Source organism: Melopsittacus undulatus (genome assembly GCF_012275295.1).
Source record: "Melopsittacus undulatus isolate bMelUnd1 chromosome W unlocalized genomic scaffold, bMelUnd1.mat.Z SUPER_W_unloc_3, whole genome shotgun sequence".
Taxonomy (NCBI): Eukaryota; Metazoa; Chordata; class Aves; order Psittaciformes; family Psittaculidae; genus Melopsittacus; species Melopsittacus undulatus.
In genome coordinates, this window is record NW_022993945.1 from 1,760,052 (window position 1) to 2,048,409 (window position 288,358).

Below are 288,358 nucleotides of genomic sequence, written 5' to 3' on the forward strand. Positions count from 1 at the left end.
AGGTCACCACTAGGCAACAGCTTAATTCCACACTTTGGCCTTCCTTTTGCTAGAAATATGGAAGAAAAAGAACTTTGTGATTCAATGCTGTTTCAGAATAAGTTCAAAAACTGAAATGGTCAACACACACTCTGTTGACTGCACCAAATCAGTATAAAATTACGTGTTACCTGAGCATCTGAGATTGAATGTGAGTCCAAACTTCCAGAAGAGATGCTGCAGGAAGCCCTGGAGCAAGGTCACTGTCACTATGCTGGCCAAGGCATGCTAGGGCACATGAAAAACAACAAGGTGCTTGGTGACAGTCAACATGGCTTCACTAAGGGGAAATCCTGCCTGACCAGTTTGCTGGCCTTCTATGACAGGGCTACAGAAATGATGGACAGGGGTGGAGCAGTTCATGTCATCTACCTGGACTTGTGCAAAGCATTTGACACTGTCCCACATGACATCCTTGTCTCTAAATTGGAGAGACATCAATTTGATAGGTGGACTAATCGGTGGCCGCACCCAAAGAGCTGTGGTCAACGGTTCAATGTCCAGATGGAGAAAAGTAACAAGTGATGTCCCTCAGGGATCGGTACTGGAATCAGTCTGGTTAACATCTTTGTCGGTGTCATGGACAGTGGGATTGAGTGTGCCCTCAGCAGGTTTGCCGATGACACCAAGCTGTGTGGTGCGGTTGATACACTGGAGGGAAGGAATGCCATCCAGAGGGACCTTGACATGCTTGTGAAGTGGGCTGATATCAGCCTCATGAAAATGAACCATGCCAAGTGCAAGGTCCTACACCTGGGTCGGAGCAGTCCCAGGCACAGATACAAGTTGGGCAAAAAGGAAATTCAGTGCAGCCCTGTGGAGAAGGACTTGGGGGTGTTGGTCGATGAGAAAATGAACATGAGCCAGCAGTGTGCGCTTACAGCCCAGAAAGCCAACCGTATTCTGGGCTGCATCAAAAGGAGCATCACTAGCAGGTCAAAGGAGGTGAACCTGCTCCTCTACTCTGCTCTCGTGAGACCTCACTTGCAGCACTGTGTGCGGTTCTGGTGTCCTCAACATAAAAAGAACATGGAACTTTTGGAACAAGTCCAGAGGAGGGCCACGAGGATGATCAGGGGACTGGAGCACCTCCCATATGAAGACAGGCTGAGAGAGTTGGGGCTGTTCAGTCTGGAGAAGAGAAGGCTGCATGGAGACCTCATAGCAGCCTTCCAGTATCTGAAGGGGGCCGACAGGGATGCTGGCGAGGGACTCTTCATTAGGGACTGTAGTGATAGTACAAGGGGTAACGGGTTGAAACTTAAACAGCAGAGGTTTAGATTCGATATAAGGAAGAAATTCTTTCCTGTTAGGGTGGTGAGGTACTGGAAGGGGTTTCCCAGGGAGGTTGTGAATGCTCCATCCCTGGCAGTGTTCAAGGCCAGGTTGGATGAAGCCTTGGGTGATATGAATTAGTGTGAGGTGTTCCTGCCCATGGCAGGGGGGTTGGAACTAGGTGATCTTAAGGTCCTTTCCAACCCTAACTATTCTATGATTTTATGATTCTATGATTATATACCACTGTCGTGGTTTAAACCAAGTCTGCACAGCTCGTTCACTCCCCCCCCTTTTGCTCCCCCAACTCCCGGAGAGTTAGGAAGGAGAATCCAAAGAATGTAGCCCCCACGGGTTGAGATAAGAACAGTTTAATAGCTAAGGTATAACATAAATCACTACTGCCATTACTACTACAAATAATAATGATAAAGCCAATAACAAGTGAAGAGAATACAACACCTCACCAGCCACCGACCCATAAGTCACCCCACCCTGCCCGACCGAGCACCGACCGATACCTCCTCCATCCCCCCAGAGCTCCAGCCCTTCCGGGCCTCTCCCGGTTACATCCTGGGTATGACATGCTATGGTATGGAATACCTCCTTGGCTAGCCTGGGTCAGGTGTCCTGTCTCTTCTTCCTCCCGAACTCCCCTCCTCCCTGGCAGAGCATGAGCTCAGAAAAAGGCCTTGGACAAACCAAACATTTGAGCAGTAACTCAAAACATACATGCTATCAGCAACCGTTCTCAGCCCGAAAGTCAAAACACAGCACTGCACCAACTACCAAGAAGGAGAAAAATGACTGCTACTGCTCAAACCAGGACAACCTCCCAAAGTATAAAGGTGGTGACCACACTGGGAACATGAACCAGATCAATTTCATGATCAATGCTTCTATTGTATTACAAGTCATTACCGTAAAGTACAATGAGATAAGAACCTTAGCCCAAGCCCCATACTTGATAAACACTAACACAGCAAATACATGCCCTAAGTAACTTATAAGATTCTGAAACTGTGAGATCAAGATGAACAACTTTGAGAGCCAATAAATCAGCATTGTGATGAGTGACTATAAATCCGGTCAGATCTGTGGTTATCTCAACCCCTCGCGCCCCACGCTGGGCGTCAAAAAGAACTGTCGTGGTTTAAACCCATCCATGCAGCTCGTTCACTCACTCCCCACCTTCCTCACCCAATTCCTAGAGAGCTGGAGAGGAGTATCAAAAGAATGTAGCTCCCATGGGTTGAGATAAGAACAGTTTAATAACTAAGGTATAACACAAATCACTACTGCTACTACCAATAATAATAATAATGATAAAGGAAATAACAAGTGAAGAGAATACAACACCTCACCACCTGCTGACCGATAACTCATCCCACCCTGCCTGACTGAGCACTGACTGATACCTCCTCCAATCCCCCAGAGCACTAACGCTTCCGGGTAACTCTCAGTTACATCCTGGGCATGACATGCTATGGTATGGAATACTTCTTTGGCTAGCCTGAGTCAGGTGTCCTGTCTCTCCTTCCTCCTGGCCTCCCCTCCTCCCTGGCAGAGCATGAGGCTCAGAAAGTCCTTGGCCAGAGTAAACATTTGAGCAGTAACTACAAACATACGTGTTATCAGCACCGTTCCCAGGCTGAAAGTCAAAACACAGCACTGCACCAGATACTAAGAATGAGAAAAATGACTGCTACTGCTGAACCCAGGACAATAAGCACACTATTTTGCAAACAACACACAGAAGACTTCTATGCATATTTTTCCTACTCTACCAAAGCAGGGGTCATAGGAACAAAGGAAAGAATGTCCCCATGAAGCAGGAAGGGGCTATTTTAGCTCTGTATGTCTGCTAACAGAAGAGCAGCTATTCTATGATACTATGATTCTAAGAACACCCAGGCAGTGCTCAGGGGATGAGGGAGATCTCACTTCTGTGGTCTTTCTCTCAGGAAACCCCAAAGGTGCAAACCCCAACTGAAGCTACTCCTACTGCTGAGACACTGACTGTCTCTTCCTCCTCAATCTGCCCCTGTTTTCATGACACTTTAAGGGGTGGGGGAGATGTCAGAGGGCATAACCCTGACAACAACTTTGACTCTTTTGCTCCTTTGTCACATGTGGCTGGACAGACACTGAAGAGGCTTTACATGTATTGCATTTCCCTAGGAAAAAACTTATCCCAAAACCTTAATACTTTTGTTTGATTGTTTCTCCAGCTGGATAGAAAGGAAGAGAGATACAAATGGAATAAGCTTAAAATGCTAAGTTTGAATGAGCTGGGGGGGGGGAGGGAGAAAAAAATATCATTGAATCACAAAATGGTAAATGTGGGATGGGGGGCTCTGAAGGTCACCTGGTTCAAACCCTCTGCTCAAGTTGGGCCACTCAGGACCATGTCCAGACTGCTTTTGAATATCTCCAAGGATGGAGACTCTACAGTTTCTCTGGGCAACCTGTGCCAGTACTCGGTCACCTTCACAGTGAGATGTTCAGTTGGAAATCAGTGTTCAAAGATGCACAAAGCATGCATTTCTGAAGAACTGCTCCACATAGTAGCTTCATTCATGTTTTCTAGAAATTATTATATGTGCATTTTATGTTTAAATAGCCACTCAGTGAAGTTCTTTTCCTTTTGAGCCTGGTACAGCCTTTGAATAAATGCTGCTGCCAACTGTAGTAACACTACCTTTGGTACTCTCAGAGCTACACAAAAACAACAGCCATTATAACAGTGAAAATAAACAAAAAAATAACAATGTGAGTGACAGAGCATTTGGAACAGGTTGCCCAGGGAGGTTGTGGAGTCTCCTACGTTGGAGATATTCAAGGCCTGCCTGGACAAGTTCCTGTGTGATGTACTCTAGGTTACCCTGATCTTGCAGGGGGTTGGACTAGATGATCTTTTGAGGTCCCTTCCAACCCTCAGGATTCTGTGATTCTGTGATTCTGTAATGTGACATACTTACAGCTGTGCAATCTAGAAACATGCTTTTGAAATCCAGAAAGTCAATAAATGTGAGAAGCATATCAAATGTCACCTGTAATTTCATCTTTGTGCTGTCTATAGAGAGAAGAAACTGGGGAATTAGAAAATCGTGTGGAAAATAGTTATTTTTAAATGATTGAGATCAAAAAGGATACTGGGACAAGTAGAACAATATCAAATTTTAAATAAGAATGTTATTACAGGTCTAACATAAAGCAAAACTTTAGCCAAATATTACCTTGAAGTATTTCCCATCCAAGTACATTAATACATTACATTTATCGAAATCTAAGACATAACAGTTTCACATCAGTCCCTGAAATCCAGACAAAGAAACTGACCTGTAAGTCAACAGAACACTCAACTAGCCTTTACCAATTTCTTTATCTTGAGCACTGAAACAGCCACAGTCCCTTGATAGTGGGAAAGGCTGGGCACAGAACATTCATACACATCCCTTAAGAACGAGGGACTGTGCTGATGCTACTTGGTAGAGGACTTTTGATGAAAACATTTTAAAAAAAGTTTCTATGTTCCCCTATAAGCTTATCACGGAATCCCAGACTGGTTTGGGTTGGAAGTGACTATAAAGCTCATCCAGTTTCAACCCCCTGCCATGGGCAAGGACACCCACTAGACCAGGTTGATCTAAGCCCTGTCCAACCCGGCCTTGAACACTGGCAGGAATGGGGCAGCCATAGCTTCTCTGGGCACCCTGTGCCATCACTTCACCACCCTTACAGGGAAGAGCTTCTGCCTAAGAGCTCATCTCAGTCTCCCCTCTGGCAGGTTAAAGTAATTCTCCCTTGTCCTGTCCCTACAGACCCTTGTAAATCATAGAATCACAGAATGGTTTGGTTTGGAAAGGACCTTAAGATCATCTAGTTCCAACTCCCTGCCATGGGCAGGGACACTTAACACTAAAACATGTCACCCAAGGCTCTACCTAACCTGGCCTTGACCACTGCCAGGGATGGTGAGTGGTTGTATTCTCTTCCCTTGTTATTTCCTTTATCATTATTATTATTGGTGGTAACAGTAGTGATTTGTGTTATACCTTAGTTACTGGACTGTTCTTATCTCAACCCATGGGAGTTACATTATTTCGATTCTCTTCCCCATTTCTCCGGGAGCCGGGGGGGGGAGGGGGGAGTGAGTGAGTGGCTGCGTGGTTCTGGGTTGCCATCTGGGCTTAAACGAAGACACCGCACAACAGAAGGATTCTCTGAGAGACCAGGCAAGACAGACAGTTGCTTAATTTTCTCCCTCTCCAAGGCTGCTACATCAGAAGCCCATGAATACCTTTTGGGTCAGCCTCTAGTACAGTCAACTCTTGGGATCATCCTTTTACTCCATCCTTTACTCATCCTTTTACTCCATTTGTATGTAACCCATACAAATGGGTTCCACCCCTTGAGAGCTTGATGGCATCAGGGTACACCGTGCACTGGTATCTACTAGAGCCTTATACTCCTGTGTCAGTCCATCTGATCCAAACAGTCCAGTAAACTCAATTGTCCCTCTCCTACCACCTGGCTGAAGGCAGGGCCCCTCTAACAGTGATCATAAGATTCTCCACTTATGTCTTGTAGAAAGGGATTATTCTTCCTTATCACAGAAGTTGTATTAAAATCAGCTCTTCAACTCCATCTGGGAAACTGCTCACCAGAGACTGGAGCAGCAACTTTCAGGGGGTATCATCCTTGACTGCTGTTCTCTTCAGTTCATGCACCTGTTCATCCAGAACTGAGGTAGGTTTTCCATCCCACTTTCTCATGTCTTCTCTGTGATCCCACAGGTAAGACCATAGGGTGGCCCATGGCATGTACATCCTATATCTTCTCTCTTGGGCAGTCAGTCATTGCCTGCATGACCCTTTTCTTAATTCATGAGGAACTTCTTTCTAAAAGGGAGAACTTTAAAACCTCAGCTTTAATCTAGATAAAAAGAATCAATTGAGAGGCTCATAGTTGTAATTAGATAATCTTAAGGTCCTTTCCAACCCTAACTATTCTATGATTCTATAAGCCATCCCCCAACCAAAAGCAAAGCAGACACTGCAGTGACATTATGAAAGCAGTCATATTGAAACCAGGAATCCATTCAAGCAACTTTTCTTCAGTGTATTTCTCTACTAAACAGATCTGAAAAAAACCCTAAACAAACCACCCCTATAACATCACAACAAATTTCAGTAACATATTCCAAAACAGCACATCTTCCTTAGACTGACACTTTATTGGCACTTTGTATTATGAGGATAATACAAATTTGCCCAGTGAGGACTGGACAAATAACTGGAGACCACCACTGAGGCACAGAGCTGGACATTTTTGTTGGAAATACTGTTGAGAAAAAATGCTATTTGTATCTTTAAGCTTTAAAGTCCCTTCTAATTCAAACCAGTCTGGGATTCTATGATATAATTAGGCAGGTGTGCAATGTGAAGGGCCCGTGGCCAGCCCTCGTTCCCCCCCATTCCCTGCTCCTGTTACCGGCTTGGGCTGCAGCCCCATCCCCAGGAGGTGTGAGTTTGACCAGAGCTGCCCAGTGCTCCATGGGCTGTGAGTCCTATAGTGCAGGGGTACAGGGCAGGGGGGGGGGGGGTAAGCTATGTATAGAGCTGTCAGAATGGCTGAATGGTCTGAGGTGCTGCGTTTAGGTAGTAGTCTTCACTGGAAGCATAGGTTCAAATTCCACTTCTGACAACAGGCTACTCTTTTTGCGATATTGGTCACCCCTGTAGCTTTAATTAAAGTTAATTAGCTGATTTGTCTTAATTGTGGATTTTGGTTTTTTAATTACACCCCCCACCACCCCACCCCCCCAGCAAAATGTGCTTGCCAGATGGTGCAAGAAAAAGCTATCAGAAGTAGGCCTCGAACCCACACTTCCAGGGTAGACTATGACCTGACCACAGCACCTTACATCTCTTGGCCATACTGACCTGCTATAGTCATAACTGACCACGCAGTCAGTCGTGATTGTCCCAGAGCGGTCACGGTGTGTGTGAGAGGGACAGCAGGTGCCGCTCCCACTGCCAATGGGCTTCAGGCAAGCTACAGGCTGGCCAATCTCACACCCACCCCTGGGAGTCATGGAATCCCAGACTGGTTTGGGTTGGAAGGGACCTTAAAGCTCATCCAGTTCCAAACCACAACATCCCTCCAACCTGGCCTTGAACACTGCCAGGGATGGGGCAGCCACAGCTACTCTGGGCACACAGCCAGTGGTGTCCCTCAGAGGGTGTGACAGAAGACAATGCTAAGCAGGCCAGTTGCAGGGATGTCAGTGCTTGGTTTCCGCAAACCTTCTCAGCACCTTTTGGCAGCTCCTGCTGCTTCTCCAGAGTATATTTAATATTGATAGGAATGATAGTGGCTGCCCCATCCCTGGGTTCAATGATAGGTTGGATGGGGCTTGGAGCAACTTGGTCTAGTGGAAGGTGTCCCTGCCTGTGGCAGGGGGCTGGAACTAGATGAGCTTTAGGTCCCTTCCTACCCAAACCATCCTGTAATTCTACGATTCTATGCCCCATTCTGACAACAAGTATATCTGTCAGTCCTTTCCCCATCCATTTATCCCCATCTCACTCTGTGTGTGAGTCCCTGATCTCACTTGGAGGCTGAGTGTAAGGGGGCCTATAGGGATGCTGGGGAGGGACTATTCATTCGGGACTATAGTGATAGAACAAGGGCTAATGGGTTGAAACATAAACAGCAGAGGTTTAGATTGGATATAAGGAAGAAATTCTTTACTGTTAGGGTGGTAAGGCACTGGAATGGGTTGCCCAAGGAGGTTGTGAATGCTCCATTCCTGGCAGTGCTCAAGGCCAGGTTGGATGAAGCCTTGCGTGGCATGCTTTAGTGTGAGGTGTCCCTGCCCATAGGTTGGAACTAGATGATCTTAAGGTCCTTTCCAACCCTAACTATTCTATGATTCTATGAAATAGGGAAAAAAAAACACCCACCCTTCAAACAAATGCCAGCATTTGCTCTCTTACCAGACTGCTTCTTGCTCCAAAGCAAGGGCACAAGCTGACAGGGTGATGCAGAATCAGGGGTTTGGAAGGTGGGGCAGTGTTTACATGATGGCTGGTGCAGTGGATTCTGGCAATTTGGAGACAGACCTGTACTGACTTGCCTGAAGCCTCCTACCCCTTCCTGCCCACGGATACAGCTTGGAGGAGTTGTTTGCATGTGCTGCCTCTATGAAAGAAAGGTGGGAAAGCAGCCAAACAGGGGAGGAGTGAATGGAGGGGGGGGAGGGGGAAAAGCCACATAAACAGCCAGCAGAGAAAGCTCTTTTTTTAACATTTCACTCAGCTCATTGACCTGTGGTGAAAGTCCTGGTGGCCTTGGAGTGTTGATCTGCATCCATGTGCTGCATCTCAGCAAGCAGGAAATTATACTGCAGCACTGAAGTCATCTCCTTCACATGGCCCTTCAAGGTCTGGGACTCACAGGAGCCTTTTATTTCCACAGGCTGGGCTTGGCCCAGGAAGTCCCTCTCCTGCCCCACAGGAGAAGTCCATCCAGCACCCTGGAGCCCTGGTCCACCCATATTGGCTCCAAGTTACCAGCACCCACCTAGGGGATCTCCTTGTGGTATGGAACCATGTCAGCAGGGCAGAGGGGTTTGTTAATTACTGGTGAGTAACTGGTGGGGTGACAGCCGAAACCCAGCCTGAGCGTGCAGGCTCTGGGCAGAAGTAGAGGAGATACCTTGTTCTTACAATGTGGGGTGTAGCAAAGCTGGGGTGGGAGAGGGAAGGGATCTGGTGACTCCCTGGTCTTTTGGTTGAACCAGCAAGGCTTGAAAAGAGCCTGGGCAGAGAAATGTGTGTCCAGGATTGTTTCCCTGCCCAGCCCTAGCATGTTTATTGTGCTAGTGCCTGTAAAGGCTTTTTGGTGTCAGAAACCCTGTGGGCTCCTGGGGCTGTTTGGTGCTGCTTGTGTGTGTCCTGGGACACTGGCAAGGTACTCCTGTGTCCCAGGTCATTGGTGGAGAGTTTGGCATATGCCCATGGCTGAGGCTTGGATTGAGCTCTGCCTGAACAAGCTAGGTGACAGCTCTGGTCTGGAGAGCTGTGCTGTCCCATTTCTAAAGGAGATTGGCTGAGATTTGAAAGCCTGTGGGATGGTAGAGCTCAGCTCAGACTTTGGGGTGCCAGTGGCTGCAGTGCAGACACATCTAATGGGTCATAGCACTGCATGTGGCAGCTCTTCGAGCCCTTTGGTGCTGGCCTGCAGGTGCCACTGGCTCTCATGGAGACACAGTTGAGGGTCAGCCCCAGTGGTTTCTCAGGATGCAAAGGAGGGGAGATCCCCTGTACCACCCCGGCGTGATGCACAGCACAGCCACACCAAGGGAAAGCCTGGCTGCAGCTCCTGTGGTCGCCATGGTCTCCTGTGGTGCATGGAGGTTTTTGTAATGCCCATCCTGACCAGCCCTGCTGCTGCTCTCCCCTCTCTTCTCTGCAGTGCAGTGGTGAGAGATGGCCCTTTCAGGGATCATCTGGCTCTCCTTCATCACACCAGCTCTGTGGAAATGGTGCCTTCAGGACCTGCAGCTATGCAAAAGGTTTGCAAAATCAGGATGCCCCTCCAGCTCTGCAGGGACTTGGCAGGACCCAGGTGTCCAATGTGCTCAGGAAACCCTGTTCTGGTGGAGTCCCAGCACACTCCTTCCCCTCATCTGAACAGCTGCCCTCATTATTTCTATGTCACGCAGGCACATCTCCCCAAAAGAGCCTTCCTTGTTCCCTGTCCTAGGGAAGAGCTTGTGTTCGGTGACTGTGTTGCTCTGTGGGGGACAAGTGACTCTTGTCTGCTTAGGAAAAGCTTAAGTATGCTGCAGACTAACCAGCTCTGTGCTTGTTTCTTTGCACACAGTATTTTCAATTCAGAAAGTCCTTGGTCAGAGTAAATATTACTTAGCAACAACTAAAAACATCGGTGTCAGCAGCATTGTTCCCAGGCTGAAAGTCAAAAACATAGCACTGCACCAGCTACTAAGGAGAAAAATGACTGCTACTGCTGAACCTAGAACAATAGGACAACCTCCTAGATTTTCTCTTGGGCAGGTAGTGTGCCTTCTGTTAATAGCCGAGGTGTGGGTTGATACACATGGGGAGCTAGATATATCGTCTCTCAATTGTTTGAACTCCTGGGATAGTTTTTCCACAGCTGAGATGATGGAAGGGGTGAGATTGTCTTTGAGCTCTCGGAGTTTATGAATCATTTCATCCACTGTTAGTGGTACTATGTCATTCCGGGTTACTGTTGCCAGTGAATGAGCATATGATGACGGTGCATTCTATGTAAGTTTTCGCCACATGGGTCGTGTACATTTGACTTCATCTGGGTCTATGGGTTATCCCCGTTATTCAGCTTGATGTGATAGATCATTTCTACAATGGCCGATTCCCTCAGAGACTGGATGCCTTTGTCTAAAGTAGTCCACTTGGCTGAATGACTCATAACATTGTCCTTGTACAGAAACCTTTCTTTCACAGCTGCCAAGAGCTGCCTTCAAAGGCTGAGGGACCCTTTCCCTCTTGCAATTTCTTTGTCAATTCCCCCTTCCCTGGCAAGTGATCCCAGCTGCTTGGCTTCCCTACCTTCCACTTTGTGACTGTTGGCACCATTTTCCCAGCATTGGAGCAACCAATTGATGATGTGCTCCCCTGAAACACAGCTGAAATATTTTGCATATTCCGTAGCTAGGTCGAGGCCTCGGGTCGAGACATCATCTCTTCTTCCTCTTCCTCTGATTCACATATCAATAATTCTTGTTCAGATACTGTTCCCTGTAGTAGAGTGCATTGCGTCTTCATCTTTCTCCACTGCACGGGTTGCTCTTTGTGCCTCTCGTTTGCTTTTCCCCTTGCTTAGAGGGGAAACCAATTATGGCACGGATTGCTCCTTTGGTTTAGCTGCAGTGTCTATCACTGTGGTTGGAGTGGCTGCAGTATCTGTTGTCAGGGTTTGTGCAGCTGCTGTGCTTGGGGATTGAGTAGCAGCTGCAGCTGTGTTGTCTATTGCTGTCAGGGTTTGAGTAGCTGCTGTACTTGTCGCTGCAGTTGGAGTAGCTGCATTGTCTGTCGCTTCGCCATCAGATCCAGAGACGTCTTTTTCCCTTTAAAGGTGCTGGATAGTGTTGAGCAGGTGTAGGCTAAGCCTCAGCACATTGCCACGATTTGTTCCTCTCTGGTATTACCAGGATGACAATATACCTTTTTTAAGTGTTTTACTGTTTTTTCTGGATTTTGCACTTATTCAGGGGTGAAGTTCCAAAGCACTGGAGGGGCCCACTGGCCTAGATACTTGCCCCTACTATCCCACACACCCTGCCACTCATGACTGTCCAGCCTTGGGGAAAATCTCTTGCTGGTCCTCCTATAACATCACCTAACCCTATACCAGACCCAAACCCGAAGCTGCTTAACATTCAAGATCAGACAAAATAGGGCATTCTCAGGGTGGTATGGCTATGGGTAAAACACATGCTGTATGTTTGACAACGTGCTGATGCCCAGCACAAGCAGCAGGCAGGCCTCAAAGGTATTCAAAGGCCACCCAAAACTTATAGAACTCTCAAATGCTGCTGTAAATAGCTTGGTGGGGGAGCAGGGGGTATAAGGGAATGTCTCCTTCATAGGTTGACCCCCAAGGAAAAAAAAGTTGTGTAATTGCTAAAATATTCCATTATATACCTCCCAAATACAGAGGTGATGACCATGCTGGGAACGCAAGCCAGACCAGTTTCATGATCAATGAATCTATCATTACCATGAAGTACAGTGAAACAAGAACCTTAGCCCAGGCACCCCAGACAATAAACACTAAAACAGCAAACACTGGCTGTAAGTAAAGTAGGACATGGGGAAACTCTGAGATCAAGCTCAACAACACTGAGAGCAAATAATTTTACAGGGATGTTGTCCGGGACCAGGTTAGGAAAGCTAAGGACCAGGTAGAATTAAACTTGGCTAGGGATCATAGAATCATAGAATAGTTAGGGTTGGAAAAGACCTTAAGATCATCTAGTTCCAACCCCCCTGCCATGGGCAGGGACACCTCACACTAAACCGTGTTACCCAAGGATTTGTCCAACCTGGCCTTGAACACTGCCAGGGATGGAGCATTCACAACCTCCCTGGGCAACTCATTCCAGTACCTCACCACCCTAACATTAAGAATTTCTTCCTTATATCCAATCTAAACTTCCCCTGTGTAAGTTTTAACCCGTTACCCCTTGTCCTGTTACTACAGTCCCTAATGAATAATCCCTCACCAGCATCCCTATAGGTCCCCTTAAGATACTGGAAAGCTGCAGGAAGGGATTCTATAAATACGTTGCAAATAAAAGACATGCTAGGGACAACATGGACCCTACCCATAAGGTATCAGGAGAAAAGGCTACCCTGGATTTGGAGAAAGCTGAGGTTCTGAATGACTTCTTTGCCTCAGTCTTCACTGGCAAAGGCTCTAACCATGCCACATGTCTTGGAAGGCAGACACAGGGACTGTGAGAATGAAGAGTTTGGGCCCACTGTAGGAGAGGATCTGGTTCAAGATCATCTTAAGAACCTGAACGTGCACAAGTCCATGGGACCTGATGAAATCCACTCGTGGTTCCTAAAGGAGCTGGCAAATGAAGTTGCTAAACCACTGTCCATCATATTTGAAAAATCATGGCAATCAGGTGAAGTTACCAACAACTGGAAAAAGGGAAATATAACCCCCATTTTCAAGAAGGGGAAAAAGGATGACCCAGGGAGCTACAGACCAGTCAGTCTCACCTGTATGCCTGGCAAAATCTTGGAGCAGATTCTCCTGGAAGGCATATTAAGGCATATGTCCTGGGTTCAGCAGTAGCAGTCATTTTTTTCTCCTTCTTAGTAGCTGGTGCAGTGCTGTGTTTTTGACTGTCAGCCTGGGAACAGCACTGATAACAACGATGTTTTTATTTCCTGCTCAAATGTTTACTCTGACCAAGGGCTTTGTGAGTCTCATGCTCTGCCAGGGAGGAGGGGAAGCCAGGAGGAAGCAGAAACAGGACACCTGACCCAAACTAGCCAAAGAAGTATTCCATAGCACAGCATGTCATGCCTGGGATGTAACTGGGAGTTAACCAGAAGGGCTGGCTCACTGCTTGGTCAGCAGGTGGTATTGTATTCTTTTCCCTTGTTATTTCCCTTATCATTATTATTATTGGTGGTAGCAGCAGTGGTTTGTGTTCTTATCTAAACCCGTGGGAGTTAAATTCTTTCTATTCTCCTCCCCATTCCTCAGGGAGGGGGGGGGCAGGGAAGAAGGGGGGAAGTGAGCAAGCGAGACTGCATGGCTGACAGAGTTTAAACCACGACACGAAAAACAACCAGGTGCTTGGTGACAGCCAGCATTGCTTCACTAAGGGGAAATCCTGCCTGATCAGTTTGCTAGCTTTCTATGATGGGGCTACGGAACTGATGGAAAGGGGTGGAGCAGTTGACATCTTCTACTTGGATTTGTGCAAAGCATTTGACACTGTCCCACATGACATCCTTGCCTCTAAATTGGAGAGACATCAATTTGGTAGATGGACCACTTGGTGGATAAAGAACTGGCTGGATGGCTGCACTCAAAGAGTTGTGGTCAACGGTTCAATGTCTGCCTGGAGACCAGTAACGAGTGGTGTCCCTCAGGGATCGGTGTTGGGACTGGTTTTGTTCAACATCTTTGTCGGTGACATGGAAAATGGGATTGAGTGTGTCCTCAGCAGGTTTGCCAATGACACCAAGCTGTGTGGTTCCGTTGATATGCTGGAGGGAAGGGATGCCATTCAGAGGGACCTTGACACACTTGTGAGGTGGGCTGATGTCAGCCTCATGAAGATTAACCATGCCAAGTGCAAGGTCCTACACCTGGGTGGGAGCAATCCCAGGCACAACTAAAGCTTGAGCAGATAAGAGATTTAGAACAGTTTTGCAGAGAAGGACTTGGGGGTTTTGAATGATGAGAAACTTAACATGTGCCAGCAGTGTGTGCTCACAGCCCAGAAAGCCAACTGTATCCTGGGCTGCATCAAGACGAGCGTGACCAGCAGGTCAAAGGAGGTGATCCTGCCCCTCTACTCTGCTCTCAGACCTCACTTGGAGTATTGTGTGCAGTTCTGGTGCCCTCAACATAAAAAGGACATGGAACTGTTGGAACAAGTCCAGAGGAGGCCACGAGGATGATCAGGGGACTGGAGCACCTCCCGTAGAAAGACAGGCTGAGCAAGTTGGGGCTGTTCAGCCTGGAGAAGAGAAGGCTGCGTGGAGACCTCATAGCAGCCATCCAGTATCTGAAGGGGGCCTACAGGGATGCGGGTGAGGGACTCTTCATTAGGGACTGTAGTGACAGGACAAGGTGTAATGGTTTAAAACTTAAACAGGGGAAGTTTAGATTGGATATAAGGAGGAAGTTCTTTACTGTGAGGGTGGTGAGGCACTGGAATGGGTTGCCCAAGGAAGTTGTGAATGCTCCATCCCTGGCAGTGTTCAAGGCCAGTTTGGACAGAGCCTTGGGTAACATGATTTAGCGTGGTGTCCCTTCCCATGGCAGGGGGGTTGGAACTTGATGATCTTAAGGTTCTTTCCAACCCTAACTATTCTATGATTCAATGATTCTAAATCATCATTGTGACAAGCACTGTTCCCACACTAAATTCGAAAACATAGCACTGCACCAGCTACTAAGAAAGAGAAAAAATACTGCTACTGCTGAACCCAGGACCACATATTTTCTCCTGAAGCATCTATGACTATTACAAAGACACAGGGTAACGAAGCCAGGTAAGATGAAGGTGCTGCTCTGATCCGATGGGTCCTGGAGAGCTCGCAGGACAGGCTTTGGACATTGATCCCAGGTACCTGGGCCGCGCTAGTCTGTGTCCTGGTCAGTCTCTCGGCAGCGCCACCACTCGGCCCTGCCGTCTGCAAGGGAAAGCTTACTTGCTCCCCTCTCACAGCCAATCGGAGAGCAGAGGCGGCCGTGAAGAGTCCAACCATACGCCGGGAAGGCGATGTCCTCCGCACTGGCATCCATGTGGCTTCTGAATGTGTCCCGGAGGCAAGGGGCTGCCTTAGGAGAAAATAAAAGGAGAACACAGACACTGCACTTCCTTATGTTGCATGCAGCTTCCTCGCCGTTGTTGAAGTGGATTTTCCCATCACAAAACAGGGCCTTGAGGGCTGGAGGACAGCAGTTTAAGCCGGGGTCACCCGGCAGAAGGCTGCGCTCTACCAGTTCTACCACCTTTACACAAGCTTCCCTCGCCTCCCGCCGGCTCCACCACCTCAATCCCAGCCCTGCACTGGCCTCGCTTTTCTGCTTCAGAGCCAGCTTCTTGTGCGAGTGTTGCCTCCATCACCATCCAGCACCACAATGTTTGGAAGCCTGGCACCCACCAGCAGCAAAAAAATTAAAGAACAACAAATAGCTTTCAATACTTATTTTATTGTTGAACAGATGACATCTCTACAGTTTCTTTTCCTTCCTGAGGGCCTGTGGAGCCACTGCCTCCCCTCCCCAGCTCCTTTGGAGTGTGCAAGGACCAAGGGGAACAGGGCAGCAGTCATGGAGGATCAGGCTTTACAAAGACACCCCCATTGTGGATTTCAGCAGAAAGCCAGCTGAGTTGTGCAGTCTTTCCCTTTGTAAAACGAACATGACAGTTCTCTGGGACACAGCTCCCTCCTGCATTCACCACTGTCTTTCTCTGCCCAGCACCAGCTGCATGTGTGAAATATACAGGAATGATTCCTGTCACGAATTTAGGCGTCCTTGTCGCCATTGCACTTTGTGTGAAACCAGCCCTCCTTTGTGACCGTGATTACTATAAGTGCTCCTGTCAATACAAATGATGAAAGGGAAGGAGAAACAAAGGGGATAATCTCTCGTAATCAATCGCTTTATTTTTCAAAGGGTGCTTCCGTTTAACGGTTTGACTGGCTTAAGGAGGTTAGGTAACCAAGACATACATTTTGTTACAAGATGTTGCAAACTTGGGTACTAGGCAAATAACCATATAAGGTATAGAACAAAATGTTAAGACTACGGTTAAGCTCGTAAGCATTTTTTTTTTCTGATAAGTACATTACCAAGAAAAGTTCATCAATGTCTTCACCAGAGAAAGGCTCCAGCAAACAAGAAAAGAACAAAGGAAAGGAGCCACGTCGACATTTCGGGTAAAGAAGACAACAGGATTGGCTAAAACCCAAGATTAAGAAGTATAAGAGACTATACCCCAAAGATCCCGGTGTGCATCCTTGGTGGAGCGGAGACTTCCAGGCACACCCAGCGCTGCTTGCTCATTGCCTCTCAATATTAATCAATTGTAAATAAAATTAATTGGACCAGAATATGGCTAAGACAAAATTTTTATAACACAGGGAAGATTATCTGCAGCAAAATTTTCAAAGCATTCACATCTTTCCAACAAAGAATGCAGGCACTTAGTCCTGTGTTCACAGAAGCAGTAAGGCTCTTCGGTCACCTCCATTTCAAGGGGACACCAGACACCTAGAAGCCATTGTGGACCTAAGCCAACCAAAGCCCTGACGTTCCTAAAATCTATTAAAGCAAAGTTCAAAATGGTTCTGTCCCACTTCTTCCCTAAAACATGTTTTGTATCTTTGTACCTTAGGCAGAAAAACCAATCATTGCATTTGGAAGCATTGACAAAACTTAATTTCAAGAGGTTCTGAAATTCTACTATCTACATGGCAATAATGGTGTTTACATTTACTCATTCAGCAGCAAACAGGGAGGGACTCAGCCCTGACTGGAAACGTGGATTATAGCAAAACCTCATAAAATACAGTCAGCAAGGAAATTAGGTCCTTGCAGCACAGATTTGGCAGTCTGACTAATCAAAACAGGTATTCAAGGCAGAAGAGAATTCTCATTTTAGCAAAAAGGCTAACCAGTTTGGGATTCAGTCCATATTTGGAAAAAAGTCAACAAGAAAAATGATGGACAGAACTGTCTTAATTCACACATTGTACTCCAGGGGTTCAAGAGAAACACTTTTTTTTTTTTTAAACGTGTATCTCTGGATGACATTCAGCACCCTTGCATTAGCAAAGGCAGCAGGTGAAAGAGTTACTCTTAAAGAGCTTGATTCTGGGACCTGTGTGTAGACCTCTCTGCTCCTATTTAGGTTAGTAGAAAGAAAGAGTAGGATTTACAAGCTTTCAGTTCTCCTCCCCATCTCTCCAAGAGCAGGGGGGAAGAAGGTGGGGGAGTGAGCGAGAAGCTGCATAGTTCTGACTTACCAGCTGGGCTTAAACCATGACACATACAAATGTCACAAGTGTGTAACTGAAGTGGAGCAGAGATTCCCAGTGGATGATCCCTAACCAAAAACATGAAGTGTGGCCCCAGATGTTCTCAGAGCAGGGCTGACATGTGGCAAGCAAGGTGCATTTTTAAAAGACTTACAGAATAAGACCAAACTTGCTGTCCAAATAACTTTTTTTTTTAATAAACTGGCCCCAAGTTCTCTTCCAGTCTTTTAAGATAGCACAATATTTCCAAAGTGAATAAAACTTTCAAAACCAACACTGATTAAAAAGAGATGTTTGATGATACTTTAAAAAACACCCAGAATATGAAATTAATCCCAGTCCAATGTTATAATTAGTTAAGAATACCTCCTGAAAACTATATCCTCACAAAAAAATGTGGGTACTGAAGTTAAAAGCATCAGAAACTTGAAAATACCACAAATCTTTTAACATTTAAAGACATATCAGAACATTCTTTGGAATCAAAAGGTTATTAAAACATGTGAGTTTCTCTCTGGTCTCCACACTGACTTTTCAAATTAGTCTGTGTACGGATTAATTCTTTGAGCAGTTTAATATCCACTGTTGGAAAATAGGGTCTCTGACCAGCAGGAGGCTACATTGAACAGAAAAACATTGGAATTCTCTTTTTAGTACTGACTTCTCCCAAAAACTTGAGCACAAGACAAAACAGCCCTGGTTTAGGAGATACTTATTTGCTTTTCTTTTCTAAAATGCATTGTATGTGTACTTCCAGTGCAAAATTTTTCAGCACTTGTGACGGGCAAGAAGGAAAGGGGAAGAAGAGAGACAGTCTCCTATGGTCTTGCTTGGAGGAACCAACAGCCATAGTGCACTGAACTACTAGCTCTCCTTATTCTTGAAACCAGTTCCCATTGCTGGTAACTCGAAATAGTTCATTAAAGATTTCATTTTTAAGACTAACAGATAACAGATTAGCATGAAATCTGGTGGTGGCTATGGTTCTATGTGCATAAAGATTGGTTGGAGATTCTTTCCCCTTTCAGCATTGGCTGTAGTTCATTGAAAACAAGTCTGGTATTTCTCCGTATGTGTCAGGAAATGTGAGAGACCTGTCTGACTCGGGTTTGTATCTCCTGTCGACACAAAGGGCAGGTCTCCAGCTGCAAGGCACACTCCATACACAGGTCACTGCAGGAGAAGAAAAATCAGTTAAAGGCTGCATTTACAGTGTGAAAAACTCAACAAAACAAGAAAGAAAAACTCCAAGCACTAAACAGTTTAGTTACCCTGCTAGGAACACCCAAGTCTTTCAGTGTGGAGATTAGGAATTGCAAATCAGGTGTTGTGGATCCACAGGCTTTGAGAGGAGCTTCTGCTGCTCAGCATCTTACAGACCCAGTGCCATTGGTCAGGATTACACTTTGTTCATCTGGACACTGGGTTTGGAGAACAGCTGTCCCAGTGCCCTGTGGGGAGCTGTTGCCACTTATTGTGGACACCTCTCTCCTCTTTAACTTTCCAGCATCCAGACCCATGGCAAAACTGCTTCCATGAGTGATCTAAAAATACTAAGGAACTGGATTTAGTTGGATTAATTTCCTAGTAGACTCCTTAAAGGCAGGAAAGTACTATTATGGTATTATATTGCTGTCCCATTTTTAGCTTTTAGAGGAATTTGAGACAATCCATTTGTTAAACATTTAATTAGTATTTGAGCATATAATGAATTTTCTGTTCTCTTCATGTGATCTGGATTTCACAGCACCAGTCCTAAACAAGCACTGATCTAGTGGAAGGTATCCCTGCCCATGGCAGGGGGGCTGGAACTAGATGAGCTTTAAGGTCCCTTCTAACCCAAACCATTCTAGGGTTCTAAATAAACCTTTGATACTAGGGAATAAAGACTCAGTAGCCCAGGGGTAGCATATGTATGTAGCTGCAGTACTTCCCCAACCCAAGACACACACAATTAAGGATTAAATCTCAGTTCTATAGTGAGGTGAACAGTGGGAATGCTATGCTTAACCTCTGTTACATCTGGAAGAGGAGGGGTTATTTCCTTTATACTTGGGAGTCAGTCAAGATAAGCAAGGACTGCATCTGATCTCACCTAAGCTGAATGTCAAATGCACATTTTCCCTCTTTTCTTTGGTTTTGGGTTGTTTTTAAAGTTTTACCTGTGTCCGCACGGTCCAAGTTCTGTGTCTGCTACCTCATCACAGCAAAGAGTACAACAGTTCTCTCGGATACTCACTTGCTTCAACAAAGCCAGGCGCCTGTGTCTGAAGGAGAAGACATCCCCCCGTTAGTCTGACTCAAAACAATAGATTCACACCTATTCCAACTGTTGCATCAAGACCAATGCAATACTTGCCTGTGCTACTCAACACTACTATGAATAAACATTGATCATAATGTCCCCAAAAAAAGGCTTAACACACCCAGAGATGTTCAAAACAGTCTTCAACTCCCTATTCTGGTCTGTCGGAAAGGGACAAAGAGGGTGTCAGATTGTAATTTTTGTAGCCCCCACAGCAGAACACTTCAAATAAATTGTTCTTTAGTATCTGTGTACTTTTAAGAGTTGTGAAAAAATCCACAAGTAAACCACACAAACACTTGCACTGACAAAATTCAGAAACCCTACAATGCTGTAACACAGTTTAGTTTAAAAGAAATTAAAAATAAAACCAACAGCCCAGGGTTGAGTAAAAGAATCCCCTATTTGATGAAATAAGACAGTTCAGATGTGGAAAACACATTACACATCTAAACTGTTCAATGGCAAGGGGAGTGCCTAGCCCAGACTATGACCCAATGCTGGACACATTAAATTCAGCAAAACTCTACAGGAGTTCATTTTAGGTCCTGTGATGGATAACTAGGGTCCACTCAGACCCTTGCTGTTTTTCCTATCCCTTTTAAGATCAATGCTATGTATTAACTTAGGATTGGTTTATAGTTTCCAAACAGTTCAGGCCATAAGGCAGGGATGATGTTTTTTAAAACACAGAACAAGTGTCCCACCTTGAATGGAGTCTTTCAGTGCTATCACATAGTAAACAGGCTCTGCCACAGGAGGCAAACTTTCTCCCATCAGGCATCAACAGAAAAAGTTTCCCCCAGTTTCTCTCCACACCTTTTAGCAAAGTCAAACAACAACTCTCAGCTAATGCTTAAACACTGCAAGAACAGTGCCAGAATGACATCAACAGCAATCACATCTGATCATCAGCACCTCTACTCTGAAGAAAGGCTGAGAGCTGGGCTTGTTCAGCCTGGAGAAGGCTCCAGGGAGACCTGAGAGCGACTTTCAGTGACTAAAGAGGCTACAAGAAACCTGGAGAGGGGCTTTGAAGAAGGGTCTGTAGGGACACGGCCCTTGTTCAAAGGGCCTTGTTAAAATCATGGCACTCAAGTGAAGTTCCCAATGACTGGAAAAAGGGTAATATAACCCCCATTTTCAAGAAGGGGAAATGGATGACCTGGGGAATTACAGACCAGTCAGTCTCACCTCTGTGCCTGGCAAAATCTTGGAGCAGATTCTCAAGGGAGGCATGCTAAAGCACATGAAAAACAAGGTGCCTGGTGATAGCCAGCATGGCTTCACTAAGGGGAAATCCTGCCTGACCAATTTGGTGGCCTTCTATGATGGGGCTATGGAACTGATGGACAGGAGTAGAGCAGTTGACATCATCTACCCGGATTTGTGCAAAGCACTCGACACTGTCCTGCATGACATCCTTGTCTCTAAATTGGAGAGACATCAATTTGATAGGTGGACCACTTGGTGGATAAAGAACTGGCTGGATGGCCACATGGAAAGAATTGTGGTCAATGGCTCAATGTCCATCTGGAGACCAGCAAAAAGTGGTGTCCCTCAGGGATCGGTACTGGGATCAGTCTGGCTCAACATTTTTGTCAGTGACATTGGACAGTGGGATTGAGTGTGCCCTCAGCAAGTTTGCAAATGACACCAAGCTGTGTGGTTTGGATGATACCTTGGAAGGGATGCCATCCCAAGGGACCTTGACACGCTTGTGAGGTGGGCTGATGCCAACATTATGAAGTTTAACCATGCCAAGTGCAAGGTCCTACACCTGGGTGGGAGCAATCCCAGGCACAGCTACAGGTTGGGCAGAGAAGAGATTCAGTGCAGTCCTGCAGAGAAGGACTTGGGGGTGTTGGTTGAGGAGAATCTTAACATGAGCTGGCAGTGTGCGCTCAGCCCAGAAAGCCAATCGTATCCTGGGCTGCATCAAGAGGAGCGTGACCAACAGGTCAAAGGTGGTGATCCTGCCCCTCTACTCTGCACTCAGACCTCACTTGGAGTATTGTGTGTAGTTCTCGTGTCCTCAACATAAAAAAGACATGGAACTGTTGGAACAAGTCCAGAGGAGGGCCACGAGGATGATCAGGGGACTGGAGCACCTCCCGTAGGAAGACAGGCTGAGCAAGTTGGGGCTGTTCAGCCTGGAGAAGAGAAGGCTGCATGGAGACCTCATAGCAGCCATCCAGTATCTGAAGGGGGCCTACAGGGATGCGGGTGAGGGACTCTTCATTAGGGACTGTAGTGATAGGACAAGGGGTAATGGTTTAAAACTTAAACAGGGGAAGTTTAGATTGGATATAAGGAGGAAGTTCTTTACTGTAAGGGTGGTGAGGCACTGGAATGGGTTGCCCAAAGAAGTTGTGAATGCTCCATCCCCAGCGGTGTTCAAGGCCAGGTTGGACAGAGCCTTGGGTAACACGGTTTAGTGTGAAGTGTCCCTGCCCATGGCAGGGGGTTTGGAAATGAATCTGAATGTCCTTTGCAACCCTAACTATTCTATGATTCTATGACATGACACAGAGGAATGGCATTAACCTTTCAGGGGGGAGACTGAGATGAGATCTTAGGAAGAAGCCCTTCCCTGTGATCGTGGTGAGGCCTTGGCACAGATTGCTCAGGGAAGCTGTGGCTGCCCCATGCATGCCCCTGGCAGTATTCAAGGCCAGGTTGAACAGGGCTTGAAGCAGCCTGGTCCAGTGGAAGGAGACCCTGGCCATGGCAGGGGGTTGGAACTGGGTGAGCTACACTTCATTTGGTGCAACAGTTTTCTTTATTTTTCATCCGTAAACATCAGCACCACTTTGTTGTGCTTTAATCCAAGTGGCAAATCTGGGGTATGCTACATCCCAGATTACACTATATACTTTGTATGTTGCTTGTGTTCCCATAAGTTATTTCATTACTAATGACCCAAACAAGAAAAGTTATTAGTTTTCATTCCTATCAGAAATTTGGTAAGTTAAGGAAAAAAAATCCAAAACTGTTCTTACCTGGCTTGATTTACGTTTAGGTGGGAAAGTACTTCCAAATCTGAATAACCTTTGTCAACACTGTCATTCACAAATGGGGAATGTCATGGTTTAGGCACAGCTGGTAACTCAGAACCAACAGCCACTTGCTCCCAGAGGGAGGAGAATCAAAAGAATGTAAATCCCATGGGTGGAGATAATAACAGCCCATTAACTAAGGTACAATACAAAACTACTACTATCACCACCAATAATAATACTGATAAGGGAAATAACAAAGGGTGAGAATATAAAACTAAAAGGGGAAAGGAAAAACAAAATGCAATAAACCCAAGTGATGCACAATGCAATTGCTCACCACCTGCTGACCGAAACCCAGCCCAACCCAAGCAGCTATCTGCCCCTTTGGGGTAACTCACCCCAATTTTTATACTGGCCATGACATGCTGTGGGATGGAATACCCCTTTGGCTAGTTTGGGTCAGATGACCTGTCTCTGCTTCTTCCCAGCTTCTTGTGCCCCTCCTCACTGGCAGAGCATGAGACTGATGTCCTTTATCGGGGCAAGCATTACTTAAGAACAACTAAAAACAGCCATGTGTTATCGGCATTCTTCTCAGACTAAACTTGAAAACACATCACTGCACCAGCTACTAAAAAGGAGAAAAATAATTATTACAGCTAAACCCAGGACAGGATCTTTATTCCTTACCACTCACATCATGCTCAGATCCCATATTTTCAAATATACCATGGCTTTTTGTCACTCATATATATATAGACCCACACACACAAAGAGATAAATATCATTCTTTAGTCCATGGACCAATCCCTATAAAGTTGCTGAATTAACTCCGTTGATGATGTCAGGCTCCATCTCTTGTAACAGTCTTTCAGGGCAGGAGAGATGGTGTGCAGTGTTGTATTGTTGCCTGCTGATGGCACCACTGGTGAAACTCATCTGATTTAACCCAAGTTTATTTTTTGTTGGGGTAATTAGAGGAAAGTCAGGGTCAGTCTATAGTGACCTGAGGACAGTTCCACAGCTGCTGGCTTTTCCCATGACTATTCCCTGATGATGATCATGACAGCACATAACTTCTTTCCATAGCCCAGAGTGGTAGAGATGGGCATCTAGCTGGTGGGCTACAGAAGTGTTATATAGCAGGCAACAGCACATAACTGAGTTCACTGGCTGTTTTCCCACCCACAATTAAATCCCCTTGAGGTACACACCAGACTTAACCATCTTCCCGCATTACCGACCAAGAATATCTGGGTTCCTGAGCAAAAGCAATCTCACGAGTGGGTTTGCCTTTATGTGAATCAGGAATAACCCAGACTGTCTCTCCCAGCAGATTCTTTATGTGCACCACAGGAACTTCGTTCCCCTCTACAGTACATTAAAGTTCTTATTGGGCTGGGCCAGACCTGTTGGCAGATCCCCTCGTGTTGACCAGCCAAGTGGCTTTTTCTAAATTTGTACCCAGTGTCTGAAAGCCCCACCACCCATTGCTCTCAGTGTAGGTTTTAACAGCCCATTGTACAGTTTGCTTTTCCCAGAGGCTGGTGCATGGCAGGAGATATGATATACCCACTCAATGCCATGCTCTTTGGCCCAAGTGTCCATAACGCTGTTCTGGAAATGAGTCCATTGTCTTGACACAGTTCTCTCTAGGGTACCATTTTGTCATAAGACTTCATTTTCAAGAACCAGAATAGTGTTCCGGGCAGAGGAGTGGGACACAGTGTATGTTTCCAGCCATCCAGTGGTTGCTTCCACCATGGTAAGCACATGGTGGCAGCCTTTGAGGGCCAGTGGGAGTGTGATATAGTCAACGTGCCAGGCCTCCCCATATTTGTACTTCAGCCACCATGCTCCATACCAAAGAGGCTTTAACAGCTTGGCTTGCTTAACTGCAGCATGCTTCACACTCCTGAATAACTTGAGCAATAGTGTCCATTGTTAAGTCCACCCCTCAATCATGAGCCCATCTACATGCTGCATCTCTGCCTTGAAGGCCTGAAATGTCATGGGCCCACTGGGCTAAAAACAATTCACCCTTATGTTGCAAATCTAAATACATCAGAGCCATTTCAATCTTAACAGCTTTATTCACTTGTTGGTTGTTCTGGTGTTCCTCAGTGGCCTGACACTTGGGTACATGGGCATCTACGTGGTGTACCTTCACCACCAGGTTCTGCACCCGGGCAGCGATATCTTGCCACAGTGCAGCAGCCCAGATAGGTTTACCTCTGCCTTGCCAGTTGCTCTGCTTCCATTGGTGCAGTCACTCCCCACAGGGCATTTGCCACCTTCCATGAGTCAGTAGAGAGATAAAGTACTGGCCACTTCTCTCATTCAGCAATGTTCAAGGACAGCTGGATGGCTTTCACTTCTGCAAACTGATTTGATTCACCCTCTCCTTTAGCAGTTTCTGCAGCTTCTCCTAGGGGACTCCATACATCTGCCTTCCCTCTCTGATGCTTTCTCACAATACTGCAGGACCCATCAGTAAACAAGGCATACTGCTTTTCACTTGCTGACAGTTTCTTATATGGTGGGGCCTCTTCAGCATGCATCACCTCTTCCTCTGGTGACATTCCAAATAGCTCTGCCCTCTGGCCAGTCCATGATGACTTCCAGAATTCCTGGACAACTGGGATTTCCTATTTGAGCTTGTTGTGTAATCAGTGCAACTGACTTACTCCATGTAGCATCGGTTGCATGATGCGTACAGGAGACCCTGCTGTTGAACATCCAGCCCAGCACAGGCAACTGGGCTGCCAGGAGGAGCTGTGCTTCAGTGCCAATCACTTCTGAAGCAGCTCCAACACCTTTCATAGGCTGTCAGTATCTCTTTTTCAGTTGGAGTATAGCTGGTCTCAGACCCTCTGTATCCCTGACTCCAAAGGCCTAGGGGTTGACCTCAAGTCTCCCTGGAGCTTTCTGCCAGAGGCTCCAGGTAGGAAAATTTCCATGGCTGTGGTGTAAAGCACATCTGTCACATCTTGCCTGCTTCGGACTGGTCCATCCCAGGGCTACTGCATGCACTTTCTCCCATTTAATTTGTTCAAAGGCTTGTTGTTGCTCAGTGCCACATTTCAAATCATTTTTCTTCCAAGTCATGTGACAGAGAGGGCTTACAATCAGAATGTAATTTGGGATGTGCATTCTCCAGAACCCCACAACACCTAAGAAAGCTTGTGTTTCTTTCTTATTATTTGGTGGAGACATAGCTGTTATCGTGTGATCACAAGATCCCCACAGGGATTTGCATTCTTTCGATTCTCCTCCCCATCCCCCTGAAGCTGGACAGTCATAAGTGGCAGGGTGTGTGGCATTGTATGATGTCATGGTTTAAGCCCAGCTAGTAACTCAGAACCACACTGCCCCTTGCTCACTTCCCCCCATTCTTTCACCCCCCTGCTCCCAGAGGGATGGGTAGGAGAATCCAAAGAATGTAAATCCCATAGGTTGAGATAAGAACATTCCAGTAACTAAGGTATAATACAAACGCACTACTACTACTACCACCACCAATAATAATATTGATAAGGGGAAATAACAAGGGGAGAGAATACAAAACTAAAAGGGGAAAAGGAATAGAAAACATTAAACACAAGTGATGCTCAACAGAATTGCTCACCACCCACTGACTTATACTCAGACTGACCCGAGTAGCAATCTGAGCCTTTTGGGTGACTCCCCCCAGTTTCTATACTAGGCATGACTTGCTGTGGGATGGAATACCCAGTTTGGCTACTTTGGGTCAGGTGTCCTTTCTCTGCTTCCTCCCGGCTTCTTGTGCCCCTCCTCACTGGCAGAGCTTGAAACTCAAAGGTCCTTTATTGGGGCAAGCATTACTTAGCAACAACTAAAAACATCGGTGTGTTATCAGCACTGTTCTCAGGCTAAAGTAAAAAACACATCACTGCACCAGCTACTAAGAAGGAGAAAAATTACTGTTACAGCTGAACCCAGGACACCTACTCATTAAGTTGCACTGGAGTATTTTCTAAAGGAGACTTATGGAGGTGTGACCCTGTTAGATTAATGTTGCTATGTACAACATAAAGACTTTGCAACTCGGAAGTGAATAATTTTATTTCTCCATATGCAAACACACTGCAACTAGACAGGAGGATTACCTGGGCAAAATGATCTTCTCTTCTGCTGTCAGAAAGGCATAATCATTAAAAGTACTAAATTTCATTGATGGTGGGTATTTGAAAGGTTTTGCCCCAAAGTTGAACTCGCATTGTTGATAGGACATGAAACTAGCTGCAGCAAAAAAGCCAGATCTGCAATATGAGGAACAGACATTTTAGAATAACTTAAACTATAGGAGAAATTTCCAGATGTTACTACTATTACCAGACAAAAATATACCCTGAAACAAAGAGACAAGTCCCTTCAATAGGAAGTTCTACAGCTAATTGCAAGAAAAGCCTCTAACACACCCAGTTCCAGCTGCACATGTTCACCTTATTTTGATCTCAGCTTTTGAATTTACTAACAGTATTTAGCTGAATTTACTCTGAGTCAGCCAATAAGGGCTGCCTACTCTACAGTTAGGATTAGTCACACTTACACTAAAAGCAGATACATCCATCTGAGCAGTCTACAGCCTGTTCCTCTTTACACTGATCACCTCAGATATCTCGTACAGCACTGGAAAAATGTATTTTTCTTCCAAACAGCTGCTGTTTAGCAGAGCTGTGTGGAGCAATACCAGCTGCAAGGGACACCTCCACAACCACTGCTCCCCTCTGCTTTATTTGAGCAGGCAGGAACATGGAGAGCTTGCAATGCTCATACACTTGTGTGGGATGAATCCAGGTCTGAGCACAACAACTATCTGCTCCTTCTTACCCTTGCAGGATTACCTCAGGACAGCTGTCTTCTTCACAGACACCTTGTATAAAACACCACGACTATTACCTCTTTCAGTTTTATTTATTGAAAGGGCCAGAGTTGAGTAATACCTTAAGTTCTAACCAAGTAACAGAATCTATTGAGTATATAAATGACATAGTCCACATGAAGATCTACAAGTTGAATATTCAAGATACTCTGCAACTCTTTAAACTGAACTACTCTGCTTGAATCTTGAACTTAATTTTAAGGAGAAAACATGAATGAAATTATTAGCTCAGTAGTATTACTTTACATAGTAATGTAATGGTTAGTTAAGCTACACAAGAAGCTTCTTTCTCAAGTATAACACCATCTTATCTTTTCAGAACTAAAAGGCTGAACTCTTCCATGAGTGTCAGAGGAGTTTGCCATGTGTTAATTTTAACAGAGCTGCCAAAATAAGCCTAACACCTTTCTGTAATGATACCAAGAGACACATTCCCATGAATACTCAGTATGCTACTGCAGGAACTGGACTCAGCAAGCAGCAGTAAGCAAGCAGACATTCTTCAGCACTTGCAGGACTAAGGCGCCTTGCCTTGCCTTGCCTTCCCTTCCCCCCCCCCCCCCCCAAGATAAAAAAAATTCCTTAAGCACTACTAGAAATATGTTCATCTTTGCTACAGCCTCATTCTATTTCAGTGCTGTGCTAGTTTGACAGTAGAAAACATTGAGTTAAATCTACTTTGGAAAGTTCAAAGTATTTATTTTAGACCCTGAAATCCACTTGTAAAATTATATCCTTCTCACTGATTTCTAAGCAACTTTCGGTTGGGAAACCTGCTTAGTGATGGCTTCAAGTAAGCAAATATGAATGTACATCTCAAATGGGAAACACTTCATACAATTAAAACAATTATTGTGCAGGTCACTGTCCTTCCAAATGAGCACATACTTACACAGAAGATGAAAATACTTGCTTCTCAGCAGGAAGCTGGTTTCCATTTAAATAGAAGATCATTTGCTTTTCCTGCAAGTCTAGTAGAAATCCTATTATGTCTCCTTACATGCAAAACAAGATAAAGATTTCAGATGTTAAATGCCAACAGCTGAAACAGCTATTGTTTTAAGTAACACGTATCTCAGTATGAGTTGTCTCACTTAAAAGGAATCATTTCCAAAAGCATAAGGGAAGAAACACTGATAGACAGAAAAAAATAGAAAGAAAAAACCAGGAGAAAATAGTAAAATATTAAAATATTTTAGTCTGCCAGAGAATTAATACTGCACAATTGTAGAAGGATTGCAGAGTATTTGCCAAAGCCAGAAAAAAACTGCACTCTGTCTCTCCCTGGCTGTTTACACCTGTTGGAGCTATTCTCAGAACACATATTTGCTAAAATCTGTTTCTAACATGCTTGTGCTATTTAAGAAGCATTTTAATTTAGCCATCCTTGGGAGAAGTTTTTAATAGAAGAGAAGGGACCAGAGTTCACACAAGCATGGCATGCACAGACTCCTACCAAGATTCCAAAACTGAGATCAAAACCAGAACTTTGCTGTCCAAGTAGTTATCCAAGAATTTAAAGTAAGCAAGACAGTGTGATGTCTCCTTAAAACAAACAAAGTTAAAACAAACAAAGAAGTCTAATTCAGAGATCAGGGTTGGGTTTTTTTTTGTTTTTTTTTCCCTTCTCTAAAATAACTCTTTGAAACCAGAGGGAAGATTTCAACTCTGTTTTGTAGGATTGCAAACATCTGGACAGAAGCTTTATGATTGAATGCCCAGCAATATCAGTTGGTGCTATGATTTGCACTCTGCCCATTAAAAGAAAAAGCATTTAACCAACAGATTCTTTTTAAACAGACTGGAGCAAGAGCATGGTGCCCACTTTGTACATTTAAACCACTGCAAATACTAGTAAAGGCACAATCATAGAATCATAGAATAGTTAGGGTTGGAAAGGACCTTAAGATCGTCTAGTTCCAACCCCCCTGCCATGGGCAGGGACACCTCACACTAAACCATGTCACCCAATTATTAAACTTTTGGTATCACAGAGATTAGGCAGTAACTGCTCTGTTCCCACCTACTAACAAAATGCTTTCTAGACACCTGCAAGAGGAAAGTCCTGTGCAGAAATCCAGATCAACAGCAGAAGATGGACTGAGTACCTTCTTTCCAACAGGGATGGGAATGTGGTTTACTTCTGGCATTATACCAAATCAGCTGCCGGCAGCCATCGTAGGCACAGGAATATTCATCATCCCCAATGCCATAACCTTCCTTTTGAAAAAGAGTAAAGCATTTCAGTCTGCAGGCAGACCTCACACATAAGGGCTCAAGTGTATTTTTATTCAGCTATACTACTCATCCAGAGCAAGAAAGGTTCTCCTACCTACACAGACAATTCTTTCCAACTAGTCTTAAGTTTCATTTCACATCAAAAGGAATTTGTTGGGATAAGGAGGGGGAAAGAAAGGGATATTGTCTCCTAAGCGTTTTTTATTCTCTGTGAGCTCAAATCAATCCTATTAAAATATTCAGAAATCAGAAGGCTAGTACCCAAATAGCTAGGTTAACTTTTTGCATCTTAAAAAGTTAAACAGAACTGTAACTACTCTCTTATCTTGAAGGCCCACTACCAGACCTGTAGTACCTTCCCCCACAAGATATCCCAGTGCCATCAGAATGTACAAAGATAACAAACCCATTGTCCCTTCACTGGATTTGTTGCATATTGCAGCCCTTTCAGTGCCAGCTTCCCTCAGCTTGCGAAGAGGTTATCAAGTGACAGTGCCAAGGTCCAAGACAAATGCAAAACTAAAAGTTTCAGAGTGGGAGAAGAATCTGTCATGTAGGAGAGCCCAAGCATACAACCCAAAAAGCTTGTGCTTAGAATGTTTTGTCTGGAGTGCAAATATTAGACAGCACATCTGATTACACAAGCTTCCAAGTTCACAAATTAAAGCTAAGCCCAGTTAATGGGCGTTTAATGTCACATTTAAGACTAGTCTTTTTGTTACACATGCTGTAAATAAAAAGCATATGGCTACTCTGATGACTGCAACATACCCAGAAGATAACATGTATTTCAGGTACACACTCAATAAGCTTGAACAACAGCAGCATTTAGCCAACCAGCTGTAGCAACAGAAAAATCCTCCTGCTCAGATGTGACACTTCCTGTTTTCATACTTTGTACAGGAAGCACAGACAGAAAAATGCATCTACACTAAGCTCTTTACCAGTAAGTGTGAAAAATCTTTTAAACCTCTTGGCAGTCTAAAGGAAGACACACAGCCTTTTATTTCAGTTTCCATTACACTCAACATCTACAATGCCTGTGCTCAGGGCAGATATGTAATAACCTGCTAGAAATGCAGGACTGGACTGTGGATGTGATGTAGATGTCATACACCAGTAGAGGACAATGCTATAGACATGAATAATTAGGAGAGATAAAGCAAGATGATTGAGCTCAGAAGGAAGACTGAAGTTAAATGTTAAGAAAAGCTACTCTCCCATTCCTTGGTTTTCTTGCCACTGGTGTTTGTTTCATGTCCTTGATGTATTTCTGTCATAGCACCCACCATCAACATTTATGCACATGTATGTATTTAGCCTATCTTCATATTAGCTTCTGCGTTTGACCCAGCTATAGAATGAATTTTTCCTATAACAATCAGAAATAAGCAGTTTTAACTGCTTATCTCTACATTAAATATATAAATATAATTCTTCTCCTAAATTAAATTCCAAGTAGGAACAGAAAGCCATGCAACTACAACAATAAAGAAGGGCTACAGGTACATTTCTTACTCAAGCTCAGCCAGTAGTAATGTCAACTTAAAATCCCAGCACTGTATTTCCATTGTGGTTAGTGGTGGTAGGCTGGCCACACTCGCCTTCTGTACTGCAATACTACCTTGCACTTGAATGAACTTCCATTAAAGTTTGGAAGGCTGATCATATGGGAAGTCCTCCCTAAGCTGAAGCAGACAAGTTTTTTGGGTAGTAATCATTACATTTTCTTAGTATTATGGAATTACTCAAGTAAATTATGCTACAGCATACTGAGTTTACAACAGGCATACAGAGTTACTACAAAGACTTAAGAAGAAGTCCTAGTTACATCTCTACTAACAGTCAAGATTATTCTTTGACTATAGGCTTGGACTTCATGTGCACATGGCACATTTTGCTTTAATGCTAAGAAGTACTTGATTGTAATAGTAGAAAGAAGAGTACTTAGAATTGAGAATAGGATTAAGTTATCTAGATGAGAGGGAGAGAAAAGCAAACTATAAAATAAGACAGTGCACTTATGCTGTATTATCAGAATAAAGGCAAGAAGGGTTTCATGTTTTTGCAATCACATTTTTTTAAAAAGGAAACTGTCACATCCAAAACGTACCATATTTCTGTTACCAAGTACATGTACTCACATGATTGAGAAATTTGCTGTCTCTGGTAGCCCATCCTATTTGCATCACTCCTGAAGTAATGACTGTAACTTCATAGTACCAAACTCCAGAATCGATGCAGAAGGTACATCTAACACTTTCAAAGGATGAGGCATCACATCGAGCCTACCAAAACCAAACAAAAAATTAAGTTTCTACAAAAGTAGCATTCAAACAAGCCCCTTTCTTCCCTGGATCAAGTTTCTGCATATAAGAATACAACAACATAATTTTAGAGGCACTTCAGACAGAAAGTGACCTCTCTTTATAGCAATAATTTTCACACAAACTAGTAGTATACAAGACTGAGAATTGTTCAGTGGTAAGCCACAAGGGAAAGAAAAAAAAAGTAGAAAGTTGACAGAGTCAATTTAAAGAATAAAGACCAAGACAGCAGAATAGGAAGACCCAAGTTACTGGTTATTAGTTGACTCCTGGTACAAAGAACAAAGAGGTATTTGAATGTTAATGCATGAAAACCCATGTGTAAGTAGTCAAAAAAGTTCTTAGAAAAAGTAGTGTGTGGGGGAAAGAAAAAAAGCCACATGGCTGAGACAAAAATCCTGGCATGGGCTTTGCAAGACTAGACAATTAACAAATAGGAGTGATATAAATTACTATATTATTAAAAAATTCCTATATTTTTAGAATTTTTAAATTAAAACATTAATTTTTATTATTATAAACTATTATAGAGGAATTATACTTTATGAACAATTTTAGTCAAAATGCATGAAGAGGCAGCTGCCTCCTAAGCAACCTTGGAGAGGGGCTTTGGAAAAGGGCCTGTAGGGGAAGGATAATGGGGAATGGCTTTAACCTGCCAGAGGGGAGAGTGAAATGAGATTTTAGACAGTTCTTCCCTGTGAGGGTGCTGAGGCGCTGGCACAGGTTGCCCAGAGAAGCTGTGACTGCCCCATCCCTGGCAGTGTTCAAGGCTATGTTGGACAGGGCTTGGAACAACCTGGTCTAGTGGGTGTCCCTGCCCATGGCAGGGGGATGGAACTGGATGAGTTTTAAGGTCCTTTCCAACCTAACTAAACCATTCTAGGATCCTCCTCACTCTTCTGAAGTTCTGGGGCACAGATACAGGTGTTACTTTAGTGTGAACGTTTCTCCAGCTGAGATCAGTATAGCGATGTTAGGACTCTCTGACAAAGCAAAGCTTCTATACAAAGCTAGCAGAGAATTTTGATTTATTCCAGGAAATAACAGGAGCAAGTAGCAATCAAAAAGAGTTAAAAACTGCCTTTTTCTTCAGGCTCCTTTTTAGCTTGGAATCATGAAATTATATCCTACCTCTAATCCATGTGGAGATATCTTCAGGTATTCACTGACATCGTTACTGTTCAGCATAGCCCTAATGTTGGTCAAGTCAACCTTCTCATATGTAAACTGCCTGCCTTCTTTTAAAACTGCAAAAGAAAACTTGTTTTAATTACAGCTGTAGCAAACCCTTATTTTAATCATTTCACACCTGGACAATCAATCTCTCTGGGATCCAGTTAATTTTTGGCATACCTGAATGAGATATTGACATTTTGCCAGCATGAAAACAGCATCACTTCCCATACACTGTGTGCTAAAATAGCTGCTAAACATGAGAGCACAACCTAGACCTCTGACTAGAGCTCCTACAGTCTAGCTTCTACTTTCAGGAAACCCACAGGCAAACGTAAGGAATCCAGGAAATTCAGTGCAGCCCTGAGAAGGACTTGGGGGTGTTGGTCGATGAGAAAATGAACATGAGCCAGCTTCAGTGTGCGCTTACAGCCCAGAAAGCCAACCGTATTCTGGGCTGCATCAAAAGAAGTGTGACCAGCAGGTTGAAGGAGGTGATCCTGCCCCTCTACTCTGCTCTTGTGAGACCTCACTTGGAGTATTGTGTGCAGTTCTGGTGTCTTCAACATAAAAAGGACATGGTACTGTTAGAACAAGTCCAGAGGAGGGCCACGAGGATGATCAGGGGATTGGAGCACCTCCCATATGAAGACAGGCTGAGCAAGTTGGGGCTGTTCAGCCTGGAGAAGAGAAGGCTGCGTGGACACCTCATAGCAGCCTTCCAGTATCTGAAGGGGGCCTACAGGGATGCTGGTGAGGGACTATTCATTAGGGACTGTAGTGATAGGACAAGGGGTAACGGGTTGAAACTTAAACAGCAGAGGTTTAGACTGGATATAAGGAAGAAATTCTTTACTATTAGGGTGGTGAGGTACTGGAACAGGTTGCCCAGGAAGGTTGTGAATGCTCCATCCCTGGCAGTGTTCAAGGCCAGGTTGGATGAAGCCTTGGGTGATACGGTTTAGTGTGAGGTGTCCCTGCCCATGGCAGGGGGGTTGGAATTAGATGATCTTAAGGTCTTTTCCAACCCTAACTATTCTATGACTCTAAGAAGCCACAGCTTCAGGATTTATCATTGTAAGAAAAAAAAAAAACAACCAAAAAAACAAAACCAAAGAAATAAGAAACCTGAACTGAGCCAAAGCAGTTCCTTCTCCCTGCATCCCCTTTTCACATGAAAGATAATAAGTATTTATCTTGCAGGTGTCAGACTGGTGACACATGCAGAGTAAGATCTCGGATTTGTAAATTAAGACACTTCATACATCCCAAACTTGCTATACACCTACACAGATGTTTACTAAACACAGCTGACATTGGCCTTTCATAAGCTGGCTAAAGCCCAACAAGAAGATTTACTCAAATTTTACCAAAGATATTAGAAACTACAAGGTCTTTAGAAATACACCCTCCAAGTCAAAACTAAATAAGTGAATCTGATGATTATTCATCATCCAAAAAGAGAGATCTTGGCAAGTGCTTTCTCAAACACTCTTCGAGTTTGAACACAAGACTGCATCTATACTTTAAAAAGTCCTTAATAATTCTTTGTAACTGTGAACTGCTGGGGTATGATAACAGTAGTGACTGTCACCAGGATGTCAGTAATCTAGCTGTTCTGGAGACAGAGCTATACTACTTAGCAACTGAGCACATAAACTGAAGCATGGGTTACAGGAATTACAGTACAAAGAACAATTTTCATTGCAGCTCACATCTGAAGAGTACAAACCACTTCTTTCACAAACATTATCCTTGTAGTAATGGTTTAAGCCCAGCCAGTAACTCAGAACCATGCAGAGCGTCACACACTCACCCCCCCCCCCCCCCCCCCGCTTCTTCCCTCCCCTCTGCTCCCAGAAGGATGGGGAGGAGAACTGAAAGAATGTAAATCCCATGGGTGGAGATAAGAACAGTCCAGTAACTAAGGTATAACACAAAACCACTATTACTACCACCAATAATATTGATAACAGAAATAACAAAGGGTGAGAATATAAAACTAAAAGGGGAAAGGAAAAACAAAATGCAATAAACCCAAGTGATGCACAATGCAATTGCTCACCACCTGCTAACCGAAACCCAACCCAACCCAAGCAGCTATCTGCCCCTTCAGGGTAACTCCCCCCAGTTTTTTTACTGGCCATGACATGCTGTGGGATAGAATATCACTTTGGCTAGTTTGGGTCAGGTGTCCTGTCTCTGCTACATCCTGGCTTCTTGTGCCCCTCCTCACTGGCAGAGCATAAGACTGAAATGACCTTGATGGGGGTAAGCATTATTAGCAACAACTAAAAACATCCATGTGTTAACAGCACTGTTCTCAGGCTAAAGCCAAAAACATAGCACTGTACCAGCTACTAAAAAGGAGAAAAATAACTGTTAGAGCTGAACCCAAGACAGGATCCACCACTTATTCCTGTAAGGCATTCACATCATGCTCAGATCCCACATTTTTCAATATACCATTGCTTTTTGTCTCATACATATACACACACAAACAAAAACAGAGAAATATTATTCCTTAGTCCATGGACCAATCCCTATAAAGTTGTTCAATTCATTCAGTCCATGATGTTACAAGAGCTCCATCTCTTCTAACAGTCTTTCAGAGCAGGAGAGATGGCGTGTAGTGTTGGATTGTTGCCTGCTGATGTCACTGATGAACTCATCTGGTTGCTGCTGGGCTCATCTAGATTCATCCAAGTTTATTCTTTGCTGGAGTAATGATTGGAAGGAAGTCAAGGTCAGTCAACAGTGACCTAAGGACAGTTCCACAGCTGCTGGCTTTTCCCATGACTATTCCCTGATGATGATCATGACAGCACATACCTTCTTTTCACAGCCCAGGGTGGCAGAGATGGGCATCTAGCTGGTGGGCTACAGAAGTGTTATATAGCAAGCAACAGCATATAATTGAGTTCATTGGCTGTTTTCCCCCCCCTCAATTAAATCCCATTGAGGTACAGAATCACAGAATCCCGAGGGTTGGAAGGGACCTCAAAAGATCATCTAGTCCAACCCCCCTGCAAGAGCAGGGAAACCTAGAGTATATCACACAGGAACTTGTCCAGGTGGGCCTTGAATATCTCCAACGTAGGAGACTCCACAACCTCCCTGGGCAACCTGTTCCAGTGCTCTGTCACTCTTACAGAAAAGAAGTTCTTCCTGATGTTAACGTGGAACCTCCTATGCTCCAGTTTACACCCATTGCCCCTTGTCCTATCACTCGATATCACTGAAAAAAGCCTAGCTCCATCATCCTGACACCCACCCTTTACATATTTGTAAACACTGATGAGGTCACCCCTCAGTCTCCTCTAAGCTAAAGAGACCCAGCTCCCTCAGCCTCTCCTCATAAGGGAGATGTTCCATTCCCTTAATCATCTTTGTGGCTCTGCGCTTTTCAAGCAATTCCCTGTCCTTCTTGAACTGAGGGGCCCAGACTCCAGACTTACCCATATTCCCGCATTACCCATCAAGTACATCCAGGTATCTGAGCAAAAGCAATCCCACAAGTGGGTTTGCATATATTGAATCAGGAATAACCCAGACTGTCTTCCCCAGAAAATTCTTTATGTGCACCACAGGAACTTTGTTGCCTCATACAGTACATAACAGTACTGATACGGCTGGGCGTATGGCACAGCTTATGCTTCCAGCCATCCAATAGTTGCTTCCACCATGGTAAGCACATGGTGGCAGCCTTTGAGGGCCAGTGGGAGTGTGATATAGTCAATTTGCCAGGCTTCCCCATATTTGTACTTCAGCCACCATGCTCCATACCAAAGAGGCTTTAACAGCTTGGCTTGCTTAACTGCAGCATGCTTCACACTCCTGAATAACTTGAGCAATAGTGTCCATTGTTAAGTCCACCCCTCGATCATGAGCCCATCTACATGCTGCATCTCTGCCTTGAAGGCCTGAAATGTCATGGGCCCACTGGGCTAAAAACAATTCACCCTTATGTTGCAAATCTAAATACATCAGAGCCATTTCAAGGGGTAAAGGGTTGAAACTTAAACAGCAGAGGTTTAGACTAGATATAAGGAAGAAATTCTTTACTGTTAGGGTGGTGAGGTACTGGAATGGGTTGCCCAGGGAGGTTGTGAATGCTCCATCCCTGGCAGTGTTCGAGACCAGGTTGGATGAAGCCTTGGGTGATATGGTTTAGTGTGAGGTGTCCCTGCCCATGGCAGGGGGGTTGGAACTAGATGATCTTGAGGTCCTTTCCAATCCTAACTATTCTATGATTCTATGATTACAAATCATTACCATAAAGTACAACAAAACAAGAACCATAGTCCAGAACCCAAACCTGATAAACACTAAAACAGCAAATGCTGGCTGCAAGTAAGGTATGAAATGCTGAAACTCTAAGACCAAGCTCAACAACTCTGAGAGCAAATACATCAACATTGTGATAAGTAACTATTAATCCAAAAGAATGACTGTTTATCATAAATACAATTAGACACACTCTGGTCAGACCTGTTGTTATTTCAACCCTTCGTGCCCCATGTTGGGCACCAGAAAGAACTGTTGTTGTTTAAGCCCAGCCAGTAAAACAGAACCATGCAGCCGCTCGCTCACTCTCCCCCATTCTTCCCTATCCTGTTCCCGGAGAGATGGGTAGAAGAATCCAAAGAATATAAAACCCACAGTTAAGAACAGTCCAGTAACTAAGGTACAATATAAAACCACTACTACTACCACCGATAATAATAATGATAATGGAAATAACAAGCAGAGAGAATATAAAACTAAAAGGGGAATAAGAGAAGAAAACAATGAACACAGGTGATGCAAAATACAACTGCTCACCACCCGCCGACTGATACCCAGCCCAACCCGAGCAGCAATCTGGGCCTCCTGGAAGACTCTCCCCAGTTTATATACTGAATCCATCGCTTTCTTATACCTACACAGATTGTCTAAACTCCACTGGGCACAGAACCCAACCTGACGTTTTAAATAGTCTGGATTATCTGTCCATTTCTCAAGCAGGATCAGTTGGTCGCTAATGCATGATTGAGAAACTGTCAATTTATTTTCACCTGCAATGACAGCAAAAAAGAATAAATGTTATAGTGACAAGTTCAGTTAAAAATAGTAACATTCTACAAATGCAGTAGAACCCCCCCTTAAACCTATTACAAATAGCATAAATTTCTTTCCCCAAGCAGACGTGCATTAACTTCACAATCCCATATACCAGCTCTCAGCACAGAGATTCATCAAGAGACTATTATATCACACCTGTTCTCCATCTCTCTAACAGAGATTTACTTCCTTTCAAATAACAAAGGTCTTATGTCAGAAGTCTTTATGTAGCAATTTTGAAGCTGAGAAGGACTGAGTTTCCACAAATCCCTCAACGGTTTGTGGGTGGGGTGTCATTAAAGCAATAAGTATTTTTTCCTGCTTGCAAATACCCAATCATAGCTGTTCTCTACCTGTAATAGATTTATTTTAGTGACAAAGGCCTCATGGCATGAGTTTTTCTACATCAATTTCCAACTGGGAAAGACTGCACTGAGTTCCTGCAAATATCTCAAGAGTTTGCAGGAGAAGAGGGATCACAGAAACCCAAGGCTTGGAAAGGACCTCGAAAAATCATCAAGTCCAGCCCCCCTGCAAGAACAGGGTAACCTAGAGTACATCACACAGGAACTTGTCCAGGTGGGCCTTGAATATCTCCAACATAGGAGACTCCACAACCTCCCTGGGCAACCTGTTCCAGTGCTCTGTCACTCTTACAGAAAAGAAGTTCTTCCTGATGTTAACGTGGAACCTCCTATGCTCCAGTTTACACCCATTGCCCCTTGTCCTATCACTCGATATCACTGAAAAAAGCCTAGCTCCATCATCCTGACACCCACCCTTTACATATTTGTAAACACTGATGAGGTCACCCCTCAGTCTCCTCCAAGCTAAAGAGACCCAGCTCCCTCAGCCTCTCCTCATAAGGGAGGTGTTCCACTCCCTTAATCATTTTTGTGGCTCTGCACTGGACTCTTTCAAGCAATTCCCTGTCCTTCTTGAACTGAGGGGCCCAGAACTGGATGCAATACTCCAGATGCGGCCTCACCAAGGCAGAGTAGAGGGGGAGGAGAACCTCTCTTGCCCTACTAACCACACCCTTTCTAATGCACCCTAGGATGCCATTTGCTCTCTTGGCCACAAGGGCACATTGCTGGCTCATGGTCATCCTCCTGTCCACCAGGACCCCCAGGTCCCTTTCCCCTTCACTCCTTTCCAGCAGGTCAACCCCCAGCCTGTACTGGTACATGGGGTTGTTCTTCCCCAGATGCAAGACTCTACACTTGCCCTTGTTGAATTTCATCAAGTTTCTCCCCACCCAACTCTCCAGCCTGTCCAGGTCTTGCTGAACGGCAACACAGCCTTCTGGTGTGTCAACCACTCCTCCCAGTTTAGTGTCATCGGTGAACTTGCTGAGGGTACACTCAGTTCCCTCATCCAGGTCGTTGATGAAAATATTAAACAGCACTGGTCCCAGCACCGACCCCTGAGGGACTCCACTAGTCACAGACCTCCAGCTAGATTCTGCCCCATTGACCACAACTTTCCTTTCAACCAGTTCTTGATCCTCCTCACTACCTGATCGTCAAGCCCACACTTCCTTAGCTTATCTATGAGGATACTGTGGGAGACAGTATCAAATGCCTTACTGAAATCAAGAAAAACCACATCTACCACTCTACCATCATCCCTCCACCTAGTTACTTCCTCATAGAAGGCTACAAGGTTGGTCAAAAATGACTTCCCCCTGGTAAAACCATGTTGGCTGTTCTTAATAACCCCCTCATCCTTGATATGTCTAGAGATGGCCTCTAGAATAAGTTGTTCAATCACCTTTCCAGGGATGGAGGTAAGGCTGACTTGTCTATAATTACCCGGGTCCTCCTTCTTGCCCTTAAAGACTGGTGTGACATTTGCCATCCTCCAATCCTCAGGCACCTCTCCCATTTCCCACGACTTTCCAAAGATGACGGAGAGTGGCCTAGCAATGACCTCCGTCAGCTCCCTCAGCACCCATGGGTGTATTCCATCTGGACCCATTGATTTATAGATGTCCAGATTGCATAGCTGATCCCTAACCCAATCCTCACCTGCCAAAGCAAACTCCTCCTTTGTCCTGACTCCTTCTGGGGCTATAGGAATCTGGGCCCCCAGGGGAGAGTCTGCAGGAGTAAAGACAGAGGCAAAGAAGGCATTCAGCACCTCTGCCTTCCTTTTATCCTCTGTCTCCAGGGCACCCATCTCATTCAGCAGTAGGCCTATATTGCCTCTTGTGTTAGTTTTATTTGCTATGTATTTGAAGAAGCCCTTTCTATTGTCCTTAACATGACTAGCAAAATTAAGTTCCAAGGAGGCCTTAGCTGTCCTAATTGCCTTCCTACATCCTCTAACAACTGTCCTATATTCCTCCCAAGTGGCCAGCCTCTCCTTCCATAATCCATAGATTCTCTTTTTCCACATGAGTTTGCCCAGCAGTTCCTTGTTTAACCATGCTGGTCTCCTATCTCCCTTACTTGATTTCCTACCTATTGGGACACTGATGCTGAGCTTGGAAATAAAGCGATAAATATTTCTTGCCTAAGTGGACAAACATTTCTCTTCCATATTTGTGTTTACACCAACCCAGCCTCTCATGCTCCTAAGTTACAGTAGAAGCATAGTATGGCTGTTAAGAGCAGTGTCAGGCTAATACTTACTTGTTTGTGCAAACTTCTCCAGTGCTATTAGTGCAAAAAGCATCACTGTCGGATGGGACTGGAAGTTCTAGACATGGGCAGGAAGAAAAGTTATTTAATAAATACCCAGCACAGATGGGTAGGAGAAGCTGTTAGTCTGCCACAGAATGATTAAGGTTGAAGGGGAACTCCACAGCTCCTCTAGTTCAGCCTCCTGTGGAGAGCTGGTTTGAGATCAGGCTGCTCAGTGCCTTGTCCTAGTGACTTCTAATTATATCCAAGGATGGAGATCCTAGAGACTCTCTGGAATCTCAATTTTCTGTAACAGGTATTATCAGTATTTACCGAATATGACCCTAACTTTTCACAATAACGAAAAAAATGCATTTTAATTGCTATGTATAGATACATACAAAAAGATGGAAGATACTTACCAGGCTGTAAAGTAAATATTCCAATATGCCTGGGCTGAGTAAGCCTATGCTTGCAGGACCTATAAGGACATTAAAGGTTGACCGCATCTACGGGAACTACCATATACTGTTCATTGCACAGATATTTTAAACATAAGACAAAAACTAAAGAACAAGAACTCCTCAGCAAAGCAGAACTATAATGCAGAATCCTTGAATCATCTGCGGTGGAAGCTCATCCAGTTTCACCCTCCTTCCACTAGAGTAGGTTGCTCCAAGCCCTGTCCAGTCTGGTCTTGAACGCAGCCAGGGATGGGGCAGCCACAGCTTCTCTGGGTAACCTGTGCCAGTGCCTCACCACCTTCACAGGGAAGAACCTCTGCCTAAGGGCTCAGCTCAGTCTCCCCTCTGGCAGGTTAAAGCCACACCCCCTTATCCTATCCCTACAGGCCCTTGTCCAAAGCCCCTCTCCAGGTTTCTTGTAGTCCCTAAAGTAGTACCTAAACTGGAAGTTGCCCTAAGGTCTCCCTGGAGCCTTCTCTTCTCCAGGCTGAACAAGCCCAGTTCTCACAGCCTTTCTTTAGAGGAGAGCTGCTCCAGCCCTCAGAGCATTCTTGTATCCTCCTCTGGACTCGCTTGAGCAGGTCCAAGTCCCAATGTATGTAGAACAATTATTGTTGTTCCCAGTCAAATATTTGGTACACATTTAATAATTACACAGTTACTGGCAAATTACAAACATATTTAGTTTACCTGCTGTAAATGGGTAGAGTTTGATCCACACTTCTGAGATTCTGAAGACTCCACCACCCTCTGCTTATTATTTTCATGCTCATTACTTTTGAAAAGAGACTGGCTCCCTTTTATTTCCAGAATCAATGTATAAAGACCAGATCCATTGATCAGTAGCCCAAAATAAGTAAAACTGAGCACCTAATGTAGCCTACCTGATAGTTAATGATACAATTTGCAGCAGCATCATAGCAAGCAGCCGATTTAAAAATAAAATTAAAAAAAAAAGCCCTGAAACACTGTGTGCTTAATCAAGAGAAAAGTACAAGGAAACCCAACTCTGGCATCTACAAACTGAAACAAATTGCAGTGAGTTCCAACACAGCATTAACAGATTTGCTGCCTGAGCTGATACAGTAAGATCTCTGTCCACTAAAATGAAAGTAGAGACAGTATCTAATTTTGACTTACTGATAGGACAAGGAGTAATGGGTTCAAACTAAAACAGAGGAAGTTTAGGTTAGTGTGGGAATTCTTAAAGAGCCAAGGCCATGTAGTGAGCAATTCCGATACGCTGAGCCTTATTACTGTAAAGTAAGAAGATTCTTGGCAGGCATAAGCAAGGTCAATTGTCTTGTTAGGCCTCTGTAATTTTCCACTGAAAACGTGCAGAGAATGATCTCTGCCAAGCTTGTAGTTTCCCACTGTATTTTTAGAGTAAGGTATTTAATCACAATTATAACAAGTTATAAACATTAGCTTTGTAAATGGTAGTAACCTCTAGACTAACCAATTAGAGCTCAGTATCCAAGGCTGTTACATAAGAAACCTAAGAGCGTAAGGGTATAAAAGGGGCACTGTATCTGAATAAATTTTGGCAATTGCTTGATCACATTGATCGTCTCCACGTTGTCCGTGACTCCTGCGTCAACAGGTTAGATATAAGGAAGAAGTTCTTTACTCTGAGGGTGGTGAGGCACTGGAATGGGTTGCCCAAGGAAGTTGTGAATGCTCCATCCCTGGCAGTATTCAAGACCAGGTTGGATGGAGTCTTGGGTAACACGGTTTAATATGAGGTGTCCCTGTCCATGGCAGGAGGGTTGGAACTAGATGATCTTAAGGTCTTTTCCAACCCTAACTATTCTATGATTCTATAACAGGGTAGAAGTATTATAGCGTGAAAAAGCTTCCTGCCCTTGTTCTTTACTTTTTTTGACAGAAACACTCAATTTTTTTAATAACCATTAGGTGATACCAGACAACCACTTTTTCTTCCTTTTCCTGTCCACTTTCAGAACAGGATCAAAAAGCTAGATACAAAATCAACCATCAGCAGGAAAGTAACTAAATTGTCAGTTTCCAGCAGGGTACTAGAAATGGCAAGGAATAAAAATTTCTGTACAAGAAGACACCTTAAAATAGAATCCCAGCAATTTTCTTTTCATTAACATAGAAGAGGGAATCTTTTCTGTGACCTACAATAGAACAATATGCGTTTAGCAGAAAAAAAACACATATTTTTGTTTCTCTACAGCTTCCAAGTCTACTCATTTGATACTCCTGCCTACTGGTAAAAGAACTATGTGTTCTCAGTAATTCACACACAGCCAGAGTAGATCTACAGAAGAGACTGGTGACCAGTACTGAGGCAATATACCATAAACAAACACTGATCCACAATCACTAACCACACATCAGAAGGATTTGATGCTTTTCAAGTATGTGTAATTGTGAACGGCTCATTCAGACCCAAGCTAGGGAGTGCTCAATGTTTTAATCACACAGTAGATTTTCACACAAGGTCTCCCCGCAATGTGAAACATTATTCAGTTCCAAGACAATGTTTCTGAACTCGTCTGCAGCATGGGTGCTACAGCAGATGGTGCCTCAGTGAGCCAAGTGCAACCTTCCTGAAGAATCCCACAGCTTTACCTGCTAACTTCTCTGCTAAGCAGCCCAGAACTGCCGTTGTATTACGGTGTTTGGCAGGGTGACAAGCATCCTGGCAAGCAGCAGCTCCACTTAAGTTTAATATTTCAGTTAACTTCTGTAATGCATCCTGAAAAAGAAAAATCAGAAGCCTCATCATCAGCGTCAGATACAGTTTTCCCCCTGTATAACCAATTATTTTTATATTATATTACTAAAGTCAGCATCACATCACAGACAGCATGGGATGGTTATCTCTTAAGATAAGAAGGTAATACAGAACAGATGGGAAGAAAAGTTCAACATAATCAAGAGTTGCAACTTTACAATTAGCACCAAATTGGTCACTGGTGTGATGAACAACTCGGGACACTCTGGACATAGACAAGTAACCTACCTATAGCAATACAAATTAGACAAGTAGACAAAGGCAAACTACCAACCAGCACATCTGGCACGCCATCTACTCTGTTTCCAGTGTCCTAAAACTCACAGCCTTTCCAAACTAAAAGGGCAGTTTCAGACTTTAGAATTCAGAACTGAAGAGATAAGCTCCCCAGAAAAGAGCCCACAATCCCCATCATAAATTTAAGAAGGTGTCAGCTTTGCAAGATGTCATAAATTATGCTCTGGAGAGAATAAAAGGCTTTCTGTAGCCACACTAATTTAGGAAGTCACCAATGAGGGTAACTGTCCTGGGTTCAGCTATAGCAGTTACTTTCCTCCTTCCTAGTAGCTGGTCCAGTGCCGTGTTTTCATCTTTAGCCTGAGAACAGTGCTGATATCAACAATTAAAAACATCAGTGTGTTAAGTAATGTTTACTCTGATTAAGGACTTTTAGTCTCATGCTCTGCCAGTGAGAAGGGGCACAAGAAGCCGGGAGGAAGCAGAGACAGGACACCTGACACAAACTAGCTAAAGGAGTATTCCATTCCACAGCACATCATGCTCAGTATGGAAACTGAGGGGAGTTACTCAGAAGGCCCAGATTTCTGTTCAGGATTAGTTACTGGACTGTTCTTATCTCAACCTGTGGGATTTACATTCTTTTGATTCTCCTCCCCATCCCTCTGGGAGTGTGGGGGGAAGGGGGGGAGTGAGTGACCGATACCCAGCCTGACTGGAGCAGCGACCTGGCCTTTCAGGTAACTCCCCCGTTTCTATACCGGGCAAGACGTACTGTGGTATGGAATACCCCTTTGGCTAGTTTGGGTCAGACGTCCTGTCTCTGCTCCCTCCTGGCTTCCCGTACCCCTCCTCGCTAGCAGAGCATGAGACTGAAAAGTCCTTGATCAGGGTAAGAATTACTTAGCAACGAATAAAACATGGGTGTGTTATCAACACACTTCTCAGGCTAAAGAAAAAAATACAGCACTGAGCCAGCTACTAAAAAGGAGAAAAATAACTATTACAGCTGAACCCAGGACAAGAGGTCAGTGAAAAGTATTCTAACTTGGCAAAACTCTATCTGAATATTTCATAGTTAAAAACATCTTACGTGTTTAACTTAACACACACTGGTGTTGTATTGCTTATGCACAGGGCAGGAACAAATTCAGTAGGGACTTGTAACTGTGCAGCTTCCAGAACTGGAAAACAGAAAGACAGAACTTGGACTACTTTCATGGTATCTGCAGAGCATACATGTACCACAGGGCAGTAGAGGAGAGCAGGTAAAGCAGCTAAAGACCAAAGGCCTCTTGTTCTTCTCCATCAAAAACATCCCCCCCCCCCCCCCCCCCCATCTTCTAGCATTAAGTAGCAATTATCATAGAATCATAGAATAGTTTGGGTTGGAAAGGACCTTAAGATCATCTAGTTCCAAAACCCCTGCCATGGGCAGGGACACCTCATACTAAACCATGGCACTCAAGAATCTGTCCAACCGGCCCTTGAACACCGCCAAGGATGGAACATTCACAACTTCCTTGGGCAACCCATTCCAGTGCCTCACCACCCTCAGAGTAAAAAACTTCTTCCCTATATCTAATCTAAATTTCCCCTGTTTAAGTTTTAACCCATTACCCCTTGTCCTGTCACTACAGTCCCTAATGAAGAGTCCCTCACCAGCATCCCTATAGGCCCCCTTCAGATACTGGATGGCTGCTATGAGGTCTCCACGCAGCCTTCTCTTCTCCAGGCTGAACAGCCCCAACTTGCTCAGCCTGTCTTCCTACGGGAGGTGCTCCAGTCCCCTGATCATCCTCGTGGCCCTCCTCTGGACTTGTTCCAACAGTTCCATGTCCTTTTTATGTTGAAGACTCCAGAACTGTATACAATACTCCAAGTGGGGTCTCACAAGAGCAGAGTAGAGGGGCAGGATCACCTCCTTCGATCTGCTGGTCACACTCCTTTTGATGCAGCCCAGGATATAGTTGGCTTTCTGGGCTGCAAGCGCACACTGCTGGCTCGTGTTCAGTTTCTCATTGACCAACATTATATATCATACCAAGATATAATTATATAGCAAGTCACCACAAATTACTCCAAATTGCAAGTCACAGCCGTTTTCTGAACAGCTCACATTTTTGCATCACTGGTGAAACCCTCTCAGGAGCTATCATGGGTGTGACAACCACGAATAACTGAAATTCAGCCACAGGTAAATATGTTTGCCTTAGACTCACTTTTGTTGGCAGCGGACATTCATCAAGTAGCAGTGTTATAACAGCTGGTCCCAGGGGATCTTCTAATGGAATAACTCTAATTAAAGACTGGACCACTTCCAACCAGCCTTCATCTGTCAACCACAAAACAGAAGTAACACTCAGAATTAACACTGAGATCCTGAAATGTTCAAAATACATCCCTAAATGTAAATTGAAGAACAACCCAACAGTTTACCTTTTACATCAATATCTTAGTTGGCAGTAGTTTAAAAGTTTAAATTCAAGGAGAAAAAGGTTTACAGAAGCTAGGGTAATAGTGAACCCCTCTCTTGTTTGGAGAACAGTCTTGCCCAGGCCAGAGCATCCTTGAGCTCCCACTGGTATTAGGAAGGAACACTCATGACCAATATGGACAAGCACTTTGTTCCAGTGCGATACTCTAAGAGTTCAGTATCTAATATCAACTCTTAAATGTGAAATGCTGCATCCATGATGACACTAAGCAAGTATTTCTTCTAGCAAGAATTGGAGGACTCTTCCTGAGTTCCCTCAAGTGGGAAGACATGGGCCTCTGAGGAACTGCATTAATTTGCCCCATGCCTGGTGGTCTAAAGAAAATGTTTTCCTAAGGAACAGCTCCCACTGCTTAACGAGTAGACAACAGCCTCTATTTGCAAGTATACAGTAATCCACATATAAGATGCTAAACTACTAATAAAGTAAACAGATTTTGATTTACAAGAAAGTAGTTCCCTTCAAAGTGAAAATATAGACAGAGTCTGTATCTGCATATAGGAGAGTGATGTTCAAGACACTTCATGCTCCCTTCAACAGTGACAAGTAAATAGGTAATACACTGGAGTTTGAGCTTGTTTGCACATTCCCATGAAAAACATTTACTGAAGTGTTATAATATCTAATCAGGTTGATTAATTCATGATGATCTAGAAATATATTTCTTAAGACCAGTAGCAACTCTACCAAGAGACAAAAATCTTGAGCTGAGAGAATTTCTCCAACTGTAACAAAGATAAAACAGCCTGTGCTGACAAAGCTCATAATGCAGAACTTAGGGACAGGGTTGGAACAACTACATCAATAAAGCAGAGGTGAGCACAGCAAAACCCCAGACAAAAAGCATGTACTATTTGCCAGCACAGGAGCACATGGGTTTAAACCATGTCTACCATACATATCTAGGTTGGCTTTGTCTTGCTGCAGACAGACATGCTATGTAGCTTATGGTTTAATGCCGTTACGAGTTTTGGCCATCCATTGGATGCTTCTGGAGAATTCACATGAGAAGTTTAACACAGTTCAAAGCTGAGGCAAAGGCAATAAGCTCAGTGAAGCTTCTGAACAGTAGAACTGTATTTTGGATCCCACCTCTCTAGAGCTACATCAAATCATAACTCATATTGCTCACATACATTTGTCTTTGCAAAGAAAAGAGGGTTGTGGCACTTTTTTTTTTTTGGTGCTTTGGAACCACAACTGAAATGCCCAACAAAATGCCCTGATACCTGTTTCTGCCATTTCATGCAACGTGATCATTGAATAAGGAGGCTCCTGGTCACTGAAAGAGATATTACACAGGTCAAATTTTATGCACAATCATCAACATAATACACTAAATAATAATACACAGACAGAAAATGACTCCAGTATTTAACAAAAGGAAGTTTCATAGGCTGCAGACTGCTAATGCTACTTTCAGATCTGAAACACAGATGGAAATGGAGCCTCTCTCTGGCTCAAAATCAACATCTTCATATCTACAATAGCTGATGAATAAAATGGTGATCCATATCTGCATGTCTAAAAGCTGAACATAATCCTTAGGCTTAGTGCTACTCCTTAGCAGAGTTCCTTGGAGTATGAAATGAGACTGCTCTTGGCTCACTTCACAATCTCTGGTACAGTGCACAAGGGACACAGCTTAAACATACTTTCCCCCAGAAATTCTCTGCTAAATATATAAACACTAAAAAAGAACAAAACAAAAAACACCCACAAAACTGAAATGTAAGCCACCTGTGAGCATCACAGACTTCAAACTCAGTAACAAGAACTGTAAGAGGTAGGTAAGGCAGTTGAACAGAAGCTATTTAACCCAGTAACCTTTCCAACAGGAAAACCATTAAGAGTTCAAATTAGATCAGTTCCTAAGGCTCAGTGCTGGAGCAAGGACAAGAAGGTATGGCCAGGTCTGCTCATCTGAGCATTCACTGCTACTGGGAGTTCCTAAAGCAAGATCTCAAAATCCTATTCAGTAAAAGCAGAACAAAAATCATTCACGACAGCATGTCCTAAATGCTATGTTTGGGCACTGCAGATTAACCCCAGGCTTAGAATGATACATGCCATGCTCAATTTCTATCACGTAGCTCTGAAATTAAATTAGAAACACAAAATACAGATGAATTTTAGAAAATTTCAACACAGATTAATCACACAGATAATAAAACTTTCCATAGAAGGAAAAAAGAAGCTTATAAAAGGTGGAAGTGAGAACAGACTGCCTGGGAAGAATAAAGGGACACTGACAGGAAGCTAGGAACAAGGTCAGGAAAGCTAAGGCCCAGTTAGAATTGAGCCTGGCCAGGGATATCAAGTATAACAGGAAAGTCTTCTATAGGTATGTTGCAACCAAAAGGAAATCTAAGAATATGGCTCTCTCCTTAAGGAAACAGAAGCACTAGCTACCCTGGATTTGGAAAAGGCTGAAGTTCTCAATGAATTTTTTGCCTCAGTCTTCACCGGCAAGGGCTCTGGCAACACTGCTCAAGTTTTGGAAGGCAGATGCAGGGACTGAAAATGAAGACCTAAGGCCCACTGTAAGAGAGGCTCAGGCTTGAGATCATCTTAAGAACCTGAACATACACATGTCCATGGGACCTGATGAAATCCATCTGTGGGTCCTGAAAGAGCTGGTGAATGAAGTTGCTAAGCCACTGGCCATCATATCTGAAAAATCATGGCAGTCAGGTGAAGTTCCTGATGACTGGAAAAAGGGAAATATAACCCCCATTTTCAAGAAGGGGAAAATGGATGACCCGGGGAATTATAGACCAGTCAGTCTCACCTCTGTGCCTGGCAAAAGCTGGGAGCAGATTCTCCTGGAAGGCACGCTAGGGCACATGAAAAACAACAAGGTGCTTGGTGACAGTCAACATGTCTTCACTAGGGGGAAATCCTGCCTGACCAATTTGGTGGCCTTTTATGATGGAGCTACAGAACTGATGGACGGGGTGGAGCAGTTGACGTCATCTCCCTGGACTTGTGCAAAGCGTTTGACACTGTCCCACACAATATCCTTGTCTCTAAATTGGAGAGACATCAATTTGATAGGTGGACCACTTGGTGGATAAAGAACTGGCTGGATGGCCGCACGCAAAGAGCTGTGGTCAACGGTTCAATGTCCAGTTGGAGACCAGTAACGAGAGGTGTCCCTCAGTGTTGGGACAGATATTGTTCAACATCTTTGTCAGTGACAAGTTTGCCGATGACACCAAGCTGTGTGGTTTGGTTGACACAATGGAGGGAAGGAATGCCATCCAGAGGGACCCTGACACACTTGTGAGGTGAGCCGATGCCAACCTCATTAAGTTTAACCATGCCAAGTGCAAGGTCCTGCACCTGGGTCGGAGCAATCCCAGGCACAGCTACAGTTTGGGCAGAGAAGAGATTCAGAGCAGCCCTACAGAGGAGGACTTGGGGTGCTGGTCAGTGAGAACATGAGCCAGCTTCAGCATGCACTCACAGCCCAGTAAATCAACCGTATCCTGGGCTGCATCAAGGGGAGCGTGACCAGCAGGTCGAAGGAGGTAATCCTGTCCCTCTACTCTGCTCTTCTAAGACCCCACTTGCAACAGTGTGTGTGGTTCTGGTGTCCTCAACATAAAAAGGACATGGAGCTGTTGGAGCAAGTCCAGAGTAGGGCCAGGAGGATGATAAGGGGCTGGAGCACCTCCCATATGAAGACAGGCTGAGCAAGTTGGGGCTGTTCAGCCTGGAGAAGAGAAGGCTGCGTGGAGACCTCATAGCACCCTTCCAGTGTCTGAAGGGGGCTACAAGGATGCTGGAGAAGGACTCTTCATCAGGGACTGTAGTGATAGGACAAGGGGGAAAAGGTTCAAACTTAAACAAAGGAAGTTCAGGCTGGATATAAGGAGGAAGTTCTTTACTGTAAGGGTGGTGAGGCACTGGAACAGGTTGCCCAGAGAAGCTGTGGCTACCCCATCCCTGGCAATGTTCAAGGCCAGGTTGAACAGAGCTTTGGGCGACATGGTCTAGGGTGAGGATGCCTGCCCATGACAGTGCATTTGGAACTACATGATCTTAAGGTCCTTTCCAACCCTAACTATTCTATGATTGTACACTGAAAACCAAGACCTCCAGACATGATATTTTTTCTAAGTGAACATTCCTATTAATCTAAGAAGGGCTTATCATTAGCTTCAAGTCTAGCAGAACAGCTCCTTAAACTTTTTTTCAGACATATTTAGAGAGTTTGCCTTGTGAACAGACCCCTCCATTATTCATAACCATAGCTCTTCATCTTATCTGCAGAACTTGCAATATTTAGCTGCATTATAAAACTAGCTGGGACTTGCCAGCTGCCTTAATACAAAACAAGGGAAACCAGTATTCCAGTACAGCCCATTTTTGGGCTCCTCACAAGCAGACATCAAAGGAATGAGTCTAGTAGAGGGCTTTCAAGATGGCTGATGGCTAAAAAATATGTCGCAGAAGCTATGAGAAATAGATTTGTTCATCCATAAGGGGTAGTAGTGGAAAGGAGAAGAAATCACACTGCTGTCTGCAACTATGTAATGGGAAAGAGCAGAGAGGACATTCAGACTTTTCAGAGGTGCATGCAACAGGGGTGTGTTAGAACATGGGAAATTCCAACTTTTAAAACTATTTACTATTTAAGTCATGGGCATGGTCAAACACTAGAAGAGGGACCCAAGGATGTGGAGGATTCTCTATATCATTAAGATGTTCAACACTTGACTGAATAAAATCGTGAGCCACCTGCTCCTGCAAGATCTGGGTTTTAAGCAGGAGGCTGTAATGGATGATCTTCATGAGGTCCCTTCCAACCCATGTGGTTATGGGAGTCTCAAAGTATTTCACTGGAGTCTGTATAAAATAAGAAACACAGTAGCTTTAAGAATTTACCAGAAACAGGACTCCAGGATCAGCAAAATAACCGCTTATTGTCCCCCTGTAGCATAGGAAAGCACTTACAAGATTACAAAACTGATTTCAAGACCCACAGGAACAGGATCAACTATGCATGAAGTGTTATGAAACAGCTTAAGAAGCTGAACTTAGGGGAAAGGGGAAGGCATGCAAGATTAAGGAGAGGCTTTCAAAACAGTTTTAACTTTATGATTTGAAGACAGACCACAAAATAAAACCTGTTAAAAAAAAAACCAAACCCCTTAGATTTAAATGTTCAGGGGAAAAAAAAATCCTGGTATTTCCATTTAAAGCATTTTACAGCAGGAAGACACACTCTGCAGGCACATTTCAAAGTAACAATGCAGATATATGAATCAAGGCGCACATTCTGAGCCTTGTCCACCTTAAACTCAAACCCTATCTGTGAAGCTAGAATAGTTCCTTTCCTTCTGTTTTGGCCTTTCCAATTCCTAGCCTTCACCTAATCCAAAAGTCAATGAGCTAACTTATCCCATCATTTGAAAGGTCCTTTTAAAACTTTGTAGAAAACAATGCAAAACAAACAAACAAAAATGATGAAACCATAAATATCCCACACACGCTTAATGGGTGCTTTGAGCATGCAAAGAACACAGTTGAACAGTCACAACAGGAAGTCACTTAAAACTAGAGAGAAAACCTCAGCCTGTTTATACAAGCTAACAAAGATCAAAGCTCTCAGTTTTGCTTAACCATTTCCAAAGAAATGTATATACAGCCTGAAAACAAAAAACTTGCACAACAATCAATTTTTAGGAGAGAAGTTCCCAAACTCTGAAGTGTTTGTTGCTTCCTAAACTGTGTATCTATGCCAGATAAGAAACACTAAGCACTCCTCATCCCACCTGGGTGTAGTGCCATACAGGAATTGTGAGAAAGCTCTCAGCTCCTGGAAGAGTCTGTACCTGTGCACTTTGGAGCTACTTCTATTACCTAGGAAAGGTGCTCCTCTCCTAAGCCTCCAGATGGAAACACGCAGCTGCTTCAGGGTCAGGTGCAGACTGGTGAGAGGATGGAACCACAGTTTGAAAGGAGACAAGAACATTTTCACTCATGTTGGATTATTCCTTGAGGAGGTACTTACTTATCTACTAATGTCCGAATTACAGCCAATGTGTCGAGTACTAGTCCATCCACATTCTGTTTTTTCCTTCTTGGTTCATGAGGCCCTCGACCCCTCCTGGGTGGATGGACAGGATCCCTTGGGTGGCTTCTTGCTTCAGGTACATGTACTCTACTGTTCTCCATTTGCTGATCCCGAGATTCCACATTGTCTTCTGCTCCACTGTCATCATGGCAAACACATGAGTTTCCCATATTGCCAGCCCCCAGGGCTCCCAGTAAATGGGGAATGTGGTACTCTAATGTCAACTGTAAACTTTGAAAAAGGCTTCTGCTAGCATAGAACACAACCAAAGCAACTACAATCATCTAGAAAGTTTTAAGAGTAATGTTTGTGTAATCCTGAATAGTGATTTTTTTGCATTATAAGGATTGGTATCAGCTGGAATGAATGGGAAGTCAGAGACTTAGTTTCCAATACAATTAGTTAAAATACACGTTGGTCATCCAGAAGGAGGTCTGAAAAAGCAAATCCAAAACAAAAGTCAGTGTTTCTACTTCTAATGAATAGCAGAAGAATTACTATTTTAGGCAAAGGAATCAGTCTTGGTGGATAAAGCACCTCAGAAACAAAGTTTGTACCTGAAATCTATTGCAGGGAAGAGGAAAGGAAGGAAGAGCCCTAAGTAGCTCTCACCCACACACTATTCCTTTCTACACTACCTATTATTTCCCCTTTCTTCCATGTTTTTTTGGATGCAGAGAAACAACTTTGTCTAGCACAGTGTCTAGCATGCTTTAAATCTATGACACTGCAACCCTTTAAGTACTACATATTACCAAACCAATTTCATTTGTTCTTTACCCTTTATAAAGGCATACTGCTTAGGCCATCCAAATAAAGGCTGAATACTTAAGGGTTTAATTTTGCATCAGGAATATTCAGTATAATTTCCAGAATCTACAAAATAGCCAAAACTGTAAAGAACTGAACTTACAGTTATAGCATATCTCAACAAACTGTAGATTTAACAGTGAACTGTTTAGTCCATCTGTGCATAAACATGTCTTTTGGAATGTGCCTACATCGATTGGATCCTTACCCAAAGAAGCACCAGGTATCAACCCTGAGATAAACAGGAATTACAGACACCATTTTAATGCCTACAGATCTAACTGGGATTTCAAAAGGGGTGTTTTCTGTGCAGGTTTATGCTTGTTCAGATCTAGCATCAAACCAATCTTCCCTTTTTGAAAGCAAGAGATAATTGAATTATTCCTTTGTTCTTTATACAAATAGTTTGGATGAAATACAGGCCCACGAGCAACTGAGATTGTAGGGCAGTCCCTCTGAACCATTACACTGAGAATGCTAGCAAGAGCAAAAATATTCAGACCCCCATTTCATCAGAAGTGATTTTTCAAGCCATAGGGTGTATGATCTATAGATCATCAAAATATCACCTAAAATAAAGCTTTACAAAAGATATCATTTCACTACTTAAGCACTTCAGGCATGTCAGAATAAATAACTTTTAAGACTAAGCACATTTTATACTTTTAAGAATCAAGTTTAACTTAAGCTACAAGTTATGGTAAATATCCTGTAACAGGTTATTACTATTCTACAACCATGAAATTATTTAACAGTACACATGTGGCACCATGAAGTTAAAAGAAAGGCTTTCAAACATGAAAGGCTGCCATTTGGGACAAGATCATAACATTACTTGGGAAGCAAGACACTGGTCATATGAGCAAGTCTCTGGATGTCCAGCTGTCACTAGAGAGCACTGCAAACAAGCTCTTGGACTCTTCTCTAGTTTGAAGTACATTACCTTATTTTAGCACAGTGAAAGGTTCTGCATTAAGAAATTAACTGAAGACTAATTAGGGAAGAAAAAAAATCCCTCAAAGGATATTAATTGCAAAAAAAAATAAAATTAAAAGATCTTGACAACTTGTTCAAGAAATTCCTAAACCACAGATCATTAGAAGGGTTCTGGCACAACAATGTGCTTGCCTTATTCTCTAAGCAGTTGGATCACAAGAGGTAGAACACAAGGCTCAGGAGCCATAGTCACCCAGTCAAAAGTACATGTGAGGGAGCCAGTAGAGATTGCATGGATCTTAAACAGAATTGTGCAAGATCACAACAGTTTCAAATGGTGGGGGGGGGGGGGGTATTTTTTAAAAAGAGCTAGTTACATTAAACACAAAGCATATCTTTCCAAGTTAAAAAAAATGCATGGATCTATGAATCAAGATAATTTAAAGGCATTATAGTAACATAATACTTAAATGCAAAACGGTTACAGATTTCGAACCTGAATTAAGCTGTTCAATAACTTACAAAAACATTACACAGTGAATCTCTTCTCATTAAAATAAGCATGGAAAAGCTGTATTTTACGAATTAGCAGTGAATAAGAACTTACCTAAGGAACAAAAGTAGACATAACACAAGATCAAAACTGATAAGCGAAATCTAGGTTTTTCTGGTTGACAAACTAAAAGCATGATTAAAATCAAGTGGTTCTGATCAACTCACCCTTAGGTATGTTTGGCTCAGGAACAGCTGGGAGTGCTCACAAAGAGCTGTTAACAGAAGTAGACTATACTTCAGGGCGTAGATGCAGCTGTATCTGGAACAGCAGCTGAGACAAAGAGGCACAAAAGCACAATATGTAAACAGTTCTAAGTAATGTTAAGTTTGATGGCTTTCTAATGGAAAATAACTGCGGTGCCTGAAGGTAGATGACATACTATCAGGTCCTTAGAAACTTAGTACAAAAAGTGTAAGAAAAGCAGAATGGAAAAACAGGACCTGGGGATGGGGAGTATCTGGGACTAGCAGGTGTCCAGGACGGGATGCAGCTAAACTAACTGATAAGTAGGACAGGATGATTGCTATGTCTGTAATGTTAATTAAGCTGGGAAAAGTAAATGACCCTTAAAGACCACCATCACATTTTTGTATACATGCGGGACTTTCTGGAAAATGATGTAATATACCCAGTGACCATATAAGGATGGCCTGTGTAGCAATACGGGACACACGTTAGGAGGAGCTATCCCTCGTGTCTCCCGGCGCCGCAATAAAGAATACCTGCTTGTCAGCTTGAAACTGTTGGTGAGTTTGTTCCTGGATTTTTCTCTGAATCAATTTGGAACCCCAGATGGGACCCTCTCTGCTCGGCTGTAGGACCCGCTGAGGACAGGGCTCCCTAGGGCCCTTGGGAGTTTTTCCCGGACGGACCCCTCAACTCATTCAGATCACTGTGGGAGCAGACAAGGACCATCTTCATAAAAGGTATTCTTTTATATAGTCTGTAAGATGCAAGGGGCATCTCGGTTTGGTAAATTGGGTTTGGTAAGCGTACACAAGGTTTGGAAGCCTTCCGTAAATCGAGATAGCAAATCTCATGGGTAAAGGCGTATACTTGGCTGCTAGCGTCCGTTTGGTATACACCCACAAGAAGCAGAGGGCATCTTGTGGTTCGGGTCCTGCAAGGCGCAGTGGGTGTCTTGTAGAAAAGGTTTTGGTTTTTACCGGTATAAAATCACAAGAAGCAGAGGGCATCTTGTGGTTTGGGTCCTGCAAGACACAGCGGGTGTCTTATAGAAAGGGTTTTGGATTTTACTAGTATTTGACTTCTGTTGTGGCTTGTTACAGTTGTGATTTTGGTATTGGTGACAGACTGCTATAAATACGTTATTGTTGTCTCTGTTTCAAGTGTTGTAACTATGGAGCATCTATTCTGTGGCTTGTTACAATGATGATTTTGGTCTTGTGATTTTAGTGTTGGTGACAGGTTGCTATAACTATTAATTGTTAGTTTGATACAATTTTAGTCTCTGTCTCAAGTGTTGTAACTATGTGGAGTGTGTCTGTGGGATCGTGTGTGTGTGTGTGTGAATGTGAGATAGATAATGGGAAATTGGCAGAGTGGAGAGATTTTGACAAAGAGTCCTTTAGGGTGCATTTTGGCACACTGGAAAGAACTGGGGGGGTTTCCCGAGGCCTTGGTAAATGAGAAAAAGCTGATAAAATATTGTAACCAGTGGTGGCCTTTGTATACTTTGGAAAATCAGGAAAAATGGCCTAAAAATAGAACTTTGAATTATGATACATTGTTACAATTAATGTTGGTTTTGAGGTGGCAAGGAAAATGGAATGAAGTAATGCATGCAGATGTGACAGACAGAATGCAAAATTAATATACCTCTGTCAGATCCCTTAATTTTGGCTTTGGAAAAGGACAGGGAAGAACTTGAAAGCTAAGCTGGAGAGGTGTTCAGATCGTGATACTGGAGAAAGATGTTTAAAGTTAAGGAAAAACAAGGAGGAAAAGAGGGCAGCTCGGGCAGCTCCTGTGTTTGAGCGTGAGCTGAATGCTGGGGAGGCAGAGGTGGCGGGATGTCGGGCAGATGTGGGAGAGTGTATTCTTCTCCTATGGGACCGGATCGGTGTGTGTTGTGGGGAGTTTGGACGTTGGAAGTGAGACTGCCCTGGGGGAAGTGCATGGTGTAGCTCCAGTGGCTGAATTGGAACTAGACTGACAAGGAACTAGACTGGTTAAATTAAAAGTGGGGACTAGAGTGTCGTGGTTTAAACCAAGTCCGCACAGCTCGTTACTCACTCCCCCCCTTGCTCCCCCAACTACCGGAGAGTTAGGAAGGAGAATCCAAAGAATGTAGCCCCCACGGATTGAGATAAGCACAGTTTAATAGCTAAGGTATAACACAAATCACTACTGCTACTACTACTACTACAAATAATAATGATAAAGCCAATAACTAGTGAAGAGAATACAACACCTCACCAGCCACCGACCCATAACTCATCCCACCCTGCCTGACTGAGCACCGACCGATACCTCCTCCATCCCCCCAGAGCTCCAGCACTTCCGGGTTTCTCCCGGTTACATCCTGAGCATGAAGTGCTGTGGTATGGAATACCTCCTTGGCTAGCCTGGGTCAGGTGTCCTGTCTCTACTTCCTCCTAGCTTCCCCTCCTCCCTGGCAGAGCATGAGGCTCAGAAAAGGCCATTGGACAAACCAAACATTTGAGCAGTAACTCAAAACATACTTGCTATCAGCAACCGTTCTCAGCCCAAAAGTCAAAACACAACACTGCACCAGCTACCAAGAAGGAGAAAAATGACTGCTACTGCTCAAACCAGGACATAGAGGAAATAAAGTGGAATTTTAGTGGATACAGGAGCAACTTGTTCGGCATTAAATCAGAGGGAAAATAATTTGTTACAAATGTGGGAGCTACTGGCCACCAAGAAATGAAAAAAAAAAACAAACACAAAAAAAAAACAAAAAACAAAAAACAAAAACATTCTTTCTGAAGCCCTTAAAGTACAAATTGGAAAACAAATGGGAATGCATAAAATTTTATGCATGCTAAATTCTCTGAAATCTTTCTTAGGGTGAGAAGCAACATTTAAAGAAGGTAAAATGGAACTGAGAGTTAAAAATCAGTTAATTTAGGTTTTGAGTTTATAACTTTTAATTCAACAGAAAAGCAAACAGGAGGACCTCCCTGAAATAGAAGAAATCCTTAATCAGGTTTATCTGGGAGTATGGGCATCTGAAGTTGCAGGTAAGGCAAAAAAATGCTTTGCCTGTTAAAGTAGAAATAAAAAGGGGGGCCCCTGCCCAATTAAAATAAAACAGTATCCCCTAAAACTGCAGGGAAAGGGAACTAAAAATCATTGATAAATTTTAAAATATAAATTATTAATTGAATGTGAATTGGAATATAATACTCCTATCTGGACAGTAAAGAAATAAAGTTGCAGATTGGTTCAAGATCTCAGAGCAGTCAACAAATTTGTAGAGGATATTCATCCAGTAATAGCTAATCCACCTACCTTATTGACTAAATTGAATAATAATCAAATGGTTTGACATCTTCGATTTAAAGGACTCTTTCTTTTGCTTAACATTGGCCAAAAAAAAACAGAATTTATTTGCTTTTGAATAGTGAAAATCCTGACACAGGAAAGAAAACTCAATTAAGTTGGACAGTATTACCTCAAGGGTTTAAAACCAGTCCAAATATTTTTTAAATCAGTTAACACTGGAACTAGAACCATGGAATCCACCCACTCAGATGGGGACTCTGTTTCAATATGTGGATGACTTATTAATTGCCAGAGAAACAAAGGAAGAATATGTCTAGTTAATGGTGGGATTATTGAATTTTCTGGGACTGAATGATTATTGGGTATCAAGACAAAAGGCCCAACTAATTCAAACCCAAGTTTCCTACCTAGGATATGAAATAACAGGAGAACAGAGAAGTTGGAACTGCTAAAAAAGAAGCCATTTGTGAAACGTCACGACCATCAACCATCAAGGAGTTCCAGACGTTCCTGGGAATGACTGAATCAGAGAATCCCAAGGGCTGGAAAGGACCTCGAAAGACCATCTAGTCCAACACCCCTGCAAGAGCAGGGTAACCTAGAGTATATCACACAGGAACTTGTCCAGGCGGGCCTTGAATATCTCCAATGTAGGAGACTCCACAACCCCCCTGGGCAACCTGTTCCAGTGCTCTGTCACTCTTACCATAAAGAAGTTCTTCCTGATGTTAACGTGGAACCTCCTATGCTCCAGTTTACACCCATTGCCCCTTGTCCTATCACTGGATATCACTGAAAAAAGCCTAGCTCCATCATCCTGACACCCACCCTTTACATATTTGTAAGCACTGATGAGGTCACCCCTCAGTCTCCTCTTCTCCAAGCTAGAGACCCAGCTCCCTCAGCCTCTCCTCATAAGGGAGGTGTTCCACTCCCTTAATCATCTTTGTGACTCTGCGCTGGACTCTCTCAAGCAATTCCCTGTCCTTCTTGAACTGAGGATGATGCAGTCTTTGGATGAATGATTATGGTGTTCTGGTAAGACCACTATATGAACTGTTAAAAGAAACCCCTCTCTCTTTGGAATGTACTGATTCAGCAGAGGAGGGCTTTAGAAATTTAAAAAACAGAGCTAATGAGAGCTGCAGCTCTGTGACTTCCAGATGTGACTAAATCATTTTGGCTATATTCCTATGAAGAACAGGGAATAGCTTTGGTCCTTGCTCAGAAACTAGGACCCTTTGAGAGGACAGTGGTGTTTTTTTCAAAACAGCTGGATGAAACAAGCTGGATGGCTAAGAGCTGTGGCAGCAGTTGTCATGAACATTGAAGAGGCTTGCTTGGGACAAAAGATTACTGTACTAGTGTCCCATGTTGTGTCAGCAGTCCTGGAACAGAAAGAAGCCCACTGGTTATCTCCTTCATGTTTTTTTAAATACCCGGCCACCCTTGTGCAACAACACGATGATATAGAAATTGTGGTCACTAATGTTGTCAATCCAGCATCCTTTTTGCAGGAACAACCAGCAGAACTATTAACACACGACTGCTTGGCTACTATAGAGACTGTATATTCAAGCTGACCAGATTTGAAAGAAACCTCTGGAACATGCTGAACAAGAGCCCTGGAAATAGCTAATGACAAAAGGATAACCATTTGGACTGATTCTAAATATGCATCTGTGGTCCATGAACATGGTGACATCTGAAAAGAATGAAAGCTCTTGAACACACAGGGAAAAAAATATAAACATGCTACAGAAATTCTATGGCTACTGGAAGCTGGTGACTCTGATAAGGAAATTGGAAACAATTTGGCCAATATTGAAGCCAAACAAGAAGCTGAACAATCTGAAATCATTCCTTTAATCCCTGATGGCAAACTAACAATTGAGAAATCTAAACCTAGATATTCAAAGGAGGATAGAAAATTGATTGAAGATCTCAAAGGACAGGAAAACAAAGATGGTTGGGTTCAGATACCTGATGGGCGAATTGTAATTCCCTGTAATCAACTCTGCAAGATACTTCAGGAGGAACATAATAAAACTCATTGGAGTAGCAACTCATTGTATAAATACTTAGACAAATTGTAGGAAGGAATCTATATATCATAGTTCAATTAGTGACAATCTCAGCTCTGTCTCAAGAATAATCTTAAAATTGAAAACAGAAATGAAATTGGTACAACTGGGGAGGAAGATATCTGGGCAGTATTGGCAAATAAATTTTCCTAAATTACTGAGACCAGAAGGTTACCAATATTTGTTAGTGTTAACAAAGAGTTTTTCAGAGTGACCAGAAGCATTCCCTTGTAGAGTAAATAATGCAAATCAAGTAATTGGAACACTGTTAAATGATATACCTTGTTTTGGAATACCAGAGGCAATTTCTTCCAATCGAGGCTCGCACTTTAGAGCAAAATAGTTACAAGAAATTACCAAAAAATTAGAAGTTGATTGGCAACTACATGTTCCATACAGGCCTCAGGTCAGTGGGCAAGTAGAAAAGATGGTTCAACTGATCAAACAACAGACTAGTAAAATATGTCAGGAAATGAATTAAGAACTTGAACTAAACCTCGGTCAGAAGAAGAGGCTAGACCATGTAAAATTTTATATGGAAGACCCTATCAGTCCCAGTTTAAAGGAGAAAGTCTTCTGGAAGTGGAAGAAGTGATACACGGGTAACCAATGTACAGGGGGGTAATACAGAAAAATTGTACAAGGGAGTTAAAGGAATTCCTTTGCAAACAAAAGTCTTGTCTGTCCTAAGTACCTGCCATTGCCATCTTGCCAAGGCATTGATTACTGCTGGAGGGGAAGAAACAGATGCTAATTCTACTGACAAAAGCAGATGAAAGGTCCTGCTGATAGGCAGCAGGAGAGGCAGACTGGGTGACCAAGCCTTAAGACCATGACAAAAGCACAGGTGTTGGGTCCTACTGATAAGCGGCAGGAGAAGCAGACTGGGCGCCGACTAACCCTAAATCCATGTCTGAAGATTAAAAGGTGTAAAGGTTAAGAAGAGGAAGACTCATTTACTTCATCTTGAAGACCCCTGCCCACAGGAGGAAGACTCATTTACTTCATCCTGAGACCCCTGCCCATGACCAGAAGGGGCACTGCGCAAGTGCAAAGGACCTTCTGGCTCATTCTAATACGAAGCGGGGATAGATAATACATATCTATAGGCGGATTGAGCAACCTCATGTCTATGTATACCTTAAGAGAATAAATGTAAAGGGACAACAACCCTGAGGTGTGCATGCTTTGCAGGAGCTATCCCCATGCACCTCAGCGCTGAATAAAAGCATACCTACTTTACAACTTTAAGTAGTTGTGGAGTCTATCCGCATATCAGAAGGCTATCTCTGAGAGTTTCTGGTCAATCTGGGAAAACAATTAGCAGAAATAAGAGAATACTGGGGACAAGAGCGAGAGGCATGGATTATCCGACTCACCCTTTTAGATCCAGAGAGCGGGTTTATGTTAAGAATTTTTCAAGAGAATCCTCTACAAGAGGAGTGGACCGTACCAGGTATTATTGACTACCTTTACAGCAGTGAATATAACGGAACAACCTGCTTGGATACATTATTCAAGAATAAAGAAAGCACCAGAACCAGAGAAGACATGGCGGGTTGAACCCTTACATCTGAAATTTTATTGATCATAATTTGGTTTAATATGAATGCAGAATGTTGCTAAAATTTTTAATTGTAGTGACAGTTGAGTGTGTGCATGATACACGGGTAACCAATGTACAGGGGGGTAATACAGAAAAATTGTACAAGGGAGTTAAAGGAATTCCTTTGCTTAAACAAAAGTGTTGTCTGTCTTAAGTACCTGCCATTGCCATCTTGCCAAGGCAGTGATTACTGCTGGAGGGGAAGAAACAGATGCTAATTCTACTGACAAAAGCAGATGAAAAGTCCTGCTGATAGGCGGCAGGAGAGGCAGACTGGGTGACCAAGCCTTAAGACCATGACAAAAACACAGATGTTTGTTCCTACTGATAAGCGGCAGGAGAAGCAGACTGGGCGCCAACTAACCCTAAGTCCATGTCTGAAGATTAAAAGGTGTAAAGGTTAAGAAGAGGAAGACTCATTTACTTCATCTTGAAGACCCCTGCCCACAGGAGGAAGACTCATTTACTTCATCCTGAGACCCCTGCCCATGACCAGAAGGGGCACTGCGCAGGTGCAAAGGACCTTCTGGCTCATTATAATACGAAGCGGGGGTAGATAATACATATGTATAGGCGGATTGAGCAACCTCATGTCTATGTATACCTTAAGAGAATAAATGTAAAGGGACAACAACCCTGAGGTGTGCATGCTTTGCAGGAGCTATCCCCATGCACCTCAGCACTGAATAAAAGCATACCTACTTTACAACTTTAACTAGTTGTGGAGTCTATCCGCGTATCAATTTGGTGAGCCAGGCAGGAGGCCTCTGTCCGGCTGCAGGATCGGCCAAGGGGTGGACATCCTCGGCGCCACAGGCTGTTTGCCTGGAGGACCTCCACTTCTCGTCTGCTCACTGCGGGGACAGACAACAACCTGTGCCGGCTGCGGAGAAACGGTATGCTTGGGGTTTTGGTAATTTGGGTTTTGGTAATTTAGGTTTTGGTAATTTAGGTGGCCTGTAAGGCGTACGCGTGGCCCGGGGCTGCTGGTAAGGCGCGCAGAGACGTCTGGCGCACAGCGAAGTTCCCCTTGGTTGGTATGGCTTGCAAGCGGGGGGCTCGCCGACCGATAGAGCGGCTGCTAGCGATCCTGGGAGCGGATCGGGTGAGCCCGGGTTTTCGCTGTATCCCAAGTTTTGGGAGCCAGGACGGACCTGCTAGGGGGGCAGGTGAAGGGTAAGCGAACCCACCAGGTTTCTGCTGTATCTCAAATTCTGAGAACCGTGAGGAGGGTAAGCGGAACCATAGTATGAGTGGGGGATCCCATGTGTAACTTTGTGTTTCTGTGTGACTGAGACGTAGCATAGCTACGAAGCGAGTGTGGAGTCCCAATCCGCGGTTCCGTGTCTCCGCGAGGAGAGCGGCCGGAGACGGACGAAGTGTCTGTGTTTTGTGGTCCTGTCTCTGTCCTGTGTATAAGATTAAAAGAAAAAAAAAAAGAGAGAAAAAAACACAAACTGGAAAAAAAAATTGTAAAAAATGTAAAAAAAAAAAAAAATTAAGAGGCATGATTGCAAAGGTTTTCTGTAACTGAAACTTGTGTAGGTGCTCTCATATTTTCATAAGTGCATTTGCAGAGCACTGAGAAGCTATAGAGATCTGTAAAAGATTGACTGAAATGGGAGCCGGTCAAAACAAGGAAATTCTGAGGAAAAGCCCATTGGGTTACATTTTGGCTCATTAGAAAGAACTGAGAGGATCTTCTGGGGCCTCTGTAAACAAGAAAACGTTGGTAAAATATTGTAACCAATGCTGACCTTCATATACTTTGGAAGATCAAGGAAAATGGCCCAAAAATTGAACTTTGAATTATGATACATTGTTATAATTAATGTTGTTTTGAGGTGACAAGGAAAATGGAATGAAGTAATGTATGCAGATGTGACAGAGTGCAAAATTAGACCTCTTTCTGATCCCTTAATTTTGGCTTTGGAAAAGGACAAGAAAAACTAAAAGCTAAAGAGATGTTGTTCAGATTGTGATACTAAAACTGGAAAGCAAAAAATTTATCCCCTCGTTGGGAGGGACCATTTTTTGTTCTTTTAACTACAGAAACGGCAATAAGAACTGCTGAAAAAGGGTGGACACACGCGTCATGAGTAAAAGGACCCATAAAAGAATGGAAAGTTGTGACTGAACCCGGAGACACCAAGTTGACCCTCAAGAGGACTTGGATAAGTAACTGAGGGAATTCATATTGACTCCTGTAAATTTGATATGGGAAATGCAGATATATATAGTTGAAATTATTTTAAGAAACCATAGGATAAGGGCCAGTACCAGTCCATGTCCTATATGCAAACACTGTAATTTGTATATTAGATGTAAGTGTCCCAATTGTTTGGAGTATATTATTACTCATAGGGGAGACCATGAACAATTTTTGAGAAATCAATTACAGTTCTTTTGCATTCGGTGTGAAATTACCACCTCATTGGAGCAGTTGTTGTGGGTCAAATACTACTGCCATAGTAGCCGACGGGGAATATACCTTTAACCTACCAGAGAGGGCAAGACCGGAGGGAATCCGTGCTGCAGCTGAAAAGGTCTGCCGAGGGCTGCAACCCCTGGGGCTGTGACCGCTGAGCACTATGATCCTGACCGGACCTCTTTTGGTGTCAGTTCTGATAGGAAAATCATTCACAACAACTGTAGTGAATGCATTACCACAACTAGACAAGGGAGAGTAATCTCTCAAATAATGATCTACCACACCGTTTATGAATGCAAAGGAACAAAGAAAGGCAGTTGCATATATAATCAAACTCAGTGAGAACAAATTCAGAAGGAAGATTAATTGGAATAAGTTACAATGAAGTTATAACCAATTCGAGTACCTTCACTGTCAATAATTTTTGATGCATGTGATATTATAGATGATAATTTAGATACTAATTGTGGAAGTTTAGAGTGGAGGTGGTACTATAGTAGCCAACCAAAATATATTTGCCCAGGTGGATACACCTCTGTGGAAGAAAAGGATGGTCTTGTGTATGCTGGAATACTGCAGGCTGGAGATATGACTATCAATGTAAGACTCTATGAGGTTTAATAGCAGGAATAGCTGTACAACCCGTGCCTGCAAGCCAGTAAATTTAACTGAAATTTAACTGAAAAATTGGAAACAGAAAAAAAAAAGTAACTAAAATTGGGCTTAAACTGGAGAAGACCCAAATGTGATTATTAGTATTAAGATCAAAGAAAAATATAAAGAGTCAATACAACATCATGTATTATCATGAAATGGAAACTGGAGTCCAATATGAAATTCCCACAGTTGATAAAAAAAATCTCTTTGTAAATCTTGCTGAAAATATAGCTAAAGCATTGAATGTAACTAACTGCTGTGTTTGTGGGGGAAATAACCGGGGAGAGAGATGGCCCTGGGAGGCAATGGAGAGTAATATAAGTGACCCTGCAATCTGGAAAAATCTAAAAGGGAACAAATGGACCAGGCCAACAATGGCAGCTTGACTTTACGGAACTGCCAAGGAAGGGGGGTATAGGCATTTGTTACAAAATTGAATAATAATCAAATGGTTTGCTGTCTTGGATTTAAAGGACTCTTTCTTTGCTTAATATTGGCCAAAGAAAACCAGAATTTATTGGCTTTTGAATAAGGAAAATCCTGACACAGTAAGGAAAACTCAAACTAATTTGGACAGTATTACCTGAAGGGTTTAAAACCAGTCCGACGAGTTTTGAAATCAGTTAACACTGGAACTAGAAACATGGAATCCACCACTCAGAGGGACCCTCTTACAATATGTGACCTATTAATTGCTACAGGAACAAAGGAAGAATATGTCTCGTTAATGGTGGGATTGTTGAATTTTCTGGGACTGAATGATTATCAGGTATCCAGACAAAAGGCCAAACTAATTCAAACCTGAGTTTCCTACCTAGGATATGAAACAACAGGAGAACATAGAAGTTGGAACTGCTAGAAAAGAAGCCATTTATCAAACACCACGACCATCAGCCATCAAGGAGTACGTACCTGGGAATGACTGGATGATGCAGACATGGATACATGATTATGGTGTTCTGGTAAGACCACTATATGAACTGTTAAAAGAAACCTCTCTCTTTGGAATAGACTGATTCTGTAGAGGAGGGCTTTAAAACAGAGCTAATGAGAACTGCAGCTCTGTGACTTCCGGAAGAGGGAATAGCTTTGGTCCTTGCTCAGAAACTAGGACCCTATAAGAAGACAGTGGTGCATTCTTCAAAACAGCTGGATGAAGCAAGCAAAGGATAGCCCAGATGCCCAAGAGCTGTGGCTACAGTTGTCATGAACATTGAAGAGGCTTGCAAATTTACCTTGGGACAAAAGATTACTGTACTAGTGTCTCATGTTGTATTAGCAGTTCTGGAACAGAAAGAAGCCCACTGGTTATCTCCTTCATGGTTTTTTTTTTTGGTTTTTAAATTTAAGCTGGTGACTCTGATCAGGAAACTGGAAATAATTTGGCCAATATTGAAGCCAAACAAGAAGCTGAATCCCTGATGGCAAACTAACAATTGAGAAATCTAAACCTAGATATTCAAAGGAGGATAGAAAATTGATTGAAGATCTCAAAGGACAGGAAAAAAGGGGGTTGGGTTCAGATACATGATGGGCGAATTTTAATTCCCTGTAATCAATTCTGGAAGATACTTCAGGAGGGCAAATAAATTTTCCTGAGTTACCGAGAACAGGTTACCAATATTTGTTGGTGTTAACCGATACTTTTTCAGGGTGGTCAGAAGCATTCCCTTGTAGAATAAATAATGTAAGACAAGTAATTGGAACATCGTTGTATGATATACCTTGTTTTGGAGTACCAGAGGCAATTTCTTCCGACCGAGGCTCGCACTTTAGAGCAAAATAGTTACAAGAAACTAGCAAAAATTAGAAGCTGATTGGCAACTACATGTACCATACAGGCCCCAGGTCAGTGGGCAAGTAGAAAAGATGGTTCATCTGATCAAAACATCAGACTGGTAAAATATGTCAGGAAATAAATTAATATTGGTACCAAGCCTTACCATTGGCTCTATTAAGGCTTTGAACTAAACCTCAGTTGAAAGAAAAGGCTAGACCATGTAAAATTTTATATGGAAGACCATATGGGGTCCAACAGGGAGTGCCTCTCCAAGTGGGAGAAGAAAACCATGTGACTGGAACTCGAAGCAGAGGACTGGAGAGTCCAGTACATAATATACAACCTGGAGATTATGTATACATAAAATCTTTCAGACCACAGAGGAAGAAGATCTCGAACCAAGGTAGAAGGGGCCGTTCCAAGTATTACTCACAACTTTCACTACTATCAAAATTAGAGAACAAAGCGTCTGGATTCAAAAAGGCTCCAAAAGCTCCCTGGAAAATCACATCGAACGGTAATAACAGAAGGGCAGTACAAGTGCTGCACATACTACATGAAGCTTGGCCTAATTAGGTGTATACCCGGCTGCTAGTGTCCGTTTGGTGTACACCCACAAGAGGCAACAGGCATCCTGTGGTTTACAGTCACAGGGGACAGTGAGCATCTTGTGGTTTGGGTCCGCAAGACACAGTGGATGTCTTGTACAAAAGGTTTTACGCACGAGAGGCAGCGGGCGTCCTATGGTTTACAATCACAGGAGGCAGTGGGCATCTTGTGGTTAGGGTCCTGCAAGACACAGTGGATGTCTTGTACAAAAAGGTTTTAGGTGTAAAACAAGAGGCAGCGGGCGTCCTATGGTTTACAATCACAGGAGGCAGTGGGCATCTTGTGGTTAGGGTCCTGCAAGACACCGTGGGTGTCTTGTAGAAAAAGTTTTGGTTTTTAGGCAGCAGGCATCTGGTGGTTTGAGTCCTGCACGATACAGTGGGTGTCTTGTAGAAAAGGTTTTGAGGATTTCAAAGGTATGTGCTGCATGAACGTAATCTGACCATTCTGAATCAATCCATGCTAAGCTGGGAAAACTGCAGGGGAATATGCAAAAGCTTAAAATTGTTGGAAGTGGATTGGATGAGGAGTTACTGAATGGTTCAGAGATATACTTAACCAAGGCCTTCTCCAGGTATAATTTTAACATAGATAGGTCTGTCATAAATAATAGAGTAAAAGAATTTACTCACTTTATAGAAAAAGGGGGGACTGATACACGGGTAACCAATGTACAGGGGGGTAATACAGAAAAATTGTACAAGGGAGTTAAAGGAATTCCTTTGCTTAAACAAAAGTGTTGTCTGTCTTAAGTACCTGCCATTGCCATCTTGCCAAGGCAGTGATTACTGCTGGAGGGGAAGAAACAGATGCTAATTCTACTGACAAAAGCAGATGAAAGGTCCTGCTGATAGGCGGCAGGAGAGGCAGACTGGGTGACCAAGCCTTAAGACCATGACAAAAACACAGATGTTTGTTCCTACTGATAAGCGGCAGGAGAAGCAGACTGGGCGCCAACTAACCCTAAGTCCATGTCTGAAGATTAAAAGGTGTAAAGGTTAAGAAGAGGAAGACTCATTTACTTCATCTTGAAGACCCCTGCCCACAGGAGGAAGACTCATTTACTTCATCCTGAGACCCCTGCCCATGACCAGAAGGGGCACTGCGCAAGTGCAAAGGACCTTCTGGCTCATTATAATACGAAGCGGGGGTAGATAATACATATGTATAGGCGGATTGAGCAACCTCATGTCTATGTATACCTTAAGAGAATAAATGTAAAGGGACAACAACCCTGAGGTGTGCATGCTTTGCAGGAGCTATCCCCATGCACCTCAGCGCTGAATAAAAGCATACCTACTTTACAACTTTAACTAGTTGTGGAGTCTATCCGCGTATCATGCACAGTTGCCTTAATCAAGAGAAGATCGGGGCCTTCCATTAATTGGCATTCCAATTTCCAACACTTATCTCATGGATAAATTTGTGGGGGAGTACTAGCAATCTACATCTGAAGGAAAGGTTAAGATTTGGAATAGTTAATCCTAATCCAAGTAAAGGACATTATACTGATACAGGGGTAACCAATGTACAGGGGGGTAATACAGAGAAATTGTACAAGGGGGTTAAAGGAATTCCTTTGCTTAAACAAAAGTATTGTCTGTCCTAAGTACCTAACATGCCAAGGCATTGACTACCGCTGAGGGGGAGCAGCAGATGCTTAGCTAGATGCTTAGCTAGATGCTTAGCTCTACCGGTAAGGGACAAAAGCAGATGTTTGGTTCTACTGTTAAGCAGGGGAGAAGCAGACTGGGCGTGGACCAAACCCTAAGGCCATGTCTGAAGATAAAAAGGTGTAAAGGTTAAGAAGAGGAAGACTCATTTACTTCATCCTGAGACCCCTGCCCATGACCAGAAGGGGCACTGCGCAGGTGCAAAGGACCTTCCAGCTCATTATAATACGAAGCAGGGATAGATAATAAATATGTATAGGCGGATTGAGCAACCTCATGTCTATGTATACCTTAAGAGAATAAATATAAAGGGAGAACAACCCTGAGGTGTGCATGCTTTGCAAGGAGCTATCCCCATGCACCTCAGCGCTGAATAAAAGCATACCTACTTTATGACTTTAACGAGTTGTGGAGTCTATCTGCGCATCAAAGAAACTTCAGGACAGTGCTTTAAGGAATGTGTGGACTCTGGGTACCAGAGAGTTATAGAATTGCAAAGAAACACCACAAACAACACATTGGTTTTTAAACTTTTTCTAGTAAATTTAAATAATAGTCTGTTTCAGAAAGGATAAGGCTTTACCTATATTACTTACCCAGAAATCAATGAAAATCCTCAAATTATGGGGAGATCAACTCCTTATAGTAAACTGCAGTAATAAATAAAGCACCTCACACATTAATAAAACATAAACCCCAAAAGCATTTTGGAGGGACAAATCAAGAGACTGAACAGCTCAAACAATCACATTGGGTAGTCCTGCTGTGGAAACTAGATCTTGGGCTGACACACAAGGCCACATCCATACCATATATATATATATATATATATATATATATATACGCATACCCAAGATCATTCTGTGGGCTACAAAAAGATGTTACAAGCAGGGTGTGCTAGAAGCAAGGGCAGATCCTTGTCAGCCAACCACCAGCTTCACATAACTGAACCAGTACAGTGACAGCCCAGAGCTGTGCCATTTCTTGTCTGTAAACTAATCTTAGTGCTTTTGTTTCTTCTAAGTCAGAGGTGGGCTTGTTTTCAAAAGGAAGTCAGCTACATAACTACTCTGCAGAAGGCAGAATAGTTTCCTGCTGTAGACCACAGAGAGGAGCCCCAGAGGACAGCATAACTAAGCTACTACAAGTGCATTAAACACTGAGAACAGTTTTGAATGTGTGAAAGAATCTGATAATGTTGCTGAAAAATTCAGTGATGTCTTAGTTGGAAGCTTGCATTTTCGGCTGTTTTGTCACCTCAGAGAGCAGAGCACAGAACAGACAATGTCTAGATCCTCCAATTATCAGCCTCACCAAATTTGTCACTTTCTGACACTGGTTCTCCCTAACATAAAAAAAACCTAACAAGTGCAGCAAGAAACAGGCTGAATAAAGCTCCCCTTCTTGATTAATTGAAGCAGCACTGGAGGATGGCCCAATCTGTTGGTAGCTATAACTGAAAGCCAGAATTGTGACCTTCATTGCTGGCCACAGAAAGCTGGCAGCTCTTTGCTAGCTTAAGTTCAGGACTTCAGCAGAGCAGAAGACATCCTTCTGATTCTCTTTCCTCCTGTAAGTGGCTATGGTGACAGCCACTCAAGAGACTGTCATCTGAGTCAGATATAACATGTAAGTCACTAGGTTTGCAAACCTGCCTCAGAGGCACTCACAGAAAGCATGATCCCTGATCTGTCTGGGGCATCCTGAGCTGACTCTGGGCAGGTCACTGGAACCCCTTATGTCACCTATTCAAAAGGAATAAAAACAAAACAACCCCCCCCAAAAAAAAAAGCACCCAAAACTCAAACAAAACAAAACCACACAAAACCCACAAACAAACAAACCAAATAAAACAACCCAAAACAAACACCAAACCCACAATAAACAAATGGACAAAAAAAGACCCAAAAAAACCCAGCAACCACAAACAATCCCTCACAAGACCCCAGCTTTGTTTCTCCCTATTTGTCTCTTCAGGTTCTTTCTCAAGGACCTTTTCTCTCTGTCCTGCTACAAGTCTACCAGGAAAGCACACTGAAGGAGATCTTGATGTGGAGTAGGTTAGAGGGTTAGGAAGGGGGATGAAGACAAATGTGTATATGTTTCATCACAGTCTAAGCAATGGCTTAAACAAGAGAATGTACCCATTTAGCTTATCATCACCACACACCAAAAAAGGCAGAAAGCACAACACAATTTAAGCAGGTTTCAAAAAGCTATAATTACATCAAGGACTGATACACTGACCAGAGTTTCGGTGCAAACACACACATCATTCTTCACTCATCATTAGGTGAATGTTTTTAAAAGCATTGAAGAATTCTAAGCTTTCGACATGTCACCAGACAGCTTTGCTTCTAAATAAAAATGAGCATCAGTATACCTGCTGGGTTTTCCTTTTCCATTATCACTTCCTAGCACACCCTACTGTCTAGAACATGCAAAATACACACAAATTGCCCAGTCTTCCAGCACATGGTTCATTGGCTGTCCTCTAACCTCTGTTTCAAGCGATACTAATATCAGTTTGTGCACATGCACTGAAGGAAGCAATCCCAAAAGCTACACCAACATTTCAGAATTTCCTCAGCTCTTGTCCTTCTCCTCATGTCTATCAAAACATCAAGATCCTCAGAAACTTACAGCAAGAGCAAAGTGTTTCCTATGGCAAAAACGGCGTTAGAAAGGGAGAAAAATAACTACAGTTGCAAGTGTCTTACATCTTTCCCCTTAGGAGAAGATGCATGCATCAGGTAAAGGATGGATTTCTTGTTGCTGACCATGGTGACCCACTGAACAAGTGTTACATTAACAATGAGGCATCCCAAACTTTGAACTGTCAGGTATCATCAAAGGCTCCCAGAATACTTTGGATTCAAAGGGACCTTAAAGCTCACCCAATTCCAAACCCCTGCCATGGGCAGGGACACCTTGCACTAAAGCAGGTTGCTCCAAGCTCCATCCAATCTGGCCTTGAACACTGCCAGGGATGGGGCAGCCACAGCTTCTCCGGGCAACCTGTGCCAGGGCCTCACCACCCTCACAGGGAAGAACTTATGCCTAAAATCTCATCTCGGTCTCTTCTGGCAGGTTAAAACCAGTCCCCCTTATCCTGTCCTTACAGGCCCTTGTCCAAAGCCCCTCTCTCCAGGTTTCTTGTAGCCCCTTTAGGCACTGGAAGCTGTTCCAAAGGACTTCCCAGAGCCTTCTCTTCTCCAGAACAAAAAAAAAAACCCTATCAAATACACAAAGTTCCCATGGCAGAGCTGTACTTCTAAAGCACAAGTTTGGCCACAGTAGTGGTAGATCAAGCAGGGCTGAAGAGAGATAATGATGCATTAGTCAGTCATACAATGAGTCACACATGAACATATGACTTTTTTTAGACCTCAATACCATAATGAATAATAGAAAAGGCAATAAAGATTACACTGGCAAAGGCACTGCTGTGGCACCACAGCTTCACTGCTACCACATACAAACTGGGGATTGGTAGGACACAAGGAAATGCAAAGCACAGCAACATGACGCAATTCTAATGAGATACTCAAAAGACAGGAATCCCAAAACAGCACCTCTGCCTGCACTACATTAAAGCAATGAATAAATTCAAAGTCTACTTGATACAGGGGTAACCAGTGTACAGGGGGATAATACAGAGAAATTGTACAAGGGGGTTAAAAGAATTCCTTTACTTAAACAAAAGTATTGTCTGTCTTAAGTACCTAACATGCCAAGGCATTGACTACTAATGAGGGGGAGAAGCAGCTGCTTAGTTCTACTGATAAGGGACAAAAGCAGATGCTTAGCTCTACTGGTAAGGGACAAAAGCAGATGTTTGGTTCTACTAAGAAGCCAGGGAGAAGCAGACTAGGCACAGACCAAACCCTAAGGCCATGTGTGAAGATTAAAAGGTGAAAAGTTTAAAAAGAGGAAGACTGTTTACTTCATAGAATAGTTACGGTTGGAAAGGACCTTAAGATCATCTAGTTCCAACCCCCCTGCCATGGGCAAGGACACCTCACACTAAACCATATCACTCAAGGCTTCATCCAACCTGGTCTTGAACATTGCCAGGGATGGAGCATTCACTACCTCCCTGGGCAACCCATTCCAGTACCTCACCACCCTTACAATAAAGAATTTCTTCCTTATATCCAATTAAACCTCTGCTGTTTAAGTTTCAACCCGTTACCCCTTGTCCTATCACTACAGTCCCTAATGAAGAGTCCCTCTCCAGCACCCCTGTAGGCCCCCTTCAGATACTGGAAGGCTGCTATGAGGTCTCCACGCAGCCTTCTCTTCTCCAGGCTGAACAGCCCCAACTTTCTCAGCCTGTCTTCATATGGGAGGTGCTCCAGTCCCCCGATCATCCTCGTGGCCCTCCTCTGGACTTGTTCCAAAAGTTCCATGTCCTTTTTATGTTGAGGACACCAGAACTGCACACAATACCCCAAGTGGGGTCTCACGAGAGCAGAGTAGAGGGGCAGGATCACCTCCTTTGACCTGCTGGTTGTGAAATATACAGGAATGATTCCTGTCAGGAATTTAGACATCCTTGTCGCCATTGCACTTCGTGTGAAACCAGCCCTCCTTTGTGACCCTGATTACCATAGGTGCTCATGTCAATAAGGAGAAACAAAGGGGATAACCTAATCAATCGCTTTGTTTTTCAAAGGGGGACTCTGTTTAACAGTTTGACTGGCCTAAGGAGGTTAGGTAACCAAGAGATACATTTTGTTACAGGATGTTGCAAACTTGGGTACTAGGCAAATAAACATATAAGGTATAGAATAAAATGTTAAGACTACAATTAAACTTGTAAGCATTTTTCTGTTAATACATTACTAAGAAAGTTCAGCAACATCTTCACCAGAGAAAGACCCCAGCAAACAAGAAAAGAACAAAGGAAGGGGCCACGTTGACATTTGGGTAAAGAAGACAACAGGATTGGCTAAAACCCAAGACTGAGAAGTATAAGAGACTATACCCCAAAGATCCCGGTGTGCGTCCTTGGTGGAGCGGAGACTCCCAGGCACACCCAGCGCTGCTTGCTCATTGCCTCTCGATATTAATCAATTGTAAATAAAGTTAATTGGATTAGGTCATGGCTAAGACAAAATTTTTATAACAAGGTCACGCTTCTTTTGATGCAGCCCAGGATACGGTTGGTTTTCTGGGCTGTGAGTGCACACTGCTGGCTCATGTTCATTTTCTCATTGACTAACACCCCCAAGTCCTTCTCTGCAGGACTACCATGAATTTCCTTTTTGCCCAACCTGTAGCTGTGCCTGGGATTGCTCCGATCCCTACCCACAAGAGGAAGACTCATTTACTTCATCTTGAGACCCCTGCCCAGGACCAGAAGGGGCACTATGCAGGTGCAAAGGACCTTCTAGCTCATTACAATACAAAGCGAGGATAGATAATAAATATGTATAGGCGTATCGAGTAACCTAATGCATATGTATACCTTAAGAGAATAAATGTAAAGGCAGAACAACCCTGAGGTACGCATGCTTTGGAGGAGCTATCCCCATGCACCTCAGTGCTGAATAAAAGCATATCTACTTTACAGCTTGAACTAGTTGTGGAGTCTATCCATGCATCATACTGAGCAATCATTAGCTCAGGAGAACTAAAAACATTACCACCACAAACACAAACAGTTTAAAATGTTGAACACATGCTGACAATGGAGCAGAACACGACAAGAACTTCATCACATTAGCTTGCCTTTAATTTATTACCTTAATGCTCCTGTGTCAAGAGGGAAATCAAGCAGTGCATATGACGAGCTCTGCTCTACTCTGTGAAAATACCAACACATGTTGAAGTGACTTGGAGACCAAGGGGAGAAATTCTGAAACACAATATGTTCGCAGCTAAGGGAAATACTGATATGAAAGGAAATTTGAACATAGAAGCCTAAAGTAGAGAATGCCAGGTAGTATATCATGACAAATTGCCCCCTTTCTATCACTACTGATAATGCTAACTTATTGCTTACAACACTAAATATCCCCCTTTTAATCCTTATTTTTAACAAACAAGCAAAAAACGTGAGGGAAATGGACTTAGATATCACCTGATAGGCACAACATGAGAGATATCTTACTGGGGAACCAAAATGTTCCAAGTAATCTATTTCAACCTATTCATCTTGTCTCTAAATTAGAGAGACATCAAATTGATAGATGGACCACTTGTTGTCTAAAGAACTGGTCGACTGGCTGCACGCAAACAGTTGTGGTCAATGGTTCAATTTCCAGCTGGAAATCAGTAACGAGTGGTGTCCCTCAGGGATCAGTCTCGTTCAACATCTTTGTTGGTGACATAGACAGTGAGACTGCGTGTGCCCTCAGCAAGTTTGCTGATGACACCAAGCTGTGTGGTTCGGTTGAGATGCTGGAGGGAAGGAATGCAATCCAGAGGGACCTTGACACGCTTGTGAGGTGGGCTGATCTTAACCTTACGAAGTTTAACCATGACAAGTGCAAGGTCCTACACCTGGGTCAGAGCAATCCCAGGCACAGCTACAGGTTGGGTGGAGAAGAGATTCAGTGCAGTTCTGCAGAAAAGGACTTGGGGGTGTTGGTCGATGAGAAACTTAACATGAGCTGGCTGCAGTGTGCACTTACAGCCCAGAAAGCCAATCATACCCTGGGCTGCAGCAAAAGAAGCATGGCCAGCAGGTCGAAGGAGGTGATCCTGCCCCTCTACTCTGGTGAGACCTCACTTGGAGTATTGTGTACACTTACGGTGTCCTCAACATAAAAAGGACAGACTTCAAGGAAACAAATCACCCCAGCTATGCAGAATCATACACCAGCACCACAGCTGAGGGAGGCATGGGGACTAGCTGAATTAGAATATAAGCAATGTAAGAGCAAGCAGATAACCAAAATTAAGCTAACAAACAATTAGCAACAGCATTGGCAAGTGTGCAGAATGCAAGGTAATGCATTAAAAGATCCTGAAGGAGCTTCCTAGGCAGGTGATGGACAGCACATGTTGAAAGCGTTCACTTTGCTAGAACCCCGAGTATTTGGATGAAAAGGGGAGAGACAACAAGAAATGACCACATAAATACAACTGAGCTTCATGCATCTGGGAAAACATAACCAAACCACAAAACAAAACCAGACATCAGTGATACAGGGGTAACCAATATACAGGGGGGTAATACAGAGAAATTGTATAAGGGGGTTAAAGGAATTCCATTGTTTAAACAAAAGTATTGTCTGTCCTAAGAACCTAACATGCCAAGACATTGATTACTGCTGGAGGGGGAGAAGCAGATGCTTAGCTAGATGCTCAGCTCTACTGGTAAGGGACAAAAGCAGATGTTTGGTTCTACTGATAAGCAGGGGAGAAGCAGACAGGGCCCCGACCAAACCCTAAGGCCATGTCTGAAGATAGAAAGTGTAAAGGTTAAGAAGAGGAAGACTCATTTACTTCATCTTGAGACCCCTGCCCATGACCAGAAGGGGCACTGCGCAGGTGCAAAGGACCTTCCGGCTCATTATAATATGAAGCGGGGACAGATAATAAATATGTATAGGCATACTGAGCAACCTCATGTCTATGTATACCTTAAGAGAATAAATGTAAAGGGAGAACAACCCTGAGGTGTGCATGCTTTGGAGGAGCTATCCCCATACACCTCAGCGCTGAATAAAAGCGTACCTACTTTACAACTTTAACTAGTTGTGGAGTCCATCCGCGCATCATCAGGAGAAATACACAATGTATTCATCCAGATCTAGGAGAACAAATAGCAGAGATTAGGACATGAAGGAATAACAGTAACATCCTAAACAAATAGACACAGGAACAGGTGCCAGCAAGAGAGAGGACCTCTTTTACTGAGTGGGCAGATAACATACACACACAAAAGCACTTACAGAAGAACAGACCAGATTTAGATAAAAAAGATTAATTCTTTACATTTGGATAAACGCAAAAGAAAAATACTTTTAACAGCATCCTGGATTCTCAAAAAAGAAGTATGAGACTCTTAAAGTAGTTTTCTTGCACAGACCTACAGAAATCCAGTCAAATACTGGAGCCCAGGAGGAGACAAGACATGAGGGAGTATTTCAGATGGCTCATAGGTGCTGAGAACATCCACTGTGAACAGATTTCTAAAGTTTAGCAGGGAAATAAAAAAAAAATAATCCTAAGAAGTAAACAGGGGAATAGTCACAAGACACAAATGGATGCAGATCTCCATATGACAATAACCTCATAGCACTGATCTACATACAGAACATTGTAATGCAGAACTGAACTGAACTGAAGACCGGCATGAAAGAAAAAAAAAAAAAAAACAAAACCCAAAAACCCACACCAAAACAAATGCATTCACTGTGAGACAAAGGACAGAAAAAATAAAAACATGAGGCAAAGCTAGTGCTAAGTGGAAAAAAAAATCTTATGTTTAAGAAAAACACTGACACAGACCTAAAAGGAAAAAACAAGCCACCAAACATACTAGCATTCAGAAAACAGCGCAGTATCTACAAGGCTGAATAAATTTAGAAGAGAAAAAGCAGCTCTTTTGTCCATGTTTCCCCACGGAGCAAAGTCCTACTGTGTGAGAAACACTGACAAATGCAGGCTGAGCACAGAATGAGCTCTGGGCTCAGGTGGATAGAGAGTTTCAGTGCAAGAGTTTGGAAAATGAAACCCAGGATGACTACAGTCATTCTCAGTAATGTCTCCACTATATTAAGACTTCACCCAGAAGGGACACTGCACCTACTGCTGATGCATGGATAGACACCACAACTAGTTAAAGTTGTAAAGTAGGTATGCTTTTATTCAGTGCTGAGGTGCATGGGGATAGCTCCTGCAAAGCATGCACACCTCAGGGTTGTTGTCCCTTTACATTTATTCTCTTAAGGTATACATAGACATGAGGTTGCTCAATCCACCTATACATGTTTATTATCTATCCCCGCTTCATATTATAATGAGCTGGAAGGTCCTTTGCACCTGCGCAGTGCCCCTTCTGGTCATGGGCAGGGGTCTCAGGATGAAGTAAATGAGTCTTCCTCCTGTGGGCAGGGGTCTTCAAGATGAAGTAAATGAGTCTTCCTCTTCTTAAACTTTACACCTTTTAACCTTCAGACATGGCCTTAGGGTCTGGTCGGCGCCCAGTCTGCTTCTCCCCCACTTCTCAGTAGGACCAAACACCTGTGCTTTTGTCATACCCTTATGGCTTGGTCGCCCAGTCTGCCTCTCCCAGGCTTACCAGCAGGACCAATCATCTGCTTTTGTCAGTAGAACTAGCATCTGCTTCTCCCCCTCCAGCAGTAATCAATGCCTTGGCAAGATGGCAATGGCAGGTATTTAGGACAGACAATACTTTTGTTTAAGCAAAGGAATTCCTTTAACTCCCTTGTACAATTTCTCTGTATTACCCCCCTGTACATTGGTTACCCGTGTATCAGTGCTGCACAACAGAAGGTAAGAAACAGCAGTATTAAAGAAAGTGATGAAAATATGCAAGATAGAAACAGTGATGAGCAGAACAGAATCAAAGTGCTTAAAAGAGAAATGCATGCTTGATATCAGCACAATGCAGGCAGTGCAAATACCTGCTTTGTAAGCTGTGAACTAAGAGCAAAGCAGCACCCTGGTGTTACCGCTGCACAATCCAGTGCCCAAACCAGAACCTCTAGGTAAAGAGCTGCACTTGGTAGTTCACGCCACATCTTCATATCTTCTCTGTAAGAGCAAAAACTTGCTCTGCAGAAATATTTTTTACACTGACAGCAGTAAACAGTTGTAGGATTTTGACTTTTCCCCTCGATATAAAAATATCCCAGGGCTCAATAAGATTCTTCCGAGTGTTCCCAAGCTCCCAGGAGATCCCAGAGCAGCTGGTCACCTCGCCCCCAGCCCACCCCGGACCGCTGGAGCAAAGCCTATGTTTGGCAAGTCATACAAGCACCAGGACGAGCTCTCAGCACCCACCGTGACACCGAACGGCCCCTGCTCCGGGGCGCCCGATTCCACCAAACCCCAGTTTCATCCCACAGCCACCCATCTCTTTCCACTGGCTGCGTTCCTACAGGGTACGGGAGATCCCGGCGAGGCAGCGCGCTGCCACAAGAGCCAGGGTGCACAGCGACTCAGGCCCAGCCTCAGCCCCACACCCGGCGGGCTCCAGCCCTCACCCCCTCCCTCGGGACCCTGACCCAGTAGCGGTGGCGGCGGCACACGCGGAAGCCGAACGGTAGGATAGGGATAAGCACCACACTCTCCCGTCGTTAACCTGAGGCCGACCCCAGCATACCGGACCCGCCGCCACAGCCCTACCCAGAGCGGTCTCTTCCCTTCAGCACCAGCCGGTGCCGTGCCGTGCCTTGCCTTGCCTTGCCCTACCCGCTCCACCTCAGCCTCACGGTGCTCACGCGCCCCTGCAATCCGAGGGGGGAATACTACCCACCCGACGACAGCCACCTCACCTCAGAGCCAGTGAAGCGCAGCAAGGCCAGCACGGCGCGGCCTAACCACTCCTTTGTGCCACAGCGCCACAGGGCAAAAAGATGGAAGCGACTCACACTCCCCCCCCCCCCCCCCCCCCCCATCTCCCATGTGACCCGCTCCTCCCTCAGCACGAGCGCTTCACCTAATCGAAGCGCAGGACCACCCTGACGTCACCTATCATCTGCTGTGCTGTGTTCTTCCTTCCGTGAGAGCAACGGGGATTGGCCATCGGAGGGAAAGGGACGCTTAAGGCAAAAGTTTGTTCGGTTGGCTCTTACTGGCGAAGGGGGCGGAGTGGCCTTTAGCGGCGAGCGAGCTGGGGTGGGGTGTTTAGAGGGGATCAATGGTGGTGTCTTGGGTCTGGTTGCGCCTTTCACTGTGACAGGCCGGCGGCCGCGGTACGTGTGGGCGGTGGCGGGATCTGCAGCAGGGCTGGGGCTCTGCGGGCGTGGTGGGTAAACTGGCCGTGCTTGGGCTGCGGGGCCCTTCGGGTGCAGGGACAGAGAGAGCCGAGGTCGGGTCCTGCGAGTATGGCGGGCAGATCCGTTTGAGGAGGCAGCTTCTGAAGTCACTGGCGGTGGGGGGGGGAAGGGGGAGAGAGGAGGCCGCGGTGGGGGCTGGCGGCGCAGGTTGGACTAGGCCCAGGCCCCGCGTTCCAGGCCTGCGCCAGGGAGGCTCGCCCGCTCCGAGCGGTACCGGCAGCAGCGAGGCCGGATCTCGGTGGCGGGTTCTTGACTGGGTACATTGTGGTTGGAGCGACCCCTCGCCTTGGCTCTGCGGTGGCTCCAGACTCGGCGCAGTGCACTGGATTTGGTGTGCGGAGAGGTGCGGGGAACGCCGCCGGGTGTGTTGTAGTGGTGGGGAGCGGGGCCCTCTGTTGAATGAGCTCGTTGAGGGTGTCGGGAGCTGCACAGGGGTAGCCAGGAATGGCTCCAGATCCCTTCCAGCCTGGACGGTGGCAAGGGCTGTGCAGGTGTTGGTTTTGTTTTGATCCTGGGAACGTTACCATGCGCTACTATCAAGAGGTGCAGTTTACCGCTGTGACGTGGACTTCTGTATTTCACCATGGCTGGGTGTCACTAGCTAGAACACAATTGTGAAATACGAATTCACTCCTCTAAACAAGATAACAAGGTTTTATTAAGGGACAAAGTCAATAAAGCAAAAGCAAACAGTGCTGGGCGCGTGACTGTGGTCAGAGGCGCAAATGATTAGTATTTGTTACAGGTTTATGTATTTTCACAATTCCATTAGTCACATACATATTCATAATTCCTGCATATAGGCAGGGAACACTATAATTAAGTCCAGTAACTTATTATCATAAGTCTCCTCCTCTTGGCATCTGCGCACTGCTCTTCAATAATTGTGGGCAGGGGTCCTGAGGATGAAGTAAGCAGTCTTCCTCTTGTGAGTAGGGGTCTTCAAGATGAAGTAAGCAGTCTTCCTCACAGTGTGCTTTTCACCTTTGGCACAGTTGAACACCCCAGTAATTACACAACTCGCTAAAACCAGCCAGATCTGTAATTATTCTGATAACTAGCAAAGATTTAAAACAGTGTGACCTTCCTGCAAAATTTATTGCAGGATGGGCAGACAAGGAGTATCCCAAGCTAGCAGATGTTTGGGAGGCTCTGTCTCTAAACTAACTGATAAGTAGAAGGATGGTGTGAAATAACTCCTTCATGTTTAGTGGGGTCACTAAATCTTGTTATCTCACCACAGACTTACAACACAAACATTGTTCTTTAAAACTAAAGATACTTTAGAGGACTAGTGTGAAACAACTCACCTTTAGTGGGGCCACTAAATTCCACAGGCTAACAACATAAACATTGTTCTCTTTCTACAACCTAAGTTAAGCTAAAAAGTACTTTATATTTTACAGGCACTAGCTTTTCTTCTATCAAACATGCAACACCCCTTCTTCTTTTTACCTTTACAGATTCTTCTACTATGAGACTCCATTTTGCTCATCTTGTGTTTTTGTTACTATAAACTTGTATAGTTATATCCACATAACCACACCTATGATTTGTGAAAGCCAATACATTTATGTGTTTATCACAACAATCGTAAGTGCAAGTGGACTTAAATGTGATGCTGCTTGAGTTTCATTCCCCCCCCCCATCTTTGTGCCCTGTCACATGGTTGTCCAGGACTGCATTGAAAAGCATTGTAGCTGTATGTCAAAACTTTAATCTGCTTTAGGTGTCGTAAAATATGATGTCTAAGTGAACTGGCTGTTTTCCAGAAGGCAGGTGGTTTGCTGTTGAAAGCTTTAGTCCCAGATGATAATGTGCCCTTGCTGAATTCTTCTCTTCCAGTTTGTTTTTATGACTTTCTGTCACCGTTGTATTGGAACACTTCATTTCTTCTCTAAATGGACTGTCTGAGGTGATACAAGTGGAGAACCAGGATATCTTGGTTTTACAGCACATGGGCAGGAAAGCTGGCCATGTGATTAGGACCTCTAGTCAGGAGAGAGATTCACTTCTCATTTTCTCTATGTTTCCAGCATGAATCACCTTCAGAAATTACACTCAGAGGGCTGGTGTTCTGTGCTTTTTTGGGAAGGGGACTTGGCTTAAGGTGGATTTTTGTTAAATATTAAAAAAGAAACAAAAGAAAGTTTAAAAAAAAAAGCACCCTTGGCCTGACCTTCCTTTCCTCAGCACTTAAGAGAATCCTTTTGTCTTCTCTTGATAATTCCCACCTTAAGAATGCGTTCTCCTGTAAAAAAATATTTGTCCAGTACCTTAAACTGGCTTTCTCCTGAGACTTCAGTTTGTCATTTGTATTGCAAACAATACCCCACAAAAGTACCGGTTTTTGTAAGAACTTTGGGACTCTGCTTCCTGTAGGAGTGGTTCCTAGTGGTACAAAGGAGGGATAAACTTAGTTCTTCCATTAGCTGAGTTACTGTGTTCCTCCCTCCCTCCCTGGATGAGTAAGTGTTCTGGGTTCTCTTCCAGAGCCAAAATGCAGGCAGGCTGAGATCCTGAGTGAATAATGCTTGGCAGTGCAGGGGTCAGTCATTTGTAGTCCTTGAGGTAGCTGTTGAAGTTATACCAAGGAAATAAGAAACTAGAAGAAAATGAGGTTAGCATGACTTGAAATGAACAAGCGTGTTTAGGTTGTGTCTGCCTTGTACATGCCTATACAGGCTTCGTGTAAGAAGCAGAAATAGGCATTAATGCTCAGTTCTTGTTATGGTTTAACACCAGGTGGCAGCCAAGTACCACGCAGCTGCTCACTGACTACCTGCCCAACCACCCCCCTGACGTGGGCTGGGGAGGAGAACTGGAAAAAGGTCAAATCTGGGGGTTGAGATAAGAACAGTTCATTAACTGACATATAGTAAAATATAGTAATAAGGGTGTGAGAGAGGAATAAAATCTAAGAAACCCAAGTGATGCACAATACAGTGTCTTACCACCTGCTAACCAATACCCAGTCCAAACCAAGCAGCCATGGATCCCTACCAGGTGACTCCCCCCAGTTTCTATACTGGGCATGATGTGCTGGAGTATGGAATACTCCTTTGTGCCCCGGAATGGACTCAGTCAGAGATCAATGTGATCAGACAAAAAGCCATTTATTGCAAAGCATTAACTCCTTATATACTATTGCTTACACACACCTACAGCAATTTGGCATATCATGATTGGATACTTGTCTTGAAGACCCTTAGTGACTAACATAGAATTGGTTAAGCACAGGTGTGAGAACTTGACCTCGAACGCTTGCCAACAGTCCACAGTTCTCATCACTCAGTGAATTACGGCTTCTTCTTATCTTGCTTGCTTAGGCTTCCTCGGGCCTCCCATGGCCTTGCTGTATCCCTCGGAGTTATTCAGAGCTCATGTACCAAATATCCATTCTCCTGTGAGAACACTGTCTCCACATCTCCCCCTTTTTTGATTTACTAAAAGTTTTTGACAATTTGGCATGTCTGCTCTATCACTGCTGGACTTGTGTAACATAACAACCCACTACTCTAGGCAGCATTATTTCATTAAGATTAGTCTGATTTGAAGTCACTTGAACCTTTATAAAATGTTGCATACCAGTGAATCCTACACACCATGTAACAGGTTGGAATAATGGGGATTTAACAGATGTGCTCAGTATACTTGTCCATTACCCATGGTCACACATAATAGAACAGATATTACAAAAATTTCTGTCATTGCTGTTTCTTTATGTTGTTGAGTTCTGCAGCTTTATATGTTTCTCTGGCAGCCAGTATGGTTCTGTCAATAGGTGTACACAGCCGTATCCTTGACCCCATGTCAGCAATAGCACTTGTCCTTTCCATTGGTTATCATGTAGATCTTTATATAGAACCAGTGGTTTGGGCAAGGAATTGTCCATCAGATGTCACAATCGCTGTATTGCGGAAAAAGAATAAAAACTAAACAAATTTAAAGAATTTAGTACAAACTGTGCTTTTGCTAACTGTCCGTGGAGAAAATCCTGGCATTCCCCCCCCCTTTTTTTTTTTAATCTACTTTCAGTACTTACTTTAGATGACCCTACTTGAGCAGAGGATTTCGACTAGATCATATCTCCTGCATATGCCAACCACAGGCTGCTGGGCCTGCCCTTTTTCTCCTGGATGGCTCTCTGATAACAGCGGAGGCCATCCCTCACATCAAGGTCTGGCATGGCATGTGTCCCCACTGCTCCACGCCTGCTGGGTTGCAGCCAACAGTGGAGCTGAAGGTTCTTCTTGGTGGCAAAACACAGAGGCCAACCCAGTCTTGCCCTTGACTGTGGTAGCAGGCGTTTGGTCAATCTCAGTCCTTGCACCGTGTTGTCAGTGCAGTTTCACCTGCTTCACCCAGTAATAAGTCACTCCTATGGCAAAGCACACACAGATTTACATTAGCAGAGTAGCTATTACAGAGTGCATCAGCATGTTGAAGATGCTGATGGCAGTGAGGGACTAACCAATGAAATTTCTTGCAGTGGAGTTCTCCCACCCTCTTAATTTGTTCCATTTATAACACTACCATCATATTAGAATCTTTCTAGCTTTTGCCTTAGCATTTTCTAGCAGCTGCTGCAAATTTGCATTCTTTAACATCTTTTACAGGTGACAAATCCATTTAATACAAGGTATAGTTTCTTATTAGCAACTGGCTAGTAAATACAGGTGGTTTTATATGCAAAATCCCAACCTCTAATAATAGTAGTTTACAAGCACACATATTCAGGTTGTTACTTTTCAGTTGCCCCCAAGTGATGTTTTGCAATAATTCGTTTTCTCTTCCTCTGTCTCATTTTGTTTGGGATATTCATGGTCAGCTCCTGTAGCTGAGTCATCAAGTTCTTCCACTCAACTGTCCAGCTCATGGCAAGGCTTGACAAACTTTGCAGGGAGCCGCCATGGACCTGTAGGTAGGAGGACACAAATATACCCCTTCTCCCAGATTATCAGTTCTTGAGAAGTAGACAGGTTAAAGTGATTCCTTAAAGCAGAAGCATTCTGATGCAAAGGGAATGTGAAGCATGGCAGAAATAAACTACACAGTGTTAACAGTCAAAGAGTTTGCTGTGTCATTACCCATTTTACTTTTTTTTTTTTCCTCTGCCACCCTGATGCTGCTTGGGTGATGGCTGATAAAGGCTGATAAAGCTTGTGGTTGCACTACCCCTCTTGCTTTTTCAGTTAGCAGTTCTTGTTTCAACTGATCTCTCTTCCTCCAAGTCTTGGATTTACCCCCAGGTTACAAACTGCCCCAATACCTTTTTTTTTTCCCACTCCACGGCTCCGGTGTCCATCCTGGCAATTCCACTGATGGAGCACTGGGAGCCAAATCGAAGGGCAGCTTCTTCTGAACATGGGTACCGAACTCTTATAATTTTTTTTTTTCCCAAAGTCGCTCACACTGCTTTGCACAGCTACAAACACTGGCCTACTTGGCAGCAGCTATAAATGCCTGCCTCCTCAGCAGGAGTAACAAATACCTGCTGGCAACCGCACTTTTGCATTAACCCTTTCTTGCCCAAAATATTAAACTGCTACCTGTTAAAAACTTTTACATGAACCTGACAACAAAAAATATACAGAACACTGTCTGCCCTCATCACAAACACACACACACGCTTGGGATCCCACAAGCACACTCCACACAACTACAATATTTGAAACACAAAATCCAGACAATCATTACTCCCACTACATGATCCCACATACAGAATGTGGCACAAGGACCCTGTGAAGACTATCAGGAAACCAGCTTCGAGAAGCATCATCACAGTGCAAGCTGGCAGGCTCAACTTGAGCAGGTGTTCCTGGAGATGCTCTGCCTCCCCCACATGGCATGAGGCTTGGGCTTTTATACTGACCAAAATGCACACTCATTCCGACACAGGTGGCCAGCCTATGTCAGAAGAAGTTGCCAGCAATATCTGTAAAGGTCTCCAAGGGTCGATAGAAACATGGACATACTTATATTTACCAACTTCTAGTACATGAGTATCACAGAGAGACTATATCAAAGGAGTTGTATATGGGGTCCCAATTCCGCAGGCTGACACATTCTGCCCGATACCCCTGATAAGAGCATACAAGAGATTTTCCCACTGCGGGTTTTGAACCAGCGTATACACCACAGGGAAACCGTGCAATTCATCTGCATCCCCCACCCATCTCACTTCTCCCTTTACAGCTGCCCATTTATCATGAGGATCTGGGGGATATAAATCAGGCTTCTTTTCTGGGTGAATAGGCTCCAGGTCAAAAGGACTATCTAGGTCAGCATTGGAATTATCAGGCGTCAGAATCTCAGGATCAGCAACAGCAAACTGATGAACGTGCACAGGCTCCTTCTCGGGGTCAATAGGACTTAGGTCGAAAGGATCATCTTCATCCCCATCCTCAGTCTTCGCAGCTGCAGCGGCAACTGGCAGAAGTTTGGGGGGGAGGGCAGGGATGGGGTGGGGAGCACTGGTCTCCATGATCTCATTTTTTTACTTTAACGTCTCTAAAACAGTTCTCCAAATGACTAACAACTTTTTCACAGTGTCATTGCCTTTTGTGGCTGCGTCCCACAGTTTAACTCCTGCTTCATTCCACAAAGTGTTCTCAAATCCGGTAGACTCATCAGTCTCTCGGTAACGTGTCTTTAACCATTTCAACGTTAACTTTAAGTCTGTCTCTTTAAAGGTTGCTCCCTTCAGCTTAAGAAGGACTGAAAACATCCATAAATCAGAGGTTTCTTCCTTAGTAATTTTTTCCCAAGTCTCAAGATTAAAGGATTTGCCGACTCCTACAATGAACTCCTTCTCCTTACTCCAGAGCAACAATCTTTTTAGCATAGCTTCACCATAGTCTGTCCCTCTCACAGAGAGGATATGTTGGAAGAGCTTAAGTATTACTTCTTCTTTACTTAACTGTTTTCCCATCCTTAAGCTCCATTCCAACTGTCCGGCTGCTCACCTTATTTGCACTGCACAGTGTCTTCCAGGCTCACAAGGCTCTGATCCGAGGACTCTACCTCCGAGGTTTCTGCCTCCCGATCTTGGTCCAGCCAGATCGATTCCAGCTGATTTCTTCTTTTTCTTTCCTCCCCATGGCACCTCATTTCAGCCTCTTCAGTTTCAATGTGAATTTATAGAGGGTCCTTGTTCTGGTGCCATTTGCCGCAGAGTGGACTCAGTCAGAGACCAATATGATCAGATAAAAGCCATTTATTGCAAAGCATTAACTCCTTATATACTATTGCTTACACACAACTACAGCAATTTGGCATATTATGTTTGGATACATGTCTTGAAGACCCCTAGCGACTAACATATAATTGGTTAAGCACAAATGTGAGAACTTGACCTCGAACGCTTGCCAACAGTCCACAGTTCTCATCCCTCAGTGAATTCCAGCTTCTTATCTTGCTTGCTTGAGCTTCCTCGGGCCTTGCTGTATCTTCTGGGGTTATTCAGAGTTCATGTACCAAATATCCATTCTCCTGTGAGAACACTGTCTCCACACCTTTGGCTAGTTTGTGTCAGGTGTCCTCTCTCTGCTTCCTCCTGGCTTCTTGTCCCCCTTCTCACTGGCAGAGCATGAGACTGAAAAGTCCTTGATCATAGTGATATAAGGAAAGCAAGTGCCTGGAAAACATAGGGTTAAAATACGTTTCACTTAACTTAGGTCTAAGATAGAGAACAATGTTTGTGCTTTAAGTCTGTGGTGTGATAACAGAATTTAGTAGTTTTACTAACAAGAGTGAATTGTTTCCTTTCATCCTTTTAATGAGTGAAGTATTTCTTACCATCCTTCCAATTATCAGTTAGTTTGGAGACAGTGACTCCCAAACATCTGCTAGCTTGGGAAGCAATAAAATTTTGTAGACAAAGGTCACACTCACTGTTTGAAATCTTTTCCAGCTATCAGAAACATGCAGATACGTCTGCTTTCAGCTAATTTGTGATTACTGGGGCATCCAACTGTGCCAAAGGTGAAAAGTACACCCTGAGGAAGACTGCTTACTTCATCTTGAAGCCCCTTGCCCACATCCATCGGAGGGCAGTGCGCAAGCGCAAAAAGGGAAGAGACTTATGATAATGAGTACCTAAACTAATTGTAATATCCCCCCCCTCCCCGAAACTCTCAGGAACCTAATGAATATGTATGTTGTGTGTAATAAATATCTGCTTGCTTAATCCCTTAGTGTGCAAGTTAGGAGGAGTGATCCCCCTTGCACCCACATGTATCATAGAATCATAGAATAGTTAGGGTTGGAAAGGACCTTAAGATCATCTACTTCCAACCCCCCTGCCATGGGCAAGGACACCTCACACTAAACCATATCACCCAAGACTCCATCCAACCTGGCCTTCAACACTCCCAGGGATGGAGCATTCACAACCTCCCTGGGCAACCCATTCCAGTACCTCACCACCCTAACAGGAAAGAATTTCTTCCTTATATCGAATCTAAACCTCTGCTGTTTAAGTTTCAACCCGTTACCCCTTGTCCTATCACTACAGTCCCTAATGAATAGTCCCTCTCCAGCATCCCTGTAGGCCCCCTTCAGATACTGGAAGGCTGCTATGAGGTCTCCACGCAGCCTTCTCTTCTCCAGGCTGAACAGCCCCAACTTTCTCAGCCTGTCTTCATATGGGAGGTGCTCCAGTCCCCTGATCATCCTCGTGGCCCTCCTCTGGACTTGTTCCAACAGTTCCATGTCTTTTTATGTTGAGGACACCGGAACTGCACACAATACTCCAAGTGGGGTCTCACAACAGCAGAGTAGAGGGACAGGGTCACCTCCTTTGCCCTGCTGGTCACACTTCTTTTGATGCAGCCCAGAATACGGTTGGCTTTCTGGGCTGTAAGCGCACACGGAAGCTGGCTCATGTTCATTTTCTCATCGATCAACACCCCCAAGTCCTTCTCCGCAGGACTACCATGAATTTTCTTTTTGCCCAACCTGTAGCTGTGCCTGGGATTGCTCCCACCCAGGTGTAGGACCTTGAACTTGGCATGGTTAAACTTCATGAGGTTGGCATCAGCCCACCTCACAAGTGTGTCAAGGTCCCTCTGAATGGCATTCCTTCCCTCCAGCGTATCAACCAAACCACACAGCTTGGTGTCATCGGCAAACTTGCTGAGGGCACACTCAATCCCACTGTCCATGTCACCCACAAAGATATTAAACAAGACCTGTCCCAACACTTATCTCTGAGGGACACCACTCGTTACTGGTCTCCAGCCAGACATTGAGCCGTTGACCACAACTCTTTGCGTGTGGCCATCCAGCCAGTTCTTTATCCACCGAATGGTCCACCTATTAAATTGATGCCTCTCCAATTTAGAGAGGAAATGAAGTGTTCCAATACAACGGTGACAGAAAGTCATAAAAACAAACTGGAAGAGAAGGATTCAGCAAGGGCACAGTGTCATCTGGGACTAAAGCTTTCAACAGCAAACCACCTGCCTTCTGGAAAACAGCCAGTGCACTTAGACATCATATTTTAAGACACCTAAAGCAGATTGTATCAGGGTATCAGTCTGCAGGTGGTGAGCTGTTGTCTTCTCTTCTCTTATTATTTCCCTGTTAAATTTTATTTTTGGTGGTTGCAGTAGTGATTTTGTGTTATACCTTAGTTACTGGACTGTTCTTATCTCAACCTGTGGGAGGTACATTCTTTCGATTCTCCTCCCTATTCTCCTGGGTGTGCAGGGGGGAAGAAGGGGGGTGAATGAGCAAGTGGCTGCATGGGTCTTGGTTACTGACTAGGCTTAAACCACATCAGTAGTTATCTCAATCAGCTTGATGGTCTTTAGAGACCTGAAATTATTACCAGTGCTGCAGGTCTGTTTTTCAGTATGTGTAGTAACCTATTATGCACTGATAAGTGAAATCAGGTCTCTGAAGTCTTTCATATTGTGTTTTAAGGACAGGCTCTTCTACAATGGATGGGGCAGATGGTACTGCTGACCTTGTGATTAACAAGAGATTTGTGTCTGATTCTGAGCTAGAGGAGCAATGGAAGAGGAGGCAAGAGGAATGGGAAAAGGTCAGAAAACTTGAGGATCCAGAAGGTATGGGATAAATTTTAATAATTTTGGGAAGGAGATCTGAGAATATTTTGCTTTTGATGAAAACAGAAATAAGATGTAATAGTTTGTTTTCTACGATTTCAAAAGGTTTCTACATGAAGAAACTAAGATCTGTTGGTGAGTTAGTGTTTCTAATGTATGGTTTCATTTCCCAATTTGTTCCTTCCTTTCAGAATGCCCAGAGGAGGCATACAACTCACATTCCTTTTATGAAATACTTCAGGAACAGAGAGAAAAAAAGCAGGAGTTTGAGGAGCAGTTTAAATTCAGTAAGCACCAGTAGTTCCTATTTTGAACCAAAACCCAGCAAGCTGCATGTATTGTGTGCAACAGCTGTGTACAACACCTGACTGAGGGACATATCTGTGTTTTGTCTGTCTCTGAGAGATAAATAGAGGCTTCAGAAAAGTATTATTCATGTCTTGTATTATTCAAAGGTTCCTGCAGACAACACATTGTCCTGGGCCCTGTGACAGCACTGTGCAGGTGTGACCCTCAAAAGTTGCTTGCAGTTTCAAAGCTGTATTCCTCTAAAGCATGGAATACTTGGCTTATATTGTACAATTAAATCAAAAAATCCCCTGATACCAATTCCTGTAAGAGTGGAAATATAATGTGGTTTTGAGACTCTTGAACTCTATTCTGGTTTCATCTGTAACAGTTACTTTTTTCCCCTTCTTAGTAGCTGGTGCAGTGCTGTATTTTCAACATTAGCCTGAGAACAGTCCTGATAACACAACTATGTTTTTAGTTGTTGCTAAGTAATGCTTACCCAGATCAAGGACTTTCTCAGTCTCATGTTCTGCCAGAGAGGAGGGGAAGCCATGAGGAAGCAGAGACAGGTACACCTGACCCAAACTAGCTAAAGGGGTGTTCCATCCCACAGCATGTCATGCCCAGTATAACTGGGGGGAGTTACCCTGAAGGCCCAGATCACTGCTCAGGTCAGCCTGGGTATCAGTCGGTGGGTGGTGAGCAATTGTATTTGGCATCACTTTGGTTTATTGTGCTTTGTTTTTCCTTTTCCCCTTTTAGTTTTATATTCTCTCCCCTTGTTATTTCCCTTATTATTATTATTGGTGGTAGCAGTAGTAGTTTTGTATTCTTTCAATTCTCCTCTGCATCCCCCCAGGAGCAGGAGGGGGGGAGAAAGGAGGGGTGTGAGCGAGCAGCTGCATGGTTCTGAGTTACTAGCTGGGCTTAAACCACAAGCTCAGTCTTTAACACAAGACCATTCTATTTGAATCAATAAAAAAAACAAACCTGTTTCAGGGGTTGTTAAATTTCCAAGCCATAATTAGTTGACACAAAAATGAGTTGAAGCTCAAGATGACTAAACATGCAGGAGTTGATTATTCTAAAAGTAGGTGTTTAGCTCTTCTAATGAAGTAGAAACCTAATTTCTGCTGATGTTTGAATTTCTGGTTTTATAGAAAAATCCTTTGCATTGTGTCACCTGTATATGTGCTGCTGAGTATAAAGATGATAATGAGAACTAGAAAATTATTAGTCCACCATTTTGGGATAAAGGGAGCTATTGGCTTTTATCTAAAGAGAAGTGGGGATGATACTGTGAGACTCCATTTTAAGGTGGGTTCTGATCCATTTTCGTTCTTTAGCTGGAAGCCTTACCCTTAAATGATTATGTTCTTTAAGCTCCAGTTTGCCTAGCTGGATTCTGTCTAGAATTTCTCTTGCATTTATGATGTGACAAAATCATGTTTTACCTTTATGTTTGGGACAATCTGAGTTTCCTTAGATAATGCTCCCTGCCCCTGCAGATGCTATTGAGTACGGCACTGATGACCATGACTGCCTTTGCTGTTTTGTAGTAGATGCTTTTAGAATCATTCCTATAGCCAAATTTCTTTGGGAGAAGATAAGTGGGAGGAACTTACTAACTAACGGTCAGTGTTGGGTGGACTTTAGAACACTAGTTTTACCTCATCAGAGTTCATCCCAATTTGGCCACTTGTGACAAGATTTGTCCCCTTATATGCTTGAATTTGTCGTAAAATGTTCATAAATAATTTTTCTATCCATGGGAATTTTGGAGGTAGAGAAAACAAGTTTAGTGCACTGTCATTCTGATCTGTCAGAATTCGTGATGGGACTTGGGAGGAGAAACACCTTAATGCTGAAGAATCGTATTCACATAAATACAGAAACTTATTTACACTCTAAACTTCTTGTGCAGATAAAAACTGGTACACAGACTAGCAGTTCTTCTTTCTGCTGAGTCATTCAGCATTGCAAGAATGTCTTCCTTTTCAAAGTAAAGTAATTTTAGTAGACTATTACAGTATTTTAAATGAAGAATAATCATGGAATCACAAGAGTGATTTGTGTTGGAAGGGACTTTAAAGCTCATCCAGTTCCAACCCTCTGCCACGGGCAGGGATACCCTCCACTAGAGAAGGTTGCTCCAAGACCTGTCCAACATGGCCTTGAACACTGCCAGGGATGGGGCAGCCACAGCTTTTCTGGGCAACCTGTACCAGCGTCTCATCACCCTCACAGGGAAGAATTTCTTTCCATTCTCTATAATGCAACTTTAAAAAATTTCTTTCTGAATGATTATGTAACCAAAATAAGGAGATGCGGAAGTTATTTCCTGTCTCTCAAGTGTCACTTTTATTTTTGTTGGTGAAAAGTGGAAAGTACAGATGGCAGCATGAATGCATAAAAGTTTCCAACTGTGCCTCCAGGATTCTTTCCAGCTGGAGAGTTTACAGTTTACTGAAGTAAACTCTTGATCCAGGTCATCATTGGTGATGTGACTAAGCAATTCTTGTTCAGGTAGCCACCAGGAAACTGACTGCTAGCAAACTGGATGGGAAAGACTTCTAGTGTTTTTACTCCTTAATTACAGAATACAGCTGCTTCCTAAGTGGTTTTAGCTTATCAACATACATTCTTTTCCTTTATTCAGAAAATATGTTAAGAGGCTTAGATGAAGATGAGACTCATTCCCTTGATGAGGTTTCTCAGCAGCAAGAGCTACTAGAAAATCAACAAAGAGAAGAAGAGCTGAAAGAACTAAACGAATACAGAATATCCTTTATGTTAAAATGGCTGGTGGTTGTATAGAGGAGGAGAAGAGACAGCTATAGTTTTATTATGTGATAAACATTGCTTCTATAGAACTGCATTACAGAACGTGTGCTATGATAGACTTTTTAACATTTAATGTTTTCATTGTAACTTGGATCTCCCACTGTAATGTTTGATGTTCCTCCCTCCCCCCCAACCTACACATCTTTGGTACTTTTTTTTCCCCCTCCACTTGTTTGGGATTTTGGTTTAGTTTTCCCTGTTATTAAGGGCATGAAATACCATAGCTAAAAAGAGTAAAAGAACATAGAGGAAAATCAACATACTACTTCTAATCTTTTGATTCTTATTGAAAAGTAAATGTTCTTGTTTGGTTTTTTAACTGCATATTGGCTGGTTTTAACATGCCTGTTTGAAATAACATTTGAATGTCTCTCTGTTATTGTTTTGAAGTCTTATCTACTTTCTCTCTTGCTGATAACTGCAGGATGAGAAATTACATACATCTGTGCAGATGTGCTGACTTTCTTCTGGGAAGTTAGTGCCCATGGAGACTCGGCTCCTTTGGGTAATACAGACTTTTAGGCAGTATTAGGAGCAGGATAGTTTGGCTTTGCTGTTAAATGCCAAATTTTCAAGATGTGCTAGAAAATAATATAGGATGCTTTTTCTCTTAGATCATGCCAGTCAAGGTAGGTTGGAATGACTTGAGGATTTCTGTGCTATGCTAAGCATTGTTTTTTTGAGGTTTACTGAATCTATGCAGAACCTGATGGTCTCTTGCCTCCTGATAAAAACCATTTTAAGTCATCAGTGAGCAAAGCACAAGTTCTCCAGGATGCTTTAACATAAATGAGTTTGTTGGCACAAGGAGGTGACTAAAACTAGTCAGCAAGTGAAGCTGAATAGTGCCAATGCTACAAAGGTCTGCATTACCTTGTATTAGTTAATGTTTTACAATTTAGAGCATGTGTTCTGAGAAGAGCATCTAAGTTATCTCAGCAATGTGTTTATGAAAAAAACAATAATCCTAGAATGGTTTGGGTTAAAAGGGAGCTTAAAGCTGATCCAGTTCCAACCTGCTGCCACAGGCAGGGACACCTTCCACTAGACCAGTTTGCTCAAAGCCCTGTCAATGCTCATATATTTTTTTCACTTCAGAAATAGGTTGCAGTTGGTTGAATGATTTGGAATTTTTTCTTGATTTGTTGGATCTCATAATGGGGTGCTCATAGGATAAATTCATTCGGAGAAATCTCCAGGGACTCACCGACAAAGTTTAAGTTGACAAGCAAGTATTTATTGCGGCGCCGGGAGACATGGAGGATAGCTCCACCTAGCGTATGTCTCCGTATTGCTACACAAGCAGTCTATATAATCACTGGACATACATATTCATTACTTTCATGTATATTCATGAGGCTGCTACACAAGCAGTCTATATAATCACTGTACATACATATTCATTACTTTCATGTATATTCATGAGGCTGCGAATGAACTACAACATTTTCCAGAAAGTTTCCCCGCATGTGTACAAAATGTGGTGGTCGCTGAGGGTCGTTTACGTCTTCCAACAATATTCATCACTTCTGGCAGCCTTTGAAGCACTGGCAGTAGATAATGTTTATACCAGTTTAATTGGTTCAGTAACACTGCAGACATAGCAATCATCCTGTCCTACTTATCAGTTAGTTTAGCTGCAGCCCGTCCTGGACACCTGCTAGTCCCAGATACTCCACATCCCCATGTCCTGTTTTTCTATCCTGTTTTTCTTAAACTTATTGTTGTACTAAGGTCATAAGGACCTAAAACTATGCCAACTACAATGGTTTATCTTATACAAGAATTCTCATTATGTTCTCCAGCTGCACTCTACTATTTTTTTTCTGTGAAACATGTACTTCAGTTATTTTCCATTGCTACTGTTACAAAGCCATCAAACTTAACGTTACTTAAAAGTGATTCTACTTATTTACAAAGGTTTCTATTTCATTTTGTGATTTTGTGCCTTCTTGTCTCAGTATTTAGTCTTGATGATTGTTGCTTGTGGGTCTGGCCAATGCAGGGATGTGCCATATAAGATTGTGCTGTGGAAGCAGCTGGCAGCTCTAGTTAGGTCACAGACATCTGGGGTGACCCATACCAGCCCAGAGGGAATCTTATGTTGTCTTGAATTAGCCACATAACACATGGATCCCTGAATTTAGTAAGTAGGGCCTGTTCAAGATGTACAGGCCATCTAACCTCAGTCTTAGCAGTCTTAGAAATATTGTTTGGCTTTGTATCTGAAGTCTTGCTGTAAATTAAACTGCAGAACTTATTGTTGATGGAGTGGGTGCTGGGAGAATGTTTTATAGTTGCCTCATCTCATAAGGAACTGAGAAGTTTTGCTCATTCCTTTCCCTTTTTTAATTTTTTTATTATTATTATTATTATTTAACCATAATATTTCAAGTAACCTCAGGGAAACTTGCAAAATGACTCACCTGTGTTTTGAAAGTTTTGGTGGTATGCTTTTGAAATAGAAAAGGTGTTTTTGCATCTGCAGGTTGTTACTAATGGTTTATCAGTACAGTGACAAAAACCAGTGGATGCTAGGTAAATGTGCTGGATCTATAGGCACTGTTCAAGTGCTCTTCCAAACTAATAAGAGGAATGTCAACCTCTTGGGTTTGATTATTTGGTCTTTTTCTTGGTATAACACCCAATTTAAGCTACCCAGAGTCATTGATTTCAAGGTAAAAACCTATAAATGAAATCATGTGTCTTAAATGATAAGTATGCCTTGGAATATTTTAATGTGCTCTCAAGCACAAGAAATTCATATGCATGGACGCATAGGAATTTTACTTCCTCCTACATGAACAACTAGGGGGTTTTGCTTCTTGCCCTATCCAGACCCCCCTGGTCTGACAGTGTTTCATAGAATAGTTAGGGTTGGAAAGGACCTTGAGGTCATTGAGTTCCAACCCCTCTGCCAAGGATTAAAGATTTAAACTTTAAAGATTTTTTTTAAGCCACTTCCAGGAAGTGTTTGAGAGCAGCATCCTCTTGTCTTAAATCCTATGTAAATGTAGGAAAAGTCCCACTCCCAAGAAGCAGGCTTTTCTGTAGGACAGCTTTTTAAATGCTGTTGATATTTAATATCAAGAGGTTTATTTCTAATGTAGTCTTCCTGAGAGGGAATGCCTCTTGTCTAGATAGTGGTACATTTGATAATGGTAGCAGTACATAGAAAATCCCTATTAAAAATGCGCTGTGTCTATGGTAGTTGAGGTGTGTCAGGAGAATGGCATCCTGGATGGAAATGAAAACCATAATTTGGTATTGTTTAAAAGAAAAGTCTGGGTTCCTCAGCCTAGCTTTTGTAGTGCAGTGTTAGAATGCAACAAAGTAACGAACGAATGGACACGCAGAAGTTGAACACTGGTGTGTGGAACTGTGTGTTGAAACAACAAACCATGTTTGACACAATGAGCTTTCAGATTGCTTCTGATAAGCCACAGGATGGCACTCCTCTGCCATCTGAAATAAAACTTAGCAGGGGTTTTGGCTGACATGGCTTTCAGTTGAGATAGGGAGCAGTCTGGGTTACTACTGTATCCTTAGGAAAATCCAATAAGGAATGGCATCTGAATGCTCCTAATTGTAAAGTGATTGGAGACTTCGAGTGTGTCACTTCAAAGGAAGGTGTAAGGGTTTTTTGATTTGCAGATGTTCAGTGAGGAAAAAACTGACTTCATATATATGGTCCATTGATGTGAAATTTACTGTCCAATTTGTCTACAGTAACTGGGGCCCCTGTGAAGCTCCAGCTTGTGGTGATGTCATATGATCAGTGGAATTGCAATCAGGTTAGATTTAGGTTTATAAACAAATACTCTTTTAAATCAGGTTGATTTGCCTTTGTGATGTGGAGTTTAAAAGTTTTGCAGAAGTTTTTGTGACTCCACTGGCACCTTATTAAGAAACAGGATCTTTGACAGACCTTGCTTCATCAAGGATAGCTTGGACATGAACAGTTATTGGAGTGGGACTAGATCCTGCATGGAAGGAGACCTGTTTAGTGTGATTGTGCCTTAATAACAGACCAGGCTCCTCCTTATCCTGTCTAAGAACCTGCTTAAGCTTCTCTTCCTCATTATAGGTTTCAGCTGCATCCCACGATTCTAACACTGTTTTAAGCTACTTAGTTTTTCTGTGCTGTCACAATCTTTTTGGGTGAATCTTGAACCACATGCACCCTTTAGTCAGATGTGTCTCCTTCCTCTTGGGTTTGGTTTTCAAACTGGCAGTACTAGCCCTGTGGCCCTAACAAAGAGATGAGATAAAAGTTAAAGTGATAAGTACCAAACCAGAAAGTTGAACTGTTTTGCTGTGGCAGGCGGATGTCTGCTGGACTTAGCAAAAGGAGGTTTGGAGGAGTAGAAGTGAGCCCACATATTGCTACTTACGTTTTTTGTAAGTATTTAGGGATTGAAGCAGCAAATTTGAATTACAAATGTGTTGATCCCCATAGAGAGACAAAGTACTGTATTGTGCTTTTTTTTTTCTTTCCCCTGTTAGTCCAGTCTGACCTTTTTGCATTTCTAAGACCTTTAGGAAAAGGCAGGATGTTGGATATGTTTATGGGTGCTGGATGTGTTGTGTGTTGCACCTTTCTACCTTCAGAAAAGCATCTCCTGATCTGCTGCCTGGATGTCTTTATGGGGAGAGCTGGTATTAATACTGAGAGAACTCCAGACCCAGAGGGTGAAGCCTCTGCTGTCTTGGCCAAAGATGTCAGCTAAATGTCATTACAAATAAGGTTATTTTGATAGAATATGTGAATGAACTTCAGTTGCTGCTGTCAGCAGAGCTGGCTAAATATATTAGGAGAGGAAGTATCTGTTCTCTTCATTTCTTCCTGGTTGATCCTTAACCCTTAGTTCACAGTACTCTCACTGAAGTGGGAGTCAGTGTGGACCCAAAGAAGGAAACTGAGAAGAAATTGCCCATGAAGTCAGTGGAAAACAAGAAAACATTCTCTCAGGCAAAGCCGTTAGCAGGAGCTGTGAAACACAGAAGGTTAGTTTCACACCTTTATAAATTCATGAAGAACAGAACTGAGTTAGTAGTATAAAGGGAGGCAGGCCAAAACTGCCTTCAGAGTGAGGTGTGAACTTTAGCCCTAAGAAAAAAGAGAGGAGGTCAAAGAAAAGATCAACCTTGTTTCCATAGGCTCTCACAAACTGGGAAAAACATGATGCAATTCAAATAGATATGTGTGTGTAAAAGCAATTGGGTAGAATCACAGAATAGTTAGGGTTGGAAAAGACCTTAAGATCATCTACTTCCAACCCCCCTGCCATGGGCAAGGACACCTCACAATAAACCATATCACCCAAGGCTTCATCCAACCTGGCCTTGAACACTCCCAGGGATGGAGCATTCACAACCTCCCTGGGCAACCCATTCCAGTACCTCACCACCCTAACAGGAAAGAATTTCTTCCTTATATCGAATCTAAACCTCTGCTGTTTAAGTTTCAACCCGTTACCCCTTGTCCTATCACTACAGTCCCTAATGAATAGTCCCTCTCCAGCATCCCTGTAGGCCCCCTTCAGATACTGGAAGGCTGCTATGAGGTCTCCACGCAGCCTTCTCTTCTCCAGGCTGAACAGCCCCAACTTTCTCAGCCTGTCTTCATATGGGAGGTGCTCCAGTCCCCTGATCATCCTCGTGGCCCTCCTCTGGACTTGTTCCAACAGTTCCATGTCTTTTTATGTTGAGGACACCGGAACTGCACACAATACTCCAAGTGGGGTCTCACAACAGCAGAGTAGAGGGACAGGGTCACCTCCTTTGCCCTGCTGGTCACGCTTCTTTTGATGCATCCCAGAATACGGTTGGCTTTCTGGGCTGTAAGCGCACACGGAAGCTGGCTCATGTTCATTTTCTCATCGATCAACACCCCCAAGTCCTTCTCCGCAGGACTACCATGAATTTTCTTTTTGCCCAACCTGTAGCTGTGCCTGGGATTGCTCCCACCCAGGTGTAGGACCTTGCACTTGGCATGGTTAAACTTCATGAGGTTGGCATCAGCCCACCTCACAAGTTTGTCCAGGTCCCTCTGGATGGCATTCTTTCCCTCCAGCGTATCAACAGAACCACACAGCTTGGTGTCATCGGCAAACTTGCTGAGGGCACACTCAATCCCACTGTCCATGTCATCGACAAAGATGTTGAACAAGATCGGTCCCAACACCGACCCCTGAGCGACTCCAGTAGTCAGTGGAGCCAGTTCTTTATAGACCGAGTGGTCCACTGCCGCGGAATGGACTTAGTCAGAGATCAGTGTGATCAGACAAAAAGCCATTTATTGCAAAGCATTAACTCCTTATATACTATTGCTTACACACACCTACAGCAATTTGGCATATCATGATTGGATACTTGTCTTGAAGACCCTTAGTGACTAACATAGAATTGGTGAAGCACAGGTGTGAGAACTTGACCTCAAACGCTTGCCAACAGTCCACAGTTCTCATCACTCAGTGAATTACGGCTTCTTCTTATCTTGCTTGCTTAGGCTTCCTCGGGCCTCCCACGGCCTTGCTGTATCCCTCGGAGTTATTCAGAGCTCATGTACCAAATATCCATTCTCCTGTGAGAACACTGTCTCCACATCTCCCCCTTTTTAGTTTTACTAAAAGTTTTTTACAATTTGGCATGTCTGCTCTATCACTGCTGGACTTGTGTAACATAACAACCCACTATTCTAGGAAGCATTATTTCAGTAAGATTGGTCTGATTTGAAGTCACTTGAAGTCACCTTTATAACATGTGGCATACCAGTGAATCCTACACACCATGTAACAGGTTGGAATAATGGGGATTTAACAGATGAGCTCAGTATACTTGTCCATTACCCATGGTCACACATAATAGAATAGATATAACAAAGTTTTTACAAAGATTTCTACCATTGCTGTTTCTTTATGTGGTTGTGTTCCGGGGCTTCAAATGTTTCTCTGTCAGTCAGTATGGTTCTGTTGATAGCTGTACACAGCTGGGCCTGCCCTTTTTCCCCTGTATGGCTCTCTGATAACAGCGGAGGCCATCCCTCACATCAAGGTCTGGCATGACATGTGTCTCCACCACTCTACGCCTGTTGGGTTGCAGCCAGCAGCGGAGCTAAAGGTTCTTCTTGGTGGCAGACACAGAGGCCAACCCAGTCTTGCCCTTGACTGTGGTAGCAGGCACTTGGTCAATCTCAGTCCTTGCACCTTGTTGTCAGTGCAGAGTTTCACCTGCTTCACCCAGTAACAAGTCACTACTACAGCAAAGCACATACAGATTTACATTAGCAGAGTAACTATCACAGAGTGCAGCAGCATGCTGAAGATGCCAATGGCAGCGAGGGACTAACCAAAGAAACTTCTTACCAGTGGAGTTCTCCCACCCTCTTAATTTGTTCCATTACTTGCTTTATAACACTACCATCATATTAGAATCTTTCTAGCTTTTACCTTAGCATTTTCTAGCAGCTGCTGCAAATTTGCATATTCTAACATCTCTTTTACAAGTGACTATTCCATACAATACCAGGTATTGTTTCTTATTAGCAACTGGCTAGTAAATACAGGTGGTTTTATATGCAAAGTCCCAACCTCTAATAATACCTACTTTACAAGCACACATATTCAAGCTGTTACTTTTCAGTTTCCCTCAAGTGATGTTTTACAATCATTTGTTTCTCTCTATCTATGAGTTTTCACGGTCAGCTTCTGTAGCTGATGCATCAAGTTCTTCCACTCATCTGTCCAGCTCATGGCAAGGCTTGACAAACTTTGGACCTGTAGGTGGACCTGTAGGTAGGAGGACACAAATATACCCCCTCTCCCAGGTTATCAGTTCTTGAGAAGTAGACAGGTTAAAGCGATTCCTTAAAGCAGAAGCATTCTGATGCAAAGGGGATGTGAAGCAGCTGCAGAAATAGACTGCACATTTTTAACAGTCAAAGGGGTTTGCTCCATCATTACACTCCCGTTTGTTTTTTTTTTGCTATTGCACAAGCAGAATCAAAAGCAATACTTCCTAACCCTTATGGCTCAGACCACATTGTAACATTATAAGGGAGGTTTCCTTGAACCCTTTATATTTGATCAGCCTGTCAGTGTCCCAAGAAAGACGAGACCCTTGTGTCCAACCAGCCTGTCTGCATCCCATTGTGGGAACCGTACTGAACAGCCCACTGTATTGGAGGGTGATTCGACTAACCTATTCAGGGACCCACGCTGACAGCATCACTGAATCAAATCCCTTACGTGCTGTTGATAGTGTACACTGGCTGGAAAACAAGCTTGAAGCAATACACAACAAAACTACAGTCACTAATAACAGCTAGAGTGAGTTATCATTACCCTTTTCTTTCTTTTTTTTTCAAAGTCGCTCACTCTGCTTTGCACAGCTGAAACCACCGGCCTATCGGCACCAGCCTTCTCAGCAGCAGCAACAAATACCTGCCGCACTTTTTGCATTAACCCTTTCTTGCCCAAAATGTTGAACTGCTACCTGTTAAAAACTTTTACATGAACCTGACAACAAAAAATATACAGAACACTGTCTGCCCTCATCACACACACACACACACTTGGGATCCCGCAAGCACACTTCACCCAACTACAATATTTGAAACACAAAATCCAGACAATCATTGCTCCCACTACACAGTCCCACATGCAGAGCATGGCACAAGGACCTTGTGAAGACTATCAGGAAACCAGCTCTGATAAGCATTATTGCAGTGCAAGGTGGCAGGCTCAAACTTAGCGGGCGTCCCCGCAGAGGCTCTGCCTCCCTCACATCGCATGAGGCTTGGGCTTTTATACTGACCAAAATGCACACTCATTCCGACACAGGTGGCCAGCCTATGTCAGAAGAAGTTGCCAGCAATATCTGTAAAGGTCTCCAAGGGTCGATAGAAACATGGACATACTTATATTTACCAACTTCTAGTACATGAGTATCACAGAGAGACTATATCAAAGGAGTTGTACACGGGGTCCCAACTCCACGGTCTGACACATTCTGCCCGATACCCCTGATAAGAGCATACAAGAGATTTTCCCACTGCGGGTTTTGAACCAGCATATACACCACAGGGAAACCGTGCAATTCATCTGCATCCCCCACCCATCTCACTTCTCCCTTTACAGCTGCCCATTTATCATGAGGATCTGGGGGATATAAATCAGGCTTCTTTTCCGGATGAATAGTCTCCAGGTCAAAAGCACCATCCAGGTCGGCATTGGCATTATCAGGCGTCAGAATCTCAGGATCAGCAACAGCAGACTGATGAACGTGCACAGGCTCCTTCTCGGGGTCAACAGGACCTGGGTCGAAAGGATCATCTTCATCCCTGTCCTCAGTCTTCGCAGCCATAGCGGCAACCAGTGGAGATACGGGGGGGGGGGGGGGGGGGGGGGGCGCTGGTCTCCATGATCTCATTTTTTAACTTTTAACGTCTCTAAAACAGTTCTCCAAATGACTAACAAACTTTTCACAGCATCATTGCCTTTCATGGCTGCATTCCACAGCTTAACTCCTACCCCATTCCACAAGGGTATCTCAAATCCGGTAGACTCATAAATCTCTGGGTAACATGTCTTTGACCATTTCAACATTAAGTCTATCTCTTTAAAGGTTGCTCCCTTCACCTTAAGAAGGACTGAAAACATCCATAAATCAGAGGCTTCTTCCTTAGTAATTTTTTCCCAAGTCTCGAGATTAAAAGCTTCGCAGGCTCCCACAATTAACTCCTTACTCCAGAGCAACAATCTTTTTAGCATAGCTTCATCATAGTCTGTCCCTCTCACAGTGAGGATATGTTGGAAGAGCTTAAGTATTACTTCTTCTTCTTTACTTAACTGTTTTCCCATCCTTAAGCTCCCTTCCAACTGTCCGGCTGCTCACCTTATTTGCACTGCGCAGTGTCTTCCGGGCTCACAAGGCTCCGATCCGAGGATTCCCTCCTCCGAGGTTTCTGCCTCCCGATCTTGGTCCAGCCAGATCGATTCCAGCCGATTTCTTCACGGCCCAGCGATTCACACCCTCTTCCGTTTTAATGTGAACTTATAGAGGGTCCCTGTTCGGGCGCCATTTGCCGCGGAAAGGACTCAGTCAGAGATCAATGTGATCAGACAAAAAGCCATTTATTGCAAAGCATTAACTCCTTATATACTATTGCTTACACACACCTACAGCAATTTGGCATATCATGATTGGATACTTGTCTTGAAGACCCTTAGTGACTAACATAGAATTGGTGAAGCACAGGTGTGAGAACTTGACCTCAAACGCTTGCCAACAGTCCACAGTTCTCATAACTCAGTGAATTCCAGCTTCTTCTTATCTTGCTTGCTTAGGCTTCCTCGGGCCTCCCACAGCCTTGCTGTATCCCTCGGAGTTATTCAGAGCTCATGTACCAAATATCCATTCTCCTGTGAGAACAGTGTCTCCACAGTCCACCTATCAAATTGATGTCTCTCCAATTTAGAGACAAGGATATTGTGTGGGACAGTGTCAAATGCTTTGCACAAGTCCAGGTAGATGACATCAAGTGCTCTATCCCTGTCCATCAGTTCCGTAGCCCCATCATAGAAGGCCACCAAAATGGTCAGGCAGGATTTCCCCTTAGTGAAGCCATTCTGGCTGTCACCAAGCACCTTGTTGTTTTTCATATGCCCTAGCGTGCCTTCCAGGAGAATCTGCTCCAGGATTTTGCCAGGCACAGAGGTGAGACTGACTGGTCCATAATTCCCTGGGTCATCCATTTTCCCTTCTTGAAAATGGGGGTTATATTTCCCTTTTTCCAGTCAGCGGGAACTTCACCTGACTGCCATGATTTTTCAAATATGATGGCCAGTGGCTTTGCAACTTCATTCGCCAGCTCCTTCAGGACCTGCAGATGGATTTCATCAGGTCCCATGGACTTGTGTATGTTCAGGTTTTTAAGATGGTCTCAAATCAGATCCTCTCCTACAGTGGGCCCAAGGTCTTCATTCCCACAGTCCCTGCATCTGCCTTCCAAGACTTGGATGGTGCGGTCAGAGCATTTGACAGTGAAGACTGAGGCAAAGAAGTCATTCAGAACCTCAGCCTTCTCCAAATCCTTTGTAGCCAGTTCTCCCGATAGCTTCCAGAGGGGGCCTACATTGTCCCTAGTCTGTTTTTTTAGCCACTACATACCTATAGAATCCCTTCCTGTTATCTTTAACATCCCTAGACAAGTTTAGCTCTAACTGGGCCTTTGCTTTCCTAACCCGGACCCTAGCTTCCCGGACAACATCCCTGTATTCATCCCAGGCCGCCTGTCCTTGCTTCCACCTTTTATAAGCCTCTTTTTCTGTAGACTTTTTATTCTATACTGCCAAGCTTGACCAATCTCTTTCTTGGGATCTAGAGGGAATCTATTTTACATCTCAATTTATAGATGTCAGTGTCACCTCACTTGTGTGGTTTCATTCAGGTTTGCATAGTGTATCAGCTGATTTTTATCTATGTTTTAATTGCTGCTGGGGGCAGCATGGGGGAGACAGAGGTTACAAGAGAGGAGCTTGGTGTACCAATTTGATCTTGACGGTATCAGGCAAACTTCCCTTGTTCCTCACTGATTTGCACTGATACATCAGCACTCTTTCCATCCCAGGGAGATGGTAGCTATGTTTGTGACCTGTTTGCTGTTTTGATCATGGTCTGCAAACGCAATTGCTGGTGTGCTACAGGTTATGGAGAAACTAGGCAATGTGGGACCAGGGTTATTTCCCACAGATGAGTCATCTAATACTTAAGATGATTACTGACATCTCAAAATTCAGTCAGTGTTTTTGTCCCAGAGAATTAGAGATTATTTTAGAAGCTTATCTTGTAGGGTGATGTTTAGCTACCAATACAGCAGTAATAGCATGTCTGAAAACTGAAGTAAGTACTTCTACCACCTTATGTTTGTAGGGTTGGGTAGTTGTTTGGGTTTTTGGAAGACAGAGAAGAAAAGCCTTGAACTGATAACAAGCAGCCAACAATGTTTTGGAGTGTGTTTGGTTTCTTGTTGTTTTTTTTTGGGGGGGAGGGTTGGGTGGGATTTTTTTTTCTTATAACTACTAGGACTTAACACAGTAGAATGTAGAGAAGGAGTTGGCATGTGCTTAATGGCACATCTGAAGTCTGCAGATGGCATCGATTTGAAGAGAGCAGCTTAACTGACATGTCAGTGCCATCACAGATTTGTTTTGCAGTCTTATATTTTTGTTATCTTTTATTGCAAACTGTCCAAAACCAAGTGTAGCATGAGATCAATATCTGCTCTCTGAGCTTTGTAGTTTCCTGTAAAGGATGTATTATTATTAAAACCTTTTATCTTTATTGTATGCTCTGACAGGAACAGAAAAGAGTTAATGCATAAGGATGCTCATACTTCATTACTTTAGTTTATCACAGCTGAAGCTGGGAAGCATTTGTTTATGTGGATGGCTTAAGATTGGGAACATGCAAGGGGGGCATAAAAAGAAACTGAAACTGTAGAAGGGAAGAGACATGGGTGTTGCATCAGCAACCATGGTAATTATCCACATGAGCAAGCCTGTGGGCATGTGGGGTACCTAAGCTCAGGTGCCGCGGCCAGGTGGAGGGGAGAAAACACCGATACGATGTAGGTTCACAAAATGCTCCGTTTATTGATTACAAGGCTGCTCTTAATATACTGTCTTACACGCGATCACGCATTACTTGATTGGCTGCTTCACTTTGCCCACGAGAGGTACACGCTCCACTTTGCCTCTCCTGATTGGTTTCACACCTTCGCTTCAGCTTAGCGTTACATCATGCTTCTGGCATCTTGTTATTGTGTTCCTGTTTTGCTGATCTTGACGCTTCTTCTTTTAGCCTGGGGTCAGAGGTTCACTTTCTCACAGCTTGCTGTAGGCCTGTTCAAGCGCCCATGCTCGACCCCCAACACTCAGGTCATCATTTTGATCTCCTTTGAGGTACTTCCAGCTGAATAGGCAGCTCTGGGTTGCTGTGCAAGAGGTCTAACTTGGACTCCTGGAGTCCAAGTGTGTCTGTTTCCCAGGTTAACCTACTTGCAATGTAGGTGTTGGCTCTGTCTTGGATCCTGCATGTACCCCAAAGAGCTCCACTTAATAGCAGTTAGAAGTGGTGATGGTCATCAGGGGATCCCACTGGCATTTGTTATAGCATTTGAGGCAAAGATGTAACTTTAACTTTACAGTAAGCTAAGGAAGTGTGGGCTTGATGATCGGGAAGTGAGGTGGATCAAGAACTGGTTGAAAGGAAGAAGGCAGAGATTTGTAGTCAATGGGGCAGAATCTAGCTGGAGGTCTGTGACTAGTGGAGTCCCTCAGGGGTCGGTGCTGGGACCAGTGCTGTTTAATATTTTCATCAACGACCTGGATGAGGGAACTGAGTGTACCTTCAGCAAGTTAGCTGATGACACTAAATTGGGAGGAGTGGTTGACACACCAGAAGGCTGTGTTGCCATTCAGCGAAACCTGGACAGGCTGGAGAGTTGGGTGGGGAGAAACTTGATGAAATTCAACAAGGGCAAGTGTAGAGTCTTGCATCTGGGGAAGAACAACCCCATGTACCAGTACAGGCTGGGGGTTGACCTGCTGGAAAGTAGTGTAGGGGAAAGGGACCTGGGGGTCCTGGTGGATAGGAGGATGACCATGAGCCATCAATGTGCCCTTGTGGCCAAGAAGGCAAATGGCATCCTAGTGTGCATTAGAAAGGGTGTGGTTAGTAGGGCAAGAGAGGTTCTCCTCCCCCCCTACTCTGCCTTGGTGAGGCCGCATCTGGAGTATTGTGTCCAGTTCTGGGCCCCTCAGTTCAAGAACGACAGGGAATTGCTTGAAAGAGTCCAGTGCAGAGCCACAAAGATGATTAAAGGAGTGGAACACCTCCCTTATGAGGAGAGGCTGAGGGAGCTGGGTCTCTTTAGCTTGGAGAAGAGGAGACTGAGGGGTGACCTCATCGGTGTTTATAAATATGTAAAGGGTGGGTGTCAGGATGATGGAGCTAGGGTTTCTTCAGTGATATCCAGTGACAGGACAAGGGGCAATGGGTGTAAACTGCAGCATAGGAGGTTCCATGTTAACATCAGGAAGAACTTCTTTACTGTAAAAGTGACAGAACACTGGAACAGGTTGCCCAGGGGGGTTGTGGAGTCTCCTACATTGGAGATATTCAAGGCCCACCTGGACAAGTTCCTGTGTGATGTACTCTAGGTTACCCTGCTCTTGCAGGGGGGTTGGGCTAGATGATCTTTCGAGGTCCCTTCCAACCCTTGGGATTCTGTGATTCTGTGAACAAGACACTTTCTTATTTTGTCCACAGTTCAGATGATGGTAACAGTGTGAAGAGGTTGAAACTAGATACTGATCATGATGAAAAGAATCAAGGTATGTCCTGATTTCTGCATGTGACAAGCTGGCTGTCAGCAACTGACTTGGTGTTAAATCTGATAGAGGGTTTGTCTGATCCTTCATTATGCAAGACAGCACAGATCACAGTTGGCATGTTCTCTCTTAAAGCAGCAGAAATTGTAACTATAGGTACTAACATCAGTCTTCATAGAAAATAGGGCTTGAGGGAACCTCTACAGGTCATCAGTCTGTCCCCTGCCTAAGTTATTCCTGATGGGTATTTGTCTAAGCTTCTCTTAAATCTCCACAGATAGAGATTGTGCATCCTCCTTAGGCAGTTTATTCTATTGCATAACTTATTTTACCCTTAAGGAGTTCTACCTGATAACTAATAAGAGTCTCATTGGCTGCATTTTGAGCCTAATGCTTGTTCTGCCAAGAGGAGACATGGAGAACATATCAACCCTTCCTCTTCACAGCAGCATTTGATGTATTTGTATATATCTACTATTAGCTTTCCATGCGATGAAGTGATCTTTTCCATCCTGAAACTAATTTGTTTCAGAAAATTATGGGGAACTAGAAGCAAAATTAAGTTGCATTTCAGTCTTAGTTGTCAGGGCTGCAGTTGACTTCCTGTCAGGATTCTCTGACACAAATAGGATGAGCTGCAATTGTATAATAGCAACCCAAGGCGCTTCCTGAATCTCCTTCTGTTCAGTAAACTTTCAGAACACTAGAAATAATTAGCTGTGGAAGATGGGAGATACTGAGTGGCAGAATAAAGCTTTTCCCCAACTTTGCTGTTAAATACTCAGTTACACAAAGCAGAGCTATTTATTCTTATTTAGTGGGTTTGGTACTTGACAAGCATCAAACTGACAACTTCAGAATGAAAATCTGTAATGCCAGCATAGAGTTGGACTGAAACTAGTGATGAGAAAAGAAAAAAAAAATACCCTGAGGTAGCAAGTCCTTCCTGTCAGAATAGCTTCATTGCAACATAAAGCTGCCTTATGCTTTAATTAAATCCTGCAGTCATTCACTGCTGTGGCAATAGCAGGTAGCTGACACAAGGCTGATTAAAAGCCTTTTCCCTGTGTACTCTTTTTTTGACTGTGGTACCTCTCTTTCAGAAAAACCATCCTGTGTTCCCTTGTGGAGCAGCTCAGTGGGAGGCTCCACAGTCCACTGTTCCTCAGCAGCCGTGTGCATTGGGATCCTGCCTGGCTTGGGCACCTACTCAGGCAGCAGTGATTCAGAGTCCAGCTCAGATAGTGAAGGCGCTATTAATTCCACTGGGAAGATCGTCTCTTCTGTCTTCCGTAGCAACAATTTCCTTGATGGTCCATAATGAAATCCCTCCATGTGTAATGTAATGCAGAGTATCTTCCAAAGCCCTGATGGATGCTTGATGCATCCTTCTGCCCCAAATGGAATCTTTCTAGCTAACCTCGCAATGTTAATACACTCAGATACTCCTAAAATAACTCATTATATTCCACCCCCACCCAACTTTCCATTTCTGTAAGAAAGGCTGCCATTCTAAACCAGAAGGCACACCTAGTAACTGTCATGGTTTAAGCCCAGCCAGTAACTCAGAACCACGTAGCCGCTCGCTCACTCCCCCCCTCCTCCCCCTGCTCCCAGAGGGATGGGGAGGAGAATCAAAAGAATGTAAATCCCACAGGTTGAGATGTGAACAGTCTAGTAACTAAGGTGTAATACAAAACCACTACTCCTACCACCAATAATAATAATGATAAAGGAAATAACAAGGGGTGAGAATATAAAACTAAAAGGGGAAAGGGAAAAAAACAATAAACACAAGTGATGCCCAATATAATTGCTCATCACCCACCAACCAATACCTAGCCTGACCCAAGCAGTGATCTGGGCCTTCTGGGTAACTCCCCCCAGTTTCCATACTGGGCATGACGTGCTGTGGTATGGAATATCACTTTGGCTAGTTTGGGTCAGGTGTCCTGTCTCTGCTTCCTCCCAACTTCCCCTCCTCCTGGCAGAGCCTGAGACTGAGAAAGTCCTTGATTGGAGTAGACATTACTTAGCAACAACTAAAAACATAGTTGTGTTATCAGCACTGTTCTCAGACTAAAGTCGAAAACACAGCACTGCACCAGCTACTAAGGAGAAAAATAACTGTTACAGCTGAACCCAGGACAGAGCATAATGAAGGTCTAAGGGTAGGGAGGAGAGAGCCTTATCTTTAAAATTTTTATGGAAAGAATGAATTCTGGTGATCTAAGAAGTTTGCACAAGACTAACAGGCAAAAAATACTCACTTGAAGCAATGAAGTCTTATAGAAAGAGCCATGTGTTCTGTTTTAAAATGTTATTTTTATTCTGTATTTGAGAAATGGGGCACAACAAAATTCAAGCAGATGGTAAAGTGTAGATTGCCATGACACTGTAAAGAATTTTTGGTGTTGCATGATTAAAGATATTCTGAATGCGTTTTTTTATCTTGGCTTGTGCCATTCATAATTGTTCCCATTCCATTAAGCAGTTTCTGCACTACCCAGCCAGACCCTTCCTCAACCTGCCATCCAGGAGAGGTGTAAGCCAGCGTCCTATGAATGCAGAGGATGAGGGGAAGCTCTTGTTCTGAGTGAACTGGCAGGAGTTGCAGTTGGCTTTCTGCTCCAAGGCCGTTGCTCCCACACTGGTTCTTAAGTCAATCAGCTTTTCTGCAGCAGTGTCCTGAACAACATGAATCCAGAGTGGGTGGGATTCCCCAGTTCAGCTGAACCTCTTTGTGCAGAAGCTGGAGAACTCTACCATCCTTTGCAGTCAGTGGGTTTTGAAGTTGTTTTGGATTTAAGAAACCTTACATAGGTGTGTTTCTGGGTGCTGTGGACCAGGGAGCCAGGCAGGAGTGAGAAGTAGGCTGTGGAAGCTCAGGGTCCATCCTTTTCATCTCTATGCAAATAGTGCAGATGGGAGGTTGGTGGATTGGAACAGCTCAGCTGGGCCACTTGGAGGTGGAAATGCCTTTGTGACAGTCTCCCTCACAGCAGTCCTGCTCTTGGTACCACACTTGGTGTATGTGCTGCTGAGAAGACAGCTGTTGGGCATATACCAGAGGGCAGTTATCTCTGTGACACTGATCAACTGGTAAGAGCAGCTGGGATAAAAGCAGGGAAAGCTGAAGGCCTTTAGTTGGATTCATGTCTTAGCTTGAGTGTTGAACTTCCCCAAAGGAAACAAGGGGAGTTATGCTCACAGTGAAGCTATCCTTAGCCAAACACCTTTTCTGTTTGCACAGTGCTGTTCCACAATCAGATCCTTACAAACATTAATTCCTCGCCTGTTCTTCTGGGCTGCCTGGCACCTCTTGTGTTTGCTTCAGAGTTGCTCCTGCCTCTTCTCTAGCTACTGTAATTATGGTGCTTTCAGGTGGAAAACAGCTAGATTTCTTGCTGCCTCCCTAATGCTGTGGTTTTGATGACATTCATCATACTTAGCTATGTAGTAAAATGGAATGGGTGCACCAAAAAATGCCTGGGTTTTCTTGAAATTTGAATTTGCAGGAGCCTTGAGCAGTTGGTGTGAGAGATGTGGGTGTCTCCCTGGCATTAAGCATAATTTCTATTGAGAGAGTTGGAACAGCCTGGCCTGGCTGTGAACATACTGGGGTCATTTTCCTGAGTGATATTTCACACAACTGCAGTGAAAATGGCCAATTTGGACAACTTCATAAGGGGAATTGCTAGTCAGTTGCAGCAGATGTCATGGTAGTGGTCAACAGAGGCTGCAGGTGAGATCAGGAGGGGATATTGGACTGTGTGAGGCCAGGAGGAGACATAATTCAGTAAAAGCAGGTGTGGGAGCCCTCTGCTTTCCTATTGTTCCCAGAAAACCAGGAATAAGGCACTTGGGGAACTTAAACAAACCTTTGGGTGAGCCACCTCTGCTGTTCTCATGGCCTGGCCTGTGGCAACAAACTGCAGAGCTGGTGCAGCTCATCGCTCTGTCTGTTGGTCCTGTTTTCCTTCTTACAGTCAGAAGCGATCTGATGTTAAAATACTTAAGGGCATTGCAAGACATGCTGGGACATGAGGAGTGCAAGGGGTGGAGGATAAATCAGCAGCTGTGGCAGTAACCTTGCCCTAGAGCTGGTGTGCTGGAGAAGAGCTGGCTCCAGCAATGCCGGCAGTCAGTAGCGGATTTCTTTATTATTTAGGAAAAACCATGACTGCATAGTGTTTGCTTCATCCCCTCCCCAGGGACAGCTTTGTAAACTGTCTGTGCTAGTTGTTAAAACTTCACAGAGGTGTTAAACAAAAAAAAAAATACAAACCCCCACAAACACTCTACTAGCAGAAGAGCTTACTAGCTGATGCAAGATGGAAAGAAAAAAACCACATTTTCTTCCAGAGTCACAGACTGATCTGGAAACTGAGCTGTGTGTACAGCATTATTTTTTAGCAAGCCATCCTTCAAAGGCTGCTTCTCCATTTGGAAACAGGTGATGCTGGTTGTGCTTTTTCACTTCAAGGGGGCTTTGCAAGGCAAATACTTCTCAGAGCAATCCCATCTCTCCCTGGGGTCTCACCTAGTGCCATGCTCGGAACAGCCGCACAATCAGCTTTAGCTCTGTTTTGGCTGAGCTGTGTCTCTGTGTCAGTGGTGGCAACAACACATTTGCTAGTAGTGGTCAGTGGCAATGGGCACAGCCAGTAACACATGCGTGTGAAAATGGGCTGCAGGCTTCACATAGGTCATGCAATAGTTAGGATTGGAAAGGACCTTAAGATCATCTAGTTCCAAAACCCCTGCCATGGGCAGGGACACCTCACACACAAGGACACCATGTCACTCAAGGCTCTGTCCAACCTGGCTTTGAACGCTGCCAGGGATGGAGCATTCACAACTTCCTTGGGCAACCCATTCCAGTACCTCACCACCCTGAGAGTAAAAAACTTTTTTCCTATATCTAATAGAAATTTTCCCTGTTTAAGTTTTAACCCATTACCCCTTGTCCTATCACTACAGTCCCTAGTGAAGAGTCCCTCTCCAGCATCCCTATAGGCCCCCTTCAGATACTGGAAGGCTGCTATGAGGTCTCCACGCAGCCTTCTCTTCTCCAGGATGAATAACCCCAACTTTCTCAGCCTGTCTTCATACGGGATCATCCTCGTGGTCCTCTGGACCTGCTCCAACAGTTTCATGTCCTTTTTATTTTGAGGACACCAGAACTGTACACAATACTCCAAGTGAGGTTTCACGAGAGCAGAGTAGAGGGGCAAGTTCACCTCAACCAAGCTGCAGAATACCCATCTTTCAGTCTTTCTGTATTCTTCCCAGTCTGCCTGTCCTTCCACCTTTTATAAGCCTCTTTTTTTCCTCTAAGTTTCCTCAGCAACTCCTTATCCATCCATGGAGGTCTTCTGTCCCTACTGCTGCACCTCCTTCTAGTCGGGATACAACACTTCTGAGCTTGGAGCAGGTGATCCTTGAACATCAACCAGCAGTCTTGGGCCCCCCTGCCATCTAGGGCTATATCCCATAGAACCTTACTGAGCAGGTTCCTGAAGAGGCCAAAGTCCAGGGCAGTGAGCGTGCTGCACGTTTTTCTCACTGTCCTGAGGACCTCGAACTCGACCATCTCATGATCGCTACAACCAAGGCTGCCCTGGAATGTCATATTTCCATCCAGCCCCTCCCTGTTGGTGAGCACGAGATCAAGCATGGCACCTCGCTGCCCTCCCCGGCCGAGCCGGGCAGGAGGGGCGGGCAGCCATGGCGGCTCACTCTTGGTCTCTGCGTGGAAACGGGGAGAGCGAGCGCTGCCCCCCGGCACAGCGCCGCCTGCCTTCGTGCCCGGCGCGTGCTCGTGACAAGGAGCAGAGGTGACAGGCGGCGGCGGCTGCCGGCCAGGTGACGTGGACGGTGCCGTCCGGCGGCACCACGGGCGGCATTCCGCGCCAGCCGGGGCTCCGGTGGTTGCCGCTTCTCTGGCGCGGCGGTGGAGCCGCGGAGGTTCCGGCGGGGTAAGCCCCGGGGCACTGGGGGGCGCCGGCTGCCGTAAGCCGGAGGAGGCGCGCGCGGGTCCGGTGGGGTGCCCCGCTGCCGCTCCCGCAAAGCGGCATTATCTGTGTCCCAAACGAACGAAGCGGGTGGGCGGCGCGGTCGGGCGCGCCTTCGCCTCCGTGTGAAGACTGTGCCGAGCCCGGGTGCCTGAGCGGCCTCCGAAGCGAGCAAGATGCGTTTGCCAGGTCCGTCGGGAGCGCGGGCTCCCCGCCCTTGCCGTTCGGAGTTTTTTTTCCCCCGTTCTCTACCACCACTTTCTCCGTGTGTGCTCGTACAGTCAGCCGAGGCGAGGCTCTCGTCGTCCCATCCGTTCGTCCTGCGTCAGGCGGGCGAGTAGGCGGCGAAGCCCTCCTCAGAGAAGGGGCCGCTTTTGGCGAGATGTCCCGGCACTCCGGTGCGCGCGGGGCGGTGCCGAAAGGCAGACAACTCTTAGCGGTGGATCACTCGGCTCGTACGTCGATGAAGAACGCAGCTAGCTGCGAGAATTGATGTGAACTGCAGGACACATCGATCGATACTTTTTTGATAAACACATAAATGTATTGGCTTTCGTAAATCATAGGTGTTGCTATGTGGATAGCAATATGAGTTCGCCATAACAGAAACAAAGCTCTTTAATGACACAAGATTAGACAACAAGTTGAAAATGACCAGAACTCTTGAGCAAAATGGAGTCACATAGCAAAAGAATTTGTAAAGGTAAAAGAAAGGGGGGGGGGGGAGGGAATTGATATGAGGAAAGCTAGTGCCTGGAAAACAAGGTTAAAGTACTTTTAGCTTAACTTAGGTCGAAGATAAAGAACAATGTTTGTGTTGTAAGTCTGTGGTGAGATAACAGGATTTGGTGGCCCCACTAAACATGAGTGAATTATTTCACACCATCCTTATCAGTTAGTTTGGAGACAGTGCCTCCTGAACATCTGCTAACTTCGGATACTCCTTGTCTGCCTGTCCTGTTTTGCTTTCAATAAATTTTGTATGAAGGTCACACTGTTCTAAAACTTTGCCAGCTATCAGAAAAATTACAGATATGGCTGGTTTTAGCGAATTGTGTGATTACTGGGGCATCCAACTGTGCCAAAGGTGAAAAGTACAGCACGAGGAAGACTGCTTACTTCATCTTGAAGACCTCTGCCCACAATCACCGGAGAGCAGTGCGCAGACGCCAAGAGGAGACTTATGATAATAAGTTCCTGGAGCTAGTTCTAATATTCTCCGCCTATACGTAGGAATTATGAATATGTATATGGCTAATGCAATAGTGAAAGTATATAAACCTGTAACAAATGCTAATCAGTGCACCTCTGGCTACGGTCACGCATCCAGCGCGTTGATTTTGCTTTATTGACTTTGTCCCTCAATAAAATCCTGTTATCTCAATTAGAGGAGTGAGCTTGTATTTCACACACACACCCCCCCCCCTCCCTTCAGGTAGACCTGGCCTCCCCTGGCTGACTGGGGGGGGGGGCAGTGGCAGTGGTAGATCTGGCCTCTGCTTTTTTTTTTTATCTTTTCCCAGTATCTACTTCACTGGTCTGTGGCATCGAGCTGGCCTCCAGCCCTTCGCTCCCTCCCTACCCCCCCGCACATTCAGGCCTGCACTGCATCCATCCATCCAATCGATTTGTTAATGATTTGGTGAATGATTCGTTCATGGATTCATGCATTTGTGAATTCATCCTTTAATTCCTACATCCATTACTTTCTTTTTACTGAATCCATTTTTTTTTAATTTTTCTATTTTTTTAAATTTTATTTATTCATTCATTTTTTCCTATCTATCTATATATCTATCTATCTATCTAATCTACCTATCTCTCGCCCTCCCTGCACAGAAATGCACTCCTCCCACTGGCCCCGCACCCCTCTTTCCCCCCTCCCTCCTGTCCCCACCCCACTTCTTTTTGTATTCTCCTTCCCGTTCTCTCTCTGGTTCTGGTCTCGGTCTCCCCGTCCCTTCCTCCCACTCTCCTTTACCATACGCCTTCACTTGATCCTGTTTCTCATCTCTGGGAGCCTGCCCGTCTCTCCCGTCCGGCAATATCCAGCTCTGCCGTTGGGGATGGGGGATGGGAAAGGGGAATAACTTTGAAAGTTGACTCAGTCTCTCCTGCACATCCACCTCTGACAAGGCACATTATGCAGTAGTAGTTCTTTGAGAGTTTGGATTTTGGTGGAAGTAGACACATGTGATAAACACATAAATGTATTGGTTTTTGCAAATCATAGGTGTGGTTATGTGGATATAACTATACAAGTTTATAGTAACAAAACCAAAGCTCGATAAAGACACAAGATGAGCAAAATGGAGTCTCATAGTAGAAGAATCTGTAAAGGTAAAGAGAAGGGAGAGGTGGTTTGCTTGCTTGATATAAGAAAAGCTAGTGCCTGTAAAATACAGAGTTAAAGTACTTTTAAGCTTAACTTAGGTTGTCGAAAGAGAACAATGTTTATGTTGTTAGCCTGTGGGATTTAGTGGCCCCACTAAAGGTGAGTTAATTGTTTCACACAAGTCCTCTAAAGTATCTTTAGTTTTAAAGAACAATGTTTGTGTTGTAAGTCTGTGGTGAGATAACAAGATTTAGTGACCCCAGTAAACATGAATGAATTATTTCACACCATCCTTCTACTTATCAGTTAGTTTAGAGACAGAGCCTCCCAAACATCTGCTAGCTTGGGATACTCCTTGTCTGCTCATCCTGCAATAAATTTTGCAGGAAAGTCACACTGTTTTAAATCTTTGCTAGTTATCAGAATAATTACAGATCTGGCTGGTTTTAGCGAGTTGTGTGATTACTGGGGTGTTCAACTGTGCCAAAGGTGAAAAGTACACTGTGAGGAAGACTGCTTACTTCATCTTGAAGACCCCTACTCACATGAGGAAGACTGCTTACTTCATCCTCAGGACCCCTGCCCACAATTATTGAAGAGCAGTGCGCAGATGCCAAGAGGAGGAGACTTATGATAATAAATTACTGGACATAGTTATAATGTTCCCTGCCTATACGCAGGAATTATGAATATGTATGTGACTAATGGAATTGTGGAAGTATATAAACCTGTAACAAATACTAATCATTTGCGCCTCTGGCTACGGTCACGTGCCTAACACTGTTTGCTTTTGCTTTATTGACTTTGTCCCTCAATAAATACTTGTTATCTTGTTTAGAGGAGTGAATTCGTATTTCACACAGAGCATAAAGATAAATCAACACTGTCCTGTACAGCAATAATTGACCCTCTTTGCATGAGAAAGAACAATTTGTTTTCAAAAAGTGACTGTCCCCTTTCTGACAGTTTACCAAAGCCTTTCCTTTCCAGGAGCAGACAGTGGTTGCTGTCAGGCAATTTAGAGGACTCGGGGCACTCTATTTTCTCTCACTCCTTTCCTACGTTTTTCTGAACAAAAGACACATGGAACCCACCCAAGCTAACTAAGCAACCATTAACATCAGGTCTATAGAGCATACAGCCAAGAAAGGGCATATTCACTCATTGCTGTTATAAAAATTTACCGCAAACCGGGTTTTGTCCCAATCGATTTTATTCACAATTGATTAGAAATTTAAGAGAGGCAATAAGCAAAACAGCACTGGGTGCGCAGGGGAGTCTCCGCTCCACCAGCAACGCACACCGGGATCTTTGGAGTACAGTCTCTTATACTTCTCAGTCTTGGGTTTTAGCCAATCCTGTTGTCTTCTTTACCCAAATGTCGACGTGGCCCCTTCCTTTGTTCTTTTCTTGTTTGCTGGGGTCTTTCTCCGGTGAAGACGTTGTTGAATTTTCTTAGTAATGTATTAACAGAAAAATGCTTACAAGCTTAACGTAGTCTTAACATTTTGTTCTATACCTTATATGGTTATTTGCCTAGTACCCAAGTTTGCAACATCCTGTAACAAAATGTATGTCTTGGTTACCTAACCTCCTTAGGCCAGTCAAACCGTTAAACGGAAGTCCCCTTTGAAAAACAAAGCGATTGATTAGGAGAGATTATCCCCTTTGTTTCTCCTTATTGACAGGAGTACTTATGATAATCACGGTCACAAAGGAGGGCTGGTTTCACACCAAGTGCAATGGCGACAAGGATGTCTAAATTCCTGACACGAATCATTCCTGTATATCTCACAATTGCTGAGGTTCCTTTTTCACTCCTTGAGGCCAACCTCATGTAGTATGAAAGACTCTGTATGATCCTCTGCCTTGGCATGGATTTTAGTACAGTTCTTTTTAATGAAATTAAATTCACTGTCCAGTTGGTACATCACATGCAAATGACCAGTGATGAAGAGTGCACGAGTGCATCAAGTGCCAAGTGACCAAATAGCCTTTTTAACGCTGGTTTGGCTAAGGTGAAACAGCAGAGAATTATCTGGTCTTGTAGACCAGAAGACTGCTCCTTCAGAGAGGTACACAGACAGAAGGATACACAGCTGTCACAGCCCTGTAGAAAATACAACTGCAACGAGTATGAAGATGACGACTGGGTAGAACAATATAGACATTATATAGCCAATAGCCCTGTGAAAGAAACAAAACATGTCAGTAAACTGCAGCAATTTAAAAAACAAGCTTTTTATCAGTCTTCTTCATCCTTTTAACTCTGAGCTACTTGGTGGTAGTGGTAGCATAATCTAGAGCTGGGATCTCAGAATACTGCAGGTTCTCTTTTCAGATGTCTTTACATCTTCACTTTGTCATTTCTACCACTCCACTTTTATCGGCAGCACTACAATCAACATTATCAATTTGCCATGTTCCAGCCTGTCTTCTACTTCCTCCTTCTCCATTACTGCTTCACAGATCCAGCTCTTTCCAGGCCACAGACCCATTTCAATCACATCTTCTTGCTGCAGACATTACCCTTTATTTCCTTGTCCCACCCTGCTCAGTTTATATGCTCTTCCCTCTGGCATCTACACACTTGAAATTACCTATTGCTACTTTGCATTTGAGGACACTGTTCCCAGCCCCTTTCCTGCCTTAAGTACTGACTATTTTGGGGCCTGACATTCAGTCTGTCTTTGTAATGCCAGGATGTGCTAACACCTTCCTGTGACTATGTGACTTTCCTTGCATGGGCCCTAAATGAATGGTGCTCACCTTTGGCTGTTGGCAGGCAGAAAGAAGAATGGCCTTTCACTGTTGGCAGGAACTTGGGCATGCCGGTTCCTATTCCTCCAGGGACTCCCCTCTGCAAGATAGTGGATACTGCCCTGCTGGGTAAACTGGCCACAGTAACCTCAGAGGTGAACACCTCTAGGTGGGTTATCTCATGGGATGGGACTGCAGAGAGCAGGGGTTTGTTCACTGAAGCTTACAGGTTGGTTCTCTTCACATTCTGGCCACCTACCTCTTCTGTTACTCTAAATTGTCTTTCCAGTGACCCTGTAAGCTTATCACAAGCCTTTTTGTCTCTTAGTATTTCCTACAGGATTGACTTGTGGCATTTCTGATGCTATGCGTTTGACAGGACGCAGTTTCCAAAATGTAAAAGCAAAGTTACCCAGTTCCTGCTGCTAAACTAGTAAATGATGGGGAGAGCACAAGGGAACCATCGTGAGCAATCAGGAGGTGAAGAGCAACACATCGATTTCTGTCTGAGTCTAGAGATGTAGAAGTCCAGTAAGAGGCACACAGCAGAAACAGCCACTACATATTAGCAGTGTTCAGCAGCTCATGGTAGGCCTCTTGGTTACCACTGACACCATGGATGGAGTAACATACCATATGGATTTCAAGACAATTGTGAGATTTTTGAAAGAGTAGTTAAAAGGTATTGAAAAATGTAATTTGATTTCCCATTAGCAGCTTGTTTTGCATCTTCCCAAATACAGGGCATGGTCTGTTAGGTTTACAGTAATTGCACACAGAGCTTCACCTCATACATTATGCATGAGAGTAAAAACATCACCCTCAAGTGACCTTTCTGTGCTACTGAAAAACTACAGAATGCTATCACTTCTCAGCAGGAACCTTATGAACTTCCTGAAATCCTTCTACCTGTCAAGGTTGTGAACAAAAGTGTTGCAGAGCATTAAAAGTGTTCCTGGATTTTAATGAATAGGACCTAAAGAGAGTAATTCAGTGCTGCCAAAATTAATTGCTATGCTTTAACTGCACAGTAGCATAAAACAAAAACCAGGTACCTGGCTGAATGTGGAACTTCAGTATTTCCTAATCCCATTACAAAAATCCTGATTTCTGAGAACCATAACATCAACAACAGAGGGCAGAAAACTACAAGCAAGTGCACACAGATAAACTCAGAGCTAACTCCATGTGCTCTAACAGAGCCCTACTTCCGAGGCCTATGAGACCTTAGCCTATTTGCAATGAAATCCAAGGGTGTGTTAAGTCCATTTCTCCTTTGTTATATTCCCATTAAAACGAACCCAAACCAAACTCAAACCAGAACTAAGAGTTAGCACTGGATAAACCAGGAACCACTGTGAATGAAGTCTATCCAAATTTCAGAAAACACAAAATGAAGAGGCCTTCCAACTCTCACATCCTGCTCTGCTTTCCTCTGTACTCAGAAGTGAAAAGAGCCTTGGACTACACCATATTACAATGTCTGGTCATGGAATTCTCCTTTTTTCTCTGCAGATTTATGCATGTCCAGACAAAAGGCTGATTGGAGACGTAAGAATTGTCTTTCCTAAATTAAAAGCCCCAGCCAAAACAACACCAATCCTCTACCACCAGTATGTGTCTCTCTGGAGACAATCCAATGACAGAGCAAAGCTGGCAGCTGTAGGTCTTATGCTCCTATTAACAGTGTCCCACACTTGGCACACACCTTCTTGCACCGAGGATTCATGGTGCCGCTAACAGTGTGTGGGAATTCTTAAAGAGCCAAAGCCACATAGTGAGCGATCCCGTGTCGTGGTTTAAAACAAACTGCACAGCTCGTTCACTCACTCCCCCCCTTGCTCCCCCAGCTCCCGGAGAGTTAGGAAGGAGAATCCAAAGAATGTAGCCCCCACGGGTTGAGATAAGAACGGTTTAATTGCTAAGGTATAACACAAATCACTACTGCTGCTACTCCTACAAATAATAATGATAAAGCAAACAACAAGTGAAGAGAATACAACATCTCACCAGCCACTGACCCATAACTCACCCCACCCTGCCTGACCGAGCACCGACTGATACCTCCTCCATCCCCCCAGAGCTCCAGCCCTTCCAGGTCTCTCTGTTACCTCCTGGGTATGACGTGCTATGGTATGGAATACCTCTTTGGCTAGCCTGGGTCAGGTGTCCTGTCTCTCCTTCCTCCCAGCCTCCTTCCTTCCCCTGCAGAGCATGAGCTCAGAAAAGGCCTTGGACAAACCAAGCACCCGAGCAGTAACTCAAAACATACTTGCTATCAGCAACCGTTCTCAGCCCAAAAGTCAAAACACAGCACTGCACCAGCTACCAAGAAGGAGAAAAATGACTGCTACTGCTCAAACCAGGACATCCCGATACCCTGAGCCTTATTACTGTATTACTTATTACTGAACCAGGCAGGCATTTATAGGTGCTGCCGAGCAGGCCAGCGTTTGTAGCCACGTAAAACAGGGTGAGCGTCTTCTAAAAAAAAGTTTGGTACCCATGTTCAGATGAAGCTGCCCTCCAATTCGGCTCCCAGTGCCCCCCCTCCCCCCCCCCCAGTGGAATGGCCGGGATGGACACTGGAGTCAAGGAGTGGGAAAAAGAAAAGTATTGGGGCAGTTTGTAACCTGGGGGTAAATCCAAGACTTGGAGGAGCAGTTCAGTTGAAATGAGAACTGCTAGCAGAAAAAGCTGTAAAGTGTATCTGGATGGCTCAAAAACAAAAAGGGGGATTTGTGGGAATTCTTAAAGAGCCAAGGTCACGTAGTGAGCGATACCAATACCCTGAGCCTTATTACTGTAAAGTAAGAAGATTCTTGGCAGGCATAAGCAAGGTCAATTGTCTTGTTAGGCCTCTGTAATTTTCCACTGAAAATGTGCAGAAAATGATCTCTGCCAAGGTTGTAGTTTCCCACTGTATTTTTAGAGTAAGGTATTTAATTGCAATTATAACAAGTTATAAACATTAGCTCTGTAAACGGTAGTAACCTCTAGACTAACCAATTAGAGCTCAGTATCCAAGGCTGTTACATAAGAAACCTAAGGGTGTAAGGGTATAAAAGGAGCACTGTATCTGAATAAATTTTGGCAATCGCGTGATCACATTGATAGTCTCCGCGTTGCCCGTGACTCCTGCGCCAACAACAGTGTATGTACTCTTAAGGCAGGGAGCTGGGAGATAAGAAATGTCTTACTGCAAAAGAGAAAGCCCTTAAAAGCACAACCTCAATGACAGAGAACTGGCATTCTTTATACTATCTGTACGGCTCGACAAATCCAGTGTTGTACTTCAACCCAACTTCCTGCCCTTGGTAGTGCAAGATGAAGCTCAAGAAGAGTATACTCCAGTATATTATGAGTATAATCATTTAATAAAATTCAAAACATAGTCCCCAAACTCAGGCAAACATACCTACTGCCTTCCTTCAAGAGTGCAATGGCGATCCAGATCTGATTCCTTAGGAACATGAGCATCAGTATGATTGTGACCTCAACATCACAAAGTATTATCACTGGAAACAGGCAGAAGTTAGATTTATCAAGAACTGAGCCAATAGGCTGCCTCTGTAATTCCCCTCCCTCCCCCGCCTTGTGTTTTGCTCTACTGCTCATGAACTCAACAGAATTCCCTGCTAGAGCAGCTCTTTCCTTCTCTCACTGCAGCTGCCAGTCTTCAATCCCATTTCATAGTTTTGTGGGGGGAAATTCTACATGCCGAGAGTTTGTCAGAATGGGCAGGGCCCTGATAGTTTACCCTTAACAAATGCTGTTTTTTATAACAAGCATTTTGTGTGTTTATACTCTAATAGTGCTCATTTGTAGTGATGTGAAGAATAGTAACGGACTAAGGAAAGGGTTAAAAGTTTTTGAAAGTATATCTTGTTTGTCTTAACTTAGTATAGGGAACAGGTATGTTCTTGTTCTTACTAGTCCTGTGGTTAAACTATAACCCAGAATAGAATAGGTAACCAAAACACATTGTTTAAAATCAGGGACCCTTTTCTCTCAAGAAGATGAATGTCTGACAAGAACCTGTTTCAACTAGTCTCTAAAAGACTTGCAGTTGCCAGCCTTGGAAACTGTGCCAAGGGTGAAAAGTGCATGGTGAGGAAGACCTACCTCTTAGTTCATCCAGAAGACCTCAGCCCAAGATGGCAGTACGCAGGCATAGAGGGGAGGGGAATAGTACTAATGAGTTCTTAGAGCTAATTGTAATAATCTCTTCTGAGAAATCCCTTCCTATGCTTGTGAAATCTAATGAATATGTATGTTTGTGTGTAATAAATATCTAGTTTGTTGAGCTCTTGGTGTTCAAGTTAGGTGGAACGATCCCCCTTGCACCTGGTGCCGCAATAAACATACCTGCTTTATAAACCTTTGTGAGTGGTGAAGTTCCGTTCCGTAAATCAGTAGTATTTAGATACAATAAATAAAAATGAGATGAAGAGTCAACTTTTCCTGAAGAGTGCAGTTTTCTGATACATACTCCTTTAACATTTACATGTACTTAAATCAATAGGCTTGTCTGAGAGTGAGCTCCTTTCCCCTCATTTGAGTCAAAAAAATCCAAAGAGGCTAAGACAGTGCAGTTTTGGACAAATGATTTTCACCTTCCAGTTGTGCTGCTGGAATCACACAAACTTGCTCTGAGGTTAGAGAGCTGAGAGCACCATGTCCCGGAACATTTCCTCTCTTAGTTGTGAGCAGTGTTTGATTCATAACCCAGAACTTGTTTAAAGCATTGGCTTCTGTCTGATTTCTATTTGTGTCAGTTCAAAACCTACTTCTGCAATAGAAAGTAAAATTATTCTCTGGAGTCCACCTTGAGAAGGCAGTCTTAAATGCCTGAAGCACACATCCTCTGACCCTGAGACACGTCCATTAATTCTGGGTGCTTCAGAGGGTGAGACAACATTTAAACCAGCCCAGCAGTGGTGGATGGTTCCACACAGCAGGACCTGTCTCCTTCAGCTGAAACCAAGAAGCTTTGTGGAGGGAGAGGAAGACAAAGGGATAGCATCCCTAAGCCATGGCGTTTCTGGAGTTTTGCAAAGGGATGGGGGAATTGGCTTCAGGTCCCACAGCTTTGAAACAGTCTCAGAATCCAGACCCAGATAGTCAGAATCACAGATCCTCCTAGCAACACGATTGCCCATGCTGCCCTGTCCTAAGGATGCAAAGATCCTGAAACAGAGCCAGGCAGCGGGATGAGGGATGGAAATGGACTGATCCAGAGGTTGGGAAATTGGAATAGACACTGCTCAGAGAGGATGAGAGATCCTAAGGATGCAAAGATCCTGAAACAGAGCCAGACAGCAGAATGAGGGATGGGAATGGACTGACCCAGAGGTTGGGAAATTGGATTAGACACTGCTCAGAGAGGATGAGAGCTCCTGCCACCACAGGTACAGCTTCAGGTTACAGCACCCCGGCGAGAGGAAGCAGAGACATGGATGTGCCATGGGGCCACCACAGTGAGATGACAACAGGCAAACCCCACAGTGTCATTCTTCAGCTGTCAGTCTAATGACTTTTTAGGGGCACGGGCTTAGGTTCTTTTATTTTTTTCCTCTTTTTTGCCAATGCAGTGATATATTTTTCTCATTAAACAGAGCCAGCCAGGAGCCATGGGAAGGGACTCCCCACAGCTTTGCGCGCTCCCATGACACTGCCCACAGCCCTTCTCCAGCTGCCGCCACCCATCCACCCGCTGAGCCTTATCTTGGGACCCTCCAGCTGTTATAACAGGGGCTGGCTGTGACTTCAGCCAAAGTCCTGTTCTTAGAGCAACAATGGCAGCTCTCCAGGTTTGTGACCTCTCTCGTGCTGAGCAGGTTCCCCAGCGCATCCTTGTGGTCCACAAAGCTTCTGCTCAGGTTTTGTGGATGCTGTTACTGTAAAGCAGTGATGGAAAAACAGCTTGTCCCCAGATGGAAGACTGCTGATGGCACCAGGGCATGGGATCCTGCCTCCCCCCAGCTCCCTGGCACTGCTCAGGACCTCGCATGCCAGGAAAGCACTGGCACTGAGCAGCTTGGAGGTGGAGAGGCAGCCATGATGGGATCCCAGGAGATGCCAGCTACCACTATTGAGGTTAACAACACTTCACAACCCCAGGGATTGCCAGGCAGCACTGGGGCCAGGGGGTTCTCTGCTGCAAGCTGGCAGCTTGCTCCCTGAAATCCATATGAAGACCTCTGAGCTCTGGCAGCGCCACCTCGGTCCTCAGCCAGAAGAAAAGCAGAAGAGCTTCGGGATATGCAGCTTAGACCCCAACAAAGAAGCATTTGAAGACACAAAGTTAATTATAGTGCAAATACTTACCCATGAGTATGCTGCATGCAGTGCCGGGAAGCAGGATCCTGACTTTGCAGATGGACGCTGGGGACAAAGAGCAGCTGCCTGCAGTGAGTGAGTGCCACCAGTGTGGCCATGCTGCCTGCAGGCAGCTGATATCAGTGTGTCAGTCCGGGGCTAACACAACCCCCCTGCTAGAGTTTTTCCTTCATTTTAAGAAAGCCATCATGATTAGTATGCATCAGGGAAGCAAAGAGACCAGCAGAACAGATCTGGCACAGCACATGGAAATAAGGATTTTAAAAGCACTTATCAAAAGTTCTGGATAAAATAGCCATGAATCTCACACACTGATGTACAAATGAAATTACCAAACTCTGCATTCCTTTGAGCAAAGGGAAAGTAACACAGGGCTGGAAGCCAACAACTGTTGCATGTTGGAACTGATACATGGGTAACCAATGTACAGGGGGGTAATACAGAGAAATTGTACAAGGGAGTTAAAGGAATTCCTTTGCTTAAACAAAAGTATTGTCTGTCCTAAATACCTGCCATTGCCATCTTGCCAAGGCATTGATTACTGCTGGAGGGGGAGAAGCAGATGCTAGTTCTACTGACAAAAGCAGATGATTGGTCCTGCTGGTAAGCCTGGGAGAGGCAGACTGGGCGACCAAGCCATAAGGGTATGACAAAAGCACAGGTGTTTGGTCCTACTGAGAAGTGGGGGAGAAGCAGACTGGGCGCCGACCAGACCCTAAGGCCATGTCTGAAGGTTAAAAGGTGTAAAGTTTAAGAAGAGGAAGACTCATTTACTTCATCTTGAAGACCCCTACCCACAGGAGGAAGACTCATTTACTTCATCCTGAGACCCCTGCCCATGGGCAGGTGCAAAGGACCTTCTGGCTCATTATAATATGAAGCGGGGATAGATAATAAATGTATAGGCGGATTGAGCAACCTCATGTCTATGTATACCTTAAGAGAATAAATGTAAAGGGAGAACAACCCTGAGGGGTGCATGCTTTGCAGGAGCTATCCCCATGCACCTCAGCGCTGAATAAAAGCATACCTACTTTACAACTTTAACTAGTTGTGGTGTCTATCTGCGCATCAGAACACCAACACACAAGGAAAAATATGGCTTTCAGCCCAGCCAGAGCATAATTTTGGTTAGATTAATGGAGAAGAGGGGAATAGCTGAATTTAGTCAATAAAATCAAGAGACAGACCACAACTAGCATGTCATAAGTGTAGGTCTGCAGGTAAGCCTGGCCAGCTTCTAAGCACTGGTTCCGAGTGCTAAAAGCCAGCTGAATTAGAATCAGAAACCTAGACTGGTTTAGGTTGGAAGGGATCTTAAAGCTCATCCAGTTCCAAAGCCCCCAATGCCATGGGCAGGGACACCTTCCACTAGACCAGGTTGCTCCAAGCCCCATTCAACCTGGCTTTGAATGCTGCCAGGGATGCGGCATTATAAGAAGAGATTTGCAGAAATCCCTTCTGTCCTAAGCAAAGGCTCAGGAGAACCAAGGTGACCAATCCACATCCCAGGGACACCCCCAGGGAAAGATTAGGGCAAACCAAGGGAGCTGGAGGAGGAATGTCCCCTGGCTAGGTGGGACCTCAGGGAACCGTTCCCTTCTGCTTCTGCAGGCATGAAATGTGCTGGGTAGCACCAAGCAATTTGGTGCTCCAGGGAAATACTTGTGAATTCCCGTTTGGAGATGGGAGTGAAATATGAGAGCTAGGAAAAGCAGCATGGCTGAGAAGCAGCAATGAGGCCCCCATGCTAGCCAGCACTGCGTGGCCTCCTGCCCGGTGGCCAACAGCCAAAGGCAGCCCTGAGAGCCTGTTGTGGTTTAAACCAAATCCTCACAGTACTCTCACTCACTCCCCCCCTTGCTCCCCCAACTCCCGGAGAGTTAGGAAGGAGAATCCAAAGAATGTAGCCCCCACGGGTTGAGATAAGAACTGTTTAATTGCTAAGGCACAACATAAATCACTACTGCCATTACTACTACAAATAATAATGATAAAGCCAATAACAAGCGAAAAGAATACAACACCCCAACCAGCCACCCTGCCCGGCTGAGCACCGCGTGCTCCCTCCTCCATTTCCCTCCAGAGCTCCACCCTCCCAGCTCTCTCCCCCAGTTGCATCCTGGGCATCACATGCTATGGTATGGAATACCTCATGGCTATGGGTAATGGAATACCTCATTGGCTAGCCTGGGTCAGGTGTCCTGTCTCTCCTTCCTCCCGTCCTCCCCTCCTCCCTGGCAGAGCACGTGCTCAGAAAAGGCCTTGAACAAAAACACCCTCAAAACATGCTCGCTATCAAGCAACTGTTCCCAGTCCAGAAGTCAAAACACAGCACTGCACCAGCTACAAGAAGGAGAAAAAAATGACTGCTACGGCTCAACCCATGACAGAGCCAAAAAAAGCAAAGCCAGGTCCAGAAATCCTTTTCAGCACTTGGACCCAAGTTGGTGGAAGTGTTTTGCCCACACCTTGCTGGCAGAAGGGGGAAAAAAAAGCTCCTTAACCAAAGCTGCAGAACATCCCACACTGGATACTGCTAGAGGCACTGAGAAACCAGAAATCAGAGATGCTGAACTTCTCCCCCTGATCCATCCCACATGGCTGTTATACACAACCATGTATTTCCCAGCCTTAAAAACCAAAGCTTGGAGTTTCAAAGTGCCATAACCCAGCACACCCCACAGGAAATCTCTCCCCTGGTTTGCTTTTGGCTGTCAGTGAAGGCAGCTGTTGGAGATGTTTGCTATACCACTGCTAACAGCAGAAGACTTCCCAATGGTAACTGATACCTCATACAAGCAGCAAAAGGTTCCTTGCACAGCCATGCAGACAAGGAGCAGCTCCTCTCTCTACCTCTCAAGCATAAAAGGGAGATATAGTGAAAAAATAATGGGAAATTGGTGGGGAATCAGTACCCATGTCCTAGCACCAGGTTACAGTGAATACAGCCAAGGTGGAAAGGCCACCACAGATGGAAAGGCCACCACAATAGTAGAAAGAATTCTCCTTTGTACCCAAAACATTTGTTAATCTGAGTCCTTTTTATCAGAAACTAAATCTTTTGCAGCTGTATTTTACAAGCAATGAAGCAGGGACACAAATTACCTCTCCCATGCAGTCTTCCTTCTGCATGTACTTTCGGATCACGGACCAGATCTGGCACTTGCTCAGCAACCTCCCACCCATGGAGACGTTGAAGCTCTCTCTTTCTCAGCCTGGAAACAATGCTGATAATACACTGATGTTTTTAGTTGTTGCTAAGTAATGTTTACTCTGATCAAGGACTTTTCAGTCTCATGCTCTGCCAGTGAGGAGGGGCACAGGAAGCCAGGAGGAAGCAGAGACATGACACCTGAGCCAAACTAGCCAAAGGGGTATTCCATATCACAGCACATCATGCCCAGTATACAAACTGGGGGGAATTACCCAGAGGGCTCAGATCTCTGCTTGGGTCGGGCTGGTTATTGGTTGGAAAGTGGTGAGTAATTGAATTCTCTTCCCTTGTTATTTCCCTTATCATTATTATTATTATTGGTGATGGTAGTAATAGTTTTGTATTATACCTTAGTTACTGGTCTGTTCTTATCTCAACCCATGGGATTTCCATTCTTTCGATTCTCTTCCCCATCCGTCTGGGAGCAGGGGGAGGAAGAACAGGGGGAGAGTGAGCGAGCGGCTGCGTGGTTCTGAGTTACCAGCTGGGCTTAAATCACAATATTCTGAAAGAGGAAAATATGCTATTTTTCTAGACCAGGCATCAATCAGAAAGATGAAATATGCACCTATTTATCAGTATAGACTAGAATGAAGTAAGTTTTCTCTTTAGTAGAAGTAAAGGCATTTAAAACAAAGCTGAAAGTTACAGTTCATAACACAGAATGAAATCCAATTGAAACAAACAGCAAGTGAATAGCTGATCATCTGATATTGCTGTGACAGAAGATCCAGAAATATTTTAAAAGCTTAAAGAAAGGGGAAGACTGCAGTGTTGGTTACTCTGAAATGTGCTTAAAACCCATTACAGAACATGCAACCAAGCCAACCATATGCTTCCCTAAAGTAAATAACCTGAGGAATAGTAAAGAAAAAAAAAATTGCTTTCAGAAAAAGTACGTCTATAATTACTTCACATGCAGAAAAAGTCCATGGGAATTGTGAATGGGTAGCTAATGGCAAACAGCATGAAGATAGTTTAAAAAAAACAAATCTCTGCACAGCCTTCCAGTATCTGAAGGGGGCCTACAAGATTGCTGGGGAGAGACTCTTCATTATGGACTGTAGTGACAGAACAAGGGATCAAAATTAAACAGGGGAAGTTTAGGTCAGATATAAGGAAGAAGCTGTTTACTGTGAGGGTGCTGAGGCACTGGAATGGGTTGCCCAAGGAGGTTGTGAATGCTCCATCCCTGACTGGCAGTGTTCAAGGCCAGGTTGGATGTAGTGACATTGTTTAGTGTGAGGTGTCCCTTTCCATGGCAGGGGGGTTGGAAATAGATGATCTTAAGGTCCTTTCCAACCCTAATTATTCTATGATTCTACAATTCTACATGTGGAAAGGAATTATTTGTTGGCATTTGTTAGGACTGATAATGGGTTGTAGCAGTAACTAACTTTCTATCATTTTATAGGAACACATAATCAAAAAGAAAAAAGCAACAGGATGGCAAAGAACAACTGTGAATAGATGCATTTATATTTACTGCTGCAAGTGTGGGATGCGCATGCACTAAAAAATTGTAAATTCAAGGCTACTTGTTTCATTGCCACCTCCTTAGCTTATGAATGCAAGTTTTTCACCTTTTTATCTTTCACTAGCTGAGCAAATTTAAAATAATTACCCCTTTACACAAAAAACCCCAATGTGGCAAAATATTGTTCCTGTAAATACTTGCTAGTAGTTTTGCATTACTATGGCTCTTGTTGTGCCTTTAATTTTTTCAACAAATGAGATCTCTGAATGAGAAAGTTGTGATATATTCCAGATAATGTACTATTTTCAAATAAATACTATATTGATGGTAAAGTTTCAGTGTCAATAAGACAGTATGAATATCCCGTTAAAATTTTACTATCTCTAACTGAATTTGAGATCATGTAAATAAAGCATGGTTTTCCAGTTGTAAAGTCCATTTGTAGGAATATGAAAAATAGCCTTTATTTAAAAATAATGTATGCTCGCTTCACATATGCATTTAAAATACCTCAAATATCTGACATAAAAATGCTTTGACATTATATCCTAGCCAATTTTTAAAGTAAAATGTGTACTTTCAGCTATTCAATTTATAAATGAAATAATAGATGTTTAACCCAAAAGAACAAGTCAAATTGAGGAAATCACTTGAAACCAAAAATCATCAAATGTACTTGGACTCTTAGTGCCTTTGTGCTGCTTCATAAAGTTGTGTCAAGACTTGTTTTCTTTTCTGATGCTACTTCTAGTCAGTGATAGAACAATAGGCTGTTATACTACATATGCCACCTTCTCAGACTTACAGTTCTAGCTTATTTCTGCTAGCAGAAAGTTGTAGATAAAGTAACCATGAAATACTGTTTTTCTATGAGTAATTTTTTAAGTAATGAGCTACTAAAAATCAGGTAACTGCATCCCCATATCAGGAACTAGGCATGCTGCTCTGCATCTTTTCATCATTAAAAGCAGAAATACATGCCCAAACTAGAAAGTTTAAATCTGGCTGCTAAAGGGCTTCTTCGGAAATGCTACTACTTCACTTGATCAGAGTGTGTATTTTAAACAATTTAAGTATCAAACTTTATAAATAACCTCAAAAAAGTTGCCAGGTAATTAGCCAGTGTAACAATATTCCCAACTGGTAAAGAGGTTAATGTCTTCTACTGCAAACTGCTGTACTGTAATAAAAAAAAAGAATAAATAAAAGGCACTGCAATTTTAGAAGCTGAAGGGAAAGATTTCTATGTGCTTCTTAGAAAACAATGTAATCCCTACTTCCCTTCATGAATCCATATGCACTAGTAAAATTTATTCTACAAGTGACTGGATGCAGTTTTTGCTTAAAATATTTTGCCCCTTTTTTAATATTATTTTTTACAGAAATATTTCTCTAACTTTGAGCAAATTATTTCTACAGTTACAGCTCTGCCAGACAAATTGTCAATTTAGACAGCCAGTGGGATTTCAAAGAACTCCAAAAGCATGTAAGTATTCTTTAAAAGCCTACTTTGTGCTCACCTTCATCTTTAGGAATCTACATAGGTTTAATCTATATCTCCTTGTGGCAATTATTGTTAATATCTCATTCTCATTAAAACACATTGTTCATACAGATTGCAAAGTAATCACCACAAATTAAAAGTTAAATATGATGAGCCTTTTATTTTTTCAAATAGTTCTGCTGAATGTGTCAAGAAAAACATTAAGAAACAGGGGGTCATTATTACAAAGGATCTTTTACACACTATAAATTCGAAAGATAGGAGTTTTTTAGTTAGGATCCAATCAAGCAGTTATTAGCAAAATGCTTCCAGGCTCCTCAGCTCTTGCTGCTCTAAATTAATAGAAAGGATAGCAATCTTTGTTGAAGGACAACTTGGAGTTTGTAAGGCATTAAAAATAGATGGGGAGAAATGAAATGTGTGCATGCAAGCACACATGTGCCTTGACCCATGTCCCTCTCCCTACCCTCCAGAATCCAAGCAGTGGGATTTGTGAGATCATAATGAAAAATTTTTATCTGGTCTGTTGGCAGTTTAAAAAAAAAAACCAAAACAAACAGAAAAAGAGGGTAAAAAAGTTGCTTGCTGAAATACTTGGAAAACAACAAAGAGGCAGGAAGGAAAAAGCTTTTTAGTTGATACAAAGCTTTCATACCTTTGGGTTTGAACATACTGTACTAATGCCTTATTACTGACTAGTGTGAAATATACGGGAATGATTCATGTCAGAAACTTAGGAGTCCTTGTCGCCATTGTACTTTGCGTGAAACCAGCTCTCCTTTGTGACCATGATTACCATAAGTGCTCCTGTCAATACGGAGAAAAAGAGGGGATAATCTCTCCTAATCAATCGCTTTGTTTTTCAAAGGGGCTTCCGTTAAGGGTTTGACTGGCTTAAGGAGGTTAGGTAACCAAGACATACATTTTGTTACAGGATGTTGCAAACTTGGGTACTAGGCAAATAACCATATAAGGTATAGAACAAAATGTTAAGACTACGGTTAAGCTTGTAAGCGTTTTTCTGTTATACATTACTAATAAAGTTCAGCATTGTCTTCACCGGAGAAAGACCCCAGCAAACAAGAAAAGAACAAAGGAAAGGAGCCACGTCAACATTCGGGTAAAGAAGACAACAGGATTGGCTAAAACCCAAGACTGAGAAGTATAAGAGACTGTACTCCAAAGATCCCGGTGTGCGTTGCTGGTGGAGCAGAGACTCCCAGGCACACCCAGCGCTGCTTGCTCATTGCCTCTCGATATTAATCCATTGTAAATAAAATTAATTGGATTAGATCATGGCTAAGACAAAATTTTTATAACAAAATTGGTGACCCTGACGTGATCTCTGTGTGGCTGCTTGGGATTATAGCTCTTACGAGGGGCGCCCCCACAAGTTGTGGCTTGGGAGTTGTAGTCTTAGACAGTCTCGAGAGATCAACGAACAGAGAGGCAATAACCAAGGAATTCGAGCTCCTGGAAAACTGCAGTATAAAATACCCATAATTCTTGTGCACGAAGACCCGGACGAGAACAACGGACTGTAAGAATCGTTCGGTTGGGTGGGAAGGCCGGTGCGTTCCTCTCTCCATAAGTCCAGTCATCCTTGAGGGAACTGGTTGGTGTAGAGACTGAGTGCATGTTGGTGTGTGTATGATTGAAACACAAAAAAAGTTGTGTAACTGCATGGTAATAGGTGTGACTGAGACATGGACCAAGCATCCTGGATCTGTAAAGCAAGGGCCAGGATATCGGATTTGTGAAGCGAGTGTGAACCTCTTCTAAGCGCGTTTCCAATCTCCCGCGAGGGACTTGGCCGCTGAAGGAGGGAAGTGATAGTGGAGAAGTGATAGTGATTGATTGAAAGGAGATACACCCGGCAGGAAATGGGTCAGAGTAGGAGTCGTAACTCTAACCCAGGACGGAGCCCATGGAGAGGTCCCAGGAATAAGACAGGGAGTGAATTACCAGATATACCCCCAGACAGTCCCTTGGGGTTAATGCTTAAATACTGGGACTCTTGGCCATCCCAGGAAAGAGAGAGTAAGGAAAAAATGGTCCATTACTGAATGGAAGTTTGGACTAAAGAGGAAATTCGGCCTGACCATCTATATTGGCCAATGCCGCGGCCAGGTGGAGGGGAGAAAACACCAATACGATGTAGGTTCACAAAGCTCCGTTTATTGATTACAAGGCTGCTCTTAATATACTGTCTTACACGCGATCATGCATTACTTGATTGGCTGCTTCACTTTGCCCACGAGGGATACACGCTCCCCTTTACCTCTCCTGATTGGTTTCACACCTTCGCTTCAGCTTAGCGTTACATCATGCTTCTGCAATTACTGGCATCCTGTTATTGCATTCCTGTTTTGCTGATCTTGACACTTCTTCCTCTTTTAACCTGGGGTCAGAAGTTCACTTTCTCACAGCTTGCTGTAGGCCTATTCAAGCGCCCATGCTCGACCCCCAACATCTCCCCCTCATTTTTCAAATAAAGCGTTAGTCATCTGCTGCACGTGTTGCATAATACATTGTAACAAACAAGGTCCAAAAAACAAAATTAACAACATAATCATTATTGGTCCGCTAAACATAATGATTAAACTCCTTAACCAACTACTTATTCCTAACGATTTTAACCAAGAGTCTATAGGATTTGTTTCTACAGTAAGTTTTTTCATATTTTCTTTAAGTTCAAACAATTTCTTGTGAATAGATTCAGAATGATCAGAAAGATTCATAAAAAACATGCCCAGAAGCATTCCAATGCAAAGGGGATGTGAAGCAGTGTCGTGGTTTAAACCAAGTCCCCTAACTCCCGGAGAGTTAGGAAGGAGAATCCAAAGAATGTAGCCCCAACAGATTGAGATAAGAACGGTTTAATTACTAAGGCATAACACAAAACCCCTACTGCCATTTACTACTACAAATAATAATGATACAGCAAACAGCAAATGAAAAGAATACAACACCCCACCAGCCACCAACCCATAACTCACTCCACCCTGCCTGGCCGAGCACCATGTGCTCCCTCCTCCATTTTCCTCTCCAGCTCTCCCCTCCAGCCTTCTCTTTCCCAGTATGCATCCTGGGCATCACGTGCTATGGTATGGAATACCTCATTGACTAGCCTGGGTCAGGTGTCCTGTCTCTCTTTCCTCCCGGCTTCCCCTCCTCCACCTGGCTGGAAAAAACCTTGAACAAAAACACCCTCAAAACATGCTCAAACCATGACAAGCAGCTGCAGAAGTAAACTGTACAGTGTTAACAGTCAAGGAGTTACACTCCCCCTTTTTTCTTTTTTTCTTTTTTTTTTTTTTTTTGATCAGACAAAAAGCCATTTATTGCAAAGCTTTAACTCCTTATATGCTATTGCTTACACACACCTACAGCAATTTGGCATATCATGATTGGATACTTGTCTTGAAGACCCTTAGTGACTAACATATAATTGGTTAAGCACAGGTGTGAGAACTTGACCTCGAACGCTTGCCAACAGTCCACAGTTCTCATAACTCAGTGAATTCCAGCTTCTTCTTATCTTGCTTGCTTAGGCTTCCTCGGGCCTCCCACAGCCTTGCTGTATCCCTCAGAGTTATTCAGAGCTCATGTACCAAATATCCATTCTCCTGTGAGAACACTGTCTCCACATCTCCCCCTTTTTAGTTTTACTAAAAGTTTTTTACAATTTGGCATGTCTGCTCTATCACTGCTGGACTTGTGTAACATAACAACCCACTACTCTAGGAAGCATTATTTCAGTAAGATTGGTCTGATTTGAAGTCACTTGAAGTCACCTTTATAACATGTGGCATACCAGTGAATCCTACACACCATGTAACAGGTTGGAATAATGGGGATTTAACAGATGTGCTCAGTATACTTGTCCATTACCCATGGTCACACATAATAAAATAGATATTACAAAGATTTTACAAAGATTTCTACCATTGCTGTTTCTTTCTGTTGGTGAGTTCTGCGGCTTTGTACTTTTCGCTGGCAGCCAGTATGGTCCTGTTGATGGCTGTACACAGCTGGGCCTGCCCTTTTTCTCCTGTATGGCTCTCTGATAACAGCGGATGCCATCCCTCACATCAAGGTCTGGCATGGCATGTGTCTCCACCGCTCTACACCTGCTGGTTGCAACCAGCAGCAGAGCTAAAGGTTCTTCTTGGTGGCAGACACAGAGGCCAACCCAGTCTTGCCCTTGACTGTGGTAGCAGGCATTGGGTCAATCTCAGTCCTTGCACCTTGTTGTCAGTGCAGAGTTTCACCTGCTTCATTCAGTAACAAGTCACTACTACAGCAAAGCACACATAGATTTACATTAGCAGAGTAATATCACAGAGTGCATCAGCTTGTTGAAGATGCTGATGACAGCAAGGGACTAACCAAAGAAATTTCTTACAGTGGAGTTCTCCCACCCTCTTAATTTGTTCCATTACTTGCTTTATAACACTACCATCATATTAGAATCTTTCTAGCTTTTACCTTAGCATTTTCTAGCAGCTGCTGCATATTTGCATTTTTTAACATCTCTTTTACAAGTGACAAATCCATACAATACAAGGTATAGTTTCTTATTAGCAACTGGCTAGTAAATACAGGTGGTTTTATATGCAAAATCCCAACCTCTAATAATAGCTACTTTACAAGCATGCATATTCAAGCTGTTAATTTTCAGTTGCCCTCAAGTGATTTTTTTTTTTTTTTTTGGATTACACATGCATATTGTCTGGAAAACAAGCTTGAAGCAATATACATCAAAACTACCATCACTAATAACAGCTAGAATGAGTTATCATTACCCTTTTTTTCTTTTTTTTTTTTTTTTCAAAGTCACTCACCCTGCTTTGCACAGCTAAAACCACGGGCTATCGGCAGCAGCCTTCTCAGCAGCAGAAACAAATACCTGCCGCATTTCTGCATTAACCCTTTCTTTCCCAAAGTGTTAAACTGCTACCCATTAAAAACTTTTATATGAACCTGACAACAAAAAAAATACAGAACACTGTCTGCCCTCATCACACACACACACACATATGCACACATGGGATCCCACAAGCACACTCCACACAAATACAATATTTGAAACACAAAATCCAGACGATCATTGTTTCCACTACACAGTCCCACATGCAGAACGTGGCACAAGGACCTTGTGAAGACTATCAGGAAACCAGCTCCAAGGAGCATCATTGCAGTGCGAGGTGGCAGGCTCAACCTTAGCAGGCGTCCCCACAGAGGCTCTGCCTCCCTCATATCGCATGAGGCTTGGGCTTTTTTTACTGACCAAAATGCACACTCGTTCCGACACAGGTGGCCAGACTATGTTGGAAGAAGTTGCCAGCAATACCTCTAAAGGTCTGCAAGGGTCGATAGAAACATGGACATACTTATATTTACCAACTTCAAGTACATGAGTATCACAGAGAGACTGTATCAAAGGAGTTGTATACGGGGTCCCAACTCCAGGGTCTGACACATTCTGCCCGATACCCCTGATAAGAGCATACAAGAGACTTTCCCACTGCGGGTTTTGAACCAGCATATACACCACAAGGAAACCATGCAATACATCTGCATCCCCCACCCATCTCACTTCTCCCTTTACAGTTGTCCATTTATCATGAGGATCTGGGGGATATAAATCAGGCTTCTTTTCCGGATGAATAGTCTCCAGGTCAAGAGCACCATCCAGGTCAGCATCGGCATTATCAGGCATCAGAATCTCAGGAGCAGCAACAGCAAACTGATGAACGTGCACAGGCTCCTTCTCGGGGTCAATAGGGCTCAGGTCGAAAGGATCGTCTTCATCCCCGTCCTCAGTCTTCGCTGCTGCAGCGGCAACCAGTGGAGGTTCGGGGGGGGGGCACGCTGGTCTCCATGATCTAATTTTTTTACTTTAGCATCTCTAAAACAGTTCTCCAAATGACTAACAAACTTTTCGCAGCTTCATTGCCCTTTGTGGCTGCATTCCACAGCTTAACTCCTGCCCCATTCCACAAGGATATCTCAAATCTGGTAGACTCATAAATCTCTGGGTAACGTGTCTTCGACCATTTCAACATTAACTTTAGGTCTGTCTCTTTAAGGGTTGCCCCTTCACCTTAGGAAGGACTGAAAGCATCCATAAATCAGGGGCTTCTTCCTTAGTAATTTTCTCCCAAGTCTCAAGATTAAAAGCTTCTCCGACTCCCACAATTCTTCCCCTATCTTACTCCATTGATCTTTGGAGAATAACTGTCCCGTATTTTCTAACAACCCCCTTCGTCGGCACCAAAATAAAAAGTCCACAAGTTCCTGTCGGGATATCGAGTATCCTGTTTTTTTCGCTACGCTTCTATCGTAGCCTTTTCTATCGCTGATACAGCGGAACCCATCCCGAACCAGACCGCAGTCTGCCTGACTCACCGGTCAGCCGTGGCCACGTAATTTGAGCTCCTTTCCTGCCTCTCTCGGGCAGCCTGCCTCTCTCGGGCAGCCGGGATCTCCACCTTCTCTCGTCCGCGCTCTCTCTCTCCTGGTATCACGTCGGGGTCACCAGAATGCCGCGGCCAGGTGGAGGGGAGAAAACACCGATACGATGTAGGTTCACAAAATGCTCCGTTTATTGATTCCAAGGCTGCTCTTAATATACTGTCTTACACGCGATCACGCATTACTTGATTGGCTGCCTCACTTTGTCCACGAGGCATACACACTCCCCTTTACCTTTCCTGATTGGTTTCACACCTTCGCTTCAGCTTAGCATTACATCATGCTTCTGCAATTACTGGCATCCTGTTATTGCATTCCTGTTTTGCTGATCTTGACACTTCTTCCTCTTTTAACCTGGGGTCAGAAGTTCACTTTCTCACAGCTTGCTGTAGGCCTGTTCAAGCGCCCATGCTCGACCCCCAACAGGCCAATATTTGGATCTTTTGATGATTGGATTTGCCAGGCTTTAAATTTATACGTAAATAGCAAGAAACCTTTCAATCAAGAGGAGAGTGATTATGCTGCATTATGGAAAGGATCATCTGTAACTGTTTCGTTATTTCCTTTGAAAGAAAAGAAAGGGAAAGTAAATGAACCAAATGAACCATCATGGGAGCCATTAGATAATTTACCACCCCCTTATCGAGGGCAGGACTCGCGAAATAGCCGAGAAGGTATTTACCCTGCGATACCACCCGACCCTGCTCCGCTGGCTCCACCACCCTCCCCTCTCTCCAGTCGCACTAGAAATTAGACTAAAATACAGGAGGATGGAAATTCTAAGGAGAAAACAGAAACTCTATTTCCCCTCCGAGAGGTGCTGATGGGAGGAAATACAGGAGGGATTGCATTTGTATCAGTACCCCTGAATACGGGCGATGTAAGATCTTTTAAAAAAGAGATGGGTCAGTTATTAGACTACCCTTTGGGGGTTTCTGAATGATTGGATCAACTTTTAGGCCCTAATATTTATACATGGGAAGAGATGCAGTCAATATTGGGAATATTGTTTACTTCAGAAGAAAGATCTATGATTAGGCAAGCCGGAATGCGAAGTTGGGAGAGACAACATCAACAGGGTCCTCCCGGAGAGCAAAAATGGCCTAATCAGAATCCTTATTGGAATAATCAGAATGGCCACGACAGGCAAAGCATGACAGACTTAAGAGGTCATTAGACAAGGAATTCGGGAAGCAGTCCCAAGGGGACAGAATATCAATAAAGCTCTTAATGAGCATCAGGAGAAGAACGAGTCCCCTACTGATTGGTTAGAGAGATTAAGGAAAACCTTACAAATGTATTCTGGAGTAGATCCAGCTTCCCCAGTAGGAGAAGTGCTTTTAAAAACCCAATTTGTGGCGCGATCTTGGGGAGATACTAGGAGAAAGTTAGAAAAATTAGACAACTGGCAAGATCGTGCATTACAGGAATTGTTAAGAGAAGCCCAGAAAGTCTATGTATGGAGGGATGAAGAGAAACAGAAAGCCAAGGCAAAAATATTTGTAGCTGCGGTGCGGGAAACTCAGAAACGAGAACAGTCCAAACTGATAACTAAGAATTCGGGACTGGGGCACCGAGAAGGGAAACAGGTAGAACAAAAGGGAAAGAGTAGAATCCCTTCTGGGGAAGTACCAGAATGTTATTATTGTGGAAAGAAAGGACATCTCAAAAGGCATTGCAGAAAGCGGATGCAGGACGAGAAAATGTTTAGGGAAGAGGAATAGGGGTGTCAGGGGCTATATATTCTGGGGACAAGAACAACATCAGAGCCCTTGATAAATTTAAAGATAGGTCCCAAAGGAGAAGAAATAATGTTCTTAGTTGATACCGGAGCCGAGAGATCTATGGTTCGGCATATGCCTAAGGGATAAGCAAAGACACCACTTTAGTAGTAGGAGCAAAAGGAGAACCTTTTAGGGTTCCTGTCATAAAAGATGTAGAGATAGAGTCTGAAAAGAATATTTGTATAGGAGATTTCCTGCTGGTGGAAGAGGCGGAAAGTAACCTGCTGGGACAGGACTTAATTATAAAGTTAGGAATAAATCTGGAAGTGGAAAAGGGAGAGATTACGGTAAACTTGTACCAATTAACAAAGACAGACAAAGAACGAATTAATTTAAGAGTCTGGTATAGTAAAGGAGAAATAGGAAAGTTAGATATTGAACCGCTGGAAGTGGAGATAACAAACCCAAAGGAGCCCATAAGGATCAGACAATATCCAATCTCCTTGGAAGGGAGGAGAGGATTGAAACCAATAATTGAGGACTTGATACAGAAAGGAACCTTAGAACCCTGTATGTCACCACATAACACCCCAATCTTACCGGTCAGAAAATCGGACAGGAACTATCGTTTAGTTCAAGATTTAAGGGCAGTTAATCAAAAAACCGTTACCCAGTTCCCAGTGGTGGCTAATCCATATAACTTATTGCATCAGGTATCACCAGAATATACCTGGTACAGTGTGATTGATCTAAAAGATGCCTTCTGGGCTTGTCCTCTAGCAGAAAAGAGCAGGGATTATTTTGCTTTTGAATGGGAGGACCCGGAGACAGGCAGAAAGCAGCATCTTAGATGGACAGTATTACCCCAGGGCTTCACTGAATCACCAAACCTATTTGGACAGGCTCTAGAGAAATTGTTGATGTCTTTTGAAACTAAAGGCAACTTAAAACTCCTACAATACGTGGACGATTTGTTAATAGCTGGAAAATCGAAAGAGGAAGTCCGAGAAAACACTATAGATTTATTGAATTTTCTAGGAGAAAAGGGATTGAAGGTTTCAAAATCTAAATTGCAATTTACAGAACCAGAGGTGAAATATTTGGGACATTGCATTAGTAAAGGGAGAAAGAAATTAGACCCAGATCGGGTGGCAGGAATTATAGCCCTACGTGCCCCCAGAACTAAGAGAGAGATTCAACAGTTGTTGGGATTACTAGGGTATTGTAGACAGTGGATCGAGGGGTTTAGTGAGAAGGTAAAATTCTTGTATGAAAAACTTACACTAAATGTGGTGAAATGGTCACCAGAGGATGAGAAAAAATTCCAGCACCTTAAGGATATTTTAATGAAAGCTCCCGTATTGAACCTCCCGGATTTAAGGAAGCCATTTCAATTGTTTGTAAATACGGATAATCACACCGCGTATGGGGTGTTAACTCAAGATTGGGCCGGTAGTAAAAAGCCCATTGGGTATTTTTCCAAATTGTTAGACCCTGTAAGTAAAGGCTGGCCAACGTGTCTACAAGCAGTGGTAGCGGTGTTCTTATTAGTTCAGGAAGGGAGGAAGCAGAGACAGGACACCTGACCCAGGCTAGCCAAAGAGGTATTCCATACCACAGCACATCATGCCCAGGATGTAACCAAGAGTTACCCGGAAGGGCTAGGGCTCTGGGGGTTGGAGGAGGGATTTGGTCGATGCTCGGTCGGGCAGGGTGGGGTGAGTTATGGGTCAGCAGCTGGTGAGATGTTGTATTCTCTTCACTTGTTATTTCCTTTATCATTATTATTATTATTGGTAGTAGCAGTAGTGATTTGTGTTATACCCTAGCTATTAAATTGTTTTTATCTCAACCCATGCGAGTTACATTCTTTGGATTCTCCTCCCCAGCTCTCGGGGAGTTGGGGGAGAAAGAGGGGGAGTGAGTGCACAAGCTGTGTGGTTTGGATTTAAACCACGACACCACTGCAACTGCAGCAACAGGCACTGCAGCCACTCCAACCCCAGCAAGAGGCTCTGCAGACACTCCAACCCCAGCAACAGGCATTGAAGCCAGGGCAGCCACAGGAACAGACACTGGAACCAATGGAACCACAGGCACAGGCACTGCAGCCACTGCAACTACAGCAAAAGGCACTTCATTCACTCCAACCACAGCAACAGGCATTGAAGCCAGTGCAGCCACAGGAACAGGCACTGCAGTCAGTGCAAGCACAACAACAAGCACTGCAGCCACTGCAACCACAGCACTAGTCACTGCAGCCACTCCAACCACATCAACACACACTGCAGCCACTGTAACAGCAGCAACAGGCTTGGCTGCCACTGCACTCCCAGCAGTGCCTCCCCTGTCTCACATTAGCCCAAGCCCCCAAACTGATAAACACTAAAACATCAAATAATGGCTGTAAGTAATGTAGGACATGCTGAAACTCTGAGATCAAGAGCAACAACTTTGAGAGCCAATAAACCAGCATTGCTATTAATCTGAATCAATAAATGCTTACCACAAATACGATTAGACACACCCCAGTCAGATCTGTCATTATCTCAAACCTTCGTGTCAAAAAGAACTGTCCTGATTTAAGACCAGCCAGCAATGCAGAACCATGCAGCCACTGGCTCACTCTCCCCCCTTCCCACCCGTGCTCCTGGAGGGATGGGGAGGAGAATCAGAAGAATGAAACTCCAATGGGCTGAGATAAGAACAGTCCAATAGGTAAGGTATAACACAAAACCACTACTGCTACCATCAGTAATAATAATGGTAAGGGGAATAACAAGGTGTCCTGGTTTGAGCAGTAGCAGTCATTTTTCTCCTTCTTGGTAGCTGGTGCAGTGCTGTGTTTTGACTTTCAGGCTGGGAACAGTTGCTGATAGCAAGTATGTTTTGAGTTACTGCTCAAATGTTTGGATTGTACAAGGCCTTTTGTGAGCCTCATGCTCTGCCAGGGAGAAGGGGAGGCAGAAAGGAGATTTAAGCAGTAAAGTACTGCTCTATTAATCCAGATACCAATAGGGAGAGGCAGTGTTTTAGCTTATGTGCCATTCATCATCAGTTAGTGTCTGTGTGCCTGCTAATAGAGCAGTAACAGCAGTGCAAGTAGTATTTGACAGGTATTTGTTCTCTCTTGCTCCCCTCCTTCCCTTGGGAGGGACGTGTACACTGCAGGCTGTCTTGTTCCAGTAGGATTGTTTTAAATACACTGCCCTTGTAAGAGAAAGCAGTGAAGCAGTTTTGAAAACCAAAAGTGATGACATTTGTGATGGTTCATTCCACAGCCTCAGGTCAGCATCCAAGAAGATTCAGTGACCTGAATGTAAACAGGTCTACAAAAGATGATAGAGTTATTAATCTCATTTCTGGGGCCCTCAAGGAGGGAGCATAAACAGACTGAGAGAGAAAAATGCCCCTCCTTATCTTCATCAGGACTTAGTTATTGCCTTCTGCTTCCCCATTGTGAAGACTGATCACACAGGAAGTCAAATGCTAGAAGCACAAGTGTTTTTCACTCTCATCACTAGTGCGACTGCATTATGTCCCCTTACAAATATACTAGTAGCCTCGCAGAAAAAAAGTAGATTTTTGTACTATACAAAGAAAGAGAATTCTGCTTACTTTTATGAGCAACATATGTACAGGAGGAGATTTAACAAGGCAGAAACTGTAGCAAGACAGTGACTGAATCTCCTGAACATCCATTAACAGATACCAAGTTTAAAGGGCACTTACTAAATGCTAACCATGTTTGCCTCAGCTGCAGGTACACTCTGAAGTCTGTCTGGAATCCAGTGTTAGAAACAATGAGGTCAGATCCAGGTGTTCCTTTAAGATGGTCGTACTCCCAGTAACAATGCCAGATGCCTGTTAAAAAACTATCAATATAAAATGAGCATTTCTGAAGAGTGCAAAGACAATGTTGGGGTTATTTAAATCTTTGGCAAGTGAAGTGTTTTGTCCTCAGCACATCAGGTAAGCAAAACCCAAACACACATTACTGCAAGACTAGTCAGCTATAACATCACATCTATAGAAAAGAAAGATCAGTACAAGTGAATACAGACTAAACACACTGGGGGTAGATAGTTCAAGTTACTACATCTGGTGCTAAGTATCAGCACAGCTGGATTCTTACTAAATTTCGCTGCCATTTAAGCCCTTCTCACTTAACTCTGTCTAAACCTAGGCACTAATTCTCCCAACTATAGCATTTAACTGATGTAATCACTTACTTTCCTTGCCCAAAATTAAGCAATAAGGAAAAACAGCCTCAGGGGCTGGAGGATTACACTTACCATAACCTATAATTCCAATCACGACAAAGATGAAAATCCAGGAAAGAATCCCAGCTATGAACCTCAATAACACAAGGAAGAGCAGACTCACAATCACTGCAATGAACAGCCCACTAGAAAGACAAGAAACAGAAACACGGGGAGAACAAGTGTGAGAACCTTTCTTGCATGCCTCTTACTCCAAATGAGGGTCACTTCATCTCATGTAGGAGAATGGTTTGCAAAAATGTATTTCAAAATCTTCCTTATGAAATATTTCCTCGTGGCTCTCTGCTGTTAGAAACAGACAGATGATATATGATGTTCTCACAGAACACAGCCAAAAATGTTTGCACACACTAAGATCTCAGGGTGTCTGAACGGGACCAGTGCAGGTCTGGTTTGGTCATTTACACTGGCTGACCAACTCACTGCCTTTTCCAGGCCATGGTCTAGTCTACAGTACAGAAAGTTAAATTGGAGAAATACCTCTGTGTGTGGAGGTTGCTGTTTTATGTCCTACATTTAAAATCCCTGCTTGCAAAGAAGCAATATTAGTAAAGTAACATTTGAGGAGCTTTCCTAGAAAAAAGGGATTCATTTTAGGAGGAAAACCAGTGACTCTTTCTACCCATTGGAGAAGAAAATGATCAGGGCATAGTGATGCATAAAAAGAACCTGTTAAGAGCCATCAGTGGGACCCCCAGGAAAGATATCTACAGTGTCTTTATCAAGTTTGTGGTAAGGAAATATTTGCTTTCATTTCACTCCCAGAAAGCAAATCAGAAAGGAAAAAAAATGACTGCAAAAGGCCTTTTTACTCAGGGGGACCTTCTAAAGAAATGTGAATAAAGCAGTGTGAACAATGGTTCCATACAGCAAAGATACATCTCAGATGCTTCATAAAACATTTAATTTCTCAGCATTTTGAGGTGTTACATCAGAATTTTGTATTAGAACAGACTCAAAAGAAATTAAACTCTTTTCTTGCCTGTGTTCAGGAACTTCTCTTGTGAACGTTCCCAGTTTATTTAGCCTTATCTACAGTTAGCTTCAGATTTACACAAGTCCTAGTAACACCATGTACACTCATGTACGGAACCATAACAACATTACGGCAGTTTAAAAGTAGGTTTGGTAACAAACACGTACGTGATCTATTTTGCAACTCCCTACACACTCCAAAATGAGTTTGGAAAAACATAAAAATACCCATTAGAAGCACTGTTACTTGGCAGTGGCATCCATTCGGTTTTAAACAGCTTGAAAGTGTAAAGATTTATCTTTTATTTTTCTAGAGTGCCATCTATGGACACTCAGAGTGGGATTGGGTCAAGCTTAGCTCTTTCTTGCTCTTGAATCATCACTGATAAGAAATGCTTTACAGCACAAACTGTGCCTTCCAAAACATGTGGATACCCAACCCAACCCAAGCTGTTGGCATGAAGGAAATGCCACAAATGTAGAAGGCTCATCTGGGCATCTGCCGAAGTTCAGGTTGTACTTGAGCCCAGTTATAGCACAGTTTGCTTTTCAGTGCTGCACATAGTGCTGGCTATGCAAGGAGGCAGAAGAATTAAGGGGACAGAAAACTGGTTTTGTCACTATGGTCATCAGGTGTTTCTGAGTAGACAAACACAGGTCTCAGAGCTCTAGAGCATCTGTCACTGACCTAGAAGCTCATGCAAATAAGGAACTGCTGTTTATTTTTCCATGGAACCTGATAAGGAAAGTGCAGAAGTGTTAGATAACGGTGACATACAGCTGTGTAGAAGGACTGACCTGCTCTTCCCTTTGGAATGAAAACAAGGACTTGGTGCAGCAAAGAGCAAGGCAACATAAATGAGTATGTAAACATCTGTCCTTGTTTCTCTCTTATAATCTCCTCCTCCCTCTGTCTGACCCATAGTTTCTGTCTTTTTTCCATTGTTTTCCATTTCTGCTGAGGGCACACACAATCCCGTTGTCCATGTCGCCAACAAAGTTATTAAACAATTCGGTCGAATATCAATCCCTGAGGGACACCACTCAATACTGTTTTCCAACTGGACATTGATCTATTGACCACAACTCTTTGCATGTGGCCATCCAGCCAGTTCTTTATCCACCAAGTAAATGCTTCATTTAGTTCAATGTTGAATATAGTAAATTCAGATTTACTTTCAGAATGTTTTCCTCTAGAACATGAAACTTTGTCAGGGTTCTGTCGTTGTTTTAGCCTAGCCGGTAACTCAGAACCACGCAGCCGCTCACTCACTCCCCCCCCCCCCTCTTCCTCTCCCTGTTCCCAGAGGGATGGGGAAGAAAATCAAAAGAAAGTAACAGTCCAGGAACAATACGAAACTGCTACTGCTACCACCAATAATAGTAATTATAAGGGAAATAACAAGGGGATAGAATACAATTGCTCACCACCCACTGATCGATACCCAGCCTGACCTGAGTAGCAATCTGAGCCTCCTGGGTGACTCCCCCCAGTTTCTATCTTGGGCATAACGTGCTGTGGTATGGAATATCCCTTTGGCTAGTTTGGGTCACGTGCTGTCTCTGCTTCTTTCTGGCTTGCCCTCCTCCCTGGCAGAGCATAAGACTGAGAAAGTCCTTGATAGGAGTAAACATTACTTTGCAAGAATTAAAAACATTGGTGTTATCACTGTTGTTCCCAGACTAAAGACAAAAACACAGAACTGTACCAGCTACTAAGAAAGAGAAAAATGACTGCTACTGTTGAACGCAGGACAGGTTCAAAATAAACTCATGTCCCATTAATATCTCTGTTCAGAACTTAATCTGAAATGTTTTAGTGGCATGTTAATAGAGAACATATCCCTCAGATTTTCAGTCCTCCATAGAACAACCTATCTGGCCCTTTTTCTTGGGATCCTCTACATGCAGTATTCCAAACTGTTTCAACCTGAAAAATACCTTCCTATGCTCTGTGAGAAAGCAGGAGTGATGAGGTGGTATTGTAATGATTAACTCATACTCCTGAAAGGGGCTTTGCACCTCTGCTTAGCTGTGGAAAGTTCAAGTTCAATTAAAAATATTTTGTTTACAGTTTAGAACATGATGGGATTAATTATTGTAAGTATAAATAATAGAGATTTTTTCAAAGTTTGAGAAACACTGTAGAGTACAGATTTTCCAGTCCTACAACTATACATGTGGTACAGGGTAAAAATGAAATTATTTCACTGCTAAGGTCTATTAATGTAAAGAGGTAGCTATAATATGGTGGAAAAAGCTTGACACCTCCAAATTATCCTCTTTCAGCTGGGAAAACTATGTGTACTTGTGGGAGAAAATGTAGTCATCTGGTTCACTGATGCACATGCAATATGGGAACATGATACTGAACCAGAACAGAGTAGACTGGGGGCTTTTGCATGTAGATGTTCTCCACAGCCATTAAGAGCTAACCTCTTGATAGTCCATCCATCCTTAACTATCTCCATGGGTCATCAGTGTTCACTGATGAGCTGTGACAAATAAGGAGAACACTATAAGAACATTAGTTCTACTCAAATAGCATTTAACTTAAACAGAGAAAAAAAACCTCTTACTTAATCCAGTTCATCAGCTCCAGTGTTTGGGTCATAGAATTCTCTCAGCTCTGACAGTTCATCCACTATTCCTGTCCAGAACTATAATGAAAGCAAAACAGCTGAAGACAGAATGAACAAAACCAAGTCCTGGATGATGAAACATATTATTTTCTCTTAACTGGTGATAGAAACTTAAAAACTTTTCTTGTAAAGGCTTAGGTTAGACACAACAGTGAAACAGTGATTTATTAACATTTTTGAAAAAACTGGTGTCCTAACAAGTAGGCACCCCCTGGTTACAAGGCTTCTCCTTTTTATCCCCTATTCCCAACCACAAAGTCCTTCCCTTGTTTCCCTATTGGCTAGGTACTCCAAGGTTTACAGCCTATCTGAAGCTCCTAAGTTAACTGCACAAAGTCCACCCCTGCTTACATCTCCCAGGGTTGCTGTACTTTAAGTAACCCTTCCCCTTACACATTCCCTTGTATGGTATATTCCCCTAACTCATCACTCATCCCCCCTTGTGGAACTTGTTTTCAGGTATCAAGCCTTGCTCTAGCCCTTTTATCACTGACTACAATGAGTTTTGGCTGAAACCCCCCTGCCTATTTACCAACTGCCTCTTTACCTTCTGTTATCAACCTAGCTATTCTTACAGGCTGTAGAATCAACACAGTGGTGTTTCTTACAATTTTTCTTTTTACTGAGATGCTTGATTTTGCATGCTTCTAAGGAATCATTCTGTATGAGGCTTCTAACCTAGATAACATAGTTTTGCATTCTTTTTCTTGAGACAAATTATTACCCTCTTTTTCTTCTTCTAAAAGTAGCATATTGTCTTGATATGGTGGTGGTCCCAGGGTCATTTGTTTAGAAACAGCTGTTTCTGTTAGTCTTTGTGTTAATCCTCTTACACATGAGATTATACAACATCCAACAGCCGTTAATACTCCTGCTACTACAATTAGAGATGTAAAAATGGATGCCACCATTTGTGGAGACAGTGTTCTCACAGGAGAATGGATATTTGGTATATGAGCTCTGAATAACTCCGAGGGATACAGCAAGGCTGTGGGAGGCCCGAGGAAGCCTAAGCAAGCAAGATAAGAAGAAGCTGGAATTCACTGAGTTATGAGAACTGTGGACTGTTGGCAAGCGTTCGAGGTCAAGTTCTCACACCTGTGCTTAACCAATTATATGTTAGTCACTAAGGGTCCTCAAGACAAGTATACAATCATGATATGCCAAATTGCTGTAGGTGTGTGTAAGCGATAGTATATAATGAGTTAATGCTTTTCAATAAATGGCTTTTTGTCTGATCACACTGATCTCTGACTGAGTCCGTTCCGCGGCAAATGGCGCCCGAACAGGGACCCTCTATAAGTTCACATTGAAACAGAAGAGGGTGTGAATCGCTGGGCCGTGAAGAAATCGGCTGGAATCGATCTGGCTGGACCAAGATCGGGAGGCAGAAACCTCGGAGGAGGGAATCCTTGGATTAGAGCCTTGTGAGCCCGGAAGACACTGCGCAGTGCAAATAGGGTGAGCAGCCGGACAGTTGGAAGGGAGCTTAAGGATGGGAAAACAGTTAAGTAAAGAAGAAGAAGTAATACTTAAGCTCTTCCAACATATCCTCTCTGCGAGAGGGACAGACTATGATGTAGCTATGCTAAAAAGATTTTTGCTCTGTGTCATGGGTTCAGTCGTAGCAGTCATTTTTCTCCTTCTTGTAGCTGGTGCAGTGCTGTGTTTTGAGTTATGGGCTGGGAACAGTTGCTGATAGCAAGTATGTTTTGAGGGTGTTTTTGTTCAAGGTTTTTTCTGAGCATGTGCTCCAGCCAGGTGGAGGAGGGGAGTCCGGGAGGAAGGAGAGACAGGACACCTGACCCAGGCTAGCCAATGAGGTATTCCATACCATAGCACGTGGGAGAGAGAGCAGGAAGGGTGGAGCTCTGGAGGAAAATGGAGGAAGGAGCACGCGGTGCTCGGCCGGGCAGGGTGGAGTGAGTTATGGGTCGGTGGCTGGTGGAGTGTTGTATTCTTTTCGCTTGTTATTGGCTGTATCATTATTATTTGTAGTATTAATGGCAGCTGATTTGTGTTATGTATGCCTTAGCAATTAAACCGTTCTTATCTCAACCTGTGGGGGCTACATTCTTTGGATTTTCCTTCCTAACTCTCTGGGAGTTGGAGGACTTTGTTTAAACCACGACACTCTGGAGTAAGGAGAAGGAGTTAATTGTGGGAGTCGGCAAAGATTTAATCTCGAGACTTGGGAGAAAATTACTAAGGAAGAAGCCCCTGATTTATGGATGTTTTCAGTCCTTCTTAAGGTGAAGGGAGCAACCTTTAAAGAGACAGACTTAAAGTTAATGTTGAAATGGTCGAAGACATGTTACCCAGAGATTTATGAGTCTACCGGATTTGAGATACCCTTGTGGAATGGGGTAGGAGTTAAGCTGTGGAATGCAGCCATGAAAGGCAATGATGCTGTGAAAAGTTTGTTAGTCATTTGGAGAACTGTTTTAGAGACATTAAAGTCAAAAAATGAGATCATGGAGAGCAGCGCATCCCCCCCTCCCCCCCCCCCCCCCCCCCCCGGCCTCCAACCCGAACCTCCGCTGGTTGCCGCTATGGCTGCGAAGATTGAAGACGGGGATGAAGATGATCCTTTTGATTCAGGTCCTATTGACCCCGAGAAGGAGCCTGTGCACGTTCATCAGTTTGCTGTTGCTGCTCCTGAGATTCTGATGCCTGATAATGCCAATGCTGACCTGGATGGTGCTTTTGACCTGGAGCCTATTCATCCGGAAAAGAAGCCTGATTTATATCCCCCAGATCCTCATGATAAATGGACAACTGTAAAGGGAGAAGTGAGATGGGTGGGGGATGCAGATGTATTGCACGGTTTCCCGTGGTGTATATGCTGGTTCAAAACCCCCAGTGAGAAAATCTCTTGTATGCTCTTATCAGGGGTATCGGGCAGAATGTGTCAGACCGTGGAGTTGGGACCCCATACACAAACCCTTTTGATATAGTCTCTCTGTGATACTTGTGTACTAGAAGTTGGTAAATATAAGTATGTCCATGTTTCTATCAACCTTTGGAAACCTTTATAGATATTGCTGGCTACTTCTTCTGACATAGGCTGGCCACCTGTGTCGGAACGAGTGTGCATTTTGGTCAGTATAAAAGCCCAAGCCTCATGCGATGTGAGGGAGGCAGAGCCTCTGCTGGGACGCCCGCTAAGGTTGAGCCTGCCGCCCCGCACTGCAATGATGCTCCTCGGAGCTGGTTTCCTGATAGTCTTCACAAGGTCCTTGTGCCATGCTCTGCATGTGGGACTGTGTAGTGGGAGCAATGATTGTCTGGATTTTGTGTTTCAAATATTGTAGTTGGGTGAAGTGTGCTTGTGGGATCCCAAGTGTGTGTGTGTGTGTGATGAGGGCAGACAGTGTTCTGTATATTTTTTGTTGTCAGGTTCATGTAAAAGTTTTTAACAGGTAGCAGTTCAACATTTTGGGCAAGAAAGGGTTAATACAGAAGTGCGGCAGGTATTTGTTGCTGCTGCTCAGAGTGCGGTTGCCGAGCAGGCCGGTGGTTTTAGCTGTGCAAAGCAGGGTGAGCGACTTTAAAAAAAAAAAGAAAAAAAAGGGGTAATGATAACTCACTCTAGCTGTTATTAGTGACTGTAGTTTTGTTGTGTATTGCTTGAAGCTTGTTTTCCAGCCAGTGTACCATCAACAGCACGTAAGGGATTTGATTCAGTGACACTGTCAGCGTGGGTCCCTGAATAGGTTAGTTGAATCACCCTCTGATACAGTGGGCTGTTCAGTACGGTTCCCACAGTGGGATGCAGACAGGCTGGTCGAACACAAGGGTCTTGTCTTTCTTGGGACACTGACAGGATGATCAAATATAAAGGGTTCAAGGAAACCCCCGTTATAATGTTACAATGTGGTCTGAGCCATAAGGGTTAGGAAGTATTGCTTTTGATTCTGCTTGTGCGACAAAAAAAAAAAGGGGAGTGTAATGATGGAGCAAACCCCTTTGACTGTTAAAAATGTGCAGTCTATTTCTGCAGCTGCTTCACATCCCCTTTGCATTAGAATGCTTCTGCTTTAAGGAGTCACTTTAACTTGTCTATTTCTCAAGAACTGATAACCCGGAGGAAGGGGTATATTTGTGTCCTCCTACCTAGAGGTCCACGGCAGCTGCCTGCAAAGTTTGTCAAGCCTTGCCATGAGCTGGACAGACGAGTGGAAGAACTCGATGCATCAGCTACAGAAGCTGACCATGAAAACCCCAAGCAGAATGAGATAGAGAGAAACGAATGATTGTAAAACATCACTTGAGGGAAACTGAAAAGTAACAGCTTGAATATGTGTGCTTGTAAAGTAGCTATTATTAGAGGTTGGGATTTTGCATATAAAACCACCTGTATTTACTAGCCAGTTGCTAATAAGAAACAATACCTGGTATTGTATGGAATTGTCACTTGTAAAAGAGATGTTAGAACATGCAAATTTGCAGCAGCTGCTAAAAAATGCTAAGGTAAAAGCTAGAAAGATTCTAATATGATGGTAGTGTTATAAAGCAAGTAATGGAACAAATTAAGAGGGTGGGAGAACTCCACTGGTAAGAAGTTTCTTTGGTTAGTCCCTCGCTGCCATTGGCATCTTCAGCATGCTGCTGCACTCTGTGATAGTTACTCTGCTAATGTAAATCTGTGTGTGCTTTGCTGTAGTAGTGACTTGTTACTGGGTGAAGCAGGTGAAACTCTGCACTGACAACAGGGTACAAGGACTGATGTTGACCAAGTGCCTGCTACCACAGTCAAGGGCAAGACTGGGTTGGCCTCTGTGTCTGCCACCAAGAAGAACCTTTAGCTCCGCTGCTGGCTGCAACCCAACAGGCGTAGAGTGGTGGAGACACATGTCATGCCAGACCTTGATGTGAGGGATGGCCTCCGCTGTTATCAGAGAGCCATACAGGGGAAAAAGGGCAGGCCCAGCTGTGTACAACTATCAACAGAACCATACTGACTGACAGAGAAACATATGAAGCCCCGGAACACAACCACATAAAGAAACAGCAACGGTAGAAATCTTTGTAAAATCTTTGTAATATCTGTTCTATTATGTGTGACCGTGGGTAATGGACAAGTATACTGAGCACATCTGTTAAATCCCCATTATTCCAACCTGTTACATGGTGTGTAGGATTCACTGGTATGCCACATGTTATAAAGGTGACTTCAAGTGACTTCAAATCAGACTAATCTTACTGAAATAATGCTACCTAGAGTAGTGGGTTGTTATGTTACAAAAGTCAAGCAGTGATAGAGCAGACACAACAAATTGTAAAAAACTTTTAGTAAAACTTAAAAGGGGGAGATGTGGAGACAGTGTTCTCACAGGAGAATGGATATTTGGTACATGAGCTCTGAATAACTCCGAGGGATACAGCAAGGCCGTGGGAGGCCCGAGGAAGCCTAAGCAAGCAAGATAAGAAGAAGCTGGAATTCACTGAGTTATGAGAACTGTGGACTGTTGGCAAGCGTTCGAGGTCGAGTTCTCACACCTGTGCTTAACCAATTATATGTTAGTCACTAAGGGTCCTCAAGACAAATATCCAATCATGATATGCCAAATTGCTGTAGGTGTGTGTAAGCAATAGTATATAATGAGTTGATGCTTTTCAATAAATGGCTTTTTGTCTGATCACATTGATCTCTGAGTGAGTACGTTCCGTGGCAACCATTCTCTTCCATTTTCCAAGATTCCAGCCATCCAGTGAGGGAACTATGTATCGCCAAATTTTCTGCTAATTCTTCTGCTAAGGTAGGAAGGCCTTGTAAAGCTCTGGTTATGGTTCAATCTGGTGCTGTATTATTTGGAATAAATGTGCAACACCTATTCCCTAGTATTACACACACTCCTTTTTCTGCTAACATCATATTTAAAACCATACTGTTTTCCCATGCCATCCTGCTGGTAGTACCCAATTGTTCCGCAATTCCTTTTATTGCGTCCGTGGTATAATTTATAAACCTCTGTTGAGTATAATAAATATAATTTATCCAACCTCCATTTTACCAACCTCCAACTGAATCAATATAGATTCTTCTGTCAAAGGCTGTTCCTAGAATATTTCTCATTACTCTATACCCTGGGGAGTTTGTTTCCCTCTTAAATGCCAGGTTAAATGGAATTGCCAATTGAACAATTGCACAAGTGCCCTTCCAGTTCAGAGGAAGGCATAGCAAAAAAATTCAAAACCTTCACTAAAGCCCTAGACCCAGATTGGGATGATATTGATTTAATTTTAGATGCACTCACAGGAACTGAAAAGGAACTAGTACTTAAAGCCGCCAGAACCCATGTTCAGGCATTAATTGCTGCACAAACTTTGCAGGGTAATGCAGACGATTATGTCCCTACAGCTAAACTATGATGGAATCATAATAACCCCAACCATTATCAACTTCTCAAAAGATATCAAACATAGATTGCACTTGGATTGGAGCATGCAATTCCTAAGTCCGTAAATTGGGGAGCTTTATATGCTGTCTAACAAAATACAGGTGAAATCCCTACAGAATTTTTGGATAGATTGTGGGAGGCAATGTGAAAATATACTACCATGGATCCCTCTGGAGACCAGGGAAGGCAGCAGCTGATATTCGTCTTTCTAGGACAATCCTCAGATGATATTAGAAAGAAACTAGAAAAACTTAGAGCAGAGGACCAGAGAGATATTGAAAAGCTGATTGAGGAAGCATGAAGGGTGTACAGCAACCGAGAGAGTAATGAAAGGAAAAAGTTAGGTCAAACAATTACTCATGTGACCATTGCAGCCTTAGGGAAAGGAAACTATCAAGGAAATGTAAAAGCTCAAGGTACATGGAAAGATTGCTTTCAGGATCATAAGACAAGGGCCCCTAATAATAGGGTAGGGGCTAATCAGTGTGCTTTTTGTAAACACGAAAGGCACCGGAAAAGACAGCGTCTCAAACTGCGAAGGGAGGAGGGACACCTCCCATGCCTTGCTGAATTAGAATAGGTCAAACCCCAGCCAATCCCCTGGTTATAATGAAGCTGGGGAAAGAAGACACAAATGTAGAATTTCTAGTAGACACCAGATGTGATTGGGGTGACAGGCCAGCGACAGAAAGTTCCATACATGCAACCTTGCTGATATAAAACGGGTAAAATGATAGGAACACACACATTTTTATATATGCCAAATGCCCCAAAATCGTTATTAGGAAGGGTTCTATTAGAAACACTGGAAGCAGATATCAAGTTTAAAAATATTGAAATACAAATTAGAGACAATTAATTGAAATATTAAATTTAGCTCTAATCCAGCCACAGGTAACAAAGCAGGTCCTCCGGGACATTTTGGATCATGTCTATCCAGGAGTGTGGGCTGAGGGAATACTGGGATAAGGCAAAGCATGCCAAACCGATCCAAATAAGACTGAAGCCCAGGGCACAACCAGTAAGAATCAAACAATACCCCCTCAAAACTAGAAGACAGGAAAGGAATTAAACCTGTAATAGATTCCTTTCTCAGATTTGGCTTTTTAGTAGAATGTGAAACTGAATATAACACCCCCATTCTGCCAAGCTGGAAACCAGATGGGAAAAGTTACTGATTAGTACAGGACTTAAGAGCTATCAATAAAATATTAGAAGACCTTCATCCCATACTGGCCAACCCTCATACTTTGTTAACAAAACTAAGAGAGAATCTTGTTTGGTTTAGTTGTGGTTTAAAACCAGCTGGCAACCGAGAAATCACACACCTGTTCGCTCACTCCCCCCCATTCCTCCCCCCGCTCCTGGAAGGATGGAGAGGAAAATCAAAAGAATGGAACTCCCACGGGTTGAGATAAGAACAGTCCAGTAACTAAGATATAACGCAAAGCCACCGCTGCTACCACCAATAACAATAATGATAATGGAAATAATGAGGGAAGAGAATACAACCACTCATCACCTGCTGATTGATACCCATCCCGACATGAGCAGAGATCTAGCCCTTCTGGGTAATTGCCCCTAGTTTATATACTGGGCATGATGTGCTGTGGTATGGAATGCCTCTTGGCCCGCCTGGAATCCCAGAGGTGTCAGAGCCATCAGAGCAAATGGTGGGGATGCCAGAGGGTGCTGAATGAAGCGGGCCCTGAAGCATGTGTAATGGTAGCATCTGGCTTTGGCAGCTCCTCAGTACTGGGTAGTAGGGTGGAGCGGCAGCAGAGCAGACCAGTAGGGAGGCAGCCACCGCTGGGATCAGGATGAAGGAAGAGTGCAAAGCACTGCTGGACACACTCAACAAGGTGACCACTTGTTACTGACACATAGTGCAACTTAGACTCCCAGAACCTGCATGAGGAACTCAGAAAGGCCCGGCAGAAAGCTCAGGAGTTATGATTCGGAGAAAACTCCAGGAACAAACTTGCCAACAAAGTTTTCAAGCTGACAAGCAGGTATTCTTTATTGCGGCGCCGGGAGACACGGGGGATAACTCCTCCTAACGTGTGTCTCCCCTATTGCTACACAAGCAGTCCTTATATAGTCCCTGGGCATATATACATATTCATGAGGTTCCATATGGATTATGTTATTTTACAGAAAGTTCCCCGCATGCGTACAAAAATGTGGTGGTGGTCTCTGAGTGTTGTTTACTTCTTCCAACGACCTTTATCAATTCTGGCAGACTTTGAAGCACATGCAGTAGATGCTTATACCAGTTTCGTCAGCACCAGAGACATAATAATCCTCCTATCCTCCTACTTATTAGTTAAACTGTAGCCCATCCTGGACACTTGCCATTCCCAGATACTCCTTATCCCTGTGTCCTGTTCTTTTTTACTGTTTTTCTTAAAACTACATCAACTATAACGATTTATCTTGGACAAGAATTATCAGTATGTTCTCTAGCTGTACTCTATTTTTTGTTTTCTATGGATCATGCACCTGAGGAATTTTCAATTGCTACTGTTACAAAGCTATCAAATTTAACATTGCTGTCATGGGCTCAGCAGTAGCAGTCATTTTTTCTCCTTCTTGGTAGCTGGTGCAGTGCCGTGTTTTGACTTTCGGCCTGGGAACGGTGCTGACAGTTACTGCTCAAATGTTTACTCTGATCAAGGACTTTGTGAGTCTCATGCTCTGCCAGGGAAGGAGGGGAAGCCAGGAGGAAACAGAGACAGGACACCTGATCCAAACTAGCCAAGGAGGTATTCCATACCACAGTACGTCATGCCCGGGGAGGTAACTGAGAGTTGGCCAGAAGGGCTCTGGCTGGCTTTCTTCCGGGTCGGGCTTGTTTCGGCGGATGGTATCGTATTCTCTCCCTTTGTTTATTTCCTCTATCATTATTTTTATTGCTGGTAGCAGTAGTGATTTGTGTTATAACTTAGTTACTGAACTGCTCTTATCTTAACCCGTGGGAGTTACATTCCTTTGGTTCTCCTCCCCTTCCCTCGGGGGGGGGGGGGGGGGGGGGGGGGTGTAGCAGTGAGAGAGAGATCGTGCTTGTGTTTTAAACCACAACAGTTTTTTTTGGTGCCCAACATGGGGCATGAAGTGTTGAGATAACAACAGATCTGAACAGATTTATAGTTACTCGTCACAATGCTGATTTATTTGCTCTCAAAGTTGTTTCTCTTGATCTCACAGTTTCAGAATCTTGTATTTACTTAGGGCATGTATTTGCTGTGTTAGTGGTTATCAAGTGTGGGGCTTGGGCTAAGGTTCTTGTCTCATTGTACTTTATGGTAATGACTTGTACATACATACAATAGAAGCATTGGTCATGAAACTGATCTAGTTTATGTTCCTGGTGTGGTCACCACCTTTATACTTTGGGACGTATATAATAGAAGTGCTTAGCAATTTCACATCTTTTTTCTCCTTCTCAACCTGTCAAGGTTGTCACAGGTCAACCTGTGAAGGATACATTATTTTACTTTCCCAGTGCGCCTCCCCAGAAGGTTTACAGTATCATTTGAGAGTTTTGAAGTTTTTGAAAGGCCTTTTCATACTGTTGAGACTTGAATGCTGATTGTGATGGGGATCACCATGGTAGCACACGTGCAGAGTGTGTTTTGACCACAATCATTTTGTCTAATTTCAAGCGTTAAGCAGAGTCAGGTTTGGGCCTTTTCTGGGATTAAACATGATATAGCAGGACCAAGCGATTTTCCCCAAGGCTGGACAGCCATGAGTGACAGGGTGTGTGGGATAGTATGGGCAAGTATATAGGTCAGTGGTCCCCTCCAGTACTTTGGAATTTCACTTCCGAACAAGTGCAAAATCAGGAAGAATTAGTAAAACACCTAAATGAGGTGTGCTGTCATTGTGGCCATACCAGAGATGGAAAAATCATAGAATCATAGAATAGTTAGGGTTGGAAAGGACCTTAAGATCATCTAGTTACAACCCCCCTGCCATGGGCAAGGACACCTCACACTAAACCATATCACTCAAGGCTTCATCCAACCTGGCCTTGAACACTGCCAGGGATGGAGCATTCACCACCTCCCTGGGCAACCCATTCCAGTACCTCACCACCCTAACAGGAAAGAATTTCTTCCTTATATCCAAACTAAACCTCTGCTGTTTAAGTTTCAACCCATTACCCCTTGTCCTATCACTACAGTCCCTAAAGAATAGTCCATCTCCAGCATCCCTGTAGGCCCCCTTCAGATACTGGAAGGCTGCTATGAGGTCTCCATGCAGCCTTCTCTTCTCCAGGCTGAACAGACCTAACTTCCTCAGCCTCTCTTCATACAGGAGGTGCTCAAGTCCCCTCATTGCCCTCGTGGCCCTCCTCTGGACTTGTTCTAACAGTACCATGTCCTTTCTATGTTGAGGACACCAGAACTGAACACAATACTCCAAGTGAGGTCTCACGAGAGCAGATTAGAGGGGCAGGATCACCTCCTTCAACCTGCTGGTCATGCTCCTCTTGATGCAGCCCAGGATATGGCTGGCTTTCGGGGCTGTGAGTGCACACTGCTGGCTCATGTTCATTTTCTCATTGACTAACACCCCCAAGTCCTTCTCCGCAGGACTACCATGAATTTTCTTTTTGCCCAACCTGTAGCTGTGCCTGGGATTGCTCTGACCCAGGTGTAGGACCTTGCACTTGTCATGGTTAAACTTCATGAGGTTGGCATCAGCCCACCTCACAAGCGTGTCAGGGTCCCTCTGAATGGCGTTCCTTCCCTCTAGTGTATCAATGGAACCACACAGCTTGGTGTCATCGGCAAACTTGCTGAGGGCACACTAAATCGCACTGTCCATGTCAGCGACAAAGATATTAAACAAGACCGGTCCCAACACCGATCCCTGAGGGACACCACTCGTTACTGATAACAAGCCAGACATTGAACCATTGACCACAACTCTTGGCATGCGACCATCCAGCTGGTTCTTTATCCACCGAGTGAGCCACCTATCAAATTGATGACACTCCAATTTAGAGACAAGGATGTCATGTGGGACAGTGTCGAACGCTTTGCACAAGTCCAGGTAGATGATGTCAACTGCTCCACCCCTGTCCATCACTTTTGTACCCCATCATAGAAGGCCACCAAGTTGGTTAGGCAGGATTTTCCCCTAGTAAAGCCATGCTGGCTGTCACCAAGCACCTTGTTGTTTTTCATGTGCCCTAGCATGCCTTCCAAAAGAATCTGCTCCCAGATTTTGCCAGGCACAGAGGTGAGACTGACTGGTCTGTAATTCCCCAGGTCATCCATTTTCCCCTTCTTGAAAATGGGGGTTATATTTCCCTTTTTCCAGTCATCAGGAACTTCACCTGTCTGCCATGATTTTTCAAATATGATGGCCAGTGGCTTTGCAACTTCATTTGCCAGCTCCTTCAGGACCCACGGATGGATTTCATCAGGTCCCATGGACTTGTGTACATTCAGGTTCCTAAGATGGTCTCGAACCAGATCCTCTCGTACAGTGGGCCCAAGGTCTAGGTTTTCACAGTCCCTGCATCTGCCTTCCAAGACTTGGGTGCTGCGGTCAGAGCCTTTGCCAGTGAAGACCATGACAAAGAAGCCATTCAGAACCTCAGCCTTCTCGAAGTCCTGTGTAGCCAGTTCTCCCGAAAGCTTCCGGAGGGGGCCTACTTTGCCCCTAGTCTGTTTTTTAGCCGCTACATACCTATAAAATCCCTTCCTGTTATCTTTAACATCCCTCGCCAAATTTAGCTCCAATTGGGCCTTAGCTTTCCTAACTTGGTCCCTAACTTCCCGGACAACATCCCTGTATTCATCCCAGGCCACCTGTCCTTGCTTCTACCTTTTATAAGCCTCTTTTTTCCTGTGAATTTTTCTCAGCTGCTCCTTATCCATTCAAGGGGGTCTTCTGGCCCTCCTGCTGCACTTCCTTCTAGTCAGGATGCAACACTCCTGAGCTTGTAACAGGTGATCCTTGAATATTAAACAAGAGCCTTGGGCCTCCTTTCCCTCTAGGGCTATATCCCATGGAACCTTGCTAAGCAGGTTCCTGAAGAGCCCAAAGTCTGCTCTCTTGAAGTCCAGGGCAGTGAGCTTGCTGCACACTCTCCTCACTGTCTTGAGGACCTCAAATTCGACCATCTCGTGATCACTGCATCCAAGACTTCCCTGGAGAGTCACATTTCCAACGAGCCCTTCCCTGTTGGTGAGCACAAGGTCAAGAATGGCACCTCTCCTTGTTGGCTCCTCTATTGCTTGCAGAAGGAAGTTGTCTTCCACACAATCGAGAAAACTCCTCGACTGCTTGTGCCGGGCCGTACCGTTGCCCCAACAGATGTCAGGGTGGTTGAAGTCCCCCATGAGAACAAGCACCTGTGTGTGTGAGGCTTTTCCTATTTGTCTGTAGAGTTCTTCATCCACAGGTTCCTCTTGATCAGGCGGTCTGTAACATATCCCCACAGTAATGTCTCCCGTCACTGATTTCCCCTTAACCCTGACCCACAAACTTTCTGTTAACTGATCACCTGTCTCCAGAGAGAGTTCCATGCTCTCCAGCCTATCCCTAACATGCCGCGGCCAGGTGGAGGGGAGAAAACACCGATACGATGTAGGTTCACAAAATGCTCCATTTATTGATTACAAGGCTGCTCTTGATATACTGTCTTACACGCGATCACGCATTACTTTATTGGCTGCTTCACTTTGCCCACGAGGGATACACGCTCCCCTTTACCTCTCCTGATTGGTTTCACACCTTCGCTTCAGCTTAGCGTTACATCATGCTTCTGCAATTACTGGCATCCTGTTATTGCATTCCTGTTTTGCTGATCTTGACACTTCTTCCTCTTTTAACCTGGGGTCAGAAGTTCACTTTCTCACAGCTTGCTGTAGGCCTGTTCAAGCGCCCATGCTCGACCCCCAACACTAACATAAAAGGCAACTCCCCCTCCCCTCCTACTGGGCCTGTCTTTTATAAAAAGCCTGTAACCTACCATTACAACACTCCAGTCAAAGGAGCCATCCCACCATGTTTCTGTGACGCCTATTATATCATAGCCCTGTAGATGTGCCCACATCTCTAATTCCTCTTGTTTGTTCGCCATGCTACTGGCATTTGTATAGAGGTATCTGATCCGAGCTGCAAATAAAGACGGCTCATTGGCTGTAGTGGCTAGAATATCACTACAGTGCTTTGAGTATTACTAATGCAATAGTGAAAATATATAAACCTGTAACAAATGCTAGTCACTGTGCCTCTGGCTACGGTCAAGTGCCCAGCGCTGTTGATTTTGCTTTATTGACTTTGTCCCTCAATAAAACCCTCTTATCTCAATTAGAGGAGTGAACTTGCATTTCACAGGTCTTACTAGTTACTTTGTTCAATTATTTTAATGAGTCTATTCTGAATTTAAAATTTAAGTCAGTGGAAATGTAATATCATTTATTTTAGTAATATGTAATTCTAGTCATACCAGATAGTACATATGCTATCTATATGTCTATTTAGACTAGACATAAGGAAGAAATTTTTTTCTATGCAGCTGGTGAGACACTGGAACAGGTTGCCCAGAGAAGCTGTGGCTGCTCCATCCCTGGCAGTGTTCAAGGCCAGGTTGAAGGGGGCTTGGAGCAGCTTGGTCTAGTGGAAGGTGTCTCTGCCTGTGCTAGTGGGTTGGAACTGGCTGAGCTTTAAAGTCACTTCCATTCTAAACCACTCTCTGATTCTATAGGCCACTTAATGTTTTTGCAATTCTCAGACAGAGATCAGGAGAGGTTATTTATTCCTCTCGCATGTTATTCCTGAAATGAAAGTGTTTATTTTTAAGAGCTTTTGGCAGCACTATGTATCTCATATTATAGTGCAGTGTTAAGGACTTAGGTGAAACCTGGAGGGTATGCTTGTATCATATGACACAAAGGTTCTAAATGTAGTTTCAGTTCTTAGATTGTAGTGTCAAACTAGGAATCACAGAATCCCGAGGGTTAGAAGGGACCTCAAAAGATCATTTAGTCCAACCCCCCTGCAAGAGCAGGGTAACCTAGAGTACATCACACAGGAACTTGTATAGGCGGGCCTTGAATATCTCCAACGTAGGAGACTCCACAAACTCCCTGGACAACCTGTTCCAGTGCTCTGTCACTCTTACAGAAGGAAGTTCTTCCTGATATTAACGTGGAACCTCCTATGCTCCAGTTTACACCCATTGCTCCTTGTCCTATCACTGGATATCACTGAAAAAAGCCTAGCTCCATCATCCTGACACCCACCCTTTACATATTTATAAACACTGATGAGGTCACCCCTCAGTCTTATCTTCTCCAAGCTAAAGAGACCCAGCTCCCTCAGCCTCTCCTCATAAGGGAGGTGTTCCACTCCTTTAATCATCTTTGTGGCTCTGCGCTGGACTCTTTCAAGCAATTCCCTGTCCTTCTTGAACTGAGGGGCCCAGAACTGGATGCAATATTCCAGATGCAGCCTCACCAAGGCAGAGTAGAGGGGGAGGAGAACCACTCTTGCCCTACTAACCACACCCTTTCTAACGCACACTAGGATGCCATTTGCCCTCTTGGCCACAAGGGCACATTGCTGGCTCATGGTCATCCTCCTATCCACCAGGACCCCCAGGTCCCTTTCCCCTTCACTCCTTTCCAGCAGGTCAACCCCCAACCTGTACTGGTACATGGGGTTGTTCTTCCCCAGATGCAAGACTCTACACTTGCCCTTGTTGAATTTCATCAAGTTTCTCCCCGCCCAGCTCTCCAGCCTGTCCAGGTTTCCCTGAATGGCAACACAGCCTTCTGGTGTGTCAACCACTCCTCCCAATTTAGTGTCATCAGCAAACTTGCTGAAGGTACACTCAGTTCCCTCATCCAGGTCGTTGATGAAAATATTAAACAGCACTGGTCCCAGCACTGACCCCTGAGGGACTCCACTAGTCACAGACCTCCAGCTAGATTCTGTGCCATTGACCACAACTCTCTGCCTTCTTCCTTTCAACAAGTTCTTGATCCACCTCACTACCTGATCGTCAAGCCCACACTTTCTTAGCTTATCTATGAGGATGCTGTGGGAGACAGTATCAAATGCCGCACTGAAATCAAGAAAAACCACATCTACTGCTCAACCATCATCCCATCACCTAGTGCTTCCTCATAGAAGGCTATAAGGATGGTCAAACATGACTTCCCCTTCATAAAACCATGTTGGCTGTTCTTAATAACCCCCTCATCCTTGGTATGCCTAGAGATGGAGTCAAGAATAAGTTGTTCCATCACCTTTCCAGGGACGGAGGTAAGGCTGACCGGTCTATAATTAGCCGGGTCCTCCTTCTTGCCTTTCTTATAGACTGGTGTGACATTTGCCATCCTCCAATCCTCAGGCACCTCCCCCGTTTCCCACGATTTACCAAAGATGATGGAGAGTGGCCTACCAATGACCTCCGCCAGCTCAATGGCTTTGTAACAGTAGCAGTGGAAAATTACTGAGGTGCATAATACATAGAAAAAAACAGAGTATAGCTACGGAACATACTGGCACGAGATAAATCGTTATAGTTGATGTAGTCTTAAGAAAAACAGTCTAGAAGAACAGGACACAGGGATAAGGAGTATCTAAGAATAGCAGGTGTCCAGGATAGGCTACGGGTAAACTAACTGATAAGTAGGAGGATTATTATGTCTGTGGTGCTAACGAACCAATTAAACTGGTATAAGCAGCTACTGCGCGTGCTTCAAAGGCTTCCAGAAGTGATGAAGATTGTTGGAAGAAGTTAACGACCCTCAGAGACCACCACCACAATTCTGTACGCATGCGGGGAGCTTTCTGGAAAATGATTTAAACCATACGTAGCCTCATGAATATGTATGTATGCCCAGGGACTATATAAGGATGGCTTGTGTAGCAAGAGAGACACACGATAGGAGGAGTTATCCCCTGTGTCTCCCGGCGCCGCAATAAAGAATACGTGCTTGTCAGCTTGAAAACTTTGTTGGCAAGTTTGTTCCTGGAGTTGTCTCCGAATCAATTTGGCACCCCAGATGGGACCCTCTCTGCTCGGCTGCAGGACCCGCTGAGGACAGGGCTTCCTAGGGCCCTCGGGAATTTTTCCCGGAGGAACCCCTCGACTCATTCGGATCACTGCGGGAGCAGACAAGGACCATCTTCATAAAAGGTATTCTTTTCTTTTGTATAGTCTGTAAGGTGCAGGGGGCATCTTGCATAAAGACTACATTGGTAATTGGGTTGGTTTGGTAAGCGTACGCAAGGTTTGGAAGCCTTCTGTAAATCGAGATAAAAAATCTCGTAGGTAAAGGCATATACCCGGCTGCTAGCGTCCGTTTGGTATACACCCACAAGAAGCAGGAGGTTCTTGTGGTTTGGGTCCTGCAAGACGCAGTGGGTGTCTTGTAGAAAAGGTTTTGGATTTTACTGGTACACACCCTTAAGAAGCAGGGGGCTTCTTGTGGTTTGGGTCCTGCAAGATGCAGGGGGTGTCTCATGGAAATGGTTTTGGATCTAGTTGTGGCTTGTTAGATTAAGGATTTTGGTCCTGTGATTTTGGTATTGGTGACAGGATGTTATAACTGTGTTATTAATTGTGGTTTGTTTGATAAAATTTTAGTCTCTGTCTGTTTCAAGTGTTGTAACTGCGTGGAGTGTGTCTGTGGGATCCCTAGTGTGTGCAAGTGAGAGATTGATAATGGAAAATCAGCAGAATGAAGAGATCATGAAAAAGAGTCCTTTAGAGTGCATTTTGGCACACTGGAAAGAACTGGGAGGGTCTCCTGGGGGCTCGGTAAATAAGAAAATGTTGTCCAGCTGTTTTGAAAAGTATTGTAACCAATGGTGGCCTTTGTATACTTTGGAAGATCAGGAAAAATGGTCTAAAAATGGAACCTGAACTATAATACGTTGTTACAGTTAATGTTGTTTTGAGGCTGCAAGGAAAATGGCATGAAGTAATGTATGCCGATATGTTCTTCACTTTAAGAGATCACGTGGAGTGACAGACGCAATGCAAAATTAATACAGCTCCGCCAGATCCCTTAATTTTGGCTTTGGAAAAGGACAGGGAAAAACTGAAAGTTAAGATGGAGAGATGTTGTTCTGCCTGTGATACTGGGGAAAGATGTTTAAAGTTAAAAAACAGTAATCAGGAAGATAGGCTGTAAAATTATCTATCACAGGTAACTCCGAGAGGAGCACCCTCTGCATCTGTCCTATCTGATATTCATAAGGAGCAAGAGATCGCTGTCATTGGCACCAATCGGCAGATGCACATTCCGAGTTAAGAAAGGGTTAAACCAGAAGTGCTGTTGCAGAGGCAGGCATCTGCAGCCCCTGCAGAGCAGGGTGAGCAACTGTGGGAAAAAAAAAGGAAAACCAAGGGGGAAAGGAGGGGAGCTCGTGCAGCTCCTGTGTTTGAGCGTGGGATGGGTGCTGGGGCAGGCAAACCAGTGGGAACAGACATGTTCACGGACTGGACTGAGGGGTTGTTAAATAAATGTGGACAGGAGGAAGCATGGAGACCGTATAGGAATCGGGAACAGGTAGAAAAGAAAAAGCTGGGTCGTGCTATAGCCACGGCTGCGGTGGTTGCTTTGAAACTGGGGGGAAGTTCGGACACTGGAAGTGAGACTGCCCCTGGGGGGGGTAGTGCCATGGTGTGGCTCCAGCGACTGAATTGGAACTAGACTGACAGGGACCTGGGGAACCTACCCTAGCAGATCCACTGGTTAAATTAAAAGTACGAACTAGAGGAAATAAAGTGGAATTTTAGTGGATAGAGGAGCAACTTATTCGGTGTTAAATCTGAGAGAAAAGAAGAATTTGTTACAGATGTGGGAGCTACTGGCCACCAAGAAAAAGAGGGAAAGAAAAAAAACCAAAACCCACAAACAACCCGAGGCATTCTTTCTGAAACCCTTAAAGTACAAATTGGGAAAACAAATAGGAATGCATAAATTTTTATGCATGCCAAATTCTCTAAAATATTTCTTAGGGTGAGAAGCAACATTTAAAGAAGGCAGAATGGAATTTAGAGTTAAAAACAAACAGTTCATTGCAGTTTTGAGTTTATCTTTAATTCAACAGAAAAGCAAACAGGAGGACCTCCCTGAAAGAGAAGAAATCCTTAATCAGGTATATCTGGGAGTATGGGCATCTGAAGTTCCAGGTAAGGCAAAAAATGCTTTGCCTGTTAAAGTGGAAATAAAAAGGGGGGCCTGCCCAATTAGAATAAAACAATATCCCTTAACATTAGAAGATCAAAGGGAATAATAAAAAAAAGTCATTGATAAATTTTAAAATATATATTATTAATTGAATGTGAATTGGAATATAATACTCCTATCTGGACAGTAAAGAAATAGGATGATAAAAGTTGCAGATTGATTCAAGATCTCAGAGCAGTCAACAAAACTGCAGAGGATATTTGTCCAGTAGTAGCTAATTTGTATGATTTATTGACTACATTGAATAATAATCAGAAATGGTTTGCCATCTTGGATTTAAAGGATGCTTTCTTTTGCTTACCATTGGCCAAAGAAAGACGAAGTTTATTTGCTTTTGAATGGGAAAATACTGACACAGGAAGGGAAACTCGATTTGAACGGTATTACCTAAAGGGTTTAAAACAGTCCAGCAATTTCTGGAAATCAGCACGAGAACTAGGATCATGGAAGCCACCTGCTCAGATGGAGACTCTGTTACAATATGTGGATGACCTATTAATTGCTACAGAAATAAAGGAAGAATGTGTCCAGTGGACAGTGGAATTATTAACTTTTCTGGGACTGAATGATTATCGGGTATCCAAACAAAAGGCCCAACTAATCCAAACCCTAGTTTCCTACCTAGGATATGAAATAACAGGAGGACAGAGAGAATCTGGAGCTTCTAGAAAAGAAGCCATCTATCAGACTCCACAACCATCAACTGGCAAGGAGCTCCGGACATTACTGGGAATGACTGGATGGTGCAGATCCATGATTACGGTGTTCTGGTAAGACCACTATATGAACTGTTGAAGGGAAACCCTCCCTCTTTAGAATGGACTAATTCAGTAGAGGGGGCCTTTAGAAATTTCAAAACAGAGCTAATGAGAGCTGCAGCTCTGTGACTCCCGGATGTAACTAAATCCTTTTGGCTATATTCCTATGAAGAACAGGGAATAGCTTTGGGGGTCCTTGCTCGAAAACTAGGACCCTACAGAAGGCAGTGATGTGTTTTTCAAAACATCTGGATGAAGCGAGCAAAGGATGGCCCAGGTGCCTAAGGGCTGTGGCAGCAGTTGTCATGAATATTGAAGAAGCTCGCAAATTCACCTTGGGACAAAAATTACTGTGCTACTGTCCCATGTTGTATCAGCAGTCCTGGAACAGAAAGGAGCCCACTGGTTATCTCCTTCATGTTTTTTAAATACCAGGCCACCCTTGTGGAACAAGATGATATAGAAAGTATGGTCACTAAAGTTGTCAATCCAGCATCCTTTTGCAGGAACAATCGACAGAACCACTAACAGACGACTGCTTGGCCACCATAGAGACTGTATATTTGAGCTGAACAGACTTGAAAGAAAAACCTCTGGAAGATGCTGATTCTTGGTTTACTGATGGTAGTAGCTTCATGAAAAATGGTAAATGAAAGACAGGATATGCCATTAACACCACTTCACAGGTAACAGGGGCTAAACCTTTACCCTCGAATACCTCTGCCCATAAGGCACAAATAATAGCATTAACGAGAGCCCTGGAATTGGCTAAAGATAAAAGGATAAATATTTGGCCTGATTATGCACATGGTGCTATCTGGAAAGAACGAGGACTTTTGAACAAACATGCTACAGAAATTCTACAATTACTGGAGGCTGTTCAGCTACCTGAAGAAGTAGCTATTATGTACTGTAAAGGACATCAACAAGGTGACTCTGATCAGGAAATTTGAAATAATTTGGACAATTTTGAAGCCAAACGAGCAGTTGAACAATCACAAATCATGTCCTTAATCCCTGATGGCAAACGAACAATTGAAAAATCTAAACCTAGGTATTCAAAAGAGGATAGAAAATTGATTGAGGACAGGAAAATAAAGAGGATTAGGTTCAGATACCTGATGGGCGAATTGTAATCTCCTATAACCAACTCTGGAAGTTAGTTCAGGGAGAACATAATAAAAGTCATTGGGGTAGCAACTCTTTATATAAATATTTAGACAAACAAATTGTAGGAAGAAATCTACACACCACAGTTCAATCAGTGACAAAACAATGTCAGCTATGTCTTAAGAATAAGCATAAAACTGAAAATAGAAATCAAATTGGGACAATTGTGAGAGGAAGTTACCTGGGACAGCACTGGCAAATAGATTTTTCTGAATTATCAAGGAAAGGGGGTTATCGATATTTGTTGGTGTTAACAGATACTTTTCCAGCTGGCCAGAAGCATTCCCTTGTAGGATAAATAATGCAAGATGACTGATTAAAACATTATTGAATGAGATAATACCTTGCTTTGGAGTACCAGCGGCAATTTCTTCCAACCGAGGTTTGCAGTTTAGTGCAAAATTGTTACAAGAAATTAGCAAAAATTGGAAATTGATTGGCAAATACATGTTCCATACAGGCCTCGGGCCAGTGGGCACGTAGAAAAGATAAACCATCTGATCGAACAACAAATTAGTAAAATATGTCAGGAAATGAAATTATATTGGTACCAAGGTTTACCACTGGCTCTATTAAGAATTCAAACTAAACCTTGGTAGAAAGAAGAGGTTAGCCCATTTGAAATTTTATATGGAAGACCATAACAGTCCCAGTTTAAAGGAGAAAGTCTTCAGGAAGTTGGGGAAGGCTATTTCTGACAGGTTTTGGTCAATCTGGGAAAAGAATTGGAGGAGATAAATAAAAGAGTAGCAGGGACAAGAGCAAGAGGTTTGGATTATCCGATTCACCTTTCCAGATCTGGAGACTGAGTTTATGTTAAGAATTTTTCAGAAGATCCTCTACAGGAGAACTGGAGTGGACTGTACCAGATATGGCTGACCACCTTTACAGCAGTGAAGATAAAGGAACAACCTGCTTGGATACATTATTCAAGAATAAAGAAAGCACCAGAACCAGAGAAGACATGGCAGATCGAACCTTCAGGACCCTTACGTATGAAATTGCATCGGTCATAATTTGGACTCATATAATAACTGGTGCACAAGCTTGAGACCAGAATTTATACCTGAAATTAATGTAAAATGTTATTGAAGTTTTAATCGTAGTGACTGTTGGGTGTGTGCACAGTTGCCTAAATCAGGAGAAAGCCTGGAACTCACATTAATTGGAGTTCCGATTCCTAACACTGTTTCATGGACAAATCTGTGGGTGAACACTAGCAATTTGTATTCAAATGAAAGGTTAAAATTTGGAATAGTTAATCCTAATCCAGGCAATAAATATTACACCTGTGCACAAAGATGTATTACACCAGGAACCAGGGTAGGAAACTATACTTGCTTAAATGCCACACATGTAGGTCACCATTCAAATTATAGATGGTATCATAGTTCAGTGGTGGCCCGTTCCTAAAGGGAAAGGATGGTATTGGTTATGTGGAGAAAATGCTTATAAGACTTTACCCCCAACTGGAAAGGGGCAGGCACCTTAGGTGCTATAATACCCAATTTTACTATTATCGACAGGTATCCTTCCGGAACCTGGATTAGAAGTTTTGTTAAACGGGTTAAGCGAAGGTTTAACCCTATTATTGAACGGCACACTGCATTTCATAGTTTTGTGAGAGGGCTTATTCCATCTTTGGGTGTAAGTGAATTAGAGAAAGCAATTGTAAATATCTCAGCAACCATAGAGGAAATAGAAAGTAAAGACATTGATATGATGCAGGCAGAACAAGACATAACGAGCCTATCTAAAGTGGTATAAAACCGAATGGCTCCAGACATGTTATTGGCATCACAAGGAGGAGTTTGTCCCATAATCAATGAAAGTTGTTGTTCCTACATAGACCAAAGTGGCATAATTGAAACATATCTGGAGGAAATTTGGAAACAAACTAAGATATTTCGTGAGATGGCCATGGATGACACCTCCTGCGGTTTCGAAGAAATATGGAAAAAGTTAACTTCATGGTTACCAAATCTCTCCTGGTTGAGGCAACTGATTGCAAGAATATTGATGTTAATTATTTTAATATTGATTACTTGTGGTATGATACAATGTTCCCTCTGGTGTTGTAAACTATCTATGATAAATTATGAAGATTGGAAAAGGAATGAAATTAAGCACCAAGTAGAAATGGGAAATTATTTCAAAGGACTTTTGATGGTAATGGCAATATATAAAATGTTGCAAAAGAATTTGCAAAAGGACAGAAAAAGGGGGGAATTGAAACAAGGGGAACACAAAATCACAAAATGGAATTTATAAACCTTTAGAATTAGTTTTAAGCAATGTTAAGTTCAATGGCTTTGTAACAGTAGCAGTGGAAAATTACTGAGGTGCATAATACATAGAAAAAAATAGAGTACAGCTAGAGAACATACTGGCACAAGATAAATAGTTATAGTTGATGTGGTCTTCAGAAAAACAGTCTAGAAAAACAGGACACAGGGATAAGGAGTATCTGGGAATAGCAGGTGTCCAGGATAGGCTACGGGTAAACTAACTGATAAGTAGGAGGATAGGAGGATTATTATGTCTCTGGTGCTAACGAACCAATTAAACTGGTAAAAGCATCTACTGCGCCTGCTTCAAAGGCTGCCAGAAGTGATGAAGATTGTTGGAAGAAGTAAACGACCCTCAGAGACCACCACCACAATTCTGTACGCATGCGGGGAGCTTTCTGGAAAATGATGTAATCCATACGTAGCCTCAGGGACTATATAAGGATGGCTTGTGTAGCAATAGAGAGACACACGATAGGAGGAGTTATCCCCTGTGTCTCCCGTCGCCGCAATAAAGAATACCTGCTTGTTAGCTTGAAAAATTTGTTGGCAAGATTGTCCCTGGAGTTTTCTCCGAATCAATGTGAAATTGAAAACTCTTTTCAGATGCCTGCTGGGCTGGCAAGATGTCAAGTTTGGCTTGCCTGTCTCCCTTTCACTCCCTTCACATTGTTTACAGGCAACATATTCAACTCCAACTGACTGTATTTAAACATCAACTAATTATGTGCAAGAGGATTTGGAAAAGGGCACCACACTGAAGAGTCTCCATGTCTTACACTGGTCAGGAACAGAACCTGCGGCAGGCAAATTGCAAAGTACCATCCGATGCAAGGTGCATAGGGGAGAGAGAGAGAGAGAGAGAAAGGAGGTAAGAAGAGACAAAAAATGCTTTCTGGCATCTGATTAGAACTGAGAAGGTGGGTGACTCCCAGCTTTTGCCTCAGGTTGTATACACTGATGTGAAAGGTCTTATAGATGCACCATGTTTGCCAAACTCAAGGAGGTGGGGGTGCTTCCCACAAGGTGCCTTTTAGAGTACATCAGTACTGCACTGCCAACTGGGATCTTAGCTGGATAAATATCTTAGTTCCTTTGGTATCCCTATCTGAGTTTCTCAATTTAGGTATTGGCATGATTGTTGTGGTTTAAACTAAATCCGCACAGCTCATTCACTCACTCCCCCCCTTGCTCCCCCAACTCCCAGAGAGCTAGGAAGGAGAATCCAAAGAATGTGGCCCCCACGGATTGAGATAAGAACTGTTTAATTGCTAAGGTATAACACAAATCACTACTGCTACTACTACTACAAATAATAATGATAAAGCAAACAACAAGCGAAAAGAATACAACACCTCACCAGCCACCGACCCATAACTCACCCCACCCTGCCCGACTGAGCACCGACCCATACCTCCTCCATTTTCCCCTCCAGAGCTCCCGCCCTTCCGGCTCTCTCCCAGTTACCTCCTGGGCATGACGTGCTATGGTATGGAATACCTCATTGGCTAGCCTGGGTCAGGTGTCCTGTCTCTCCTTCCTCCTGGCCTCCCCTCCTCCCTGGCAGAGCATGAGCTCAGAAAAGACCTTCAAGCAACTGTTCCCAGCCTAGAAGTCAAAAACACAGCACTGCACCAACGACAAGAAGGAGAAAAAATGACTGCTACGGCTCAAACCAGGACACATGATTTAAGCACAAAATTTGCTCAAGTGTGTGTTTTAGCCCAGATTTGCCTGTAATGTGGAACTTCTACACCTTATAGCGAGACTAAATTGTTCAAGTGCCGTTAGTCCTGCAATGCCATGGTGTTCTTGGAAGACAGGCAAATTCTCCTTCAGCTGGAGCAGCTCTCTGGAGAGGAGTCCTAAAGCATCTCAGGCCAAAGTGCAATAAGATATAATATCAGACACAGGTTGTCGTGGTTTAAATCAAGTCCACACACAGCTCGTTCATTCGCTCCCCCCCTTCGCTCCCCCAACTCCCAGAGAGTTAGGAAGGAGAATCCAAAGAATGTAGCCCCCACGGATTGAGATAAGAATGGTTTAATAGCTAAGGCACAACACAAATCACTACTGCAATTACTACTACAAATAATGATGATAAAGCCAATAACAAGTGAAGAGAATACATCTCACCAGCCACCGACCCATAACTCACTCCACCCTGCCCAACCGAGCACCGACCGATACCTCCTCCATCCCCCCAGAGCTCCAGCACTTCCGGATCTCTCCCAGTTACATCCTGGGATGTAACCTCCTTTGACCTGCTGGTCACGCTTCATTTGATGCAGCCCAGAATACGGTTGGCTTTCTGGGCTGTAAGCGCACACTGCCAGCTCATGTTCATTTTCTCATCGACCAACACCCTCAAGTCCTTCTCTGTAGGGCTGCTCTGAATCTCTTCTCTGCCCAAACTGTAGCTGTGCCTGGGATTGCTCTGACCCAGGTGTAGGACCTTGCACTTGGCATGGTTAAACTTCATGAGGTTGGCATCAGCCCACCTCACAAGCGTGTCAAGGTCCCTCTGAATGGCATTCCTTACCTCTAGCGTATCAACTGAACCACACAGCTTGGTGTCATCGGCAAACTTGCTGAGGGCACACTCAATTCCATTGTCCATGTCAGTGACAAAAATAATAAACAAGACCGGTCCCAACACCGATCCCTGAGGGACACTACTCGTTACTGATCACAAGCCGGACATTGAACCATTGACCACAACTCTTTGACTGCGACCATCCAGCCAGTTCTTTACCCACTGAGTGGTCCTCCTATCAAATTGATGACACTCCAATTTAGAGACAAGGATGTCATGTGGGGCAGTGTCGAACGCTTTGCACAAGTCCAGGTAGATGATGTCAACTGCTCCACCCCTGTCCATCACTTTTGTAGCCCTGTCATAGAAGGCCACCAAATTGGTCAGGCAGGATTTTCCCCTAGTAAAGCCATGCTGGCTGTCACCAAGCACCTTGTTGTTTTTCATGTGCCCTAGCATGCCTTCCAAAAGAATCTGCTCCCAGATTTTGCCAGGCACAGAGGTGAGACTGACTGGTCTGTAATGCCCCGGGTCATCCATTTTCCCCTTCTTGAAAATGGGGGTTATATTTCCCTTTTTCCAGTCATCAGGAACTTAACCTGTCTGCCATAATTTTTCAAATATGACGGCCAGTGGCTTTGCAACTTCATTCGCCAGCTCCTTCAGGACCTGCGGATGGATTTCATCAGGTCCCATGGACTTGTGTACATTCAGGTTCCTAAGATGGTCTCGAACCAGATCCTCTCGTACAGTGGGCCCAAGGTCTAGGTTTTCACAGTCCCTGCATCTGCCTTCCAAGACTCGGGTGCTGCGGTCAGAGCCTTTGCCAGTGAAGACCGAGGCAAAGAAGCCATTCAGAACCTCAGCCTTCTCCAAGTCCTGTGTATCCAGCTCTCCCGAAAGTTTCCGAAGGGGCCCTACATAGTTTTTAGTCTGTTTTTTAGCCGCTACGTATTACTTTCACAATATTACAATTAATATTACAGTTGGGCCTTAGGTTTCCTAACTTGGTCCCTAAGTAACCGGACAACATCCCTGTATTCATCCCAGGCCACCTGTCCTTGCTTCCACGTTTTATAAGCCTCTTTTTTCTTGTGAATCACAGAATCACAGAATCCCAAGGGTTGGAAGGGACCTCAAAAGATCATCTTGTCCAACCCCCCTGCAAGAGCAGGGTAACCTAGAGTACATCACACAGGAACTTGTCCAGGCGGGCCTTGAATATCTCCAACGTAGGAGACTCCACAAACTCCCTGGACAACCTGTTCCAGTGCTCTGTCACTCTTACAGAAAGAAGTTCTTCCTGATGTTAACGTGCTCCAGTTTACACTTATTGCCCCTTGTCCTATCACTGGATATCACTGAAAAAAGCCTAGCTCCATCATCCTGACACCCACCCTTTACATATTTGTAAACACTGATGAGGTCACCCCTCAGTCTCCTCTTCTCCAAGCTAAAGAGACCCAGCTCCCTCAGCCTCTCTTCATAAGGGAGGTGTTCCACTCCTTTAATCATTTTTGTGGCTCTGCGCTGGACTCTTTCAAGCAATTCCCTGTCCTTCTTGAACTGAGGGGCCCAGAACTGGATGCAATATTCCAGATGCGGCCTCACCAAGGCAGAGTAGAGGGGGAGGAGAACCTCTCTTGCCCGACTAACCACACCCTTTCTAATGCACACTAGGATGCCATTTGCCTTCTTGGCCACAAGGGCACATTGCTGGCTCATGGTCATCCTCCTATCCACCAGGACCCCCAGGTCCCTTTCCCCTTCACTCCTTTTCAGCAGGTCAACCCCCAACCTGTACTGGTACATGGGGTTGTTCTTCCCCAGATGCAAGACTCTACACTTGCCCTTGTTGAATTTCATCAAGTTTCTCCCCGCCCAGCTCTCCAGCCTGTCCAGGTCTCACTGAATGGCAACACAGCCTTCTGGTGTGTCAACCACTCCTCCCAATTTAGTGTCATCAGCAAACTTGCTGAAGGTACACTCAGTTCCCTCATCCAGGTCGTTGATGAAAATATTAAACAGCACTGGTCTCAGCACCGACCCCTGAGGGACTCCACTAGTCACAGACCTCCAGCTAGATTCTGCCCCATTGACCACAACTCTCTGCCTTCTTCCTTTTAACCAGTTCTTGATCCACCTCACTACCTGATCATCAAGCCCACACTTTCTTAGCTTATCTATGAGGATGCTGTGGGAGACAGTATCAAATGCCGCACTGAAATCAAGAAAAACCACATGTACTGCTCTACCATCATCCCTCCACCTAGTCACTTCCTCATAGAAGGCTATAAGGTTGGTCAAACATGACTTCCCCTTCATAAAACCATGTTGGCTGTTCTTAATAACCCCCTCATCCTTGGTATGCCTAGAGATGGAGTCAAGAATAAGTTGTTCCATCACCTTTCCAGGGACGGAGGTAAGGCTGACCGGTCTATAATTAGCCGGGTCCTCCTTCTTGCCTTTCTTATAGACTGGTGTGACATTTGCCATCCTCCAATCCTCAGGCACCTCCCCCGTTTCCCACGATTTACCAAAGATGATGGAGAGTGGCCTACCAATGACCTCTGCCAGCTCCCTCAGCACCCGTGTGTGCATTCCATCTGGACCCATTGATTTATAGATGTCCAGATTGCATAGCTGATCCCTAACCCAATCCTCACCTGCCAAAGCAAACTCCTCCTTTGTCCTGACTCCTTCTGGGGCTACAGGTATCAGGGGCCCCTGGGGAGAGTCTGCAGGAGTAAAGACAGAGGCAAAGAAGGCATTCAGCACCTCTGCCTTCTTTATATCCTCTGTTTCCAGGGCACCCACCTCATTCAGCAGTGGGCCTATATTGCCTCTTGTGTTAGTTTTATTCGCTATGTATTTGAAGAAGCCCATTCTATTGTCCTTAATCCGACTTGCAAGATTAAGTTCCAAGGAGGCCTTAGCTGTCCTAATTGCCTCCCTACATCTTCTAACAACTGTCCTATATTCCTCCCAAGTGGCCAGCCCCTCTTTCCATAATCCATAGTTTCTACTTTTAAACTTTAGTTTGCTCAGCAACTCCTTGTTTAACTATGCAGGTCTCCTAGCTCCCTTACTTGATTTCCTACCCATTGGGACTCTCCGATCCGGAGCTTGGAAGAAGTGGTCCTTGAATGCTGACCAACTATCATGAGCCCCTTTACGACCTAGTACCCTTTCCCATGAGACTTTCCTTAGCAGTTGATTGAAGAGGCCAAAGTTGGCCCTTTGGAAATCCAGAACTGTGGCCTTGCTAGGTATTCTATTCCTCCCACACAGGATCCTAAACTCCACCAACTCATGGTCACTGCCAAGGCTGCCATTGACCATCACCACTTCAACCAGACCCTCCTTGTTGGTGAGTACTAAATCTAGCAGCGCTCCTCTCCTAGTTGGTTTGTCCACCATTTGCATTAAGAAGTTATCGTCAATGCACTGGAGGAACCTCCTAGATTGCAAATGATTGGCTGTGTGAGTCTTCCAGCAAATATCAGGGTAGTTAAAATCCCCCATGAGGACTAAGGCATGTAGTCGCGAGGCTACTTCCAGTTGCCTGTAGAAAGACTCATCAACTCCTTCATCCTCATCAGGAGGTCTATAACAGACCCCCACAACTGTATCACCCGTACCAGTCTGTCCCTTAATACGTACACACAGACGTTCCACTTTCTCCTCATCTGCCCCTGGACAGAACTCAATACATTCTAGTTGCTCTCTCACATAAAAGCAACTCCACCACCTCGCTTTGCTGACCTGTCTTTCCTAAAAAGGACATAGCCATACATGAGCACATTCCAGTCCTGTGAGCTGTCCCACCATGTCTCTGTAATTGCCACTAGGTCATAACCTTTAGCCCACACACAGACTTCTAACTCCTCCTGCTTATTCCCCATGCTGCGTGCATTGGTGTACAGGCATTTCAGGGAGCGAGCAGAGCATGCTGATGGCACTCTCGGGAGGCAGGAGGCCTTCTGGCCTTCATTAATACCAGAACAACACCCCACAAGTTCAAACCCAGCTACGACCCCCTCGCACTTTGAATCTAACCTGAAGCTCTGTGAGTGAGCTCTGCTAACTCTTGTCTTAGTACACTTTTTCACCTGCAGGACAGGGTCTAAACTATCCTTTCCCACAAATGAAACAGTATATTGATAGTCCTCCTAGTCCGCCATCCTTCAAGCCCTAGCATGTTACTCTTGGGCTTGTCCCTAACAGGCCCAGTTAAATCCCCTCCCCCCTTCATATCTAGTTTAAAGCCCTGTCAATAAGCCCTGCTAACCCCTGCCCCAAAACCCTTTTCCCCCTCTGGGACTTGTGTATCCCACCTGCCACCAGCAAACCAGGTGTCTCATACAGCAGCCCATGATTGAAAAACCCAAAACCCTGCCTATGGCACCAGTCACGTAGCCATACATTAATCTGCAGAATCTTCCTATCTATCTCTTTACCTTTGCTTGTAACAGGTACAGAGGCAAACACCACTTGCGCTCCAGACCCTTTAACCAGCTGTCCCAGGGCCCTGAAGTCTCTCTTCATTGCCCTTGCCCTCCTTGTAATAATTTCATCACTGACAACCTGAAAAACCAGCAGCAGATAGTAGTCAGAGGGCTGCACCAGATCAGAGAGTTTCTTTTTAACGTCTCTAATCTGAGCCCCAGATAAGCAGCAGACTTCCCGGTGGGATGGATCTGGTCGACAAATGGGCCCTTCTGTTCCTCTCAGAAGGGAGTCACCCACCCCAATTACTCTTCTTTTCTTCTTGGTTGGGGAAGTCCTAAGGCATGCGGGTGAGTGACAAGCCCTTTGTGACTCACTAGATAGATTTACCTCTCCATCTCCATTTACCTGGCCCTCTAGTTCCAAGACAGCATACCTGTTATTCAAGGGCAACTGGGAGGGAGGAAGAGATTGCGAGGGTTTTCGCTTATCTTTCCGAGGAGGGACCTCCCTCCATACATCCATGCCCCTTAAGTTCACTCCTTCTGTCTGATGGTAGAAGGGAAGGGGATCCATCACTTGTTCAACCACTTCCCTCTGCCCCTGACTTAGGGTGTGGCTCCAGCAATCTATTTCACTTCTGCATTCTCTGATGGCTCTCAACCTTTCTACCTCCTTCCTCAGTTCAACCACCTGCCTGAGCAGATCATTTATTTGCTCACAGCGAACACAAGCAGTGTCCCTTCAATACAAGTGCTGGGCTCAGGCATTCGCTGCAGCCAGAGACCTGCACGGCCACATGTCTGCAGGAAGGCTCAGTCTGGATACCCACATTATTCCTCACTACAGCTTTTGATCATGTTGTAACCATGATCTATCTGGTTGATCGATCCGTCTACGTCTCTCCACACAAACAAGCACTCCTTCCTCCTCCTCCGCTACAGGCGAGTCCTCTTGATGAGGCGGTTATCCTGCTTGCCTGCCCGCGCGAACTGCCGCGCAAACTGCCTCGACCCGCTCTGTTTGCCCGCTCTGTTCACCGCACTACTGGTCGCCGTGCTCCCTGGGTGGGTTTTTAACCACTCACAGTTGGTGCCACTCCTCCTGGCTCCGCCCCCTGGTGAGTCAGCCCCTTGCATGAGCTGAGCTGCTGGCTCTTGGGCAAGTCCTGTTGAGGACTTGAGGCTCCCTCCTCAGTGGTCTTGTGACTCTGTGGTGAAGCTCCTGGATGCTGATCCCTCCCCGCTCTGCTCCAGTGTTGCAGGCATCCTCTCTCAAGCTACTCACCTCAGCAACATTCCCTTTTAGGATAAATAATGCAAAAGAAGTGATTAAAACATTATTTAATGAGATAATACCTTATTTTGGGGTACGAGAGATAATTTCTTCCTACCGAGGCTCTCACTTTAGTGCAAAATTGTCACAAGAAATTAGCAAAAAATTAGAAATTCCTTGGCAACCACATGATCCATACAAGCCTCAGGCCAGTGGACAGGTAAAAAAGGTGAGCCCTTTGATTAAACAACAGATTAACAAAATATGTCAGGAAACGAATTTATATTAGTACCAAATTTTACCACTGCCCCCATTAACAGCTGGAAGTAAACCTCAGTTGAAAGAAGAGGTTAGTCCATTTGAGCTTTATATGGAAGACCATATCAGTCCCAGTTTAAAGGAGAAAGTCTTCAGGAAGTGGGGGAAGGCTATCTCCACCAGTTTCTGATCCATTTGGGAAAAAAACAGAGATAACTAGGAGAATATTAGGGACAAGAGCAAGAAGTTTGGATTATCCGATTCACCCTTTCAGATCTGGAGACTGGGTTTACGTTAATAATTTTTCAGGAGATCCTCTACAAGAGAAGTAGAGCGGACCATACCAGATATGACTGACCACCTTTACAGTAGTGAAGATAAAGGAACAACCTACTCGGATACATTATTCAAGAATAAAGAAAGCATCAGAGCCAGAGAAGACATTGCGGATCGAATCTTCAAGAAATTGCATTAGTCATAATTTGAACTCATATGATAACTGGCACACAAGCTTGGGACCAGAACTTATACTTGAAATTAGTGCAGAATGTTAGTAAGGTTTTAATCACAGTTACTGTTGGGTGTGTGCACAGTTGCCTAAATCAGGAGAAAATCCGACCTGCCATTAACTGGAGTTCCAATTCCTAACAATATCTCATGGACAAATTTGTGGGTGAACACAATTAATATCTGAGGGAAAGGTTAAAATTTGGGAAATATGGAAAAAGTTAGGTTCATGATTACCTATTCTTTCCTGGTTGAGGCAACTGGCGGCAGGAATACTGATGTTAATTTTTTTAATATTGATTACTTGTGGTATGATAAAATGTTCCCTGTGATGTTGTGAACTGTCTATGATAAATTATGAAGTTTGGAAGAGAAATGAAATCAAGCATCAAGTAGAAATGGTAAATTATTTCAAAAATATTTTAGATGGCAACAGTAGTCTATAGTGTTGCAACAGAATTTGCAAAAGGACGGAAAAAGGGGTCTAGTACTGCAATAAAGAATACCTGCTTGTCAACCTCAAACTTTGTTGGCAAGTTTCTTCCTGGAGGTTTCTCTGAATCATGCCAGGCATAGAGATGAGATTGACTGGTCTATAATTCCCTGGGTCATCCATTTTCCCCTCCTTGAAAATTGGGTTAAATTGATTCAGGGAAATCTCCAGGAACAAACTTACCAACAGTTTTCAAGTTCACAAGCAGGTATTCTTTATTGAGGCATCAGGAGACACGGGGGATAGCTCCTCCTAACGTGTGTCCCCATATTGCTACACAAGCTGTCCTTGTATAGTGACTGGGCATACATACATATTCATGAGGTTACATATGGATCACATTATTTTCCAGAAAGTTCCCTGCATGCGTACAAAATTGTGATGGTGGTCTCTGAGGGTCGTTTACTTCTTCCAACAATCTTCATCACTTCTGGCAGCTTTTGAAGCACGCACAGTAGATGCTTATACAGCTTAATTGGTTCATTAGCACCATAGACATAATAATCCTTCTTGTACAAGAATTTTCAGTATGTTCTCTAGCTGTACTCTATTTTCTTCTGTGACATGCACCTCAGTAATTTTCCATTGCTACTGTTACAAAGCCATGAAAACTGACATTACTTAGAACTGATTCTGAAGGTTTATATAGATTCCATGTTGTAATATTGTGCCCCCCTTGTCTCAAATCCCCCCTTTTTCTGTCCTTTTGCAAATTCTTTTGCAACATTTTATATATTACCATTGCAGTCTAAACTCTTTTGGAAATAATTTCTCGTTTCTACTTGGTGCTTAATTTCCAATCCTTTTCCAATCTTCATAATTTTTAATAGATCGTTTACAACACCAGAGGGAACATTGCATCATAACACAAGTAATCAATATTAAAACAATTAACATCAATATTCCTGCAACCAGTTGCCTCAACCAGGATAGATTAGGTAACCATGAAGTTAACTTTTTCCATATTTCTTCAAAACCTCAGGAGATGTCATCCATGGCCATTTCATGAAATACCTTAGTTTGTTTCCAGATTTCCTCTAGATCTGTTTCAATTCTGCCACTTTGATCTATATAGGAACAGCAACTTCCATTGATTATGGAACAAACACTCCTTGTGATGCCAATAACATTTCTAGAGCCATTCATTCAGTTTTGTAAAACCACTTTAGATAGGCTGGTTATCTCTTTTTGTTCTGCTTGGATTATATAAATGGTTTTACTTTCTATTTTCTCTATGGTTGCCATGATATTTACAATTACCTTCTCTAATTCACTTACTCCCAAAGATGGAATTAGCCCTCTCACAAAACTATGAAATGCAGTATGCCATTCAATAATAGGGTTAAAACCTCGCCTAATTTGTTTAGCAAAACTTCTAATCCAGGTCCCAGAAAGATACGTGTCAATAATAGCTAGACTGGGTATCACAGCACCAAAGGTGCATGCCGCCTTCCAATTGGGGGGTAGAGTCATAAACATTTTCTCCACATAACCAATACCATCCTTTCCCTTTAGAAATGAGCCACCACTGAACTATATTAGTAGTGTGATTGCAATTTGTATGGTGACCTACATCTGTGGCATTTAAACAAACATGATCTCCTACCCTGGTTCCTGGTGTAATACATCTTTGTGCACAGGTGTAATATTTATTGCCTGGATTAGGATTAACTATTCCAAATCTCAAGCTTTCCCTCAGATATAGATTGCTAGTGTTCACCCACAAATTTGTCCATGAGATATTGTTAGGAATTGGAACTCCAATTAATGGAAGTTCCAGATTTTCTCCTGATTTAGGCAACTGTGCACACACCCAACAGTCACTACGATTAAAACCTTACTAACATTCTGCGCTAATTTCAAGTATAAGTTCTGGTCCCAAGCTTGTGTGCCAGTTATCATATGAGTCCAAATTATGACCGACGCAATTTCATACGTAAGGGTCCTGAAGGTTTGATCTGCCATGTCTTCTCTGGTTCTGGTGCTTTCTTTATTCTTGAATAATGTATCCGAGTAGGTTGTTCCTTTATCTTCACTGCTGTAAAGGTGGTCAGTAATACCTGGTACAGTCCGCTCCACTTCTCCTGTAGAGGATTTCCTGAAAAATTATTAACGTAAACCCAGTCTCCAGATCTGAAAGAGTGAATCGGATAATCCAAACGTCTTGCTCTTGTCCCTACTCTCTTATTTATCTCCTCCAATTGTTTTCCCAGACTGATCAAAAACTCACAGAGATAGCATTCTCCTGCTTCCTGAAGACTTTCTCCTTTAAACTGGGACTGTTATGGTCTTCCATACAAAATCTCAAATGGGCTAACCTCTTCTTTCGACTGAGGTTTAGTTTGAATTCTTAATAGAGCCAGTGGTAATTTTTTTTCCCACAGTTGCTCACCCTGCTCTGCAGGGGCTGCAGATGCCTGCCTCTGCAACAGCATTTCTGGTTTAACCCTTTCTTAACTCGGAATGTGCATCTGCCGATTGGTGCCAATGACAGCGATCTCTTGCTCCTTATGAATATCAGATAGGACAGATGCAGAGGGTGCTCCTCTCAGAGTTACCTGTGATAGATAATTTTACAGCCTATCTTCCTGATTACTGTTTTTTAACTTTAAACATCATTCCCCAGTATCACAGGCAGAACAACATCTCTCCATCTTAACTTTCAGTTTTTCCCTGTCCTTTTCCAAAGCCAAAATTAAGGTATCTGGTGGAGCTATTTTAATTTTGCATGCAGTCTGTCACTCGACGTGATTTCTTAAAGTGAAAAACATATCGGCATACATTACTTCATGCCATTTTCCTTGCAGCCTCAAAACAACATTAACTGTAACAACGTATTATAGTTCAGGTTCCATTTTTAGACCATTTTTCCTGATCTTCCAAAGTATACAAAGGCCACCATTGGTTACAATACTTTTCAAAACAGCTGGACAACATTTTCTTATTTACCGAGCCCCCAGGAGACCCTCCCAGTTCTTTCCAGTGTGCCAAAATGCACTCTAAAGGACTCTTTTTCATGATCTCTTCATTCTGCTGATTTTCCATTATCAATCTCTCACTTGCACACACTAGGGATCCCACAGACACACTCCACGCAGTTACAACACTTGAAACAGACAGAGACTAAAATTTTATCAAACAAACCACAATTAATAACACAGTTATAACATCCTGTCACCAATACCAAAATCACAGGACCAAAATCCTTAATCTAACAAGCCACAACTAGATCCAAAACCATTTCCATGAGACACCCCCTGCATCTTGCAGGACCCAAACCACAAGAAGCCCCCTGCTTCTTAAGGGTGTGTACCAGTAAAATCCAAAACCTTTTCTACAAGACGCCCACTGTGTCTTGCAGAATCCAAACCACAAGAACCCCCTGCTTCTTGTGGGTGTATACCAAACGGATGCTAGCAGCCGGGTATATGCCTTTACCTACGAGATTTTTTACCTCGATTTACAGAAGGCTTCCAAACCTTGCGTACGCTTACCAAACCAACCCAATTACCAATGTAGTCTTTATGCAAGATGCCCCCTGCACCTTACAGACTATACAAAAGAAAAGAATACCTTTTATGAAGATGGTCCTCGTCTGCTCCCGCAGTGATCCGAATGAGTCGAGGGGTTCCTCCGGGAAAAATTCCCGAGGGCCCTAGGAAGCCCTGTCCTCAGCGGGTCCTGCAGCCGAGCAGAGAGGGTCCCATCTGGGGTGCCAAATTGATTCGGAGACAACTCCAGGAACAAACTTGCCAACAAAGTTTTCAAGCTGACAAGCAGGTATTCTTTATTGCGGTGCCAGCTGACACGAGGGATAACTCCTCCTAACGTGTGTCTCCCTATTGCTACACAAGCCATCCTTATATAGTCCCTGGGCATACGTACATATTCATGAAGCTACATATGGATTACATCACTTTCCAGAAAGCTCCCCGCATGCGTACAGAATTGTGTTGGTGGTCTCTGAGGGTCGTTAACTTCTTCCAACAATCTTCATCACTTCTGGCAGCCTTTGAAGCACGTGCAGTAGATGCTTGTACCAATTTAATTGGTTCGTTAGCACCAGAGACATAATAACCCTCCTATCCTCCTACTTATCAGTTAGTTTACCCGTAGCCTATCCTGGACACCTGCTATTCTTAGATACTCCTTATCCCTGTGTCCTGTTCTTCTAGACTGTTTTTCTTAAGACTACATGAACTATAACGATTTATCTTGTGCCAGTATGTTCTCTAGCTGTACTCTATTTTTTTTCTATCTATTATGCACCTCAGTAATTTTCCACTGCTACTGTTACAAAGCAATTGAACTTAACATTGCTTAAAACTAATTCTAAAGGTTTATATATTCCATTTTGTGATTTTGTGTTCTCCTTGTTTCAGTACTGACTGTAGTGGATTAATAGTTCATCTAAAATTATTGCAATCTGACAATTTTCCAGTTGTTATTTTTCTTTTTTCATGTCTCCTTTAGTCAGGTAAAAAAGTAAACAAAAAAAGCCCTGAACCATCTAGTGCTAATCACCAAGACAGGACAGCTAGAAGCTGAATACCCATCAAGCCACCCAAAATGTATAGTAGTTTATTAGTTGAAAGAAATAATTTTGGAGTTCACATTAAAAAAGGGGTTTAGTCAGGAAAAAGCCTCCAAACCATTCATCCCAAGAATAAATTTTGAGCAGTGCTATCTGTGTGAAACTATACGTTCTTAGTGCACCTCAAAAGTCAGGCCTAAATATACATGTACATGTGTATATTGAGCTGTATCTTCATGTGTGAAATAATGCACATTTGTCATAGGTGATTACTGAAATACCATTCTTTTAAAATTATATTTACACCAGTTTTAAGAATATGAAAGACCTTTCTTCTGCATGCAACATAGTGACTCTGAAATGATATTCGAGTGTGTCTTCTGTTGTCTGTCTTCTCCACTGAGAAAAATTTCACTATTGCCACCTTCTGTTTCTCCTGATCTTTAAAATAAACTAGGAGTCTTGGGATGTTAATGCATTTAAGTGTAAGTGGAGAATGGTTTAGTGTGAGGTGTCCCTGCCCATGGCAGGAGGGTTGGAACTAGATGATCTTAAGGTCCTTTCCAACCCTAACTATTCTATGATTCTATGATCTTTATGTAACACATGTATAAAGCTAAGACTTTCCTCTAACCTTGCTCTAATGTAGTAGTCTGTATGAAGAATAATAAAATAGATTGTACCAATCCACTAAACAGCTGGGGTGTACCAGGGAAAGAATAAAATCCTCAGGAGTAGCAATCTTCCTTATGGTGCATGGTACTAGAGAATAAAATTACTTTCTTGCCTTTTGGGAAATTTTAAACAATTTTAAAAGAATATTCTACTTGAAGGTCAATCTTACTGAAGAAAATGTGTTTATGTAAATTATTGACACATTTCCTTACATTCTTCAGATAAACCATTTTTTACTATGGCAAACAAAGAACTGATGCTGTCAGTGGACATAAAGAAGAGTTTTGTGGAAAAACCCACGAATAAAATCATGAACTTTTTCCTAACTTGTTGCCATACCCCTTATAAAATATTTGTAAAGGAGCTTTTGGGAACTGAGAGTAAGTTGTGGTTCATGTATGACAAGATGCAGCACAGATTAATTCTGTGTAATAAAGGCTCCCTTCAACAGGGAGCGTGATATTTTTTCTACCCTTTTTTTAGGAGTAAACCTGAAAGGATTACATCTATTCAGTATATATGAGAATGACAATAAAATATTAAGTGTTTCAAAATGTTTGGAAGCCTTATTCCTAAAAATAGCCTTTTCAATCTTTCTTTTTGAAAGGACCTTAAAGTGAGGAAAATAGTTGGAATGGGGCATGTGATGGTCTGGAATGCAGTTAAGCTGTGGAAATGAAATCCAAGTAGGGAGATCTTTTTTTTCCCTTGTTTAAATTATGTGAATTGTGTAGCAAAAATTACACTTGAATCCAAGGTTAAATAAAAAATGTTTCAAGGGAATAGTCTGGTTTGTACAGATTTGTGTCTTTGAATAAGTATTAGGTGATAAATTGTAAACTTTTCCAGCATTTTTTCCCTCTTTACTCCTTGCTTTGTTACAGAGATTCAAAGAAAATGCTGTGTCTCTGCTTCTATGTTTGGCTGTTTTTAAGCATATCACATAAATTATGCATGTTTTATAGCTGAATTGATTTGGCTTTAATGTAGTTAGTAATACTGAACTAATTTCTGTGTGTTAGAAAAGATTAGTTCTAAAATTATTAATGTTATATTAAAATTGGATTTTTTTTTGTTTCTTTCCTTACTCATTTCAGCTGGAAAAATCCAAGCTCCATTTCTTTCCTCTGAAACAAGGGGAATACAAAATCACAAAATGGAATATATAAACCTTTAGAATTAGTTTTAAGCAATGTTAAGTTTGATGGCTTTGTAACAGTAGCAATGGAAAATTACTGAGGTGCATGGTACATTGAAAGAAAAATAGAGTACAGCTAGAGAACATACTGGCACAAGATAAATCATTATAATTGATGTAGTTTTAAGAAAAACAGTCTAGAAAAACAGGACACAGGGATAAGGAGTATCTGGGAATGGCAGGTGTCCAGGATGGCCTACAGTTAAACTAACTGATAAGTAGGAGGATAGGAAGATTATTATGTCTGTGGTGCTAATGAACCAATTAAACTGGTATAAGCATCTACTGTGTGTGCTTCAAAGGCTGCCAGAAGTGATGAAGATTGTTGGAAGAAGTAAACGACCCTCAGAGACCACCAACACATTTTTGTACGCATGCGGGGAGCTTTCTGGAAAGTGATGTAATCCATATGTAGCTTCATGAATATGTACGTATGCCCAGGGACTATATAAGGATGGCTTGTGTAGCAATAGGGGAGACACACGTTAGGAGGAGTTATCTCCCGTGTCTCCCGGCGCCGCAATAAAGAATACCTGCTTGTCAGCTTGAAAACTTTGTTGGCAAGTTTGTTCCTGGATTTTTCTCCAAATCACTTTACAGAGGCTTGTTTTATTTCGTATTAGTAATGTGACTACTCTTTCACGGACACCCCCTTGTCGTGGGGGAAGAGCTTGCTTGCCCTTGTGAGGTTGGGGGCTATGCTGGTGGTGGCATATGCCTCCAGCAGGTTCTCCCATGCCAGACAGGTCTCAACTGAAGGGTCAGACAAGGTGTGTCCATGGGCAGGATGGGCTCACTAGCCTTTGGGCAACCATCCTAGGAGAAGGACAACTCTAACTTCAAACGGGGGCAGATGGAGCTCACTTAGCCCTATAAGGCCATCCATCTAAGAGAAGGATACTCTAATGAAACCTATGACCTGAGGACTTTGCTGCCACCGTCCAAGCTTGCTAGGCCCTGGTAGATAAACATCAGGTGTAAAGGGTGGGGCCAGTTCTGCACACTCTGTGCCTCACCTAAAGAAATCCACTGCACAGGCCCGAAGGGTTTACCCACACTTGCAACGACCTGTCCCGACAGGCGAGGGACGAAATGGCAGGTGATAAGGTGCACTGGAAGTCACAGACCCAACCCTGCATGCAGGTGGTTCAGGACATTGGTCGCTTGAGACTGACCCAGGAGATGACAGTCTTGTTCAGCAGCATCCTGAATGACCAAGCAGCCTTTTTCTCAAGGAGAGCACTGCTTGCTCCATATGGAGAGAGGCTTAGAAAAGGTGGCATAACCAAAGCTCATCTCCCCCTCCACCTGGTTGGCTAGCCGTGGCCAATGGGCAGTCTGTTGCAGTCGATTAAAGACAAAGAGACAAAGGCATACACCTGCCTCCAAAGTTGTGTCCAGATTGACACTTGTATGTTGCAACATCAGAACCATGCTTGATACAGTGAACAGTGGGCATCCTGAGAGACGTTCTGCGCTAAATGCCCACAAACTGTCATGACTCAACATCGATATTGCTGCTCTCAGTGAAGTTTGACTTCATGAGGAAGGTAGCCTTAAAGAACATGGTGCCGGCTATACACTCTACTGGTCAGGCAAATCCAAAACCAAAAGTCATCTTTCTGGAGTTGGACTCATGATTAAAAACTCCATCGTCTCTAAACTTGAAAATTTGACGATAGATCATTCTGATCACATTATCTCCTTACGTCTTCCACTACACAATAAGCAACATGTTGTTCTTTTCAGCATATGTGCTCCAACTCTGCAAGCTGACTCTGCAGAAAAAGACAAATTCTACTCTGATCTGCATCGCCTCACTCAAAAGGCTCCTACAGATGATAAGATCATTGTCCTTGGTGACTTCAATGCCCGAGTAGGTAAGAACTTTGAAGCTTGGAAAGGAGTACTAGGCAAGCACAGTGTTGGTAGCTGCAGTGATAATGATTGCCTCTTGCTAGAGTTTTGTGCAGAGCAGCAGCTTACCATCACCAACACTATTTTCCAGCAGAAAGACAGCCGGAAGACAACCTGGATGCATCCTCGATCTAAACATTGGCACCTTATTGATTATGTCTTAGTGTGCCAGAGAAATGTTCGTGATGTCTGTCACACCCGAGTGATGCCTAGTGCAGAATGTCAAACAGACCACCGCCTTGTGTGTTGCAAACTTAACTTCCACTTCAAGCCTAAACCTAAGAGGGGCAGCATTCCGAGGAGGAGGCTCAATGTTAATAATCTTCAAATAGCTGCAGTGAGGGACAGATTTCAGTCTAACCTTCAAACAAGGCTTGAAGACCACCTTATAGATTCTTCTCCTGAAGTACTTTGGCAACATATTAAAAAAAGCATCCTGCAGTCCTCTGTAGAATCCTTTGGGTTCTCCCTAAAGAAAAACAAAGACTGGTTTGATGATAACAATCAGGAGGTCCAGGAATTGCTGACAAAGAAGAGATCTGCCCATCAAGCACACCTCTCCCAGCCACTTTGCCATGTAAGAAAAGCAGCCTTTTGTCTTGCATGTAGTAAACTCCAACAGAAACATCGAGACATCCAGAACAAGTGGTGGCTCAACCTAGCAGAAAAGACTCAATTATGTGCAGATTTGGGTGATCACAGAGGATTCTATGAGGCTCTGAAAGCAGTGTATGGACCCACATACCGGGTTTAAAGCCCCTTAGTGCAGATGGCCAAATGCTTCTTAGATAAAATCTCCATCCTGAATCATTGGTCTGAACATTTTCAAACACTCTTTAGTGCTAATCGTGTAGTCCAAGACAAAGGAATCCAGCACATTTTACAACATCCAGTAAGAAGCTAATTGGATATAGCCCCTACCATGGGAGAGACTCTTAAGGCTATACAGCAGGTGAAAACTGGCAAGGCAGATGGGGTCGACAGAAATCTGTAAGCATGGAAGCCAAGCACTTCATGCTAAATTTCATGAGCTAGTTGTGTGCTGTTGGGAACAAGGTAAATTACCATCAGATTTTCATCATCACTCTGTATAAGAAAAAAAGGGTAAAGTCAGACTGCTCAAGTTACCGAGGCATAACTTTGCTCTCCATTGCTGGAAAAATCCTTGCAAGAATACTATTGAACAGATTAGTACCCACTATTGCAGAAGAACTTCTACCTGAAAGTCAGTGTTGTTTCAGATCTAATAGAAGTACCACAGACATGGTATTTGTTCTCAGACAACTGCAAGAAAAGTGTAGGGAACAGAATAAGAGGCTCTATGTAACTTTTGTTCACCTCACCAAAGCTTTTGACACTGTGAGTAGAAAAGACCTGTAGCTGATCTTGGAACAATTAGGTTGTCCCCTCAAGTTCCTCAAAATGATTATTCTGTTACATGAGGATCAGCAAGGCCAAGTTAGATATGGCGATGCACTCTCTGAACCCATCCCAATAACCAATGGTGTGAAACAAGGTTGCGTTCTCACACCAACTTTATTCACAATCTTCTTCAGCATGATGCTTCAAAGAGCTATGGTAGACCTTGACGAACAAAACGACATTTATATTCGTTTTTGTACTGATGGGAGCCTATTCAATCCAAGGTGACTGAAGGCCCACACTAAGACCTCAAATCATTTTGTCCATGAACTCCTTTTTGCTGATGATGCAACCCTTGTTGCCCACACAGAAGCAGCTCTGCAGCGTTTAACATCTTGCTTTGCGGAGGTGGCTGAGCTTTTTGGTCTGGAAGTCAGCTTGAAGAAGACAGTATTTTTCTACCAACCTGCACCACAAGAATATTATCATCATCCTCACATTACCATTGGTGAGTCAGAGCTTAAGTCAGTTCAGCAGTTCAGCTACCTGGGAAGCATTATTTCCTCAGATGCCACGTTCGACAAAGAGATAGACAACAGAATAGCAAAGGCCTATAGAGCCTTCGGAAAACTCCATAAAAGAGTCTGGGGCAATAAACACCTGAAGAAAAGTACGAAGATTAGTGTCTATAGAGCCATTGTACTGTCTACACCTTTAAATGGGTCTGAATCATGGGTTATCTACCACCATTACCTGCGACTCATCAGTGCTGCCTCCATACAATTCTAAACATCCGTTGGACTATGTGTCAAACGTTACTGTCCTTGAACAGGCAGGGGTCACCAGTATCAAGACCATATTGCTGAAATTGCAGCTGCGCTGGGCAGGGCATGTCTCTAGGATGAAGGATCATTGCCTCCCTAAGACTGTGCTTTACGGTGAGCTTGCCACCGGTTGCCGCAAAAGAAGTGCCCCAAAAAAGAGATATAAGGACTCCCTGAAACAATACCTTAGCTTTGGCCATATTGACTACCATCAGTGGTCCACCTTGGCCTCCAATCGGGAGACTTGGAGACACACTATACATAATGCCATTGTCTCCTTTGAGAACACATGCAAATCTAGTCTAAAGGAGAAAAGACAACATAGAAAGAATCATGCCCTGCCTATACCACCCAAGGAGACCTTTCATTGTGCTTTTTGCAACCGGATTTGCCTATCCCACATTGGCCTTTTTAGTCATCAGCGCGCTTGTAGTAAGCGTAGGTAAAACCCTTCCCAAATCTTCATTCGCGAAGTCAAACCATGATGATGAATGTGACTAAGTTGGAAATCTTTTGAATAAATCCTTTTCCTATTTCCCAAATTGAGAAGAACAAGGAAAAATTAATTCTTATATTCTACTTTTAATAAACCCAGTCAGTTTTATTACCTAGTGCTGGTTTCTATCCATTTACCATTACCTGTTTGGTGCTTGGGTGCCATGCCAGTCAACTTGGCTTCAGCCCTGAATGGCTCTCTCCTGCATCAGCAGGCCACTTCTTTGCAGTACGTTTTGCAGAGAATGGGATAATTATGGACAATCCACAAGCTGGAGCTTTATCTGCGTTTTCCTGGCTCTTGTACCCCTGTAGTTTGACTAAAACCCTCGGTCCCTGTTCTTACCTGATGACAAAGCTGTAAGGCTGTTTTAGACTAAGTCAGTGTGGCTGCCTTTCTGTAGGAATTACTGGAAGAATAGCACCTGTAATTTCCCAGGGTCACAGACTGGTTTGGGTTGGAGGTGTGAGATACACAGGAATGATTCGTGTCAGGAATTTAGGCGTCCTTGTCGCCATTGCACTTGGTGTGAAACCAGCCCTCCTTTGTGACCGTGATTATCATAAGTACTCCTGTCAATAAGGGGAAACAAAGGGGATAATCTCTCCTAATCAATCGCTTTGTTTTTCAAAGGGGACTTCCGTTTAACGGTTTGACTGGCCTAAGGAGATTAGATAACCAAGAGATACATTTTGTTACAGGATGTTGCAAACTTGGGTACTAGGCAAATAACCATATAAGGTATAGAACAAAATGTTAAGACTACGTTAAGCTTGTAAGCATTTTTCTGTTAATACATTACTAAGAAAATTCAACAACGTCTTCACCGGAGAAAGACCCCAGCAAACAAGAAAAGAACAAAGGAAAGGGGCCACGTCGACATTCGGGTAAAGAAGACAACAGGATTGGCTAAAACCCAAGACTGAGAAGTATAAGAGACTGTACTCCAAAGATCCCGGTGTGCGTTGCTGGTGGAGCGGAGACTCCCCTGCGCACCCAGCGCTGTTTTGCTTATTGCCTCTCTTAAATTTCTAATCAATTGTGAATAAAATCGATTGGGACAAAACCCGGTTTGCGGTAAATTTTTATAACAAAATTGGTGACCCCGGTGTGATCACTGTGTGGCTGCTGGGGACTATGGCTCTTACGAGGAGGCGCCCCACACTTTGTGGCTCGGGGGGTTCTAGTCCTGAGCAGTTCTGCGAGATCAACGAACAGAGAGAGACAATAAGCAAAATAATTGAGCTCCCTGAAAACTGCAGTACAACCTCCTGTAATTCTTGTGCACGAAGACCCGGACGAGAACAGCGGACTGTAAGTATCGTTCGGTTGGGAGGAAAGCCGGTGTGTGTGTGTCTGTGTGGAACGCAACTACAGTTGCGTTGCGTGGTTTTCTCGGACCAGGGTTCCAGTACGGAAACCAAATGGTAGAGATGGAGTGTGTGGTGAAACATGAACCAGATACCCTGAATCTGTAAGAATACAGGTTGGGTTATCAGGATTCATGAAGTGAGTGTGGACCTCTTCTAGGTGCGTTTCCAAACTCCCGCGAGGGACTTGGCCGCTGAAGGAGGGAAGCGATAGTAATTGAGTGAAAGAGAATACACCCGGCAAACGGGTCAGAGTAGTGGTTGCAACTCTGACCCAAGGAAGGGGCCCAGGCAGAGGTCCCATTCCCGGGGGCCCAGGCAGAGGTCCCCATCCCTGGGGCCCAGGTAGAGGTCCCATTCCCGGGGGCCCAGGCAGAGGTCCCCTTCCCTGGGGCCCAGGTAGAGGTCCCAGTCCCGGGGGCCCAGGCAGAGGTCCCCGTCCCTGGGGCCCAGGTAGAGGTCCCAGTCCCGGGGGCCCAGGCAGAGGTCCCCGTCCCTGGGGCCCAGGTAGAGGTCCCAGTCCCTGGGGCCCAGGTAGAGGTCCCAGTCCCGGGGGCCCAGGCAGAGGTCCCCGTCCCTGGGGCCCAGGTAGAGGTCCCAGTCCCGGGGGCCCAGGCAGAGGTCCCCGTCCCTGGGGCCCAGGTAGAGGTCCCAGTCCCGGGGGCCCAGGCAGAGGTCCCCGTCCCTGGGGCCCAGGTAGAGGTCCCAGTCCCGGAGGCCCAGGCAGAGGTCCCCGGAGTAAGACAATGGGTCAGAATATGATTGGATATGTCAAGCTTTAAATTTATATGTGAATAGAAAAGCACCGTTTAGCCAGAAAGAAAGTGAGTATGCAGCTCTATGGAAGGGATCATCAGCGAAAGTTTCATTGTTCCCCCTAAAAGAAAAAAAACCCAAAAGGGAGAAATCAAACAGGCCATCTTGGGAGCCACTAGATAATTTACCACCCCCGTATCTGGGGCAGGATTCGGAAGAGGAACAAGGGGATACTTATCCCCCATTAACACCTAACTCCGTCCCGTCGGCTCCCCCTCCTTCCCCTCCTTCAACCCATACTAGAAGTAAAATGAGGACACAGAAAAATGAGAAATTAGACAAAGCGGAGGGAATAATAACATTAGCACCCCTCCGCGAAGTTCAAATGGGGGGAGAAAAAAAAAGTCCATTACAGTATGGAAGTGTGGACTGAAGTGTAAATTCGGCCTGACGCATGGCCTGGGGCTGCTGGTAAGGCGCGCAGAGACGTCTGGCGCACAGCGAAATTCCCCTTGATAGGTAGGGCTTGCAAGCGAGGTGCTCGTCAACCAATAGAGCGGCTGCCGGCGATCCTGGAAGCGGATCGGGCGAGTTCGGGTTTTCGCTACATCCCAAGTTTAGGCGGAACCATAGTGTGAGTGTGTGGGATCCCGTGTGTGAGTTTGTTTCTGTGTGACTGAGACGTAGCAGAGCTACGAAGTGAATGTGGAGTCCCAGTCCGCGGTCTCCGCGAGGAGAGCGGCCGGAGACGGACGAAGCGTCTATATTTTTTTGGACCTGTGTGTCCTGTCTGTGAGCGGGGGCCTGGCTGCCCTCCCGCTGTCCTTTCTGTGTAACCCTGTGTGTCCTGCCTGTGAGCAGCTTAGAAAAGGGCGGAGGGGGAGTGTCCGGCTGCCCCTCTCGCTGCGTTTTTCTGTCCTGTGTATCTTCTTGTGTGTGTACAGCCATTAAGTAGCTCAGAAAATCCCTGTGTGCCTTGTGGGAGTGTAACTATATGTGACTTGTGGCATTTTGCTTGGATACTGTGGCAGTGCTCTCGGTGCAGATTCCACTTTTACAGGCATGCAGAGTGCCAGTGGGGCAGATACTGCTCTGGGTTTCTTATGAAACACTGGCGGGTCGGAAATTATAGGTACCCAATCGGTAATTCTCTGAGAACAAAAATAAAATGATTATTTTATGGAAAAAGCCACAAGAGTTCTGGAGGATCTCTGGGAGGGTAAAAAAGGAAAACTGGGAAAGGGTTTGTAAAAAAGTATCAAAGAAAATTTGAAGAGGCATGATTGCAAAGGAAATTTTGCTGTAACCGAAACTATGATCTAACAACAGGGGAGCTGATCTTCAGAACCCAGAGATATTATTGTACTGACCCCCTTAAGAATATCATACAACTTGTGTGTAGGTGCTCTCATTTTCATAAGTGCATTTGCAGAGCACTGGGAAAGAGAAGCTATAGAGATCTGTAAAAGATTGGCTGAAATGGGAGCCGGTCAGGACAAGGAAATTCTGAAGAAAAGCCCATTGGGTTACATTTTACATTTTGGCACATTGGAAAGAACTGAGAGGGTCTTCTGAGGCCTCTGTAAACAAGGAAAGGTTGGTAAAATATTGTAACCAATGCTGACCTTCATACACTTTAGAAGATCAGGAACAATGACCTAAAATGGAACTTTGAATTATGATACATTGTTATAATTAATGTTGTTTTTGAGGTGGCAAGGAAAATGAAATGAAGTAATGTATGCAGATGTGACAGAGTGCAAAATTAATATACCTCTGCCAGATCCCTTAATTTTGGCTTTGGAAAAGGACAAAAAAAAAAAAATTCAAAGCTAAGCTGAAGTTAAGGAAGACCAAAGGGAAAGGAGGGGAGCTCGAGCAGCTCCTGTGTTTGAGCATGGGATGGGTGCCGGGGTAGGTAAACAAGTGGAAACAGACACGTTGACAGATGGACTGAAGGGTTGTTGGGTAAATGTGGACCGGGAGTAAAGGAGGAAACGTGGAAAGTGGATAAAAAAAAAAGTGGTTGCTTTGAAATTGGTAGAGAAGGAATGTTGAGCAGAGGTGGGGGAGTAGGCTCTTCTGTGGAACCGGATCTGGTGTGTGCTATGGGGAGTCTGGACCCTGGAAGTGAGACTGCCCTGGGGGGAGTGCCATGGGGCGGCTCCGGTGAATGAATTAGAACTAGAATGACAGGATACTAATAAAAAGCTGAAGAGAGTTTATCACCTCGTTGGGAGGGACCATTTCTTGTTCTTTTAACTACAGAAACGGCGATAAGAGCTGCTGAAAAAAAAAAGGTGGACACACTTGTCTCGAGTAAAAGGACCCATAAAAGAATGGAAAGTTGTGACTGAACCCAGAGACGCCAAGCTGACCCTCTAGAGGACTTGGATAAGTAACTGAGAGAATTCATATTGACTCCTGTAAATCTGATATGGGAAATGAAGATATAGTTGAAATTATTTTAAGAAACCATAGGATAAGGGCCAGTACCAGTCCATGTCCTATATGCAAACACTGCAATTTGTATATTAGAGCCAAGTGTCCCAATTGTTTGAAGCATGTTATTACTCATAGGGGAGACCATGAACAATTTTTGAGAAATCAGTTACAGTTCTTTTTGCATTCAGTGTGAAATTACCACTTCGTTGGAACAGTTGTTGTGAGTCAAATACTACTGCCATAGTAGCCGACGGGGAATATACCTTTAACCTACCAGAGAGGGCAAGACCGGAGGGAGTCGGTGCTGCAGCTGAAAAGGTCTGCCGAGGGCTGCAACCCCTGGGGCTGTGACCACTGAGCGCTATGATCCTGATCTTTTGGTGTCGGTTCTGATAGGAACCATATGGGAAAGTGCCGTGGCTTTTAAAAACATTTACAACAACTGTAGTTGAATGTATTACCACACCTAGATGAGGGAGAATAACCTCTAAAACCTTGGTATATCACACTGTTCATGAACGCAAAGGAACAAAGATAGGCAGTTGCATATATAATCAAACCCAGTATGAATTGTGTCAGGAAAAACAAGCAAAACTGTGTGTTATGATCCAAAGGAACTTCCAACCTTGTATTGGGTAGAAATGAGAACAAATTCAGAAGAAGAGAGATTAATTGGAATAAGTGAAGTTATAACCAATTTGAGTACCTCACTGCCAATGATTTTTGATGCATGTGATATTATAGATGAGGATTTAGATACTAATCGTGGAGGTTTAGAGTGGAGGCGGTACTACAGTAGCCAACCAAAATATTTGCCCAGGTGGATACCAATGTCATATAAATCCTGATTATGTACCTAATCAAACAGCTAGGTATCAGTCATCACACCTCTGTGGAAGAAAAGGATGGTCTTGTGTATGCTGGATACTGCAGGCTGGGGATGTGATTATCAATGTAAGACTTTACAAGCTTCAATAGCAAGAATGCAAACAAACAATAACTGTACAACCCGTGCCTGCAATCCAATAAATTTAACTCTCATAGATTTGAAAAAAATTGGAAACAGAAGTAAGTAACTAAAATTGGACTTAAGATATATGGAACTGGGGAAGACCCAGGTGTGATTATTAGTATTAAGATCTGTCGTGGTTTAAACCAAGTCCCCGAACTCCCAGAGAGTTAGGAAGGAGAATCCAAAGAATGTAGCCCCCACGGATTGAGATAAGAACGGTTTAATTGCTAAGGCATAACACAAAACCCCTACTGCCATTTACTACTACAAATAATAATGATACAGCAAACAGCAAGTGAAAAGAATACAACACCCCACCAGCCACCGACCCATAACTCACTCCACCCTGCCCGGCCGAGCACCATGTGCTCCCTCCTCCATTTTTCTCCAGAGCTCCCCCCCTCCAGCTTCCTCCTTCCCAGTATGCATCCTGGGCATCACGTGCTATGGTATGGAATACCTCATTGACTAGCCTGGGTCAGGTGTCCTGTCTCTCCTTCCTCCCGGACTCCCCTCCCACCTGGCTGGAAAAAAAAAAACCCTTGAACAAAAAAACACCCTCAAAACATGCTCAAACCATGACATTATCCACCCCTTATTCCATACCATTCACGTCATGCCCAGATCCCACATTTTCAATACACCATCACTCTTAAGTCCACCCCTCGATCATGAGACATCTCTAAGTTGCATCTCTGGACTGATAGCCTGAAGTATCTGGGCCCACCAAAATCATTCACCGTCCCCTTCAGCAGTTCTACAGCTTGCTGCTGGGGACTCCATACAGCTGCCTTCCACCTCCAATGCTTCCAAAGCACTGGAGGGGCCCAGTGGATCAGATACCCGGCTATACTGTCCCACATGCCCTGCCACTCATGACTGTCCAGCCTTGGGAACAGTCTACTGGTGCTCCTATGTACTTGTCTAAACTTAGACAAGACCCAGACCTGACTCTGCTTAACTTTTGGGATCAGACAAAATGATTGTGGGTAGAACACACTCTGTGTATGGGCCAACATGCCAACCACCATCACAATCAGCAGGCAGGTCCCAAGGGCACCCAAAAGCCATTCATAACCGTCAGAACTCTCAAATGATGCTGCTGCACTTGTCACTGGGGCTGATGTAGCTGCCCTGCTTGCCAGCTCTCCCACCACCAGCTTCTCTTCTCCCAAGTCTGGATCTTCCTCCTCTGCCTTGCTGGGAAGTGCTGCCTGGTCTCCTGCATCCTGCTGGGGCTCGGCGGGTGACTTCCGGGGAATATTCTCGGATGCTGCGGGGTTCGGAACGGCGGCAGGACTCGGTTCCTTCTCTGCCTTGCTGGGAAGTGCTGTGTAGTCTCCTGCATCCTGCTGGGGGTCGGCGGGCGACTTCCGGGGGACACTCTCGGCCGTCGGAGGGTCGGGAACGGCCGCGGGACTCACCCCCCCCCGCCTGATCCCGCTGCTCAGCTACCGCCCTGCTCTGCTCCTCCCCCGCCTGCTCCCGCTGCTCTGCCACAGCCGTTTGGCTCCCCGTGCCGCTCTCCCTGGCAGCCTCAGCTGCCGGCAGCTCCCGGGGCCGCTCCTTCCTGGCTTCACACAGCTCCACACAGACGACGACGAGGATAAGGACAAGGACGGCAAAGAGCAGCGGGACGGCCTGGTACAAGTTCAAGTCCACGGCCACGTCCATCCCCCCCTGCTGCCGGAGCCCCACCGTATTACAAGCCTCCGACACAAACACAAACACATCCAATCCATACACCAAGTACCCGGTAAAATCCCGAAACAGCGAGATCCAGAGAAAAACCTCTAAGAGCCAATAAATCAGCATTGTGACAAGAGACCATAAATCCGCTCAGATCTGTTCTTATCTCAATCCCTCGTGCCCCACGTTGGGCGCCAAAAATGTCGTGGTTTAAACCAAGTCCCCGAACTCCCAGAGAGTTAGGAAGGAGAATCCAAAGAATGTAGCCCCCACGGATTGAGATAAGAACGGTTTAATTGCTAAGGCATAACACAAAACCCCTACTGCCATTTACTACTACAAATAATAATGATACAGCAAACAGCAAGTGAAAAGAATACAACACCCCACCAGCCACCGACCCATAACTCACTCCACCCTGCCCGGCCGAGCACCATGTGCTCCCTCCTCCATTTTTCTCCAGAGCTCCCCCCCTCCAGCTTCCTCCTTCCCAGTATGCATCCTGGGCATCACGTGCTATGGTATGGAATACCTCATTGACTAGCCTGGGTCAGGTGTCCTGTCTCTCCTTCCTCCCGGACTCCCCTCCCACCTGGCTGGAAAAAAAAAAACCCTTGAACAAAAAAACACCCTCAAAACATGCTCAAACCATGACAAGATCAAAGAAAAATATAGAGAGTCAATACAACTTCATTTATTATTCAATTCCTTCTATAATGAAATGGAAACTGGAGTCCGATATGAAATTCTCACAGTTGCTAAAAATCTCTTTGTAAATCTTGCTGAAAATACAGCTAAAGCATTGAATGTAACTAACTGCTATGTTTGTGGGAGAACTAACCAGGGAAAGAGATGGGCCTAGGAGGCAATGGAGAGTAATATAAGTGACCCTACAATCTGGAAAAATCGAAAAGGAAACAAAAGGAGACAACAATGGATCTTGCAAACGGGTATAATCGGAAAAGTTGTTGGCAAAATTTAGAAAATGGTGTAAAACCAATAGGAAATTTACTTTGTGAAGGGGGTTATATGTGGAAGAGAGCAAGGAAAGACTGGGAAAATGGGGAAATCCCATAGAAATAAATCAACAATTCAGTAACTGGACTAATGGAACTAACATACCAAACAGTTGGCCCACTCCAAATGGATATTATTGAATCTGTTGTAAAATAACCTTTGCATTTTTACCCCAAAATTGGACAGGATCATGTATATTAGGAACGATCAGACCTAGTTTCTTCTTATTAAGGAGAAAACGATATTAAAGAGAGCTACAAAATGGAAAGACAATGAGTGGCCACCTGAATGAATAATCTCTTATTATGATTCGGCAACTTGGGCCGAAGATGCATCCTGGGGATACAGGACTCCTATATGTATGTTGAATAGAATTATAAGGTCACAAGCTGTGGTAGAAATAGTAGTAAATAAAACAGAAAATGCATTAGGATTAATTGCAAAGCAGAATACTAAAATGAAAACTGCAATATATCAGAATTGTGTGGTTTTAGATTACCTGTTGGCTCAAGAAGGAGTGGTCTGTGGAAAACTTAATCTTAGTGATTGCTGTTTGCAAAGAGATGGTGAAGAAAAAGCGATAAGTGAACTTGTAAGGGAAAAAAAAAATAGCCCATGTTCCAGTACAAACCTGGAATGGAATCGATTTTGGAGGGCTAGGGTCTTGGGGACAACTTTTCAATGGGGATTGGTTTACTAAAGTTGGTATAGTGGTATTGGGAATATTTGGGGGATTATTAATTATTCCATTTATAATTCCATGTTTCACCATACTGATACATACGGTCGTACAAAACGTGCAATCAGAAATGGCAAATAAGAGGGAAACCCACTCACTGATGATATTAAAAATTAAGGCGACTCCATTATTATCCGCGGCTCAGAAGGCGGTATTAGATTAGACACGAATCAATAAGTTACACAAAAACAAAAAGGGGGGAATTGTGAGATATACAGGAATGATTCGTGTCAGGAATTTAGGCGTCCTTGTCGCCATTGCACTTGGTGTGAAACCAGCCCTCCTTTGTGACCGTGATTATCATAAGTACTCCTGTCAATAAGGGGAAACAAAGGGGATAATCTCTCCTAATCAATCGCTTTGTTTTTCAAAGGGGACTTCCGTTTAACGGTTTGACTGGCCTAAGGAGATTAGATAACCAAGAGATACATTTTGTTACAGGATGTTGCAAACTTGGGTACTAGGCAAATAACCATATAAGGTATAGAACAAAATGTTAAGACTACGTTAAGCTTGTAAGCATTTTTCTGTTAATACATTACTAAGAAAATTCAACAACGTCTTCACCGGAGAAAGACCCCAGCAAACAAGAAAAGAACAAAGGAAAGGGGCCACGTCGACATTCGGGTAAAGAAGACAACAGGATTGGCTAAAACCCAAGACTGAGAAGTATAAGAGACTGTACTCCAAAGATCCCGGTGTGCGTTGCTGGTGGAGCGGAGACTCCCCTGCGCACCCAGCGCTGTTTTGCTTATTGCCTCTCTTAAATTTCTAATCAATTGTGAATAAAATCGATTGGGACAAAACCCGGTTTGCGGTAAATTTTTATAACAGAGGGACCTTAAAGCTCATCCGGTTCCAACCCCCTGCCACGGGCAGGGACACCTTCCACTAGACCAGGTTGCTCCAAGCCCCGTCCAACCTGGCCTTGAACGCGTAGGAGGTACAGCCCCGCGCCGCGCAGCGGGGCTCACAGGGCAGCGCAGAGGCTGTTCCTTTCCCGGCTATTCCCGGCGGCAGCTCCACCCCTGCTCACCTTCGGCAGGGGCTGGGCCCGCCGGCGGGCTCTGCCGGGCTGTTAGGGTGGTTAGGCAGCGCTGCTGGAAGGACACCAAGAAAGCGGGGGGAGCCGGGTCGTCGCCGCACCGATGCGGTATGGCCTTATGGAAAGAACCGCTGCTGGTTGGCGCCGTGGCTTAGTTGGTTAAAGCGCCTGTCTAGTAAACAGGAGATCCTGGGTTCGAATCCCAGCAGCGCCTGTGTGGGGGAGTGTTTGTGTTTTATTGCACGGGGCTGAGGCTCCTTGGCCATTATGGGCAAAAAACATTACAGAGATGAAAATTCAGGCAGCGCTTTGTAGTCCCACCCACGGCTCAGTGTTCATACAGAGATAGGAAAATCTTCAGTTTTATGTTCCTTCTCCTCTCCAGATCTTCAATAGCCTCTTAGTTAAGTCAGTGAACCTATTTTTTAAACCTTATTACAGTCTGAGCATATGCTGGACAGGTGTCTGATGCCGAGGTGTTTGTCACCTATTGGGACCCAGACCTGCCTGTCACCTCCTCTCACATATGTTACATAAAACCGGGTTTTCACAAGTAGAAGTGGTAATTAACACTCTGTGCTGTCCTCCATGTGATTAGTGACACAGCAGAGGGTGGAAGGCTTTCCTTGACATCTTGAAAAATCAAAGGCCAAATTCTGCTATATAAGGCTTGTGAATTAGGTTCAGGGAATTTATTCCAAATTTTTGTTACTGTAAACAGCATAAACCAAAGAACCTTTTATCAGATCTAAAAACAAAAGTCTTAAAAGCCATGAATACAAGTCTCAGCCTTAGCAGCCAGATCCTCAGGCATTTTCTGGGGCTCACACAGAGGGGATGGAAGCAAATGGAAACACAGACATTTGGAGGGTCAGATTTTCAGGACTCAGATCTGCAGCCAAATCACAGTTGTCAGTAGTCCCAAACATGACATGTAAGTCTTAATGTTCAGGATGAACATCTTGAGTTATGACATTTACCTGCAGGAATCTTTCTTTGAGTAGTATTGACTGCAAAAAGGCAACATTTGTATATTTGCATTTTTATTTTTAATGTGAGCTGAATAAGCTTCCTTCTTCTGTTCCTCACCCAAATGTTACACCATCATGTTGATAACCAGTGAAGTAAAGCAGTGGTACTCTGTAAATAATCGTATCACCAGCTGCTCTACAATACAGCCAGTGGTGCTTGTAGACACCTTGCCCTTATGCTACTGGTTATTTGCAGTTTTGTATTTGATAATGCTCATCTCATCAAGTGTGATCAGTTTAATTCCCAGCAAGTGAGAGCATGACTGGCCAGACTGGCCTTATGCATCGGGAGACCTGCTCTTTGCTCCTCAGCCACTCTTCGGCTCAGGACATGCTGCTCTTCACTTTGATCTCTTTTGCCATCTGCAAAATTACAATAACATTTACTGATCTCACAGGATTGCTGGGAGAGTTAATTAATGTTGTATGAAGCACTTTGAGCTTTTGGATAAAATCAATATGATTAAAGCCATGGTTTTATTTTTCTTCTCTGTAAGCTCAGTCTTTCTGCAGTTAGGTCATGCTGGTACCAAGCCTCTTCAATAGTGCTGGCTGCACGCAAAGAGTTGTGGTCAATGGCTCAATGTCCAACTGGAGACCAGTAACAAGTGGTGTCCCTCAGGGATTGGTGTTGGGACCGGTCTTGTTCAACATCTTTGTTGGTGACATGAAGAATGGGACAGTTTGTACAAGCCGTGACTCCTGAGTCCATGCCACTTAATTCATATAAATACTGCTAAAAGGCAACAAATTTTCATGTCAAAATTGGTCATGTAATTTCTCAAAACCATTACTTGAGTGATGAAATCCTGTCAGGGTTCTTGTATGCTTAACAACAGGAAGTGTCCTTTCACAGGAAAAAAAATAGAGTTCTTGGAACTGGTTAGAATTCAGGATCCAGTAACGAGTGGTGTCCCTCAGGGATTGGTGTTGGGACCGGTCTTGTTCAACACTTTTGTTGGTGACATGGTGTCCTGGGTTCAGCAGTAGCAGTCATTTTTCTCCTTCATAGTAGCTGGTGCAATGCTGTGGTTTTGACTTTCAGCCTGGGAACAGTGCTGATAACACCAATGTTTTTAGTTGCTGCTTAGTCATGTTTACTCTGACCAAGAACTCTGTGAGTCTCATGCTCTTCCAGGAAGGAGGGGAAGCTGGGAGGAAGCAGAGACAGGACATCTGACCCAAACTAGACAAAGAGGTATTCCAGACCACAGCAAGTCATGCCCAGGAAGTAGAACTGGGGGCAGTTACCTGGAAGGGCTAGATTGCTGCTCAGTCGGGTGGGGTATCAGTTGGCAGATGATGTGTGGTTGAATTCTCTTCCCTTTTTATTCCATTTATCATTGTTATTATTGGTGGTAGCAGTAGTGGTTTTGTGTTATATCTTAGTTACTGGACTGTTCTTACCTCAACCCATGGCAGTCACATTCCTTCCACATCCATCTGGGAGTGGGAGGAGGAATGGGGGGGAATGAGTGAGACACTGCATGGTTCTGGGTTGCTGGCTGGGCTTAAACCACAACAGTTCTTTGTGGCACCCAACGTGGGGCGCGAAGGGTTGAGATAATGACAGATCTGACTGGAGTGTGTCTAATTGTATTTGTGATAAGCATTCATTGTTTTGTATTAATAGTCACTTGTCACAATGCTGATTTATTGGCTCTCAAAGTTGTTGCTCTTGATCTCTGAGTTTCAGCATGTCCTACTTTACTTACGGATGGTATTTGCTGTTTTAATGTTTATCGCCTAGGGGGCCTGGACTGAGGTTCTTCTTTCACTGTACTTTATGGTAATGACTTGTAATACAATAGACTCTTTGATCATGAAACTGATCTGGCTTGTGTTCCCAGTATGGTCATCACCTCTATACTTTGGGAGGTATATAATAGAAGTGTTTAGCAATTACACATCTTTATTCCCCTCCTCGGGTGGTCAACCTATGAAGGTGACATTCCCTTACCTTCCCAGCCCCCCCACCAGACTATTTACAGCATCATTTGAATGTTCTGAAGGTTTTCAATGGCCTTTGGGTACCCTTGAGACCTGCCTGCTGATTGTGATGGTGATCAGCATGTTGGCACACATACAGAGTGTGTTTTACTCACAACCATTTCACCTGATCTTGACAGTTAAGCAGAGTCAGATTTGGGTCTTGTCTAGGGTTAGACAACGGTATAGCAGGACCAAGAGATTTTCTGAAGGCTGGACAGACAGGAGTGTCAGCATGTGTGGGATAGTATGGGCAAGTGTCTAGGCCAGCGGGACCCTCCAGTGCTTTGGAACTTCACAGCTGAACAAGTGCAAAATCCAGAAAAATAAGTAAAACACTTCAATGAGGTATGTTGTCATCCTGGTCATACCAGAGAGGGACAAATCATGGCAATGTGCTGGGGCTTGGCCTATGCTTACAGAGCCCTGTTCAACACTATCCAGTACCTTCAAAGGGAAAAAATGTCTCTGGATCTGATGGCAAAGCAACAGACAACACAGCTACTCAAACTCCAAATAGAGCAACTACACCAACCTGAGTGCCAAGTACAGCAGCTATTCAAACTTCGATCACTACAGACAGCACAGCTACTTCAGCTCCAGCACAGCAGCTACACCAGCCCCAGTGCCAAGTACAGCAGCTACTCAAGCTCTGACTACAACAGACAATGCAGCTAATCCAATTCCAAGCACAGCAACTACACCAATCCCAGCAACAAGTACAGCAGCTACCCAAACCCCAACAACAGATGCTACAGCCACTTCAAGCACAGTGATAATCACTGCACCTAAACAAGAGGACCAATTCATGCCAATATTGGCTGCCCCTGTAAGCAAGGGGAAAAGCAAAAAAGAGGCAAGAAAGATGAAGAATAATGAAACAATACACTTACTACACAGGACAGCATCTGATCAGGAGTCATTGTTACGTGAATCAGAGGAAGAAGAAGAGGTGACTTCTCGACCCCAGACCTCAACCAAGCTATGGAATACGCAAAAAGATTTTACCCATCAACCAGGGGAGCACATCATCACCTGGTTGCTCAGATGCAGGGACAGTGGGGCCAACAGTCACAAACTAGAAGATAGGGAAGCTAAGCTGCTGGGATCACTTGCTAGGGAAGGGGCAATTGACAAAGCCATTGCAACAGAGAAATGAGCCCTCAGCATTTGGAGAGGGCTCTTGGGAGCTGTGAAATAAAGGTTTCCCTAAAAGGCTGATGTTATGTGGCACTCAGCCAAGCGGACCATGCTAGAGAAAGGCATTCAGCCCTGAGGGAATCAGGCATTGTAGAGATGATCCATCACAGGCTGGATGCTGGGAATGCACACATAGATCCAGATGAAGTTGAATGTATACGACCCATGTGGTGGAAATTTACATGGAATGCACCGTCATCATAGAATCACAGAATCATAGAATACTTAGGGTTGGAAAGGACCTTAAGATCATCTACTTCCAACCCCCTGCCATGGGCAGGGGCACCTCACCCTAAACATTGTCAACCAAGGCTTCATCCAACCTGGCCTTGAACACCGCCAGGGATGGAGCATTCACCACCTCCCTGGGCAACCCATTCCAGTACCTCACCACCCTAACAGTAAAGAATTTCTTCCTTATATCCAGTCTAAACCTCTGCTGTTTAAGTTTCAACCCGTTACCCCTTGTCCTATCACTACAGTCCCTAAAGAATAGTCCATCTCCAGCATCCCTGTAGGCCCCCTTCAGATACTGGAAGGCTGCTCTGAGGTCTCCACGCAGCCTTCTCTTCTCCAGGCTGAACAGCCCCAACTTGCTCAGCCTGTCTTCATACAGGAGGTGCTCCAGTCGCCTGATCATCCCCGTGGCCCTCCTCTGGACTTGTTCCAACAGTTCCAAGTCTTTTTATGTTGAGGGCACCAGAACTGCACACAATACTCCAAGTGGGGTCTCACAACAGCAGAGTAGAGGGACAGGATCACCTCCTTCGACCTGCTGATCACACTTCTTTTGATGCAGCCCAAAATACAGTTGGCTTTCTGGGCTGTAAGCACACACTGCCGGCTCATGTTCCTTTTCTCATCGACCAACACCGCCAAGTCCTTCTCTGGAGGGCGGCACTGAGTTTCCTTTTTGCCCAACCTGTAGCTGTGCCTGGGATTTCTCTGACCCAGGTGTAGGAACTTGCACTGGTCATAGTTAAACTTCATGAGATTGGCATCAGCCCAACTCACAAGCGTGTCAAGGTCCCTCTGGGTGGCATTCCTTCCCTCCAGCCTATCAACAGAACCACACAGCTTGGTGTCATCGGCATACTTGCTGAGGGAGCACTCAATCCCACTGTCCATGTCAGCAACGAAGATGTTAAACAAGATCGGTCCGAACACCGACCCCTGAGCGACTCCAGTAGTCAGTGGAGCCAGTTCTTTATCCACCGAGTGGTCCACTGCTGCGGAATGGACTCAGTCAGAGATCAGTGTGATCAGACAAAAAGCCATTTATTGCAAAGCATTAACTCCTTATATACTATTGCTTACACACACCTACAGCAATTTGGCATATCATGATTGGATACTTGTCTTGAAGACCCTTAGTGACTAACATAGAATTGGTGAAGCACAGGTGTGAGAACTTGACCTCGAACGCTTGCCAACAGTCCACAGTTCTCATAACTCAGTGAATTCCAGCTTCTTCTTATCTTGCTTGCTTAGGCTTCCTTGGGCCTCCCACGGCCTTGCTGTATCCCTCGGAGTTATTCAGAGCTCATGTACCAAATATCCATTCTCCTGTGAGAACACTGTCTCCACATCTCCCCCTTTTTAGTTTTACTAAAAGTTTTTTACAATTTGGCATGTCTGCTCTATCACTGCTGGACTTGTGTAACATAACCACCCACTACTCTAGGTAGCATTATTTCAGTAAGATTGGTCTGATTTGAAGTCACTTGAAGTCACCTTTATAACATGTGGCATACCAGTGAATCCTACACACCATGCAACAGGTTGGAATAATTGGGATTTAACAGATGTGCTCAGTATACTTGTCCATTACCTATGGTCACACATAATAGAATAGATATAACAAAGATTTTACAAAGATTTCTACCGTTGCTGTTTCTTTATGTGGTTGTGTTCCGGGGCTTCATACGTTTCTCTGTCAGTCAGTATGGTTCTGTTGATAGTTGTACACAGCTGGGCCTGCCCTTTTTCTCCTGGATGGCTCTCTAATAACAGCGGAGGCCATCCCTCACATCAAGGTTTGGCATGGCATATGTCTCTACCACTCTACGCCTGCTGGGTTGCAGCCAGCAGCGGAGCTAAAGGTTCTTCTTGGTGGCAGACACAGAGGCCAACCCAGTCTTGCCCTTGACTGTGGTAGCAGGCACTTGGTCAATCTCAGTCCTTGCACCTTGTTGTCAATGCAGAGTTTCACCTGCTTCATCCAGTAACAAGTCACTACTACAGCAAAGCACACATAGATTTACATTAGCAGAGTAACTATCACAGAGTGCAGCAGCATGCTGAAGATGCCAATGGCAGTGAGGGACTAACCAAAGAAACTTCTTACCAGTGGAGTTCTCCCACCCTCTTAATTTGTTCCATTACTTGCTTTATAACACTACCATCATATTAGAATCTTTCTAGCTTTTACCTTAGCATTTTCTAGCAGCTGCTGCAAATTTGCATTCTTTAACATCTCTTTTACAAGTGACAATTCCATACAATACCAGGTATAGTTTCTTATTTGCAACTGGCTAGTAAATACAGGTGGTTTTATATGCAAAGTCCCAACCTCTAATAATAGCTACTTTACAAGCACACATATTCAAGCTGTTACTTTTCAGTTGCCCTCAATTGATGTTTTACAATCATTCGTTTCTCTCTATCTCATTATGCTTGGGGTTTTCACGGTCAGCTTCTGTAGCTGATGCATCGAGTTCCTCCACTCATCTGTCCAGCTCATGGCAAGGCTTGACAAACGTTGCAGGCAGCCGCCGTGGACCTGTAGGTAGTAGGACAGAAATATACCCCTTCCTCCGGGTTATCAGTTCTTGAGAAGTAGACAGGTTAAAGTGACTCCTTAAAGCAGAAGCATTCTGATGCAAAGGGGATGTGAAGCAGCTGCAGAAGTAAACTGTACAGTGTTAACAGTCAAGTTTGCTGTAGCATTACCTTTTTTTTTTAATTACACATGCAGAATCAAAAGCAATACTTTCTAACCCCTATGGTTCAGACCATATTGTCTGGAAAACAAGCTTGAAGCAATATACATCAAAACTACAGTCATTAATAACAGCTACTGTGAGTTAATTATTTAGCATGCAAAAAATTCTTATCCAAGAGGTGTAAAAACTTTTACATGAACCCAACAACAAATCAAAACAAAACAAAAAAAAATACACAGAACACTGTCTGCCCTCATCACACACACACACACACTTGGGATCCCACAAGCACACTTCATCCAACTACAATATTTGAAACACAAAATCCAGACAATCATTACTCCCTCTACACAGTCCCACATGCAGAGCATGGCACAAGGACCTTGTGAAGACTATCAGGAAATCAGCTCCAAGAAGCATCATTGCAGTGCGAGGTGGCAGGCTCAACCTTAGCGGGCGTCCCCGCAGAGGCTCTGCCTCCCTCACATCGCATGAGGCTTGGGCTTTTATATTGACCAAAACGCACACTCATTCCGACACAGTTGGCCAGCCTATGTTGGAAGAAGTGGTCAGCCATATCTATAAAGGTCTCCAAAGGTTGCTGGAAACATGGATATACTTATATTCACTAACTTCTAGCTCATAAGCATCACAGACCGACTTCGTGCAAAAGGGTAACCTAACCCATAATCGTCATTTATATTTTAAACACTCATGAGAGACCCACAGTTCACAAGACCAATGTATTGGATAAATTACAGAATCACAGAATCCCAAGGGTTGTAAGGGACCTTGAAAGATTCAGTCCAACCCCCCTGCAAGAGCAGGGTAACCCAGAGTACGTCACACAGGAACTTGTCCAGGCGGACCTTGAATATCTCCAACGTAGGAGACTCCACAACCCCCCTGGGCAACCTGTTCCAGTGCTCTGTCACTCTTACAGTAAAGAAGTTCAGAGTTCATCCAGTTAACTCATTCAGCTGTTGACAAGGGGGTATCCCGGTTCTCCTTTGGTGCTGCTGGCTCTTTCCAGGGCTTCACCCACTGTGCTGGCACCCACCGCAGGCCGGAGTCTGTAATTACACACATATATCCTCGAACACTTAATTTTACTTCCACAGGACCCTTCCAAACGCCAGTTTCCATGTCCTTGTATTGGACCAGGATACCCTGAGTCTTATTCGTATAACCTGAGCCTAACGCCTGGCCATGTATTACAGCAGGAGGGTCATTAAAGTCTCCTGTTAGTCGCAAGAAATTCATAACATATACAACTTTCTGTATTCTTGCTAGCGGCGTAAGCCCTTCTTTCCCCCTTTTTTTTTTCCAATAACTGTTTCAGTGTTTGATGTGTTCGTTCAATGATAGTTTGTCCTGTAGGAGAATGAGGAATACCAGTAATATGAGAAACGCCCCAATTGCTCAAAAATTTAGAAAGTGTTGAAGAAGAATAGCTAGGTGCATTGTCTGTTTTGAGCTGTAAAGGTACTCCCATAGCTGTGAAGCAGCCACGTAGATGCAGAATTACATGGCGTGCTGTTTCGCCAGCCAGAGCAGTGGCCCACACGAAGTGAGAAAAGGTGTCAATAGTAACATGGACATACTTCAATTTTCCAAAAGAAGTCACATGGGTCACTGTTGGGGGTCGAGCATGGGTGCTTGAACAGGCCTACAGCAAGCTGTGAGAAAGTGAACTTCTGACCCCAGGTTAAAAGAAGAAGAAGTAGTGTCAAGATCAGCAAAACAGGAATGCAATAACAGGATGCAAGTAATTGCAAAAAGCATGATGTAACGCTAAGCTGACACGAATGTTTGAAACCAATCAGGAAAGGTAAAGGGGAGCGTGTATGCCTCGTGGACAAAGCGAGGCAGCCAATCAAGTAATGCGTGATCGCGTGTAAGACAGTATATTAAGAGCAGCCTTGTAATCAATAAACGGAGCATTTTGTGAACCTACATCGTATCGGTGTTTTCTCCCCTCCACCTGGCCGCAGCAGGTCACATCCATCTGCCAAAGCTGAAGAGGTTGAAGGCCTCGAGGATTAACCCCAAAGGCCTATGCCCACTGCTTGGCCCTGACAGTCAGGACAAGACTGTACAATACCTCGGGCATCTGTCAAGGACAGGCCGAACTGTCGAACCAACATGTTTGCTGATTGGTGGAAGAAGGCATGAGATGTCCGGGCTCGTTGAAAAATATCTACTGGTGGCCCTGCCCATGCCGGAGCAACTAATTTATCTGCCTTATCATTCCCTTCGCAAAGGCTTCCGGAAAGGCCTGAGTGGCTGCGAAAATGCATAATAAAATATTCACATTTACAACTATTTACAAGATGTAACAGAGTTTTTAACAGGGTCCACAATCTGCGGTTAGTAACCTCTTGTAAAATTGCCCTTTCTAGATGCTGAACGATTCCTACAACATATAAGGAGTCACAGATGATATTAAGTGGTGTATCAGGCCATCGTTGGAACACCGCAACGACGGCACTTAGTTCCAACATTTGTAGTGAATTGGTGGATTGGCCTGTTATTTTCTGTTCCTTCCAACCATCCTCCGCTTGCCAAACATATCCAGCCATGTGATTGCTTTTGCTAGCATCTGTAAACACAGTTATACCTGAAACAGGCTTGCTGGTATAAAAGGTAGCATCTGCATATCGGTTGTTCTTTAGTACTGTGAACAATTTATGAGGTGGAAAATGTACAGTAATTTGGCCAAAGAAATCAAGTCAATTTGAAAGGCAGTGCAAGATTGCTGTGCCCAATCCAACCATATTTTGGTAAGAGGTAAACAAAGTTGTGATGGATCACTGCCTAGGATTTCCCGGCAACGTGCACGGCCTCGCGTGATTAAAAGGGCAAATGCTTCCAATCGCGTAGTGACAGTAGTGCGCAAATGATAAGGTAAAAAGATCCACTCTAATATACACAAGGGATCAGTCTTCTGCAAGTTCCATTGTGCTAACAGGCTAAACGGATGATATTCATTGTTTATAACGAACAAGGTTATAGGCAAATCTGGATTCCATCGGGAGGCATAAGAGTTATATAACTTGGCCATGATATGGGCCAATGCCTCCTGCTGGATTTTTGACAGAGCTCTTTTATCCTCCGCATGCGGCTTGCCCTTCAATAGGGGCATCAGTTCAGCCAAATCATCATTAGTAATGCCACATAAGGGACGGATCCACTGAATATCACCCATCAATTTCTGAACATCAGATAAGGTTCTTATATCTGAGGTAATTTCAATCTTTTGGGGCCTGACTTCAGTTCCGGAAATAAACCACCCCAAATATCTCCACGGGGCTTTGCGCTGGATTTTCTCAGATGCAATGACCAAACCTGCCTTTGCCAACTCTGATTGTAATAGTCCAAGAAGGTGGTCCTTATTTAAATCCCGCCCTGCAATCAGAATATCATCCATATAGTGGTAAATTAAACAGTGCTGTAAGTATTGACGAATCGGCTGTAATGCCCAGGAAACATAAAGCTGACAAATAGTAGGAGAATTTTTCATACCTTGAGGCAGCACAACCCATTCATATCTTTTTACTGGTTCTCCTTTGTTAATTGCTGGGACAGAGAAAGCAAATTTTTCCCGATCACTCGGATGCAGGGGAATTGTGAAAAAGCAGTCTTTTTAATCAATTATTATTAAATCCCATCCTTCGGGTATCATAGTGGGACTAGGTAAACCAGCTTGCAAGTCACCCATGTCCTGCATGACGGCATTTATGGCCCGCAAGTCATGTAACAATCGCCATTTTCTGCTTTTCTTGGGGATGGTAAATATAGGAGTATTCCATGGGCTGGTGGAAGGCACAATATGGCCTGCTTCTAATTGTTCAGCGACCAGTTCATGAATATGGGACAGCTTTTCTTTTGTCAGCGGCCATTGATCAACCCATACAGGTGTTTCAGTAAGCCATCGTAATTTATAGGTTGGCCGTCCATCAATGGCCGCCATTAAAAATTTTTTGTAGTCAATCTCATTCCCATTTGACTCAGAGCATCCCGTCCGAGCAATGCAATTGGAGAGTGCATGACATATGGTCTGATGCGTCTATGACTGCCATCAGATAGAAAGACATCCACCAATTCTGTACTAATTTTTGTCGATTGCATTCCTCTGATTCCAACTCCTGTGGCAACGGTTTGTAGGGGCCAAGCTTTTGGCCACTGACGATATGGTATGATAGTAACATCAGCCCCCGTGTCGATTAGCATAGGCAGTTTAATTATTTGATTATTACGGCCCTGTATAGACACCTGGTCCTCGGGTTTGTGCTTTGCAATATCCAACGCAAACAAAATGTGTGGGATTCCTATGGAACCCCATGCCTGATTTCCTCTGATTTTTTGCCCCATCTGGGGAACTTTTGCTTCAAATGGAACTAATTGAGCTATTTTAGAATCCTTGGGGATGTGTACTGGGGGTGCATGTGTCTGCACCATGATCCCAATGTTTCCAGAATAATCAGCATCAACTACGCCTGGTAATACAAAGACTCCTGTCCTGGATGTTGATGAGCGTCCTAACAGCAAAGCACATAACCCATGACCAAGGGGCCCACTTAATGTAGATGGAATGCAATGGACAGAAGTATCAGTAATGGTAAAATCTATTGCTGTTGCCACGTCCACTCCGGCACTCCCTGCTGTGGCGGAGGGGACGCAGTCCAGACACCCTGATTTTGTGTCATCGCGCGGGGTGGTGTCGCGCTCACCACCAAGTTTCCCAACAGGGTTCCATCTTTCTTAAACCTAGAATGACATGCTGCTGCTGTGTGACCACTTCTGTCACATCTAGCACAAACGCTTGAGCCGCTGCCCTGGGGGGGGGCAGCATTTCTTTGCAGTGCATTGTTTTTTAACATGTCCCAGCCGTCCACAATTATGACATTTTACACCCTTCATGCCCCCTCGATCATCCTGAACTTGTTGTAGAAGAGGTCTGACAGCAGCGGCAAAGGCATGTGCCATATATTCCGCCTTTTCCTCTGTTGTGCCCACCTTAGAGCATGCATCCATCATTTCTTGTAATCCAGCAGATTTTGGCAAAGCCTGTAAAATACGCTTACAAATCGAGTTAGCATTTTCCATAGCTAAGGACATAAGCACAGACTCTTTAGCATTAGATGCCAAATCAATATTCTTTCCAATAGCATCTGTTAATCTATCGATAAATTGCATGTAAGGCTCAGTAGCTCCCTGTTTTACTGATGTATAAGAGGGATTAGGTTTTCCTGCCTCTGGCACAGCTTTTAAGGCAGCTAATGCCAATTGCTGTGCTTGCCATAAAACCTCAACCCTCATATGAGTCTGTACTGCATCAGGATGAAATTGGCCCCTCCCTAGTAACATGTCAGATGTGATACCATGTAAAGGGTCAGTGGGATTGCGAGCTAAGTTGTCATCAGCAGCTCTTGCAGCTAACTCTTCAAACCCACTCTTAAAGTGTAAGAACTGGGAGGGGGTTAACAAAATTGCAGCTATTCGATAACAATCACTAGGAGTTAACAGCATACTAGAAAATAAGGCAGTTAGCATCTGTTGAGTATATGAGGAAGACAACCCATATTGAGCAATTGCTCCTTTTAGTTCTTTCATAGCCTTCCAATCCATAGGAGTCCAGAGAGGTTGCCCTTGGGCATTCACAATAACTGGAAATGCAGAGGGGACATCAATCGGTAAAATAGTGCCATCTATAATCGCATCTTGAATAAGACCACGCCATCTCAGGGCACTGGGAGCAGCTTGCTGAGAGAGTGCCGGAGTTGGCGGTAGTGGCACCTCAAAAGGGTTAACTTCTGTGGATTGCTCGAGAGCTTGCTCCTTATCTTTAGACCCCAGCTCCTCCAGGTGGTCTCGTAAATCTTGTAGCTTTTGATCTAACAGCTTTGACCAGCGATGCCATTCCTGGCTATTTTGCGGCTCCGACGGGAGCGATGCAAGTGCTGGTGTCAAAGGCGAAGGGGGGTGTTTTAAAGTGGGAGTTTTATTATCCTCCTCAAAAAGTTCTCTCTCTCCATCCGTAGGGGGTGGGGGGTGGGGGTGGGGGGCCGGGGGAGAGATATTGTCTGCCTCTGGAGCAGTAGCATCACGAAAAGGATTAACCATAGGTGGTCCTGGTCGCACACCCTCCCTCTCCCAAGCCCCCTCATCGCATATTGCGGGGTAGGAGGGGGGCACTGGGTCCTCCAACATCCGTACTTTCTGACGCACGGGCTTTCGAGCTGGAGCCGCCTCGCCCGAAACCAACACTCCGGCTGCTACTGGCGCGCCAGCAGCAGCCGGCTGTTGCTCAGGCAAGTCCGAAAACATCGGAAAGGCAGACATGGCTACTTCCTTCTCAGCTTTCATAGCAGTTAATGTCTCTTTTAACAGTCGCCACAGTGTGGCAAGGGGCCTTGCCTCCTTTGACCCTTGGGAATTATTGTCCCACAAACACAACAAACACAACACACACAAACACAAACCAACAAAAAACAAACAAAAAAACCCAAACACAACAAACACAAAACCAACTTTCTCCCAAGTCTCAATCTTAAAATCTTCACCAACCTCCACAATTAGCTTTTTCTCTTTACACCAGAGTAAAAGCCTCTTCAGAGTTTCATCATCATACTTTATCCCTCTCTCAGAGAGGATATGTTGGAAGGGCTTAAGCATTACTTCATCTTCTTTACTTAACTGGTTTCCCATCCTTAAGCTCCCTTCCAACCGTCCGGCTGCTTACCTTATTTGCACTGCGCAGTGTCTTCCGGGCTCACAAGGCTCCGATCCGAGGATTCCCTCCTCCGAGGCTTCTGCCTCCCGATCTTGGTCCAGCCAGATCGATTCCAGCCGATTTCTTCACGGCCCAGCGATTCACACCCTCTTCCGTTTTAATGTGAACTTATAGAGGGTCCCTGTTCGGGCGCCATTTGCCGCGGAAAGGACTCAGTCAGAGATCAATGTGATCAGACAAAAAGCCATTTATTGCAAAGCATTAACTCCTTATATACTATTGCTTACACACACCTACAGCAATTTGGCATATCATGATTGGATACTTGTCTTGAAGGCCCTTAGTGACTAACATAGAATTGGTGAAGCACAGGTGTGAGAACTTGACCTCGAACGCTTGCCAACAGTCCACAGTTCTCATAACTCAGTGAATTCCAGCTTCTTCTTATCTTGCTTGCTTAGGCTTCCTCGGGCCTCCCATGGCCTTGCTGTATCCCTCGGAGTTATTCAGAGCTCATGTACCAATATCCATTCTCCTGTGAGAACACTGTCTCCACACAGCCCCCTCTGGTGTTCGTCCTGATGAAGTAAGAAGTCTTCCCCAGATGAAGTAAGAAGTCTTCCTTGCTCTGTCCTTTTCACCTTTCAGGCCTCAACTATTATGTGGATGTCAGCATTCTCTTATCTTCACTTGACTGCTTATGGTATGTCCTTTTTGGACATTCAGATTTCCTAACCGTGGATTTATTCCTGTCTTAGCTTTAGCCTCAACATCCTTATACTGCAGTCCTGCATCCTGCCTTTTACCTTATCTTTACAATTTTCACTTCCCTGCAGCAGTTCTTGTCTAACTTCCTCAAGGAGCCCCACAGTACATTCTTTCCTATACTCCCTTCACCACATACAGAACAGCAAAGTTACAACATTTTTAATATATATAAAGGCCTTCTATTGATTTACAAACTTTCAAATATAATCACTTCTATCACTCTATATGATTATTTTTAACATAAAATTTCATCCTTTTCTAACAGTGCCAGTGTCTCACCACCCTCACAGGAAAGAATTTTTTCTAATATCTAATTTAAATCTACACTTTTTGGGAACTAGTGCAAGGGTTGAAGCCTTCTCTAATGCCACGGGAGTGCTTTGCTTCAAGGGTTCTTCCCACCCTCACAGGGAAGAACTTCCTAATATCTAATCTAAATCTGCCCTCTGTTAGTTTAAAGCCATTCCCCTTGTCCTGTCACTACATGCCCTTAAGTCCCTCTCCAGATTTCTTGTTGGCCCCTTTAGTTATTGGAAATTGATAGATATTAAAACCAGCTGCTTGATGAATCCTCTCTGATCATGTTTCATATGCTGCCATTGCTTAAGGAGACTGGTTACTGGTCATTGAATCAATTGGCACCCATCAGATCCATCTCTTTATCAAGTAATGTATCAAATCATTAGGTGATCATTCCTAGTCAGGCCCAATGGACTTCTCTGGAGTAGTACCCAAGTTACAGAACTGCAGCAGAAAGAAAAATGTGTGAGAAAGAATAAAAACATACCTATCTTTAGGTGATTTTTTCAGATTTTTGTGATCCTGCCTGGGGGCACAGAAAACAGTGGTGGTGCAGAAAGCATCTTCTCCCTTTCTGAGTCTGTGTGAGAGCATTTCTCTTTTATAGCTAGCTGAAGTTTCAGAATACACTTTTGTTCGCTGACTTGTGAGAGTAATACAGATTATTTCAGTGGTTCTCTCTCTCAGGGTTTCAAGAAAAGAAAGTCTTCCATAGCTCTGCTACAAACCTTGCTAACTAATATTTTGAGCATTCAGTTCCACATGGCAGTTGATGACAAAATGCACAAAGTATTTACATGTACATGACTGATTTTTTTTTTTTCAGGGCAGTAGTTCAGGATCTAGCTCTGGAGAGTAGAGAGATGTAATTTGACATCTTGGCCTCTTATAAATGCAAATTACAGTTAAATAAAGGCAGCAGTCAATTTTTGTTCAAGATAAATGGCACATCTTCCTTACTAGTGAGAAACCACAAAGACACTTTTGAGGCACTCATGAAGATTTTTTTCTATACACTCCAGAGGCTTAGGCTCAGATTCAAAACTACAGAAAATTACATGTCCAGGTTCCATATGTACATTAAAACTGATGGGTGTCCATAATTTGGTATGAAACCTAGTATGAAAAAGAGGTGCACACTACTAAGAAAGATCAGATCCTACATTTTGAAAGAAAGAAACCTAGGGATGCCCATCCAAAATGCATTGCACAAGTTACATTTATGGTGTGATATGTTTCACGGGTGATAGCATTTTTTCGTCTTCTTTGAGACTGCTCCAACATACAGTTATCCATCAGAATCATTTGGGATAGCCTTTCACCTGAGTTTAGGGAGCTGTAGTCAAGCTGTAGTTTCATTTGCAAGTGAAAACCATGGCAAAGTTCAAATTAAGCTTGGTAAAAATACAGGGACATCCCACATCTTCTCTGGGCTAGTGGCTTACCTCTGAGACTGAATTTAGGGAGGGAGGCAAAAGGAGCTCTAGTTAGAAATTCCTGTCAGAAAAAGAAAAAAGTCTTAACTTTTTATTTTTCTTAATTGAGTCTTTCTGGACTTAGAAAAGAGTTTTGCTTGTCCACATGTGCCTTTCTGCTGCAGTCAGTACCCAGGAGAATTCAACATGTGAAGTCCTTCATGTACAATATGAAGAGTGAGAGCCAAAATAGCAGAAAAAAAAAAAAACCCAAAGTAAAAAATATCAACACAATCAAATCCTTCCCATATGATCTTCAGGAACAGTAGTAGGCCATAATTAAGATCTTTTGCAAAAATAACTAATTTTTTACTTGATGAAGTCAGTGATACTTGAGCAAATGTGTAGCAATTCTGTTTGCAGGTTATTAACTGTCAGGTATTCATTGACTAGTGGTTGTGGTTTGGGTGGGTTTCATTTGGGTGAGTTTTGCTAGTTGTTTTATTTTTTCCCCTTTCTTCTAGGAAAGTAGAAAATTCTGACTGTGATGCAGTGACTTCGATCAGAAGGCTGAAGCATTGGGCTTTCTGCAGTGGATGTCAATAGTTTAGATAGCCTGCAACAGAAACTCTCCTTCTTCCTTGATAGATGAAAAAACAAAGGTAGCATCCTTTGGTAGTGTCTTACTCCTGATCTGGCAATACAGTGTCTGCTTTCAGTGGTGCCATAAATTTCCACTCGTGTTCCCTTTTCCTGTGCCTTGCAGCTCATTTCCTTCTAGCATAATGTGGCTTTTCTGTTGAGAAAGTATGTTCTGCTTTGGCAGGCTCACAACAAGCAAAAATGTTTTGGTAGACGTTTAGTTTTTTGTGTTTGGAGCTTTCTGTGTGCCAAACTTTTCCTTTAAAGACCCTGTTTTTTGTTGGGTTTCAGGGGGAGTTTCTACAAGTTGACACACTTTTTTGTCATCTTGATTGCAGCATGATAAAATGAGAAGGAATTTGTCAGTACCAAAGTGCCCCAAATATAAAACAGTGTTATTTTTTTTCTGCTGGTACTGGAGAACCCAGAAGACTCCCAAAGAATTCTTTAGCACATGTTCCACAGTGAAGAGCAGGGAGTCAGCAATGCAGCATGGACTGAGCATCTCAGCATCCTAATTCCTTTTTAAATGCCTGTATCCCTCTCTGTATAGTGAGAAAGCATAGAAAATATGCAAGCTCTGTTCTCCTGCAGAAGAAAGCCACATATACTGGTAAATACATTTCTTCACCTGCCAGCCTCCACAAAATCTTTATGCAGTATTAATTTATTCTCCTAATCTATTCTGCTGGCTCTGGCCTCTGTGAATCAGGGTTGAAAAGCAAGATTACAAATTGTTCCCATCTTCAGGAACTTGTAGATTCTGATTTTCTGATTCCAGAGTAATGAATGGCTCAATCTAGTGTTAGGGTGAGATGATTAAATTGTTGCTCCTGGACATGGTTCATCATCTACTTCCAATAATACAGACAAATTACACTGGATCTCAGAGAAAGAAAAGTAGAGAGGAATACACTGGACATGTTTAAGCCTGAGGAATTTTCCCACAAACACACCCCAACTTTCTCCCAAGTCTCAATCTTAAAAGCTTCACCAACCTCTACAATTAGCTTTTTTTCCTTACACCAGAGTAAAAGCCTCTTCAGAGTTTCATCATCATACTTTGTCCTTCTCTCAGGGAGGATATGTTGGAAGAGCTTAAGCATTGCCTCATCTTCTTTACTTAACTGGTTTCCCATCCTTAAGCTCCCTTCCAACCGTCTGGCTGCTTACCTTATTTGCACTGCGTAGTGTCTTCCAGGCTTACAAGGCTCCGATCCAAGGATTCCCTCCTCTGAGGCTTCTGCCTCCCGATCTTGGTCCAGCCAGATCGATTCCAGCTGATTTCTTCACGGCCCAGCGATTCACACCCTCCTACTTTTCAATGTGAACTTATAGAGGGTCCCTGTTCGGGCACCATTTGCCGCGGAAAGGACTCAGTCAGAGGCCGATATGATCAGACAAAAAGCCATTTATTGCAAAGCATTAACTCCTTATATACTATTGCTTACACACACCTACAGCAATTTGGCATATCATGATTGGATACTTGTCTTGAAGGCCCTTAGTGACTAACATAGAATTGGTGAAGCACAGGTGTGAGAACTTGACCTCGAACGCTTGCCAACAGTCCACAGTTCTCATAACTCAGTGAATTCCAGCTTCTTCTTATCTTGCTTGCTTAGGCTTCCTCGGGCCTCCCATGGCCTTGCTGTATCCCTCGGAGTTATTCAGAGCTCATGTACCAATATCCATTCTCCTGTGAGAACACTGTCTCCACACAGCCCCCTCTGGTGTTCGTCCTGATGAAGTAAGAAGTCTTCCCCAGATGAAGTAAGAAGTCTTCCTTGCTCTGTCCTTTTCACCTTTCAGGCCTCAACTATTATGTGGATGTCAGCATTCTCTTATCTTCACTTGACTGCTTATGGTATGTCCTTTTTGGACATTCAGATTTCCTAACCGTGGATTTATTCCTGTCTTAGCTTTAGCCTCAACATCCTTATACTGCAGTCCTGCATCCTGCCTTTTACCTTATCTTTACAATTTTCACTTCCCTGCAGCAGTTCTTGTCTAACTTCCTCAAGGAGCCCCACAGTACATTCTTTCCTATACTCCCTTCACCACATACAGAACAGCAAAGTTACAACATTTTTAATATATATAAAGGCCTTCTATTGATTTACAAACTTTCAAATATAATCACTTCTATCACTCTATATGATTATTTTTAACATAAAATTTCATCCTTTTCTAACAGTGCCAGTGTCTCACCACCCTCACAGGAAAGAATTTTTTCTAATATCTAATTTAAATCTACACTTTTTGGGAACTAGTGCAAGGGTTGAAGCCTTCTCTAATGCCACGGGAGTGCTTTGCTTCAAGGGTTCTTCCCACCCTCACAGGGAAGAACTTCCTAATATCTAATCTAAATCTGCCCTCTGTTAGTTTAAAGCCATTCCCCTTGTCCTGTCACTACATGCCCTTAAGTCCCTCTCCAGATTTCTTGTTGGCCCCTTTAGTTATTGGAAATTGATAGATATTAAAACCAGCTGCTTGATGAATCCTCTCTGATCATGTTTCATATGCTGCCATTGCTTAAGGAGACTGGTTACTGGTCATTGAATCAATTGGCACCCATCAGATCCATCTCTTTATCAAGTAATGTATCAAATCATTAGGTGATCATTCCTAGTCAGGCCCAATGGACTTCTCTGGAGTAGTACCCAAGTTACAGAACTGCAGCAGAAAGAAAAATGTGTGAGAAAGAATAAAAACATACCTATCTTTAGGTGATTTTTTCAGATTTTTGTGATCCTGCCTGGGGGCACAGAAAACAGTGGTGGTGCAGAAAGCATCTTCTCCCTTTCTGAGTCTGTGTGAGAGCATTTCTCTTTTATAGCTAGCTGAAGTTTCAGAATACACTTTTGTTCGCTGACTTGTGAGAGTAATACAGATTATTTCAGTGGTTCTCTCTCTCAGGGTTTCAAGAAAAGAAAGTCTTCCATAGCTCTGCTACAAACCTTGCTAACTAATATTTTGAGCATTCAGTTCCACATGGCAGTTGATGACAAAATGCACAAAGTATTTACATGTACATGACTGATTTTTTTTTTTTTCAGGGCAGTAGTTCAGGATCTAGCTCTGGAGAGTAGAGAGATGTAATTTGACATCTTGGCCTCTTATAAATGCAAATTACAGTTAAATAAAGGCAGCAGTCAATTTTTGTTCAAGATAAATGGCACATCTTCCTTACTAGTGAGAAACCACAAAGACACTTTTGAGGCACTCATGAAGATTTTTTTCTATACACTCCAGAGGCTTAGGCTCAGATTCAAAACTACAGAAAATTACATGTCCAGGTTCCATATGTACATTAAAACTGATGGGTGTCCATAATTTGGTATGAAACCTAGTATGAAAAAGAGGTGCACACTACTAAGAAAGATCAGATCCTACATTTTGAAAGAAAGAAACCTAGGGATGCCCATCCAAAATGCATTGCACAAGTTACATTTATGGTGTGATATGTTTCACGGGTGATAGCATTTTTTCGTCTTCTTTGAGACTGCTCCAACATACAGTTATCCATCAGAATCATTTGGGATAGCCTTTCACCTGAGTTTAGGGAGCTGTAGTCAAGCTGTAGTTTCATTTGCAAGTGAAAACCATGGCAAAGTTCAAATTAAGCTTGGTAAAAATACAGGGACATCCCACATCTTCTCTGGGCTAGTGGCTTACCTCTGAGACTGAATTTAGGGAGGGAGGCAAAAGGAGCTCTAGTTAGAAATTCCTGTCAGAAAAAGAAAAAAGTCTTAACTTTTTATTTTTCTTAATTGAGTCTTTCTGGACTTAGAAAAGAGTTTTGCTTGTCCACATGTGCCTTTCTGCTGCAGTCAGTACCCAGGAGAATTCAACATGTGAAGTCCTTCATGTACAATATGAAGAGTGAGAGCCAAAATAGCAGAAAAAAAAAAAACCCAAAGTAAAAAATATCAACACAATCAAATCCTTCCCATATGATCTTCAGGAACAGTAGTAGGCCATAATTAAGATCTTTTGCAAAAATAACTAATTTTTTACTTGATGAAGTCAGTGATACTTGAGCAAATGTGTAGCAATTCTGTTTGCAGGTTATTAACTGTCAGGTATTCATTGACTAGTGGTTGTGGTTTGGGTGGGTTTCATTTGGGTGAGTTTTGCTAGTTGTTTTATTTTTTCCCCTTTCTTCTAGGAAAGTAGAAAATTCTGACTGTGATGCAGTGACTTCGATCAGAAGGCTGAAGCATTGGGCTTTCTGCAGTGGATGTCAATAGTTTAGATAGCCTGCAACAGAAACTCTCCTTCTTCCTTGATAGATGAAAAAACAAAGGTAGCATCCTTTGGTAGTGTCTTACTCCTGATCTGGCAATACAGTGTCTGCTTTCAGTGGTGCCATAAATTTCCACTCGTGTTCCCTTTTCCTGTGCCTTGCAGCTCATTTCCTTCTAGCATAATGTGGCTTTTCTGTTGAGAAAGTATGTTCTGCTTTGGCAGGCTCACAACAAGCAAAAATGTTTTGGTAGACGTTTAGTTTTTTGTGTTTGGAGCTTTCTGTGTGCCAAACTTTTCCTTTAAAGACCCTGTTTTTTGTTGGGTTTCAGGGGGAGTTTCTACAAGTTGACACACTTTTTTGTCATCTTGATTGCAGCATGATAAAATGAGAAGGAATTTGTCAGTACCAAAGTGCCCCAAATATAAAACAGTGTTATTTTTTTTCTGCTGGTACTGGAGAACCCAGAAGACTCCCAAAGAATTCTTTAGCACATGTTCCACAGTGAAGAGCAGGGAGTCAGCAATGCAGCATGGACTGAGCATCTCAGCATCCTAATTCCTTTTTAAATGCCTGTATCCCTCTCTGTATAGTGAGAAAGCATAGAAAATATGCAAGCTCTGTTCTCCTGCAGAAGAAAGCCACATATACTGGTAAATACATTTCTTCACCTGCCAGCCTCCACAAAATCTTTATGCAGTATTAATTTATTCTCCTAATCTATTCTGCTGGCTCTGGCCTCTGTGAATCAGGGTTGAAAAGCAAGATTACAAATTGTTCCCATCTTCAGGAACTTGTAGATTCTGATTTTCTGATTCCAGAGTAATGAATGGCTCAATCTAGTGTTAGGGTGAGATGATTAAATTGTTGCTCCTGGACATGGTTCATCATCTACTTCCAATAATACAGACAAATTACACTGGATCTCAGAGAAAGAAAAGTAGAGAGGAATACACTGGACATGTTTAAGCCTGAGGAATTTTCCCACAAACACACCCCAACTTTCTCCCAAGTCTCAATCTTAAAAGCTTCACCAACCTCTACAATTAGCTTTTTTTCCTTACACCAGAGTAAAAGCCTCTTCAGAGTTTCATCATCATACTTTGTCCTTCTCTCAGGGAGGATATGTTGGAAGAGCTTAAGCATTGCCTCATCTTCTTTACTTAACTGGTTTCCCATCCTTAAGCTCCCTTCCAACCGTCTGGCTGCTTACCTTATTTGCACTGCGTAGTGTCTTCCAGGCTTACAAGGCTCCGATCCAAGGATTCCCTCCTCTGAGGCTTCTGCCTCCCGATCTTGGTCCAGCCAGATCGATTCCAGCTGATTTCTTCACGGCCCAGCGATTCACACCCTCCTACTTTTCAATGTGAACTTATAGAGGGTCCCTGTTCGGGCACCATTTGCCGCGGAAAGGACTCAGTCAGAGGCCGATATGATCAGACAAAAAGCCATTTATTGCAAAGCATTAACTCCTTATATACTATTGCTTACACACACCTACAGCAATTTGGCATATCATGATTGGATACTTGTCTTGAAGACCCTTAGTGACTAACATAGAATTGGTGAAGCACAGGTGTGAGAACTTGACCTCGAACGCTTGCCAACAGTCCACAGTTCTCATAACTCAGTGAATTCCAGCTTCTTCTTATCTTGCTTGCTTAGGCTTCCTCAGGCCTCCCACTGCCTTGCTGTATCCCTCGGAGTTATTCAGAGCTCATGTACCAATATCCTTTCTCCTGTGAGAACACTGTCTCCACACAGAGTCCTCAGGAAAGCATAAAAATAGGTTTTGGGCTTTAGGCCTGCCTGACACTGAGCATAGCAAATGTGGCTGCAGCGTTCTTGTTTGGTACTGTACAATCTGAAACTGATCCAGACCTCTGCTCTGTGTCTGTTCTTCCCTGTGAAGAACTTCAGGAAGAATATTCAGTAATGACCACTGGAGTGAAAATTGCCACTAAGGAAGAGAGCATACTTTGTTCAGTAAATACAAATATTTCTGATACAAAGTTACATTTTGGTAATATTAAAACATGAATGCTTGCACATCAAGATTTATCTATGTTTTTTTGCATTAACTTCTTGTTCCCTGAAGTCTGTACATTACAGATCTTTGAAGAAGTTCTAGCAAGCCCTTTTATGCTGAAATGCATCAAGTAAATTGCCTGCAAATATGGCTAGACCTGTGCTAAGCTAAATGTGAGCACTGCAGTGTGTAATTGGGGTTGTTTCCAGCTGGGATTACTGTACTTTCAGTAAATCTATGGACACAGGATGAAATATTTAAAATTGTTTGGCAGATAAATATTTGCTAGTGTGCCTTGCTTTTGAGAAACAGGAAACCTTTGTGATTCATACCTCTGTGTCACTGCAGTCAATGGGCATTGCTTTGCCATCAAGTCCAGTGAATGTAGGATGGAGAACAAATTAACTGATTGGAATACAAAAGTTCTTTGCAAGAGTGAGACCAAAAGAATTGAATCTGTGATTGCTACACCTGTGGCTGTGGAAATGGATCAATGGCATATTGGCTAATGAAGCAATGGTACTAAATATTATCTCTTTGGATCACTATTTTTTTCAAGCTAGTACAGCACCATTTTTATGGACTTTTTTGTGTAGTTAGAGCAGAAGAGCATTGCATAACTAAGACTAAAAATAATCATTGTTATTACTGTCACTTATGAAAGTTGACAAGCTACTGTAGCAGAATACTGTTTTAAAATGCACAAGTTTTCAAAGTTGCATGAAAATCACATGAGCTGCCATATTTTGGTACTCAACAACATGAATGCATAAAATTATTTTTTTTCATTTGTTTGAAGATGGTCTGTGAATCATGATAGATTCATAAAAACTAGTTGCACTAAACTCCCAAAGCAACTGGTTGGTTGAGTTGGTAACTGAAAAATCAACACAAACTGTCTATAAATGATTCTCACAAAGTGAATACAAATTTAAGTATAAATAAATACTGACTATTTCATTCAGATAGGCTTTAAAACTGGTTTAATCTTCACAGCACCTCCCCAGACCTGGATAAACCAAATAATATGCTGACATGGGAAAAAGTGCCATAATGAAGGATATTTGCACACTGATAGCTGTAAATGCATATACCAACCTGGGTATCATGGAAATTTCTGAGGTATATATATTAGAATCATAGAATCATAGAATAGTTAGGGTTGGAAAGGACCTTAAGATCATCTAGTTCCAACCCCTATATTGTATTAACCTGAACTTCTCTCAAATCTGTACAAGAACAAAGTACTTTTCTGTTAGCTACATTTAATTTAGAATTTGTGACCTTACTGGTTCTGTCTACCAGCCTGACTGCTTTCTGTTTAAGAGAATTCATAAATGTGTAATATATAAACAAACTCATGTATATGTTGGTTTTATTGTTGCCTGTTGCTGTAGATTCCCCCCACCCCCCCACCTCAGCTCCTTTGGAACATCTGTTTACTTTTGAGATTTCCCAGACCAAGAACTCTGTACAGAAATTATTTATTTAGGTTTTCTTAATAATAGGAATTATTATAGGATTTCCTATAATTCTGACTTTAAGTAGGTACCATTTTGTATCATTCCTCCTCATCTGCCTACTGCTCCAGATACTGATGGATATTCTAAGTTATTCTGTTGCAACTTTTTTCCATTTTATTTCCTTCTTTCTGTTAAAATAATATTTTTCATTAATTTAGTTGGCTTCTCCGTCTGGCACCTTCATGTCCTACTCTATTAAGGGAATAACTGGAATGTTTTAACAGCCATGTAACTATCAGGGAAAGGATGACATCTCAGGGCAATAGTGCATGCAACCATGCTCCCTTGCTCTCAAGGATAAATAAACAACTGTCAGCTCAGTGCCATTGATCCCATGCGAGAATTTGATGCATATGGAAATTATCTCAGATGACTCTACCTTCAGAAAAAGGGAAATGTGAGGGCAGGAATTTTCTCACATTGTCATTTATTTTTTTTAATTTTTATTTTATTTTTTCTCTCTAGGCACACTTACAGACAGTGTGTGCCTGAACCCACAGGGCTGCTGTCATGTTCATTCCCCTACTTTCTTACTATGTGGTTCTTACACAGTTGTTGCTGTGATTTTTCCCTTCACATTCTTCAGCCCATTTCCTACAGGCTCTCCTTTTATTTCCATGCTCTGGTCAAACGTACAACTGGCATCCACAGCATTGCTGCACAGGCTGAGCCACAGTTAAAGGGTATATTGGATTACAGGGTTTTCTCTATGCAAAAGAAAATCTGACTTTTCATGGTTTTAAGCTCCACTGAAGGCTGCAGCAGCTTTGATTCTTCTGCAAATCTCTGACAATAGTTTTGCTCTATGTTTTATGCTTATCTTCTTTTTTTCTGTTTGTTTTCTTCTTCTCTTTCAGCAATGTGGGCTGAATTAGCATGCTTATTTATCAAAATGTTACTATTTTTATATAAACTTTTTATATTAATCAGATAAGAGTTCACTTGCCCACTTTAGACAGCTCTTACTGTTTTTTTACACTATTCAATACTAAAACATAGCCCAAGCAGCAAGGAACAGAGATGAAGTCATTACACCTTCAGTGCAGGTACAATTTCCTTCCTGTAGCTAGTAGCCCACCATCCCTGATGACATGCTTCCAGGCTTTGTTTGGGAGACTGTTTACACAATAAATACCGCTTCTCACTGTTCCTGATAATAGTTGGTAGAATCTGTTCTAGGCATCTCTACTCTGAGGTGCCAGAGATACAGTGTTTCTTTACTCAGTGTGACACAGCAAAGAAAGCAGAGCTTTCTGTAGCATGGAAACATACCTCATGGCTTAGTAACACCATACTCAACATGTCCTGTATCCCTTTCATGGCATATATTAGCACACAGTCTGCACAACGATCTGACATTCACATGAGAGCATGTGTTGGTATTTCTTTTTCCTGGTGCTTTAATCTTGCTTTGACTTTTAGTGAAAGTAGCTGAACAGATTGTTGTCCTGATGAGCCAGTACACTGTCATCCTCATGTCCTTGTTAATACAATTATTTGTAGGTGAGCTCATGCATTCCTTTATATTCTTTCATATTCTTCCTGTGGAACAGCCTCATATCTGCAAATTTTTGCTGTGTTTTCTGTCTATGCATGTTAAGAAGAACTTTGCAATCATTTGGGAAATAAGCTGTAATTTGCTGTTTTGTAAAACCAGAAATCACTGTGCTATGAATATGTATTGAGAACTTAGAGGAAAAAAAAATGGAAGAGTTGCTAGTAATAATGATTTTAGCTGATTGTGAGGACACTTTCATACCATAAAATCACTAGGACTTTTAAAGCTGTATAGGGTATTGCAGTGAATAAGAATTACAATGATTTGTGCAGAATGGGTTTAACAGAAGTTTATACTTGAACACATGCCACTGGAACTTCAAAAATATAACTGTAGTAGACAAATATGGGAAATGAAGCCATAAATTAGTGTTAGTGACAACCCCTGAGACAGGTGGAACACAAGTTGCATTCTCTAGGGCCAAACAATGCCTCTAAGGAAGTGTCTGGGCCAAATTTTAATGAAAAAGAGTAGCCATAGCAGCTAGGTTTTAGGTATTGGTAACAAAATGAGTAGTAGGAAAAAAACCTAAAAATTATTTAGTTGTCAATGAAACATGAGAAGCCTGGTTATCCTTACCCTCTGTTGTGCTGAACTGGTAATGGCACACAAGTGAAATGGCAGTCTGTAATAATTATTCTGGATAGTATAGACTATAAATATTGGGTTTACACTGGAATTGCTGCAGTGTTCTGAGTCCAGTTCAAAATGGTTGATGCAAAGGGTTAACCAATGTACAGGGGGGTTAGGGTTAAACCGCTTGTCTTACAATGTTACTGCTTGCTCACACTTATCGTACTTGCAGTGTACAAGGGGGTAGGTCAAGCCACTTGCTTAACAATATAACTGCTCATTCATGCTTATAGTACTCGCCGTGCATGCTGGGACAAGATATAAGGACACAGCTATTGTTAAGAAGTAGGGACCGTGACTTGATTTCCGTCCTTTGGATGCCTAGGCCGGCTGAAATTGGCTCTGTGCTTTGGACAATGACCAAGCCTCCAGGGAGCACGTGTAAGTACTAGAGGTGAAAAGTTCAGGCTCGAAGAAGACTCAATTACTTCATCTTGAGAACCTCGCCCACGACCACCAGGAGGCACTGCACAAGCACAAAGAACTTCTTAGGTCATTATAATATGAAGAGGGGATAGGACATGAATATGTATAGCTTTGGGAATTCTTAAAGAGCCAAGGTCACGTAGTGAGCGATCCTGATACCCTGAGCCTTGTTACTGTAAAGTAAGAAGATTCTTGGCAGGCATAAGCAAGGTCAATTGTCTTGTTAGGCCTCTGTAATCTTCCACTGAAAACGTGCAGAGAATGATCTCTGCCAAGGCTGTAGTTTCCCACTGTATTTTTAGAGTAAGGTATTTAATCACAATTATAACAAGTTATAAACATTAGCTTTGTAAACGGTAGTAACCTTTAAACTAACCAATTAGAGCTCAGTATCCAAGGCTGTTACATAAGAAACCTAAGGGTGTAAGGGTATAAAAGGAGCGCTGTATCTGAGTAAACTTTGGCAATGACTTGATCACATCGATCGTCTCCGCGTTGTCTGGTACTCCTGCGTCGACATATAGGCATGTTATACAACCTCATGCATATGTATAACTTTAGAGGATAAATGTAAAGGGGAAACATGCCTTTGGAGGAGCTATCCCCCATGTGCCTCAGCGCTGAATAAAAGCATACCTACTTTACAACTTTAACGAGTTGTGGAGACTATCCGCGCATCATGGTACTGTGGGCATTGCAGTGGCTTTACCCAAGTACTTGTAGGTGAAAGTGGCAAAGCACCAGCTCCGAGTTACCTGCTGAAATGTCAGGTTGCTGAACATCATGGTCTGTCTAATTTATATCAGTCTTAAGTCTTTGCACAAGTTTCCCAGTCATAAGTACGGGTGTAAGACAGCTCTAAAAATTATTAGTGTTCCCAGCCAATGGGTAATGTTACACCAGGGAGCACTTTTGAGGCTGGCAGTGGGAACACTACAGGCTAGTGTGACAGGGAAGCAGCTCTGCAGCCTCTCCATCTGCGCTGCAGTTGTTTCCAGCCCTTCTCCACACAGTACAAAAACCAGTCACTGAACTCGTTTGAAGGTCTCTGTTCAGCACTAATTCAGCACTAATTATATGTTTTGCTTTTCCATGTATGCTCAATTTTAGATTGATTTGATGCCTGATTGTATGCAACACCTTATTTAATTTCTATTATTTTTGGGAGGTGTTTTGGCTTTTTGCTTGCTTTTTCTTTTTTTTCTTTTTGAAAAGCAACATGGAATTGGAGGCTGGAAGCACATTGCTGAGCAACCTCATGTGGCTATTTTCATCTGCTGTGATAACAATATGCATACTGAGCAAAGAAAATATTTGTTCTCTCCCTAGGAGATAGTTTTTTATGTACATTCAGTGTGTTCATCCTGTAACAATTTAGAGATACTTTCATGTTTCTAATTACAACCTCTTTGATCTCTTACTTAAATTCTGAAATAAGTCTGTAGCAATTCATGCAGCTAGTGTATGTTTGGCTAAGAATTTTGACTCTTGATAGTGATACACAGGTAACCAATGTACAGGGGGGTAATACAGAGAAATTGTACAAGGGAGTTAAAGGAATTCCTTTGCTTAAACAAAAGTATTGTCTGTCCTAAGTATCTGCCATTGCCACCTTGCCAAGGCATTGATTACTGCTGGAGGGGAAGAAGCAGATGCTAGTTCTGCTGACAAAAGCAGATGAAATGTCCTGCTGATAAGCCCTGGAGAAGCAGACTGGGCGATCAAGCCTTAAGACCATGACAAAAACACAGATGTTTGTTCCTACTGATAAGTGGCAGGAGAAGCAGACTGGGCGCCAACTAACCCTAAGTCCATGTCTGAAGATTAAAAGGTGAAAAGGTTAAGAAGAGGAAGACTCATTTACTTCATCTTGAAGACCCCTGCCCACAGGAGGAAGACTCATTTACTTCATCCTGAGACCCCTGCCCATGATCAGAAGGGGCACTGCGCAAGTGCAAAGGACCTTCCGGCTCATTATAATACGAAGCGGGGATAGATAATAAATATGTATAGGCGGATTGAGCAACCTCATGTCTATGTATACCTTAAGAGAATAAGTGTAAAGGGACAACAACCCTGAGGGGTGCATGCTTTGGAGGAGCTATCCCCATGCACCTCAGCGCTGAATAAAAGCATACCTACTTTACAACTTTAACTAGTTGTGGAGTCTATCCGCGCATCAATTTGGCGAGCCAGGCAGGAGGCCTCTGTCCGGCTGCAGGATCGGCCAAGGGGTGGACATCCTCGGCGCCACAGGCCGTTTGCCTGGAGGACCTCCACTTCTCGTCTGCTCACTGCGGGGACAGACAACAACCTGTGCCGGCTGCGGAGAAACGGTATGCTTGGGGTTTTGGTAATTTGGGTTTTGGTAATTTAGGTTTTGGTAATTTAGGTGGCCTGTAAGGCGTACGCGTGGCCCGGGGCTGCTGGTAAGGCGCGCAGAGACGTCTGGCGCACAGCGAAGTTCCCCTTGGTTGGTATGGCTTGCAAGCGGGGGGCTCGCCGACCGATAGAGCGGCTGCTAGCGATCATGGGAGCGGATCGGGTGAGCCCGGGTTTTCGCTGTATCCCAAGTTTTGGGAGCCAGGACGGACCTGCTAGGGGGGCAGGTGAAGGGTAAGCGAACCCACCAGGTTTCTGCTGTATCTCAAATTCTGAGAACCGTGAGGAGGGTAAGCGGAACCATAGTGTGAGTGGGGGATCCCATGTGTAACTTTGTGTTTCTGTGTGACTGAGACGTAGCATAGCTACGAAGCGAGGGTGGAGTCCCAATCCGCGGTTCCGTGTCTCCGCGAGGAGAGCGGCCGGAGACGGACGAAGTGTCTATGTTTTGTGGTCCTGTCTCTGTCTTGTGTATAAGATTAAAAGAAAAAAAAAAAGAAGAAAAAACACAAACTGGAAAAAATTGTAAAAATGTAAAAAAAAAATAATAAGAGGCATGATTGCAAAGGAAATTTTGCTCTAACTGAAACTATGATCTAACAACAGGGGAGCTGATCTGCAGAACTCAGAGATATTGTACTGATCCCCTTAATATCGTAAAACTTGTGTGTAGGTGCTCTCATATTTTCATAAGTGCATTTGCAGAGCACTGAGAAACTATAGAGATTTGTAAAAGATTGGCTGAAATGGGAGCCGATCAAGACAAGGAAATTCTGAGGAAAAGCCCATTGGGTTACATTTTGGCACATTGGAAAGAACTGAGAGGATCTTCTGGGGCCTCTGTAAACAAGAAAACGTTGGTAAAATATTGTAACCTTCATATACTTTGGAAGATCAAGGAATATGGCCCAAAATGGAACTTTGAATTATGATACAGTGTTATAATTAATGTTGTTTTGAGGTGACAAGAAAAATGGAATGTATGCAGATGTGACAGTGCAAAATTAATATACCTCTTCCTGATCCCTTAATTTTTGCTTTGGAAAAGGACAGGAAAAACTAAAAGCTAAAGAGATGTTGTTCAGATTGTGATACTAGGGAAAGATGTTAAGAAGTTAAAGAAAGTTAAGGAGGGAGCTCGAGCAGCTCCTTTGTGAGCATGGGATGGGTGCAGGGATAGGCAAACAAATGGAAACAGACATGTTGGGGAGTAAAGGAGGAAACATGGAAAGTGGATAAAAAGAAAGCGGTTGCTTTGAAACTGGTGGAGGAGCAGAGGTGGGGGAGTAGGCTCTTCTGTGGAACCAGATCGGTGTGTGTGCTATGGGGAGTCTGGACCCTGGAAGTGAGACTGCCCTGGAGGGGAATGCCATGGGGCAGCTCCAGTGAATGAATTAGAACAAGAATGGCATAAAAGCTGGAAAGAAGAGAGTTTATCCCCTCGTTGGGAGGGACCTTTTCTTGTTCTTTTAACTACAGAAACGGCAATAAGAACTGCTGAAAAAGGGTGGACACACGCGTCATGAGTGAAAGGAACCATAAAGGAAAGTTGTGACTGAACCCGGAGACACCAAGCTGACCCTCAAGAGGACTCGGATAAGTAACTGAGGGAATTTATGTTGACTCCTGTAAATTTGATATGGGAAATGCAGATATAGTTGAAATTATTTTAAGAGCCAAGTGTCCCAGTTGTTTGAAGTATATTATTGCTGGTAGGGGAGACCACGAATAGTTTTTGAGAAATCAATTACAGTTCTTTTTGCATTCGGTGTGAAATTACCACCTCGTTGGAATAGTTGTTGTGGGGTATACCTTTAACCTACCAGAGAGGGCAAGACCGGAGGGAGTCGGTGCTGCAGCTGAAAAGGTCTGCCAAGGGCTGCAACCCCTGGGGCTGTGACCGCTGAGCACTATGATCCTGACCGGACCTCTTTTGGTGTCGGTTCTGATAGGAACCATATGGGAAAATGCCGTGGCTTTTAAAAACATTCACAACAACTGTAGTTGAATGCATTACCACAACTAGAAGAAGGGGGATAACCTCTAAAACCTTGGTCTATCACACTGTTTATGAATGCAAAGGAACAAAGATAGGCAGTTGCATATATAATCAAACTCAGTGAGAACAAATTCAGAAGAAAGAAGGTTAATTGGAATAAGTTATGAAGTTATAACCAATTTGAGTACCTCACTGTCAATAATTTTTGATGCATGTGATATTATAGATGATAATTTAGATACTAATTGTGGAAGTTTAGAGTGGAGGTGGTACTATAGTAGCCAACCAAAATATATTTGCCCAGGTGGATACCAATGTCACACAAATCCTGATGATGTACCTAGTCAAACGGCTAGATATCAGTCATCACACCTCTGTGGAAGAAAAGGATGGTCTTGTGTATGCTGGAATACTGCAGGCTGGAGATATGACTATCAATGTAAGACTCTATGAGGTTTAATAGCAGGAATAGCTGTACAACCCGTGCCTGCAAGCCAGTAAATTTAACTGAAATTTAACTGAAAAATTGGAAACAGAAAAAAAAAAGTAACTAAAATTGGGCTTAAACTGGAGAAGACCCAAATGTGATTATTAGTATTAAGATCAAAGAAAAATATAAAGAGTCAATACAACATCATGTATTATCATGAAATGGAAACTGGAGTCCAATATGAAATTCCCACAGTTGCTAAAAAAATCTCTTTGTGAATGTAACTGTTGTGTTTTTGGGGGAACTAACCGGGGAGAGAGATGGCCCTGGGAGGCAATGGAGAGTAATATAAGTGACCCTGCAGTCTGGAAAAATCTAAAAGGGAACAAATGGACCAGGCCAACAATGGCAGATTGACTTTACAGAACTGCCAAGGAAGGGGGGTATAGGCATTTGTTACTAAATTGAATAATAATCAAATGGTTTGCTGTCTTGGATTTAAAGGACTCTTTCTTTGCTTAATATTGGCCAAAGAAAACCAGAATTTATTGGCTTTTGAATAAGGAAAATCCTGGCACTGTAAGGAAAACTCAACTAATTTGGACAGTATTACCTGAAGGGTTTAAAACCAGTCCGACGAGTTTTGAAATCAGTTAACACTGGAACTAGAAACATGGAATCCACCACTCAGAGGGACTCTCTTACAATATGTGAATGACCTATTAATTGCTACAGGAACAAAGGAAGAATATGTCTCGTTAATGGTGGGATTGTTGAATTTTCTGGGACTGAATGATTATCAGGTATCCAGACAAAAGGCCAAACTAATTCAAACCTGAGTTTCCTACCTAGGATATGAAACAACAGGAGAACATAGAAGTTGGAACTGCTAGAAAAGAAGCCATTTATCAAACACCACGACCATCAGCCATCAAGGAGTACGTACCTGGGAATGACTGGATGATGCAGACATGGATACATGATTATGGTGTTCTGGTAAGACCACTATATGAACTGTTAAAAGAAACCTCTCTCTTTGGAATAGACTGATTCTGTAGAGGAGGGCTTTAAAACAGAGCTAATGAGAACTGCAGCTCTGTGACTTCCGGATGTGACTAAATCATTTTGGCTATATTCCTATGAAGAGCAGGGAATAGCTTTGGTCCTTGCTCAGAAACTAGGACCCTATAAGAAGACAGTGGTGCATTTTTCAAAACAGCTGGATGAAGCAAGCAAAGGATAGCCCAGATGCCCAAGGGCTGTGGCTGCAGTTGTCATGAACATTGAAGAGGCTTGCAAATTTACCTTGGGACAAAAGATTACTGTACTAGTGTCTCATGTTGTATTAGCAGTTCTGGAACAGAAAGAAGCCCACTAGTTATCTCCTTCATGTTTTTTTTTTTTTTTTTTTTTTGTTTTTAAATTTAGGCTGGTGACTCTGATCAGGAAACTGGAAATAATTTGGCCAATATTGAAGCCAAACAAAATCATTCTTTTAATCCCTGATGGCAAGCTAACAATTGAGAAATCTAAACCTAGATATTCAAAGGAGGATAGAAAATTGATTGAAGATCTCAAAGGACAGGAAAAAAGGGGGGTTGGGTTCAGATACATGATGGGCGAATTGTAATTCCCTGTAATCAACTCTGGAAGATACTTCAGGAGGGCAAATAAATTTTCCTGAGTTACCGAGAACAGGTTACCAATATTTGTTGGTGTTAACGGATACTTTTTCAGGGTGGTCAGAAGCATTCCCTTGTAGAATAAATAATGTAAGACAAGTAATTGGAACATCGTTGTATGATATACCTTGTTTTGGAGTACCAGAGGCAATTTCTTCCGACCGAGGCTCGCACTTTAGAGCAAAATAGTTACAAGAAACTAGCAAAAATTAGAAGCTGATTGGCAACTACATGTACCATACAGGCCCCAGGTCAGTGGGCAAGTAGAAAAGATGGTTCATCTGATCAAAACATCAGACTGGTAAAATATGTCAGGAAATAAATTAATATTGGTACCAAGCCTTACCACTGGCTCTATTAAGGCTTTGAACTAAACCTCGGTCGAAAGAAAAGGCTAGACCATGTAAAATTTTATATGGAAGACCATATGGGGTCCAACAGGGAGTGCCTCTCCAAGTGGGAGAAGAAAACCATGTGGCTGGAACTCGAAGAAGAGGACTGGAGAGTCCAGTACATAATATACAACCTGGAGACTAAATCTTTCAGACCCACAGAGGAAGAAGATCTCGAACCAAGGTGGAAGGGGCCGTTCCAAGTATTACTCACAACTTTCACTACTATCAAAATTAGAGAACAAAGCGTCTGGATTCAAAAAGGCTCCAAAAGCTCCCTGGAAAGTCACATAGAGCGGTAATAACAGACAAATTTGTGAAAGATAGAGTGATCCATGAGTGTTAACACAATGTTGCAATTGTATTCAGAATATAAATCCAGGTATCACTTACTACCTGAATGAGATAAGGGCAGTACAAGTGCTGCACATACTACATGAAGCTTGGCCTAATTAGGTGTATACCCGACTGCTAGTGTCTGTTTGGTGTACACCCACAAGAGGCAACAGGCATCCTGTGGTTTACAGTCACAGGGGACAGTGAGAATGTTGTGGTTTGGGTCCGCAAGACACAGTAGATGTCTTGTACAAAAGGTTTTACGCACGAGAGGCAGCGGGCGTCCTATGGTTTACAATCACAGGAGGCAGTGGGCATCTTGTGGTTAGGGTCTTGCAAGACTCAGTGGGTGTCTTGTACAAAAGGTTTTAGGTGTAAAACAAGAGGCAGCGGACGTCCTATGGTTTACAATCACAGGAGGCAGTGGGCATCTTGCAGTTAGGGTCCTGCAAGACACAGTGGGTGTCTTGTAGAAAAAATTTTGGTTTTTAGGCAGCAGGCATCTGGTGGTTTGAGTCCTGCAAGATACAGTGGGTGTCTTGTAGAAAAGGTTTTGAGGATTTCAAAGGTATGTGCTGCATGAACGTAATCTGACCATTCTGAATCAATCCATGCTAAGCTGGGAAAACTGCAGGAGAGTATGCAAAAGCTTAAAATTGTTGGAAGTGGATTGGATGAGGAGTTACTGGATGGTTCAGAGATATACTTAACCAAGGCCTTCTCCAGGTATAATTTTAAATCAATAGAAGGAACATGGATAGGTCTGTCCTAAATAATAGAGTAAAAGAATTTACTCACTTTATAGAAAAAGGGGGGACTGATACACAGGTAACCAATGTACAGGGGGGTAATACAGAGAAATTGTACAAGGGAGTTAAAGGAATTCCTTTGCTTAAACAAAAGTATTGTCTGTCCTAAGTATCTGCCATTGCCACCTTGCCAAGGCATTGATTACTGCTGGAGGGGAAGAAGCAGATGCTAGTTCTGCTGACAAAAGCAGATGAAATGTCCTGCTGATAAGCCCTGGAGAAGCAGACTGGGCGATCAAGCCTTAAGACTGATGCGCGGATAGACTCCACAACTAGTTAAAGTTGTAAAGTAGGTATGCTTTTATTCAGCGCTGAGGTGCATGGGGATAGCTCCTGCAAAGCATGCACACCTCAGGGTTGTTCTCCCTTTACACTTATTCTCTTAAGGTATACATAGACATGAGGTTGCTCAATCCGCCTATACATATTTATTATCTATCCCCGCTTCGTATTATAATGAGCCAGAAGGTCCTTTGCACTTGCGCAGTGCCCCTTCTGGTCATAGGCAGGGGTCTCAGGATGAAGTAAATGAGTCTTCCTCCTGTGGGCAGGGGTCTTCAAGATGAAGTAAATGAGTCTTCCTCTTCTTAACCTTTACACCTTTTAATCTTCAGACATGGATTTAGGGTTAGTAGGCGCCCAGTCTGCTTCTCCTGCCGCTTATCAGTAGGACCCAACACCTGTGCTTTTGTCATGGTCTTAAGGCTTGGTCACCCAGTCTGCCTCTCCTGCCGCCTATCAGCAGGACCTTTCATCTGCTTTTGTCAGTAGAATTAGCATCTGTTTCTCCCCCTCCAGCAGTAATCAATGCCTTGGCAAGATGGCAATGGCAGGTACTTAGGACAGACAATACTTTTGTTTAAGCAAAGGAATTCCTTTAACTCCCTTGTACAATTTCTCTGTATTACCCCCCTGTACATTGGTTACCCGTGTATCAGTCCCCCCTTTTCCTATAAAGTGAGTAAATTCTTTTACTCTATTATTTATGACAGACCTATCCATGTTAAAATTATACCTGGAGAAGGCCTTGGTTAAGTATATCTCTGAACCATTCAGTAACTCCTCTTCCAATCCACTTCCAACAATTTTAAGCTTTTGCATATTCCCCTGCAGTTTTCCCAGCTTAGCATGGATTGATTCAGAATGGTCAGATTACGTTCATGCAGCACATACCTTTGAAATCCTCAAAACCTTTTCTACAAGACACCCACTGTATCTTGCAGGACTCAAACCACCAGATGCCTGCTGCTTAAAAACCAAAACTTTTTCTACAAGACACCCACTGTGTCTTGCAGGACCCTAACTACAAGATGCCCACTGCCTCCTGTGATTGTAAACCATAGGACGCCCGCTGCCTCTCGTGCGTAAAACCTTTTGTACAAGACATCCACTGTGTCTTGCGGACCCAAACCACAAGATGCTCACTGTCCCCTGTGACTGTAAACCACAGGATGTCTGTTGCCTCTTGTGGGTGTACACCAAATGGACACTAGCAGCCGGGTATACACCTAATTAGGCCAAGCTTCATGTAGTATGTGCAGCACTTGTACTGCCCTTCTGTTATTACCGTTCGATGTGATTTTCCAGGGAGCTTTTGGAGCCTTTTTGAATCCAGACGCTTTGTTCTCTAATTTTGATAGTAGTGAAAGTTGTGAGTAATACTTGGAACGGCCCCTTCTACCTTGGTTCGAGATCTTCTTCCTCTATGGTCTGAAAGATTTTATGTATACATAATCTCCAGGTTGTATATTATGTACTGGACTCTCCAGTCCTCTGCTTCGAGTTCCAGCCACATGGTTTTCTTCTCCCACTTGGAGAGGCACTCCCTGTTGGACCCCATATGGTCTTCCATATAAAATTTTACATGGTCTAGCCTTTTCTTTCGACCGAGGTTTAGTAAGGCTTGGTACCAATATTAATTTATTTCCTGACATATTTTACCAGTCTGATGTTTTGATCAGATGAATCATCTTTTCTACTTGCCCACTGACCTGGGGCCTGTATGGTACATGTAGTTGCCGAGCCTCGGTCGGAAGAAATTGTCTCTGGTACTCCAAAGCAAGGTATATCATACAATGATGTTCCAATTACTTGTCTTACATTATTTATTCTACAAGGGAATGCTTCTGGCCACCCTGAAGAAGTATCCGTTAACACCAACAAATATTGGTAACCTGTTCTCGGTAACTCAGGAAAATTTATTTGCCAGTAGTGTCCTGGGTAGCTTCCTCCCCAGTTGTACCAATTTGATTTCTATTTTCTCCTTCCTACAATTTGCCTGTCTAAGTATTTATACAAAGAGTTGCGACCCCAATGAGTCCAGAGTTGATTACAGAGAATTACAATTTGCCCATCATGTATCTGAACCCAACCCCCTTTTTTCCTGTCCTTTGAGATCTTCAATCAATTTTCTATCCTCCTTTGAATATCTAGGTTTAGATTTCTCAATTGTTAGCTTGCCATCAGGGATTAAAAGAATGATTTTAGATTGTTCAGCTTCTTGTTTGGCTTCAATATTGGCCAAATTATTTCCAGTTTCCTGATCAGAGTCACCAGCTTAAATTTAAAAACCAAAAAAAAACCATGAAGGAGATAACCAGTGGGCTTCTTTCTGTTCCAGAACTGCTAATACAACATGAGACACTAGTACAGTAATCTTTTGTCCCAAGGTAAATTTGCAAGCCTCTTCAATGTTCATGACAACTGCAGCCACAGCCCTTGGGCATCTGGGCTATCCTTTGCTTGCTTCATCCAGCTGTTTTGAAAAATGCACCACTGTCTTCTTATAGGGTCCTAGTTTCTGAGCAAGGACCAAAGCTATTCCCTGCTCTTCATAGGAATATAGCCAAAATGATTTAGTCACATTGATACGCGGATAGACCCCACAACTAGTTAAAGTTGTAAAGTAGGTATGCTTTTATTCAGCGCTGAGGTGCATGGGGATAGCTCCTGCAAAGCATGCACCCCTCAGGGTTGTTCTCCCTTTACACTTATTCTCTTAAGGTATACATAGACATGAGGTTGCTCAATCCGCCTATACATATTTATTATCTATCCCCGCTTCGTATTATAATGAGCCGGAAGGTCCTTTGCACTTGCGCAGTGCCCCTTCTGGTCATGGGCAGGGGTCTCAGGATGAAGTAAATGAGTCTTCCTCTTCTTAACCTTTACACCTTTTAATCTTCAGACATGGATTTAGGGTTAGTCGGCGCCCAGTCTGCTTCTCCTGCCGCTTATCAGTAGGACCCAACACCTGTGCTTTTGTCATGGTCTTAAGGCTTGGTCACCCAGTCTGCCTCTCCTGCCGCCTATCAGCAGGACCTTTCATCTGCTTTTGTCAGTAGAATTAGCATCTGTTTCTCCCCCTCCAGCAGTAATCAATGCCTTGGCAAGATGGCAATGGCAGGTACTTAGGACAGACAATACTTTTGTTTAAGCAAAGGAATTCCTTTAACTCCCTTGTACAATTTCTCTGTATTACCCCCCTGTACATTGGTTACCCGTGTATCAACATCCGGAAGTCACAGAGCTGCAGTTCTCATTAGCTCTGTTTTAAAGCCCTCCTCTACAGAATCAGTCTATTCCAAAGAGAGAGGTTTCTTTTAACAGTTCATATAGTGGTCTTACCAGAACACCATAATCATGTATCCATGTCTGCATCATCCAGTCATTCCCAGGTACGTACTCCTTGATGGCTGATGGTCGTGGTGTTTGATAAATGGCTTCTTTTCTAGCAGTTCCAACTTCTATGTTCTCCTGTTGTTTCATATCCTAGGTAGGAAACTCAGGTTTGAATTAGTTTGGCCTTTTGTCTGGATACCTGATAATCATTCAGTCCCAGAAAATTCAACAATCCCACCATTAACGAGACATATTCTTCCTTTGTTCCTGTAGCAATTAATAGGTCATTCACATATTGTAAGAGAGTCCCTCTGAGTGGTGGATTCCATGTTTCTAGTTCCAGTGTTAACTGATTTCAAAACTCGTCGGACTGGTTTTAAACCCTTCAGGTAATACTGTCCAAATTAGTTGAGTTTTCCTTACAGTGCCAGGATTTTCCTTATTCAAAAGCCAATAAATTCTGGTTTTCTTTGGCCAATATTAAGCAAAGAAAGAGTCCTTTAAATCCAAGACAGCAAACCATTTGATTATTATTCAATTTAGTAACAAATGCCTATACCCCCCTTCCTTGGCAGTTCTGTAAAGTCAATCTGCCATTGTTGGCCTGGTCCATTTGTTCCCTTTTAGATTTTTCCAGACTGCAGGGTCACTTATATTACTCTCCATTGCCTCCCAGGGCCATCTCTCTCCCCGGTTAGTTCCCCCAAAAACACAACAGTTACATTCAATGCTTTACAAAGAGATTTTTTTAGCAACTGTGGGAATTTCATATTGGACTCCAGTTTAATACATGATGTTGTATTGACTCTTTATATTTTTCTTTGATAATCACATTTGGGTCTTCTCCAGTTTAAGTCCAATTTTAGTTACTTTTTTTTTTCTGTTTCCAATTTTTCAGTTAAATTTCAGTTAAATTTACTGGCTTGCAGGCACGGGTTGTACAGTTATTTTACATTGATAGTCATATCTCCAGCCTGCAGTATTCCAGCATACACAAGACCATCCTTTTCTTCCACAGAGGTGTGATGACTGATATCTAGCCGTTTGACTAGGTACATCACCAGGATTTATGTGACATTGGTATCCACCTGGGCAAATATATTTTGGTTGGCTACTATAGTACCACCTCCACTCTAAACTTCCACAATTAGTATCTAAATTATCATCTATAATATCACATGCCTCAAAAATTATTGACAGTGAGGTACTCGAATTGGTTATAACTTCATTATAACTTATTCCAATTAATCTTCCTTCTTCTGAATTTGTCCTCACTGAGTTTGATTATATATGCAACTGCCTATCTTTGTTCCTTTGCATTCATAAAAGGTGTGGTAGATCAGCATTTGAGAGGTTACTCTCCCTTGTCTAGTTGTGGTAATGCATTCACTACAGTTGTTGTGAATGATTTTAGAAGCCACAGCATTTTCCCATATGGTTCCTATCAGAACCGACACCAAAAGAGGTCCGGTCAGGATCATAGTGCTCAGCGGTCACAGCCCCAGGGGTTGCAGCCCTCGGCAGACCTTTTCAGCTGCAGCACAGATTCCCTCCGGTCTTGCCCTCTCTGGTAGGTTAAAGGTATACCCCACAACAACTATTCCAACGAGGTGGTAATTTCACACCGAATGCAAAAAGAACTGTAATTGATTTCTCAAAAACTATTCGCGGTCTCCCCTACCAGTAATAATATACTTCAAACAACTGGGACACTTGGCTCTTAAAATAATTTCAACTATATCTGCATTTCCCATATCAAATTTACAGGAGTCAATATGAATTCTCTCAGTTACTTATCCAAGTCCTCTTGAGGGTCAGCTTGGTGTCTCCGGGTTCAGTCACAACTTTCCATTCTTTTATGGATCCTTTTATCCATGACGCATGTGTCCACCTTTTTCAGCAGTTCTTATCGCCGTTTCTGTAGTTAAAAGAACAAGAAATGGTCCCTCCCAACGAGGGGATAAACTCTCTTCTTTTTCAGCTTTTATGCCATTTTAGTTCTAATTCATTCACTGCAGCCGCCCCATGGCACTCCCCTCCAGGCAGTCTCACTTCCAGGGTCCAGACTCCCCATAGCACACACACCGATCTGGTTCCACAGAAGAGCCTACTCCCCCACGTCTGCTCAACATTCCTTCTCCACCAGTTTCAAAGCAACCGCTTTCTTTTTATCCACTTTCCATGTTTCCTCCTTTACTCCCAGTCCGCATTTATCAACATGTCTGTTTCCACTTGTTTGTCAATCCCGGCACCCATCCCATACTCAAACACAGGAGCTGCTCGAGCTCCCTCCTTAACTTTAAACATCTTTCCCCAGTATCACAATCTGAACAACATTCCTTTAGCTTTTAGTTTTTCCTGTTCTTTTCCAAAGCAAAAATTAAGGGATCAGGAAGAGGTATATTAATTTTGCACTGTCACATCTGCATACATTCCATTTTCCTTGTCACCTCAAAACAACATTAATTATAACAATGTATCATAATTCAAAGTTCCATTTTTGGGCCATTTTCCTTGATCTTCCAAAGTATATGAAGGTCAGCATTGGTTACAATATTTTACCAACGTTTTCTTGTTTACAGAGGCCCCAGAAGACCCTCTCAGTTCTTTCCAATGTGCCAAAATGTAACCCAATGGGCTTTTCTTCAGAATTTCCTTGTTTTGACCGGCTCCCATTTCAGCCAATCTTTTACAGATCTCTATAGCTTCTCAGTGCTCTGCAAATGCACTTATGAAAATATGAGAGCACCTACACATAAGTTTTACGATATTAAGGGGATCAGTACAATATCTCTTGAGTTCTGCAGATCAGCTCCCCTGTTGTTAGATCATAGTTTCAGTTACAGCAAAATTTCCTTTGCAATCATGCCTCTTAAATTTATTTTTTTTTTGACATTTTTACAATTTTTTTTTTCCAGTTTGTGTTTTTTCCTTCTTTTTTTTTTTCTTTTAATCTTATACACAGGACAGAGACAGGACCACAAAACATAGACACTTCGTCCGTCTCCGGCCGCTCTCCTCGCGGAGACACGGAACCGCGGATTGGGACTCCACCCTCGCTTCGTAGCTATGCTACGTCTCAGTCACACAGAAACACAAAGTTACACATGGGATCCCCCACTCACACTATGGTTCCGCTTACCCTCCTCACGGTTCTCAGAATTTGAGATACAGCAGAAACCTGGTGGGTTCGCTTACCCTTCACCTGCCCCCCTAGCAGGTCCGTCCTGGCTCCCAAAACTTGGGATACAGCGAAAACCCGGGCTCACCCGATCCGCTCCCAGGATCGCTAGCAGCCGCTCTATCGGTCGGCGAGCCCCCCGCTTGCAAGCCATACCAACCAAGGGGAACTTCGCTGTGCGCCAGACGTCTCTGCGCGCCTTACCAGCAGCCCCGGGCCACGCGTACGCCTTACAGGCCACCTAAATTACCAAAACCTAAATTACCAAAACCCAAATCACCAAAACCCCAAACATACCGTTTCTCCGCAGCCGGCACAGGTTGTTGTCTGTCCCCGCAGTGAGCAGACGAGAAGTGGAGGTCCTCCAGGCAAACAGCCTGTGGCGCCGAGGATGTCCACCCCTTGGCCGATCCTGCAGCCGGACAGAGGCCTCCTGCCTGGCTCACCAAATTGATACGCGGATAGACTCCACAACTAGTTAAAGTTGTAAAGTAGGTATGCTTTTATTCAGTGCTGAGGTGCATGGGGATAGCTCCTGCAAAGCATGCACACCTCAGGGTTGTTCTCCCTTTACACTTATTCTCTTAAGGTATACATAGACATGAGGTTGCTCAATCCGCCTATACATATTTATTATCTATCCCCGCTTCGTATTATAATGAGCCGGAAGGTCCTTTGCACTTGCGCAGTGCCCCTTCTGGTCATAGGCAGGGGTCTCAGGATGAAGTAAATGAGTCTTCCTCCTGTGGGCAGGGGTCTTCAAGATGAAGTAAATGAGTCTTCCTCTTCTTAACCTTTACACCTTTTAATCTTCAGACATGGATTTAGGGTTAGTCGGCGCCCAGTCTGCTTCTCCTGCCGCTTATCAGTAGGACCCAACACCTGTGCTTTTGTCATGGTCTTAAGGCTTGGTCACCCAGTCTGCCTCTCCTGCCGCCTATCAGCAGGACCTTTCATCTGCTTTTGTCAGTAGAATTAGCATCTGTTTCTCCCCCTCCAGCAGTAATCAATGCCTTGGCAAGATGGCAATGGCAGGTACTTAGGACAGACAATACTTTTGTTTAAGCAAAGGAATTCCTTTAACTCCCTTGTACAATTTCTCTGTATTACCCCCCTGTACATTGGTTACCCGTGTATCAAGACCATGACAAAAACACAGATGTTTGTTCCTACTGATAAGTGGCAGGAGAAGCAGACTGGGCGCCAACTAACCCTAAGTCCATGTCTGAAGATTAAAAGGTGAAAAGGTTAAGAAGAGGAAGACTCATTTACTTCATCTTGAAGACCCCTGCCCACAGGAGGAAGACTCATTTACTTCATCCTGAGACCCCTGCCCATGATCAGAAGGGGCACTGCGCAAGTGCAAAGGACCTTCCGGCTCATTATAATACGAAGCGGGGATAGATAATAAATATGTATAGGCGGATTGAGCAACCTCATGTCTATGTATACCTTAAGAGAATAAGTGTAAAGGGACAACAACCCTGAGGGGTGCATGCTTTGGAGGAGCTATCCCCATGCACCTCAGCGCTGAATAAAAGCATACCTACTTTACAACTTTAACTAGTTGTGGAGTCTATCCGCGCATCAATAGTTTGTTTAATTTTCTTTTGTAGAAAAGAAGTAATAAAGACAACTTCAGGCCTTACTGAGCCCATTATTTCCCTGAATTTCTGTATGTGAAGGGGAATCTGAAAACACATTTGTACACCTGAAACATGATTCAGCCTTATTTTGGCATTGTTCTTCTATCATTTACAAGCAGAAGAAACTCACTTCTCAGTTACTTTAGCCCTCATTTACTGAAGTTTGTGTATGTCAAGGAGAACAATAAATCCTTTAATGACTCCAGCTACCTGAGAGAGTAAGCCCCTAACATAACCAAAACATGAAAGGATTTATCATAAACTAAATTAAATAATCCAAATTCATCTCATCAATAGATGTGAAGGAACAGGCAGAAGAGAGAAATCAGTTTAGCATGTTAGTAGATCAGGAACTTGCTGTTGTCTTGCAATGCCTTTCTAGTATGTAGATAATAAACCCCAGCATCACCACAGTTTAAATCAATACAAATACAATTATTAAATGATAAAGTGACCGGGGAGGTATATGTGGTGTTGAAATAGCTTTTTACTGTAGAGTCACAAGTGGAATGAATTTGTAGGAACTTGTATCTGTGTAAACTGCATAGGTAAGTGCCTGCAGCATAGGTACACAGAGGTTCTGGGAAGGTGCTCGACAGATCCCAGGACCTGGAGCTGGGGAGTGTGCTGCAGGCAGCGATAGGTATCAGAAGGAGATAGGTGAGAGCCTCGTGAAACAACCAACATAATTATTGGCTTAATACAGCGCCATGAGGTTATACTTTTAAAACTGAATCAGGCTGAAAATATTTAAAGGCAAAAAGGAGAAATAAAGAGGTGCTGGTCCTGGCCTGGCTGTGTCCCTTTCAGGTGACCAGATGACTTGCTGTCCAGTGGAGCTTATTGACAGAGTACAGCTTAACAATTTTGATAAGAAGCCCTGATAAATTTCCTCAAATATTTTCTGTAAGGATTAGAAATTAAGTCTAATCTTCTCTTAATTATGCTGCATGTTTCAAAACTCTGATCTCAATAACACTGTTACATAAAACAAGACCTAATTTACTTAATGGAGCAGGTTATGTAAACCTTCAGTTTTGTTAAGAGAGCTAAAAGTATAAAAAATAATTAAGATGCAATTAATGCTGCCTTGATAGTAGATACAAAGATAACTGAACCCTATCAAAAGAAAATGTTTTTATTTTATTTTTCAAGCAATTACGCTAATGTAATTGCTACTCAATCTTATCTGCTTGATACAAAATCAGGATTTCATTGAACATTCAGAGTGTTGCAGAGGAATATCACCACGGCTTTGCACTCTCTTTGGAAAAATGCCTGTTATTGGTGATCTTATTGCAAGGTCCTACACCTGGGTCGGAGCAATCCCAGACACAGCTACAGGTTGGGCAAAAAGGAAATTCATGGTAGTCCTGCGGAGAAGGACTTGGGGGTGTTAGTCAATGAGAAAATGAACATGAGCCAGCAGTGTGCACTCACAGCCCAGAAAGCTAACCGTATCCTGGGCTGCATCAAGAGGAGCGTGACCAGCAGGTCAAAGGAGGTGATCCTGCCCCTCTACTCTGCTCTCGTGAGACCTCACTTGGAGTATTGTGTTCAGTTCTGGTGTCCTCAACATAAAAAGGACATGGTGCTGTTAGAACATGTCCAGAGGAGGGCCACGAGGATGATCAGAGGACTGGAGCACCTCCTGTACGAAGACAGGCTGAGCAAGTTGGGGCTGTTCAGCCTGGAGAAGAGAAGGCTGCGTGGAGACCTCGTAGCAGCCTTCCAGTATCTGAAGGGGGCCTACAGGGATGCTGGAGAGGGACTATTCATTAGGGACTGTAGTGATAGGACAAGGGGTAATGGGTTGAAACTTAAACAGTAGAGGTTTAGACTGGATATAAGGAAGAAATTCCTTACTGTTAGGGTGGTGAGGTACTGGAATGGATTGCCCAGGGAGGTTGTGAATGCTCCATCCCTGGCAGTGTTCAAGGCCAGGTTGGATGAAGCCTTGGTTGACAATGTTTAGGGTGAGGTGCCCCTGCCCATGGCAGGGGGGTTAGAACTAGATGATCTTAAGGTCCTTTCCAGTCCTAACTATTCTATGATTCTATGATTCTATGATCAGTAAAAACAGTTAACCCTTTTACTGGCACTTCAGACCTAATTGGATACTGTTCAAAGGTCTGAGATGTTAACAAAGGCAACAATCTGGATTGTGGGAAAGAGGTGCTAACTCTTCCTGGATAATCTGCAAGAGCTACCTGAATAGCGAGTGAGGTCCCTAATAAGTAGTTCAAATAATCCTGAGTTATTGGTATAGAAATAGAAGCTGGCTCCTCACCCACAAGATCAATAACTTGAGTGCGACCTTTCATAATCAACTGCGCAAATAGTTCTGGTCTTGTTACAGTAGTCTTTTTGGGTTGAAACAGAAGAAAAATCCATTCTAATATACGCAGCTGACCCTCAGGTAATTGGCCGATAATGCCAAACAGGTGGGTATTCTGAGAACTGGAATTGAGGACAAAGAACAAAATTGGTAGGTCATGGATTCTATGGGAGACCATCCCCGAGCCGATTTTGTCTATGATTTTCTGCAAAGCCTCTTTCTGGACATCAGATAATTTCCGAAGGGTGTTGGCTTCTGTTGCCTGCCCTAACAATAGCATTAATGGCCTAAGTCATCATTAGTGATTCCACAAACAGTTTGAACCCATTGAATGTCTCCCATCAACTTCTGAACATCTGTTAATGTTTCAGTCTTACTTGTTAAAACAACCTTTTGAGGCTTAATTGAACTGCCAGTTATCTGCCACCCCAGATAGTTCCATGGGGCTTGTCGCTGAATTTTTTCAGGGGCAATAGTCAACCCTCTTGTTCGCAATGCTGTGGTAATGGTTGCTAAAATGTCATCTGGTAGATTTTTTGCTGCAAACAGAATGATATCCATATAGTGGTAAATCAACATATCATGATACTCTCTACGCAATGGAGTTAGTGCCCACGCCACATATGTCTGACAAATTGTGGGGGAATTCTTCATACCTTGTGGCAAAATGACCCAATGATATCGCTTTGCCGGCGCCTGTTTGTTGACACTAGGCACCGTAAAGGCAAACTTTTCACAGACCTCTGGATGAAGTTTTATAGTGAAAAAACAGTCTCTCAAATCGATTATCAGTAGTTGCCAGTCCTCTGGAATCATAGTCGGTGAGGGAAGCCCTGGCTGCAGCACACCCATATCCTTCATGACTGCATTAACTGCTCTCAGATCATGTAACAGTCTCCACTTTCCTGATTTTTTAGGGATAGTGAACACTGGGGTGTTCCAGGGACTAGTGGACAGGACTATATGTCCTGTCTGCAATTGCTCGTCCACTTGATGCGCGGATAGACTCCACAACTAGTTAAAGTTGTAAAGTAGGTATGCTTTTATTCAGCGCTGAGGTGCATGGGGATAGCTCCTGCAAAGCATGCACACCACAGGGTTGTTCTCCCTTTACATTTATTCTTTTAAGGTATACATAGACATGAGGTTGCTCAATCCACCTATACATATTTATTATCTATCCCCGCTTCATATTATAATGAGCCGGAAGGTCCTTAGCACCTGCGCAGTGCCCCTTCTGGTCATGGGCAGGGGTCTCAGGATGAAGTAAATGAGTCTTCCTTTTGTGGGTAGAGGTCTACAAGATGAAGTAAATGAGTCTTCCTCTTCTTAAACTTTACACCTTTTAACCTTCAGACATGGCCTTAGGGTTTGGTCAGTGCCCAGTCTGCTTCTTCCTGGCTTCTCAGTAGGACCAAACACCTGTGCTTTTGTCATGGCCTTAAGATTTGGTCAGCGCCCAGTCTGCCTTATCAGTAGAACCAATCATCTGCTTTTGTCCCTTGTCAGTAGAACTAGCATCTGCTTCTCCCCCTCCAGCAGTAATCAATGCCTTGGCAAGATGTCAATGGCAGGTACTTAGGACAGACAATACTTTTGTTTAAGCAAAGGAATTCCTTTAACCCCCTTGTACAATTTCTCTGTATTACCCCCCTGTACATTGGTTACCCCTGTATCACACTAATTCCTGTACTTTTTGCAGCTGTTTGTCTTTAAGCGGACACTGATTTATCCAGACTGGCCTCTCTGTTAGCCAAGTTAATTTCAGGATATGGGGCTGCTCTTCAGTGACCGCACCTAAAAAGGTGATGTAACCAATCTTGTGTGTAATTGACTTAACATGTCTTGTCCTACTAATGCTACAGGGAGGCTCAAAACATATGGCTTTAGGTGTCCCTGCCCATGGCAGGGGGGTTGGAAATGGATGATCTTAAGCTCCTTTCCAACCCTAACTATTCTATGAAAATATGGTTGCGGTACCACCATCAGAGAAGGTACAGCGAATTAAATCCTGACTAATTAATGTCTGTTGACAGCCACCGACCCCCATAATAGAGGTAGGCACTGGATCCAAAGGCCAATGGGAGGGCCAATTATACATCAGGATAACGGTTACGTCTGCTCCAGTATCTAATATAGCGGACAGCTTGACCGATTGCCCATTGCAGTGACTCAAATAAACAATTTCCAGAGGTTTCCCTTTTGAAATTTCCTTGGCTAACAGAACTTCTGGATGATCTGTGGAACCGAAACCACCTGAGCCCCGCTCTCGTTCTCCCTGACATGGTACTTTTGCCTCAAACGGTACCAGTTGCGCGATTTTTTCTCCCTTCGGAATTGTTACTGGAGGGCATAGGGTATACACCATAAGTTTGATATTCCCATGGAAATCTGCATCGCTTAGACCTGGTACAACAAAAATCCCACAGTGCGAGACAGAGGAGTGACCTATTAACAGCACGCTTAGCCCACGACCCAATGGGCCCCACAGCACGGAGTCAACCAGTCTCACCTGTGTATTGAGTAGCGTGATATCTACTGCTGTTGCCAAGTCCACTCCGGCGCTGCCAGCTGTGGCTGAGGTGAGACTGTTGGGGGTCGAGCATGGGCGCTTTAACAGGCTTGCAGCAAGCTGTGAGAAAGTGAACCTCTGACCCCAGGCTGGAAGAGGAAGCGTCAAGGTCAGCAAAACAGGAGCGCAATAACAAGATGCCAGAAGCATGATGTAACGCTAAGCTGAAGCGAAGGTGTGAAACCAATCAGGAGAGGCAAAGTGGAGCGTGTACCTCTCGCGGGCAAAGTGAAGCAGCCAATCAAGTAATGCGTGATTGCGTGTAAGACAGTATATTAAGAGCAGCCTTGTAATCAATAAACGGAGCATTTCGTGAACCTACATCGTATCGGTGTTTTCTCCCCTCCACCTGGCCGCGGCATTCTGGTGACCCCGACGTGATACCAGGAGAGAGAGAGACCGCGGACGAGAGAAGGTGGAGATCCCGGCTGCCCGAGAGAGGCAGGCTGCCCGAGAGAGGCAGGAAAAGAGCTCAAATTACGTGGCCACGGCTGACCGGTGAGTCAGGCAGACTGCGGTCTGGTTCGGGATGGGTTCTGCTGTATCAGCGATAGAAAAGGCTACGATAGAGGGATTGCTATGCGTAGAGAAGAAAACAGGGTACTCGATACCCCGACAGGAACTTGTGGACTTTTTGTTTTGGTGCCGGAAAAGGGGGTTGTTAGAAAATACGGCTCAGTTATTTTCCAAAGATCTATGGCGTAAGATAGGAGAAGAATTGTGGGAGAGCGTTCAGACAGAGCATAAAGGAGCGAAGGAATTAACACGCACTTACCGCTCCATTAAGCTCATGATTGATCAAATGCATGCAGAGGCGGAAATCGCAGCTGCGTCGAAGGGTGCCTTGAGTGAGAGTACGAAAAACTCGGACTTGGGGGAAACGGATTTAATCGAGTGGGGCCCCCTCCCTGATCCAGTGCCCCCCCGTACCTCCCCTGAAAAAACAAAAATTGCTGCACCAGTGCATAAGAAGGGGGAGTTTGATGACTTAATTATCCCCTGGGACCCCTCAGATGAGTTGCCCACGCAACCATCTGCACCCCCTGAGCCAGAACCTATGGAGGTACTGCCCGAAAATGTACCCTTGCCGTCTGACGAACTACAAAAAGAATCGCCTTATGCTGAACTTGTGAAAGAACTAAGGCAACAGCGCCACCAAATGGCAAGGTTAATGATAGCTGTGAAAAATTTAGACAAGGATGGTGATACGGGTAAAAAGAAAGAAATGTATAAAAAAGCCATGGAGGCAATTAAAGAAGGAATCAAGAATATTGAAAGACAGTTGGACCAAAAGGAGAAATTAGACGCCGGGGGACGAGAAGGCATCAAGAGGGCAATTAGACAGGGAGAGCTAACGATTAAAGAAGGTCATGAAAAAATAAAACGCTTGTATGGAGCAGGGGAAGGATTAACAGAAAAAGAAAAAAGAGACTTACAGGATGATTTAGATGAAGGAATGTTAGAGGATGAGAGGGCAAAGAGGTATATCCCTAAAAGAGTAAACGAATATATCCCTACAGATCATTCTTTTGACATGGGGCGGAGATGGAAAGGAGTTATCACACAAGCTAATTTGAATGGGGAGGTTACTTTAGAACTATTAATATCTGCTCCAGTACGGGTTACACAGAATGGAGCAGAATGGACACCTTTAGACTGGAATTTGGTCTCAAAATTACAACAAAGTGTTATGGCCTACGGAGCCACTAATTCGGCTGTACGAAGACAGATGACAGCCTTTATGAAATACCAGGAGCTTGTTCCTGCCGATATTAGATTGCTTATGGAAACTCTCCTAGGGGCTACGGCTTTTACAATGTTTCTGGTAAAGTGGCAGGAACGCTTAGAGCTAAAACAACTAGAGTTTAAGGCTGAAGACTCCAACCTGCTCGAGATTAAGGCTGGAGACTCCAACCTGCTCAAGATTAAGACTGGAGACTCCAACCTACTAGAATTTAAGGCTGAAGATGCCAACCTACTACAGACAGCAACAGAGACAGAGGTTAATGAGGTGCTGAGGAGTACAAGCCCTGAGAAAAATGAAGCATTAGAAGCCCAGCAACAGATGTCCTTGTTTCAGAACCGTATCAGAGAGCAAAATGCACATTTGGAGATGCTGCGTGAGAAAGCACATGACCTGGAAGTACAGCTTGAGTCTTCTCAAAAGAATGCCAAAGATAAAGAAAATACATTTGCCCAAATGGAAGAGAATATGGAAGATACAATTCAACAGCTATGCGAAAGCACGGAAGAAAAAGAACAAGATGTTAAAAGTCTCCAAGATCTAGTGGCATCAGAAAGGTTGTCTGTATTACAATGTGCCCTTTCTGTCCGGGACTCAGAAATAAGAGAATTGAAAAATGAAATAGCTTTATGCAAAATGAAAGAACAACAACATGTTGAAGAACTGACAATCAGCCATGAGAAGGATATTTGCAGACAGTTGGAGAACTTGAGGGCTGAGCTGGAGAAGTGCCACAGAAGGGAAATTGCAGAAGCCAGGCAGGTATATGAAGAAGAAATGGTTTTGAAATATAAGAATGAACTTGAAGAGCTAAAAAGAGAGCTCTGTGCTCTGAATTCTGAAGAGCATGTTCAGACTTTGAATGGCATAATAATTGACTTAAATAAGAGTCTTCATGAGTCTGAAGTTAATAAAGAATCTTTGAGGAAGAGACTTGAGAACCAACAGGAAGACTTTGAGAGAGAAAAATCTGAAATTGAAACTAAATACAAGGGTTTGATTGATGGGCTTAAGTTGCAACTTTCTGATGCAGAAGAGCAGCTCAAGGAAGCTGAGCAATATAAACAAGTAAAACAGTCCTCACGTGGAAAGATTCAGAAACTGAATTATCTCGTCAAGGAATTAAATGAGAAGCAACTTTATGAGGCTAAAGCCACTACAGATGTAAGGCAAAAGCCTGATGAAGACAATGTCTCCAATAAAAAGGTAATGACTTTGAGGGAAAACCAGATTTTACCAGAGATGAGAGCAGAATTTGATGCGATGTGGAATGAGCCACACCAGTTGACAGGTGAAGATGAGCTAGTTCATGAAGAACTAGAGTTCCAGTATGGCTTTGGAGTAGGCTCCTCAAGGGATCCATTAGCAGAAATCAAGAATTCAGAGGTCACAGAGAATAATGAAAACGGTGAAGGTGATGACTCTCTTAAAGTAATTGAGACAAAAATTGAGCAACAACAGGTTTATAGATATGACCCTGAATATCCAGTTATGGTTTTGGTTTATGGATCACAGCAATACAGATCTGCTATTATAGCGCAACAAATTGAAAAACACTTAGCGATCCTAGAATGGGTTTTCCCATCGTATCAGCCTTCTGCATCTGTTACCACGCTCCAGGATTATATTGGGTCCCTATTGTTAAAAGCCAAAGAACGTGTCAGGTTGGTGTTTGGTGTTGATCCTTCTGTATTTGTACTACCTTGGAAAACTACTGATTTAATCCAAGAATGGTCATTATGTTCTATGACCTTTGCTCTTGCAGTTAATGGGGTACAATTGTCAACACATTATCCCTCTCATCCGCTGTTTCAAACAACCTCTATTATAATGAGAGGGCCTATTGTGAAACAAAAACCTATATCAAATGCACTTACTGTATTCACTGATGCCAGTGGACGTACTGGGAAATATGGCTTCGCATGGCAAGACAATCAAAATTGGAAACTAAAGATATGGACTGACACAGGACAATCAGTGCAAATCTTAGAACTACAAGCCATTGTTGAAACCTTAAATTGGTTTTCCTCACAAGCCTTAAATATTGTATCCGATTCAGCATATGCAGTCAGTGTAGTCAATCGTATTGACTGTGCAAAAATAGGTAAAATTGGAACATTGGAAATTGAAGAATTGGTAATTCGCCTAAAGGGTATAATTCAAGAACGTAAGGAGCCCATCTGGTGCTGCCACATGCGAAGTCATACCAACTTACCTGGTATCTTTTCCCAGGGTAATGCTGTAAGAAACGAGAGGACAGCAGACGGTGTCTTAATAAACTATTTGTGGAATCTAGCTAGGGAACTTTTGGAAGAAAAACGAAATGAAGATATTAGGTCTGGCAGCACCTGTGGTTCTGATGGAACAGGGAAGTATGATGTCGCATAACATGGATCATCGGCAAAACATGTGGGTAACATGGGTTAATGAGATAGGGCAGGATTCCTTTTGTTTATCTATAGCAACCCCATCTGATCCATTTCGAACATGTTTGATTGGAGTCCCTCTGGTATCTCACAAGACCTTTATAGATATGGCTGACCACTTCTTCCAACACAGGCTGGCCACCTGTGTTGGAACGAGTGTGCATTTTAGTCAGTATAAAAGCCCAAGCCTCACGTGATGTGAGGGAGGCAGAGCCTCTGTGGGGACGCCCGCTAAGGTTGAGCCTGCCACCTTGCACTGCGATGATGCTTCTTGGAGCTGGTTTCTTAATAGTCTTTACAAGGTCCTTGTGCCACGTCCTGTATGTGGGACTGTGCAGTGGGAGCAATGATTGTCCGGATTTTGTGTTTCAAATATTGTAGTTCTGTGGAGAGTGTATGTGGGATCCCATATATGCATATATGTGTGTTTGTGTGTGTGTGATGAGGGCAGACAGTGTTCTGTATATTTTTTGTTGTCAGGTTCATGTAAAAAGTTTTAACAGGTAGCAGTTCAACATTTTGGGCAAGAAAGGGTCAATGCATAAGTGCAGCAGGTACTTATGGTTGACCACCTAAAAAAAAAAAAAAAAAAAGGGGGGGAGTGTAATGATGGAGCAAACTCCTTGACTGTTAACACTGTACAGTTTACTTCTGCAGCTGCTTTACATCCTTCACAATCTTTCTGATCATTCTGAATCTATTCACAAGAAATTGTTTGAACTTAAAGAAAATACTGTAGAAACAAATCCTATAGACTCTTGGTTAAAATCGTTAGGAATAAGTAGTTGGTTAAGGAGTTTAATCATGATGTTTAGTGGACCAATAATGATTATGTTGTTAATTTTGTTTTTTGGACCTTGTTTGTTACAATGTACTATGCAACGCATGCAGCAGATGACGAACGCCTTATTTGAAAAAAGAGGGGGAGATGTTGGGGGTCGAGCATGGGCGCTTTAACAGGCTTGCAGCAAACTGTGAGAAAGTGAACCTCTGACCCCAGGCTGGAAGAGGAAGCGTCAAGGTCAGCAAAACAGGAGCGCAATAACAAGATGCCAGAAGCATGATGTAACGCTAAGCTGAAGCGAAGGTGTGAAACCAATCAGGAGAGGCAAAGTGGAGCGTGTACCTCTCGCGGGCAAAGTGAAGCAGCCAATCAAGTAATGCGTGATTGCGTGTAAGACAGTATATTAAGAGCAGCCTTGTAATCAATAAACGGAGCATTTCGTGAACCTACATCGTATCGGTGTTTTCTCCCCTCCACCTGGCTGCGGCATGAGACTGTCCAAGCACCCTGCACTTTTGTCTGAGCGCGAGGGCAAGTGCTCGATCTCCCGTTTCCTGGGCCCCTGCATTAGGAGGTATTATGCGTAGCTTTGTTACACTGATTGCACCACTTTCAATTTCCCGGATCAGAATGACATTGCGGTCGAGTGTGTCCCTTCCTCCCACAATTGTAACATCTCTTATCTTTTACCTTTTTTTCTTTCTCTTGCACAAGTGGTTGGACAGCCGCACCAAAAGCCTGAGCCATATAAGCTGCTTGTTGCTTATGGCCCATACGTTCGACCATATCTAATAGCTGGGCAGTGGGAGTTCCTCTAGGTAATACACTTAATATCCACTTAGTCTGATCATTCGCCCCATCAAAGCCCATTATGTCTAGTAATTTCCCCTTCATGTCATCACTGAAATCAGGGTGTCCCCTCAGCGCTTCATACAGCCTGTCTATAAATTGCTGATATGATTCTGTTGGCCCTCGCTTTATTGTTTGAAATCCTGGGGTTTCCTTATCATCTGGCAAAGCAAACCATGCCTTAATAGCCTGCTCTTGTGAGGCAATTAGAACAGCTCTCAACAATTCGGCTTGCCTTTGAGGATCCTCAAGTGGTCCTCTTCCCAACAAAGTGTCTATTGTTACCCCAAGCAAGGGATTGCCTTGCTGCCGGGGTTGATTAGCCACCCGGTAACAAGCAGATTCCCATCTGTTAAAAAAGCTCAGCTGTAAGTGCAGGCTGAGTAATGTCTGAGCTATTAGTCTCGTATCATACGGTGCAAGCGTATATGCTGAGAAAATATGGGCAATAATTGACTGGGTATATGATGATTTTATCCCATATATAGTTACTGCTTGCTTGGCCTCTTTCACTACTTTTATATCCAGAGCTTCCCACTCATACATTCCCTGCAGAGTAGTAACTACAGGGAACGCGGATGGTCTCATAGCCATAAATTCCCCATTCACTACAGCATCCCTAATAAAACCATGCCAATGATATGCTGAATTTTTCCTCCTGCCCTCCCCTTCAACCGGGGTAACACCGCCTGACCTCCCTTTTCAAACCAGACTACAAGAAGGAGGCGCAGGAGCAGAGGAGTCTGCAATTTTAACATTTCCCCCCAAAGTCGATAACTTGTCCAGCTCCTTGTATTTTTTCTTCATCTCTAACTGCCAATGTCCAACATGAATGAGGCGTTTTGATCCCGAGTCAGTGTCGGAGTCAGGCAACGGAGGGTAGAGATCTGGTTCCCATTCTGAATCAGTCGCTCTCGGAACCTCTTTGCCCTCAGGATCATCACTGTCGAATATCCAGTCACCTGTCGCCTTTCTCGGCGGTGGTGGTGGCAGAGGAAGGGGGCACGACCCATCTTAATCGATTCCCTCTTCCCCTTCTGACCTCCAGAGATCCTCGTCGGTGTAGACTTTGGGACAACCAGCAGCGAAAAAACCATTGCTGTTGCATCATTAACCCGAGATCCGGATGGCTCCTCACTTGGCGTGGTGGCCATCAAAACCGAAGCCACTACCGTCCATTCAGACTTCATCTTGGCCAGAGTCTCTTCCACTGACCACCACAAAGTAGCATATTTAGGGGCCTCCTTTGACCCATTACTGATTTCATCCCACAGTGCCTGTCCTATACGTTCCCATGAAGAAACTTCAAATGCTGCCTGCACGCTGGGCAGAAGACCACGGTCTTGGAACCATTTTAACAGCCTTTGTAAGGTGACACTATCTTATTCTAGTCCTCTCTTAGAGAGAATTTGTTGAAGGAGCTTCATTACCGCTTGTTCATCTTTGAATAGCGAGTGTCCCATCTCCTCCCCGGCCACTCACCTGATCAGGGCGAGATCCCAATTTTGCTGCTAGCTGACTTCCGCAGAGCCGAGGCAGCACCGATTTCGGCCGGCTCCTACCCCCTTGTTCCTGATCGGACTTCAAACCCTCTGTGAAGGTTACCGATCTGAGGGTCCCTTGTTTGGGCACCACTTGTTGACGCAGGAGTCCCGGACAACGTGGAGATGATCAGTGTGATCAAGCGATTGCCAAAGTTTATTCCAATACAGTGCTCCTTTTATACCCTTACACCCTTAGGTTTCTTATGTAACAGCCTTGGATACTGAGCTCTAATTGGTTAGTTTAGAGGTTACTACCATTTACAAAGCTAATATTTATAACTTGTTATAATTGCGATTAAATACCTTACTCTAAAAATACAGTGGGAAACTACAACCCTGGCAGAGATCATTCTCTGCACGTTTTCAGTGGAAAATTACAGAGGCCTAACAAGACAATTGACCTTGCTTATGCCTGCCAAGAATCTTCTTACTTTACAGTAACAAGGCTCAGGGTATCGGGATTGCTCAGTATGTGGCCTTGGCTCTTTAAGAACCCCACACCCAGTATGTAAAGTGGGGGCAGTTACCGGGAAAGGCTTGATCACTGCTCTGCTTGGGCTGGGTATTGGTTGGCTGGTGGTGTGCGCTTGTATTGTCTTCCCTTGTTTTTCCCCTTATCATTATTATTATTGGTGGTAGCAGTAGTGATTTGTGTTATACTTTAGTTACTGGACTGTTCTTATCTCAACCCGTGGGAGTTACATTCTTTCGATTCTTCTCCCCATCCCTCTGGGATCTGGGGGAAGAAGGGAGGGTGGAGTGAGGGAGAGTCTGCATAGTTCTGGGTTGCCGGCTGGGCTTAAACCACGACATAATTAACACATCTGTGAGTTGTCCAGTGTCACAGGTAAACTAGAGGTTTTGTGATGGGCAGCCTTGTGACATTTGTTGTCAGATGATATAATGTTGTGGATTTTAGTTCTCTGACCCAGTGTATTCAACAGAATGAGATTCTTCCTTAACTTGATTTTTTTCCTAGGTTTTGTGACTCTAAGTTTCTTTTGTTGTTCAAACATAATTTTTGTGGTACATTATATTAAAATATTTGGCTAGATCAAGATTATGCAGCTTCATGTAACTGATGAAACAGCTATTGTTTTTCACGTCAGAAAAATTGCTACTCTTCCAGATTCCTAACCTATTTCTTTGAGTCAGAAGTAACCTTTCTGAAGTCCTATTTTCATGCTATGTTTTATACTATTTATCTTGAAGCCCTCTATTTGAAGTATTTGAGGATCAGTTAAAAATTTTCAAAATAATCTTCAGATGCAGAAAGATTCTATTTTTCCTTATGTCTTGATACTATTCTAAATAAAGTATTATATGAATCAGAGTAATTCAGTTGTGGGGGTTATTCCATTACTGAATGATAAAAGAAATTCCTCAGGCTTAAACATGTCCAGTGTATTCCTCTCTACTTTTCTTTCTCTGAGATCCAGTGTAATTTGTCTGTATTATTGGAAGTAGATGATGAACCATGTCCAGGAGCAACAATTTAATCATCTCACCCTAACATTAGATTGAGCCATTCATTACTCTGGAATCAGAAAATCAGAATCTACAAGTTCCTGAAGATGGGAACAATTTGTAATCTTGCTTTTCAACCCTGATTCACAGAGGCCAGAGCCAGCAGAATAGATTAGGAGAATAAATTAATACTGCATAAAGATTTTGTGGAGGCTGGCAGGTGAAGAAATGTATTTACCAGTATATGTGGCTTTCTTCTGCAGGAGAACAGAGCTTGCATATTTTCTATGCTTTCTCACTATACAGAGAGGGATACAGGCATTTAAAAAGGAATTAGGATGCTGAGATGCTCAGTCCATGCTGCATTGCTGACTCCCTGCTCTTCACTGTGGAACATGTGCTAAAGAATTCTTTGGGAGTCTTCTGGGTTCTCCAGTACCAGCAGAAAAAAAATAACACTGTTTTATATTTGGGGCACTTTGGTACTGACAAATTCCTTCTCATTTTATCATGCTGCAATCAAGATGACAAAAAAGTGTGTCAACTTGTAGAAACTCCCCCTGAAACCCAACAAAAAACAGGGTCTTTAAAGGAAAAGTTTGGCACACAGAAAGCTCCAAACACAAAAAACTAAACGTCTACCAAAACATTTTTGCTTGTTGTGAGCCTGCCAAAGCAGAACATACTTTCTCAACAGAAAAGCCACATTATGCTAGAAGGAAATGAGCTGCAAGGCACAGGAAAAGGGAACACGAGTGGAAATTTATGGCACCACTGAAAGCAGACACTGTATTGCCAGATCAGGAGTAAGACACTACCAAAGGATGCTACCTTTGTTTTTTTCATCTATCAAGGAAGAAGGAGAGTTTCTGTTGCAGGCTATCTAAACTATTGACATCCACTGCAGAAAGCCCAATGCTTCAGCCTTCTGATCGAAGTCACTGCATCACAGTCAGAATTTTCTACTTTCCTAGAAGAAAGGGGAAAAAATAAAACAACTAGCAAAACTCACCCAAATGAAACCCACCCAAACCACAACCACTAGTCAATGAATACCTGACAGTTAATAACCTGCAAACAGAATTGCTACACATTTGCTCAAGTATCACTGACTTCATCAAGTAAAAAATTAGTTATTTTTGCAAAAGATCTTAATTATGGCCTACTACTGTTCCTGAAGATCATATGGGAAGGATTTGATTGTGTTGATATTTTTTACTTTGGGTTTTTTTTTTTTCTGCTATTTTGGCTCTCACTCTTCATATTGTACATGAAGGACTTCACATGTTGAATTCTCCTGGGTACTGACTGCAGCAGAAAGGCACATGTGGACAAGCAAAACTCTTTTCTAAGTCCAGAAAGACTCAATTAAGAAAAATAAAAAGTTAAGACTTTTTTCTTTTTCTGACAGGAATTTCTAACTAGAGCTCCTTTTGCCTCCCTCCCTAAATTCAGTCTCAGAGGTAAGCCACTAGCCCAGAGAAGATGTGGGATGTCCCTGTATTTTTACCAAGCTTAATTTGAACTTTGTCATGGTTTTCACTTGCAAATGAAACTACAGCTTGACTACAGCTCCCTAAACTCAGGTGAAAGGCTATCCCAAATGATTCTGATGGATAACTGTATGTTGGAGCAGTCTCAAAGAAGACGAAAAAATGCTATCACCCGTGAAACATATCACACCATAAATGTAACTTGTGCAATGCATTTTGGATGGGCATCCCTAGGTTTCTTTCTTTCAAAATGTAGGATCTGATCTTTCTTAGTAGTGTGCACCTCTTTTTCATACTAGGTTTCATACCAAATTATGGACACCCATCAGTTTTAATGTACATATGGAACCTGGACATGTAATTTTCTGTAGTTTTGAATCTGAGCCTAAGCCTCTGGAGTGTATAGAAAAAAATCTTCATGAGTGCCTCAAAAGTGTCTTTGTGGTTTCTCACTAGTAAGGAAGATGTGCCATTTATCTTGAACAAAAATTGACTGCTGCCTTTATTTAACTGTAATTTGCATTTATAAGAGGCCAAGATGTCAAATTACATCTCTCTACTCTCCAGAGCTAGATCCTGAACTACTGCCCTGAAAAAAAAAAAAATCAGTCATGTACATGTAAATACTTTGTGCATTTTGTCATCAACTGCCATGTGGAACTGAATGCTCAAAATATTAGTTAGCAAGGTTTGTAGCAGAGCTATGGAAGACTTTCTTTTCTTGAAACCCTGAGAGAGAGAACCACTGAAATAATCTGTATTACTCTCACAAGTCAGCGAACAAAAGTGTATTCTGAAACTTCAGCTAGCTATAAAAGAGAAATGCTCTCACACAGACTCAGAAAGGGAGAAGATGCTTTCTGCACCACCACTGTTTTCTGTGCCCCCAGGCAGGATCACAAAAATCTGAAAAAATCACCTAAAGATAGGTATGTTTTTATTCTTTCTCACACATTTTTCTTTCTGCTGCAGTTCTGTAACTTGGGTACTACTCCAGAGAAGTCCATTGGGCCTGACTAGGAATGATCACCTAATGATTTGATACATTACTTGATAAAGAGATGGATCTGATGGGTGCCAATTGATTCAATGACCAGTAACCAGTCTCCTTAAGCAATGGCAGCATATGAAACATGATCAGAGAGGATTCATCAAGCAGCTGGTTTAATATCTATCAATTTCCAATAACTAAAGGGGCCAACAAGAAATCTGGAGAGGGACTTAAGGGCATGTAGTGACAGGACAAGGGGAATGGCTTTAAACTAACAGAGGGCAGATTTAGATTAGATATTAGGAAGTTCTTCCCTGTGAGGGTGGGAAGAACCCTTGAAGCAAAGCACTCCCGTGACATTAGAGAAGGCTTCAACCCTTGCACTAGTTCCCAAAAAGTGTAGATTTAAATTAGATATTAGAAAAAATTCTTTCCTGTGAGGGTGGTGAGACACTGGCACTGTTAGAAAAGGATGAAATTTTATGTTAAAAATAATCATATAGAGTGATAGAAGTGATTATATTTGAAAGTTTGTAAATCAATAGAAGGCCTTTATATATATTAAAAATGTTGTAACTTTGCTGTTCTGTATGTGGTGAAGGGAGTATAGGAAAGAATGTACTGTGGGGCTCCTTGAGGAAGTTAGACAAGAACTGCTGCAGGGAAGTGAAAATTGTAAAGATAAGGTAAAAGGCAGGATGCAGGACTGCAGTATAAGGATGTTGAGGCTAAAGCTAAGACAGGAATAAATCCACGGTTAGGAAATCTGAATGTCCAAAAAGGACATACCATAAGCAGTCAAGTGAAGATAAGAGAATGCTGACATCCACATAATAGTTGAGGCCTGAAAGGTGAAAAGGACAGAGCAAGGAAGACTTCTTACTTCATCTGGGGAAGACTTCTTACTTCATCAGGACGAACACCAGAGGGGGCTGTGTGGAGACAGTGTTCTCACAGGAGAATGGATATTGGTACATGAGCTCTGAATAACTCCGAGGGATACAGCAAGGCCATGGGAGGCCCGAGGAAGCCTAAGCAAGCAAGATAAGAAGAAGCTGGAATTCACTGAGTTATGAGAACTGTGGACTGTTGGCAAGCGTTCGAGGTCAAGTTCTCACACCTGTGCTTCACCAATTCTATGTTAGTCACTAAGGGCCTTCAAGACAAGTATCCAATCATGATATGCCAAATTGCTGTAGGTGTGTGTAAGCAATAGTATATAAGGAGTTAATGCTTTGCAATAAATGGCTTTTTGTCTGATCACATTGATCTCTGACTGAGTCCTTTCCGCGGCAAATGGCGCCCGAACAGGGACCCTCTATAAGTTCACATTAAAACGGAAGAGGGTGTGAATCGCTGGGCCGTGAAGAAATCGGCTGGAATCGATCTGGCTGGACCAAGATCGGGAGGCAGAAGCCTCGGAGGAGGGAATCCTCGGATCGGAGCCTTGTGAGCCCGGAAGACACTGCGCAGTGCAAATAAGGTAAGCAGCCGGACGGTTGGAAGGGAGCTTAAGGATGGGAAACCAGTTAAGTAAAGAAGATGAAGTAATGCTTAAGCCCTTCCAACATATCCTCTCTGAGAGAGGGATAAAGTATGATGATGAAACTCTGAAGAGGCTTTTACTCTGGTGTAAAGAGAAAAAGCTAATTGTGGAGGTTGGTGAAGATTTTAAGATTGAGACTTGGGAGAAAGTTGGTTTTGTGTTTGTTGTGTTTGGGTTTTTTTGTTTGTTTTTTGTTGGTTTGTGTTTGTGTGTGTTGTGTTTGTTGTGTTTGTGGGACAATAATTCCCAAGGGTCAAAGGAGGCAAGGCCCCTTGCCACACTGTGGCGACTGTTAAAAGAGACATTAACTGCTATGAAAGCTGAGAAGGAAGTAGCCATGTCTGCCTTTCCGATGTTTTCGGACTTGCCTGAGCAACAGCCGGCTGCTGCTGGCGCGCCAGTAGCAGCCGGAGTGTTGGTTTCGGGCGAGGCGGCTCCAGCTCGAAAGCCCGTGCGTCAGAAAGTACGGATGTTGGAGGACCCAGTGCCCCCCTCCTACCCCGCAATATGCGATGAGGGGGCTTGGGAGAGGGAGGGTGTGCGACCAGGACCACCTATGGTTAATCCTTTTCGTGATGCTACTGCTCCAGAGGCAGACAATATCTCTCCCCCGGCCCCCCACCCCCACCCCCCACCCCCTACGGATGGAGAGAGAGAACTTTTTGAGGAGGATAATAAAACTCCCACTTTAAAACACCCCCCTTCGCCTTTGACACCAGCACTTGCATCGCTCCCGTCGGAGCCGCAAAATAGCCAGGAATGGCATCGCTGGTCAAAGCTGTTAGATCAAAAGCTACAAGATTTACGAGACCACCTGGAGGAGCTGGGGTCTAAAGATAAGGAGCAAGCTCTCGAGCAATCCACAGAAGTTAACCCTTTTGAGGTGCCACTACCGCCAACTCCGGCACTCTCTCAGCAAGCTGCTCCCAGTGCCCTGAGATGGCGTGGTCTTATTCAAGATGCGATTATAGATGGCACTATTTTACCGATTGATGTCCCCTCTGCATTTCCAGTTATTGTGAATGCCCAAGGGCAACCTCTCTGGACTCCTATGGATTGGAAGGCTATGAAAGAACTAAAAGGAGCAATTGCTCAATATGGGTTGTCTTCCTCATATACTCAACAGATGCTAACTGCCTTATTTTCTAGTATGCTGTTAACTCCTAGTGATTGTTATCGAATAGCTGCAATTTTGTTAACCCCCTCCCAGTTCTTACACTTTAAGAGTGGGTTTGAAGAGTTAGCTGCAAGAGCTGCTGATGACAACTTAGCTCGCAATCCCACTGACCCTTTACATGGTATCACATCTGACATGTTACTAGGGAGGGGCCAATTTCATCCTGATGCAGTACAGACTCATATGAGGGTTGAGGTTTTATGGCAAGCACAGCAATTGGCATTAGCTGCCTTAAAAGCTGTGCCAGAGGCAGGAAAACCTAATCCCTCTTATACATCAGTAAAACAGGGAGCTACTGAGCCTTACATGCAATTTATCGATAGATTAACAGATGCTATTGGAAAGAATATTGATTTGGCATCTAATGCTAAAGAGTCTGTGCTTATGTCCTTAGCTATGGAAAATGCTAACCCGATTTGTAAGCGTATTTTACAGGCTTTGCCAAAATCTGCTGGATTACAAGAAATGATGGATGCATGCTCTAAGGTGGGCACAACAGAGGAAAAGGCGGAATATATGGCACATGCCTTTGCCGCTGCTGTCAGACCTCTTCTACAACAAGTTCAGGATGATCGAGGGGGCATGAAGGGTGTAAAATGTCATAATTGTGGACGGCTGGGACATGTTAAAAAACAATGCACTGCAAAGAAATGCTGCCCCCCCCCAGGGCAGCGGCTCAAGCGTTTGTGCTAGATGTGACAGAAGTGGTCACACAGCAGCAGCATGTCATTCTAGGTTTAAGAAAGATGGAACCCTGTTGGGAAACTTGGTGGTGAGCGCGACACCACCCCGCGCGATGACACAAAATCAGGGTGTCTGGACTGCGTCCCCTCCGCCACAGCAGGGAGTGCCGGAGTGGACGTGGCAACAGCAATAGATTTTACCATTACTGATACTTCTGTCCATTGCATTCCATCTACATTAAGTGGGCCCCTTGGTCATGGGTTATGTGCTTTGCTGTTAGGACGCTCATCAACATCCAGGACAGGAGTCTTTGTATTACCAGGCGTAGTTGATGCTGATTATTCTGGAAACATTGGGATCATGGTGCAGACACATGCACCCCCAGTACACATCCCCAAGGATTCTAAAATAGCTCAATTAGTTCCATTTGAAGCAAAAGTTCCCCAGATGGGGCAAAAAATCAGAGGAAATCAGGCATGGGGTTCCATAGGAATCCCACACATTTTGTTTGCGTTGGATATTGCAAAGCACAAACCCGAGGACCAGGTGTCTATACAGGGCCGTAATAATCAAATAATTAAACTGCCTATGCTAATCGACACGGGGGCTGATGTTACTATCATACCATATCGTCAGTGGCCAAAAGCTTGGCCCCTACAAACCGTTGCCACAGGAGTTGGAATCGGAGGAATGCAATCGACAAAAATTAGTACAGAATTGGTGGATGTCTTTCTATCTGATGGCAGTCATAGACGCATCAGACCATATGTCATGCACTCTCCAATTGCATTGCTCGGACGGGATGCTCTGAGTCAAATGGGAATGAGATTGACTACAAAAAATTTTTAATGGCGGCCATTGATGGACGGCCAACCTATAAATTACGATGGCTTACTGAAACACCTGTATGGGTTGATCAATGGCCGCTGACAAAAGAAAAGCTGTCCCATATTCATGAACTGGTCGCTGAACAATTAGAAGCAGGCCATATTGTGCCTTCCACCAGCCCATGGAATACTCCTATATTTACCATCCCCAAGAAAAGCAGAAAATGGCGATTGTTACATGACTTGCGGGCCATAAATGCCGTCATGCAGGACATGGGTGACTTGCAAGCTGGTTTACCTAGTCCCACTATGATACCCGAAGGATGGGATTTAATAATAATTGATTAAAAAGACTGCTTTTTCACAATTCCCCTGCATCCGAGTGATCGGGAAAAATTTGCTTTCTCTGTCCCAGCAATTAACAAAGGAGAACCAGTAAAAAGATATGAATGGGTTGTGCTGCCTCAAGGTATGAAAAATTCTCCTACTATTTGTCAGCTTTATGTTTCCTGGGCATTACAGCCGATTCGTCAATACTTACAGCACTGTTTAATTTACCACTATATGGATGATATTCTGATTGCAGGGCGGGATTTAAATAAGGACCACCTTCTTGGACTATTACAATCAGAGTTGGCAAAGGCAGGTTTGGTCATTGCATCTGAGAAAATCCAGCGCAAAGCCCCGTGGAGATATTTGGGGTGGTTTATTTCCGGAACTGAAGTCAGGCCCCAAAAGATTGAAATTACCTCAGATATAAGAACCTTATCTGATGTTCAGAAATTGATGGGTGATATTCAGTGGATCCGTCCCTTATGTGGCATTACTAATGATGATTTGGCTGAACTGATGCCCCTATTGAAGGGCAAGCCGCATGCGGAGGATAAAAGAGCTCTGTCAAAAATCCAGCAGGAGGCATTGGCCCATATCATGGCCAAGTTATATAACTCTTATGCCTCCCGATGGAATCCAGATTTGCCTATAACCTTGTTCGTTATAAACAATGAATATCATCCGTTTAGCCTGTTAGCACAATGGAACTTGCAGAAGACTGATCCCTTGTGTATATTAGAGTGGATCTTTTTACCTTATCATTTGCGCACTACTGTCACTACGCGATTGGAAGCATTTGCCCTTTTAATCACGCGAGGCCGTGCACGTTGCCGGGAAATCCTAGGCAGTGATCCATCACAACTTTGTTTACCTCTTACCAAAATATGGTTGGATTGGGCACAGCAATCTTGCACTGCCTTTCAAATTGACTTGATTTCTTTGGCCAAATTACTGTACATTTTCCACCTCATAAATTGTTCACAGTACTAAAGAACAACCGATATGCAGATGCTACCTTTTATACCAGCAAGCCTGTTTCAGGTATAACTGTGTTTACAGATGCTAGCAAAAGCAATCACATGGCTGGATATGTTTGGCAAGCGGAGGATGGTTGGAAGGAACAGAAAATAACAGGCCAATCCACCAATTCACTACAAATGTTGGAACTAAGTGCCGTCGTTGCGGTGTTCCAACGATGGCCTGATACACCACTTAATATCATCTGTGACTCCTTATATGTTGTAGGAATCGTTCAGCATCTAGAAAGGGCAATTTTACAAGAGGTTACTAACCGCAGATTGTGGACCCTGTTAAAAACTCTGTTACATCTTGTAAATAGTTGTAAATGTGAATATTTTATTATGCATTTTCGCAGCCACTCAGGCCTTTCCGGAAGCCTTTGCGAAGGGAATGATAAGGCAGATAAATTAGTTGCTCCGGCATGGGCAGGGCCACCAGTAGATATTTTTCAACGAGCCCGGACATCTCATGCCTTCTTCCACCAATCAGCAAACATGTTGGTTCGACAGTTCGGCCTGTCCTTGACAGATGCCCGAGGTATTGTACAGTCTTGTCCTGACTGTCAGGGCCAAGCAGTGGGCATAGGCCTTTGGGGTTAATCCTCGAGGCCTTCAACCTCTTCAGCTTTGGCAGATGGATGTGACCTGCTGCGGCCAGGTGGAGGGGAGAAAACACCGATACGATGTAGGTTCACAAAATGCTCCGTTTATTGATTACAAGGCTGCTCTTAATATACTGTCTTACACGCGATCACGCATTACTTGATTGGCTGCCTCGCTTTGTCCACGAGGCATACACGCTCCCCTTTACCTTTCCTGATTGGTTTCAAACATTCGTGTCAGCTTAGCGTTACATCATGCTTTTTGCAATTACTTGCATCCTGTTATTGCATTCCTGTTTTGCTGATCTTGACACTACTTCTTCTTCTTTTAACCTGGGGTCAGAAGTTCACTTTCTCACAGCTTGCTGTAGGCCTGTTCAAGCACCCATGCTCGACCCCCAACAGTGACCCATGTGACTTCTTTTGGAAAATTGAAGTATGTCCATGTTACTATTGACACCTTTTCTCACTTCGTGTGGGCCACTGCTCTGGCTGGCGAAACAGCACGCCATGTAATTCTGCATCTACGTGGCTGCTTCACAGCTATGGGAGTACCTTTACAGCTCAAAACAGACAATGCACCTAGCTATTCTTCTTCAACACTTTCTAAATTTTTGAGCAATTGGGGCGTTTCTCATATTACTGGTATTCCTCATTCTCCTACAGGACAAACTATCATTGAACGAACACATCAAACACTGAAACAGTTATTGGAAAAAAAAAAGGGGGAAAGAAGGGCTTACGCCGCTAGCAAGAATACAGAAAGTTGTATATGTTATGAATTTCTTGCGACTAACAGGAGACTTTAATGACCCTCCTGCTGTAATACATGGCCAGGCGTTAGGCTCAGGTTATACGAATAAGACTCAGGGTATCCTGGTCCAATACAAGGACATGGAAACTGGCGTTTGGAAGGGTCCTGTGGAAGTAAAATTAAGTGTTCGAGGATATATGTGTGTAATTACAGACTCCGGCCTGCGGTGGGTGCCAGCACAGTGGGTGAAGCCCTGGAAAGAGCCAGCAGCACCAAAGGAGAACCGGGATACCCCCTTGTCAACAGCTGAATGAGTTAACTGGATGAACTCTGAACTTCTTTACTGTAAGAGTGACAGAGCACTGGAACAGGTTGCCCAGGGGGGTTGTGGAGTCTCCTACGTTGGAGATATTCAAGGTCCGCCTGGACAAGTTCCTGTGTGACGTACTCTGGGTTACCCTGCTCTTGCAGGGGGGTTGGACTGAATCTTTCAAGGTCCCTTACAACCCTTGGGATTCTGTGATTCTGTAATTTATCCAATACATTGGTCTTGTGAACTGTGGGTCTCTCATGAGTGTTTAAAATATAAATGACGATTATGGGTTAGGTTACCCTTTTGCACGAAGTCGGTCTGTGATGCTTATGAGCTAGAAGTTAGTGAATATAAGTATATCCATGTTTCCAGCAACCTTTGGAGACCTTTATAGATATGGCTGACCACTTCTTCCAACATAGGCTGGCCAACTGTGTCCGAATGAGTGTGCGTTTTGGTCAATATAAAAGCCCAAGCCTCATGCGATGTGAGGGAGGCAGAGTCTCTGCGGGGACGCCCGCTAAGGTTGAGCCTGCCACCTCGCACTGCAATGATGCTTCTCGGAGCTGATTTCCTGATAGTCTTCACAAGGTCCTTGTGCCATGCTCTGCATGTGGGACTGTGTAGAGGGAGTAATGATTGTCTGGATTTTGTGTTTCAAATATTGTAGTTGGATGAAGTGTGCTTGTGGGACCCCAAGCGTGTGTGTGTGTGTGATGAGGGCAGACAATGTTCTGTTTTTTTTTTTTTTGTTTTGTTTTGATTTGTTGTTGGGTTTATGTAAAAGTTTTTACACCTCTTGGGTAAGAATTTTACGCATGCTAAATAATTAACTCACTGTAGCTGTTATTAATGACTGTAGTTTTGATGTATATTGCTTCAAGCTTGTTTTCCAGACAATATGGTCTGAACCATAGGGGTTAGAAAGTATTGCTTTTGATTCTGCATGTGTAATTAAAAAAAAAAAAGGTAATGCTACAGCAAACTTGACTGTTAACACTGTACAGTTTACTTCTGCAGCTGCTTCACATCCCCTTTGCATCAGAATGCTTCTGCTTTAAGGAGTCACTTTAACCTGTCTACTTCTCAAGAACTGATAACCCGGAGGAAGGGGTATATTTCTGTCCTACTACCTACAAGTCTACGGCGGCTGCCTGCAAAGTTTGTCAAGCCTTGCCATGAGCTGTACAGATGAGTGGAAGAACTCAATGCATCATTGTCGTGGTTTAAACCAAGTCCCCCTACTCCAGGAGAGTTAGGAAGGAAAATCCAAAGAATGTAGCCCCCACGGATTGAGATAAGAATGGTTTAATAGCTAAGGCATAACACAGAATCACCACTGCCATTACCACTACAAATAATTATGATAGAGCAAACGACAAGTGAAGAGAATACAACACACCACCAGCCACCGACCCATAACTCACTCCACCCTGCCCAGCTGAGCACCGCGTGCTCCTTCCTCCATTTTTCTCTCCAGCTCTCTCTTTCCCAGTATGCATCCTGGGCATCACATGCTATGGTATGGAATACCTCTTTGGCTAGCCTGGGTCAGGTGTCCTGTCTCTCCTTCCTCCTGGACTCCCCTCCTCCACCTGGCTGGAAAAAAACCTTGAACAAAAACACCCTCAAAACATGCTCAAACCATGACAATCATCTACAGAAGCTGACTGTAAAAACCCCAAGCAGAATGAGATAGAGAGAAATGAATGATTGTAAAATATCACTTGAGGGCAACTGAAAATTAACAGCTTGAATATGCATGCTTGTAAAGTAGCTATTATTAGAGGTTGTGATTTTGCATATAAAACCACCTGCATTTACTAGCCAGTTGCTAATAAGAAACTATACCTTGTATTGTATGGAATTGTCACTTGTAAAAGAGATGTTAGAATATGCAAATTTGCAGCAGCTGCTAGAAAATGCTAAGGCAAAAGCTAGAAAGATTCTAATATGATGATACTGTTACAAAGCAGGTAATGGAACAAATTGAGAGGGTGGGAGAACTCCACTGGTAAGAAGTTTCTTTGGTTAGTCCCTCACTGCCATTGGCATCTTCAGCATGCTGCTGCACTCTGTGATAGTTACTCTGCTAATGTAAATCTATGTGTGCTTTGCTGTAGTAGTGACTTGTTACTGGGTGAAGCAGGTGAAACTCTGCATTGACAACAAGGTGCAAGGACTGAGATTGACCTAATGCCTGCTACCACAGTCAAGGGCAAGACTGGGTTGGCCTCTGTGTCTGCCACCAAGAAGAACCTTTAGCTCCGCTGCTGGCTGCAACGCAGCAGGCGTACAGCGGTGGAGACACATGCCATGCCAGACCTTGATGTGAGGGATGGCCTCCACTTTTATCAGAGAGCTATCCAGGAGAAAAGGGTAGGCCCAGCTGTGTACAACTATCAACGGGACCATACTGACTGCCAGCGAAATATACAAAGCCCCAAAACCATTAGCAATGACAGAAATCTTTGTAATATCTGTTCTATTATTTGTGACCGTGGGTAATGGACAAGTATACTGAGCACATCTGTTAAATCCCCATTAGTCCATCCTGTTACATGGTGTGTAGGATTCACTGGTATGCCACATGTTATAAAGGTGACTTCAAGTGACTTCAAGTCAGACCAATCTTACTGAAATAATGCTACCTAGAGTAGTGGGTTGTTATGTTACACAAGTCAAGCAGTGATAGAGCAGACAATAAATTGTCAAAAACTTTTAATAAAACTAAAAAGGGGGAGATGTGGAGACAGTGTTCTCACAGGAAAATGAATATTTGGTACATGAGCTCTGAATAACTCCGAGGGATACAGCAAGGCCATGGGAGGCCCGAGGAAGCCTAAGCAAGCAAGATAAGAAGAAGCTGGAATTCACTGAGTTATGAGAACTGTGGACTGTTGGCAAGCGTTCGAGGTCAAGTTCTCACACCTGTGCTTAACCAATTATATGTTAGTCACTAAGGGTCTTCAAGACAAGTATCCAATCATGATATGCCAAATTGCTGTAGGTGTGTGTAAGCAATAGTACATAAGGAGCTTTGCAATAAATGGCTTTTTGTCTGATCACATTGATCTCTGACTGAGTCCTTTCCGCGGCAGGGCTGCACAGGCGCCGAAGAGGCTGATGTAATGGACTGAAGAAGCAATCCCTGATGCATATGTATTAGTTGATGTAGCAACCTATGTTGAATATGCATTAACTGTGAAATGTTTAATGTATGAATTGCGAATACAATGTGACAAAGTTGAAGCCAGATTTGTGAGAGTGCCCCTGGTTTCCCAGCGCTGCAATAAAGCACCTCATATAACCATTCCAGTGGTTATGTGTGCATTCTTACGCTAACAGCACAGGCTGCCCAGAGAAATTGTGGCTGCCCCATCCCTGACAGTGTTCCAGGCCAGACTGAAAGGGCCTTTGAGCAACCTGGTTTAGTGGAAGGTCTCCCTGCCTCTGGCAGGGAGTTGGAACTTCAAGCTTTAAGGTCCCTTTCAACCCAAACCATTCTATGATTTTATTATTTCCATTTCAGTTCTTCACTGTTACAGAAAAGATGAGTATGAAGGATATTCCCAGTTCCATGTGTTCTCCTTCTCCAGAATTCAGCTAGCCACTTTCCAAATCCTGCACTAGGTTTCTGTCTATAATGACTGTTGGATTTCATAGAATCATAGAATCATAGAATAGTTAGGGTTAGAATCATAGAATAGTTAGGGTTGGAAAGGACCTTAAGATCATCTAGTTCCAACCCCCCTGCCATGGGCAGGGGCACCTCACCCTAAACATTGTCAACCAAGGCTTCATCCAACCTGGCCTTGAACACCGCCAGGGATGGAGCATTCACCACCTCCCTGGGCAACCCATTCCAGTACCTCACCACCCTAACAGTAAAGAATTTCTTCCTTATATCCAGTCTAAACCTCTGCTGTTTAAGTTTCAACCCATTTCCCCTTGTCCTATCACTACAGTCCCTAATGAATAGACCCTCTCCAGCAGCCCTGCAGGCCCCCTTCAGATACCGGAAGGCTGCTACGAGGTCTCCACGCAGCCTTCTCTTCTTCAGGCTGAACAGCGCCAACTTTCTCAGCCTGTCTTCATACAGGAGGTGCTCCAGTCCCCTGATCATCCTCGTGGCCCTCCTCTGGACTTGTTCTAACAGTTCCATGTCCTTTTTATGTTGAGGACACCAGAACTGCACACAATACTCCAAGTGAGGTCTCACGAGAGCAGAGTAGAGGGACAGGATCACCTCCTTTGACCTGCTGGTCACGCTTCATTTGATGCAGCCCAGAATACGGTTGGGTTTCTGGGCTGTAAGCGCACACTGCCGGCTCATGTTCATTTTCTCATCGACCAACACCCTCAAGTCCTTCTCTGCAGGGCGGCTCTGAATTTCCTTTTCCCCCAAACTGTAGCTGTGCCTGGGATTGCTCCCACCCAGGTGTAGGACCTTGCACTTGGCGTGGTTAAACTTCATGAGATTGGCATCAGCCCACCTCACAATTGTGTCAAGGTCCCTCTGAATGGCATTCCTTCCCTCTAGCAGATCAATAGAACCACACAGCTTGGTGTCATTGGCAAACTTGCTGAGGGCACACTCAATCCCACTGTCCATGTCAGCGACAAATATATAAAACAAGACTGGTCCCAACACCAATCCCTGAGGGACACCACTCGTTACTGGTCTCCAGCCGGACACTGAATCATTGACCACAACACTTTGAGTGTGGCCATCCAGCCAGTTCTTTATCCACCGAGTGGTCCATCTATCAAATTGATGTCTCTCCAATTTAGAGACAAGGATGTCATGTGGGACACTGTCGAACAATTAGAAAGGGTTAGAAATATGCAAAAATGAGTTGAAAATATCCAGAAATGGCTTAAAGAGGGTTAGAAATGGGCAAAACAGTTTTGCTTCTTATAGTTCAACTGGATATTACAGTAGAACTACAGACAAATGCACAATGGGACACAAATGAACCTGAAGTTTTAAACAGGAAAAAAACATGCCATTTGATTTTCGTAGAAAACATCAGTGCCATTTAAAACACTCTAAGGCTTCCAGTCCCCCTTGCTCAATATGTGATTTGAAACCAGGATGTGTGTGCAGAAAAGGTCACAAGGATGAAAGGGGCAAAAAGAAAGCCTCACAGATTGAAACCAAAATAGCTGGCTTGCTGGGCAAAAGCCAAGAGGGTCCAAAAGCATTGGTTATGTGTACAGCCACAGGAGTAAGCACTAAAGAAAGAAAAAAGGACCTTCTAGCTCATTATAATACGAAGCGGGGATAGATAAAAAATATGTATAGGCGTATCGAGTAACCTAATGCATATGCATACATTAAGAGAATAAATGTAAAGGGAGAACAACCCTGAGGTGCGCATACTTTGGAGGAGCTATCCCCATGCACCTCAGCGCTGAATAAAAGCATACTTACTTTGCAACTTTAATGAGTTGTGAAGTCTATCCGCGCATCAATTTGGCGAGCCAAGCAGGAGGCCTCTGTCCGGCTGCAGGATCAGCTGAGCAACGGACATCCTAGGCTCCCCAGGCTGCTTGCCTGGAGGAGCTCGGCTTCTTGTCCACTCACTGTGGGGACAGACAACAACCTGTGTCTGCTGCGGAGAAACGGTATGCTTGGGATTTAGGTAATTTAGGGGGCCTATAAGGCGTACGCATGGCCCGGGGCTGCTGCTAAGGCGCGCAGAGACGTCTGGCACACAGCGAAGTTCCCCTTAGCAGGTAGGGCTTGCAGGTAAGTGGCTTGTCGACTGACAGAGCGGCTGTTAGCGATCCTGGGAGCGGATAGGGCAAGTCCGGGTTTTCGCTGCATCCCAAGTTTTGGGAGCCAGGACGGACCTACTAAGGGAAGCAGGTGAAGGGTAGGCGAACCCCCCAGGTTTCCGCTGCATCTCAAATTCTGAGAACCAGGACGGACCTGCTAGCATAAGAGTGCTCCATCCCTGGCAGTGTTCAAGACAAAGATGGATGAAGCCTTGGGTGATATGGTTTAGTGGGAGGTGTCCCTGCCCATGGCAGGGGGGTTGGAACTAGATGATCTTGAGGTCCTTTCCAATCCTAACTATTCTATGATTCTATAAGAAGCAGGAGAAAAGTAAGAGGAACCATAGTGTGAGTGTGTGGGATCCCATGTGTCTCCGCGAGGAGAGCGGCCAGAGACAGACGAGGCGTGCATGGTTATTTTTTTCCTGTGTGTCCTGTCTGTGTGAGCAGGGGACGGGGGGGAGATGGACACGGGACAGGACTGGCTGCCCCTCCTGCTGTCCTTCCTGTTTAAACCTGTGCGACCTGTCTGCGTGAGGAGGTGTGGGGCCTGGCTACTCCTGCTGTTCTTCCTGTGTAAACCTGTGTGTCTTGTCTGTGTAAGCAGCTTAGAAAGGGGGGTCCGGCTGCACCTCCCGCTACGTGTTTCTGTCTTGTGTATCTTCTTTTTTGTGTACAGTCGTTATGTAGCTCAGAAAGTCCCTGTGTGCCTTGTGGGAGTGTAATTGTATGTGACGGGTAGCATTTTGTATGGATTTTTGTGGCAGTGCTCATGGTGCAGATTACACTTTTACAGACACTCAGGGTGCTAGTGGGGCAGATATTGCTTGGGGTGTCCTACGAAACACTGGTGGGTGGGAAAATATAGTTACCCAATCGGTTATTCTCTGAGACCAGAAATAAAAGGATTACTTTGTGGAAAAAGCCACAAAAGTTCTGGAGGACCTATGGGAGGTTAGAAAGGAAAACTGGGAAAGGGTTTGTAAAAAGTACCAAAGAAAATTTGAAGAGGTATGGTTACAAAGGAAATTTTGCTGGAACTGAAACTATGATCTAACAACAGGGGAGCTGATCTGCAGAACCCAGAAATATTATTTTACTGAACCCCCTAAGAATCTCATAAAACTTGTGTGTAGGTGCTCTCATATTTTCATAAGTGCATCTGCAGAGCACTGGGAAAGAGAAACTATAGAGATTTGGAAAAGATTGGCTGAAATGGGAGCTGGTCAAAATAAGGGAATTTTGAAGAAAAGCCCATTGGGTTGCATTTTAGCACATTGGAAAGAACTGAGAGGGTCTTCTGGGGCCTCTGTAAACAAGAAAACGTTGGTAAAATATTGTAACGAATGGTGACCTTTATATACTTCGGAAGATCAGGAGAAATGGCCTAAAAATGGAATTCTGAATTATAATACATTTTTACAAGTGATGTTGGTTTTGAAGTTAAATAATGTATGCAGAAACCACCCAGAGTGACAAACTAAATGCAAAATTAATATAGCTAGATCCCATAATTTTTGCTTTGGAAAAGGACAGGGAAAAACTGAAAATTAAAAGGAAAAACCAAGGGGAAAGGAGGAGAGCTCGAGCAGCTCCTGTGTTTGAGCATGGAATGGGTGCTGGGGCAAGCAAACAAGTGGGAACAGACATGTTGACAGATGGGACTGAGGCGTTGTTGAATAAATGTGGATGGGAGTAAAGGAGGAAACACAGAAAGCGTATACAGATGAAAAAGAAAAAACCTGAATCATGCTATAGCCACGCCTGCACTGGTTGCTTTGAAACTGGTGCAGGAGGAATATTGAGCAGAGGTGGGGGAGTAGGCTCTTCTTCTGTGGAACCGGATCGGTGTGTGTGCTATGGGGAGTCTGGACACTGGAAGTGGGACTGCCCTTGGGGGGAGTGCCATGGGGTGGCTCCAGTGACTGAATTGGAGCTAGACTGACAGGGACCTGGGGAATCTTCCCTAGCAGATCCACTGGTTAAATTAAAAGTAGGAACTAGAGGAAATAAAGTGGAATTTTAGTGGATAGAGGAGCAACTTATTCGGTGTTAAATCTGAAACAAGGGGACAAAAAGGAAGTGGAATTTTTGGGTGATACAGGTGCAATGCATTGAGTTTTAAACAAAGCTTTAATACCTTTGGGGGACGATTCTATTATGGTAAAAGGGGCAACTGGCCAAAGTGAAAAGGCTTATTTTTGTAAACCATTAAAATATCAATTGGAAAAACAATGGTGCATCCATAAGCTCTTTTGGAAAGAGATTTATTAGAACACTTGGGAGTGACCATTACTTTCAAAGGAGGCAAGATCACTTTAAAAGTAAACGACCAACAATATATAGAGGTGTTAAAGCTCAGTTTTGATCATTAATCATGTTGAGGGCTAAATCAGGGAAGATATAGTGGATCAGGTATTCCCAAGAGTATGGGCCACAAATATACCGGTCTATAAACCTGATGGGACATATCGGATAGTGCAGAACGTATGAGCTGTCAGCAAAGTAACTGAAGATCTTTAAAACACCTGACACCAGAGCTAATTTGGTTTACTGTTTTAGGTTTGAAAGATGCCTTCTTTTGCCTCCCTCTCCGTGAAGCCAGCCAGAAAATCTTTGCATTTGAATGGGAAAACCCTAGGAGTGGACGCAGAGCTCATCTTACATGGATGGTGCTGCCTGAAGAATTCAAGAACCGTCCCACACTGTTTGGAGAACAACTGGCTTTCCCATCAGATCCTGGGAAGCCCCAACGGAAGAAGGTAAACTATTGCAGTACGTAGATGACATCTTAATCGCTACCCAGACAGAAGAAACTTGTGGGGCCTGGATGGTGACAACGAACCTTGGGATGGTAACTGGGAGTTCCCTGAAAGGGCTCTCTCTTCCAGGACGGGCTCGTTTTAGCGGGTGGTATCGTATTCTCTTCCCTTGTTATTTCTCTTATTATTATTATTGGTGGTAGCAGCAGTGATTTGTGTTATATCTTAGTTACTGGACTGTTCTTATCTCAACCCATGGGAGTTACATTCTTTCAATTCTCCTCCCCATCCCTCCAGGAGGGGGGGGGAAGAAAGGCGGGGGGGGGGGGGGTGAGAGACTGTGGTTGGGTTTTAAATCACGACAGTTCTTTTTGGTGCCCAACGTGGGGCACAAGGTGTTGAGATAAGGACAGATCTGACAGGATCAATAGTCACTTGGCACAATGCTGATTTATTTGCTCTCAAAGTTATTTCTCTTGATCTCACAGTTTCAGTATATCATACCTTACTTACAGCTGGTATTTGCTGTGTTAGTGCTTTTCAAGTGTGAGGCTTGTGCTAAGGTTCTTGTCTCATTGTACTTTATGATAATGACTTTTAATACAATAGAAGCATTGATCATGAAACTGATCTGGTTTATGTTCCCAGTGTGGTCACCACCTTTATACTTTGGAAGGTATATAATAGAAGCACTTAGCAATTACACATCTTTTTTCTCTTTCTCAGGTGGTCAACCTGTGAAGAAGACATTCTTTTACCCTCACAGACCCCCCCCCCCCCAGACAACTTAAAGCATCATTTGAGAGTTTTGAAGTTTTTGAATTGCCTTTTAATACTGTTGAGACCTGCCTGCTGATTGTGATGGGGATCACCATGTTGGCACGCATACAGAGTGTGTTTTGCCCACAACCATTTCGTCTGATTTCAAGAGTTAAGCAGAGTCAGGTTTGGGCCTTTTCTGGGGTTAAACGACGATATAAGAGGGCCAAGAGATTTTCCCCGAGGCTGGACAGCCATGATTGGCAGGGTGTGTGGGACAGTATGGGCAAGTATCTAGGTCAGTGGGCCCCTCCAGTACTTTGGAACTTCACCACTGAACAAGTGCAAAATGCAAAAAAATTAGTAGAACACTTAAATAAGGTGTGTTGTCATACTGGTCATAACAGAGATGGACAAGTCATGGCAACGTGCTGGAGCTTAGCCTATGCTAACAAGGCCTTGTTCAACACTATCCAGCACCTTCAAAAGGAAAAAAATGTCCCTGGATCTGAGGGCAATGCAGGAGTCAGCACAGCTGTTCCAGGTCCAAGCACAGCAGTTACACCACCCCCAGCGACAAGTACAGCAGCTATTCGAACCTCGACTGCAACAGACAGCGCAACTACCCCAGCTCCAAGCAGAGCAGCTACATCACTCCCAGCAACAAGTACAGTCGCAACTCAAACCACAGTGATAATCACTGCAGCTAAACCAGAAGACCAATTTGTACAAATATCGGTTGCCCCTGTATGTGAGAGAAAAAACAAATAAGAGGCAAGAAGGGTGAGGAAAGATGAAGAAAAAATGTACTCACTACCTGGTCCAGCATTTGATCAGGAGTCATCATCACATGACGAAGAAGAAGAAGAGGTGACTTCTCGACCTCGGACCACAACTGAGCTATGGAATCATCACCTGGTTGCTTTGATGCTGGGATAATGGTGCCCTGAGCAACAACAAGCCTTTGAGCAAATTAAACGTGAGATAGTTCATGCAGTAGCCCTTGGACCAGTCCGGACTGGCCTAGATGTAAAAAATGAACTGTACACTGCAGGTGGAGAGAATGGTCATACCTGGAGCCTCTGGCAGAAAACTCCAGGGGAGACTCGAGGTTGACCCCTCTGCTTTTGGAGTCACAAATACAAAGGATCTGAGGCCAGCTATATCCCAACAGATAAAGAGATACTGGCAGCCTATGAAGGGGTTCGAGCTGCTTCGGAAGTGATTGGCACTGAAGCACAGCTTCTCCTGGCACCACGGGTGCATGTGTGGGGCTGGATGTTTAAAGGCAGGGTATCCTCTACACATCATGCAACTGATGCTACATGGAGTAAATGGGCTGCACTAATTACACAATGAGCTGGAATAGGAAATCCCAGTCGTCCAGGAATTCTAGAAGTCATCATGGACTGGCCAGAGGGCAAAGATTTTGGAATGTCACCAGAATAGGAGGTGATGCGTGCTGAAGAGGCACCACCATATAATAAATTGTCAGAAAGTGAAAAGCAGTATGCCTTGTTTACTGATGGGTCCTGCCGTATTGTGGGAAAGCATGAGAGATGGAAAGCAACCGTATGGAGTCTTCAAAGACAAGTTGCAGAATCTGCTGGAGGAGAGAGTGAATAGAGACAATTTGCTGAGGTGAAAGCCATCCAGCTGGTCCTGGACATTGCTGAACGAGAAAAGTGGTCAGTACTTTATCTCTATACTGACTCATGGATGGCGTCAAATGCCCTATGGGGTTGGTTGCAGCAATGGAGGCAGAGGAACTGGCAACAAAGAGGGAAACCCATCTGGACTGTTGTACTGTGGCAAGATATCGCTGCCCGGGTGCAGAAGCTGGTGATGAAGGTACGCTATGTAGATGCCCACATACCTAAGAGTCGGGCCACTGAGGAACACCACAACAACCAACAAGTGGATAAAGCTGCTAAGATTGAAGTGACTCAGATGGACTTAGGTTGTCAACATAAAGGTGAATTTGTTTTGGCCTAGTGGGCCCATGACACTTCAGGCCATCAGGGCAGAGATGCAACATACAGATGGGGCTCATGATCTAGGGGTGGACTGGACAATGATGCTATTGCCCAGGTTTATTCAAGAGTGTGAGACATGTGCTGCAGTTAAACAAGCCAAATGGTTAAAGCCTCTTTGGTATGGAGGACAATGGCTGAAGTATTAATATGGGGAGGCCTGGCAGATTGACTATATCACACTCCCACCAACCCGCCAAGGCAAGCGCCATGTGTTTACCGTGGTGGAAGCAATCACCGGATGGCTGGAAACATACGCTGTGCCCCACGCCACTGCCCGGAACACTATCCTGGGCCTTGAGAAACAGATTTTGTGGCAACATGGCACCCCAGAGAGAACTGAGTCAGAAAATGGGACTCATTTTCAGAACAACTTTATAGGCACTTGGGCCAAAGATCATGGCATTGAGTGGGTATATCACATCCCCTACCATGCACCAGCCTCTGGGAAAATTGAACGGTACAATGGGCTGTTAAAAACTACACTGAGAGCAATGGGTGGTGGAACTTTCAAGCACTGGGATACACACTTACCAAAACCCACCTGGTTGGTCAACACTAGGGGATCTGCCAACAGGGCTGCCACAGCCCAGTCAGAACTTTTACATATTGTTGAGGGGGACAAAGTTCCTGTGGCGCACATAAAGAATTTTCTGGGGAAGACAGTCTGGGTTATTCCTGTTTCAGGTAAAGGCAAACCCACTCATGGGATTGCTTTTGCTCAGGACCTGGATATAATTGGTTTGTAATGCGGGAAGGTGGGGAAGTCCGATGTATATCTCATGGGGATTTGATTTTAGGGGAAAACAGCCAATGAACTTAATTGTATGCTGTTGCTTGCTGTGTAATACTTTTATAGCCCATCAACTAGATGTCCCTCCAACCATCATCCCAACAAAGAATGAACTTTGATAGAACCAGACGAGTTCTGCAGTAAAGGAACGATCAGCATCAGCAAGCAACGATCCAACATTTCACAGAGCCTCTCCTGCCCCGAAAGACTGTTACAAGAGATGCAACCTGACATCATGGACCGAATGGACTTAGCAGCATTATAGGAATTGGTCCGTGTACTAAGAAATGATATCTTTCTCTCTGTCTGTGTGTATGCAGATGTATATATATATATATATATATATATAAGAGCGATGTTATATCTAAAATGTGGGATCTGAGCATGACGTGAATGGTATGGAATAAGGTGTGTATACTGTCCTGGATTTAGCAGTAACAGTCAATTTTTCTCCTTAGTAGCTGGTGCAGCTCTGTGTTTTGACTTTCAGCCTGGGAACAGAGCTAATAACACCATTTTTTTTAGTTGTTGCTAAGTAATGTCTACTCTGACCAAGGTCTTTGTGAGTCTCATGCTCTGCCAGGGAGGAGGGCGGGCCGGGAGGAAGCAGAGACAGGACACCTGACCAAAGAGATATTCCATACCACAGCACGTCATGCTGGTTACTGGTAACTGGGAGTTCCCCGGAAGGGCACGCTCTCTTCCGGGTTGGGCTCGTTTCGGCGGGTGGTATTGTATTCTCTTCCCTTGTTATTTCTCTTATCATTATTATTATTGGTGGTAGCAGTAGTGATTTGTGTTATATCTTAGTTACTGGACTTTTCTTATCTCAACCCGTGGGAGTTACATTCTTTCGATTCTCCTCCCCATCCCTCTGGGAGAGGGAAGGGGGGGAGGAAAGAAAGACGGGGGTGAGAGAGAGACTGTAGTTGGGTTTTAAACCAGGACAGGCTGAGCAGCTACAAATGCGCTCAAAGGCCACATGATTAGATGATGCTAATGAGGTGGTGTGGAACCAGTCTGGGAGGTGTCTCTCACCAGAGAGTCCTAGGGTTAGTTGCTGCTGACAAGTGCCTGTCCTTTTCTTTCCTCAAGGCTGTTTGCTCCAGCCATCACAAGGCCCAGTACCAATGGTCCCAGCAAGGAAGGACAGCATGGCTGTCCAGCCAGGCTGGCATGAGCTTAAACTCCACTTCAGCAACAGAAAAATGAAATAGTACCAGGAGATGGGTTTAGTTATTCAAATTTGCTCTGATTTCAATATGTCACTCAGAAAACTACTGTGGAATGCATAATTAGAAACTAGGAAAAAACAAATCAAAGGGTTAAAGAGATACAGCATTATAATTTATATTATATTTATATATTTTTTAAAAATCCATTGCACATTTCAGAGTGCTCTGCAGGACATACTGAGCAGCAGCCAGTGTGGGAGGACAAAGGAAAAGATGGTGCCAAAGGTTTCAGCAGAATATAGGCTGTCCCAACACTTTCCCAGTCATGGAAAAGAGAACACTGTAGGAGCAAACAGGATACATATGGAGGCTCCCCTGAGCATCCCTGAAGTATGGAGAGCAGAGCAAAGGATCAAATGTATCTCCTCAACTCCTTGAAGGGCAATAGTATCTGAGCACTGGGAGGTAGGTCAGGGGCTTTTCAGCTTAGGATGCACTTCAGCTGGTGAATTAATCCAGACCCCTCATGCCCCAGACAACAGACAGATCCTATTATTTTTGGGGCAGAACTTGAGCCTGCTGAGTATGGTAACACTCCTGTTTTTGTACCATGAAAACTCAACAAGAAGACTGCTGTGAAAACCAGCATCAGTTCAAACAAATCTGCCTGCTTTTCTGTTCAGCAAGTGTGAAACATAACTGAGTTATAACAGTTTTCTGGGGAGTTTTATTGTATTTATGCTCAGGAAAAAGATGGTCAATACAGTCTGATTAATGCTCCCTATTTCTACAGTACCATTGGCTGGTTGAGCTTCAACAACTTGAAGGCAGAAACAGTCATTTCATTAGAGACATAAAAAACCAAGATCTTGTATTCAAGGCTCCGCAGTGGTGAGCAGCACAGTGTTATTTCCCCAGTACAGCCGTACTACCTACTCCTACTGCTCCAGCTTTCTAACCATAAGCAGTAACCTTCTGTTTCATAGTCTTTGATGGATTTTTCCCTTCATAAATGCTTTTTTCAGGTTTTTTAAACCTGTCAGCTTTTGGCCTCCACCACAATTCATACCAATGGGTTTCATATTGTGCTAAACCCACTTCTGTTTGCTTTGAGCCCGCCCTTTGATAATTAATTTGATTGTCACATTCTGCAACAATGACTGCTATCCCCTAATCCCCTCTTGTCACTAAGCCCGGGACACCTCTGTAGACTACTTGAGACCTCAACTGCCTCTTAATCAAGCAGGCTGCTGAATCCCAGCCACTTTTGTTCTCCTGTGTATGGAAACGCTTCTTTGTCTTTGGTTGCCTCCAGCTGTTCTGTCCTTTCTGAGATGAGTATCAACAGTGCATAGTATTCAAAATGTGGATTATCAAGGATATACACAGCGACATTTCAGTATATTCTGATGTGGCCTCTGTTCCTCTCCACTAAATTTGAATATTTCATTCACTTTTTAACCACTCCTGAATGACGAAGCCAGCACTGTTACAGAATTATTTTATAAAACCTCCAAAATTCTACTTGTGTGCTAGTGACACACAGAACCAACAAATTTGATGTGATTTTCCTATGCATATGTCGTGGTTTAAAACCAAACTGCACAGCTCATCAACTCACTCCCCCCTTGCTCCCCCAACTCCCAGAGAGCTAGGAAGGAGAATCCAAAGAATGTAGCCCCCACGAGTTGAGATAAGAACAGTTTAATAGCTAAGGTATAACATAAATCACTACTGCTACTACTACTACAAATAATAATTGATAAAGCAAATAACAAGTGAAGAGAATACAACACCTCACCAGCCACCAACCCATAACTCACCCCACCCTGCCTGACCGAGCACTGACCGATACCTCATCCATCCCCCCAGAGCTATCCCGCACTTCCGGGTAACTCCCGGTTACATCCTGGGTATGACGTGCTATGGTATGGAATACCTCTTTGGCTAGCCTAGGTCAGGTGTCCTATCTCTCCTTCGTCCCAGCCTCCCTCCTTCCCTGGCAGATCATGAGCTCAGAAAAGGCCTTGGACAAACCAAACATTTTAGCAGTAACTCAAAACATACATGCTATCAGCAACCGTTCCCAGCCCGAAAGTCACCAAGTACCAAGAAGGAGAAAAAATGACTGCTACTGCTGAACCCAGGACAGCATATCACTACACACTGAGCTCATAAAGGCTCTGCTAGTATACTGCAGTACAGTATGCATCACATGAAGATCTGGCATCAGATATTTTAAGTATTTCAAGGTCTCCATGTGATACAGTTTGGTTTGTTAATCTGAATTGTCAATTCAAGTCTTCTCTCAGCTTCTAGAATTCCTCACAGAGGGTTGATCAATCCTTACACTAGATCATCCTATGCACTTTATAAAAGGATTGTGAATCTAGATCAATATTCAAGCTGTTGGAACAAGCAACAGTCTCTTTTTAGCTCTTTCAATGACGTTTCCATCCATCTCTCAAAAGATGTTTAACTGCTAACACATCTGCATTTCACAGTGGTCTTGAGAGAAGTCAGCACATAAATTTGACACTAGTTTGTGTATCAAATACTGAGGAAAGACCATTTCCAAAGAGATGCTTTTTTTATTTCCTTACTGTAATACGAACTCTTTTCCATACTTCCCTACTCAGTCACTTCACAGAAGACAGGCATTCTTCATTAAAAAATTTGTCGCAGATGATAACACCCCCCAAAAAAAATTAAACAGGAATAAACATGACAGAGATCTTATAGTGTGTAGCTGTCGTGGTTTAAACCAAACTGCACAACTCATTCACTCACTCCCCCACTTTCTCCCCCAAATCCCGGAGAGTTGGGGAGGAGAATCGAAAGAATGTAGCTCCCACAGGTTGAGATAAAAACAGTTTAATAACTAAGGTATAACACAAATCACTACTACTACTACAAATAATAATAATAATGATAAAGGAAATAACAAGGGAAGAGAATACAACCGATACCTCCTCCAACCCTCCAAGTCCTAGCCCTTTCAGATCACCCTCAGTTACATCCTGGGCATGACGTGCTGTGGTATGGAATAACTCTTTGGCTAGCCTGGGTCAGGTGTCCTGTCTCTCCTTCCTCCCGGCCTCCCCTCCTCCCTGGCAGAGCATGAGGCTCAGAAAGTCCTTGGACAAACCAAACATTTGAGCTGTAACTCAAAACATACGTGCTATCAGCACCATTCCCAGCCTGAAAGTCAAAACACAGTGCTGCACCAGCTACCAAGAAGGAGAAAAAATGACTGCTACTACTGAACCCAGGAGAATATCCACACCTTATTCCATACCACACACGTCATGCTCAGATCCCACATTTTTAATATACCATCACTCTTATCTCAGTGCAGTCTTATCTTAGTGCATGGACAAGTCCCCATAATGCTGCTGAGTCCATCTGGTCCTTGATGTCAGGCTCCATCTCTTGTAACAGTCTTTCAGAGCATTAGAGGCTGTGTGCAGTGTTCACACTCATGCATAACCTGGGCAATAGTGTCCATTGCTAAGTCCACCCCTCGATCATGAGTCCATCTCTATGTTACATCTCTGCTCTGATGGCCTGAAGTGTCATGGGCCCACGAGGCTCAAAATCATTCACCGTCCCCTTCAGCAGTACTACAGCATGTTTCTGGGGACTCCATACAGCTGCCTTCCACTTCCAATGCTTCCAAAGCACTGGAGGGGCCCAGTGGACCAGATACTTGGCCATACTGTCCCACATTCCCTGCCATTCATGACTGTCCAGCCTTGGGGACAGTCTCCTGGTGCTCCTATATACTTGTCTAACCCTAGACAAGACCCAAACCTGACTCTGCTTAACTTTTGAGATTAGACAAAATGGTTGTGGGTAGAACACACTCTGCGTGTCAACATGCTGATCCCCATCACAATCAGCAGGCAGGTCCCAAGGTTACCCAAAGAATATTCAAAACCTTCAGAACTCTCAAATGATGCTGCTATACTTGTCCCTGGAGCTGATGTAGCTGCTGTGCCTCCCAGCTCTCCCACCACCAGCTTCTCCTTTCCCGAGTCCAGATCTTCCTCCTCTGCCCTGCTGGGAAATGTTGCCTGGTCTCCTGCATCCTGCTGGGGCTTGGCAGGCTACTTCTGGGGGATGCTCTCTGCTGTTGCAGGGCTGGGCTCGGCCGCAGGGCTCAGCTCCTCTGCTGCCTCCTCCTGCTGCTCGGCAGTTGCCTCTTTCCGCTCCTCCACCACCTCCTCCTGCTGCTCTGCTACCGCCGCTTGGTTCCTGGGGCCACTCTCCTGGGCCGCTTCGGCCACCGCCGGCTCCCAGGGCCGCTCCTCCTCGGCTCCCCACAGCCTCACACAGACGGAGACAAAGACAAGGGCAAGGACGGTAAAGAGCAGCAGGACGGCCACGTACAAGTCCATGGCCATGTTCATTCCGTCTTGCTGCCGGAGGCCCCCCATATTACAAGTCATTGCCATAAAGTACAGTGAAACAAGAACCTTAGCCCAAGCCCCATACTCGATTAACACAGAAATACATGCCCTAAGTAACTAACAACATTCTGAAACTGTGAAATCAAGAGAAACAACTTTGAGAGCCAATAAATCAGCATTGTGACAAGTGACTATAAATCTGGTCAGATCTGTTGTTATCTCAACCCCTCAGGCCCCACGTTGGGCACCAAAAAGAACTGTCGTGGTTTAAACCAAGCTGCAGAACTCGTTCACTCACTCCCCCTCTTTCTCCCCCAACTCCCGGAGGGATAGGGAGGAGGATCAAAAGAATATAGCTCCCACAGGTTGAGATAAGAACAGTTTAATAACTGAGGTATAACACAAATCACTACTGCTACCACTAATAATAATAATAATAATGATAAAAGAAATAACAATTTAAGAGAATACAACATCTCACCAGCCACCGACCCATAACTCACCCCACCCTGCCCGACCGAGTACCGACCAATACCTCCTTCAACCCCCCGAGTCCTAGCCCTTCCAGATCACCCTCAGTTACATCCTGGGCATGACGTGCTGTGGTATGGAATAACTCTTTGGCTAGCCTGGGTCAGGTGTCCTGTCTCTCCTTCCTCCCGGCCTCCCCTCCTCCCTGGCAGAGCATGAGTCTCAGAAAGTCCTTGGACAAACCAAACATTTGAGCTATAACTCAAAACATACATGTTATCAGCACCGTTCCCAGCCTGAAAGTCAAAACACAGTGCTGCACCAGCTACCAAGAAGGAGAAAAAATGACTGCTGTTGCTGAACCCAGGACAGTAGCCTTTAATTTTACCTACCTCTAACATTTAATTGTGAGGGTAGAATTAGATTTACTGTGTCAAAACCTTCTCTCTCAGCTATATTACCAATACAGAGTATTGTCCTTTACCCTACATTTAACACAGGTGATGGAAAAGGGTTCTAGTCAGTTCTATTCCCTAAACCACATAAGCTGTCCTTCCACAATAATCTCTTTATCAAAACACCATATTGATTTCTTGCTTAATATGACAGACATAAAACACTGGGGCTTTGAGTTTCTTTCCAAAGTTCACAAGGTGTGTTGGCTGGTACATACCTGCTTTAATGACAAGAGCTATAACACACTGAAAAAATATGCAGCACCATTTAAAGTGATCCAGGACGAGCAATATGATATTCAGCTTTACTAATTAGTGCAGAACATAGTTACTGAATTACCAATATCATGAACACATCGCATGCAACTTCACATAATAGACTGTAAACTCACCACATTGTAACTCCTAAGAGAAGATAAGCACATTTAGTAGAAGAGGCTGCCAAAGAAAATTTCCTTAATCATAACAGGATCCAACTCTTCTATTTTCCCTCCCTTATCACATAATATTTTTAACAGACGAACCATTG

General features: G+C 43.7%; 3 protein-coding genes and 1 non-coding gene across 16 annotated transcripts; 3 read left to right on the forward strand and 1 right to left on the reverse strand.

Annotated features, from left to right (window-relative positions):
- Window positions 1-17,806: 17,806 nt before the first annotated feature.
- Window positions 17,807-80,726, reverse strand: LOC117438240 (RING finger and SPRY domain-containing protein 1). Of its 7 annotated transcripts, none has more exons than XM_034073752.1 (17): window positions 80,481-80,527; window positions 77,696-77,767; window positions 55,835-55,940; window positions 53,306-53,506; window positions 48,513-48,565; window positions 47,008-47,120; window positions 44,383-44,509; window positions 41,740-41,798; window positions 41,327-41,393; window positions 38,513-38,644; window positions 33,546-33,661; window positions 32,229-32,372; window positions 29,955-30,066; window positions 28,739-28,841; window positions 27,071-27,223; window positions 19,796-19,900; window positions 17,807-18,806 (listed from the first exon to the last, which is right to left on the reverse strand). In XM_034073752.1, exons 4-17 carry the CDS (start codon window positions 53,467-53,469, stop codon window positions 18,710-18,712), a joined length of 1,545 nt encoding a protein of 514 aa, XP_033929643.1. In that variant the 5' UTR covers window positions 53,470-53,506; window positions 55,835-55,940; window positions 77,696-77,767; window positions 80,481-80,527; the 3' UTR covers window positions 17,807-18,709. The 7 variants fall into 7 exon arrangements, with proteins under 7 accessions (XP_033929643.1, XP_033929637.1, XP_033929639.1 ...); XM_034073746.1 differs by having other exon boundaries at window positions 53,306-53,802; XM_034073748.1 differs by having other exon boundaries at window positions 53,306-53,802; window positions 77,692-77,767; window positions 80,481-80,526.
- Window positions 80,634-126,497, forward strand: LOC117438241 (PSME3-interacting protein-like). 7 transcript variants are annotated; one of them, XM_034073753.1, is made up of 7 exons: window positions 80,634-80,759; window positions 90,915-91,060; window positions 91,252-91,347; window positions 94,011-94,132; window positions 99,069-99,202; window positions 108,530-108,594; window positions 109,695-110,240. In XM_034073753.1, exons 2-7 carry the CDS (start codon window positions 90,931-90,933, stop codon window positions 109,910-109,912), a joined length of 765 nt encoding a protein of 254 aa, XP_033929644.1. In that variant the 5' UTR covers window positions 80,634-80,759; window positions 90,915-90,930; the 3' UTR covers window positions 109,913-110,240. The 7 variants fall into 7 exon arrangements, with proteins under 7 accessions (XP_033929644.1, XP_033929650.1, XP_033929649.1 ...); XM_034073757.1 differs by having other exon boundaries at window positions 80,640-80,759; window positions 90,920-91,060; XM_034073754.1 differs by lacking the exon at window positions 80,634-80,759 and adding an exon at window positions 80,827-80,900.
- A 75,443-nt stretch (window positions 126,498-201,940) lies between these two features.
- TRNAT-AGU (transfer RNA threonine (anticodon AGU)) lies at window positions 201,941-202,014 on the forward strand. Its single transcript has one exon. It is a non-coding gene; the product is annotated as a tRNA-Thr (tRNA).
- Window positions 202,015-251,274: 49,260 nt separating this feature from the next.
- On the forward strand, window positions 251,275-255,015 carry LOC117438255 (uncharacterized). Its single transcript, XM_034073774.1, has 2 exons — window positions 251,275-252,532; window positions 252,563-255,015. The coding sequence occupies exons 1-2, from the start codon at window positions 251,423-251,425 to the stop codon at window positions 254,762-254,764; spliced, it is 3,312 nt and encodes a 1,103-aa protein (XP_033929665.1). The 5' UTR covers window positions 251,275-251,422; the 3' UTR covers window positions 254,765-255,015.
- Window positions 255,016-288,358: the final 33,343 nt, after the last annotated feature.

Bases quoted from the DNA above. Each gene is read 5' to 3' on its own strand.
- LOC117438240 (XM_034073747.1), bottom strand. From the start codon at position 53,652: ATGATTGTAGTTGCTTTGGTTGTGTTCTATGCTAGCAGAAGCCTTTTT. The intron at 41,799-44,382 runs GTAAAGCTGTGG...ATGTCCTTATAG, and splicing joins CTTAGCAGAGAAGTTAGCAG to GTCCTGCAAGCATAGGCTTA. The intron at 41,394-41,739 runs GTAAGTATCTTC...GCCCATGTCTAG, and splicing joins AATATTTACTTTACAGCCTG to AACTTCCAGTCCCATCCGAC.
- LOC117438241 (XM_034073753.1), top strand. From the start codon at position 90,931: ATGGATGGGGCAGATGGTACTGCTGACCTTGTGATTAACAAGAGATTT. The intron at 91,061-91,251 runs GTATGGGATAAA...CCTTCCTTTCAG, and splicing joins AAAACTTGAGGATCCAGAAG to AATGCCCAGAGGAGGCATAC. The intron at 91,348-94,010 runs GTAAGCACCAGT...TCCTTTATTCAG, and splicing joins TGAGGAGCAGTTTAAATTCA to AAAATATGTTAAGAGGCTTA.
- LOC117438255 (XM_034073774.1), top strand. From the start codon at position 251,423: ATGATTGATCAAATGCATGCAGAGGCGGAAATCGCAGCTGCGTCGAAG. The intron at 252,533-252,562 runs GCTGGAGACTCC...CTCAAGATTAAG, and splicing joins CCAACCTGCTCGAGATTAAG to ACTGGAGACTCCAACCTACT.